A 232,706-nucleotide genomic window follows, 5' to 3' on the forward strand; every position below is an offset into this window, starting at 1 on the left:
TATTATCAGAAGTTCAAAAGAAAGCGAAATGTTATTCAATTGTGAGCGAACCATTGTTATTTTGAGAACAACGTGAACACGCATAAACATACTATTTGAACTGTTATAGAAGTTTGAGAGATTTCATCTCCTTTTAGGTAAGGTACCGTATTTATTCAAATTGTTAGATAATACTTAAGTCAGGTTCTTCAGTATTTTACAAACTTATTGATAGAATGTTAACTAACTTTCAGTATATATTTCATAGGAATAATTAAATTTGATGTAGGCCTATTCATATCACCCTGAATTCAATGACCTTGAAATCTTCAAATCTCCCAGTTATTCTTTCTTGTTTCAAGAAGTTTATCAAGTTTGTCATTTGATAGCTCAGTGGGATAGTGAGTGGGTTTTGAATGGAAATAACAATAATTACCAGCAAATAAATTAGGGGCCGTATAATATTTTTAAAATTTTTAGAACGAATTTAATCAAAAATCAAAGATTTTTCCACAATTGATTAAATCCTGTCTTTGTTCGCAGAGAAACCAAAATTTACTTGGTTAAGTTCGTTTTTCCGAAATGTTAGTAAATATATGACCCCAACTATTCCAAGTATTGAAGCAAAAAATAGCATTTAATTCTAATCAATCATCAATGACTGACACAATCTCTTCTTTCTTCTGTTAATGCCCATATAAATGTATGGATTATGATTGTGTAATAGAATTGATACTATAATAGTTTACTTGATACTATAAAATTTAATACTAGTTAATTTAATAATCAATTCAAATTCAATAACAGAATGGGATTCAAACCCATGACCAAACCAGTGATAGCAGATATCACTGATATCAGAGTGATATCTGATATCACAGTAATAGCAGACCGAAGTTGCGATGCACTAGCTTCTATATCACATACTCTTCCATACCAGTTCATGTATTTTGTGAATAAGTAGATATTTTCTATATGATATACTAATCATATCCATCTTATAATAATTTAATTGAAATAAATGAATATAAAAGGAGAAGATTTGAAAAACCACCAAGCATTTTAACAAGTGAAAATCTCACCTTTTTAGCATCCCCAAGAATACACGACATAAGTCAAAGTTGTTCATTAACCTATCAAGTAGCTGATAGTTCAATCAAATCTTATGTAACTAAATGAAAATAGAAATCTCTAAATGGAATGATTCCTGACCAAACCGACAGTTTTCCTTATGACAAGTCAAAGTGATTTGTGAGAAAGAGGGTACAGTAGCCTAATGCTCAACGGGACACACTATATAGCGTAATTACAGAGAGCAAAAGTTAGAGATAATTAGAGGAGTGAGTTTGAAGTAACAATCTTAGAAATCAATGGTAGAACCAACAGTAATAAATTTATTCGATTTTGATAAATAAACTCACTATATATAGTGACAAATTGATACTGTGAAACCTCTTTGTTTATGTTTATGGTTTTCAAGACTGTAATACAAATTTCAGAAATACAAAGCCAAATGCTTCTTATCTGCTGTACCTCAAACTTTGAGAATGATCATTTGAAATCTACAATGGAGAATTTCTATGATATTTCATAATTTACTTGAGCTCAGTTGCACAAAAGCCTGTTAATTTTTAATCATGATTGAATGCCACGAGAACCAATCAGAGAAACCTTCTTTTCAAAAAAGAATTATCTGATTGGTTCTCGTGGCATTTAATCATGATTAAAATTCAACAGGATTTTGTGCAACCGGGGCTTATATTAGAAAGAGATTATAAATACTATATTGGAATATAGTGTTTTAGTGTATAGGATATTATAGAAACACTCCACTTATATGGGCTACTTTTGTACAAATTAATAAAAACAATATAGAAACTTGTAGTACCCTTCATTCATTAATTTCAACTTGAAAATGACCTATGGTCAAAACTAGTCGTTAAAATATTTTAAAGTTTTTAATAATAAAGGGTACTACGAGTTTTTATGAATAGGATAGTGGTGTAACAGTGAATTCGAATTATGATATGTGACAATTTTGAGAAAAATCTTCCTATATTACTGAGTATTGCTTGTTATTCTATCTTTGGACTGTTTTACAGTATTTATTTAAATTTCAAAAAACTCAGTGCTTGCTAGCCTGATATAATGATTTTTCTTCAAGAATGAAGATAAAAAACTACAACAGAAACGAATGATATACGTAGATAATACACCTAAGAAGCCAACAACAGTAGTCTTATCGCAGAGACACAGTGACGACAGATCCTCTTCCTCTTCTTCTCCTTCTTCCCCCCTTTCTCCTTCAGATCCTTAATCGGATCCTTTATCTTTGGGACGTGAGGGAGCGCCCCTCCAGGCCGCCAACCGCGAAGGAGTCTGGGGAACTATAAAAACAAATCGCGCCCAACGTTATCAACAATAAGTCGCAGTGCTTCAATCACACACGCAAACGGACACAGACACGGCCTAAGCATGACGGGCCTCTCACATAAATTGGTAAGTCAAGTTTATCATCTTTCACAATAATTAAATTCATGAAAAAGGGTTGACGATTTCTATTTGTGTTTTCATTATGAAAAAATACCGCAACATCACACACAACTGCATAATTATAAGATTTTTATTTTGTCCATTTTTTGGGGTTGATGCCCAAATTGACTCTAGTCTTGTGAGTTGGTAATAAGACTGATGATGATATACAGTATGTTCGAACACTAGGAAGTGATTTTCAAACTGATAAATAATAATATTATGATACATAAATGAACAGCGATACATTATTTTTTATTTATCGTTTATAAATTATTATTTTGTTCATGTTTGATACAGTCATTATTATCTTGATAATATTTTATATCTATACATTATTATTTTCATAATCTCGGATGATTTTTTAATATTTTATTCATCTTTGATGAGTTTTATTATAATTATTAAAATTAATGTGAACTGAATTTTTTTAATTTAATTGAATTGAATTTTATTGCCAAAAATCACATACAATTACCTACAAATAGACATTGATTGTAACTTGCACAACAATAATTATCAATGTAATTTTCGGCACTGCCAACATAAAATCCCTTGTGTGTTGGCAGTGAGTTGGTTAACTTATTCTGCTTCAATTCTAGTCAAGTAAGAAGAGATATACAAATTAAATTAAATAGAGCTAAAGAAAGCTCATGTGAATTCAACATTTTTTAAAAATTGTTTCTTTTGTAATTCGCCAACAGTGCTAGACAATATCATTGGTGCATGTAAATACAATAATTTGCAAATGAGAGGACGAAATTTCAATTGTTAAAATTAATATTTTGGGAATTGCATAGTTTTTATGACTGCATAGGTTTATGACTTTGAACAAAGGCCAAGCAGATGGATGGATGCATAAAAAATCAAGTTATAATTGTAAATAAGAGGACGAAATTTCAAATGTTATGTAAATGTTGCAATGAGATCCATAGTTATTGTGGAGACGGTTATGGGAAGATGAATAGATATTAGTATGTATAGAAAAGTGGATTCATCGTACTCTAAATCCAAGAAATTTATACGCGGAGAATTGAAGTTTCATAGCTTCAAGTGTATATCTAAGAATTTGATATGATTCTTGAGGAATTGATTTGGAATATTGTGCATTGTTTTCACAAACGAATAATTTTTATGGAAATTTTAGAGAAAGTTTAAATTTTGTTTTATTGAGTTTTGATTAAATTGTAAATTGGATTTCAACTAAAAGTGAGAATTGTGAGAAAAATCACATTATTTTTGTAAGTTTTTTTTATTGAAATGATAAGAAATAAGTTGTGGGAGCTTATTGTTTCTCTCCCAATTATATTTGTATCAATTGATGAGAGAGTTTAGACATTCAAGAATTTTTTTTAAATGTCTGGAATTATACAAATTTATTGAGAGAGACATTACGTTGAGGAAAAAAGAACGTTCCAATAGTTTATTAGTGTTTACAAAAAAGCTATTGCGAACATCCACTGTCCAAGAATATACAACATTTCAAGCAATATGATTGCGAAATATGATCTCTATAAATCCAGAAGGCTTATATATGAATTCAATCAATTATTATTGGATTGAGATAATTGAAATCGGAATTATTGAATCCATTGGAAGTGGATTATACCTGATTATCTACACTTACATTATAGAATTTCTACAGCCTCGTAGAGTATTCCCCACCAACAAAAAGCCATACAAATATTATTATCACAATATCATCGTCACCATAAAAAGTACTTTACACCTTATTATAGAATTATATCTTTGAAATAAATAGTAAATTCTGCGATGCCCATAAACCACATAAACTGGATACTCTTCAGAGAATATTATTTGAAGTAGCCAAAACAATAATAGCCAAGGCAATAATGGTAATTGGCATAATAAATCCTCATCTCACTCAGTATAGTAATGATAATTTGACCAAGTTTATCCTACTTGAGTAATTTGCAAACTTAATCGTCCATGAAACGAGATTCATGGATTGACACTGGTTCTACACTGTAAGGAGAGAGATTTCCTCAACGAAGAAATTTCAGTGAAAATAAGGAAATCTGCACTCATCAAATAATAATAAATTACATGGTAGTAATTCCTGATGCACTTTGCATAATGAGAACAATCATAAGATGACAAAACTTGCAGCAAACAGTTAAACAATAATAGAGGAATGGGTCTTATGTAACTAATTCTATTGGAAATAAATTATACTGGATAGTGAGGTAAACATGAAAATTATTGGAGATTTGATAACTCGCTAGCTGGAGATAAGGGTGATTGCATATATTTTCTCCAATTCTGGATTCTATTAATTTTCGAAATAAGAGATGGTGCTTTACTAAATTTGCACAATTTTGATAAAGTTATTATATCAGTGCGCCGCCCCAAGGGGAAATAGCTGCCGAACTAATTATATTTCTATTACTGTAACATATTTTTTCTATTTCTATTTTGAATCTGTTCGTATTTCAAACAGTCTAATTTGTGGTTTTTGACAGAAAAAGTTTTCTATCTAGCCTATCTACTAATTTTTGGACTAGAATTTTGTTTTTGGTCCTGGTCAGTGCATCTCAACCGTTTTATTTGGACACATTTTCAAAACACAATCTATAAGCTGGCTATTATGGTCTCTTATGGATAAACAATTAACGTTCCAAAACACCGATGTAATAATATAAATAAGTTGACAAAAAGTCAGTTAATCAAATAAATTGATTAAAAAGTTAACTAAATCGAGAAGTTATTAGACTGCGACTTTAATCTTGAAATAAAAAAGAATTGCAGTACATACTAACTTCCTCTCAACAATGTAATCCAATAAATTTAGAACGGAGCAAAATGAAGTAGCCAAAACAATAATAGCCAAGACAATAATGGTAATTGGCCCTTATTAATTCACATCTCACTCAGTATAGTAATGATAATTTGACCAAGTTTATCCTACTTGGGGAATTTTCAAACTTAATCGTCTATCAAACGAGATCCATGAATTGACACTGGTTCTACACCGTAAGAAGAGAAATTTCCTCAGAAAAGAAATTGCAGTAAAAATAAGGAGTTTATCAAATAAATTGATTAAAAAGTTAACTAAATCGAAAAGTTATTAGACTGCGACTTTAATGTTGAAACGAAAAAAATATTGCAGTACTAAAAATTCCTCTCAACAATGTAATCCAATAAATTTAGAACGAAGCAAAATAGCTGTTTTGAAAAATCGGGCATATTAAATCACTTAATTTTGAAAAATTACTTAATTATGTCGATTAAAACATGAACCAGACCTTGATGAATTGGTTAGTACTAGAGAAATCACTTGTCCATATTGATTCAAGAGCAAAAAGTTAGAGAAGTGTGTTGTTTTTACGGAAAAGGTTTCTATCAATAATTCACAGTACAATAATTTTTAGAAACGTATCTTGCCTTCTCTAGATATTTTATAGAACCTACAAGCAAATAATTATCGGAATTATTGAGATAAAATTTATTGATGTTTTCATGTAAATAAATACCATTTTCCATTACACCGCACTACTATGGATCTAGCTTGAGCTTTGCGGAAACAAGAAATTTGTTTATTATTGTCCACTTTCATTAAAAAAGTGTCAAATGGAATTTTACTATGTAATTTGAATTTTATTATGTGCACTTATAGGACCGTACTAACACTCTGACTAATGCAAATGACCCTAAATGTAAAAATGACCACAAAAGCATATAGACTACAGTTTTCCTTCCTGTTAAAAATAATCATTTCAACTGCATCAGCATCTCACAGAGCGACTTGAGGCAATGAGTCTAAGTAAATTCCCACTTCCAATGCAGACTATTTCGTGCCACCCAGTGGTTGAAAAACACTTACTTTGTTAAACGATTTGAGACATACTACCTAATTGATTAATTACTACCCTGAAATCTCATCAATACATTATATAAAATAGCATTAATAATCACAATTATTTTTAATGGATTGATCTGAAAAGATAACATTTAGCAACATAAAAAGTAAATAATTGACAAATATTAATTGCTGCATAACGCGGTATTCAACCGAAAAATCAAAACATAATAATGTTAAATTTTAAATAACTGCAGCCCAACTGTAATTTGTAAATCAAATAATTGAAATGTTATTGAAACTAAAAAAAAAATTATACAATATAATTATTTTATGAACTCAAAATAAAAAATGAAAACAATGGAGAAAACTAATTTTTTACAATAGCCTAGGACACTGAATGCAATAATTATTATAATATTGAACTACAAATATGAATTTGAAGAATGAATAATAACTTCCTTAATACTTGTAAAGAAAAACTATGAATAAAGCAAGGCTTGAAATTCCAAATATAGCGTTTTCTAAGGTAGTGCTGCTATTCATGTTTTCTTGTTTCAGGGATGTCTGGCCCTAATAACGTTATTTTTAAGCACCGTAGACTCTGAGCAGGTTCTAATCAGACAGAAGAGAGCGCGACTCGGTAAGTTGCATCACACATTCAAACATACAAAAATAATTGAAATTATTATTAGAAATACTTGTATTATTTATTTTTAGTCACATTGTAACACAAAAATGAAGAGTCAAATAATTTCAAGTTTGACTTTACTGTAGTTTGATAACTTCATAAGTTGGAGAAGATGATGTGATGTGTGCCGTGGTGGTTTTGTGCTTCAATATTGTATAAAACGACTTTGAATTGCCACAAAAACATTTTTGAGAAACAAGTTCAGGTTGTTACACCATTCACAATTAATCACTAGTGAACTATGTTGAAGATGTTATTGAGAATTATCGATTGATGATTGTTAATTGGTTGTTAGTAGACCAACTTAAGTTGTAAATTAAACAGCTTGTTAAAATTTCAAATAGTTTTATTCCACTTGTTTTATACTAATGTTGAATTTAAAATAAAACTTTTTCAATTTTTCTCGCAATTCTGAACTTAAGAACGTACTGGAAATAACAGCGTACTAAAATTCTTATTGGAAGAATAAATAAAAATTCAACAATAATATTCTATACATAATAATGAAATTTGATAAAAATTTTCCAAAATAGACATATAAAATAATGTGATTCAAATTTTGAAATTTAGTCAAAGTTGAGTTTGTTTATTCTTCGCCACAGTCTATTGACTGGGGATTGCCAAATTAGTGTTCCACCCATAATATGCTATCGTAAGCTGACCAAAGTATGATAAACTGAGTTTTTTATTTTTGATAATCGAATATATTATAAATTGTGATTGTGGAATTATTGTATTTATTATTAGGCAATGAAATTGAATTGAATTTGAAATGGGAAAATCTAGTAGGTAGGCCTAATCCATTAATAGATTAATTCAATTCAATTTATTCAAAACTTTATATATAATATAGTAAGTAAAAACGAAGTAAAGGCGATACATTAGATTGCAACATTAATATGAAAAACAAGTAAAAAGTAAATGAATAACTTAACTCCATGCTTGGACTATAAAAAGATTTTAAAGATTAAAATGAAAAGAATCACTCGCAATAATTCTTATTCATGCTCTACACCCTACACATAATATTATATTATTAAACATTTGAATAGGCACACCCATCTACAAAACACTCATAATGTTTTTAGCAAACTCACTTTCCCCTAAAACTTAAAAGTCCTCTAAACATAAAAGTCCCCACTAAACTTAGTCTCAACCCACCATCTACAAAACACTCAACATTTTTCAATCAAACCCACTCTCAAATCACCTCTAAACGTACTGCAATTACCAATCAATCATACTTGGAAAACAATTTAAATCTGTTGGGACAACTTGACAAAGTCACATCTTATAGTAGATGATCATTAAAGTATTTATCTCAAATTATTCATAGAGCTTAGGGCTTCCAAAATGTCATTAAAAAGAATCTCTCGCAATCCTTCAGATTTGTTTCCTTCAAACATCATCACACACAAAACGAGCGGCAGATTCAAATCGCTGCTCATTACTGGCAACTCGTGTTCTACACAAGATATTCATCAAAAGTTGCAGCGATAAACGCGACTACAACAACAACGCGACTCAAGATATACATGCAGTTGCAACATACTTCAGTTGCATCGCGCGCAAAACACATTCAAAGTGAGATTTCCACTTCAAAACAACAATAACGAATGCTTCCATAGTGAGATTCACTACACATTGTCAGTATTCCTTCTAAATTTCTTAATGTGTTTCCCATTCAACCAATGCTGACAGAATCAAGTGAACCTCACTACGTCGCTTTTGTTGAAGCCGCTGTCTTGCCAAATCCGTACCGTACTACTGCAGTTGGTTTACAAATGTACAATGTCTCTCTGATAAGAGCGTTTGCGTGAGAATGTATTTATATGGCTGACAACTGACTAAAGTAGCGAAAATCACTTCAATGGTAGCTACAAATATGCCATTCGCATGTCACAATAATAATTGTAATCGACGTAGTCACGCAACACTAAATAATAAAGATGGCCGTCACGACGCCAAGTGTGAATTATTGTCGGCTAAACATCACTCTGTGAATCTTTCACAACAATAAGTGGATGTTGCACGAATACTGTGCTGTTATCACTTGTTAGAACTGCAGGTGTGATAATTTTATCAGTTGTATTTTTACCTCAAAGATGGCAAGCTTTAGTGAAATTACTATCATTATCAAAGTTTACTATGCAATCATTATAATGATATAAGTGAGTGTTGACACTCCTTTTTTATCAATTCCGAAAGTATTTTCTATGATCAAGGGCTTATTTTATTATTAATCCAATATGGTTGAAAACTGTTTAGCTGTGTTTGACAGTCAATGGACTCTTTGATCGTAATTATTTAGTGCTGTTCAAAGAAAACCCCATTCAGGTTTCGAGCGATTTTTATCACTGTCTCACTGATCAAATAGTTCATACAATCATTCATATTCATTTTCATTTTAAATTATTATAAATTTTCATTTTTATGGATTACCATTCCAATGATGAATGAACTGCGATAATTTCAGTGTCAGTTAATCTCTATCTTGTGTTAGAATTGGTTTTGAAATTAAAAATGTTCTCTCATTTTTCTCATAGAGGGTCTAGAGGCAGCTGCGAGGGGTTACCTGCCACCAAACCAAGGAGGTGGAGGTGGAGGAGGAGGAGGTGGTGGATACTCTTCTGGAAGCCCTTTTGGGGGTAAGATCCAATTACAATATTGAAAAAATTGTCATGTCCGAACTTCCATTGTTAACTTCGCAGTCCTCGTTCATTACTTTATTATTATTATTATTATTATTGAGGAAAAAACTAAAGTCATATCTGAGTATCTCTATAAACACTCTATAGCCTAAAAAGTTTTCAAGAGTTCTATATAACACCAAGTAATTTAAAATTATTATAAATTTTCATTTTTATGGATTACCATTCCAATGATGAATGAACTGAGATAATTTCAGTGTCAGTTATGCTTCACATTGAGGTTAAAAAACGTTTCTCAATGCTGTGAATCAAAATAATTTTGTTTGTAATTTATTGTAACCGACATGATAATTTTTTAGCTATCAGTAATATAATGCATTGTCCTCTAGATAGGGAAAAAATATTTTTTCAAAATGTTTAGTCTGGTTATAAAGCAAAAAACAAAAAAAAAACAATGAAATTTGTTCTATTATGTGATTAACGTTTTCAGGTAACGGAGGAGGCTACTCAGGAGGATCCGGTGGGGGAGGCTATTCCGGGGGAGGAGGTGGCTCAAGTGGCCCAGGAAATAGCTACCTGCCACCGAGTTCAGGGGGATTCGGGGGGAGTCAAGGGGGTTATAGCGGTGGCGGTGGCCAAGGAGGTTTCGGAGGAGGATCGGGAGGTTATAGTGGAGGTTCAGGGGGATCCGGTGGTTATAGCGGAGGTTCAGGGGGATCCGGTGGTTATAGCGGTGGTTCAGGGGGATCTGGAGGTTATAGCGGTGGTTCAGGAGGATCGGGAGGTTACAGTGGTGGTTCCGGAGGTTATAGCGGGGGTTCAAACGGAGGTTACAGTTCGGGAGGTGGATCTGGAGGTTATAGCGGAGGAGGTTCAGGAGGTTATAGCGGGGGTGGTAGTTCAGGTGGATACAGCGGTGGTAGAGGATCAGGTGGTTATAGCGGTGGAAGTTCTGGAGGCTACAGTGGGGGAAGTTCAGGAGGAGGTTATAGCGGCGGATCAAACGGAGGATACAGTTCCGGCGGTGGATCTGGAGGTTATAGCGGTGGGTCCGGAGGTGGTTACAGCGGGGGAAGCAACGGAGGTTACAGTTCTGGAGGTGGTTCAGGAGGTTATAGCGGGGGATCGGGAGGTGGTTCATTCGGAGGAGGTCAGGGAGGATTTGGAGGAGGAGCCAGTAACACTTATCTCCCTCCCAGAGGAGGAAGTGGTGGCGGGGGAAGTGGTGGATACCAATCAGGTGGTCAAGGGGGTAGAGGGGGCGGTTCACAAGGATTTGGAGGATCTTACAGTGGTCAAGGTATTTATTGAAATATAAACATTAGCTTCAATATTGTAATGTAATCAAGCTTGAACTGGACAATATTATTAAGAAAAAATATTTGGATTTTTGGAAACAGAAATACTTCACTCCCAAGGATGAATAATATGAAGTAGAAATAAATAATGTGTATTTTTCTGTTTCATCTAGTCAGAGTCTTAAATAGAGAATCGATTCAGTTCAACCTTTGTTTCAAAACTGCATAATAAATTCATTCAAATAGGGCATGGTTGTTATCAGCCGTCAGACATGGGTTTTCCCGAGAATATATTCATAAGATTATATTATATCATATCACTATTCACAGTATAATAATTATCATAGAAAAAAGATAGCATGAGTAGATATCCCATGGTATAAGTTTTTCTTGTTCCAAAATTTCAATCAGATTTTTGGTTAACTCAAGCTGATTCCTCTCGACTTCTGTCTATTATTACTATTTTGTTGGGGATAGAGACTACCAGCGTCACATGGCTTCACGAGAAAGAACTACTAGGACTATCGGCCTGAGTTAACACTGAAATTTGGGATATAAACGCCCTATACTGTGGGATAACTTTTTATGCTATGTTTTCTCTATGGTATTATACCTAGAAGAATTTTTGTTGTATCTCATAGAGAAGTGGATACTGTAACATTGACATTGTTTTGGAAAATTGCTGTAGTGTGAAGTTTTGATGTAACAGATGTGAAATCTATCCGCTAACCCTATCGTCTTTACGCTGATGATACAGGAAATAAATAGACTATTGTGATTAATAGTTGTTTCATATAAATTATTTTCAGGTGGATCAGCCACCCAGAACACATACCTACCACCAAGCGGCGGCGCTAACGGATTTGGAGGTAAGATTAATCTCTATTTGAACACACTTTGTAATGGATTTCCCCAGCACTGTCGGCCATTTTTACTTTTCTTGCCCTACTACCATAGGTAAGGAAAGTATTTGCTTTCCAAAAAAATTAAGGTACCCCAATTTTAAGTTTTCTATACGTTTCAAGGTACCCTGAGTCCAAAAACATGATTTTTGGGTGTTGGTATGTGTGTGTGTATATGTGAATGTCTGTGAACACGATAACTTCATTCCTAATCAACCGATTGACTTGAAATTTTAAACTTAAGGTCCTTATACCATGAGGACCCGATAATAAGAAATTTAATAGAATACAATTCAAGATGGCGGAAAATTACTAAAAAACCATGTTTTTCACGGTTTTCTCGAAAACTGCTCTAACGATTTTCTTCAAATTTATACCATGGGTAGCTACTTATAAGCTCCATCAACTGGCATGAGTCTATTTCCTGGGAAACTAATGAGGTTCACCCCATCCTTGAGAAATGGACTTTGTAAACTGACACGAGTCTTTTGTCCTTCTCGTGCATGAGGTAGGTAGGTAGAGCAGTTTATAAAAAGAACACATAGTCGAGATATTTCATCTGTGGAACAGCTGTTTTGACGACTTTCAAATTCATCGAATTTCACAATTTACACAAAGGAAAAAGTACTGTGAAAACAATTATATTTAAACACATATACAGTAGTCTGATAGTATAGTTTCAAATATGTTGCCGCCAATCGTCATTATGTTATTCCCCTAAATTATTCTCGTTTAAGAATGAGGCTTACAGTTCAATGAGCAAGGAAAGTTGTGTGAGTGTACCACAACAGATTTTTTACACTGTGATGATCTCATCATTCTCTTCAACTCCTTTCTCATTTATAGCCTCTGATTCAAATCATAGAATAAGAGTAGATAGAAATAGTATCTATGTTTTTTTCTCTATGAAATACTTCACAAAAAAACACAATTAATAACCTCCAAGAAGCTTGAAACTCAAATGATACCGGTATACGTTTAAAAAGTAAGCCAAATGAAGCGTTTTTCAGGGGTTATTGCACTAGCGGTGCAAAAACGCCTGAAAAACGCTGCATGTGGCTTGGAGTTTAGTGTGTGAATGAGCAAACACCACAACAATATGGTCAGGTGACTTTTATAAACCGTGATTTCATAGCAATCAGCATTACCCATTAGCCCATTAGCATTAACCCATGTGAGGAGCCTTCTTCATACTGATTGTTTAGTTCTTTTTTGTACAATTGTTGTGACCGAAGAAGAATAGAACTCAATTTCAATATGCTATAACTTATGATACACTTAGTGCCGATTTCCGAGCTCGGGAATTAGCTAAGTTCTAGATTTTAAAAAGCTGGAGTTAGAAAATTGGCTTTCCGAAACGGGGTTTTTATGACAATCTTTATTTTCTCATTTCTATAATTGGAAACATTTTTCCTTGACGAAATGAAACATTTCTAAATAATTCAAAATAGCTGAAACTTTACACTATTTTCTCGTTAATTTATTTTGTGTTCAATTTTCTAGTTTTTCGAAATTTAATTTAAACGTGACTGCGACTACGCCCCGTTTCGGAAAGCCAATTTTCTGACTCCAGCTAGTCTAGAACTTGACTAAATCCCGAACTCGGAAATTGGCCCTTAGTTATCCTGTACTACTCCAGTAAGAATAGAAGCCGCTTATTAGGACTAAGAAATATTTAAAATCGTAAAAAATCACTTCAATTTGCAGGAGCATCAGTCGGCCGACCGTCCAGCTCCTACGACTCGTCGAGTAGCGGGGGTGGGGGCGGTTTCGGAGGCGGCCAACCTTCCGGATCGTACGGAGCACCGGGAGGCGGACAAAGTTTCGGAGGCGGCTCAAGTCCGGGTGGCTCCTACCTGCCTCCAGGATCCGGGGGTGGGTTTGGAGGTGGCGGTGGAGGACGTCCTTCCAGCAGTTACGGAGCACCCCAGGGAGGCGGCAGCTACAATCAGGGAGGTCGTGGGGGCAGTCAGGGAGGGTTCGGGAGCAGTCAGGGAGGTTTCGGAGGCAGTGGAGGTCGTCCGTCGTCCAGTTACGGAGCTCCCCAGCAGGGAGGCCAACAGCAGATCGGGGCCAACGGAGGCTACGTCTACTGAACGCAATTACCCGGACATGACTCACCACAGCGCGCTTATTACAAGTTACCAACCTAACCTGAGCTTTAACTATGTGTTACCTTTTTTATGGCCTGTCTTTATATTTCAACGATCTAGTATTTATTGTGAACATCTATTTGTATCGAATTATATGTTGTACAAAGGTTTCTAAGAAAATAAACGTATGAAGTAGTACATTTCTGTATTTTTGATGTAGTCGAACCTAGATCCTGTTAAATGAGAATGCAGAGGTCTTGTAACAAAGAACAATGCTATTATTTTAAAGAAAATATAACGATTGGAAATTATCGATGTTTGATGCTTTTTTCCTAAAGGAAAACTGCATGTTTTTGCATTTTTATTGTAATGTATTTGATTGACGATGCTTATTGCTTCTTGTAAAGTTTTTGTAGCAAATAAAAATTCTTGATTCTTGAAGGACGGCAGAATGCATTAGCGCATGCGCACTCATATGAGCCTAGCAAACTAAGCCCACTGTTCTCAAGGAAACATTTTCAATCAATGCTTGAAAGCATACAAGGTGAGAGCGAAAAACTACATTGTAAATCAGTATGCAATAATAAATGAAGCAATGTTGTCATGATTACTGACATGAGTATCAATATTTATCAAGTTCCTCAATTAACAAGTGACACTCTTCCATATATAGGGAAGATTTAATCTATATGGAAGATATTCTTCTATATAGGGGTATTCCATATACCGTTTGTTCTGTGTGACTGTCTATTCCTGAGTAGAGAGCCCAGCCATGAAGAAGGCGTTCGACATTGTCAAACTCTCAAAAAATCGGAGTGTAGTTTAGGCTAGTTCCATATACATATACACGCCTCCATTTGAAGAGAATACAGATGTTTCTTAGAAAATAAATTAAACTATTTAAAAAAACTACATGGATGTTTTCTGTATTCTTTCAACCTAGGACCTGATTTTCATGGAACAGGGCCCTCGGCCTATAGACTCCATGTCCTATATGTCTGTGTCAAAAGATTGATCTGATACCAACTCATCAAAACTTTTTTACGTCGTCGTCGAGGAAAACTTGATTTCAAAATAATTTTTGGCCTGGAAATTACTCGTTGACTGGACTGAAATAAGTTACAAGCACTCGGTACTTCCGTTCGATGAGTGAACTGCATCACTTCTTCCACAAACATTTGGATTTTTTGAAATTGCAGGGAGCTGATCCTGACAATTATGATTAGACTAAATCTAATACCAAAGATTCATTTTCACAAAGCTGTTCCATAGTGTACGTTCTGTGTACAGTAAATTGTTCCAGTTCCAATCGTAAATTGTTCCAGTTCCAATCGTAAATTGTTCCATCACGTGACTAGTGCAAAATGTTCCCATGGAACGCCATTTCAAAATTGTTGGTTCAAGCTTTTGACGCGCACATATCAAGTTGATTTACACTAAACTGTGTCGTTCACTAGCTGCGTGAATGAAGAAAGGCTGTTTTACAAACCTACCGTCTAGAAAAGTGTAAATTTCTTTTATTCCATTACTCTCAAATTTTCTATCGAGAAAAATTCATTTAATGAATGGTTATCAAACATCATATTGTTGGTGCATGCGCAGTTAAGCAAGCAAACTACAATAGTCGACCAATGAGAGCTCAGACAGTTGGAACTGTACCAGGTCGGACAATTTACCACACTTCGACTGTGGGGCAGGATTTTGGAGCTGGAACAGGTTTCTGGAACAGAATCTGTCAAAATTCCTCCCATGGAACGCGGAACTTTTTACTTGGTAAATTGTGAATCGGACAATTTACCACATTCCATGTACACAGAACGGGCCCATAGAGTAATTGAAGTTTTCCCATCAGTAGATCTTGTCCTAGTAAGAACAACTACCTCCACCGTCGTAAGCATTAATTTGAAAAGTCAACATAATATTATAGAAAATACATAAATATCGAACAAAATACAAAGAAAACATTCTTGGTACAGCTTACCGAGTTCTCCTTATTTTTCTTCACATATCTGGTACAAACTTCATTTAGCATTGTTCTCTGAACCTGGAATTACACTGCTGGAATGAAATCACTGGTTCTAAAAACAGCAAAACCGGCTAATACCAAAAAATAATGGTTTATTAACCTGGAATCACCTGTGTATCAATTGAAATTAATAAATGGATTAGAAAGGTTATAAAAAGAGCCAGTTAATAAATAAAATATTTCGTGTAATTCAACTATCATGATATAATTGATCGATGTTCATGATGCTTGAGATGAGAAAGATGAATCAACTTAACAATGCATAATAACCCGTCATAAATAATGTATTCGTACAGTTGTGATTCTCACTATAATTACTGATCTTATAGATTAATATCTTTATGTGTATGTACCGATCAATTTTACATAGCTATTGACAAAAATAATCATAATACAATTGCTTAAACATTAAAGAGTAAGAGCCGAAAGAAGAAGAATTTTCATCGAGATTCATGAATATATTTATGATAAAAATATAGCAGGAATGAACTCTCAATATTATTTATTATTGTATAGTACAGAGGCTAACAAACTCTATGTGCTTGTTAATTTAATTATTATCTATCTAAATATTATTTGAACAAACAATAAATTTAATAACTGATAACAGTAACATACAAGTCGCATATATCGTGCGATCACTAAGCAGCGCACCCAATATTATTTGTTTCTACAAGACGAATAGTTTTCCATTATATCATTTTCTATAACAGAAACCGAAGGAACTGAATTATATCGAAACAGGGCAGATCGTTCATTAAAGACAGTAGATGTTCATTTCTCTAATCACAGCAACCACTTAACAATTAAATTTATAGCATCTTTGTAGCTATCATAAATTTATTCATACATTTCAGAGCAAGATTCTGTCGCATTAATGTTTTCAATTGCACAAAATATTATACACAAATCATAAGCTTTGTTGCACCATTCTTATTTAATCTACAACAAAAATTCATCTATGAACCACACATAGCCTACTTTCAAGTCAAGTTCTTCCAAGTAATTTTCCTTTTGAATTTGGAAATTTTCCAACAATTCAATGACGTAGCTCGAAACAAACAATTTCTGAAATGAATTATTTTTGCTCCAATTAAACACAAATGTATTTTCTGAATTCCACACAAATGATACAAATTCCAATCTCATAAACGAATGAAAAACCGGTAAGAGTGTTTCTAAAACCAAATCTATTTCACTAGCCCAATGAATTAGATTTGAAGGTTTTTAGGAAAGTTTTCAAAACAACATAAGTACCTCATTAATTATGGAAAAAAGAGGTAGTAACACTCATATTCTTGAGATTTATGTAAGATTATCGTAGTAGATTAAATTGATATCAATCTATACTATAACAAAGCTATTTTTAGAAAATATAAATTTTTCTACACAATTTCCAATGAATCAAGAAAGATACGATACATTCATAGATAATTAGTTTTTATCTGCCAGAATTTCATTCATTTCAGGACAACTAGGTTACTACAGATAGGTTTTTAAAGCTTCAATTCAATCCAGTTTCATCTGTTGACCTTTTTACTACGAACACTACAATAATTCTCACATTACTCTCAAAAAAGTTATGAAAATGCATACGATTATCACCCATGGAACAACTAGGTTGCTTTAAAGGGTTTAAAGCTATAATTCAACAATCCGAGTGAAATTTGACCAACCTTTCTTTAAAGTAGGCTACATTCATAGCTTATTCAAACTGAACTTCAAGACCCGTTCAAAAAGTAGTAATTTCTTTTCCACTCAAGCAAAATACGGTTGTATCAGATTCAATATTATCTAAACGCTAAATTCTCCAGATCCTAGATTCAACATCCTAGATTTTGAACCAACAACCACCCAAATGCTATATTCTCCAGATTCCAGATTCAACATCCTAGAATTTTAACCAACAGCCACCCAAATGCTATATTTTCCAGATCCTAGATTCATCATCCTAGAATTTCAACCAACAACCATTCAAATGCTATATTCTCCAGATCCTAAATTCAACATCCTAGGATTTGAACCAACAACCATCCAAATCGCTTGCATATAATACTACAAATATCACTAAGCCCCAACTACAAAAGATGAGACACCAATACTGTGTGATGTATTTGTATACTTACAATCTTGAAACAAATATCAGTCCATGTTCTCACAAATTTCACAAACGACAAACTTTTTACAACACTTTCAAAGTTTTTTCTTCACAACACTGCCGACTGATTTTAATGAACTGTCTGTCTTATTTTGTGAAGCGCGCCTATTGTACTACTAGGAGAGGGGAACTTTGTGTTGTACTATGGAATAAGGGAGGGGGTAATTGAATAGGAATAACTTCAATTTGTTAATAAGGCTAGACCAGCGGCTGCACTAACTGCAGTTATCGACTTCCGTTGTTGTCGAGTTTCTCCGCTCGGCTTCGTTCAGCGATTGCAACTTGAGCGTTTCCGTGAACGTGGCCAGCGATTTTCGCAGCGTCAGGCAGAAACCTTTCGATGCCGGAATGAGCGGGAACTCGGGCAGAGGTATTGCTTCATCTGCAACAGACACATATATAATTGATTATCTGTTTACTCAAACGAAAATATTTGTGAGTTGACTCAAATATAATTATATGACTTGCGACATAAAGACTACATTTGTGCTGTTAAACCACAAATATCGGGGCACCGAGCTTCGGTCGTTATTTTTATTTATTGATATACAGAACACAATTCTCTAAAATGATCGTGTTTATATTTCACAGCTGGCTATATGTCATCTTATGAATTTCGGGGATGCGATATTTTGTTTTTTCACATACTCACTCGCTCACTTACTTTTTTACTATCCACAGCTGTTTTAGCCAAGGATGAATTATCCTTTTAATGTCGTTCAGCGAGTTTTCCCAAAGATGAGACCTAGTGCAATCGAATTTTTATATCATAAACCTACTATGTTCCAAATTTCGTGATAATCGTTAAAGCCGTTTTCGAGATCCGTTGAACATAAATAACCAGATATAAAAATATATAAATACAGAAATTGCTCGCTTAATATAATAGGATTGTGTTCACAGAAACAAACTTAAATTACTATAAAATCATTTCACTTATATAGGCTACTTTTGTTAAAATTAATAAAATAAAAACAATATGAAAACTTGTAGTACCTACCCTTTATTATAAAAACTTTAAAATATCTTAACGACTGGTTTCGACCATAGGTTATTTTCAAGTTAATAGGACCTTTTATAATAGCCTAAGTTAAAATATGTCATTTTAACTTGAAAATAACCTATGGTCGAAACCAGTCGTTAAGATATTTTAAAGTTTTTAATAAAGGGTACTTCAAGTTCAATACGAACAATTGTAGTTTGTTTCTAAGACTAAGACAACATGTTAAGACAAATATTGTTATAGTATATTAGTATGTCCTATTCCACCCTCTAGGTTTCCTAATAATTGCGAAGTATTGCTACAACGCGGACTAGCTACAGTCGGATATGGGTTCGGGGTCAGTAGCCGTACTGACAGGTGGAGTTACCGGACCTACACTTCTCCCTCTATCCTGATTCTTTACCCTCTGCTTCTTTCGCGAGATTTTACTTTCAGGGGAAGAGTGTTTGCCCGTGCCGTTGCTGACCGATTCGGCCCTCGGCCTTTGGAATACAGGGTGGGTGTTAAGGGAGATTAAGATAACCCTATACAAGGAGAGGATCTGACTATCAGATCCCTACCAATAATTCTATTTATAAAGGTAGTACGCAATCTGAACCAACTGCGAATTGACGGCGAGCAAGCTGTACCTGCAAGCCCGGGATGTGGTTTTTCTATGGGGTTTAAGGTGAGGGCTATGGAGTAACGGTATGGCGGAACTATGGAGTTGTTAGTGGTATTTAAGATATCGTCAAATAGAGCACGATATAGGGTGTACGTTATAGAGAATAGGGTGCAGAGTATGAGGTATACGGTATAAGGTATAGGGAACAGAGAATCAATAATAAGATTATTATTCTCTACAGCAAATAAACGTCTGCTCAATAATCCGCAATCTGAGAATTGCGCTCTAGCTCTCAGCAGGCTGGACCTGCTAGCTAAATACAGTATATCAATTTCAATTATGTGGTAATTAAAATTTGGAGAATAAGGTTTGAGGTGTGGGATTTCTGAATCGCGAGCCTGCAGCTGCGAAAGGATTTTCAGCAATTCTGAAACTGCTAAACAGGATTTCCGCGCTAATCTGATGACTGCGCGCCGGTTATTAAGGGCCAATCTGTGACTGCCCTTAAGGGTATGGGAATCACTCTCAATCGTCTGAAACGCTTTTAAATTAATAGTCAGTATGTCGACTATTATGAGAGGATAGAAAAGATTTTTCACAGACACAGTCTGTAGAATAATATCGGGAAGACGACAGTCTGTCGTTGTCAGAATAGGAAAGGATTTTTCCAGGATTTTCCACAAGGAAAATATCGAGTCAGAGACTCCTAATTCAGGAAAAGATTTCAATAGACTTTTCCAAGTAATTGCCAGTCTAAGGACTACCACAAGATCGATCTCTAATTTGCAACTGAGATCACGGGAAAATTCGTGAATTTTCCACAGGGAAAACCAGCAAATAATATTTGCTATTAAAGAAGACAGGTTTCTAAGAATTTTAGAAAGGATTCGCGGGTCTGAAAACCCGCGACGATCTCGAATCTGGAACTGAGATCAGGAAGGATTTTAACACAGGAAGAATTAAGAGAAAGGATGCCGCAGTCTAGAAACTTCGGCGAGGAAGTCCTCAAGCTGTACCTGAGAGCTAGAAGGATTTTAGAATAGGGAAAGTGAAGAGAAAGAAAGAGAAAGGACGTCGCAGTCTACCAACTTCGACAAGGACGAACTCAAGCTGTACCTGAGTTCTCAAGGAAATGATTGGAATTTCCCTACTTGGAATTACAGCAAGTCTGAAACTGCTAAGCGAATTTAAAATACAGGGCCACTCTATAGTATGAAAACTAAGCAAGGAAAATTTACCATAAATGATAATAATCTCTCTACAAGGACAAAAATTAATCGAGAAAACTTTTCTCAAAAGGAACAGGGATTTTCCCACAAGAATACAAATTAATCGAGAAAAACTATTCTTAAAAAGGACAGGGATTTCCCTACAAGAATAAAAACTCAATGGAGAAAAATTACTCTTTAAACTAAAGGCCACCTTACTACAGAGAAGGAAAAATATACGGACTACCAGTCCTGACATACAATTACCTGAAATGACGTGGATACTGATACGGAGAGTAGCGAACCGATTCCCACTTCCCGTATTATAATTAAAAACGTCGTGAAGCGACAGAGTCGAGACTTATAAATTAAGTACTCAAAAATAATCCGCTATAAGAGCCTAGCTAAATTCCCCACTCAACTATTTGTAGCACAAACTTGAGATCCCTTACAGGTTTCAAAACCAAGGATAACTCGTTCACCCCCAGTGATACGAATTTAGGAAAAATAACCAACAAGAAAGAAAATCCCCCAGGAAGTTCTATCTTCAAATATAGTCGGCAATTCGACATACAATATTCCATTCACAAAAATACAGAATAGAATATTAACCCTCTAGTACACCACTATTAGAAGCGCCGCTCGGAACGCAGCCGTACACAAACCCGTTCACCGAACAACTGCTTCTCCCAGGTCTTCTTGAAGCTGCACCGGGTCGCTGAAAATTAGGAGGCCGGGGGAAAAGAGCTTCCTGACCAATGAGAGTCTGAAAAGACGATCACGCCACTGGTCATGTGACAGGGTTTGACTCAGCTGCTCCTGATGCTAAGGGTGCAGCTACTGATGACAATGATACTAATTGCTACACTAATTCAGGCCGGTAAACAATATTTCTATTCCAGAAATTTCATGAAGAACGATACCAACCCGACTCGGTAGCCGCTTATCGTTTTGATGATACGAATGCTGCTAATTCATAGGGATTGGCGACGATGGTGATGATGTGCATGTACACAACTGCAAATCTAACAAAATATATCCGGCAGTCGACCCTATTCTAATTCTAAAACAGAATAAATTCGCTAAATTACGCTGGACGACGGCTCTCCATCCGTCACAAAAATTCACTTTGTGACAAGTAATATTTTCATATATTATATTTATATAATATTATACGATTTCTATTATCATATGCTTAATTTTATATCGTAATTTCTCTTTCATTTCTCGAGTGTTATATCATTGTTATTATTTTTTGACGTGCTCATACAATGTAAAGTTGTTCTGGCAATAAAGAATCTTGAAGTTTCATATTGTTTTTATTCATTTAAATTACTATTTATTTATTTACAATATGAAAATTTCCACTGAGTCTAAGAAGACACATAGTGGTACAAAACAAAAAATAGCACTGTACATGATGTAAAACTAAAATTACAATAGAGGAGTACAGTAAAAATGTGGACTATAGGTCGACTCAAGCAAAAATATTTTGTTAGCTGATTTATTTATGACTTGTGACAATCAATAACTACATTTGGGCTGTTGAATGATGGGGAGAACACAAATTATGTTCACATAAACAAATTGAAATAATTGTTTACGATAGCGATATAATTGTGAGTTTATTCGAATATATGCGACATAAAAACCACGATTGGGCTGGGCTGTTGTATAAAATTAGATTTGGAACAGTTTTGGTCAAAACGATTGATTTTTTGGATGTTGTTCCCATTCTACATCTGCATGGAGTCAGCCACTGGCCTGCCAGTTTTAATCATGACCACAGATAATTTTGTAATTTCAAGTAATTTATAATACCCACTCAGTCAAAAACCGATTAATTGGCCAATTCCAACTACAGTTCTCGAGACTTTAAATGATTCCTTTTCAATAATGATAAGAATTTTGCCAAGCACAGTCATCTATCAATAATTTCAACGTCCAAGTCTGAAAACTTATTAACTGTAACAGTGATAACTGTCTTTGACAAGTTACATATTTTTTACATTATTTCTTCAATTATAATTTTTGATTATTTTTATAATAGATTTTCGAAACAAGATTTGCTTCTCCACAACAGGACACATACACAAAATAACAGCCATTTAACACATTGTATTTTAGTGAAGGAAGGCAATCACTGAGAATTACCGTCCAGATCTATGATCAAGTTGCTAATCCAAAACTAAGTATGTAGTTCGCCATCGAGATCTCCAGGCTTGCATGTATACTACTTTATTTAGTATTTTACCTGCATTTTTGTGTATCTCTTTCACGTATTGAGTTATTATCAGATCAATTATAGTGTAAAATATGACTAGTAGTCGTTTGCATTGTGTGTATGTGAACGTGTTGGACTATTTTGTATTTAGTACGGTGTTTTGACTAGTTTCTAATTGATCACTATTATTTGTGATGAATTTGAGTTCTATTAAATAGAAACTAAAGTTGAAAAAGCCATACTTACTGGTAGTGTGAATCTCCTTGAAAGAGTTTGGAGTTGTCGGTGACAGAGGATGTGAATCGTTGTACCTTTCCGAAACTTCTAACCATGAATTCAAACGACTAATCATCCTAAAACAAAATAAATAAGTTATTGACCGAGCGAAGTGAGGTCTAAGATTCAAGTCGACGGTTTGGCATTTCTCTTAATGTTTATATGTTACCGCGAAACGCGGTAATAGATTTTCATGAAATTTGACAGGTATGTTCCTATTTTAATTGCGCGTCGACGTATATACAAGGTTTTTGGAAATTTTGCATTTCAAGGATAATATAAAAGGAAAAAGGAGCCTCCTTCATACGCCAATATTAGAGAAAAAATCAGACTATAGAATTATTCATCATAAATCAGCTGACAAGTGATTACACAGATGTGTGGACAAGCCAGTCTATTGCTGTATGTCCATAAGGTCTATAGTTTTAATCAGGTACTTGTGGATGAGAATACTGCGTGAGGTCTACTGTTCACAGAACTACTAGTTATTATGCTAGCAGTTATTTGAGTACCTAGTGAGATAATTTTTTAAACTCTATGTTCTGTCCCTAAATAGTACACTGATTTGGTAATAAGCAGAGAATATTAAAGAAACATATAAGAAATGTATTTCTTATTTTTAGAACTCGTGGCTGGAGCTCAACGCTTCTTTTTCCAAAAACTATTGTATTTTAATGATTATTTTCATTTGTAGCAATATTTCTTCTGTTTATCCTGAATAAAACTATGCATTTCAATATTTTTGAAAAATTCAAGTATAGCCTACTGTATGTCAGTTTTAATTCCATTGAATATATCAATATCAATAATACATTTATCTATTGAATAGTTTTCTTGGAATAAATAATAATAGGGTATGCTATCTTCTGGGGCTACTCATTAAAAGTCGAAACATGTCGTGTTAATTGAAAACAAAAGATGCCTAGTTCATTCACTAAAAAAAATAATTAAATGAAAAATTATTTATTTGGTGGAGTTTCTACCACTCAACCTCCACATTACTTTGGAATACCAATGGTTCATTAATTTGAATGCATTCCTACAATTTTTAAACGATCTATACTTAGTAGAATGACTTAGTGACTTCAATTGTAACTATAATATTGCATAAATATAACAAGATAAATTACAAATTTTAAACACGAGCCTAAACATGAGTAACTTAAATTTTCAGCTAATAAATTCTAGTGAAAGAAGTTGGGAAATGTAATGGAATAAAACAGGAAATGTAAGAGAATGTATCAAATATGCAGATTTTATAATCAAACATGATTGATTGATTTTAGGAGAATAGAATACCCAAATCTTAAATCAAACCGTTTTGATGAGAATACTTACTTGGGCGCATTCTTGGTGAAATGCTCCGTAATTTGCTCCTTGAAAATAGGCGGAGGATGATTGATCAATTTTGTCATGGACTGTACAAGTTTTAGCACCACCATTTCATTGTACATTCTGGAGTTTTCTCGACCCTGCTGACTTCCCTTCTGCTTCTCATAGCCAGCTTCGTTGAAGTACGGCTCACTAACCAATATTAAACCTGCAAATAGACGTTATTAAATTGATATACTACCATAAATCACTCATAAGTAGAGAATATAATATGAATTTCGTTACCGTACTGAAACATGATCAGATCTCAATTTTTCATTTTCTTATAAAAATTGAAGTAGTTTTATATTATAGTTTCACATTATATGAAAATATGCCAGGTAAACAAGAAAACAAGAGAGAAAACTATTTATTTATTCATTCATATGAATATACAATTCAGGTAAAAACAACAGGCATACGCTCAAAACTGCTTTAAACCTTAATTTATAATACACAGTTATTATTTGCAGTCAAATGAGCCATCATCAATATCCTAGACATAATTGATGAAAAATGTCTTTCAAAACATTACTTCGGACCAAAATATAATAGTCTAACAAAAAGGGGTTAAGAAACGGTTTACAAATGAAGATTCTTCTAAAACTTCCCACATACAAGAGCTAAACAAAGATATATGAGTGGAACAGGAATAAATACAGTGAGGGAGAGCATAGGATACCTTGAATAGAGACGATGATAACCTGGAGCGATTGGATTTTGATGTAATTTTAGTGTGTTTTTGTTATACGAATTTGAAAATTTCAAAAGTATGATGTATGATGTATGTTCCACATAAGTGGAACAAGAATGAATACAGTGAGAGTGAGCCTAAATCATACCTTGAATAAAGAAGATAACTTGGAGAAGATTAGATTTTAATTTCATTTTGTTTTCGAATGAGTTCTATTTTGTAATTTCGAAAGTAAAACAAATATATGTTATCAGTGAAACAAGAGTAAATACTCTGAGTGAGAGAATAGTATACCTTGATTGGAGACGATAACCTGGAGAAGATTAGATTTTTATCTTTTCATGTGTCTTTTTGTTTTTGAATAAATTCAATTCATAACTGTAACAAAAGTGTAACAAGAATGCATACAGCGAGTGAGAGCATAAATTAATATGATACCTTGAATAGAGACGATGACCTGTAGCAGGTTGGACTTGGGCGTCCATACCTCGGTGCCCTTGCCACTCCATGTGCCGAGCAGGGAGACACACACCTTGCCGTCCTCGTACAGGTTGGGGTTGAGCCGGTCACTGCAGTAGCTGACATAGTGGCAGAGTGGAGGTGCCTTCGGGTAGTCTGCCGACAGCTGGAAGTCGAACAGAAACAGACCGTCCTCGTAGGGCGTCTTCTCCGGGCCCCGGATCATCACCGAGTACAGGTCCTGCATCAACATAGTATAATAAGAATCACGTTATAAAGTCAATACAAAGGTCCTAAATCTTCAAAGTAGATTGCATTTCTTTTTTCATATACAGGGTGTTTCAGAAGTAGTGTCGATCATTTTAGGGTATTGTTCCTCGATGATAGGAGACTACAAACGTCGTATTTGAATTGTCCAAAAGTGAACGGTTTACGTGAAATTTGCCATCAAAAATTAAAAATGGCCGCCATTTTGTAAATTCATATCGAACATTTTTATTTCATTTTTTAGTGTTGAGTTTTTATAGCATAAATATTCATGCCAAATTTTAGATCAATACAACATTTCGTTCTTGAGATAAAACGTCCTACGTGAAAAAAATGGCAGCTATAAGGATAATCGCTGAGTTTTGGACACTTCAAATACGACATATGTAGTCTCCTATCATCCAGGAACAATACCCTAAAGTTTTCGACACTACTTCTGAAACACCCTGTATATTACCATACTCTAAAATTTTTCAACAACATGTGACCGGTTGCACATAAGCTCTTTAAATTTTAATCATGATTAGGGTGTGATCACATTGAATCCGTATATATGCAAATGCAAGCTTCGTTATCCATGACCAAGTGTGCAGATGAGAAACGAAATCTGGAAAGAGCAATAGGGAGACTCACACTGGACGCGTGCACTTGCTGGTTATGCGTTCAGTGTGAGCAGCTACATGCAAGTAACAACGTTTTTCAATGGCACTTATCGAATTTTCGGCACATGCATGATCTGACCAGCACTGACACATACGCACATTCAATGTGATCACACCCTTAACAGGAGAGCTAATCGTGGCACTTAATCAAGGTTAAAATTCAATAGGTTTATGTGCAACCAAGCCTCTATTATTTTATTTCAAATGTATTTAGTTGAAAGAATTCAAAGATTGATGATCGTTGCAGCATTTTGAGCTACGATATTATAGTACATTAAATTGAGTTCAGCTTTTTGTATCTCTCCCAATAATAATTGCCTCGATTTGTCAATAATTGAATGGATAAATAGAAAATGTGAAAGCAGTAACATCACGATGATTTACAAGCTGCCTATAGAGATAATATTGTCGCTACAAATAATCAAGATAAAATTTTGATTTCCCTCAAGCTCGCCCTAATCCAACATACCTTGAAAAAATCCATAATATTTCGTGAATGAATAAGCATTATCAATAAAAATTGAAGTATTTGACAAACTACGCTGATTTGGAAGGATATCAAATTATTTTTTGAAGTAGTATGTAAGCATATAGGGAGATGTCTATGATTTAAACTCAAAAATAATTCAATTCAGAAGATAAATTAGAAAATCAGTCAATAGAAGAGCGTGCGACTATAACTCACATACAGTCCAAACAAATTGAGTTTATAGATAATGATTTTTGTGACTTTCATCATGATCTATATTTAATTGATATTTGTGATGTCATGTTGGAATAGATGAAATACGCAAGATTAAATCAGTTTTATAGATTCAAGAAATCAGTGTTTTTAAATATTTTCAATATCTGAAAATTTTACAATAAATTAGTGATATTTCTGACAACATCCCAGTGTTTTCATTATGGATAGATATCACAACATCTCACCAACAACAGTATCTGAAGTCAAATATTTTCAAGTTTTTACTGAATGAATAGCTCCGTAATAGCCTAGATTTATAAAATCAGTGTTATTGGATCATCCTACAAAATATTTTCAATTTTTACTGCATTGCAGAATTTCTGATAATTGAAAACTCTATCATCATTAATTTAACATAATTACAAATGTAAATTATTTATAAATTATTAATTATACAATGATTTTTTAGAACTGACCATCCTGTCCTCGAATCCCTTGACCCAGATGCCCTGCGGCAGTGAAGTGCGCAGTAGTCTGATCTCGTCGCGCACCGTCTTGAAGAAGGCCTTGGGTTCGTTGGGCAGAAACATGGTCAGCTTGAACTTGTGGCTGTTCGGCGCAGTCTCCATTATCGAGAAGCCTTCGTCCTCCCTCTGCAGGTTGGTGCAGCTGCTCTGCGATAGCACAGGCTCACTTTCCTACACACAATAGCATATAAAGGAATGGAATAGAATAGATTAAAAGAGAAGAGAGTAGAATATAATATATTAGATTAGAAAAGAATTAGTAGAATAGAATAGGATGGGTTACAATATAACAGAACAGAACAAAACAGAATAGAATATAAAATAGAATACAATTGAATAATAATTTTTTGTATTTTCTACAATTTTTATGTAATTTTTAACTATTCTTTACTTTCCCCTATGCCTTCACTCTGCTCTTTCTCTTCCCTTCCTCACTCACTTTTTCTTTTCCCTATTTCTTAATAATATCCCATTATTATTGTCTTGTACTATTAAGCATTGAACACTCGGCCTCTGCGCTCAGGTTCCTCAAACCTTGCAGGGACTTCCCGTTTTTAATATAGTTATGTATAACCCTATTAATTGTATTTTTCTTTTTCATTTTATATTGTACTTTACTTTTTTCATTTATAACCATTTTTGTCATTGTAATTATGTTTTTGGGACAAAAAAAGATTTGATTTGAATAGAATAGTATAAAACAGAATAGATTAATTTACATTGTAGCCACTTCTGAGGTCATCACAAGCATTGCCCTTTTCACAGATTACAACAAAATTTGATTCAATTATACAAATTTGGCTTGCGCTATCATTGGTTCACTTCCCTAGATAGAATAGAATAATTTTTATTGTAGCCACTTCCGAGGTCATCAAAAGAATTGCCTTCGTCACAAATTACAACATAATTTGATTTAATAATATAATTATGCTTTGAGCTAGCATTGGTTCACTCTCCTCAAAATATCAGAATAATTTCAAATGTAGCGCCTTCACAGGCATTGCTACAAGCATTGCCATCGTCACAAATTACAACAAAATTTGATTCAATAATACAATTATGTTCTGCGCTAGTTCACTTTGATTTACTTTCCTAGATAGAATGGAACAGAATAATTTTTATTTTAACCACTTCTGAGGTCATCAAAAGCATTGCCTTTTGCACAAATCATAACACAATCTGATACAATAATACAAACACAATCAACATTTTCACATGATGAAACATAGTTTAACATACGTGAAACCAGGTTTTCTGTATGCCTGTAATAATGGAAAATATAGAATCAAAGTGGGACAATGACAACACAGGTTGTAGTTGAAAAGAAATAAAATTGTTTAGATCGTTATTCAATAATCTACTAACCTCAGGCTCGGTTTCTAGGATCTAATGACCCATTTAATTTAAAAATGATTTAGAAACTGGGCTTTAATCGTGTTAAAAATATAGAAATAAGTTGTTTAGAATAAAGTAAATTTGATATTTGAATAGTTTTATAATATTCAACAGTTGCAGACGACAATTCGTACTAAAAAAAATCAATAATCTTGAATAATTATATTAATAATCCTAAACAGTTGATTGTTGTTAAAATGTTGGTTTGTTAGAATTTCTTTGTTTAATTACTTGTTAATTTAATTCTGAGAGTTTCGTAGTTTTTCTAATAATAAATTGGAAGTTCATATATTATCACACTGATGATATGCACTTATGAATCAATAATTTGTTTGTATTATCAACTCGTACATAGAGGACTTATCCTGAAAATGTATCTAGTGCTGACAATATTTAGGGATACCATCAACCAGTTTTACAATAATTCACGTTTCAAGTCTAACTGAATTCAGTTGAACTCCTTTCTTACTATAATCGACTCTATTAGCTTTTTACCTTAACAGGGGTTGTGCAAGGTGACAGCGTAGCTGTGCCTGGGGTATCATCAGCGGTACCGTTGACTGTAGCAACAGCAGGCATGTTACAGTCCTCCGTTACGCCAGCTACTGGCTCGGCGACAGACGCGTCTGCGGCGAGTGCTTCAGGTGTCTGCGGAGGGTCTGCCGCATCTCGTTCGCTGCTACCCGCCGGCGATACTGTGTTGGCAGCGTCGCTCAAGGTCATGCCTCCCGTTGTGTTACCGCCATACCTGACCAAACCAATTCATCATAGATTATACATTATTTCAAACCTTTTGAAATAGAAACACATGACATACTACATGATATAAAGCTTCGATTTTATCGTTCGAGAAAACATGAAATTTATTCAATCCAATTCTTTATTGACAAAATTTAACAACGTAACAAATCAAAGGTTAATAAATCAAACACTTATCACAATAAAATAAATAAAGTAATGAATAATAATTAAAGTAAATAATAATTATTCAATATTAAAGATAAGATATCCATTTATTCAACACAGTATACAAAACAATACAATAAACAGTTGAAGGTCTTCATAGAAAATAATTTAGAAGAAGGTAATGACAGAACCCTCACACCAATCTAATATAAAAATCACAGAACAAAATTAAACCGAGATAATTGGCTACTTCACACCGTCGTAGCGTAGCTTGAAATACGTCTTTTGAAAGACGTAGCCGTCATATCTCCCCAATGTTAATCTACGATTGATTGATACGTCGGCTACATCTTTTAAAATACGTATTTCAAGTTTCGGCGGTGTGAAGTAGACTCAAGTGGGACAAGTAGAATGTCATAGCATAGTTGCAGGTGAAAATTTCTATATCTAAGACTACATAATTCTCGGGTACTTCGTATCAACTAAAACTTAATGACGGAGACTTGAAGAATATGTGATAGTCGAATGTGTCACAATTTTAAGATTCTGTTTTCTTGCATTCTTGTAATAAAAGTTGATTGATAATAAATACCATTTTATGATAGTTTCGTATTTTTTGCGATAAAAGTTGATTGATATGAAATACCATTTTATGATTGTTTTGTTTCCTGGCAATTAAAGTTGATTTTTCTGAAATGTCTCACCTCCTCATGACTTCAGTATGCGCCTTGACCAACTGCGCCAGTATGAGCGAGCACAGTCTGACGCAGACGTGAGAGTTTTTGACAGTCGGAGTCTGCAGATCACCACTCGACGCAACCAGCGACTCATCAGCGTCAGTCACAGCCGGTTGCGGCTGCTGGTCATCGACTGAAGTCGCGCAGCCAAGTCGCTCGGCCACCTCGCAACCAGTGTTCGAATCGGTCGTACTGTCGACGGGTGACTTTTCCGCTTCTAATTTAGTCGCCGGCGATTTGTCGGCTGCTAATTCAGTGGCTGGCGACTTATCGGCGTCTGTTTTAGACGCCATCGCGGCCTCCCTGTCGCTGGTATCCACTTCTCGCGCCAGAGTTTCACCTTCGCCAACCGTCTCATCAATTATCTTTTTATCTGTAGAAAACGAAAAATTATAAAATAGATAGGCCTATACTGAGGTTCCTATAAATTATAAATAAACTCATAAATTAATATTTGTATCAACACTTTGTATTACCATAGAGAAACAATAGCGTAAGTAGATATCCCATGGTATAGGGCGGTTATGTCGCAACTTTTACTGTTATCTCAAGTCTATAGTCCACGTAGTTCTTTCCCGTGAAGCTTTATGACGCTGGTAGTCTCTCATATTGTGCCGTTCATACACTCTTACCCGGTCAAAACAGTAAAAATCGACAATAATCGACAGTAATCGGTTTGAGATAACAGTAAAAGTTGCGACATAAACGCCCTATACCATGGGATATCTACTTACGCTATTGTTTCTCTATGGTATTACTCTCTATCATTTCTTAATTTATTCAATAATGAAAAAGAGCAGCAGTCTTTATATTCAACAAATTATTTTCAGATTGATTTCTATATATTTTGCGGATTTCAAACAAGCCAAACTGATTTTGAATTTGGAAATTTCTACTAGATCTGGACAAAGGTCAGGACACGAACCCATGATTCATTGCAGCCTCTGGCCTAAATATGGCTTATCGAGTCTTGTTGGGGGGTTTGTTTACTTTTTAGTAGACTGGTACTTTTTTTAATGTACTATTGTCACCTTCAAATTGTAATAATAAGTATTCTGACAGAATTGGATTTAAGTTTCTGTTCTTGTAAATTTGACTTTTAATTTGAAGTCATGAAGTTTGCAAAATACATTCATTTCCCACAAACGTCAAGAAAATTTGGTTAATTGAAACGGCCGTTTGGTGTGTTGACCTGTTTCGTACTCACCACAGGCTGATTGGTTGATGAGCTGACTTTTAATACTCTGTTGGGACTTGTTGATGCGAGTGTTGCGTGAATTGTGGATTGAGTTTTTGGCGCAAGTGACCACCCTCTCCTCCAACTCGGCCAGGTTATCGCTCAGGAACTCACCCATCATGTCCCTGTTGTTGGGTGGCGACCCATCCACCACACCCGAGTCCGAATTCGAACTCCGTTCCGACATTTGCGTTTCCGTCTCGAAACCTAAAACCGTTGACCAACATATCGATCGATGAAGACTTGATCTAAGGACAAGTCTAACAACATTACAAAAATGTGTAATTTTAAAAAGGACAAGTCTAATTGTTTAATTTACAAGTACAATAACAAGTTTAATTGTTTAAAAAGGACAAGTCTAACAACATTACAAAAATGTGCAATGGCACTTTTCAATTGTTGCAATTTATTGCACTTGCACATATAGAATAAAATATTAGTCATTCAATATTTACAAAAAATACATCAACTTCGTCAAAATACATCCTTTTAAAATCAATATTATTCATTAGTCAGTCTTAAAAATACAAAAATAAAATTAACAAGTCATGTAAAACATAGATCACAAGTTACTCATTATATCATAAGAGAAATGGTACCCAGTTTATGGAAAATATGTCATTTACTGTGTAGAAACATTCATTAACTAATACATATTTTATTTTAATTTTAAATTGAGTGAATGCGAGAAACTTTATTTTTTCTGGTGTGAAGTTATATAATTTTATCAACATGAATTGCCAGTTTCTCTGAGATTTGGAATGGCTATATTGTGGAATTTTAAGTCCATGTCTATTTCGTGTATTTAAGGCTGTTCAAAGGCTAAAAATAAACTTTCTACTGGTGATATTTTTTAAAGTTTTTCGATTTATATAATATCAAGCTATCAAAATGAAAAAGTTTTCTCGGGAAAACATTTTTTTTCGATCATTACTTTCTGAGATATGTGCGCCCAAAGTTTAAATTTTTGGGACAGAACATTTCAAATTCGGTAAGAGATAAATCCATCAGATTTACAGGATAGATTCTTTATGGTATTGTTGATCTAGTAAGACAAAATTTTTCTGAAAATATCAATTTCTGAGAAAGTTATTCAATTTACTAAAAATGACCAAAAATAACTTTCTCAAAAATTGATATGTTCAGAAAAGTTTTGTCTTACTAGATCAACAATACCATGAAGAATCTATCCTCTAAATCTCATTGATTTATTATCACTTACCGAATTTGAAATGTTCTGTCCCAAAAATTTAATATTTGGGCGCACATATCTCAGAAAGTAATGATCGAAAAAAAATGTTTTCCTGAGAAAACTTTTTCATTTTGATAGATAGCTTGATAGTATACAAATCGAAAAACTTTAAAAAATATCACCAGTAGAAAGTTTATTTTTAGCCTTTGCCCAGCCTTAAATTATGGTGATGGTTTGTATCATATTTATCCAATTTTTTTTTGTACATACACAAAAACATATACGCATTCAATGTGATAAAATCTGTATTGTTTCTGTACAAATACAGATTTATTCAGCTGATGAAAAGTGGAATGCGCGTGTTTGTAATACGAATTCGAAATTGACAAAATCTTGTTCAAAATTCTTGATGCCACAAAATCGTCTTTGCTTTTGACATGAGACATGTGGATCGTTACCAGGCCTAATAAGTATTAGATGAATGGCAAGTGTTTGTAGTGCTGACCTGTAGACAGATGGTTGACAGGCTTGTCAGACTGGGAGTCGGGCTGGTTGAAGAGCCGACTGACCTGGTCGGCCACACGTTGAGCCACGTTCGCACGCCCACGCTCGCGCACGCGCTCCAGCAGTCCCTGGAAGTGGCTCTCGTGAAAGAACGACGTGCCCATCAACTTGTCCAGGTACCTAAACAACACAGAACGTGCATCAGAAAAGCATATAATTAAAAAAAAACGAACTTATACAATCAACTTACATTATTTGCCAACTGATACCTTCTTTAAATCAAAATTCCGGTACTTCAATACCATAGTTTGATCCAAGTAAACCATGCTATTGATGGCTGCAAGTTTCATGTTATAGTTTGACATGAAATGAATGATGGATGAGAAATGATTTAGGTATTTGAATTGAATTGAGTTTATTTCGTCAAAATACATGATTGTAACATTTCAAACAGGGCACAATAATCCTTACAGCACAAACATAACAACAGTGTAAAGTAAAACTTAAGACATCATGACACTTGGAGTAATATAATAGTAATAAATCTAATAATTTTTATAAGAAATAATAAATATTGGTATTTATAAATATTGATATAAATAACTTGTTTTAGACTATATAGTTGACATCTGAGTACAATGAATTATTGCACTGCTTAGAGAAGATTCTGTACCCAATTAATGAAATAATAATTGCCCACATAGGGCTATTAGGCCTGTTCGTGAGTCATATTCACTGTTAGGTGTTTCATATTTGACCGAGCGAAGTGAGGTCTAAGATTCAAGTCGACGGTTTGGCATTTCTCTTAATGTTTATTATGTTGCGCATTTACGGCGAAACGCGGTAATAGATTTTCATGAAATTTGACAGGTATGTTCCTTTTTTAATTGCGCGTCGACGTATATACAAGGTTTTTGGAAATTTTGCATTTCAAGGATAATTGACCGAGCGAAGTGAGGTCTAAGATTCAAGTCTACGGTTTGGCATTTCTCTTAATGTTTGAATGTTTATATGTTGCGCATTTAAGGCGAAACGCGGTAATAGATTTTCTTGAAATTTGACAGGTATGTTCCTTTTTTAATTACGCGTCGACGTATATACAAGGTTTTTGGAAATCTTGCATTTCAAGGATAATTTAAAAGGAAAAAGGAGCCTCCTTCATACGCCAATATTAGAGTAAAAATCAGACTATAGAATTATTCATCATAAATCAGCTGACAAGTGATTACACAGATGTGAGGAGAAGCCAGTCTATTGCTGTATTTCCATAAGGTCTATAGTTTCAATCAGGTACTTGTGGATGAGAATACTGCGTGAGGTCTACTGTTCACAGAACTACTAGTAAATATTGATATAAATAGAATGTTTTAGACTATATAGTTGACATCTGAGTACAATAAATTGCACTGTTTAGAGAAGATTCTGTACCCAATTAATGAAATAATAATTGCCCACATAGGCCTACTGTATTAGGCTTCACTGTTAGGTGTTTCATATTTTAGTTGAAGCTCTGTAAATCATGCTATTGATGGCTGCTAGTAAGATGTTGATTATTGATTCTTTATCACAAATGACAATGTATTGTCAGGCCAATTGTATTGACAATTGTTGTAGGGTGACATGAATTGAATGACAAGAAATGACTCACCTGCAATCTTTATAAACTTCGAGGAGTTTCCTCATGACATCGTTTGTCTGCAGTGCTGGATTATGCGTGAATATCTCCTCTAGTCTGGACATGGCTATGCGTGCTTTTTCAATATTAGCAGCCAGCTTCGGCTTCAAATTGTCGGCGTCCGTTTCTTCAGTTACATTTATGCTACACAAAACAGAAAAGAGACAACTTAGTTACTATGGAAAACTGCTTGTACAAACTAAAGTAATACATTTTTAAGTAACGGTACAAAAAATGTATTTCAACTGTAGAAGCTCATCTCAAATCGAAAACAATTTTTAATCCACAAATACGATAAGTACTCGTACAATTTAACAATAATAAATAGCCTAATAGATAATATAAAATAGAAATATTAAAGTAATTTAAGTACTTAAATAATTATAAGTGGTTTAAACTATTCAGTGGAATCTTATTAAGCGGTTGACCCAGCAGTCAGTTACACATCTAATCGCTCAGATTATATAAGTGACATGATCTTGATACTATAAGGAGGTGCCTTCACCAATTATGTAAGGATGCGGTGACACTTCCACTAAATAATGTAAAGGGGAATGAAAAAAACTATATGTAATATGTTTTGGTGGTTATAAGATAAAACAAAAGGTGAACAATCTACTATATAATTTTTAACATGTAAACAATCAAGATTACCTTATTATAAGGAAACAGTATTAAAATGAAATTAATGGGGAAGCTACTTGTTTGCTGCTAAAGATATCTTTGTGGTTATGAAAAATATAAAAAGAAAACTCAAAAAGGATAACACCTACCTTTTGAAGATGGCTTCCTCCTTTGACATTCATTAGTTGAAATGCGACGTTAATTATTATTTAAAAAAATAAAATAACTGATCTAGTGAAATGGGTTCATATCCCGTCTTATTCAATAATACAATTCTCTTTAAACTGCCCGAACTGCGACAGGAAAACTGTATTATAAAACAAGAGCAAAATCTATCCTTTTCACCAGAACAGCCGGACTTTATTCACAGTCCTAACGAACAAACTCTGCCACAAAAGCTAAATTTTGGGTATTAATATAAACTCAGTCGATGCCAAACATGAAAGCCATCTCAAGTACATATTTCTATCTGTCGCACAAGCGCACGTTTGTTATTAAAAACAGAGAGAAGCTAACGTTAATATTGACAATAAATAAAATAAACAATCTTTCTGTCGATGACAAAAGATTGTTCAAAGACAAAATACTGTTCATTGAACTTTTAATTTAAAAACTCTGAAATCCTGATAAACATATGATTCTTAAATATGTCCCACATGACCAGGTGACAATACTAATTTTGGAAAATTGTCTGGATTCTAAACTTGGCTACTTAAAGCCAGCTCCACAAATTGATGACTGAGAGCTTCAAAATCACTTCCCGGTGGTTCAGAACTCATCTATGATGAGGTTTACGTTATAATGGCAGTATTTTATTAACATTGGTGTTGCTACCCTTGTTTATCATTCGACAAAGCAGATAGCGCTATCCTTTTCTATCTGTGCAAAGTTGCCAGATCATTTTTCAACAATGTAGAAATATATCTAATTAACAAAATATTTTATCTCAATTATGAAAATGTATTATTTAGTCTTTGTATTATAATGTATTATAATACATTTCATAATTGAGATGAAATATTTTGTTGAAAATATTTTATAAATGTGTTCTACATTGTTGAAAAATGATCTGGCAACTTCGCACAGCTATTAAAATTGATTATTTTTTCAACAAGAATGCACAGTATTTCATCAGTTCGGGTATACAGTATCAGCTATCCTTTATAGAAGGCAATGGCAAGGCAGAGAATAGACAACGCTGTTCTCCTATCTTTCCCCACTAGCATTATAACGTGAACCTCACTATCACATACAATCATCATTATGCCTCCTCCACCTACAATCTAGGCCATCATTCTGAATCGAATCAATCTAGGGCATGCAATCTAAAATCAAATTAGGATAGCTTACAATTCATCGGCAATACAGTAGACCTCGCTTTCGGTTTCCCATGATGCTTCACTGCTACTGTCGTCCCACAGTTCATCCTCATCGCTGTCATATTCGCCGACCTTGTACAAGTCCTGGGGCCAGCACATCGATATATGACCATCCACCCACCAGACCCGTACCTGAAAACAATATGTTAATAACATCAACACTTGCACCACTCAAGGTCAACGTGAAAAGGTTGAGATGAGAAATAAGTAACTGAAACTATACATTATTACTACAAACACTCTAAATAAATGTTTTGTATTAAAAGAGCATTGACTTTCGTAAAGTATAATAGGACACCACCCGTAAATATTTCTCTATCCAGTCAGATGGTAATTCTTTAATTCTACAGAGTGAGTCATATGTATGGGAACCCTTCAATAAGTTGAAGACTGTTGTAGGTATAATACTGTAACTTTTAGGATCAGTTGTCAGTCGAATACTCCACCTATTGACGTACAACTGAATTTTAACCCCTCAGCACATGGTTGTAACTCAAATATTTTAAATGTAAACACCCATTGTGTGGTACATCATTTTGAAGGCCTTTTTAAAACAAGAAAGATGACATCAATAGAAATGTTCTATGATACTTTCATCCAAAATGGCGGCTGATTGAAGTTTTAGTTTTTACTTGTAACTTCAATCAGCCGCCATTTTGGATACAAGCTTCATCGATTTTTTTTATTGATGCCATCTTTCTTGTTTTAAAAAGGCTTCAAAATGATGTACCACACAATGGGTGTTCACATTTGAAATATTCGAGTTACAACCCCTAAGTCACCCCCTTATGAGGGGTTGAAATTCAGTTGTACGTCAAAAGGTGGAGTATTCGACCGATAACTTATCCTGAATGTTACAGTATTATATCTACAACAGTCTCCAACTCATTGAAGGGTTCCCATACATATGACTCACTCTGTAGAACAATAAAATTAAAGCTCAAACAATTTGTCAGCACAGTCGTTGAAACAATAATCAGTCATTTAACGATAATCTCATGTAAATCTTGAGGTTCATTTATTTTCATACAATCGTCGGAAACATAATGCCACCAAAAAATAAGTAACACACACTACTGTATACAAACTGTACTGTGTATGAAGGTAAATGCATAATGATATTTATTACTATTGATGCAATACTACCATTTGTAACACAACATGTCAAACATACTCACAGAAAAACAGGAAAACTACAAAACTACCTGTAATCTATTTAGTCTGAAAAAATATTATGTTTCAATACTCAGTATTATTTGGATCAACTGTTAAACTTTATGAATTTCTAGAAATAATTTGTCAAGAGAGTATGTTTTGAATTTATTGTCTTCATTTGATGGCAGGTGATTGAAAAGCTTGACTCCCATATAACTCGGCATCTTTTCAAAAAGCCTCACCCTGTGGGACAACACTCAATTCCCTTTGCATCTGTAGCTCGAGAGATATCAATTTTAACATGAAAAGAAGAAGCAGATTATAATTCTAAAGTTTGTAATTTCTACGTAGCACAGAAATGGGCAGAGTAGTGAAGAGGAGTAAGCATGTTGCGCACAATTGGATGCTGACACAAAAGTAGGGAGAATGCTGTTAGGTAGTGGCAGTGATTAGTGAAGGAAAGAGTATCGGGCCTCTCAGTCTTCGAGAGGGAGCTGTGTAAAAAGAGATATCTCTCGGACTATAGTGTTGCAGTTATATTAATTTATCTATTAGGTTAGCAAAAACAATACAACGATCGGAAAAGAGAAAACAGGCTATTGCCCAAAACTTCTTCAATTTCCTAATTTAGTTTCAAATCGTCCAAATATTTTACATAGGTTATGTTATGTCCATTTCAATTTATACACCAAATCACAAACTGTATTGGTGAATACGTATTTTTGTTGTAAACTTTTTTATATTTACTACTTACTGCGGTGGCCACTCGTACCCCAGTCGGTACTTAGCCTCATCAACTAAGCCTCTCCAAAAGTTTCGGTCACCCGCGTCCTCCTCTTTTAGGCCCATCCTCCTCATATCGTTTCTTTTTTTAACTTTTCTATATTACAATAAAAAGTCCGCAAAAGAAGTTGATGATATAGATGCAAGGCAACGTCAGAATACTTGTTCACAAAATCGTTCTACAAGATTGACTTGAAAATAAATAAATAATTTTGACTCACCCTTCCCTCGGGATAGTTATCGAGGACCTGACCGGCGGTGCAGTTGGCATCCTCACCCTCAAAGTTGGCCACCCTGATAACGACCGTGCCCGGCCTGTACTGGAAGTCGGGGTGGTCCTTCAGGTCATAAACGCTCACCTCACTCTTTTGTAACAGGGTGGGTCTAACGAACCCATCCAAATCAATTAATATACACCATCAACTACAATACTAAAACATATAAATACTTAATTTGAAAGCTAGTAGAGTAGAGAGTAGAGTAAAGTAGAGAATACATTACATTAGTTCGTCGAGTACCTATTTTGACTAGTTCTTGAGAAGAATTGAGATATAAAAATTATACAACATAATGGACTGTTGTATAAATTAGAATTGGAACCGTTTTGGGCGTTTTAGCCCGTGGTACTTTTCTGTAAGTTGTGTAATTCTGAATGATTAAATAAATAAATAAATAATGGGAGGTTGATATATTCGGTATGTCTTCAGTTATTCAGTTTTCACGGCATCAAGTTTTCGTTGCAGGCTGATACACAGTCAGCTACACCGTTGCACACTAGTATACAAATACGAACTCATTCTCACTAATCCCAATAGTGAGATAAACTACTATAGTGATACTCTAGTGACTAGTGACTAGATACACTAGTATTTCACTATTGGGATTAGTGAGAATAAGTTCGGGAGAAGTTAGATAAAGGTTAGGATTTTGCTTATACATGTATATCTGTAATACAATTTATTTATCATTCTAATTTATTATATACAATTTTTCTCAAACAATTTTCTGAATCGTCACGATTATTTTTTCCATTTTTTATCAATATTCAACTTATTTTGTAGGTGATTGTAACAATTTTTAATTCTGAATCTTGTATTTTCTTTTAAAAGTTTTGTATTCAATTGCTGTTTGATGTGTTTGTAAAGTAGACAAATATGAGGTATCCATAAATGAATAAATAAGTAAATAAATAGACCAATAAATCTGCTACTTCTATTTAGAATAAAATACAAAATAATAAAAGAGTTATTTTTCTGATCTTGAGAGGTATACGTTACACGTTACATTTGCTCATTATTTTTTTTTTTATTGATTATGATTTCAATAAAACTTTTTCATTTCCTTTTGACAGTTTTCGAATATGGAGTTAACTGTTGTCTCCATAAGTAAATAAATCAATAAATAAATAATAACAACATGTTGACTGACTTGGGATCATCAGCCGACGCATAGGTCTTGAACCAGTTGACGCGGGCCGTGCGGCCGGCGTGGTCGACACTCTGCACCACGCCATACACTCGCATGCACGAGTGGTCCTCGTGGTTCTCGATAACAAAGTCGCCCGGGAAGAACTCCTGGTCGTCGAGGTGGTGGATGGGGTAGAGCTGGGTGGAAGGGATGCCGTACTCCACCGACCCATCCTGCCACACCACGTCCGCACTCGAAGCTGTTGATAGTGTTTCCACTGCTAGCCTGTCAATAACATCAAATCTGTCAATCATCTGTCAATTGTATTACAACATGTACTTCAATCAATCAATCAATCTCTATATTCAAGACAAACAATGTATATTGTACATGAATGCGTCATCTCATTAAAAATTAATTTTACTTCTTAAACATAAAACTAGAAAGATAGAAAGAAACACAACAAAAAAGAGAAAATACAATGTAGGTAATGTATCCCTGATTCCCCCGATAAAATTCTTCAAAACTATAAATTTTTAACTCTATTAGGTACTTTTTCAACTCGATTTTGAATCTTGCCCTATCCGTTTCTCTCCTGATGCTATTTGGGAGGTACCTCATGAATTTCATTCCCATATATGCTGAACTTTGTTTAAATTTTTCTCTCCTATTATAATGAAATCATTTCTATATCTTATATGATAATTGTGAACATTTGATTGCCTATTGAATGAGTGTTCGTTATTTCTTACATGTAAAATTGTTTTGTAGATGTACATTATCAGATACTTCATTATCAGGTATTGTTTATTGTACGGTTTTTACACAAGTGTCTGTATTTTTTATATTGTAATATTTTTGCTAAAATAAATATATTATTATTATAACATATTGCTCCGGTTGCACAAAGACCTGTTAATTTTTAATCGTGATTAAATGCCCACGATAACCACTCACACTTGCTAGTTGTGTTCAGTGTGAGCAGCTACATGCAAGTCAATGGCAATGCGTTTCAATGGCACTTTCCATATTTTGTAATTCGACGTGCACTTGCACATACAGGAGGGCCCATAAAGCTGGGGTTTCGTTTGTGCGTAAATGCCGTCGTCGACAGGGTGAGGATCTGATTGCGAAGATTCAGGACCTCCTAAATACCGGACCTGCGCCTGTGTGAAAATCTAGGTAAAATGGCGCCGATATGTGGTGGAGTCTCAACTCAGCTGACACTGATATGCTGTCATCAGTTTTTAGTATTTAGTTTACAAATGTCACGGGCTTTATAATATTTACGAGTTTTATAATTGATCAATTATTATTCTATAATTCAGCTATCTATATCTCAGCTATTTAGCCCCTAAAATTTAAAATTTAGTCCCTAAGTGTTTAATGATGTAATATTAACTGTTCATTCTCGTTTAAAATAATCAATTATATTTGATTTAGCAAAAATGATATTTTTAATAATTTCATAATTAAGATGAAATATTTTGTTAATTATTTATTAATTCTACTTTGTTAAAAGACGATCTGGCAACAGAGCAAAGCGAGAAAGAGATAGCGCTATCCGCTTTGTTGAATGAAAGAAAAGGATAGCAATACCATTGCTAATCAAACACTGTCATTATAACGTGGACCTCCCTATATAAGACTGTATTTAATATCTAGGTATCTAATATCTTTATGACAGTGATTGTTTTTGAGATATTTTCTCTTATGTACCTGACGATGTACATGTATTTATTGTACAGGAGCTTTCTAAATGATGGACTCATTTTAAAAAATTGGTATTTATTAAAGTAAAAACGCAAAATGGACAACCTTTATACCAATGGAAAGAGAAAGTTTCAAAGTTTTTTCTAATACCTTACAAGTGAGCAATATGGTCTCCGGCTGCTGCACGATCTGCGGAACTGTATCACTGCTGCCGTGCACTCAATAACACCAGATACGCTTTCTCGCGTGTGGGACGAGTTTGGCTACCGTGTAGATGTTTGCCGTGCAGCAGCCGGAGGCCATATTGAACACTTGTAAGGTATTAAAAAAAACTGTGAAACTTTTTCTTTCCATTGGTATAAAGGTTGTCCATTTGGCATTTTTACTTCAATAAATACAAATTTATGAAAATGGGACCATCATTTAGAAAGACCCTGTATAAATGCCTATGACAATAAAGAATAAATTTGAGTTTGTAAAATAAAAGTAGGAGTGAGAAGCAAGTACTTTGTTCCAGGTAGTAGGACGACGGGCGGCAGTTTCTTGCGTGCTCTGCGCAAACTCTTCTTCTTGAGCATTTTGGTCATAAGTGCGAGAGCCTTGCGTTGAGCCAGACCACGCCCCCCCGCAGTAGAGCCGGCCGACGAGCTGGCAGTGCTGCTCGAACACGTGTCCGACATGTAGTCCACGTCCGAGCCACCCGAGTCTGTTTCCCATTCGTCACCACCTGCCAAACCAACAAATCATACTCTTATTCAATCAAATCCTAACCATCACAGCAAAAACTAGAATCCAACTCTAAGAAGCAACCAACACAGCTGCAACACAAGGAATAAGACCAACATAAATATCTATAAATTTAGAAACTCCCCAATTTGCGCAGGATCACGTTTCTTCAACCTTCTCCCACTACATCTCAAAACTATTGAGAGAAAACGATTATCTCGGAATTGAAAAAGTATTTTATTGTAAGGCCATACTATACAGTATCTGAATACACAGAGGAACATACGTATCAACATTTACGGAGTCATAAGTATCTGACAATTAGACTATTAATATTTGAAAATTCCCCGGTCTTATTGACTGCGGTGAAGACCTAAAAAACTGAAACTGAAACAAATCCTAATCATCACATTGTCAAACATGAATCTCAACAAAATGTGATGGTTGTTTGGTAAAACCATAGAGAAAATATAGCATAAGAAGATATCTCATGGTCTAAGTAATTTATGTTCAAAATTTCATGCAGTAGAATTTTATCATCTAATGTTTTGTTTGACTACTGTTTTGGCCGTGTGAGAGTATAAAACGGCATAGAGAAAATATTATAGCATGAGAGCATGAGTGTTAAGCACATGCAACTAGTTGACAACAGTGTGGAGCTAGAGAAAGATAGAACTATTTGCTTTGTCTAATGACAAACAAGGATAAGAAACCACTGTTAAACAGTTGTGCTGCAACACGAATCTCAAAATCAAATCAAATCCAAAATTCTTTATTGGTTCTTCAATACAATAACCATACAAAAAACAAAACTTTCAGCAAAAATATAATAAACCAATCACCTGCAAGGAAAATCCTGTGAGCATGAGTGCTAATACAATAGAGAAAACTTCAACTCTAACTTTGGGCTTCTGCGAAATCTACTTATAATTGATTCAACCCTCAAATGGACTTTTGAGATTCAACGAACTCCAGCTAAAATATTTTACGGTCCGTTGGCCCCCACATTGTCCCAAAAATAAGTTAGAACCGTTTCAGGGTTAAAGCTCCTGTTTGGGGAAAATTAATGTGTCCTAGAAATGATAAATTTTCAGAATTATTATATTAAATATTATGGAAATGCATTATATTTCTTCATAGCACATAAAATATACTTATAAAGGATAGAGCTATCTGCATTGCCAATTGACAGACAAGAATAGCAATCTAGTTTTGATGAGGTGCTGACTTCAGAACATGAATCTCATTATAAAAGTGATGGTTATTTCGTTTCACCATAGAGAAAATATAGCTTCAGATTTTCCACGCTATAGATCGTTTATGTTGAAAATTTCAAGCAGATTACTGTCGATTATTATCATTACTGTTTTGGCCGGGTGAAAGTGTAAGTACGGCACAGTAAGAGACTATCAGCAATCAGAGTCACACAGCTTCACGGAAAAGAACTACTAGGACTATCGGCTTGAGTTAACAGTGGAATTTGGAACATAAACGCCCTATACCATGGGACATCTCCTTATGCTATATCTTCTATATGGTAAAACGAATCACATTCATAGTGAATGCAGTTCTTGTTATGAAGTCAGCACCTCATCATCACTAGATTGCTATTCTTGTCTGTCAATTGACGATGCAGATAGCTCTATCCTTTATAAGTTTCGTTGGAAAATCTGCTATGTGCTATGAAGAAATATATTGAATTACCATAATATTTAATATAATAATTCTGAAAATGTGCTGTTTCTAGGACACATTCATTTTCTACAAACTGGAGCTTCAACCCTTAACGGACCTAACCACAGCAACCTCTAATACAAGGCCCCAGCCTACGATATTGCAACGTCGCAGTGTAGGCCAAGAATCTAATACATGATTAGTGAAAAAGATTTAAAAAAAATACCAGCTGATCTTTTTCGTCAATCATGTATTATATTCTATTCCAACGGACTGTAAAATATTTCAGCTGGGTTTCGTTGGATCACAAAAGTCCATTTGATGGTTAAATCTATATATATAAAAGCGAAATGGCACTCACTCACTGACTGACTGACTGACTGACTGACTCACTCACTCACTCACTCACTCACTCGCATAACTAAAAATCTACCGGACCAAAAACGTTCAAATTTGGTAGGTATGTTCAGTTGGCCCTTTAGAGGCGCACTAAGAAATCTTTTGGCAATATTTTAACTCTAAGGGTTGTTTTTAAGGGTTTAAAGTTCACCTTTTAGCATGTATATTCTTCTTCTCCCAATCTCTTAATTATAATTGAAATTTCCATATCATATGTTACTATAGAACTATAATCTAGATAGAGTACCTCTTCGAAACAGTTGTTAACTGGCAACTAAATTAATAATTTTGTCAGGTTGGCATTAAGTTGAGTTGACTTTGTAAGGTTGGCACCAAGTTGAAGATTTAAATGCATTTATCGCGGAAAAATTGATTGGGCACTGCTACTTCAATCCTGGGAATATTATATTACTAGCCGTCAGGCTCGCTTCGCTCGCCATATCCGTTTAGCCAGACGTTTAGTCTGAACCCCTGACTGGATTGTCCTAACATGATAAAAATGCAGGCGAGCGAAGCGAGCCTGCTAATCTCATTCTTGGACGATCCAGTCGGGGGTCCAGGGGGCGGAGCCCCCTGGCTAGACGGATATGGCGAGCGAAGCGAGCATGACGGCTAGTCAATTATATGTAGATTTCACAGAAGCCTAAAGTTAGATTCATGATAAGCAAAAATGATTAACAGTGGTTTCTTATCCTTGTCTGCCATTAGACAAAGCAGATAGTTCTATCTTTTTCTAGTTCCACACTGTTGTCAACTAGTTGCATGTGCGTCTTAATTTAACAGCGATTAAGTGAAGTCATCCAACTGAAACATTAAATCGAGAACCAATGAAATAATTGGACGATAATGATGTAATAGGTCCACGGTTAATCACAGTAGAATTCAATAGAGGCACTTTTAACAGGATTTAAAATTAAATTTGAAGGTACAGTATACGAATTAAAATAAAACTTGGTTAAAAATTAGGATAGAGAGATTAATAGTATAATCACTGGTGCTTGCAATTTATATTGTAGTTCTGATTTTTCAATATATGATTTGGATACATGAGAGAAGCCCAGAACAAATTTCTTCATGCAAAATTTTCTTGTGCTAGATCACTACCTCCGTAAACAGAGCCGTAGTGCATTCGTGTGACGTCAGCACAGGTAGGGCTCCTACATCAATAGAAACACTAGCTGATATAGATCAGCTGAAATCAACGAATTTTTATTGGTGTAGAAGCCCTACCTGTGCTGATGTCACACGAATGCACTACGGCTTTGTTTACGGAGGTAGTGGCTAGATACAGGTTGGCTCAAAAACCTCGTTTTTCGGTTCATTTTCCAGTTTTCAGCTATTTCTGCCAAATCCAGTTAACACAAAACAAGGAGCATTGTTGTCAGGTGTACCTGGGACTCTATATGAGAGAGAGCGCTCTACCTGATCTCAGATTGTAGAGCACAAAAATACGCCCAGAAGGATTTTGAATTATACATCTAAATGGTAACAATTGGAAGTGTTGACCAAGAAGTAAAATTCATCAGAATTTATTTTTTCTTTTAATTGTATTCATTTTTGAAAAACAACTCAGTATTCATTGGTGATGGTGATAGAGAGTTCCGAATGATCTCATTTTATTCAGAATTTTATAATCTAAAAAAAGGCGAACAATTTTTTTGTCCGATTACTGGATTTGGCAGAAATAGCTGAAAACTGGAAAATGGACAGAAAATACGAGGTTTCGGGCCACCCTGTATCTAGCAAAAGGAAATTTTGCATGAAGAAATTGGTTCTGAACTTCTCTCATGTATCCAAATAATATATTAACCTTCCAGTAGTCGTACTTTTCACTGTTGTAAAAAGTACAACAGCATCAGTTTTTTTGCTGCACAAAACTATTGAATGGGGTGGTGTCAGTGAATGAGTCACCTATGCATTCCAAAACTTTCCCCCCATCACTCCACTGAGTCGCAGTATCAACCGAGCAATGGTCTTTAGGTGCCATTTAGTTGCGACAGTGCATAAGTCGCACTGTGCATAAGATAGGGAAAAACTGTATACGAGGACTGTAAACAAACCAATAACACAGAATTGCTTCATGTACTTTATTGGGCTATGAATAATGGTAATCATCCAATGTTCATAGGCGTAAAATAATCCAAGAAGATGGAAAAAGTAATATTAATTATACTATAAATTAATGTTTTGACAGTGAACAAAGTACAAAACACTTGGAAAATAGGATTTTGTAAAAAATACAACACGCGACTGCTCGTGTGATTGAGTAGGGTGAGACTACCGGAAGGTTAAAAAATCAGAACTACAATATAAATTGCAAACACATCCCCTTTTTACTTTCCTTGCCCTATTACCATAGGTAAGGAAAGTATTGCTTTCCGAAAAAAATTAAGGTACCCCAATTTCTGAATTTCTATACGTTTCAAGGTCCCCTGAGTCCAAAAAAGTGGTTTTTAGGTATTGGTCTGTGTGTGTGTGTGTGTGTATGAGTGTATGTGCGTCTGTGTACACGATATCTCATCTCCCAATTAACGGAATGACTTGAAATTTGGAACGTAAGGTCCTTACAATATAAGGATCAGACACGAACAATTTCGATCAAATGCGATTCAAGATGGCGGCTAAAATGGCGAAAATGTTGTCAAAAACAGGGTTTTTTGCGATTTTCTCGAAAACAGCTCCAACGATTTTGATTAAAGTTATACCTGAAATAGTCATCGATAAGCTCTAACAACTGCCACAAGTTCCATATCTGTAAAAATTTCAGGAGCAACGCCTCATCCATGCAAATTTTGATTTTAGATTCTCAATTATCAAGCTTCATATACAATTCAAACAAAAAAATTTAAGTGGAATAGATTGAGCATGAGAATTTCTACAATTAATGTTCAGTAACATTTTCACCTAAAATTAAAAATAAGCTCGAAATTCGAGAAAATGTGATTATCCAATTATTGCAAACTGTTGGCAACTGTTGATTCTATTAAATGATTCACTATGAAGAGATAGCAAACCTCGTGTGTCTCCAGCGTTATTGCCCTGTCACCAGCTGGCTCAAATCTTTGAATAGTAGAATTGTGATGCGCGGGAACACTAGCATCAGGTGATCAATTTTCATAACGGCAAGGAAAGTTGTGTGAGTGCGCCACACCAGATTTTTATGTCTATATTGACTGGACTATAAAAGATACAGATCTAAATTTGATTTTACCTTTGATGAGGTTGTGAGCTGAGAAGGTGACCACAGGGGTGACTGTAGCATCGCCAGGCTTAGAGCTGTTTGTTGTCTCATCACAATCAGTTTTGTCTGTTTTATCACATGTTTGGTTAGGATTGGCACTTGGAATGTTTACTTCTTTCTTTTCTTCTTCTTTGGCTTGTTTCGGTTGTTGCGTTGTGCTTTCACTCGTCACTTTATCACAATTTGTAGCTACTTTGTCCTCACTTTTATTGGTCTGTGTTGTATTACTGTCAATAACAACTGATGCTTGTGAATTTGGGTTTGAAAGTGCTGTCGTTGAGTTGTTTGATGATACTCGGTCGTCGTGGGTATCATGGAATTTGGCTGCAAAATAAAGAAATTTGAAATAATTATTACAAATAACATAACTAAAATATGAAGCTACTGAAGCTTATTCTCAATCAATACATGTGAAATTCTGAATGATCGAATAAAATACTATTTTAATATTTTCATTTCCAGTTTTTAACAAAAAAAAAGATTGAATAAAAGTGTAAGCTTTTTGAAACAATATTAAATTTTTTCTTAATTTCCATAAGTTTCCGAGCAAAAAGTTCTTACAATACCTTTCTTGATGAGTGAGTCAGCAAAAATTTTAGAAATGGATAATTGACTTTTATTCATAAGAAATAATTATATAATTACTTTATAAGATTTAAGATATAGATTTATAAGATAAATTTATAATCTTTATATTTTCATTCATAAGGTACTTTTCTATAAATTAGAAGGAAGACTTTGTTCATTAGGCTATTATATGAACTCAATCATGGCCACTCTAAAGTTCTTCTAGAATAGTTACATACTACTCAGTCCATAGTTCTAGGTTTCAGTTTTTAGTTCTAATCTAGTTTTCTAGGGTTACTCAAAATTTCTTCAGTTAATTAACTGGCTTTTTTTAGTATTCTTTTCTATACTTATACTCCACTTACACTCAAAACAAATCAAATAAAGCTACGTTTACATTAGCGTTGTAAATAAAATGTTGCTCATAAATAGATTTTTTACAAAAAAGTTAATTTTTTGTAGTAAACAAGTCGCTGTTCTCAAATGTAGAGCAACAAAAGTTGTAATTTTTTTGCCCCGAGTGCATGGTCTGTGTGGACTTGTAGTGGGGAACATTTTGTTGGCAACTTTCTTAGTGTTTCCAACAATGAGAGGGAAACAAAAAACTTGTAGAAAACAAAAATTTCAACAAGTTGGCGACAAAATGTTGCCAACCTTTTTTCATAAAATTGGCAAAAAATTGCCGCAATTTGTTGAAAACTTAGTTGAGAACTCTTGAGTAAAAGCGACTTTTATCATAATTTCATTATTCCATGGTGGAACGTGATTTTAAAACAGCTTGAAAACTTTGCTCCAATATTAGAGGAAAACAGTTGTAATTTGTTACTATGACACTACTGCATCAATCAGTGTTATTTTCATATGTTATTTAAACTCAGTGCTTGAAAAGTACGAAAATATCATTTTTTTAACAGCTGTGTTGAAAGATTACAAAACATTTAAATCATGATTGTTTTTGGTCACAAGAAAATTCTTAGTGGAGTTTCATCAAAATAAGTGTGTTATTCTAAAGCATTTTGTATCTAAATTCTCAGTTCTCACATATTTACATTACAATTTAAACATCGACAAGAGATAAACAATTATTTTTGTTGTATGCTGGACAACACTGAACATTTATGGGAAGGTTTGGAATAGTTTAGGGTAAGCAAACGACATAAACCTATTTCTCAATGATGAAATGCAACATTTTATTGCTTGTTCAGCAATAGGCAACACAGCATGCCATCTCTAAAAGGTTAAGGTAGGAAAACCTATTTGTTTTTTAGCAATTTTAAATGCTTATTGGAATGAAATTTCAAAATTGATCGAAACTTAAAACCTTTATTCCATCTGGACTTCTTATCAATCATTTAATGGTAGAGTTTTTGAAACAATTTTATAAAATTCGAAGAGCAAACCATTCAATGAGCAACTGCAAAGACATGTTGAGAAATAAAAACAACATTTAATTAAGAATCTTTGAGGAACATCACCTAATTAACAACATATTCAAAGAACAAGCACGAACAATTTGAGAAACTTTTAAGCAACAATTAAAGACAAAAAACCAAGATGGCGGATGACAAACTGAATGTTGACAACATTATATCTCGGCTGCTAGAAGTGAAGGGCGCCAAAAGCCAGAAATCAGTAATGTTGACAGAAAACGAAGTTCGGTCACTTTGTCTAAAGTCACGTGAGGTATACCTCTCTCAACCAATGCTTCTAGAGCTGGAATCACCCCTGAAGGTAGTTGGAGACATCCATGGACAGTATTACGACCTTCTGAGATGGTTTGATTCGGCCGGGTATCCCCCAGACTCCAACTACCTGTTCCTGGGCGATTATGTAGATCGCGGCAAGCATAGTCTGGAGACCATTTGTTTGATGATGGCCTACAAGATTAAACATCCGGAGAACTTTTTCATGTTGCGTGGGAACCATGAGTGTGCCTCGATCAACCGTATCTACGGGTTCTATGATGACTGCAAGAGGCGATACAGCATCAAACTGTGGAAGACATTTACAGATGTGTTCAATTGTTTTCCGGTGGCAGCAGTTATCGAGGAGAAGATCTTCTGCTGTCATGGTGGTATCAGTCCGGACCTGCGCAATTTCGACCAGATCAGAGAAATAGAAAGACCAATTGATGTACCGGATAAAGGGTTGATCTGCGATCTGCTGTGGGCCGATCCAGACAAGGAGACGGTCGGTTGGGCGCAGAACCAGAGGGGCGTGTCCTACACGTTTGGAGCCGAGGTGGTCAACAAATTCCTTCAGGACCACGACCTCGATCTCATCTGCCGCGCCCACCAAGTGGTCGAGGACGGCTACGAGTTCTTCGCCAAAAGGCAGGTGGTCACTATCTTCTCGGCTCCAAACTACTGCGGCGAATTCGACAATTCGGGAGGTATGATGGTTGTTGACGAGAATCTGATGTGCTCGTTCAAAATTTTGAAACCGAAAATCTCGTCTGGCGCCCAGAAATCGAAGTGGAGTCGGGTTTAAGAGATGCTTTTTCAAAAAATATATTTGTAATTTTGATTATGACAATTATAAACACATTTAATAAAGTATGATTTCATTTTTTCATTATTAGATTATTCTATTTTGACTATAAAGAAATAACTGAGCTGAAACATGTCAAGTTTTGCTGACAATGCATGAAATTCAGATCGAGAAGTTGATAGTTTTCAAATACTGACTATACAAATTGTGACAGAAATATTTACTTATCTTAATTTGAAATATTTTTGACAATAAGTTATAGAATTAGGTGAAATTAGAATATTGAAAAGTTTGGAAATGGCAGAAACATTGAGTTTTTTGCTATCTCTATACATTTTCCAAGCTTGTCAGGAAATGACGTATGAGCTAGTGCAATTGAATATTTTCTTGGTGTATTCAGACATTTATAACCCTCAAAATACAGAATTGCTAGTATAAATGGTTTTTGCTTTTGAAATGTGGAACTACCTGCTCCGTACATCGTAAACAGATAGTCATAAATCATAGAACTTCTCAGAAGAATGAGTTAACTACTAGATATAGTGCATTAAAATCAAGAAGTTTACATAACTTGGACACTTTGAGAATCAGGACTCAAGTACATGATTCTGCACCTTGTAATCCAAGGTAAGTAGGCGCTCAGTGGGACGTAGAAGAATGTCTTGGTTGAGATACCTGAAGGTCTTTTCACATTTAGCTACGTTACGCTGAAATACGTCCTATCTCCCATGTTAAGGAAAACAACTACGTCTTTGTTGAACGAACGGCTACGTCTTTCGAAGACGTATTTCACCGTAGCGTAGCTAAGTGTGAAGAGACCCTGAGGGAAGCATTCATTTGCATAATGGTCATGACCTTTTTAGAGCGGCGGAAAATTATGACGGAAAATTGTCATAATGATAGCCAAACTCCGCAATGGATAAGGTACTTTTAAAAAAGAAGAAACATACAGGAAAAAGCGCATCCTTTCTCTATGATATTGTATGACTTGGTACTTGGACCACCACCTTTTTATCATTCTATTATGAGTGAATGATCAATTTATAATACAAGATGTCTTACTTGAACTGTAATACCCGGTATAAGTAAACTACTCTGGAGGTGCCATTAATTTAATAGTTTGCTAGATGATTTTGTTTGTATATTAGTAATATTAGATTACACTATGACGTGTCATATACAGTAGGAGCATCCTTGTTGCAGTTCCATATAACGATAAGAAAAGTAAAGAAAATAAGAAAGGTGAAAAAGTGATTACACACAAATATTTTCAAATACACAAAAATAAGTTTATTTAAAACCAGACTCGAGTTTCAACGCCATACTTGGCATCATCTTCAGTGGAAAGTTTCCACTTGTGTAATCACTTTTTCACCTCTACAACATTTCTGAAGACAGTGTAAATTCTATGAAAATAAGAAAGCTAATTTTATATGTTCTACCACTTCATATACTTGGTAAATAAATGATGAAAATGGTAGTAAAATATTTCTCACTTGAAGAGTCTCTTCATATATGGACTGTAGGTTTGGGGTGCAGCAGATTACAACTTCATAATTCAATTTTTGAAGCTCAGAAACGTATTCTTAAGGTTATGTCGAACAAAAACAACAGTTTTCCAACTAGTGAATTATTTATAGAAAGCAAAGTTCTCAGCGTCAGATAGTTGCCAAATCTATTAGTTTCAGTAGTTTATATAAAGAAGAATACACATTTTACTAATTTCATTTCCCTTAGCCACAATGCCAGAATTAGAAATCTGAATATTCATATCATTTCTAGAATAAACACAGCTTTTGGTCAGATATCGGTAGAATATTATTCAGGTCCTAGAAGCCCCCTGTGGGTTGGAGGAGCTTTGAGTCGAACATCGAACTCAAGAATGTGTTGAAAACCAGAATTCACTCACAGTATTCCTGCTTGTCGTAGGAGGCGACTAAAAGGGACCCCAAGGCAACTCCAGAAGTTGCCTTGCCTTCAAACCCACGAGATCTGCCCCATCAGGGCAGTTTCGGAGGGGCACAAAGAAATCCCAAGAGACCAGAGATGGGTGAAACTCCAGGCACAAATGTGGGTCAAGAGGCTGAGTCGAGGGTGGCCAGGCACCGGGCGCCCTAGAGCCAGTTTGGCGTCCCCTCTCTCAGCGGAAGGACCTACAAAAAGACCAGGAGTGGAACTCACGTAGGTCACGAGTTTTGGGTGGAGTGACCAAACCTCACCACTGCTCAAAGAAGGACGGCCATTTAGGCAAAACTTCTTGGGAGAGGTGAGGCTCCTGACCCTCCGAAGTTTCGAAGGGGCGAAAAGAAAAAGAAACCAATGAGACTAGAGATGGGTGAAACTCCAGGCACAAATGTGGGGCCAAGGGGCTGTCAAGGGTGGCCGGGCGCCCTAGAGGCAACTTGGCCACCCCTTCCTCAGCGGTAGGACCTTCAAGGAAGGCCAGGAGTGGAACTCAAGTAGGTCACGAGGACTAATCAGTCTGAGCATATCACACTGGATTGCAACAAGCAACCAGGTGATGAATGGGATGTTAGTATAAGGAAAAACACTTGGTTCTTGTAAGGAACACAGGTAAGTTATTGGTTTGCCTAACTAACATACTACTTGGGAACATAATAAGCTTCGGTTGACGTGTGGGGTTCTTTGAACCTTTGAATTCTTGAATCCGTCCCTTCAAAAACAATAAAATAATAATAGGTCCTAGAATTTACAATAGAATCCCAAAGATTGCAAAGGACGATATAAATAGATTTTAAATAATTGTAAAAAACTGGTTATATGATACTTGAAATTACCATACCGAGGAGCTCATTGTAAATTATAGGATATAGGATTAACTTTAAAATATGTACAGTACTTTAGTTTGTGGTTATAGTGTAGTATTACAGAGGCAGTAGTTTAAAATTAATATTGGTTTTACATAATTTATGTAGTAGTCATATGTTATTATAGTTGCTCAGACACAGTTATTATTATTTATCATTCTTCACTTATTATCTCGTTCATTATTGTCACTTTATTGTCATCGTTTCATCTTCATATTATTATTATTAAGAGTCCATTAGTCATTCACTGTTGTCTGATAATGACAATTATATATTCACAATTTCTAAAGCATAACTTCCACTTGTTTAGTTTAATTGCTAACTAAATTCAAAACAATTTTTGTTCATGTTCAAGGAAAGAATATTATGATCCCCCAACAGTATATTATTTTAGTGATGTATCATAATTAGGACTAAGTTTATTATGCAACTCATTTTGAATGTGTATTATAATAACTATCATGTATGACGACGACCGAGAGGAAGACCACGACGGAAATGGTGGAGTCAAGTGAAGGCCGATATGGAGAGAATTGGAGCAACCGAGGAGGACGCGGAGAATCGAGAGAGGTGGAGGGGCTTTGTTATTACGGCTAAATATCTACTTAGATATTAATAAAAACAATATAAAAACTTGTAGTACCCTTTTATTAAAAACTTTAAAATATTTTCCAAAATGATCAATGGACGAAACTAGTCGTTGAAATATTTTAAAGTTTTTAATAAAAGGGTACAAGTTTTTATATTGTTTCTAATTATTTGAAAAAAGTAGCCCATATAAGTGAAGTGATTCTACTTAGATATGTATGGCCATGGCAGTCAGTAAGTATTATGTATATTGTAAATAAACTCCTCTGGTTGCAGTTCATTGTCAATCAGAGAAACTATTATTATCAAAATGAATAAATATGACTGACCATGTTGCTGCCTGTTTCCCTGCGCCTGTCGCTTGTGACGTCGCTTGGGCGCATAGTGCGGTGTGAGTGGCGGCCGATAGGTGGCCGGCTCCACGGCCGAGAACAGTGAGCTGACCACCGCTTCCTTCTGCGCCTTGCGCCACTGCTCCTTGCTGGTCACCTGATCGCTCTCCTGCAGTGTGTACATGTTTCTGTCCCCCACCTACACACAAACAACCAGCCAACCAATCAAAACCACCTAACATACACGAAAACTCAGTCATCTCAGAAAGTATAAATTAATAAATGATATTTTTCTACAACCGCTCGTTAAGTTCTTCTTTACGAACTGAAAACTCATCATAAAACAGTTGTTTTGTGAGGAGCGAGCGATAATCTACCTTACACTCGCCAACTGTTTACTTTACCGCTCGCTAACCGCATGTGCAGTAGGCTACATTTTAGATAAATGCAATTCCAATAAGTTCATGTGCCTACTTTTTCGCCCCATTTCCAACAGTCATAGTGGCAAAGTCTGGTAGAGCGTTGCCTCTCACACTGAAGGTCCCAGGTTCAAATCACGGTCCTACCAATTTTTTTTTGCAGATTATACTAATTATAATAATTGTTTTATTTTATTCTAATAATAAATCATTATAAAATAAATTATTATGATTAGATAGAATAATTAAATTGTATAATTTTATTATTACATTGATTTATCAAAATAATTCGATAAATTATAAATAAACTGTTTATTGTATTGGAATCCAATACTGCAGTTGTAGAAAAAATTTGTATGTAATTCGAGCGGAAAGTTTCTTATCGCTCTCGTCAAAACTGTTTTGACTCGAGCGATAAAGTTGCTTCCTTGTTCTGTATGTCTCATGTTGAGAAGTCATTTTTTCTAATTAGGAATATCACCGTATTCGTTGAAAGTGAATTTTAAAGATTTTCCTCTCGTTATTGAACCTGATTCCGCTACTAAACGAACCAGCTGACTATAAATATACTGTAGGAAAGTGAAAAAGAAAGGAGATAGTAGCGCCTAGAGAGCGAACAAGGCGGGGAAGAAATGTGGAAGCTCCTGAAAAAGAGAAAGGATGACAGGAAAAGGAGAATGACAAGAGAACAGGAAACAACAGTTTATTTTAAACGTAGTTTTCAGCATCAGAAGAAGACACTGTCAGTATGTCTTTTAAAAAAGCGCACACAAAGTACGCACCAAGTCAATAATTAAAAATTGTTAAAGAAGTTGTAGAAGTAATAAGTGGTATGTTTAAAAACGCCCGCCTTTTAGAAAATGTATTGAGTTAGAGTCGACAAGCTGATAAGAGGTGGGTTGCCATGGAAACCAAAGGACGCGGCTACTGTTGTTTACGCTGGCCGGCTGTGATAATCCTGTCAGAGTCAAGATAAAGATTCAGGCCCACTTGCTAGTTCAATAGTTAAGCTAATCGGAAACCGGACCGGTAACAAGTTGTTCTGTTCGACTTCTACTTCAACTTCGTAACTCCAGGGATATCAAAAAAATATCTTATTGAATTACAATTGGTAATACAAATACATACCTTAAGCATAATAATTGAATAAAGTGGGTTTTTCACAAGTTATTTATGGTTACATATGATGAAATAATGAGTTGTGGTGCTGGCAGCTGGTTGAAGAGCCTCATGCTGAGGCTACCAGGGCTATTTTGTATCCTAATCAGCCTTGGGAAGTGAAGGGCAGGTTGAGTTGGTTTCTGCCTCTTGTGTTGTACTCATGAAAGTAGCTCCTCAGAATCAAATCTTCCAAGGTGCCCTTGATGGTTTTACGGGATATGAATATGTAGAGGCAGACCGATTCAGCAAGAAACAGTGGGCGACAATATTATCAATGATGCCGGAGCCAGTGATGATTCTGATGGCCCTCTTATAGAGGTAGGTACTATTGGACATTTAGATTAGAAAAGCATGAATGGCATGATGAACACCTGACAAACACATTAGTTATCGACTATTTTTTTTGTATTTTCGCTCTATTGATGTGGTTTCTAGTCTGAAATTGTTTCTTGTTGTTTTATTGTAATACTAGCAGGTAACCCGTGGTCCACAAGGGTCTATAAAAACTTGACCTACTGAAATCTTGGAGATTTTAAAATAGGCATACGAACATCCTTGGTAAATTAAGAATATATATGCAAAAAGTCCAGTAGTTTAGACGTGATGATGCGTCATTTGTTAATTTCCTATCCCTTACGTGTATAAGCCAATTCTTTCCTTTATTATATTAAAGATATATGTATGACGCTTACAATGTTGTCCAGTGTGCAACTTATTGAATGAAGTATATTTGATTTGATATATTTCTTGTGAGAATTAAATTATTTCAAAATTTCTCATTTCTCTGTGCCACTCTGTATTCAAATATTTGGGTCGCGCTAATAAACTATGGATAAAATATAAATTAAGAGCAATGCGCCTCCTGTAAGGGTGACCACTTGGAGAGCCGACTCCATTGGAAACCATTCATCATAATATATTATAGAATAAAGAATTCAAATTGAAAGTACGCGATAGGAAATAATGCTTGACGCATCATCAGAACTTAACTACTGAACTTGAAATTTTGGAAACTTTGTCGTCCTATCATTGACTTACTTGTCGTCCTTATCATTCATCTCACTATAGAAAAAGGATGATAAGAAAAAAGGATAACCTTGCATTACAATATCATATTATTTAATAATTATACAATGTCCCTCGATAGGTGTAACAGCCCATAGATACTACATGATATCTGCAGCTTTCATTACTTTGGTATTGACATCTCTCTAACAAGATTATACTCATTCAAAAGCATATAGAATGGCAAAGATTTTTCCATTATTGATGATACTGTATATTGTTTTCCTGAAAAAAATCAATAAAAAACTGTTCGAAATTTGGCTTTGAACTCGACAAATGTACTTTTTTCAACTTTGAAGCTGAGCGCTCATAAAAAGTTCAAAAACGTCAAGCAAAGGTACAACTTATATTGTACCTTATTGGAAATTTCTTCCCCTTTCTAACCATATCCTTAGAGTCATTTGATAGTTTTCTAATTATTGACGTTTTAATGACGGTAAGTAGGGTACGCCTATTTCAAAAATATAGAAAAATCAATAAATTTTGAAAACTAGAATTGATATAAGAGCAATTTACTGGACATGTTTAGTTGCAAATTTAATTTGAGATTGACTGGAGTTTAGTGCTACGGTACTGTACATCCTATTAATTAGTAGTATATTTTAATCATTATTTTTTTTAGTTTTAAACCGTTTGTTGTCTTTGATTGTCTGAGATGGTCCATGTATTCTGTAAATATTTATGACCAATAAAAATATTTATTTATTTAATGTAGAATCTACGGTCTTCGGCTGTTACACCTTTCGTGGGACGCTCTTTATAACATAATAACTAATAAATTACGCTAACCTGGAGAGTGCAGGGTTCGAACACATTCAGGAGTTTCATTTGTTTGAGTTTGTCGCCGCAGACAACGGCGGTGGGCTGCTCCTTGTTCTCCCCTCCGCCTCCTCCCCCCTCGCCGTCCTTGGAGTAGGCTCGACACTGCCAGTGCACGGTCACCGATTTCGTTTCCAGCGATTCCACCATCACCTGCAACAATCAACCAATATTTCAACATCATGTACTTTCAAAAAAAAAGATAATATTTGAATGTTAATCACCTCCATTCTCTGGTCGTCTAGCTATACAGATTAAATGCGGACTAAGTTCATTAATGGCTTAACCATTTCTCAAGATACTGAGACAAACCGTTTAGTTCGTCAAGTCTCACGGTATGATGTTTTCGTTGCAGGCTGATAATACAATCAGCTACACCGTTGCCCACTAGTTAGGGATTAGTGATAATCAAAATCTACAATAAAAGGTCTAGACACGCGGCCATTTTGATGCTTATTGAAAAGTTTCTTTACATACTGTTAGTTTCAGCTGATAACCTATTTTTGGACAATTTCTATCTGAATTTGGGAAAGGAACAGTTTTGGGCTTTAAACCTGTTATTATGATATTGTAACCTATGTATCAATGTATAAATAAACAGCTAACGTGTTATTAGTAAAAATAATATAGTATACTATTATATTATAGTATAGATAGTATTTTGATATAATAGCATATTATGGTATAGATATTGAGTATCGCTCCAAAATTTACACTGGTTCATGACCTTTATCTATAGTTAGACCTTGGTGAGAATGAGTTAGACAGTTAGACAGGAAGGGTTAAATAAGAGGAAAGATTAGATTAGAGAAAGACGAGGGGTTAGGTTTATGCTTTTAAATTACAATATGCTTTTATTATTCAGATTTTATAATAATTTTAAAATTAAATATATGATACTTCATCCACTGGAATTTCTGAAAACAACACAGGAACTTGACGAACTGAAAAAGTTAAGTATCGAAGTTATCTACCCTTGTTCGTTTGATTTGATGAGATGATCAAACGTCCATTCCTACCGGCGGGATTCACGACCAGGTAGCGCTAGCAGACTGAGGTGGGCCGTCCACTAGAACCGTTTTCGTCCGAACTAGCATCGGCCAAAAACTACCGAACTCGTCCGAAAAAAGAAAGGAATAGATGCTCGTCCATTGCAACAGGTTCATACGGCCGATCAATGTTTGGATCCGAATAGAATGGGATTTTCCGGCTGTATCCGGCCGAACTAACTAGTCGAGTTGAGACAACAAAGTATTCCAAACCTAAAATTGTTTCACAGTCTTGTTTGTTTTTGTTTTTTGAAGTTGTTCGGTTTTATAAAGTTGTAGCTGTGGACAATGAAAAGTTGGTAAGTTTGGCTCAAGAGCATGTTCCATTGTGGGATAAGCGAGACAAAAAGATATAATCGTTGTGATGTTCAAAGGAATCTGTGAACAAATATTGCTTAATAATGAATAACTATTTTAGTGGATATTTGTTGAAGGTAAGATTATTGTAATGAATAACTAATTTAGTGGATATTTGTTTATTCAGTTTTTAAAATCTCAATATAATCATTGTTTATGAAACATTTTGGTGGCTATGATAGTAGTTAATTCAATAATTGGCAACTAGACTGACGTAAACGGTTCCGACCATATTCGGCCGAATTAACAGCCGGCAGATTTGTCCGATCCATCGGCCGAACGGATCGGTTGAATGCGGTTCCAGTGGACGGTTACCCTAAAGGGTGCCTTAGTCGACTCGGCTAACCCGGCCGGCAATTCCAATATAACTAGATTGCATGAAGTTCAGTAGTTGATCTACCTTTACAGTTTTGTTGGGCCTGCTGAGCATAGAATGCAGCTCTTTACTGCAGTTCAGCCATTGGGCGTCCTGGAGTGTATGCAGCGGACCCCATAACACCTGGCCTGGATAGTAATCGCCTCGGTGTGGGAACTCGCATCCCTGTATATACAAATTGATACTTGAGAACAAATTTCGAGATTTATCCAATTTTTTTGAACGAGTTTTCCAAGATTTAATACTCAAATATTCATCAATCAATTAAAAAATCTACCATTTGTCAACAGGATTCAGGATTTTAGTCTTCGAATATTCATCATTCAATTCAAAAATCTTCCATTTTTCATTAGGATTAAGCCCTGCACAACAAAAATTCACTATTGAACTGTTGAATATATCGCCTTGTCTGAGGGGGATATAAATGTTACTGGTATTAAAATTTATAATAAATCACCAGATAGTCGATTGATAATTATGTTTTGTTCAAAAAAAAAATTAATAAGTTTGTTGTAGAAAGAGTTTTACTGATTGAATGAGTTTTTGTCTGGCTGGCTTTTTCTGACATTTTTATGTTAATAAAATTCTATAAATCATGCAACCTATGTCTAGGCCCTATATATTTGTATTTATGACGACTGTGATATACATGCTTGCTATTGTATTTATACAGAAATAGAAAATTTGAATTTGAAAAAATTACCATGAAATACATTTCTTCTTCAGCAACGTCATCAGAAATTTGGAAGAATACTTTATACAACAAAATAATAGCAGAATACGTTGTACAATTTTTTTTGAATTAGGTATTTTATTTATAAAAAAATTCAGGATTCCAGGCTTATGGTATCTTCAGATTATTATGGTAATGCTAAATAAATTATTATTTAATGAATTGACGTAGAATAAGACAAATTAAATAAATTAAATTAAATAATGAGCAGTTAGTTCAGTTGCCATGGAAAAATTGTAACGTGCTATAAATTTATCGTCTAAATTTAATATTTTCTAAATTTGGCTTAGTTGTTTTGTGTTTTGTTTCAGTTTTGTATATGTTTGTACTTTTTAATATCAAAATGAACTTTATTCCGAAGTGAAAAGTGTAAATTTAAAGTATTGTGCTCACTATAACCATAGTGTCCGGTTTCCCATTAGGGAACTTTGGACTATATACGGCGAGGTGGAACTACCCTTGGGTCTCCCCACCATTCAAAGCCATACGCAATAATAATAATAATAATAAGTTCAGTTAGTTTTGAAGAAAATACCATACTATCGCCAAGAATGTTCAACATTTTACAAAGTAATAAATTCATATTCACGTATCCAACAGCAAGTTAATGACTAATTTCAAATTATACAGAATGCATTGCGGTAGCATTAAAGTACTACTTGTTAACTAAAATGATAACTTAGCAATACTAGTATTCTATTCATGCAAAACTAAGCTTCTCATGAACAGAGCCAAGTGCCGTGTTAGTTAAAATGGAATTACTTTTAAGAGACTTGAGGGCAGAGTACATACAGAGTCACGTTTCTCGTCAAACACGTCGAACCCAAACGCCTCCGGGTCGGTCACTTTGCACCGGGACCCGTCCGAGAATTGCAGCATTAGTTTCGACTGCGCCATTTTGATTCCGCCTACCCACGAGTCCAGGCACACTGCTATGTCGGATGCGAATTCCTGCCCAACAAAACAAATCATACCATAAATTGTAAAGCCAAATGAATGAAATACAATGTCAATAAACTAAAAAATAGTATAGATTATAGTTTATTGTAAATAAAATAAACTATGCTACGTTCAACAATTAAAATATCGTATAAGGTTTTCATCTTAACTCAAACTGTTGCTACCTATATCCTATACTATTAAACCAGCAATTTCTGTTTATATGTTTAGATTATTAAATGTTTAGATGTTTAGATTATTAATGTTTAGATGTTTAGATTATTAAATGTTTAGATGTTTAGATTATTAAATGTTTATATGTTTAGATTATTAAATGTTTAGATGTTTAGATTATTAAATGTTTAGATGTTTAGATTATTATATGTTTAAATGTTTAGATTATTAAATTTTTATATGTTTAAATGTTTAGATTATTAAATTTTTATATGTTTAAATGTTTAGATGTTTATATGTTTGTATTTCACCGGATCTTGAAAACGGTTCTAACGATTCTCACGAAATTCAGAACATAGTAAGTTTATAATATAAAAATTAGATTGCACTAAGCCTAATCACTGGGAAAACTTGCTGAAGGACATTAAAAGGATCATTATTATTCATCCTTGGAAAAACAGCTGATAATAATTATTTCGTCGTCTGTTGATGATGGAAGTGAGTGAGCGAGTTCATGTGTGTGGGACTGTGTCGAAATTATGACTCAGCTGTTGAACTTTTGTAATCATTCAATCAGGTACTTAGTGCCGGTTGCAAAAAAGCCGGGTTATTTTCAATCCTGATTAATTCCAGTAGATCCATCTTTTTGAAATGGTATTCTCTGATTTGGTTTACGTGAAATTAACCAGGATTAAAATTTAACCGGCTTTTGTGCAACCGGGCCTTTCTGAGGGAAATGTTTGCATTCCTCTGGGAATTGACCTAATTTACTCAGATTAGATAGAACATTTCTGTATGAACTATGAATGTTATTATAATTTCTTCTTTCGTAATACATTTTTTATGCTTTTGTACTCCAGAGCGAAGCTCGGTCACCGATATTAAATAATATACGTATACTATTTTAAACGTCACAGGGTGTCCCACGAAAAGTTCAACAGCCAAAGACCATAGCATTCTGCATGAATGCTATACAACAAAAAGTGTCCAGTAATTTTATTCTTACATCAACCTTAGTTTTCGAGATAATATATTGATTTTTCAATATTTTTTTAAAGACTTCAATAGCTAGAAAACTATCAGTAAAAATCATTAAGCGCTTATTTTAGTCCTGGACTCTGTAAGTCCAGAACTTATAGGGCCGGTTTCCGAGCTCGGGATTTGGCTAAGTCCTAGACTTTAAACAGCTGGAGTCAGAAAATTGGCTTTCCGAAACGGGGAGTAGTCGTAGTCATTGTCAAAGTCACGTTTGAATTAAATTTCAAAAAAACTAGAAAATTAAACACAAAATAAAATAAAGAGAAAATAGTGTTAAGTTTCAGCTATTTTGAATTATTTAGAAATGTTTAATTTCGTCAAGGAAAAACGTTTCCAATTACATAAATGAGAAAATAAAAACTGCGACTACTGTTATGAAAACTGCGACTACCCCCCGTTTTGGATAGCTAATTTTCTTGCTCCAGCTGTTTAAAGTCTAGAACTTAGCTAAATCCCGAGCTCGGAAACCGGCCCTATAAGTTCTGGACTTACAGAGTCCAGGACTAAAATAAGCGCTCGGGTCTCAATTGACTTTCTGAGTCACGATTTTATCTTCTAAACTCCGGTGTCTATTAAGTTCTCGACTTATTTGAGTCCAGGACTTCAACCACAGAATAGGTACTTCAACGCAGTAAACATGAGGGAAATCCACAATATTTTGCTGTTGTATTGTTGACATTATAGCAAAACGGAAACAGCTGATTGCAGCGGGATAATTCAAATGAGCATGCTCTCCAAACTATTTTGTAAAAATACGTTTCGATTTCATTGCAGGCCTATTAAAAGCGAAACCTTTGAAAGGTAAATGAATAAACATTTCATTTTACGTTATGCTATTATTTATCATTGATCCTAACCAGTGATTTTGGAATAAAAATTTCATTAGGCTATTGAGTTTGAAAACGTATTTGTTTTGAAAAAAATGGAATAATAAATAATTTATTATTGTTATATTATTATTAATATATTGAATATGACATTGATTAATAACATTCAGATTGGAATATAAATTCCCAGGCAATCCTTGTATTATTTTTCTTGAACATTTTTAGGTTATGTCACAGTCGTAAAATAAGGTTAGTTTTTTACGCATAATTCTGACACAATTTTATTCCAAAATGAACTTGCAAATTATAAATTATGAATTTAGATGGACTAATCCAAATAATTTAGGTATTCCATGACATCTATTTGGCTTTTTATCTACTCCAAAACAATGACTGAATTGTGTTTGCTCAGTTAAGTCTAGAACTTGAATTTAAGCCCTACCCCAGTCATGGGTTTAGAATCACGCTGTTTCAAGTCCTGGATTTGACGATTTTTGATAAATCCTTGACTCGGAAAGGGGCGAGAATCTAATTCAAGTCCTGGACTTATAAGTCCTTCACTCAGAAAGCGAAATTATGAACTCCAGGGTCTAACGTGATCTCTAAACTCCAGAGTCTATTCAAGTCCTCGACTACGAAAACGCTCTGACTCGGAAAGCCAATTTTCCAGCCAAAAAGCCAGTTAAAATCTAGAACTTAGCTAAATCCCGAGCTTGGAAACCGTCCCTAAATGTCGTTTGTCAAAGACTGTGGATTCCAGATTGACAGTGTCACGAATTCTAGTAGGTTGGTAGCCAATCTGGCTAGTCGTGGATCATGGAGGTAGTAGGCTATTGCTTCAAAAGAAGTGCTCATCTTCAAGCTCTATTATATTCGGTTTTTGATCAAATCAAATATTCCAAATTTCTAGTTTATTTATTTCTGGACTGAAAAGTGGACTCAAATCAATTCAAGTGGATAGCATAACCTATAATTTTTATTAATTCATAACTCTACCTTCATTGTATTATCATTCATCCCATCATCATCCCTATTGATAGTCTGTCCAAACTGCCATGAGCCCTGAAAGATTAAGCCAACCCTCGCTCCCCCACGCGCAGGCACACACGCCCAGCCTACCTGCGTCATTGATATACTATGTAAACTATGTAGTATACAGGTAGGCAGACCGTCCCTTTACTCACACACATAAAAGGAGACTGCGCTTGTGTGTGTGTGTGTGTGTGTGTGTGTGTGTGTGTGTGTGTGTGTGTGTTGTGTGTGTGTGTGTGTGTGTGTGTGTTGATTCTTTATCACAAATGACAATGTATTGCAAGACCCATTGCATACTAGCACTACATTATAATGGAAAAAATGAACAATTAACATATTCAGAACAGAAAATGTAGATGAGAGTACATAACTTTTAGAAACAAAGAGTAGAACCTATTTGTTTACAGAATAGAAATGAGGAATACACATGAAATTCTATCAATACAAAGTAAATGAAATAACTCAAATTAAATTTTCTTAACAGATATACACACACACACACACATACGCGCGCGCGCGCTCAAAGAAAACCCAACTCAAAAAAAATTGAAATAAAATACTGTAGAGAAAAAAAAAGAAAAAAACTACTCATTGCCCTCCAAAAGTAATTTGAAAAGTCTCCTCTTGAAAACGCTTAGTGAAGCAGAAAAAATGACATGTTCAGGAATAGCATTCCAAAGTCTTGCAGCAGTGACCACAAACGAAGAATTGTATCTTGCAGTGCGATGAATTGGAATCTGCAAGGTATACAAATGAGATCTCGTGTTGCGATCTGGATTGACATCAACAAGACGGATGAAATCATCTGCTAGATAAGTAGGGCCCTCCCTCATGACCAGAATTTTATATACTTGACAAAGAAGAAAATACTGTCTACGCTTATCCAATTTGAGCCAACCCAACTCCATGAAGAATGGAGTGATTCGCGAGAAACGCTTTGCATCAAATACGAACCTGACTGCATAGTTCAATGAGCGTTGGAGCCGACCATTCAACTCACTTGTTATGTCGTTATAAGGGATGCAGCAATAATCAAAGAATGGCATTATCAAGGACATGACAAGGGTAGTGCGAACAGCTATGGGCAGAAATCTTCTTATCCTTTTAAGTTGATGCATTCCTCCAAAAACCTTATTACAAACATGAGTAACTTGTTCTCGCCAGCTCAATGAACAATCAATTAATAAGCCAAGTACTCTGACACTGGAACAGTAAGGAATATTAGTATCATTTATGGTCACTGGAGGTGCACTAGTGACGTCCAATTGGTTCAACAGCCCAGGATGTCCAATGACAATACTTCGGGTTTTTGAAGGGTTGTGTGTTGATGAAAAGGAATCATCATATCCTTCTTAAAGAATCGACAATTATTTGTTTAAACACCGCCGATTTTTGAAGTTATATTACAATTCTATATTATCGTTATTCCAATTGCATTCAATTTTTATTCTGTTTGATTAATTATAATTATCTATAGTTTGTATAATTCGTTGAATAATTAGCATTACCATCATTTAATGTAAATTAGGTAGTTTATAAGCCAGTAAATTGTGTAACATACATAAATAAAGGAATCTAATCTAATCTGCAAGGCAGCCGTTTGCTGGTTTTGGTCCACCCCGGGTATTTGAGTGTTGCCTGATTAATTTATTGTCAAGTACAGTACTTCACCAGGGTATCTGAAATAGATACCATTGAAACAGAAGATGTGTTCCAACAGGTTAATGTTGAGAACAGGAAAGTGCTTTTGATGACAGTTGGATTGGAGCTGCACGTAGTGATACAGCTACTCAGCAGGCATGTATTGTTGAACAATCCACTTACATGTTACTTACTTGTTACTTGTTGTAGTCTTCTCCATGGTCGTTGACCTGGGAATCGTCAAATTTCTTCCCAATCAATGGGGATTCACGGTCGGTGATGCCGGTATGCATGGTCGTCTATGAACTCTGCCAATGCATAGTAGGGTCTCATGATCAGGTAGTTCTTCAGACTTCTAGTAAAGGCACCGTAGTCCTGAATTGCCTTAAGCTCCTTGGGCAGAAGGTTGAAGAGTCGGGCCCCAGAGTAGGCCGGCGACCTGCTGAATTTTGTGAGCCGGTGCTGCTGGAGCTCAATGTCAGCTCCATTTCTTGTGTTGTGGGCATGTCTATTTCCCCTCAATTCTGGGCTACTCCTCACAGCCAGGGTTGTTACTTCGTATATGTAGAGTGCGACAACTGTGAATATGTTATGCTGGATGAAGAGCGCCTTGCAGTGGTCCATCATATCTCTTCTTAGGATAGTTCTCAGGGCCCTTTTCTGCAATCGCAGAACTCTATCAATATTCGTCTGGGCTGCAGACCCCCAAGCCACAATGCCGTACTTTAAATGAGACGCAAATAGAGAATGGTAAGCCATGAATGCAGTTTTCTCCTCTGTGATATTTCGGATCCTTCGGATTACAAAGATGGCAGATGACAGTTTTTTGCAAAGCAGTTCAATGTGGTGCTGCCAGTTGAGGTGACCATCGATCAGTATGCCCAGGAATTTAGTATTTGTCTGTGCTGGTATGCCTATGTTTGTTTGGTCCTCAATGTTTCTATTTTTTGGGGTGAAGCGAATGTGAACTGTTTTATCCTTATTTATGGTTAGATTTAGTTTTTTGCATATTTCGTTTGCTTCGTTGAGTGTTGTGTCCACCACTTCTTCGGTGTGTTCATGCTTTTTATATGGTATTAAGATAGTGGTGTCGTCTGCAAAGAGAATACAGTTCTTCCTATGGTCGATTTCTGTGGGGAAGTCATTTATATAGATCAGAAATAGTAGTGGCCCCAGTATTGACCCCTGAGGAACACCTTTATAGACCGTCCTTAGAGAGGATCTGTAGCTTATTATGCTGTTTTTCTTCTGATGGTTGATTTCAACATATTGCTTTCTATTCAGGAGATAGTCTTCCAGCCATTGTAGGGCTCTCCCTTTGATGTTCAATATCTTGAGCTTTCGTTTCAGCAGGCCAAGGTCAATGGTGTCGAATGCCTTCTGGAGGTCAATAAAAAGACCTGAAACAGTTTTACCCTCCTCCCAGTGTTTGCTGATGTTGTTACATAGTTCGGAGATCGCTGTAACCGTTCCAAGGCCCCTCCTGAATCCGTGTTGGTGTGCTGAAAGTAGGCTGTTGTTCTCAAGGTATGCAATAAGTTGGTCATATACAGCTCTTTCAATCAACTTTGATGTGATAGGCAAGTTAGCTATGGGCCGATAGTTCTTTGCATTCAACCTGTCACCTCCCTTGAATTTGGGAAAAATTTTTGAGATTTTCATGCTCTGCGGAAAAACAGCCTGGGAAATTGATGCATTTACTATGTCAAGGAGTGGCAGCTTTAGTTCACGCTCACAATGTCGAATTATCTTGCCAGTGATATCGTCGTGTCCTGATGAGTTATTAGGTTTGAGATTTCTAAGGAGTTGCTCTAATTTGGCCATTGGAATGGTTTCGAATTCTTTGAGCTCCTGTTTATTATTTGCCAGGTGGATATGGTCAGAGGTATTTTCAGAAGCAGTCTCAGAGGGTGGCTGCGTGAAGGCAGAATTGAGGAGGTTGCTAACATGATATGGATCAACTATCATTTTGTTAGTTTTCTTGAGTCTTAAGTTGTCCATTTTTCCCAACCCGCTTCTGTTTCTTTCCTCATTTATTATCCTCCAGAGTACTCTGGTTCTGTTATCAGCTAGTTGGATTTTTTTGTTAATGTAGGATTTTTTCTTTCTTTGGATGTCCTGTTCATAGATTTTCTTAAGTTTTATAAAGTTCTGCTTATCCTCTGGTGATCCTGTAGTAATGAACTTATTATTTGCCTGATGTACTTGATCCTTTAGAGCAATGGTATTGTTGTCCCAGAACACGTTCTTAGTTGATGTAATTTTCTTTGGTTCTCTGGGCATTGCTTCATCTATGTTGAGGCGCAGGATCTTTACAAAGTTTGAATATTTATCCTCTATCAAGTCCTGGTTTATAACCTGTTCCCAGTCAGTCTGACTGAGTCTGTATTTTAGTTTGTGTAGGTTATTTTTTGAGTAGTTTCTGGCAAATTTGAACATTACTCTCCTGGGTTCTGTTTTATGCTGAATCTGGCAGAGAATTGAATTGTGGTCGGATATCTGGTTTTGGCAAACAGTGACTTTGATGTAATCAGGTGGCAGGCTGTGGTAACATCCGTCAAGGCTTGTGGCTGAAGTAGGTGTTATTCGAGTTGCGGGCAGTTTGTGAATGAAACATCCATGCTGATTCAGTGTGTTTTTCAGCTCTTTATAGCTTTTTCCATCAGTTTTCAGGGTATCTATGTTGGTATCTCCCAGTATTACTATTTCGAAATTTTTTGAGGAGTATTGGTGCAGCAGGTTTCCCATTTTCTCCAGATAGTCCTTAAGCGTTCCAGGATCAGGTGATCTGTAGGTGCCTACGACTATAAGGTTGGTTTTCTTCAGTTGAATTTTCAGAAGTATTGTCTCAAATGTCTGTTCAGAAGGTTGGAGTGATTCTTCAGGTATGATTTCATCTATTTTTAGGTTTGTATTATCCCGTTTGTACATGGCTATACCTCCCCACATGAGGTGTGAGCGGCAGAAGTTTGTTGACAAAGTGTAGCCTGGAATGTGTGTACTAAGGAGCTCCTCCTTTCGCAGGCCATGCTCAGAGAGGATGACCAGGTCGGGAGAATACAGGTGAAGTTCAATCTGCAGTCTATCAAGTTTCTGTTGTAGTCCTCTTTGGATATTCAGGTGGTAGATCTTGAGTTTCAGGTCCTTTGTTTTGCTATTCTGTCCTTCCCTTCTGGATCTCATGTGGTCTGTATTTTCATTTGGTTGTACTGTATTGTTGTGTGTTTCGGCAAAGCTATTTGAATTCTGTCTGGGATATTTTTGGATGTCTTTCTGTTGTTGCTACTCCGCAGAATGGACTCCCGTGGTAATGTTTGTAGCTTGTTCTTCCTTCCTCAAAGGCCTTTTAGTCTCTTTCGGGTTAATGTGGACTCTCGTGACAATATTCGCGCTCTCAATTTCGGGATCATCAGCATCTCTGCCTTCGTTCTTCCCCAGCTGCAGGGCGTTGCATATAGCAGCTACCAGGATGTTTTTACCGTCATTGTTAAGGTGTGTGCCATCCCAATCCAGGTGCTGCCTGTGAAGTTTTTGGGTGTTGTCCAAGTATGATATTTTCAGCTGTTCGCTCAAAAACTTGTATGATTTGTTAGTCTCTTCCAAAAATCTCTGGTTACAGTCCTCCCTGAGCGGAATCGAGCAGATATACCAGTTTGTCCTGGGAAATCTTTTTTGATTTGCCTCAATTGTCATCCAGAGAGGCCTCATTACATGATTAGGTGTCTTTGCTTTGGCTAAGTTATTTGTTCCTATGTTGATCACTACTTTGCTAGGTAAGTGGGTTCGGTTTTTTAGGAACCTGCTCATGTCCTGGATTTTTCCCCCTGGAATGACTTCAACAGCTGCATTGCTCACTCCTTGACTGCGCAGTATTTCGTCCACTCCTCTGAGAAGTGAGTCTCCTATAATGAGGGGGTGATCACTTTCAGTTTCTGCATCCGTTTGTGATGTATTAAAAGATTGTATAGGCTTGTCATTTACCAGTGGACCACTGTGGCCGGTCTGCGTCATGTTTTGGTGTATCCCATTCACCAGCTCTCCAGCACTCTCCTCGGTTCCCCCCTGAGCTGCACCTGTAGATTGGATGGGCCGGTCACCTCCCGGAGGCCCTCTGTGATTGGTGTGCATCATGCTTGGCTCCAGCTCATCCACCAGTCTCTTAGTGATATCCTCGGTCTTCCTCCTGACAGGACAGTTTGATTCAGGGTGTATGCCCTGAGTAAATTCCAGAATTATATCTTCCAGTTTGTATATGGTGTCAGTTTTCCTAGCTAGGGTATCAGAGAGTCTTTCTCTGTCCTTCTTCAGCAGTTTGATTTCCTCTTTCAAGTCATCCATATCATTCCGCAGCATTTCGATTATAACCTCATAGTGATTGTCCTGTCTCTTTGCCTTTGCATTGTTACCTTTGCAGAACTGGTTGCTGACTGCCTCGTTGGAGTCTACAGTGGCATTCAGCATCATTGAAATATTAATTGCTTCATTGTTAATCCGTTGTTTACAGTTGTCACACAGCCACACCGGACCAGTGGTTGTCCCCTCCTTCATCAAATCATATTGTTGGTCGGTGATATTAATGCATTCTATGTGATACCATTTGCTTATGTCACAGTCACAGGCGACAGCCTTGTCATTATCGTGGACTAAGTGTTGGCAGGTTTGGCACATATATTCTTGCAAATTTTTATCCTGTTGAGTTTTGTCACTGTGGTTATGCTTATTAGCCATAATTAACTGGATTATTTCTCCAAAGTATTTGACTGCTCCGAGTGAATTTTAAGATAGGACTAAAAGTCTGCACCACAACAGTTATTTGAGTAAAGCAGAGATACATATATAATACACAAGTTTTGGTAATATCACAGCCAATATCACAGTTATTTTATGAGAAATTTTAATAATGATCGAAATAGTTTATCCTATACATATATATCACAGCCTACACAGTCGAGAATAATTTTTCATGCAATTAATTGCAATTCGTTTATAGATGGAGTATTCTGCAATAGGTTACACAAGGTATTATATTTACCAGGTGTGTCGCCAAGTCAAGTTATTTACCATCAAAGAGATCGTATCTTAGTACACTAATATAAAGTTTGTGAAGAATAAAATCTATGGCGACATAGACTGTTACTTTGCAGAAGTAGTAGACCGCTTTGTGAACTGGGTTTGCAAAGAATAGGAAACTTGAACAAGTAGAGTTCGTACTGATTTGAAGTCGAAATAGGTTATGTCATTTGCTATTTAGTAGTATCGAGTGCGTATAGCTCGAATTTCTGGTAAGACTTAAGCTTGCTGTATACCAATAATTCACACAATAGGCTTGTTCAGAATAAATAATTATATTGGGCTTGTAGTGTTGGCTTGTCCAGCATGTTGAGTTACGTAGAAATCCAGATAAGCAATAATTAATAATGGCATGCAGTTTACCTTGTGGTTGCGTCGCTCAGCTTACTTATTTAGATTAAATTCTCTAGAAGATCTGTTACTCACAAACACTTTCCTCTTGAAATTACTAGTAATTTGCACCTTAAAGCAATTTTTGGTACGCTTTTTCTTGTTATAACACTAAGGTTGGCGTTGGCAATGGAGGTTACTTCTGAAAACTTGGTCAGATAGAAAAGCTTTACTGCTCAGACCAGGAATTTATTGATTTAACGGACAAGAAACTAATTTCGAGCAAGAAAAACAAGAATTTATCAACTTTACAAATAATTAGTTATTAATTAATCGAAAAATGTAAGGAGCTATCGTAGTAGGTTTTGTCAAGCCAACTCAGGTGTACCAACCTATGACTTTTCCTACTCCTTTCCCAATCATTCATAGTTGAGAATGATTGTATCTATTAATGTATAAATAAATAAATAAATAAATAGTTTACTCTTTCAATAATTCACTTGAACCCTTTTTGCAGGCTCTTTTGATTAATTATCCTCCAACTTTTCAACAACCTGTGTATCCAAACCCACAATTTCAAAGTTTTCAATTTCTCACACTGAAGATGACACCATTGGTGTTGAGACATGTTTGTGATTTTTTAAAATAAATAAGTGATATTTTGACAACAACCTAGAGTTTTCAAATATCATTGGTTTATTTATTGAGATTTTAGAAAGCACTCACCTCTAGGGGCACAAGATCCTCACTCTTGACATTCATGATGACACGCTTGGTGCCGAGCACCTGTAGGCAGGCGGTGACCTTGATGTCTCGACAATATCCACGCTGCGTGTCTTTGCCCTTGATCATGCGTCGAACCACATCTCCTGGCATCAGGGACCTATCAGCCAGACCAACCTGCAAATGTCATCAAATATTGTAAGTTGGAATGAAATCGTTGAAGGTTCAGATTAATTTAGCATGAATGGGGATAGTAGTGATCCGTGGTCTAGTGCTTACGCAGCAGTCTAGAGGTCCCGGGTTTAAACCCGGTAACTATAGTAGAATTAAAACAACCTCCGACCTGGAGGGATAGGCGGAGCAGAGAAATGGATGAAGATCAACCAATTAAAGTGATGAGTAGTCATAGAAAGAAGTTTAGTTCAAGTTCTCTGTGTATTTTAAAATATTGACGTGAGCATTTTTTGTTTTGCTCTATTGTTTTTAATTTGTCTAGCTGACAGGGAACCATACGATATATATAGTTCAAGATCACTCAGCCGACTCAGTAGAAGCAGTTCTTTCAGAGAGGAAACAAGGTATGCGTATCATGAGACGTACCATTCACTCAAGACTACAGAACGCTGTCCGCTTTTGCACGGCAGCATCACCGCTGCTATATCTCTACTATCCTCTACTCCCCATATCCCTCCAAGTCGGTTTAAATAGACCATAACAAAAGTTTTTACCAGGTCACTCCCGGGTTATCGGATGGGCACGTTGAACTGTCGGTCCCGGCTGTTGTATGGATAGTCGTAAGGCCCACTGACAGCTCAAATTGTATATTCAGGCCAGGTGGGACTTTCCTGTAAAGGACTCCCCACCAACAAAAAGCCATACAAGTTTACTTTTTTTAGAATGGTCAAAATCTTGGATAGCCCAGTCTCATAAGATGTAAATCTATCTTGCGATACATCACTAAAGGAATTAAAAATAAGTATTGACTACTGATTTATTGAATTCAATAAGCAACGAGTTTATTAATAAATATTTTGATGTTGACCAAGAATTTAGATCGAACCTACAAATCATAAAAGAATTGATTTTGAACCATTGTAGTGGAACAAACATGCAGAGAAGAAAATTAATGAAACTATGTGATGTGAACTGTTGAATTTTTTTTAAATAAAATTGAAGTACATGTAAAGGTGCGTACAGACTTTCGCTCTGCTCCGCAACAGAACGTCACTCCAGCAGAGCGATTGATGATCGACCGGGGAGCAATAATGGTTCGACCGGGGAACGCGAGAAGATCTAACATCTTCCGTAACGTTCATGATGGGTGCGTGGGCGGCGCGACTGTAGTTCGATGGAGGAACGAGGGCGGTACGAGGGAGGAGCGTGCTCGGTGCGGGTTGGAAGAGCGTATATGTGTACGCAGCTTTATGATTACAAGGCAGTTGACATACGATTAGAGAGCAGAATTATTAGAGTTTTAAAGTTGCTCATAAAAAATTTCCGTTGAAATAGGCTATGACTTGTTTGACTCATCGTTAATGAGTATAAGATTGTCTAGAGACTAATCAATGTGCCACGGCTTTGTAGAAATAAGAGATTGAGTCAAGCTAATCGCTGTAATATGTATGCTAATATGATAGTACAGCTTTGCGCTAACAGAATAATTATGTTTTTGAACTAAAATTCATTAGTTCTCTAATTGTGAATACCGGTACTGTACAAGAAATGAATCAATATCCTATCGGAATCTAACTAATAAACCGAATGATAGGATTCCATTCTGAAACTTAATTAGTAATAAAATATATGTTGTAGGTTTTTGAAAAACAATGTAAGCTCAAGGCCCGGTTGCACAAAAGCCGGTTGAATTTTAACCGTGATTAACTACACAAAAACCAATCAAAGAAGGCGTTTTTAAAAAGACGGCTTCTCTGATTGGTTCTAGTGGAATTAATCACAATTAAAATTTAACTGGCTTTAGGGCAACCGGCACTACGACTTGTGACCTATGAAGAAAGAAGAAAGGTTCAAACACGGTACGGTACTAAACACATCCTACATTCAAGTTATTTTATTTATTTACGATACAAATGCCAATGATATATTTAACATTGGTAGATAAAATAAGGTAAGCAGGATTTAAATGTTATTTACTTGAACCATTTTGTTTAGTAGGTAGCCAAACATGAGATGAGTTAACTGAGTTTAAGATTGTCAGATATTAATATTTATTGTTGCAATTGCAAATCTGGTAAGTTTAGGCAATGAGAAATAACAAATAGTGTATGAATAAGCTAATAATAAATATATAAATTATTGAATGAACAACAACAAAAAAAGATTGAGTGTTTTTCTTACAAGCTTATGCATGTTTGAAGTATTAACATAATCAAAATTTCTTAGACTTAGTAAGCTTCATAAATTTTAATTTTTTAGGTTAAGTAAAAAAAAACTCAAGTATTATCTATAGAACACCAAGATTGAGAAATTTAGACTGGAATGAAGCTTGTAATAATTATACTGTTAGAACTGAGCTTGTCTCAACATGTTCAGTGAGTCACATAAATTATAACTAAAGAATGAACTAGGTTAACAATCCAAATAAAAATAAGCTACTTAGTAAAATTAAAAAAATCAATATAATTTAAAAAAGATATCATTGATGAAATATAACTTAGTCTACTCATAAAGTCATTGATAAAATATACATGAGACAGTAAATTATTATTCAAGTTCAGAGCTAGTGTAAATTGTTGCAAGGCCTGATTTCCAATAATAATTGTATGTTATCAAGTATGAGTATTTCTTTAGTAATTGATTTTACGTAGGCAATCATGTAATATAACTTAATAAAATGTAAAATATGCAAGAACAGAATAATTTATATTGGTTTATGCAGTACTGGAATGGAAAATTCCAAATCAATATTCCCGGCTGACTACGAGCAATGACCAATTGAACCTAGTTGTTAACAATAAGTTTAGATATTACATTTTTGAATTATCAATTCTTACGATACTGTTATCTTGAAATTAGATAATAACTAACCTTTTTTTCTGGAAGAACCTCTTCTTCACCAGTAGGGTGCCACGCAACTCGAATATGTCCCTTTTTCATTTTTCCACTATCTTCAACGTCCGAATCATCGTCACTACTAACAAGCTCAGAATTTTCTAAAACCATGCCAAACTCAATAACACCCTTTTTATTAATGCGGAAAACCTCATCTTCGTAGAAATATTGGTGTTCAGCAGACATGTTGATTTAGAAATTCGAAAAAGAAATAATGCTATGTGATGTCTGTTGCAAAGTGTTCACTCGATCACTCAACTCAACCTCACATCCAGCGATCAGCACACCACAACGAAGAAAACTGATGGAGCAGTATGTCCAACATTGAAAACTCAAAACTCGATACCTATTATTTAATGACAGTTGATTGATGAATTATTAGTTTATTGAAATAAGTTGAAAAATAATAAAACTTGGACGAAAACAATCTTTAAATGTAAAATAATATAACTATATCAATCACTTTGACTATGCTACAAGTTTTATTATTATCTCACAATGAAGTCGTCCATATTGAAAAGGCGCGTTAATTTAAAAATTGAGCATCTACAAAATAGGTAATCTATTATTTACTCTAATAATATTAATTGTAGGATACGTTTGGATAAAAAGTATTTTTTCAATAATTTTGAATATTTTTGCTCTGATCAATAGTAATTTTAAAAATTAAAGACAACATTTTTCAAGTAAGCATGATCTTTTATAGAATTTTTTCAAAAAATTGAAAAGAAATAATCATTTATGTGGTCAATGTACTGCAATAGATTACTGTAATGTACTATAATCGATTTTTATTTTTATAATAAAAATGTAGGTGATTTGAATTATTTTATATCAAGCTCATGTATCAGCTCATTCTCATTATACTTCAAGCTCACATATCTTGTCAAATCTTGTAGAAACACAACTAACATTTTGAACCACAAAGCTCGAAGAACAATTCCTGAAAAAGGAAAACAAGATTGTATGAATTTAAAATAATAATATACGGTAACTACCCTCTGCTATAATATTCTTTCAACTACCGTGTAGGCTTTTACTGTAATTATTTTATTTTTCGCAGTACGTGAATAATATTACATAGTACCGTACCAGCAGCCTATACTTTCAAGTTGAGGTACTTTTCGAGTAATTCTTATTATGTGTACCGTACCGTAAAAGATTTGGAGCTTTTAGCTTGAACACAATTTTTGATCCCGTAGCCTTTAAGGTCCTTCTTCAAGGTAGGGGGTGAGCATATCAAAATTCCCCTTTGTAAAATGTATTTTTTACCGATTATTTGTTGGAGCGTTATAAGCCCTAAAAGTGCCAAAAGTTGAATGGAAATTGATTTTTTTATTCAAAAATTCCACACTTGGAATTTTTAAATGCTAACTATCCCTAATATATATCCTTAGGAGGTGCAAGGCCAAAAATTGTGAATTCCAAACTGTTTCCTTTTCTCTCTATAATCGTTCGCTTCCTGACTATAAATGATTTTGGATTATTAATATTGTGTAAAGATTCATTCTGCTAAAAATACATATATCACAGTGTTTGGGCATGTATATAGTATGGCCACAACATACTGTCATCGCTCCTGCATGTCAGGATAACATCTGTACATTTACAAGAAGAGAAAAAGTGCATTCACATAGAACTCAAGGGAGGATAACTTGAATGTGCTACGCTGTCGCCTGCCAAGAATGAAATACACATCTCGAAGAAATCGGAAATATACAGTGCATATGTAGGCATTTGAGACTTATGAGCTTTATATTATGTGTCGTGTATGCATACGCTAAAAAATAAGTGAAGGACAGTTTTCCAGTGTTAACTGTGCAAATGTTCAACTCCCTCAAACTCAGTTCGGGCGCGCCCTATCAATATATTCAAGAACTCATTGTCAAAGCGGCTCTTTGGAAAGAGTTTTCATTGGTTAGAAGATTTTTTCGATGAAAACTTTGCTGGACTGTGACTGTGCCTACAGTTCATGTTTAAAATGTTTAATTACTTGACACGATATCTTACCGGGAAAACCTGGCCTTTAACAAGACAGGAGTTTGTGTAGCAAGAATCTACAGTTATTATTATGTAAATCACTTGTTATATTGATATTTAGAAATATTGACACTCGATTTTTTAAGGAGAAGATTGTGAATTGGACATATTATTCTGAACATTTTTATACTAATATAAAGTACTGCAATAACAACTATTATTACCGATATTGCTTACCATTGAATGTATAAGAAATAAGGAAATAAGGGTCACTTATTCTTGACGCTCCATATAAATAGTTGAAAGATTGGTGCGCCATTCGACATGCTGAATATTTCAGCCAAGGAATTGTTAGCCAAGGTATTTCCTATAGAAACAAGAAAATTCAAAGGATTACCGGTAATACAATTTCAAGTGTAAGTAGACTTATTGAAATACAGTATGTCGATTATTTATAAGTAAGTGCGGTACCTACACCATTATTGTTTGTTGGTAGGCCATGGACACAGAGTAGAGAACAACTATTTTTTTAATTCATTACTTAATTACATCTTTCTTCAATCAATTCATTACTTGAAGGAGTACTTTACTCCGTGCTATGTGCTACCAGTATGGGCCAAAACGTAGTGGAGTGGCAAAGGCAGAGTCTGAGGAAACCTTTAAGCTTGTTTATTCTATGGTAGAGTGTATCAGAGGAAGTAGTTGACAGTTTAAATGATGCTTGTATTTTAATAATGTACCTGCTTTACTTCACCTTATACCCTACATTCGCCGTTCCACTATCTTTTTACTCTAAATCAATGCTACTTTGATCTGATTGAATAAAATGTTAGATATGGTACGGTAACTAATGTACAATAAACAGGCTACATCGTATTTTATGTTACAGTATAGTAAAATTTCCACTTGAAAAAATATATTTTTTATAATAAGAAATTATTATAAATAATGTAATAAAAGAATGATCCGTTGAAATTGCTTATAATATAGTTCTATGTTATTCAATTTATTGTAATCAAGTCATCCAGGTTGATAAAATATAATTTATGGAGAATTCAACTTACCATCAAATTTCCAATAGTAGCCATCATAGCAAGGATGAAAATTTTCAATGGATTTTCAAGTTCAAAGCTTAATACAAGATCTAGAACAAAAATGAATAATCAACTGAGCACAGTCATCAGAAATGTTGCAGAATTCTTACCACGATAAAATTAGAACAGTATTTTCTATGTTTTGTTTAGATAATGTTTTCAGGCAGAATTTGAGTTTTTGTTTTGGCTGTGTTAACTAAAACAGTTTTTACTCAACCTGGAAACAATGATTACTCCATAAGCATTAAAACTCTAGTTACCGTATAGTAAACTAGTATTTATGTGTGAATAAATCTACTTTACTGTATAAAAACCAAGTGAAAAAGTCAACATTGATGTTTTTTCAAATGGAATAGAATACGGTAATATTAAACATGAATGTTTAAATCTTTCCTTCTAAATCTAAGGACATCATATCCCAAAAAAGTAATAATGAAGTTATATTCATAACCATTCTATTAGAAAATATGATTATTGAATGCTGAATATAAAAATTAGATAAATTTATGCTTTAATAATAATAATAAAACATTTCACTTACCTCGACTCTTCTTTGCTTGTGGGCCAAAATCAATACTTGCATTTGCAAAAATACCAATACACTGAAAAAAAACTGTTTTATCAATTCATATAGATAGGTCTCTCATAAATTATAAAAATTTTGAGGCAGGCTATAGATTATTTTTACTGAACAAGACATTTCCAATACATATTATTGTTATAGGGAGTAATAATAAAGTATTTTAATAGTGCCACTTGAATGTTTAATTATTATAGAAAATTACTAGTATCCTAATTTAATTTACTTGGTGCACAAAAGTAGTCGTCCTCATATAAATAATATAAAGAGTGTAAGGCATGTTCTTCTTCTTCCTTGCCTTTTTCCCATTATTTGGGGTCGGCTCTCCTGAATCTTAGTCGCCAGTGATTGCGATTTTGGGTCGTGTCTGGCGTTAGTTGCAATTGTCTCATATCCCTAAGCACTAGCGCCATCCATGTTAGGCGTGGTCTGCCTCTGCGCCTTGGCTGTGACTCTATCTCCAGCACTTTTTCAGTCATGTTTTCGAGTGGGCGTCTCTTTACATGACCATACCATCGCAGTCTTCCTTCCCTTAATTTTTCACCAACTGCCACGTACATGAGTGTTCTTAATGTGATCCAGTCTACTTACTCCTCCGGCCCATCTCAGCATTCTCTTCTCAGCAGTATGAAGTTTCTCTGCATGTTGCTTTTTCAGAGGCCAGCAATCTGCACCATATATCATTGCTGGACGCTCTGCAGCTTTATACACTTTGCCCTTAATGTGTATGGGCATTCTATTGTTGCAAAGCACTCCCGTAGCTCTCTCCATTTCATCCAACACGTATTAATCCTGCTCGAAATGTCTGCATCAATGCTTCCATCGTGGCTGATGATCGACCCTAAATACTTGCAATGCTGAACAACCTCCAAAGGAGTACCTTGCCCGACTGACATTGCCACTAAAACCACAGAGCATGTAAACTGTTTTCTCCCTACTGATTCTGAGGCCAGCTCCTTCCAGTTTGGCTCGCCACATGTCAAGTGCTTGCTGCTCTCATCTGGCGTTTTTCTGATAAGGACAATGTCATCAGCATATAGGATGTCCAATGGAGGTGCGAGCTGCAATTCTGCAGTGAGGTAGTTCATCACAAGGTTGAATAGGAGTGGACTCAGGGCAGAACCCTGGTGAACCCCCATCTCTACACTGAACTTCCCGCTAGTCCCAGCCGGGCTCCTAACCTTTGTTGTGGCATTATGGTACATGTCTTTCACTATGTTTATATGGTGTTCTGGGACCCCTTGTGCCCTCAATGCTTGCCATATGAGCTTCCTGGACACTCGATCGAAAGCTCTCTCCATGTCAATGAAAACCATGTGCAGGTCAGATTTGTTGTCTCTCTGCTTTTCCATAAGGATTCTTACTGAGTGCAAAGCATCTGTGGCCGACCTACCTGGGACAAAACCACACTGATTCTCAGTAACAGCTGTAATTCCAAGTAGGCGTTTGCTGATTACACGTTACCAGATTTTCAATGTGTGCGAGATGAGTTTAATTGCTCCAAAGTTTCTACAGAGTCGTACATCACCTTTATTCTTCTGCACTTCTTCACTTGGGAATGTTTCGCTTGTAAAGGAGCTGACTATAGTATTCCTTCCATCTTTTCTTTATGGCCTCATCATCAGTGAGAAGTTGACCTTCCTCATTTTTTTATAAATTTAACCATGTTAATATCCTGACAGTTGTTATGTCTCTGTTTGGCAATTTTGAATATTTTTTGAGCTTCTTTAGTTGTCTCAATCATTGCATAGAAGTTCTCGTTTGAAAGCGCCTTTGCCTGTGCCACCACTCTTTTTGTCGCTTTCTTGGCTGTAGCATACTCATATAAGCTTGCACCTTTCTCTATCTTCTGGTGTTTTGCTGCACTGCCATTGTTTAAAGAGAAGTTTTTTCTCCTTCAAAATGGTATCTATTTCTGGATTCCACCAGCTTGTATCCTTACCATTCTGTACAATACTTTTTGACACTCCAAGATATTGTTTAGCAGTATCGACCAAAACAAAATTTTTGAAATTTGCTCCAAATAAGACTAACTCTTTTCTGGGATCTCTGAGTGAAGGTACCGTTCAATTTTTAAGGAAAATTCGCCACCATCCTGTTCATTCAGCCCTTTCCAGAGTATCCTTTAAAGAGGGCATGTTCAGTAGCCTAATTTTCTACAATAATTAATTATTATACGGAGATAAATATTGATTTTACAATTGAATATAATCAATATAATCTGCTTTGCTTAATAAGTTAAGTTGCATTATTCATTTTATTAAAAATATATTAACTGGATAAAGAAAATCTAAATTTCCTGCCAAAATGGAGTAGCCTGACAAAAATTATGGAATTCAAAATTCGTTTGTAGAAAATAAATTAGAATTAAGAATACAATATATTAATATAAAACATGATTATATGTAAATTATAGTTATTAATAAATATAATATCAAATAGGTAAATAAAATTGATGATATTCTACCCTGCTACTTACTGTAGATATAATATAACTACTGTAATAATATATTATGCGTTGATAATTGATAGTAAAAAGCTACAATAAAAAATGGTAAATACTGTTATCAAATCAACATCAAGAAAAGTGAAGCATTTACCAGGCATATTCCAAAAACACATACAGAATTTGCAAAATGAAACATTTTTTGCCAAAAATTCGTTTATCTAAATTTGTAATTATATAAAAAATTAAAAATTGCATTTGAATTTGTTTATAAAACTCAAAAAATTCTAGGTTAAAGATGAATGTTTTGATTTTCTGAATACGGTACCGTCAAACAGGCTAACTTGGAACAGTTTAACCCCTTCCCTCTAATTCCAACTTACCAGCTGTCTGTGCAATTAATTCCGAGTTCTGGGATTGTGGATTTGTTGGGAACACATTATTGAAAATATTTAATAACATTTTGAACATCTAATTAACAGCTAAGATACTTTTTTCAACAGTCATAACAAACTACTATCACTAACCTAGAAATTGAGCCTTTAATAACTTCTATTGTGAACACTCAATTATTAAACACAATTAATTATTTTATCTATTATTCAATTATTTTACAGTTAAAGTATTTTTATTATGAATATGAAACATATTATTCAAAATCTAATGTCACAAGTTAGCCTTCAACCACTCAATTGTCTTATTTCAGGCAAATTATATTGGTGTCCCAAGTTACCCAATCTCTGCGGGTAACTTGGGACACCATATTTTTTATTTTTTTTTCAGAGCAGGTTGGAATAATAATAAAATTGAATGTATATATTTGAAGTATTATTAAAGACCTAAGTTTTGAGCACAAGAGAAATAAACTATTAAAATAATAATGGAACTGAATTTCAAGTCAAAGTTGAAAACTGTCCCAAGTTAGCCGGTTTGATGGTACTACAAAAAATTTGAAAACTGACATCATAAGGTAAAATCATAGAAAAAGTAATAACTATGACCAAGTTTCTATAGACCTTAACTATGACCATTTACGAATTTGCACTCTGCACTCTGTTGGATGCTTGATCATCAGAATTTGATTCGTTAGTAATAATATTCATATATTTGTAAGAAAAGATAAGATATAAAAAAAATATGAACTTGAAAATGACCTAAGTTATGGTCGAAACTAGTCGTTATATTTTAAATAATAAAGGGTACCTCAAGTTTCAATTTTATTAATTTGATAATTGACCGAGCGAAGTGAGGTCTAAAATTCAAGTCGACGGTTTTGTATATCTCTAATGTTTATATGTTGCGCATTTACGACGAAACGCGGTAATAGATTTTCATGAAATTTGAAAGGTATGTTCCTTTTTAAATTGCATGTCGACGTATATACAAAGTTTTTGAAAATTTTGCATTTCAAGGCTAATATAAAAGGAAAAAGGAGCCTCCTTCATACGCCAATATTGGAGTAAAAATCAGACTATAGAATTATTCATCATAAATCAGCTGTTTAGTGAAACTATCCGTTCAAAAACATCGAACATCTTGAAAATGTATCTTTCAATCAATGTTAGTAGACAGTTGACTATAATACTACCCGTTCAAGAACATCGAACATCTTGAAAATGTATCTTTCCATCAACGTTAGTAGACAGTTGACTATAATACTACCCGTTCAAAAACATCGAACATCTTGAAAATGTATACTTTCATCAAAGTTGTAGACAGTTGCAGCCAGACCTGATAAGAGCGCTCACACTCACATTCCGGGACGACACGTCACGGTACGATAGGACAGAATGCTCGATCTATGTTTATTCAGGATTTTTCTCTTTTAAATTCATTCATTAATTTTTGAGAAAACATAACAGGTCAATGTAACTTACTGAGCGCGAGGTCCACTGTTCACAGAACTACTAGTATAACAATTTATTCAACACTGTATATCATACATGTAATACAATAAACAGTTGAACATTGTCATAGAGATTAATTTGAAATAAGCTACAGAAAGAAACCATAGGACAATATTACTACTGTATAATAGAACTTATGCTCGATCTAATCTGTCAACATTAGATGATTGAAAAGAATCATATGTTATTCATAAGAAATGCTGTCAGTTTGAAGTGAATCCATATAACGGTTATGCACATTCTCATTTTTATTGAAAGCTATAAAATCAATTTTCTTTATCAAACCAATATTAATGTTTGGAAATAAGGTTCTGATAGAAGAAGTGCCTCATTACTATTACTTTGAAGAGACAATAACATGGATCTGGCCGCGTCAAGGCTGTGCAAAGGCTAAAAATAAACTTTCTACTGGTGATATTTTTTAAAGTTTTTCTATTTGTATATCATGAAGCTATCAAAATGAAAAAGGTTTCTCAGGAAAATATTTTTTTCTGATCATTACTTTTTGAGATATGAGCGCCTAAAGTTTGAATTTTTGGGACAGAACATTTCAAGTTCGGTAAGAGATAAATCCATGAGATATCTTCATGGTATTGTTGATTTAATAAAACAAAAATTTTCTGAAAATATCAATATTTGAAAAAGTTATTCAATTTACTAAAAATGACCAAAAATAACTTTTAGTTGTTATTTTTGGTAAATTGAATAACTTTCTCAAAAATCAATATTTTCATAGAATTTTTGTTTTACTAGATAAACAATACCAAGAAGAATCTATCCTCTAGAACTCATGGATTTATATCTTACTGAACTTAAGATTTTCTGTCCCATAAATTTAAAGTTTAGGCGCTTGTATCTCAAAAAATAATGATCGAAAAAAATGTTTTCCTGATCCTTTTTAATTTTGATAGCTTCATGATATACAAATCGAAAAACGTTGAAAAATAACATCAGTAGAAAGTTGATTTTTAGCCTTTGCATAGCCTTAAAGCCACACCCACAGTCAACACCCAATTCCCACAGTCTGGTCTAACCTAACCAACCTGACCTAACTTGAACCAATTGACAGCATACTGATTCTATTTAATCAATGTAATATTATAATAGAAGTTTGGATTTGACCCAAGGTTTCAATAAGGTAGATTTGTATGAAAACAGTAAAATATTTGTAGCTTTCAATCACATACCTGCTATTTATTCCAGAGACAGGGGTAACCTGATTCCCATAGTCTGGTCTCTCACTGGCTACCCCGAAACTCCACCGGATTCTTCACTGTGCCCAGCTACGCCCAGAGACGGAGAGTTCTGGCAACTCGGTCAAGCAATGAACTTCCCATATTCTTGAGCCTTCACCTAGCCGTACTGCTATAAGCTACTCTATTCCCAGGGACGGAGTCACACAGTCCCATCCGTGTGCTGAGTTCCCACTGGTTGGCGTTTTTCCCTTCACCATGAGAACCAGCGCCAGCAACTGGGGGATCCTACACTTCCTGAGACGAGGGCGAAGAACGAAGAGATCAGGCCATCAGGGCCAAGCCCCAAAGGAGCTCAAGCTCCAGTCCGATCCCATTAAGGCCAGAAGAGACAATTTGGCGTTTTTAATGCAGAAAATCTATTCTACCCGGGTAAAATTGTAGTCCAATTAACCTGTTAAATTTTTAAATTCCGCAATTGACGCTCCTGACGTTTTCCAAATCCCTCAAGTACAGTTACTTGAAAATAGTTACTATCTTTATACAGCATAACAACTGTAACCTCCACCTCCATGCTCATAGAGAATACTCCTGTATGCCTATACTGTGTTGCACCAATCGGTAAAAATACATGTTTTCTGGTGTAAATGCAATCTCCTCATATCTACCAAAAATAGAAAATGGAACAATTATTTATTATTTTTTTACAACTAAGTGCATAATCTTCATCAGAGTAGTAATCGTGTATATTTCCTATCCCGTACATGTACAAGCCAATACCATCTTTTATAATATTATAGATTGATAGATTAAAACTCAAGCGAAGTATCACGAATTGGAAACGTAACGTACTGAAAACCTGACGAAGAGTGAAGTTGAAAAACTGAAAACTTGACGTACTGAAATATTGAAGGACTAAAAATAAGCTTATTACCATCCTCCGTGAGTTACGAATCTTTATGAAAAATTTCAAGTTAATCAGTTCAGTAGTACAGACGCGATGATTCGTGTATTTCCTATCCCGTACATGTATAAGCCAATTACTTTCTTTATAATATTATAGAATAGATAACTTCAGTTGTCAAAATTTATAAATTTTTCATATTCAAAGAAAGCAGGTTGTAAATATTTATTAACTAAAAACAATATTATAAAATAGATAACTTTATGTAAAAATTTATAAATCTTTCATATTCAAAAGAAGCAGGTTGTAAATATTTATTAACTAAAAACAATAATTTAGGATAGATAACTTTATGTCAAAATTTATACATTTTCAATATTCAGAAGAAGCAGGTTGTAAATATTTATTAACTAAAAACAATAATTTAGGATTGATAACTTTATGTCAAAATTTATAAATTTTTCATTTTCAAAAGAAGCAGGTTGTAAAAGATTTATTGACTGAAAACTATGTCAAATTTATTTAGAAATGTAAGAGAGATAGAATATAGACAAGATTGATAATTGATTGGAACCTGATTGATCAATACCGTACAGCAGTTTCAAGAATTTGTAAGGAAGCTTTCAGGTTTATCAAAGTGAATGATATTGAAGAAAGAGTGGTTACAAAAGGATAATATTTATTCAAGAAAAGTATTACTTTCTACATCGAGATTTTTTGAAAAAGTAGCTTCATATCTCATACAATTCTTTCTATATTATACGAACACAGCCTCTTCTTATTAAAGGTGGCAATGATTATATGCAATCCTGATAAAAGAAAATTTCTAACCATGGAGGTGAGAAGGAAATTATTATTTGAATTCCCTTATTTTTATATTTGATATCCCTCCCCACATTCCTGATAATGAAATTTACTAATAACAATAGGAAATTGTCTTGACAAATATTATGATAATTATTCCCATTAAACTATCAATGATTCCATCAGTAATTTGCTCATTCTTAAGTTTATTTATAGAAGATTTAATTTTATAATTTTGAATTTGGTACAAAATTTAAAATTGTTGCAAAATATTTCACTTCTACTGATACTGAGGTGTTGGAATCCAGCAAGAAAGAATTGAAAACGTAGAATCTTGTTTACAGACATTACTGCAAGATAGAGTAAACAGTCATAGAAGTGATAAAACTACATACATTTCTCATGAGAATGAACTAGAGCTGATTTCATTGAAGATTTTAATCTTAATCATCAAATCACATAGAGATGTAAATAAATTAATAATAAAGAGGCATAAATAAATTGAAAATCCTATTCAATAACATTGACTTATGTACATGGTACACCAAAAGATATAATAACAAGAAATAGACTATACCATGATAAAAACGATGATCAATTCAAATTTGATATACTATCAGGTATTATAAATCCAAGAAGGAATTGTAGATTAAATTTGAATCAAGGGGTTTTCAATCAATCACAATGGACAGATTGGATAGTACAACTCCACTTCAACAATCACTTATTTATTTGAATAACTCAAAACTAGATTGGTAATGGTGTCACAACTATTCTAGTCCTCATAAAATAATAAAAGTGGTAGTAACAATTTCAAGTCTATTGATATCAATCTTCTCAACAAAAAAATAGAATGCTCAGAATATCATACAAGTTTATTTATTAATTATACAAAGTGATCCGAAATATAGTGATAGTAGAACAATGAAAATAATAATTAACATTGATTGTGTTACCAATATGGTTTCCAGTCTCGAGCGTTAAAAAAAAAAACTGGATCAATATTTGAAAAATAAATGGCATTGTAAGTTCTGAAGGATACCTTAAGAATATTCACAAATATGAAATATGATAATAAAATATAACAATTGCATGTTATGAATTTCAAATTGGAGTTCTGAGCTATACACGTATAGTACACAAGTTTTTGTTGAATTCATTATCACTGAAAACTATAGATTAAAATTCGAGCTCAGATTGACGTAGAGCAAGCGATCCTCGATATCCAAGATTAACTTGGTTTTCTTCAAGTTTTAGTCCTCAAGACACCAGGGCTAATTGGTAACCCAGTAGGCAGATTCAAGACATGATATCCAAACAACTGTCTGGACTCCTGAAAGTAAAGTCTTTTTACAATTAAATGAAACAAGTGAATTCAATAATTATATGTATACATTTTTATTTGCAAAAGAAAATTAGTTAAACAAATGATGAATAGAACATAAATTGAATAAATCAGACAAAACGGTACTGCAAATAAAGTTTTCTTTTGCACTGCCAACCAAAGAGAAAGCCTGAGTATTGGCAGTGAGTCACAGGAAATAACTCGATTTAGAAGATTAGAAAATTAGAATATAGAAGAATAAATTGGAATATATTACCTATAGTAAGATTCCCGTTATAAAGTTAGTGGAAATGATAGGAAGGCATTGTTTCCATTTTCCTCTGCCGTTAGTACATAGCAAATAGCTAAATAGTACATAGTACATAGTTGTGATTCGAGTTATCCCGGTTGTGATTCGAGTTATCCCGGTAAATATGATCTAATATTAATTATTGTCGATTCTTATTAATAAGGATCAATTAAATCTCAAAATATATTAAATATTCGTCAAGAAAATAAATTATTCTATGATGATTTAATAATATTTTTTTTTAATTGAAATGAAATATTTTGGTAGTTTATCTTATTTTAATATAGAAACAATATTTGGTAAAGGTGCGAAGTTAGAAAAGGATGGAGTTATCAGCTTTGACTAATTATAGACAAGGATAGCAAACCAAATTTTATCAGATGCTGACTTTATAGCTTGAATCTTACTGTAGATCTTTAAAAACAAATGTAAAATAATGTGTATTATTGTAATATACACAATAAAAAAAATAAACTTTTGAGTTTGATTTATGAAGTAAAACTGTGGGGCAACTCATCTTCTTCAAAAAAGCATTTATATGGCAAAAGAAAGCACTTGGAGTTATATTTGGTATGAAATACAATGAATCTTGTAGAGGAATTTTTGTTGAACATAAAATTATGACCTTGCCTTGTTTGTATATAAATATTATAATTTAATCTCTGTTAAGAAAAATCTGTCTAATTTCAATAAAAATATTTCTGTACATTCACATTACACTAGACATAGGGATGATATAACTGGACCTACAGTTAGATTGACTAGAACTCTAAAAATTCATAAGTACCTACAAATTCGCTTGTTTAATTTACTACCAGATAATGTTAAGCAGTTACTAGTGTTAATGTTGATGTTGTGGAACTTTTCCATAATTGAATAGACTTAGAACGTTGTCAAAAATCCACTTAATTAAATAAAAATTAATATTTATATTATTATAATATAATAAAATAATATTTATTAAATTAATTAAAATATATTAATTAAATATAATAATATTTTATTATATTTAATAATAAATTAATTTTTAATTTTTATTTAATTAAAGTGGATTTTTGACAACGTTCTAAGTCTATTCAATTAAGCAGTTACCATTGAAAACGTTTTGTATTGCTGTTGATAAATGGCTCAAGTCTGAAGCTTTCTATTCTGTTAATGAGTACCTGAAATATTTCAAAGTGTATGTGTAAATTTGATCTTTTTTATAGTCCAACTTGTGATATTTTACTTATTATTGAAGAAGCCTATTGCTTAAATTTTTGTAATGTTGTTTTATGGCCAATAAAATTCTTGATTCTTGATTATATTATGAACTGTATGTAATGGATGTATATTTGAATTTGAGTGTACTGTGACTGTTTGTTGTAGTGTTTTATTGTATTGACTGACCTATATGTCAAATTGTGATGTACTATTGGGGCTAATAAAGATATTCTATTCTATTGTTTGTAGATTGAAAAGAGTTCAATAAATACAGATGGGTCCGAAAAATGTTTATATACACTTCGACAGTGAATATCTTGGTAACACACTGGCAGGCCGTCTCAGATCGCCGTACGTAGCATCTACTAATGTTTCAATCTGTCCATTTAAAACAGACGTAGCATAGCTGCGTCTTTTGAGAAACGTATCTCCTAATGTTAATAAATTTGTCAATTTAAACCAGGCGTAGCATAGCTGAGTCTTTTGAGAAACGTATCTCCTAATGTTAATAAATTTGTAAATTTAAACCAGGCGTAGCATAGCTGCGTCTTTTGAGAAACGTATCTCCTAATGTCAATCAATCTGTCAATTTAAAATATTCGTAGCATCGCTGACGCTACTTAATACGCGTCGTCAATGCTACAGTTTCCAACGTAGCCGTCGCTCCGTATCCAGAGTTGTTCAGCTAAACAATAATTACACTCGACCACAGATAAAATACAAAAAATTATGAGAATTAATAAAAACAATATAAAACTTGTAGTGCCCTTTTATTAAAACATTTTAACGACTAGTTTCGACCTACTTTGGCCATTTTCAAGTTAAAATGTAAAAATAAACAAGTGGATACTAGATAATATCATAGAGAAACGATAGCATAAGTAGATATCCCATGGTATAAGGCGTTTATATCGCAACTTTTACTGTTATCCCAAGCCGATAGTTCACGTAGTTCTTTCCTATGCAGCTGTGTGACGCTAGTAGTCTCTCAAATTGTGCCGTTCATACACTCTCACCCCAACAAAACAGTAAAAATTGACAATAATCGACAGTAATCGGCTTGAGATAACAGTAAAAGTTGCGACATAAACACCTTATACCATGGGATATCTACTTATGCTATTGTTTCTCTATGATAATATTTTATGTTCATACGTTTATCTAGTATCAACTTGTTTATTTTTACATTTTAACTTGAAAATGGCCGAAGTAGGTCGAAACTAGTTGTTAAAATGTTTTAACTTTTTAAAATGTTTTAATAAAAAGGTACTACAAGTTTTATATTGATTTTAATTATTTGAATAAATTGGCCCATATAAGTGAAGTGATTTAAAGAATTATGAGATACATTTTTGTAAGAACTGTTCATAGCTTGCGTATCAATACGCTGGGATACGTCTTACACCACCCTAAGACGGTCTGAAACGAGCTTAGGACCAGACCATATTAAACGTTTTTTCAGGCGTTTTCAGAGTCGGCAGGGCAGGAAGCTCTCCGATTGGTTGATTAGGTTGTCGCAAAGAAAAAAACCTTAAAAAGCGCTAAATTAGGTTTGGCCCTTGAAGTTTATAACGCTTTGAAACGGCCTCACAGTTTGTATGAGGGCTACTCATGCCACACTCTATTTCACAAAACATTCAACTATAGGCCTAATACAGAGTAAGATTAATAGTTAGATTCCCAATTATCAGGCTTTAGATACAATTTGAACGAAAAAATTCAAGTGGAAAAGATTGAGTATGAAAATCTCTACAATTGATGTTTGGTAACATTTTCACCTAAAATTGAAAATAAGCTCGGAATTCGAGAAAATGTGATTATTCAATTGCAAACTGTGTTGGCAACTGTTGATTCTATTAAATCATTCACTATGAAGAGATAGCAGACCTCGTGTGTCTCCAGCTTTATTGCCCTGTCACCAGCTGGCTCAGATCTTGGAATAGCAGACTTGAAATGCGCGTGAACACTAGCGTCAGGTGATAAATTTTTATAACGGCAAGGAAAGTTGTGTGAGTGCGCCACACCAGATTTTTCACTATCCGTATAGGTATGCGCACTCCAATTGAAAGCAATGCATCAAATCTAATCATCCGATCCGTCCGATGCGTGCCGTCCGTCCGATGACGATCTGTGTGAGCCTACCTTAATACTCAGGTTTTGAAAAACCTGAAGATGATATTATGGAATATCGAAACTATTATTTTTTATCTATTATTTCAAAAAGGTACTATAATGCTATTTTATAAATATCACATGGTATATAGAGTCATATGTATGGGAACCCTGCAATGAGTTGGAGACTGTTGTAGATATAATACTGTAACTTTCAGTATAAGTTATTGGTCAAATACTCTACCTTTTGACGTACAACTGAATTTCAACCCCTCAAGCGGGTGACTTAGGGCTTATAACTGCATTATTTAAAATGCTAACACCCATTGTTTGTTACATAATTTTTAAGGTATTTCTAAAACAAGAAAGATGACATCAATAAAAATGTTCTATGATACTTTTATCCAAAATGGCGACTGAATGAAGTTTCAGTTTTTAAAGAAATAATTGATCAAAGTTCAATCAGCCGCCATTTTGGATGAAATCTCATAGAACATTTTTATTAATGTCATCTTTCTCGTATTGAAAAGGCCTTTAAAATAATGTATTACACAGTGGGTGTTTACATTCAAAATATTTGAGTTACAACCCCTCATTTCTCTAAAAACTAAAACTTCAATCAGCCGCCATTTTGGATACAGATATCATAAAACATTTTTATTGATGCCATCTTTCTTGTTTTAGAAAGGCCTTTAAAATGATGTACCACACAATGGGTGTTTAAATATAAAATATTCGAGTTAAAACCCCTAAGTCACCCCCTTATGAGTTGAAATTCAGTTGTACGTCAAAAGGTAGAGTATTTGACCAATAACTTATCCTGAAAGTTACAGTATTATATCTACAACAGTCTCCAACTTATTAAAGGGTTCCTATACATATGACTCACTCTGTATAGCTGAAGTTCTATATTTCAATCCGATTTTTTGTCAACCCAAGCCGATTACTGTCTATTATTACTGTTTTGTTGAGGTGAGAGTGTGAGAACGGCACAGTATGAGAGACTACCAGCGTCACATAGCATCACGAAAAAGTACTATAGGACTATCGACTTGAGTTCAGTGAAATTTGGAAAATAAACGCCTTATACCATGGGATAACTTCTAATGCTATCTTTCTTCAATGTGTGTGCGTTGTTTTGTTCTCTATGTTCACTGACAATCAGTGTATACATTTTCTTGGACCCCTCTGTATATCTAGTTTGTTTTAACTTGCTATTAGTCGTGTCTAAGGCTGGCAACTAACGGCAGAACATGCACGATGTACACACACACACACACGCACACACACATGTTCATCATGCATGTTTTGTCATCATTGTCATACATGTTGTCATTCAACTTCATCATTGTCATTCAATTTCTGCTCAAACTACTGATTGCAATGCCATTTCTTTTGATTCATTTTTTGAAAGTGGACTATCTTGCAAATTTTGCTCATTTTTTCTCTCTCTCTTTTCCTACCTTCTTCTCCCATTCTTCCCTTTTCCGCTCCTCTTCACACTTCATTCCTTACTTTTTATACCCTCTACCTGCCTATTACATGGGAAACCATAGTTGGCTAAGTATTTTTCCTCCTTACTTTCTCTTCAGCACACTACACCATGAAGTCTGTTTTTTGTATTTTATTAGAAATTTATTTCTTATTGTATTTTGATTTCTTTTGTGTTTCTTGTGCTGAATTGAATAACATTTTTGATTGATTGATTAATGTGATCAACGAGAGGCTGATAGTGATAGAAAAATAATTTAACCTCAAGTAGAGCAACGAAGAAAAAATAAACAACAAAAAATCGGAGATAAAAAAACCTAATCTCAAAAGATTTTGCTAGAAGCCTTTCGCTGTGATGACACAACAATTTATGACAACATGAATGTGTATCACGCAAGTTCTACCGTTAGTGGCCAGCCTTAGAAAAAAATCAGAAAGTAGAGTACTAGTTAATTGATAAAAAAATGAACAACGAACCGGGTGCTCTATTCGTCTACTGAGTGGCCGCCTCTCAGACAGATATCTCGGAACTGTCCTCCTGGTCCGAGGGAGGCACGTGGTCGACGAACGAGCCGTCCACGTCGGACATGGGGTTGTAGTAGGAGGTGTCACGGCCACCCCCCCCTGCACCGCCGTTGGCACCCCCCGTCCCTCCCGCACCGTCAAGCCGGTTCAGCCCCTCCACTGCGCGCTGGTTGTTCGGGTCCAGGCTGCAACAGTCAAGCAAATTTAATAAATAGAAAAATAAAAATAGAATTATATGAACAAAGCCACAAAACAATCATAAAATTATACAAATGTAAAAATTAAGAAAATCAAAGTAACCTTTTTTCTACTTTATTTTATTTCTCACAGCACAACTTGATAACCACAACATTTTTTTCATAGTCATTGAATCTCAGCTGTTTTCCATGCATGAAATCAAGCCGCTAAACAGCTGTTTGCAGAGCAAATAAACATAAATAATTCTCATTACCGCGTGATGAAACTATATAATATTTTCTTTACAGTCGAGTATGTTTCCTCGTTCCGAAATAGGAACAGCGAAACTGCTACAAGAAAAACACCTTCAGCACAAGCAGGTGGAAGTTTTGTCAACTTCCGCAAAATTCCTGGATCAGAATTTGTAAACTAGGTTATGTTTATAGAATGCATGTAGTAATTTCAGCACAAGCAGGTGGAAGTTTTGTCAACTTCCGCAAAATTCCTGGATCAGAATTTGTAAACTAGGTTATGTTTATAGAATGCATGTAGTAATTTCAGCACAAGCAGGTGGAAGTTTTGTCAACTTCCGCAAAATTCCTGGATCAGAATTTGTAAACTAGGTTATGTTTATAGAATGCATGTAGTAATTTCAGCACAAGCAGGTGGAAGTTTTGTCAACTTCCGCAAAATTCCTGGATCAGAATTTGTAAACTAGGTTATGTTTATAGAATGCATGTAGTAATTTCAGCACAAGCAGGTGGAAGTTTTGTCAACTTCCGCAAAATTCCTGGATCAGAATTTGTAAACTAGGTTATGTTTATAGAATGCATGTAGTAATTTCAGCACAAGCAGGTGGAAGTTTTGTCAACCCAAGCCGATTACTGTCTATTATTACTGTTTTGTTGAGGTGAGAGTGTGAGAACGGCACAGTATGAGAGACTACCAGCGTCACATAGCATCACGAAAAAGTACTATAGGACTATCGACTTGAGTTCAGTGAAATTTGGGAAATAAACGCCTTATACCATGGGATAACTTCTAATGCTATCTTTCTTCAATGTTTGTGCGTTGTTTTGTTCTCTATGTTCACTGACAATCAGTGTATACATTTTCTTGGACCCCTCTGTATATCTAGTTTGTTTTAACTTGTTATTAGTCGTGTCTAAGGCTGGCAACTAACTGCAGAACATGCACGATGTACACACACACACACACACACACACACACACACACACACACATGTTCATCATGCATGTTTTGTCATCATTGTCATACATGTTGTCATTCAACTTCATCATTGTCATTCAATTTCTGCTCAAACTACTGATTGCAATGCCATTTCTTTTGATTCATTTTTTGAAAGTGGACTAGCTTGCAAATTTTGCTCATTTTTTCTCTCTCTCTTTTCCTACCTTCTTCTCCCATTCTTCCCTTTTCCGCTCCTCTTCACACTTCATTCCTTACTTTTTATACCCTCTACCTGCCTATTACATGGGAAACCATAGTTGGCTAAGTATTTTTCCTCCTTACTTTCTCTTCAGCACACTACACCATGAAGTCTGTTTTTTGTATTTTATTAGAAATTTATTTCTTATTGTATTTTTGTATTTTGATTTCTTTTGTGTTTCTTGTGCTGAATTGAATAAAATTTTTGATTGATTGATTAATGTGATCAACGAGAGGCTGATAGTGATAGAAAAATAATTTAACCTCAAGTAGAGCAACGAAGAAAAAATAAACAACAAAAAATCGGAGATAAAAAAACCTAATCTCAAAAGATTTTGCTAGAAGCCTTTCGCTGTGATGACACAACAATTTATGACAACATGAATGTGTATCACGCAAGTTCTACCGTTAGTGGCCAGCCTTAGAAAAAAATCAAAAAGTAGAGTACTAGTTAATTGATAAAAAAATGAACAACGAACCGGGTGCTCTATTCGTCTACTGAGTGGCCGCCTCTCAGACAGATATCTCGGAACTGTCCTCCTGGTCCGAGGGAGGCACGTGGTCGACGAACGAGCCGTCCACGTCGGACATGGGGTTGTAGTAGGAGGTGTCACGGCCACCCCCCCCTGCACCACCGTTGGCACCCCCCGTCCCTCCCGCACCGTCCAGCCGGTTCAGCCCCTCCACTGCGCGCTGGTTGTTCGGGTCCAGGCTGCAACAGTCAAGCAAATTTAATAAATAGAAAAATTAAAATAGAATTATATGAACAAAGCCACAAAACAATCATAAAATAATACAAATGTAAAAATTAAGAAAATCAAAGTAAAACAAAGCCACAAAACAATCATAAAATAATACAAATGTAAAAATTAAGAAAATCAAAGTAACCTTTTTTCTACTTTATTTTATTTCTCACAGCATAACTTGATAACCACAACATTTTTTTCATAGTCATTGAATCTCAGCTGTTTTCCATGCATGAAATCAAGCCGGTAAACAGCTGTTTGCAGAACAAATAAACATAAATAATTCTCATTACCGCGTGATGAAACCATATATTTTCTTTACAGTCGAGTATGTTTCCTCGTTCCGAAATAGGAACAGCAAAACTGCTACAAAAAAAACACCTTCAGCGCTGCAGGTGGAAGTTTTGTCAACTTCCGCAAAATTCCTGGATCAGAATTTGTAAACTAGGTTATGTTTATAGAATGCATGTAGTAATTTCAGCACAAGCAGGTTTTTTTTCTATTCTTCAATTATTCTTCTTTAGATTGTTATGACAAAAAATAGTGTACGTTACTTGGACGAGAAGTTCGACTTTTACAGTGCTCAAATGAAATTCAAGTCTCGGCTAACGTCTCGACTAGAAACATCATTCTCGACTGTAAAAGGCCCCTTCCCGTCCTTGTGACGTAAGATACTATTAAAGTAACTCATTATTTTACAATTTCAAGTGATTATTTAATAGAAATCTAAATCCAAAATTTCTTTGTTCCAAGTGTTTGCACTGAAAATTAGACTCAAGTTCAAAAGTGAATGGAACATAACCTACTTTTTGGACCATGAATCAAAATTAGGGGAAGGAACAGTTTTGGGCTGTAACTGTTGTCCTTCACCAATCATTTTAATGAATTGTGCTTTGTGTATTATTGAATGAATGAATAAATAAATAAACATGCTACTTTGATTTGAAAGGTACTTTGACTTTTAAATTTTTACATAAGTAGTCATTACCAAGAAAGTGAATTATGGAAGTGTTAACATGTTGTTTAAACTCTGCTAATGTGTAAATATTTCCTTGAAAATCAACGGTATTTTTTCTCGTTTGACGGCAGTGTTCGCTCGATTTGAGTGCTGTGGGACTAATATTACTAACTTTTACGCAATAAGATTATCTCATCCAAGTCAAGTACTGCTGTTTTCTCCGTCACTTTTTTCCCCACCAACGTTTCTGTTGAGCAAAAAATTCCCCACACCAGGCAACACTGTTCAACTATTCAGTCGGCAGTATTCATCCATCTGTTTCAGTATTCAGTGATTCACGACTGGGATTAACATGAACATAGTAAAGTTGAATTGTGATATTTTATCATTCTTACATTAGATTGAAGTGCATTACAGACTTTCTAGATAACTAAAAAATTACTGTTGATTAAATCATAGTTGAAATGTGCCGCTCAACCGGGAAATTCAAAAACCGCTTCCTCCAAGCATCAGACAACGGCGTCGGCTACGATTGCAAATTCATAGTCGGTCCTGACAATAGTGTCGTCCAAGGACACAAATTCATGTTCTCGGTGGCAAGCGAGGTGTTTCAAGCTATGTTCTACGGTGATCTGAAGGAGGAAAACGCTGTCAAAATCGAAGATCTGAACGTCGAAGGATTCGAATGCATGAAGCATTTCATCTACACAGGTGAGGTGGAATTCACATCTACTATTCACGCCCTATCAACTTACATTGCGGCTCGCAAGTATCTCATCTCGGAACTTATGCAGGAGTGCATGAACTACATCGAAAAGCGGCTCAAGCCCTCCGAGGTACTGGAATTCTACGAAAATTGTGAAACAAGCAATACACCCGAGTTTGAAGAGCTGTGTTTGAAAATTATTGAAGAAAAAACGGACAAAGCAGTTGAGAGTGACTATTTCCCAACAGCCAAACCCAAAACAATCGAATTGATTCTGAAGTCTCGTTATCTCAGTTTTGAATCAGAAATTGAGGTGTTTGATATGTTCGAAAAATGGGCTCTGGCTGAAGCAGCTCGAAAACAGCTTAGCGATGGTGAGTTGGCGTCTAGCTTTAAGCATTTGAAGAAGCATATACGATTTCTAGCAATCAGCTCAAAAGAGTTTAAGTCACGTGTTGAGCCGTCTCTGCTTCTCTCGCCAACTGAGAAACGTGCTATAGAAAGCAATCTGCTACAGTTGTATTCGAAACCCATGCCAGTGGATCTCTCAGTGATTCACCAGCAACGTAACTTTCTGCCAAAATCGATCACATCAGAAACATTTCAATACTCACAAACTCTTCTATATAAAGGATACTCAGTTACTGGAAATATTTATAATTTTTTCGATGGAAAATATGGCTTGCATCTCTTGATAGACAGGGCTAGAATTAATGATGCATATAGCGATTACATTTTGTGTTCCATTCAGCCTTTGTTTCTCGGTGTAACAAATGGTGATGTCATTTTTAAAATACAATCAATAGTCTCAGTAATAGCAGAAAGTGAATGTGATGACCTATTCTTCAGACAACAGGGTGAACTCTTTCTGAGCGGAGAAAAGAGATCAACTATGCCTGTTGCTAAGATTCGTTATAAAAAATGAATAATAATGAATGACAAGTATTTTCCTAGGGGAGCAGACGAATTTGTTAGAATTAAAATCCAATTCAATGTTCAGTATACTGAATTAATGGGTTCGAATATTATCTAATTTTATTCTGTTTTGATTCACCATTTGAAAAAATCCAATTTTTCATTTACTTATACAAAAATCTATCATGTAATAAAATATTTACGGTATTCATTTTTCTTAGGTCAACAGCAATATATTTTTGTTTGCTACAGATTTTCAATAAATAGGTAGTTGATAGACAATAAGTCAATATTTTGATAATATCTACCATACTACAAGAATAATATTATAACAAATAACATTTTCAAAACTAAGATTAGTGATCTCTGGTTTCTCAACATTTGGAGTTTTTATAATAATATATAAATGGTTTTAAATAAATTTGAACTTATAAAACTACTCGATATTATTGATATATTATTATGAAGTCGGTAAAATTTGCATTTTTTACAAATCCTTGCGCTGTACAAATTAGTTTCGATTTGAGTTTGTGAGAATAAATTTGTAGGTTGAAACATTTTCCAATGTTTCAGAGCCCACCTGTGACTGAGGATCATCTCATGTGTAAACAGGAACGCTATCATAACATATATTTTCCCAAGGATGTGCATTGTTTTTATTCAACTCCTCCGAACCATGACGATACAACACAATATTATTATCAAATTGAATTTGATCGTCACGTGATTTAAACATCCTCACAAATAAAGACTTGAGGCATCCTCTCATAAAAAGACAATTGATCACTTTCGATACGTTTTCGGAAGAGCCCTCCGTCTAGAATTTGTTTTGGTTATAAAACTATAAATAACTTAGGCGAAACGCTTACATGGGCATCATCTATACTATAATAAAGGAATGAACTGGCTTATAAACGTACGTGATAGGAAAATTATGTTTGATGCATCATCACCACGTCTGAACTACTAGACTGATTAATTTGAAATTTTAAATATAGATTCTTAATTAACCGAGTATGGTTATAGGCCTATTTTCAATTCTTAACGATTTCATTACGTCAAGTTTTCAGTTTGTCACGTTTGAAAATAGACCCTTGCGGAGCACGGGTTTCCTGCTAGTCCCTGCTAGTCCGCAATAATAATAAAGAAAGGAAAATCTAACGAGTTCGATGGAACGAGAAAGAATACATCTGATTCTAATGGGAGTGTTAACACGTTGATAACACTCTGCTAATGTGTAAACATTTCCTTGAAACTCATTGGTATTCTTTCTCGGTGGTCGGCAGCGGTCACTTATTTACAAGCCTCATCGCTAGTGTTGCAATTTCAACAAATTTATAACAAAATTCCTCTCACTTAGGACTCATCTCTCATCATCATCCCTCTCACTCATTACCCACGCACAAGCCTAAGAGCTTATGTGGGCATCACCCTCAGTATTTCGGTGAACAGTAGACCTCGCGCAGTTATAAACCACAGCCTCCTCTAATACTGTCCATAAGAGTAAATTATGTCCTGTCCTGTCGTGTCGGCGAGAAATCGGTGTGTAAACAACTAATGGCTGTTTGGGTTGTTGTACCAACAATGCTAATTGACCGAGCAAAGTGACGTTGCCGGTTTTGCATTTCTCTTTATGTTTGTATGTTTATAATGTTCGCATTTACGGCGAAACGCGGCAATAGATTTCCAGAAATTTGACAGGTATGTTCCTTTTTAAATTGCACGTCTATGTATATACAAGGTTTTTTGAAATTTTGCATTTTGAGGATAATACAAAAGGAAAAGGAGTATCCTTCGAACGCCAATATTACCGTAAAAATCAGCCTATAGAATTGTTCATCATAAATCAGCTGTCGAGTGGACTATTCATTGCATGCAATTTTAATAACTGAAAGTGAACAAAGTATTTTCTCTCGACCTTTCTCTGCTTTCAATTCGGGCTGACCTGTTGCCAGTATGTCTTGAAGGAGATTAGCTTTTGATGTTAGCATTTTTTTATACACCATCCCCAACAGCCAGCATCTGTTTTCACACCGATATCTCGCCGACACGACATAATTTACAGGGCTGGATTTACTCTGATGTACAGTATAAGAGGAGGCTGTAGTTTATAACTGCGCGAGGTCTGCTGTCCACAGAACTACTAGTAATTTGTTGTAAACAACTATGCTACTATCATCAAAAGCTTACCGAGTTGAAAGCACAGAATAGTCGAGAAAAAATACTATGCTACTTCGAGTTATCAATAGATGCATGCCTCATTGCATGCAATTAATAGTCCACACGACAGCTGATTTTGTACCAAGTTACATTGAGATAATAATATTGCATGCATCATTGCATGCAATTAATAATACACTCAACAGCTGATTTATGATGAAAAAGGAGCATACCTGTCAAATTTCTGGAAATCTATTGCCGCGTTTCGCCGAAAATGCGGAACATATAAACATACAAACATAAAGAGAAACTGTCGACTTGAATGTTAGACCTCACATCGCTCGATCAATTATTAGGTTCCACCTCAAACCTTAATTTGACTACACTAATAAGAAGTAAAATGCACACCCAATTCTGGATTATGAGCGACAATTTCTTGCATTAAAAAAGATAGAAGAAAGCAAATATCATAATAATAATTAATTGATCTCTATCCAAAAAAATACAACTTCAATAAAGTATACAAATCAATCAATTACCTATATGAATCAAAATAAAATAAACTCAAATTTTGTACAGTCGATATTTTTCTAAATTCATGTTGAAATGTATCAAATTTTAATAACTCAGATTCCAGTTTGTCTTTTTCCTCTTTTTTTCTAATGAAGATATGCAATCGACCAGTGCTTCCAGGCCTATTTATAATGTCTATTTAAAAGATTAATTTTTATCAATTTAAAATTACAATGTTTTTTTTTTAAATATTAATTGGTAGAAGATCATAGCCCAAATTTTCATTCATTAGAATAGTCCAGAAAATAGGTTATGTTTCTTCCACTTTATAAAATTTTGTCTAATTTTATAGATTGAAATCCAAATTAATAACAAAATTCCTCTCACTTAGCACTCAAAACTGTAAAATATTGATTAATTTGAATTTTTTTCCAAAATTAAAAACAATCTTCTTCACTGTATTCGAAATAGTGTTCTATAATGGAAAATGAAATTATGAATATCATGTAATAATCCTAGTTTATTATTCCAGAAAACATCTTAAAATTGATAAAACACTATGAATTTGAACGATGAATTGAGGCGCTCGTTTTATACATAATCTCTTGGAAGGATACGTGATTTCATGGTTTAATTATGAGAGATTTTGTTTCTCCTATGATAGGTAAATATGAATAAGAAATATTGAACCCGGTAAAGTGAAATGTCAAGCCAAATAAAATCGATCATAAATAAAGTCTGAACAGCTGACGAACGTAAACTTTTTATCTACATTCCTTGTTGAAGGGTACGCATAACCTATATACGAACCAACTTCTACTTAAATAATAATATGCTTGAATCATCTGATCTAAATAAAAACTTCAACAATGTTTATGTTTCTATAGTCACAGAAGTTTGATAGAAAGTGAACGGGTGAGTATATGCTCACAGCAAATAGTCAGGAAGAACTTTATCTTATCTTTTAGCCACTGAGACGTAGAGCTCTTCCGATTGCAGTTGCTTATCGATATCAGACTCTGAACTAATCAATACAACTGGTTCGTAACTCTCAAGCAGATTTCCTTATCTCTAGTTAGTTTGTAAAGTATTGAGAAATTCAGTAGTCAGTTACCAGCCAACTATTTCAGTATGTCACGACTGGAATTACATTAGTATTGTTGAATTGTAAAAATCTTATATTGTTTACAAGTGCATTACGGGTGTTTTAGAAAACCAGCATTATTTAACACGCACATTACTGTTCAATTGATTAAATTACTAAATATTTGTATTTGAGAATGTCCCAGTCAACCGGAAATTTTAAAAATCGCTTCCTCCAAGCATCAGACAATGGCATTGGCTACGATTGCAAATTCATAGTTGGTCCTGACAACACTGCAGTTGAAGGACACAAACTCCTGTTCTCTGTGGTAAGCGAGGTGTTTAAAGCTATGTTCTACGGTGATTTGAAGGAGGAAAACGCTGTCAAAATTGAAGATCTGGACGTCGAAGGATTCGAATGCATGAAGCATTTTATCTACACAGGTGAGGTGGAATTCACATCTACTATTCACGCCCTATCAACTTACATTGCGGCTCGCAAGTATCTCATCTCGGAACTTATCCAGGAGTGCATGAACTACATAGAAAAGCGGCTCAAGCCCTCCGAGGTACTGGAATTCTACGAAAATTGTGAAACAAGCAATACACCCGATTTTGAAGAGCTGTGTTTGAAAATGATTGAAGAAAAAACGGACAAAGCAGTTAAAAGTGACTATTTCCCAACAGCCAAACCCAAAACAATCGAATTGATCCTGAAGTCTCGTTATCTCAGTTTTGAATCAGAAATTGAGGTGTTTGATATGTTCGAAAAATGGGCTCTGGCTGAAGCAGCTCGAAAACAGCTTAGCGATGGTGAGTTGGCGTCTAGCTTTAAGCATTTGAAGAAGCATATACGATTCCTAGCAATCAGTTCAGAAGAGTTTAAGTCACGTGTTGAGCCGTCTCTGCTTCTCTCACCAACTGAGAAACGTGCTATAGAAGGCAATTTGATACGGTTGTATTCGAAACCCATGCCAGTGGATCTCTCAGTGATTCACCAGCAACGTAACTTTCTGCCAAAATCGATCACATCAGAAACATTTCAACACTCACATACTTTTATATACAACGGAAACTCGGATACTCATAGAATTTATGATACTTGCAATGATAAATATTGCATCAATCTCTCAATAAACACATATAATGATTACAGTTGGTGTTTCATTGAGCCTGGGGATCGAGGAAATCCAACAGGTGATGAAGTAATTTTTAAAATACAAACAATAGTCTCAGTAATCGCAGAAAGTGAATGTGATGACCTATTGTTTAGACATCAGGGTGACCTCTTTCTCAGGGGATATGAAAAATCAAAGATACCTGTTGCTAAGATTTTTACTAAAAAAATAATGAATGACAAGTATTTTCCTAAGGATACAAACGGATTTGTTAGAGTTAAAATCCAATTCAACGTTCAGTATACTGAGGCCGGGTTTAAAAACGAAGCCAGGAACTAAACGTGTGGTTAGAGGAAGTGAATTGAATAATAAGTTCTTATAGCTAATGTTATTCTTTTTTGATTCAACATTTTTAAAAATCCAATTTGCATTATACAGAAATCTATCATGTAAAAATATTTACGGTACCTATTCATTTTTCTTAGATCAACAGCAATATATTTTTGTTTGCTACAGATTTTCAATAAATTGGGAGTTGATAGACAATAAGTCAATATATTGATAATATCGACCATACTACAAGAATAATTATTTAACAAAGAACATTTTCAAAACGAAGATTAGTGATCTCTGGTTTCTTAACATTTGGAGTTTTTATAATAATATATTAATGGCTTTAAATAAATCTGAACCTATAAAATTACTGGATATTATTGAAATATTATGAAGTCAGTAAAATTTGCATTGTTTACAAATCTTTGCGCTGTACAAATTGGTTTTGATTTGATTTTGTGAGGATAAATTTGTAGGTTCAAACACTTAACAATCTTTTAGAGCTCACCTGAAACCGTGTAGCCTCTTGGAAAAGTGAAATTGGGAACGATATCATAACACATATTTTTCCAACGATGGGCATTGATTTGTTTAACTCCTCCGAATCATGACGATACAACACAATATTATTATACAATTGAATTTGATCGTCAAATAATTATTGATTTCATCAGTTGTAAATTCATTGAATATTTGGCTAGTGGATATTGATTGATATTGTCAAATAATAATTGATTTCATCAGTTGTAAATTTATTGAATATTTGGCTAGTGGATATTGATTGATATTGTCAAATAATAATTAATTTTATTAGTTGTAAATTCATTGAATATTTGGCTAGTGGATATTAATATCGACAAATAATAATTAATTGTATTAGTTGTAAATTTATTAAATGGTTAGTTAGTGGGTATTAATAAGTGAGTAATTGATGGTTAGAATATAAGGTAGCATACAATGTATACTAAAAAATTAATGAATTAAGTCCAACATAATGAAGTCAGTTGAATATTTCAAATATTTTTCTAATCTTATAAATAAATAATTCAAATTGACCCCGCACAAATCTAGTGCTCTTAATGTACGCATTACAATCTAAAAAATAGAACAAAATTGGAATAGAACCCTTACCTTAGTGCAGAGTAGTAATGGTCGAAAGCTTTAGCTTCCTCATTGATTTTGGCTAACAAGTCTCCAAGCATTTGATGTAGTTTTGATGTGGGGGTACTCTTCACTATCTTTTCAAGCAGTTTGATAGCGCCTTCTAAATTCAACAACTAAAAAAAAAAAAAACAATCAGTGATAATAATAGTTAGACATTGATAATTGATAAATGTTCAACATAATGATAAGAACTCTTCAATATAAACCCGTGTACAGTCGATCTAAAAAATCTGTTTGCAACACTAAGGTCTCCCCAACTAAAATTCGTAGCTCTGAACTGTATTTTTGTGTACTGCACTTGATACGATAATACCATTAAAAATCATATTTACGTGTTTTTTAGTCCTTTTCTTACTCTGAGAAACTATTTAATTCACTATTCAGTTCATATAAGCCTACAATGGTTTTCACAGGTTTTTTCATTGTTGCACATTGTGAACATCAGACTCAGAGCCTCTCTTTCCAAAGATAAGTTTCATAATAGATTGAAGATTAGCTATAAGAATAATTTTTTTTTAGAAACTTTAAAGCATTGAAAATCTGTTACTGTGATTAATGAAAACCTTGTAATTTATTTACAGATCACTTCTAACTTCAAATAATAATAAAAATGTTATAGTATTATAATATATTGTTGTGTAATCATTACTTGTATTATATGCCCAATAAAGTATTCTGTTTATTGTATTGCAAAATATTGAAATATTTATTACATACCTCCTCATAGATTTCTGCTAAAAGATACACAGCTGGTAGATAATTGCTGTCCTGACTCAGAGCTTTTTCTAGAAGCAGTTTCGCTTTACAAATTGTGATAGGATCTTTCATCAAAACACTAGCATACAGCTGAAAACAAAAAAGAATATTTTTGGAACTAATAGAAGTGTGTGAGATGGATAGGAGGATATAGTACAAGATGTAGTATATTTTTGCATAGCCACCTCTAATACAAGGCCCTGGCCTACGATATTGCAACTTCGCAGTGTAGGCCTAGAATCTAATACATGATTGGTGAAAAAGATCAGTTGGTATTTTTTTAAATCGTTTTCACCAATCATGTATTAGATTCTAGGCCTACACTGCGAAGTTGCAATATCGTAGGCCATGGCCTTGTATTAGAGGTGGCTATGCCTTTTGCGTTTGCATATTTTTTGTAATCAACGGATTCAGATAGAGAAAAATAATTGCAGGCTCCGATAGCTCAGTCATTTGAAACTCTATTAACCTTTGATAAACTGTGGTAGGAAAGGTTGTGGATTTGAATCCCAACAACCGTATATCATCATCTCACCTCACTACTTATTTAAAAATGAAAATAAATAAAAGAAAATAGATAAATGTATTTATATAGATGATTCAGTCTCGAGAATAAGTTTGGCTGCCCTTACGCTGCTGCAATCTCAACCTTTTCTCCTGACTGAACTATCAATACATAAAACGGTTCAAAAAGCGAGTTCAAAACAAATGATGAAATATCTTTCTTGGAAAAGAATATCCAAGGATAACCTTCATCAGTAATGAATTATTGGATTATGAATTAGTTTTATTATGTGTATAAAGCTGCGTACAGACTTTTACGCCACGAACACGCGCATTTTGCTTTTCATCAGCTGATTATATCTGTATTTAGTATAGCACCTGAAACCGTAAATATCGAAAAGTGAAACAAAAAAAAAACCACAGCCTCGATTTTAATCTTTAATAGCTCAAATTGTTCGTTAGGATGTGTAGAAAAAACGCTATAAGTTTTCAGGGCGGGGAAAATTGAATTTAACCCTTTAAGGGTTAAAAAAGGGGTAAAATAAAAAAAGTTATAAAATTTCGAAAAAAATGCGAAAATAATTAATTAAAGGCCCAAATTTTTTTGAAATATTAAAAATTAGTTAAATACCAATGTGAGATACAAAATGAGCCCAACGTAAGGGTTAAAAAGGGCACATTTATGGGCAACATTTGGTAACTTTCGTTATATTTCAATAAAATTTTTACTGCGTGTGTTTAAAAGGGCAGCGATTTAAAAAATGAATTGAAATGTTTGAAACTTATATATTCCATCATCCAAAACCCAAAGGGCAGCCCTTAAAAGGGCAAAATGTGTATGTAGCGTTAAATTATCATAAAAAATTATTTGAATGTTGTTTTAATGGGAAGCAACTTAAAGAATTAGAACAAAAATTTTATAAATTTAATTTTCCCTGCAATTTTATGGGTCAAAGGGCAACCCTTAAGGGCAAAAGTGCTAAATTGCATTCGATTTTCATGAATTTTTATTTTTTTATTTTAAAGGGTACCGATATAAAAAATAATTTGAAACAATAATTAATGAAACCAAAGTACACTTTATTAATAAATAAAATATTTTGACATTTTTTTTTTAAATTGTTTAAAAAGTTACATTATTTAAAATATTCAAACAGTATTATCGTCTCCCATAGTAGTTGCTAATTGTTGTTCTAGAATGTCAGCGTTGTTGTTGAGGATTGGTTGTGGATTGTTTGTACAACCAAATTCTCTGCATTTTAAGCAAGCTGGTGAACAGTGTACACCTCCCTTTCTACACCCGCATCTGGATCCACATCCTGTCTCACAATTGCAAAATAAAGTTCTCAGTAGTTCATCAGGAGCTGCAGCTTTTTCCATTGGAATTGGAAGCAGTAAAGAGTTTTTCATTTCCCAACCCCATTGGGTAGGGTCTAGATTCTGTCCTAACCACGTTTGAACCTGTAAATATGTTCGCTTAAAATTTTGTAAGCAAGCATCTTCAGTTGGTATTAAAGATTCTAGTTTCAAGCTTCCTCTGATAGTATTTCTTATAACACCAGTTATATAAGAATGGCAACTAAAATCATTGATGGACTGAAACTGTGTACCATAGTAGGCTAAAACCATATATCTTCCTGCCTCAAAAATTTGTTCTTCAGTTCGATTTGGCATTAAGAAAGTATTAGCATGATCAAACAGATATTCCGATGTTTCAAACCAAGTGGGTTCGAGCCTCCTTGAATATTTTTTTTATTTATAATTTAATTTGTAAATCAATAGTTAGTTAATATATTTCGTAAATTATGTACAAATTTTTATTTATTTATAAAAAATATTGTTTTTGTAGTACAATGAAATTTTTTTAGGAACACGTGGACAGTAATGTACATAAATGTGTATAATTTGAAAAAGCAAGTACAAATTGCTGAAAATCTTACCTTATTAAGGCTCTAATAATAAAAATGTAGAATTCTTCGAAATATTTAGTTGTTTTTTATTAAAAGAATAAATTATTTAATGCAAGCACATACAATTTCTTACACAACAGAGAACGACTTGAAACACAACTATTTTTTATTATACATTACCAAAACACGGTATTAACGAACCACGGTACAAAACCTTGAGTAAATTACCGCGTTTTAAATTTTTTTGTACCCTACTGCGCAAGTATCCAACAACAATAGAAATCCAGACTCCTCTCTAGCGAACACGTTCTATGATCGGCATCATAGCAGGGCGCCGAAGATGAAATACTTGTTTTTTTATAACGAAAGAGAAGTAAAAACAAAATTTTTATGTTGAAAATTTATTTATAAAAAAATTACTTGTCGTTAGTATTTTTGTTTTTCAATACAAGACTTCTCAGCTTAAAATTTATGGACAAAATTGGAGCAATTAAAATTTAACTTAGGGCTAAAAATGGCCATGTTATAAGATACGCGGGTCCTACACGGGGAAAAAAAGTTTCGGAAAACTCGTGGAAATGGCGGCAAACATATGTGTAATTTTATTGTATACTGAATACATTTCCCACTCTTATTTTCTCTGGAAAACTGTAACATTCGTTGAAAAAATGCACGTTTCGAATTACATAAAATTGTCTGGATCAAAAGTGTACTTAGCAAGTACATCAAAATTTGTGTGAGTATGTGAAATTATATGTTTAAGCACCTGCTATTTGGATTTTCAGTTCGGAAATTTCCCTCGCTTTCCACAGGCCATTTTCTTCCGGCCAAAAAAAAATTTTTTTTTTTTTTGGTCATAACTTTTCTTTGAAGAATGTTAGAGACCTCTAACTGGTCTCAAATTAAAGCAAATTTAAATATTTAAAAAAAAGGTCCTTACAATTTTTTGTGTACAAATTGCCATTTCTGAGAAAATTGGGGGTAAAGAGTGAAAAATGAGAGTTGTCAGTGACAGCGACATCTTTGATGAACTATAACTATTTTCCCAATAGCCGCAAAAAAAAGCTGATTTTTTCCAGTTTCAATTAGCTTTCTTTTAAGCCATTAAACTTCATTTTCTGACGTGTACTTTTCGATTTATTAAGGGAAAACCGTGGATTTGAGGGGTGAAAATTCAAATTTTCAAACCGCTGTAACTCCAAGGGAAAGCATTTTCAGGAAAAGTCGTAAGGAAGTTTTTTTCTTCAAATAATATGTAAAATACGATTCCGTTATTTTTTTTTATTTTCCGGTTATGGCTTACGGGGGGGGGGTTACCGCCCCACGGGGGGGAGAGTCCCCACCCTTAAAATATATAGCGAATACTTAAAACATACTAACAAAACATTTTAACTACAAAAAGTTTTAAATAAACCTGAGAAAATTTTATGCAAGGTCTAAAGCTTCAGGTGCTATACTAATTTGTACAGAAACGTCAAGATAGAGATATAATAAGCTTAGCATCAGCTGATGGAAAGCGAAATGCTCGCTTTAGATCTGTGGCGCATAGATCTCTGTACGAAGCATAAGGCTGGGCGCAGACCAGTTAGTCAAGACAAGACATGATCAGACACGTTCAGTCACAATACTTCACATAGTTTCTTACGAAGACATGTCTAATTGCAATGACTAATCAGTGTGAGTTGCGTCATAAGCAACAATGTGAAGTATTGTGACTAAACGTGTCTGATCATGTCTTGTCTTGTCTTGACTAACTGGTGTGCGCCTAGCCTTAAAGTGCAATTCTCTAGAGGCGTCTCGAGACGCGTGGTTAGAGCCGTCACGGCTGGAGGAAATAACCTAAATATTCATTCGATTCGATGATTCATAAGAAATATAAATCGTAAAAGCAATATAGTCAACAGTCAACACTTTTAATTCATCTGTAGCCATAACGGTCATCCAATACAATGACACATGGTATCCATGAATGATATATGGACATCGAATCCAATGAGTCATCCAATCTTATGAGTTTATAGGTTATGTTCTCTAGCCGTGACGGCTGTAAGGACGCGTCTCGAGCTGCCTGCTTATAGCCGACAAGCCTGCTTATAGCTGCGCGTCTCGACAAGCCTCTAAGGTATTGCACATAAGATGATCGATTTGTCAATTACAAGCAAGCGAGTAGAAGCTTTGCAACAAAATAACATATTTTGAAAACATCTTATGAAAAACGTTATATTTCGAATTATACCAGAGACAAATAATGTAATTATTAGAATAATAATTTAAACAGTATCTTAACTCTATGATTATACTCTATTCAAATCCAGTATACTTTCAACACTTCTACAATAATATTGTATCTATATTGAAATGTGTTTTGAGAAATTGAAAGATGAAAACGGAAAATTGCGATTGATTTGAGAAACAGAATAATAATGTCTGATATTGTCATGAATACAATAATTTAAATATTTCTGATGTTGAATACACAAATTGATGTTTTCAACCAGTTTTTCAAAGGATAATAATGACATTTGAAGTTTCTACTTGGTGATTGAAAAGTTACAAGTGGCTAAAAAGATCAATTTGTGTACTCATTATGGAAAAATACCACATCACCCAGAACACAACTATAATATTTTTGGTGCATTTTTAGGGCCGCCGCAAAGTAGACCCACGCTAATCCACGAAAAGCAACCCACGCCGTGGGATGTTTTGTAAACCATTGCTATAGAATTATTCATAATCAATCAGCTGACAAGGGGATTATTCATTGCATGTATTACACAGATGTCTAGCAATGATTTACAAAACATCCCACGGCGTGGGTTGCTTTTCGTGGATTAGCGTGGGTCTACTTTGTGGCGGGACTTATTGGGCGACTTCTTAGTTTTTGATTCTATTAGCTAGAATCCTTCTTTATTTTGAAGACACAACCGGTTTTGGCTGATAATGTCATTCTCACACTTGATAATTAAGTAAAATTATTATATAGTACAGTAAAGTAATTCATCTTACACTTGTAAATGGGAAAACTAGCCGAAATAGGTCGTGTATTTTTTATAGTATAGTAAGTAATTCATTTGACACTTGACAATGGAATAATTAGCCGAAATCAGCCGTGTCTTTGAAAGAGAATAAGAGAAATTAGAATAATAAAAAACAATGTTATCATTGCACTGAAACAAAATTTTACAGTACATCTCAAACATTAGAAACAATAGAAAAATGAAAATTGAATGGAAATGGACACTGAACTGACCGTTAATGCCCTTGGAGCGTTGTTCAACTGCTTACAAGTGTTACTTGCAATAGTGCTCGCTTCCCTGATACGTTGGGTAGCCATATAACAGTCAACCAGGCCTTTGTGGGGCTCAAATCTGTGGGGCGCCATCTATATAACATAAACAATAAGAGCTTATCGCCATATTTAAAAAAATACATAATACACATTCAAAAAGAATACCACAATTTTGAAAATTGATAACTCTGCAAAGAATAAACGGAGAGTGGAGCACTATCTGTCATCGATTCGAGGAAGCTCTAAAGTTTTTTTTAGTTCCTTATTTGGAGCACCACCCCATTGGCACTCATCTGTCCGTGCCTTTTTGAATGAAACCTATCCGAGGCAATGGATCGGCCACCAAGCAGCTCGGGACAGAGCACTTCATCACTGGCCTCCAAGAAGCCCTGACCTCACCACCTGCGATTTTTTTCTATGGGGGTACGTTGGAGATAAGGTGTATCGACCGCCTCTACCAGCTAACATTGAGGAGTTCAAACAAGAAATAACAGCAGCTATACAAACTGTTACGCCCGATATGCTACTGAGGGTGTGGAACGAGTTCGAGTATCGTATTGATATCACTCGAGTGTCTGAAGGGGGTCACATTGAACATTTGTGAACTTTTTTTCTAGTGGGGAAAAACTTATTTTAATACTCTTCATTTTGATTTGCAACCCAAGTTTCTATTATGTTTCCTTGATTAAATACAGATTTTCAAAGTTGTGGTATTCTTTTTGAATCACGGTGTATATTGGATGAAAACCACTTGATATTGTCAAAACCACAAATTATTAAAATCTGAGATACTGGTTTTTGTTGTTACACCATTATCAATGTCTAGTGAACTGAGTTATCTATTCTCTCTTGAGAGTTTATTAGATTGCCCTGATAACTAGACACGGCCACTTCAGGAAACATCTCCACACAATATGGACTCAGAAATTAGTATTGCTGAGACCAACAGTGACTGAGATATTGGATCAATTAAAGTTGATGCCTTCAGTATTGGAACACAAGCTTGGATTACCCAAATTAAACCCTCATCCCTAAATAGCAAAAAACATTAAACTATTATTAAAATATATAGCACAATTATTATTAAATGTGTTGCTACTTGAAAATTCGATTACTCATAATTTATCAATAATTATTGAATATCGGGGACCGAGCTTTGCTCTGGAGTACAAAAGAATAAAAAATTTATTACGAAAGAAGAAATTATAATAACATTCATACAGAAATGTTCTATCTAATCACAGTAAATTGAGATTAATTCCCAGAGGAATGCAAAAATTTCCCTCACAAAGGCCCAGTTGCACAAAAGGCGGTTAAATTTTAATCCTGTTTAACTTCACGTGAACCAAATGAGAGAAGACCATTTCAAAAAGATGGATCTACTGGAATTAATCAGGATTGAAAATAACTCGGTTTTTTGCAACCGGCACTAAGTACCTGATTGAATGATTACAAAAGTTCAACAGCTGAGTCATCATTTTTACACAGTCCCACACACATGAACTCGCTCACTCACTTCCATCATCAACAGACGACGAAATAATTATTAATTATCAGCTGTTTTCCCAAGGATGAATAATAATTATCCTTTTAATGTCCTTCAGCGAGTTTTCCCAGGGATGAGACCTAGTGCAATCGAATTTTTATATTATAAACCTACTATGTTCTGAATTTCGTGAGAATCGTTAGAGCCGTTTTCGAGATCCGGTGAAATACAAACATATAAACATCTGAACATCTAAACGTCCAAACATCTAAACATATAAACAGAAGTTGCTCGTTTAATAGTATGGGATATACTGTACTTTGGAAAATAGTCAGATGTGTAGGTTTTGTAATCAGTCTGAAGAGACTGCTAAGCATATCATACTGGATTGCGAAAGACTTGGGGCTAGAAGAAGGGCTCTGTTTGGCTGCAAGCAACCAGGTGAGGAATGGGATGTAAGTATAGGGAAAAAACTCCTGGACCTTGTAAAGGACACAGGAATTGGTTTGCCTAACTAACATACTTGGGACACTCAATAAGCTTCGGTTGACGTGTGAGGTTCTTTGAACCTTTGGATCTTTGAATCCGGCCCTTCAAAACATTAACATTTCAAGAGTTTACACTAGAGACTGATAATGGAGCAGCGACTGAAACTAGTATCTTAGATTGTTTTAATAGATTATTGATTTTGACAAAATAAAGTCGTTTTGATTCAATATGGATATTTAACACAACAACACAGAAAGAATACATATACTACCTAAATAAACTGTATATAAAATAGTAGATAGTTGTGACTGGAGTCATCCCGGTATAAAATTTGTTGATTCTTGTTAACAATTTTATCAAATATATCACAAATATATTTTATTCATCCGAGACTCAAAACCAATAATCCGCTCATCCAAAGTACAGTATATCAATAACTGATAAATTATGTAATCGAATATTGAAGTAGTAACACATATAATATAATCAATTAAAAATCAATCAATCAATATAATTGTGTGAATATATTAATAATAGTTTGATGTTTTTTGCTATTTGGGGATGAGGGTTTAATTTGGGTAATACAAAACTTGTGTTCCAATACTGAAGACATCAGCTTTAATTGATCCAATATCACAGTCCCTGTTGGTCTCAGCAATACTAATCTCTCTCTTTCTTTCATTTGAAACTTCATCAATTTTCCCACCATTATTTGATACTTACATATGCCTACTTCACTCCACTTAAAAATCAGGACACAGAACCTCGTATTTAGAACATGAAAAATGCTATTGTTAGACTCTTGAATTATACAAGAATACAATACAAGATCTTTATTTGCCATGAGATAAAACAAGTTAACAATATAGGCAATAGTCAGTTTAACAATATATTCATTCATTCAATCAATCAATCATTTTATTCAGTAAAATGCATTACAAAATTGGTCCCGCTAAACCTAAAAGATTTTACAGCAGGTGCCTACAAATAATAAAATACATAAATAGAATGAATGCTAACTTAAAAAATAAACTAAAGAAAAATCTTTTTTCATGAAACTGGGAGTTTAGGAATTTAAAAAAGAGTATGGGGTATTAGATGAACTAAGGATGTTTAATAGGGTGGTATAGGGTTAATGGGAATTGGAAAAAATGGAAAACTCAAAAACTTCAAATCATAAAACTAAATTAAATTTGAAATAAAATAAACTTGATACTCTATAGTAAGTAAGCATCAAAAGATATTAATCTTATTCAGAATTAAGGATGATACTAAATAAAGAATACAATAAGTGATCGGGAGTCTCAACGTTAATTATCCATCCATATAGTATATGAAAATTAAATGATATATTAATATATATTATGAAAAATTAGATAGTCACTCTAAGGCGGCGGTGTTTCACAGATACTAAAATTCATTTTACCAGCAAACTAATATTTTGTAATTATAAAAATAAAAAAAAAAAAAAAATTGATGATTCTTCACTATCTACTGTACATTAAAGTGTTGGAGTATTTTTAAAATAATTGAGTCAATTTGAAACATTTATGGAATCATTACAATTTAGATACTCATCTGTTGAGTAAAATCCTCTAACCTCAAGCCATCCAGCAATAGCCTAGTTCTTTTAAAAATGTTCAGCGGAAACAATCTAATGGATAAAGGTTAAGAAAAATAAAAAGGATAAATTGCTAATTTATTCTTTATGAATTTGAGTCTATGAAATTAAAATATATATCAAGCACAATAATTATTATGAAAGTAATGACAATTTAATATTGTGCTATTGTTAGACTTTTGAATTGCTAGTTTATTCTTTATGAATTTGAGTTTATGAAATTGAAATATTTATCAAGCACAAGCATTTTTATGAAAGTAATAGAATTTTTATGTCCGTAAATTGTTTGTAGATAAGTTCAGGCGAAGTGATTCTCTATCTGGGCCCGTAGCACTTATATTGGAAACAATAATGCTGCCCTAAATGTAAGTATGAGGGAAATACTTATACGTATAGAAATAAAAATAAAAATAATCATATAAAGTACTAATAAGAATACCCATACTCATAAAAATTAAAATAATCATTGTATTAAGTGAGACTTTGAGACTAACAGACACTGATTTACAGTACAGACTTGTGCAAACTGCAAGTTGAAAGCGAGGTATCTGCTTTGTATAATTACTCACAAGGGTAGTAAACCAATGTTAATCAGATGATGAATTAAAAACGTGAATCTCACTAAAATGATCAGTGATTGAACTATGATCAACAATCTTTAATTCATTTAAATTATTTTTTGAACAGTTTTTGTATGAGCGACTAAGGAATAAGGAATATTCAAAATCAAACTAACCTTGAAAGCTTCTCGAAAATGTGAGATTGCTTCAGTATATTGTTTCAAATCGAACAGAAGTTTTCCTTTTAAAACCAACGCCTCCACATTCCTTGGACACAAATAGCAAGCCTGAAAATAAAACAAAATTACAAGATGGAGGAAAAATGTGTAATACTTTATTGCATTCGATTAACTTTTGGATGTTAGTCAATCGAATTCGGGCGAGAAACAGATTTTTGATAAACCTGTTGGTTCTCTTTCAATCATTGTATGATTTGACATTCTAATAGATTATAAATTTTTCCAACTATTTAGACTTCACAGCTCCGAAATACAAAAATGGAGGTTTCAAATAAAACTGTTCATTTTATTTCTAGCCTAATAAGTTGAAAAACGATTACTACTGAACCTTCTTCAACAATCCAACGTCAAGTTATCATAAATTGGTTCAGTAGAGTAGTAATGTTGGTTCCAGCATAGTGAATACTGTTAGTTGGTTATTTATTTATGAATGAATATACAGGGTGAGTCATATTGAACTTTCCGGTTTTTGAAGGGCGTTGCACGAAGAAGGGATGGAGCAGAAGGGTGGGATGGTGTGATTAGACGCGCCATGACATTGTTGAAACACCGCTGATTTATGTAGTTACATTACAATACTATATTATCAATATTCTAATGTTGCATTCAATCTTCATTGTAATTAATAAGTTATCATAATATGTGAAATGTTGCATAATTAGCTGTTGTACTGTAATTTATTGTAGATTCGTGTATAAACCAGAATGTATTGTAACTTACTTGAATAAATAAATTTGAATTTGAATTCGAAAAAAAAATGAATTTGACATGGAGTTTTAGTGTGAGCAATGGCTTGGTCGGGACAACATCGTGCTTTCGTAGTTGAAGAGTATTAAAAATGGTGGCTCCGTGATCACAACACAGCGTGCGTTCTGTTTAAATTTTGCTATTGGTCGACATGATCCCCACTGTCACTCGAGAGCTGTGGAGTGGTCGTTCGTTTCGTGGGTTATTCTCAGCCCAGTATCTAAAATTCTGTTTGTTAACAGTTCCGGCGAGGTGAAAATGTGCCTCATCACTGAAGATCAAAACATCAGTGCGAGGATCTGCTGAATGTCGCGGCATACATTTTTTCGTGTCTATTGTTTATTGTTTTTGAAGGGACAGATTCAAGGATCCAAAGGTTCAAAGAACCCCACACGTCAACCGAAGCTTATTGTGTTCCCAAGTAATATGTTCGTTAGGCAAACCAATACCTGTGTCCTTTACAAGAACCAGGGGTTTTTCCCTATACTAACATTCCATTCATCACCTGGTTGCAATCGTTGTCGCAATCCAGTGTGATATGCTTGGCAGTCTCTTCAGACTGATTAGTCCTCGAGACCTACGTGAGTTCCACTCCTGGCCATTTTGTAGGTCCTTCCGCTGAGAGAGGGGCCGCCAAACTGCCTCTAGGGCGCCCGGCTACCCTCGACTCAGCCTCTTGACCCACATTTGTGCCTGGAGTTTCACCCATCTCTGGTCTCTTGAGTTTTTCTTTGTGCCCCTCCGAAACTCTGAATGGTCAAAAGCCTCACCTCTTCCCCAAAAAGTTTTGCCTGAATGGCCGCCCTTCTTTGTGCAGTGGGAGTTTTGGTCTCTCCACCCACAAACCTACGTGAATTCCACTCCTGGCTTTTTTGTAGGTCCTTCCGCTGAGAGAGGGGACGCCAAACTGCCTCTAGAGCGCCCAGCCACCCTCGACTCAGCCTCTTGACCCACATTTATGCCTGGAGTTTCACCCATCTCTGGTCTCTTGGGTTTATCTTTTTGCCCCTCCGAAACTGCCCTGATGGGGCAGTCCCGTGGGTTTGAAGCAAGGCAACTTCTGGAGTTGCCTTGAGGTCCATCTTAGTAGCCTCCTACGATAAGCAGGGATACTGTGGGTGAATTCTGGTTTTCAACACATTCTTGAGTACGATGATCGACTCAAAGCTCTAAGGGCCGTTTGCACAGTCAAAGCTTAAACTGAATTGAATCAGCTGGTGGCTTAAACTCAAAATGAATTACATTATAACAAACGAGTCTTGATACGGATTTAGTCCAGTTTAAAATGAAATTTGGTTTTACTGTCACTGTGCAAACGACCCTTACTGTTAATTCTTGCACTACCTGAATCTTGTATGGGTGGAATTTAATGTCTCTATGCAGTATTCTGCGGACACTACTGAAAGATAATCTTAGTGAAGCGGCATGTTTCCGAACAGAACGCCGAGGGGATTGTTGAATTGAAGCCCGCACTCTATCCACGTTTTCCGCTGACGTTGACATCCTAATTCAGCCTTGTAGTCTTGTTTTTAATGCTGATGATGTTGCTCTAAAATTTGATACCCAATTTCTGATTGTTGGTCCAATGGGAATGGGATCACGTCGACCAATAGAAAAATGTAAACGGAACGCACGCTGTGTTGTGATCACGGAGCCGCCATTTTTAATAAACTCTTCAACTACGAACGCACGATGTTGTCCCGACCAAGCCATTGCTCACACTAAAACTGCATGTCATGGCGTGTCTAATGACACCATCTCCACCCTTCTGCTCCTTCCCTTCTTCGTGTAACGTCCTTCCAAAACAGGAAAGTTCAATATGACTCACCCAGTACTAATGAGTAAATGTATTGATGGGTAACTACTGTATTAGGCTTGCCACTAACGGTAGAACATGTACATGGTTATATTACATGATAGACATACTGTTTATCATGTACACACACATACATGTTCATCAGGCATGTTTTGTCATCAGCGAGAGGCTTCCAACATAAAATAAACAATAAATAAATCTCTGGTAAATTACAAATTATAATGATAGAGAAATAATCTAACCTCAAATAGAGCAGCGAAGAAAAAAATAAAGAACAATAAATTGTAGATACAAAAACCTAACCTCAAACATTTTACTCGAAGCCTTTCGCTGTGATGAGGCAACAATTATGTATCATGCATGTCCTACCGTTAGTGGCCAGCCTTAGAAGATTTGTTTGATTGATTTATTTAGTTATTGAAGAGAGGAAACAGGTCAAGTTCACCTTTTGGGCCAAGTAGGCAGCCCTGGTGAGGTTGTTGTTGGCATAGAGTAGATAGGAGAGGGCGATCCAGGCCTGAGGTCCATGCTCCTCATTGGTCCACGAGACGGGAACTAGTTTCTCCAGTTCGGATATCTGCTTTTCCGACGCCAACAAAGCTGCCAGTATGTCCAGGCCACGTTGCTGGTTCTTGTCTAGTGAATGTGCCTGTTAACAACATCCATTCAGACATTGCATTATTTTTACATCATAGATGAATAGTTGATAATGCAAACCATTAGCTCAAAACTAGTTAATAAGACATTTTTTTTTTAATTTCGATTCTGATGCTGGTTCTTGTCTAGTAAATGTGCCTGTTAACAACATACATTCAGACATTACATTATTATTACATTGATTGATTGAGTACTTTATTCATGTAGATCACAATACATTCCGGCTTATACACTTATATACAATAGCTTACAATACAGCAAAATTATAGATGAATTTACATAATATAGACTAGGAAAATAACTATAGAACTGTATATGATATGAAAAAGCAATTTGTAATATAATAACTATAGATAATAATCATATTGTTATGCATCTACATAAATTGGCGGAGCTTTGGACATATCAATGTCCATTCTTTGGGAAGAATAATAAAATATCCTCCCCACTAACTCTCTACCAAATACAATAATTACATCATAGATGGATAGAAGATGATACAAACCATTAGCTCAAAACTAGTTATTAAGGCATTTTTTAAATTTTGATTCTGATGCCGGTTATTGTCTAGTAAATGTGCCTGTTAACAACATACATTCAGACATTACATTATTCTTACATCATAGATGGATAGTTGATGATGCAAATCATTGGCTCAAAATCAGCTACTAAGTAAATTATTTTATTTTGATTCTGATGCCGGCGCTTCACTTTCGCCGAGTTCGTACAAATGACGACGAACGGGAGAGTGTGGATGGCTACTGTACCACTGCTCACCTTCACTCGGCTCCTATTTATTGTGTCGATCGAAGACGTTGGACATTTGGCGAGCGACTCTGCAAAAGTCTCAGCGAGAGAGTAGCCTATCCATTACTTACTTACTACTTACTTTCTCCCAGGATCATCTAGGAGTTGATATTTGGTCCATTCGAACCTTATTTGGCTTTGAACCATTGGTTGAGTTCAAAGCCACTAATCGGTGAGTGAACGATGAGATCGGTGAGTGAACGTGACTCACATGCAGCGCTAGATTATTTGGAATTGAAATCGGCCATTAAGGGGACAGCCTGAAAGATTATTACATACTAAAGATCTTGAAGATTTTTGTGATCTTACAAAAAATATATATTATATAATATCTCGTGCTAAAATACCTCAATGGAACCTTTAATTTCAAGTAAGAGCTAGCATTCGGAAGGCATAGGTATTGTGCGTTTATACCTCTTCAAGGTCTTTGGTCTAACTGATAAGGAAAAAAATACGTCATATCTGGTTCGTTCACTGATCAGTTAATTGTACTTTTCCACCGATGGAAAAGAACGTAAATAGATTAGCTGAACGTAAACATACATGGCTGAATATGAGGTTGTTTACAAATGATGAACTCCATTATAATGTATTTGGGAGCAGAGAAATGCATGATTACATAAATTCAATAACATTTATAATATTTTACAAAGCATTTAAAACTACTCCAATCACCTGATGGTTTTCCATTTTAATTGATTGATTTAAAATTTTAAAATTTAAATTCAATTTATCTAAATTACGTTGATAATTATTTGTTTGCAGAAAATGTAACGTTGTTGTATGATTTGAAATTTTTCTACCCTGTTATCATGGATAATAAAAACAAATTTTGATTTGATTTATTTCCCAGCTAAGCAGTTTCAACTTTTCCGATTTTGTTTTCAATTTGATTTTTCCAAAAAGTAGTCCAAGTTAAATATCATCAATGCTTTCCAGTGAAACAATGCTGAATTGAGTCTCATTATAGCATCTTCTCACTTAATGGACCAGTATTTTACGTGCCTTCATTCATAAAATCATTCCGTAAATCCAGTTTCATCTTGTAACCCGAAAAATGCATCGCGAAAATCTGACCTCCGTTTCATGCATCACTTCGGCTCCGATGTCATCTATTAAAATACTTTCGATGTGTTTAGCTGTGAGCAGACTAAAGCAGCGTTTACACCAAAGTTATTAACAAAATGTTAATAACTTAATCCTTATAGATTCTATAAAATTGAACGGAACTTGACAACCATCATCATGTGTATGATAAGTTATGTTCAATCTAATAGAATCTATAAGGATTGAGTTATTGACATTTTCTTAATAGCTTTGGTGTAAACGCAGCCTTACGCCTCTTAAACACACGCATTTCACTTTTAATCAGCTGATGTTCAGGTTTTTATATCTAAATTGGTACAGAACAGTTCATCAGCTGATGAAAAGTGAAATGCGCGTGTTCGTGACGCTCACGTCTGTACGCACATTGGAGACCTTGGAAAAGTACAGAGTTCTTGATCACACCACTTCAAATTGATCGATTAGTAGATGATTACTGGACTGATCAAAATATATAATTAATAATATTGAACAACAAAATTCATTTCCAACCACAAACGACAATAAAATTAATTTCCTGACAACCACCCTCAAGACTTCTACTGCAAATATGAGCAACAGGAATTAAAAAAAAAAAAACAATTCATGGGAATGAACTAGCCACTAAAATCTAAATGTGGTCAGTGTGCAACTAAGCCTAGTAAATGTATGCAAATATTAATTTGTAAGTTGTAACTATAGTTGGATTCACGTTATAAAGTCAGTGGGAATGATAGAAACGCATTGTTGTCACTTTTCCGTTTCCAACGCCTTCTACAGTACATAACTGTGATTGAAGTTATACCGGTATATCTGATGTGATATTATTGTTTTATTCTCGACTAGCAGGTAACACATGCTTTGCAACGGGAAAATTTGGCTTAGAATGCAATGTCCTTATGTCCAGGATATTATATTTTTAATATATTATCTTCTATTTTGTTCTAAATTACGTTGATAATTTTTACAAGAGTTGAAAATCTCCAGCAAAAAAAATAGTTTTGATAGGTCTCGAACCCGCAGCCTTTAATTAATCAACCGTGCGCGCTACCAACTAAGCTACGGAGAGTCACTTGGAAAAGCCCGGCTTGGTAGGGATTTTATAGTTTCGTACACTTTGAATCACAATTGAACAAATTTGTTTCAATTATTGAATTAGAATTGCTTCCATCCTCAGTAAATTCAGAATCTATATGCAACATTTCGAGTTAACCAATTCAGTAATTCAGACGTGATGATGCGTCATTCGTGTATTTTCTATAAGCCGATTCTTTCCTTTATAATAATAATTATAGATGAACAAATCTAAATAATATAATTTATTCGTCAAGAATATAAATTTTCCATGATTTTGTAATACATTTTCTATAGGTTAATTGTGATAGAATGTTTTATTAGTTCATTATACTTCTTCATAGTTTACATAGTTTTGACAACAAAGTGGAGCTAGAAAAGAATGGAGTTATCTGCTTTGGCTCATAAGTTTTTTTTAATATTACGTACTGAAGCCTCTAGTTATGGGGTATAAGACATGTCAGGTCAATAATTTTACATAATCAACACTAAGTTTACATAATTAAAAATGAGGTGATATTTTTTAAAGTTTTTCGATTTGTATATCATCAAGCTATCAAAATGAAATTGTTTTCTCAGGGAAACATTTTTTCCAATCATTACTTTTCGAGAAAATGAGCTCCTAAAGTTTACATTTTTGAGACAGAACATTTCAAATTCGGTAAGAGATAAATCCATGAAATTTAGAGGATGAATTCTTCATGGTAATTTTTATTGAATAAAACAAAAATTTTCTGAAGATATAAATTTCTGAGTTATTCAATTTACTAAAAATTACCAAAAATTACTTTTAGTTGAGTTATTTTTGGGTAATTGAATAACTTTCTCAAAAATCGACATTTTCAAAAGATTTTTGTTTTATTCAATCAACAATACCGTGAAGAATTTATCCTCTGAATCTCATGGATTGAACTCTTACCGAATTTGAAATGTTCTGTTCCAAAAATTTAAACTTTAGGCGCTCATATCTAAAAAACTAATGATCGGGAAAAAATGTTTTCCTAAGAAAACTTTTCCATTTTTATAGCTTGATGATATACATATCGAAAAACTTTGAAAAATATCACCAGTAGAAAGTTTATTTTTAGCCTTTGCACAGCCTTAAGATCTTCAAATCATCATTACTTGTGAGTAATGATGGACTCCTAAGTAATGACAGACAAATATAGCAAACCAATGTTGATAAGGGGCTGACTTTATAGCGATAATTTCACGAGATGTAATGATAATTACCCTTTTCAGAGTGACAAGCGCAGTTTTGTTATCGCCACTAAAATAGTAGGCTTCGCCTAGTGAAACAAGCAGCGAGTGATTTCCCCTGATCTGAGATCGTTCTTCCATTTGCTTGAATGTGTTGATGGCCTGGTTGTACTCTTTGTTCTGAGTGTGTGCATGCGCCTTGATCCAGCTGGTCATCCTGTAAAACAAGGAAAAAATTCAATTGAAAATTCTCCACACAAAAAAGTAAATTATCGACATTTAAAAAATCTTGCGTCAAAAATTCCTCTCAAATGTACATAATACAAAATTCAAAATTTGGGGAAGGAACAGTTTTGGGCTGTGCCTGTTGATCTTCCCCAAATTATTTTACAAAATTTTTGTATCATTGAATCAATAAAATAATAATACAGAGTGACACAGAATAACGGGAACTTTTAAAAACGCCATAAAACATTAGTGGGAAGGGCAAAAATGATTTTATTCAAACTAATGTAAAGTTCAAGACTTGCCATTTGAGAATTATTGAAACATCTATCACTTTTTGACAATTGCTTCTTTAAGATGGCTTCATCCTGAACGAATACACTCTTGAAATCTGCGTTGAGGATTCTTCATTGATTGCTGCAATATCCGCGTTTCCTGGTCCCATGATCTGTCTACCTGCGATTTTCTGTTTGTGGAGCTATCTCAAATCAAACGTTTTCACAACTTGACCAATAACTGTGGTTGAATCATAACAGACACTTCAAAATGGAATTAGCAATATCCCAGCTGAAATGTTGCAGCAATCGTTCAGGAATCTCAACACAGATTTCAAGATTCTATTCGTGTAGGACAAAGCCATCTTGAAGAAGTAATTGTCAAAAAGTGATAGATGTTATTAATAATTCTAAATAAATGGCAAGTCTTGAACTTTACATTAGTTTGAATAAAGTCATTTTTGCCCTTCCCACTAATGTTGTATGGCGTTTTCAAATGTTCCCGTTATTCTGGGACACCCGGTATTATTAATCGTGGATATCAATATGATAACAGCATATAAGTAGAAATCACTACTATTATATTCAATTAGTTGAAAATAATATTATTTTCGATTAGTTGTACATAATATTAATCCTGGATATCAATATGATAACAGCATATAAGTGGAAATCACAACTATTATTTATTCAATCAGTTGAAAATAATATTATTTTCGATTAGTTGTACATAATATTAATCCTGGATATCAATATGATAACAGCATATAAGTGGAAATCACAACTATTATTTTTCAATTAGTTAAAAACATACCAATCCATTCCTGTTACACTCGAATCCAGAACAAGACTTTCAACCTCGCCAGCGCTGACACCTAGAGCCAATAAAGCTTCAGCTGCCTCTAATGCCATCGGACATTCCTAAAATGAATATTAAAATGGATTAATCATAATTTGTAGATTAATATCGTGAACGCAAGGAGGAAAAGAAGACTTTATTTATAGAAAGACTAAGAATCACAACTTGATATCCAATTTAAATGGGAAAATTGGTTTATTCTTATTTTAATTCAAACAAGTGTTAGACATGTAGGCCTACTCTTACTTAACATATTAACCTAGAAATCGATTATACAGTTTCCCCCGAATAGTGTAACAGCCGAAGACCATAGATTTAACATGAAATTTGCAACAAAAATGTTGAGTAAAATTTTCTTACATCGACCTTAGTTTTCAAGATATATAGATTTTACGATATTTAAAAAAACGTCAGTAACTAGAAAACTGTCAGTCAAAATCCAATTCTAAGGATATGGTTAGAAAGAGGAAGAAATTTCCAATAAGATTCATACTATTTTTTCCTTTGTTTGATGTTTTTGGACTTTTTATGAGCGTTCAAACTGTTTGAAATTTACCTTTGAACGCGACAAATAAACATTTTCAGATGGAATTAAATAGAGAATGTCTTTATTCAAATGCTAATTAATATATAATTATTATTTAACGAAAATCCTAAATAAATGCTGTAAATCACCCCGAAGACTTCTGCTACTGCAGACATTGACAACAGAGTTAACAGCTAGATGGAAATTCGATGAGAACTACTATCCAAAAATTAGTTGCCAGCCCGGGAATCGAACCCGGTACCTCCCAATCAGGAATGCTTACCCTTACACCAAACTGACAATCTCTGGATAGCAGCGCTCATTTTATACGAAGCCATAGCGGCCAATCAGTTACAGATGGAATTAAATAGAGAATGCATTTATTCAAATGCTAATTAATATATAATTATTATTTAACGAAAATCCAAAATTAATGCTGTAAATCACCCCGAAGACTTCTGATACTGCAGACATTGATAACAGAGTTAACAGCTAGATGGAAATGGGAATTGCAGCTTGGCAATTGGGAGGTACCGGGTTCGATTCCCGGGCTGGCAACTAATTTTTGGATAGTAGTTCTCATCGAATTTCCATCTAGCTGTTAACTCTGTTGTCAATGTCTGCAGTAGCAGAAGTCTTCGGGGTGATTTACAACATTCTTTTAGGATTTTCGTTAGATAATAATCATAAATTAAACATTTTCACCTTAGAGCCTTCATAAAAAGTTCAAAAACGTCAAACGAAAGAAGAAATTGAATGAATCTTATTGGGAATGTTTTCCTTTTTCTAACCATATTCTTAGAATTGGATTTGACTGATAGTTTCCCAGTTATTGACGTTTTTAAAAAATATTGAAAAATCTATATATCTCGAAAACTAAGGTCGATATAAGAAAATGTTATTATACATTTTTTATTGCATATCCCATGTAGATTCTATGGTCTTAAGCTGTTACACCTTTCGTGGGACATCCTGTATATAATTGTATATTTACCAGAATATTTTTTCTGAGGGTGATGTTCAGGATGAGATTTAGGCTTGTGCATGGTCAATGAGACTGATGATAATGATAAGATATGAGTGGAAGATATGGTTGGCATGCCTGAATTCTGCCGGGTCGGTTTATATTGCAATTAGCTCCTTGAAATTTAGAGTTTTAATAAGTTTTTAAAGTTTATTTCTTCGTTTATCGTGTACTACAAATCAGTAAAAGTGTTTGATTCAATCAAAGAAAAGAACTAGTGTTGGTTTGAGTTATTTAAATTCACATCAGAGGTTTGAATTGTATTCTAACCTTCAATTTTGGACTATCCTACGTTCAGTGAAATTGATTCCATTGTTTTCAACTCTAGACGTGCTTATCTTTATGCAGTGTTTATCTCTCGAAAGACTTTTCGATTTCTGACCTAAACTGTCGTCTGCAAGTTGCTGGTCACCGGTGCTTTCCAACCTCAAACTAATTTTGCGCGGGAAGCCAGTCAGCTGGGATTGCAGATGACTGTTTTTCTGATCTGCCAATGTGACATCTGACTGAGTGCTAGCTCTTATCAACGCAGCCCGTTTGCATTATCTTCTGTTGTGACGTCTGCTCGTACTTGTTCTACGCGCTAATTTTTGAATTTGGACTTTACTGGCCTTTACTTCACTTTGAATAACCACTTTTAAAATGAGCCATCTCACTCAAAAACCATCTGTGCTAAGTTCTAATGAAGATTCAAGATCTGTACTTCTGTCCGAAGATGATAAACTGCCTACTTCTGTAGTCTCCAGGAGACTATCGATGTCTTCTACATGTGATGTGGGAGTAAACACACCCAGTCCCAGAACCGTGAAAACAAGCACCAAATTCTCTCAATATCCGTGCCATAGAATTACTCCAGAAAAGGGACGATCTAATTTCACACTCTCAAGATTTAAAGGCACAGATTTTTTCACTGGAAGACGAGATCAAATCACAAAATACACAAATTAACTCTATGACTCTAAAATTCGACAATGATAATCTTAGTCTATTGCAACAAATAAAAGCCATGTCCACAACAATCGAAACTTTAGAGGAACAAACACTGGAAAGCTATTTTTGAACACAATTAGTATTTTATAGGAGTCTGCTCTACACGAGTTCACCCATCCTACGGGAGTAGCTGATGAGTAAATGTCAACTTATCTAAGCGATAGCTTATCACTCAACACCACTGAACCAACCACTTCCCCGATAACTAGCCATATCCATCATAATAAGGAGAAGTAACAGTTTCGACTGAGCCTGATCTTTCTCCGGATCATAGTATGTTTTATGGTGTTATGAATACACATAAAATTATTGAAGTTTTGGCAGAAGTACATAAATGAAAACGTTATAGTAGGCTGAATGTAGCCTACTCTAAATAAATGAGTGGGTACATGATGGAACTTACCCTAAGAACTTCTTTATAAGCGGTAATAGCTGGCCTTTCCATGCCAAGCATTTGAAAACGCTTCGCCAGCGCCATATTTATTTTGGGCGTTCTTTGCTTGGCAAATATTGACTGTAAAATTCGAATGGCCTCATCCAATTGGTTCAGTTTCACAGCACACAGGTGCATTTGGTATTTGATGTCTGTAAATAGAATAAATCATATTTGAATTGATTATGGAGATTGATATTAGATGACGCTTTAACAAGTGTGAAGAAACAAGAAAAAATATTCTATCATGATTAGCGCCCTCAAGAGTTGTTAACGTAGCAAAATATGGTAGGTAAAAATATTTCAAATATTAAATGATATAAAATATATTTAATATATTAAAAACACTGAGCAATGTTTTCAGATAGATGAATGTGTGTAGGGCTATATAAATGGGATGTAAAAAAAGAATTTTCACATGTTTTCTTTTTTCTAAAAAAGACGACCGAATGCATTTACGCTTAGATATGAGCTTAATAAACTGAACACACCATGAGCTTGACTTTCTCTCACTGTGTTGCCAAAATCCGATTAATGAAGCAAGCCAAACAACATAAATACTCCCAAAACCCACCATCCCATAGCCCCAAAATAACTCACCCAAAGAACCAAACTCTAGACTTATTGCACTTGATATTCTTATATAAGTGACTTGGAAAGTGACCACTTGTTGCCATACAATTCGAAAATCATGTTTTCGCTACACTGCATAGAAAACGTACAATCCCCGGACAGTTTCTAGGTTGTGAAAATGCCGTTTTAAGAACAATGTTACAAATAAATAAAGCTGATCCAAATTTAAGCCCGGAAAAGTCAAGGTCAGTCATGATACCCGTTCCGTAAGTGGTTAATTTTTCGATCAATTCCAGTTTCCAAGTATTTTAAATGGGAATATTAGTTGCGCACGACGAGAGGAACCCAGGTCCTTACAGTTTTCTTGTTGTCGCTACATAGAGATAGCATTGCCAATCACTGAGATGTCTGATCAGCTGCTTCTATTCACAACCTTTTGATCTTTTGAATATGGGCTATGTTTCAGTTACGTATTCAGTCATTTCTTGTTGTTATTTAGGCCTACTCATTTACATATTACTTTTTTGTGTAGTATGTTACACGTTTTTAAAATCATACGTTACTTGGACGTTGTCTTCTTTTGCAGGGCTTGCATGAAATTCGAGTTTTGACCAACGCTTCAACTGTAACATCATGCTCGGCCCTGCAAACGGCACTACCCGACCCCGTGACGTAAATAGCTATTTCACGGGATGATCTTACTAAACATAAGTTCACATGATCTTATCATACCACTCACCGACATCTGAAACAATATCCCTGGAGTTTTCGTTGATCTTGGTGGATGACTTTGATTTGATAATAGATTTTCTAAATTGAATTGCTTGTCGGTAAACAGAGTCAGCCAAACGATACTGTCCTAAATGGAACATGGAATCTCCATAGTAGATGAGCATCTGTAGTTTATCTGCCATAGACATCATCTGTGGATTGTGATCTGTGACTGTAGAAACCATGTTGACCTGACAAAAGAATTAATTGAATTAGTAAAGTGGATTCATAGTAGCCTATTAATAACAAAACAGCAAATACTTATCAAAAGCTGAAAAACACTAGCATGAGTACCTAGTCTTAAAACGACGGTTACACTTTTGCAATCAACATATTCACATGAAATTTATGAGAAACTATGTAACTTATAAGGTATTTACATTTTGTATTTTCCGACTAATCTAAAAGAAACTTTGAATTAAAAGTAGTTACAACTTTAGTCAAAGTTGTGTTAATAACTTATAAGCCTATTAATCAAAGCAGTTTACCTAATCATTAGGGCTTGAAGGGAGTATCTCCTTAATTGAAATACTTGTACGCTACTCCGGCTAAGTGTTCTGAAAGACTCAATATAATATTAAGTGAAGGTTAGGCATTACTTCTATAGAAGTAGTGGGTATGAATAGAATACACTTGTTTTACCATTTCAAATGCAATATATTTGAAAACATACTCTAAAAATTAAATTTATTGATCACAATAAATTTTAAAAAAGAAAATAATTGGAATTTGTAGTAAAAACTACAACTTAATTTTGTAAGCTTGTCCAGTATTATAGAATAAGTAAGACAATGTTGAAGTAAAACTATGTTTACAAAATTAATTAGAAAATTATATACTCACCAGAGATACCACATTAGAAAAAAGTTCTTGCTCAAAAAGCAATTTTACTTGCTCAAAAATAGCAGACATTTCGAATGATTTTGATGAGCCTACCAAAGTGCAACAACTACTTTGTACTATACATTCACCTTAAGCTTATAATACCAGTTAATACTAAATGATAGGCTGCACTTTAGTATATGGGCCGCGGAATCCAGCATTGAGACCTATACAGATCGATAGAGGAGATCAATACGAGATCAACCATGTATGACATTGTTGTCGATTTCCAAGGATAAGCTGAAAAAAACATGGCGGAAAGTTCAAATTTTTTATATCAATTTTTATTTTTAATAATTTTTTTATGGCTAAAATATGTATAAAACTAGTGCAATCTTATGTAAAATTTGACGAGGAATCCAATGAAACTAATTTCAGGTGCGTAACTTTAGTAGTTTTTGAGATATAGCAAAAAATGTGCAGAAAATTGCAATTTTTTTTATTTAAAATAGGTTAACTTGTTTTCATTGTGATTAATAGGTATTTTTAACTATTGGATTTAGTGGAATGATGAATTCTAAAGAAAAAATGTCTAGTCACTCGATAGCCTAACCTAACCTAACCCAACCTAACCTAATCTAACCCAACCTAATCTAACCCAACCTAACCTAACCTAACCCAACCTAACCTAACCTAACCTAACCCAAATGTGACTAAACATTTTTTCTTTAGAATTCATCATTCCACTAAATCCACTAATTCAGCCATGTTTTTTCACAAATATTTCCAACAATTTTAAGTTTAGGCTATCGACGTTAGGTTAGGTTAGGTTAGATTGGGTTAGGTTAGGTTGGGTTAGGTTAGGTTAGGTTGGGTTAGGTTAGGTTGGGTTGGGTTAGGTTAGGTTGGGTTACATTGGTTAGGTTAGGTTTGGTTGGGTTAGGTTAGGTTGGGTTAGATTAGGCTAGGTTAGATTAGGTTAGGTTGGGTTGGGTTAGGTTAGGTTGGGTTAGGTTAGGTTGGGTTAGGTTAGGTTGGGTTAGATTAGGTTAGGTTAGGTTAGGTTGGGTTGGGTTAGGTTAGGTTAGGTTAGGTTGGGTTAGATTAGGTTAGGTTAGGTTAGGTTGGTTAGGTTAGGTTAGGTTAGGCTATCAAGTGACTAAACATTTTTTCTTTAGAATTCATCATTCCACTAAATCCACTAATTCAGCCATGTTTTTTCTCAAATATTTCCAACAATTCCAAGTTTAGGCTATCGAGGTTAGGTTAGGTTAGGTTAGGTTGGGTTAGGTTAGGTTGGGTTAGGGTTAGGTTAGGCGCACGACGAGTTGGACTCTGATTTTCATCGTTTTGCATCTGAATCACGTTCCTTCTCCTTGTGCGCTGCAATAATATGAAGAAGGCAGTGATAAAAAGCAAGCCTTGGCGCGAATATTTAAAAAAATTAGCAATTCTATTAAGTAAGGTTTACTTTAAAATGGATTTTTAAAAAATATTTTATTTCTGACAAGACTGACATTGACAGAGTAAAGAAAAATAGGAGAACAACGTTGCCGATTCTCAGGCATTTTCCTGGCCCTTACTATAGTCAAAAATTGTTTTTATCTATGATATTATGAAGAGAATTATTGAAATATAATTTAGGTAGGACTAATTTACCCTTTTCATTTTCATTTAATTAAATCAACATAATCCTCTCAGAACATTCAGAAAAAAATAGTAATTGAATAGCCAACACTTGGCTATCCGTTCAGTTAACGAGTCGCTTTACAAAAAAAATGTTTGGAACACAATTATTTTTCAATTTGCAGCTCAATTATAACTGTATTTATAATGGATTAAGAAATGTACATGAAGTATCAAAAATATTCAGCACTTCTCATCCTTCTTGTAGGGCCTACTAAAATTCTGATTACACAATTCGGCCAAGAGATCAAAAATGATAGTTTGGCGGCAAGTCGCTGATTACATTTGAATTTAGAGTTTTATCCAGCACGGTTTTTATACCTATCTTGTATTTTTTCAATATAATTAATATGCTACTTTTGAGTGTCTGCTGTGGAAACAATTGTAGGAGCAATTATTGCTTGTTCTCAATTTTCTGTAAAATGATTTTTCAACAATAATGCATGGAAAAACATCCTAAATATGTAAAGTTTAATAAATTAAATCCATCTAAGTTTGATAAGAATGCTTTTTGTTCTTTTTTTAAATGTTATCACTCACGTTTCATATTATGGCAAAATGATTCGTGCAGCGATATAGCATATTTTTAAATTTCATATTGGGGATATAGGTATCAGCAGGAAACATATCGCACTATAAAACGTGAGCGTTGAAACTTTTCCACAGAAAAGTATTTTTATTATAACTTATTTGCGGTAGTTCAGTGAAAAAAAGAATGGATAACCAACAGGACACTATTCTCTTCGATTCTGTGCATTTACGTAGGTACGTAATTCTGTCGTACACGAACGTTCTGTCAGAAAAAGAACTTTCATACAAAAATACTCACTATTCAGTATCAATATTAGAACACTATTAATAGATTCACAAACGATATTACTTAATGAGTGAGTAGGCTAGGCCTACAATACGAATTCTTCTACCTCTGAATCACGTAGCTAAACCTATAAACCAAACGCACCTCTATAACATTCACATACACAAGCGTCAAACGTCCTTAACATTTTAATAGGATATACTGTTATGTAGGCTATTCCATCCGATTATTTCAATCAATGTATTCTTTGAGCATTTCTTTGTTGAACTAATATATCGCACCGTAATGGTCACACTTACCTAATTACAGTACCATTATGGATTTTTTTGTGTAGTATGTTATACGTTAATATCGTACGTTACTTGGACGTAGTCTTCTTTTGCAGGGCTTGCATGAAATTCAAGTTTTGACCAACGCTTCAATTGGAAACATCATGCTCGGCCCTGCAAACGGTCATCCCCCGACCCCGTGACGTAAATAGCTATTTCATGGAATGATCTTACTAAACATAAGTTTACATGATCTTATCATACCACTCACCGACATCTGAAACAATATCCCTGGAGTTTTCGTTGATCTTGGTGGATGACTTTGATTTGATAATAGATTTTCTAAATTGAATTGCTTGTCGGTAAACAGAGTCAGCCAAACGATACTGTCCTAAATGGAACAAGGAATCTCCATAGTAGATAAGCATCTGTAGTTTATCAGCCATAGACATCATCTGTGGATTATGATCTGTGACTGTAGAAACCATGTTGACCTGACCAAAGAATTAATTGAATTAGTAAAGTGGATTCATAGTAGCCTATTAATAACAAAACAGCAAATACTTATCAAAAGCTGAAAAACACTAGCATGGGTACCTAGTCTTAAAACGACGGTTACACATTTGCAATCAACATATTTACATGAAATTTATGAGAAACTATGTAACTTATAAGGTATTTATATTTTGTATTTTCCGACTATTCTAAAAAAAACTTTGAATTAAAAGTAGTTACAACTTTAGTCAAAGTTGTGTTAATAACTTATAGGCCTATTAATCAAAGCAGTTTACCTAATCATTAGGGCTTGAAGGGAGTATCTCCTTAATTGAAATACTTGTACGCTACTCCGGCTAACTGTTCTGAAAGACTCAATATAATATTAAGTGAAGGTTAGGCATTACTTCTATAGAAGTAGTGGGTTTCAATAGAATACACTTGTTTTACCATTTCAAATGCAATATATTTGAAAATATACTCCAAAAATTAAGTTTATTCATCACAATGAATTTTAAAAAAGAAATAATTGGAATTTGTAGTAAAAACTATAGCTTAATTTTGTAAGCTTGTCCAGTATTATAGAATAAGTAAGACAATGTTGAAGTACAACTATGTTTACAAAATTATTTAGAAAATGATATACTCACCAGAGAGACCACATTAGAAAAAAGTTCTTGCTCAAAAAGCAATTTTACTTGCTCAAAAATAGCAGACATTTCGAATGATTTTGATGAGCCTACCAAAGTGCAACTACTTTGTACTATACATTCACCTTAAGTTTATAATACCAGCTAATACTAAATGATAAATAGTAGGCATAAACATTCAAGAAATTATTATTCACAAGATTCAAACTGATTGTAGATTAATAAATATGCAAAGCTTGTATTTCTGTACCAAGACAAAAACCAAAATGAACTGTTGATTGAACGTTGAGTGGCTTGAGAGTTGAGTCCAACCATAACCTATCTTTGAATTGACAGCTGAAGCTGTGGCTGTAGCGCACGACGAGTTGGACTCTGATTTTCATCGTTTTGCATCTGAATCACGTTCCTTCTCCTTGTGCGCTGCAATAATATGAAGAAGGCAGTGGTAAAAAAGCAAGCCTTGGCGCGAATATTTAAAAAAATTAGCAATTCTATTATAGTAAGGTTTACTTTGAAATGGATTTTTAAAAAATATTTTATTTCTGACATTGGAGAGCAAAGAAAGGTAGGAGAACAACGTTGCCGATTCTCAGGCATTTTCCTGGCCCTTACTATAGTCAAAAATTGTTGTTATCTATGATATTATAAAGAGAATATTATTGAAATATAATTTAGGTGGGACTAATTTACCCTTTTCATTTTCATTTAATTAAATCAACATAATCCTCTCAGAGCATTAAAAAAAAATTGTAATTGAATAGCCAACACTTGGCTATTCGTTCAGTTAACGAGTCGCTTTACAAAAAAAATGTTTGGAACACAATTATTTTTCAATTTGCAGCTCAATTATGACTGTATTTATAATGGATTAAGAAAATAATGTACATGAAGTATCAAAAATATTCAGCTCTTCTCATCCTTCTTGTAGGGCCTACTAAAATTCTGATTACACTATTCGGCCAAGAGATCAAAAATGATAGTTTGGCGGCAAGTCGCTGATTACATATTTGAATTTAGAGTTTTATCCAGCACGGTTTTTATACCTATGTTGTATTTTTTTCAATATAATTAATATGCTACTTTTGAGTGTCTGCTGTGGAAACAATTGTAGGAGCAATTATTGCTTGTTCTCAATTTTCTGTCAAATGATTTTTCAACAATAATGCATGGAAAAACATCCTAAATATGTAAAGTTTGATAAATTAAATCCATCAAGTTTAATAAGAATGCTTTTTGTTCTTTTTTTAAATGTTATCACTCACGTTTCATATTATGGCGAAATGATTCGTGCAGCGATATAGCATATTTTCAAATTTCATATTGGGGATACCAGCATATAGGTACCAGCAGGAAACATATCGCACTATAAAACTTGATCGTTGAAGCTTTTCCACAGAAAAATATTTTTATTTTAGCTTATAAACGGTAATTTAGTGAAAAAAAAGAATGGATAACCAACAGCACACTATTATCTTCGATTCTATGCATTTACGTAGGTACGTGATTCTGTCGTACACTAAAGTTCTGTCAGAACAAGAACTATCAATATTCAGTATCAATATTAGAACACTATTAATAGATTCACAAACAATATTACTTAATAAGTGAGTAGGCCTATAATACGAATTCTTCTACCTCTGAATCACGTAGCTAAACCTAAACTAAACGCACCTCTATAATATTCACATACACAAGCGTCAAACGTCCTTAACATTTTAATAGGATATACTGTTACTAGCCGTCAGGCTCGCTTCGCTCGCCATATCCGTCTAGCAAGGGGGCTCCGCCCCCTGGACCCCCGACTGGATCGTCCAAGAATGAGATCAGCAGGCTCGCTTCGCTCGCCTGCATTTTTCATTTGAGCATTTTTGTCATAACTATGTTAGGACGATCCAGTCGGGGGTCCAGACTAAACGTCTGGCTAAACGGATATGGCGAGCGAGGCGAGCCTGACGGCTAGTAATATAATTTTCCCAGGAATAGCTCTGATTGAAGTAGCAGTGCCCAATCAATTTTTCCGCGATAAATGCATTTCAATCTTCAACTTGGTGCCAACCTAACAAAGTCAACTCAACTTAATGCCAACCTGACAAAATTATTAATTTAGTTACCAGTTAACAACTGTTTTGAAGAGGTACTCTCTCCAGATTATAGTTCTATATTAACATATGGTATGGACATTTTTCAATTATAATTAAGAGATTGGAATAAGAAGAATATACATGATAAAAGACGAACTTCAAACCCTTGAAAACCACCCTTAAAGTTAAAATATTGCCAAAAGATTTCTTAGTGCGCCTCTAAAGGGCCAACTGAACATACCTACCAAATTTGAACGTTTTTGGTTCGGTAGATTTTTAGTTCTGGGAGTGAGTGAGTCAGTCAGTCAGTCAGTGAGTGAGGCAATTTCGCTTTATATAGAAGAAGATAGATGTATAGTGAGGTCCACGTTATAATGGCAGTGTACGATTGAAAATACTGTTGCTGTCCTTTTCTATCATACAACAAAACAGATAGCACTATCTCTCTCTAGCTTTGCAATGTTGTCAGTTTGCCAGAATATTTTATTTTCACTTTTGACATACACTGTACAAAAGTAACTCAGCCGCCATTTTTTTCTTCATTCTATCAAAATACTTTGGTACACAAGTCGTATAATTGATTTAAAATGTATTTTTGAAACAATGAAATTTTTTTTAGACATTACCGTATGAGAAACACAAATTAAAATACCTGAAATGACATTTTAAAAGTTGATAACTAATCATCCTAGACTTCATCCATGCTTCAGTTAGGCTACACGTTTAGGTTAGACCTAGCCTACTCGTACCGGTATAGATAATATTGAAAGGTTATTTCAGAATTATTTCCATTGAAATTACTTATTTTAGAAAGAATTTCTATTTTTCTATCATTTTCAAAAGAAATTAGAATAGAATACCTACCAAATAACTTAATTTCTGTTCTTTTAAAATTCTGATTTGTGTATCACAGCTTTTTACTTTCCTTGCCCTATTACCATAGGTATGGAAAGTATTGCTTTCCGAAAAAAATTAAGGTTCCCCAATTTCTAAATTTCTATACGTTTCATTGATAAGCTCTATCAACTACCACGAGTCCCATATAATCATGTAAAAATCTCAGGAGCTGGGCCCCATCTTTGCAAAGTTTGATTTTAGATTCCCAATTATCAGGCTTCAGATACAGTTTAAACAAAAAATTTCAAGTGGAAAAGATTGTGCATGAAAATCTCTACAATTAACTGTTGGCAACTGTTGATTCTATTAAATCATTCACTATGAAGAGATAGCAGACTTCGTGTGTCTGCAGCGTTATTGTCCTGTCACCAGCTGGCTTAGATCTTTAAATAATAGTAGACTTGAGTTGCGCGGGAACACTAGCGTCAGTTGATCAATTTTCATAACGGCAATGGAAGTTGTGTGAGTGCGTCACACCAGATTTTTAAATTAGCCGTCATTTCAGGTTTGTATAAAAATAAAAAATCTGATCTTGGTTATGGAAGCAAATTTTCGAATCAAATTATGAAAAAATATATTTTCTTGATTAATTTGACATTGAATTGATTATTTTATCAAGGAAAATGATGATAATTATTATTAGATCAAATTTAATGGGATGAAATGAGTAACAGCTGTGTACAATCAGTGGCAGAATGGAGAGACTTGGCAACGTTTTTCTCCTATCTTTCTCCACTGCCATTATAACGTGGACCTCACTATAGGCTATCCCATCCGATTACTTCAATCAATGTATTCTTTGAGCATTTCTTTGTTGAACTAATATTTCGCACCGTAATGGTCACACTTACCTAATTTCAGTACCTTTATGGATTTTCATGAATAAGCTCCAATCAACCACTCCCCATTCATCAGGACATTCCAGACTTGAATAGAAGGGAGCTAAAGTCCAGAAGGCCAGCGATCAGGATGGCAGAGCAATTAAGAGACGAGAGGTTCTCTCTGACCAGAAGATGGAGAGGAAGCGCCCCCTGGAATGCCAGAGAGCTATTTCTCAGGCACTGGTTTTGAACTTCCCCGGCGCATTTGGGTGACGCTTAACAGAATTCGTTCTAAACATGGGAGATGTAATGCATCATTTTTCAAATGGGGACTTGTAGACTCCCCACTATGTGACTGTGGGGCGATGGAGCAGACAGTGCACCACATCATATTTGAATGTGAGAGACGTGCCTACCTGTGTGGGTGAGGCTAACGACTTTACTGTAGCCAGTCCCCAGGCAATACAGTACATTTCATCCCTTGACGTGCACTTATAGTTTGAAATTTTCTTAATTTTGACAAAAACTCCATACGCTAAATAAATAATGGATTTTTTCAAATTCCGCTTTAAGAGCTGAAGTGAAATTCTACACCGCTTGATGACAATGACGAATTTACTGAAATGTAAACTACTAAATGGTACCCTACTGTAAAATAGAAAAGGAGGGCTTATCCACAAAAATGATACGATAATTAAAGTATATAAATTATTGGAATATGTAGTGGAAAAATCAAAGCATTCATGGTAATAAAATATGTTACTCCTGGAGTCCCAGAAGAAGTTATTTGAGAACAGAGGTTTTCCAGCTAATATTCATCACATTCACTTTGACAGAACGGGCAGAAGTGAAAAGAGCAAGCTTTATTTCAACAAAATTCTTTGTGCCGTGGTGGAAAACGCCTTGGATTGCAGTACAGTAACACGACAGAAATATAAATATACAGCAATACAGTAGTGTGTAGCGCCTTGACGAGGACAAAAGCATGTAGACATATAGATATACAGTCTCGACTCCCAGCTTTGCCTTTGACCTGTGCATCACGTCTCTTCCCCTTCTTCTTGGTCCCTTTCTCTTCCTTTATTCTTGTCTTCTTCTCTCCCCACGAGTGAAGCTGGAATAAGTGAAGCTGGCCTCGCGTCTCGCATAGTCAAAAAGGCCGACATGACACACAAGAGTCGTGAGAATTTCTGAGAATATCCGTCTCTTCTAGGAAGTTAGATCGTGCGGAAGGACAATGTCGGGAAGGACAATCTTGGGAAAGATATTCTCGAGAAGGACGACCAGCATTGGAGTCAAGCAAGCCATTGTTGAGCCGGATTGTTATGAATATTAACATCGAACGTCGAAGTGAGTTGATGATGATATTATCAGTTTGTACTTGGAATTTCACGTCTCCATGAATTTAAATTTCTGTGGGGATAGAAATCGTTGTTGCATCGGTGAAGCGTAATATCATTCAATTGTAGAAGAAAGAGGATCATTGAGTTACATTGATAGAATAGAGATCAGTGAAAATTGATTTATGAGTTGCAAAAGAGAGTGTAAACTTTGTTATCAATTGACCGACGGGGCTAGATCAGGAGCGTCACAAACTTCAGGTCCGGCTGCACAAAAAAAAAGTAAATAAATTCGTATGGCTTTTGTTGGTGGGGAGTCCCTAGCGGGAAGGTCCCACCACCTGAATATATAATTTGAGCCGTCAATGGGCCTTACGACTGTCATACTTCAGCCGGGACCGACAGTTAACGTGCCCATCCGATAACACGGGAGTGATCTGGTTAAAAAACTTTTGGCTGCACAAAATTTGGTTAAATTTGAATCGTGATTAATTTCACGAAAACCAATCAGAAAAGGTTTTTATTCGAAAAGATGGCTTCTCTGATTGGTTCTCGTGAAATTAATCACGATTCAAATTTAACCGACTTTCGTGCAACCGTCACTTATTCTGCTAGCACCGCCCGTTTGTGGGTTTGATTCCCACCGGTGGACGTTTGATACTATTATCAATTCACCCACACACTACCCACGCACATACGCACGTACCATTACCCACGCACAAGAAAAAAGCTCATGTGGGCTTCATCGGCAAAAATAATTGGAATATTATAAAACTGTAACTCACAGAATATACCATTAAAAAACAAAAACAAAATTAATCTAGGCAATAATAAAGATGGATAACATCTATTACATTATAGTATCCTATACTATTAATCGAGCAAGTTCTGTTTATATGTTTAGATGTGAATGTGTTTGTATGTCACCGGATCTCGAAAACGGCTCTAACGATTCTCACGAAATTTGGAACGTAGTAGGTTTATGATATAAAAATTCGATTGCACTAGGTCTCATCCCTGGGGAAACTCGCTGAACGACATTAAAAGGATAATTCATCCTTGGAAAAACAGCTGAGACTTTCGTCGTCTGTGGATAATAAAAAATGCGTCTGTGGAAAATCGAAATATCTCATACCCGAAATTCATAAGCTGATGTATAGCCAGCTGTAAAATATAAACACGACCATTTTAAAGAATTGTGTTCTGTTTATCAATAAATGAAAATAACGAGTGAAGCTCGGTGCCCCGATATTTTATTATAAACAAGGAGAAGTCAATTAAGAATAGTTAAAACACTCTGAAAAATAATGAGTTACTAAAGTTGTACGATTTGATTATTTCTGATGGTGAGAGCAATCTAAAGGCTATTTTGAAAACAAAAATTTAGAAATTGTATTGAACTGTTCAGAATATTTTTTTGAAACTTTTCAACACCTTATTTTTTATTTCTCAACAACCTTCATTATTCATAAATAAAAATATAAGTCTCAGTACCTTGTCACAAAATGTTTCGGACATTGATGCCATTTCATTATTCATTCCTTCTGCATTCATAATATTGTATCTTATTCTTATTTTATTGTATCCTATTCTATCCTTACGATTCTATCCTTACCATCTACAATAGAAATCTATGAGTTATAGTAAATCAATTAATTATTATGCCGGCCAGGATAGCAGAGTCAACTAAAGCGTTCCACCCTTCAGTCTGCTAGGAAAATACTGTTTTTACAGCTAGGAATGACCTATACCGCGAGGTAGCTCAAACAGTTACATTTTCCTTTTTTACAAAAAAAAAAGATTCATTAGAGCTACGTCGGTCCCCCCAACTAGCCGGTTCTAATTTGATTTGGTTAGCCTATTAGCATTAGCATTCAGTGTAGGGCAATATGTTCACTTTCCATGCAAAGTTGAGGATCATAATACATCACCTAAGAAGCCTCAGATAACGCTGAGGTCATACGCAGCAATAAATTCTCACGTTGAACGTGCTTGTTGTGTATTACTCTTGTTCTATACAGAATACAGTACCGTGCCGTGGTGCAAACTCTGACATGAATGGGAATTTGACCGCAAAAAATTGAACACTGCTATTGCAGAGAGATTTACTCTTGCAAATTTACAATGAATTGTAAAATTTGCAGTTTAAAATAGTAGCTAGACATGTCGTACAAATAAGTATACACCTCACGAATATAGGTAATAGACAACCATTCATTGTTCATTTCATGTTACGATTGGATCAGCTAAAATAGCATAATCAAATCAAATCAAAATCAAAATGTTTATTCCTCAAAAACAAAAACACAATACATGTTATAGCAGCAATAAAACTCAAAATATACACAGAATTATAACATGACTATGAGCCTAGTAGCCTATGTTGATATTATAATGTATATAAAATAAAATTTCTAAAACTACATGACCATGATTAACAAAACTGTGACTGTTTAATTAATAAACATTGATAACACTATTATTGCTGTTAACACAAATAACTGTTGAATAGGAGGAAGGTCCCCGCATGGGCTGTGCCTTGAGCTACACATTTTCCAAATCATGTGGGGTTATTTTTTATTTAAATGCCTCACACAGGTATAAAATCTTATACTGAACCCCCGGGTGTATAATCTCAAATTTATGAGTATGGGTATGAATCCTACTGAACACCAGACTGAGAGATTCAATATAAGATTTAAATTTTATAGTCAATAATTTTATAGTTACAGTAATACTTTATTATGCTTTTCCAAATTGAAGATTTCATTAATTATTATTCGAGTGTAACTTCTATTTCTATAAATGGAATAAAAATTTGGAATTGAATACTATAAATAAATTATCATTATCATCATCTTACGGATTAGGCATTAAGCAGCCTGTTCCAGCTTCAATCCACCTCTTTCTTCCCCAAGCTTCTTTTTTCTACTGAACAATATTGCAACTACAATAAATAAATTAAAATCAGATACAAATAAATTTAATTATACATGGAATAAAATGGAATTCAATATATCAACTTCCGGCAATATATTTGAGACGACCCTCAGTGTCTTGTCTCATCTCACACAGTTGAATATTTGATCAAAAATCTTTGAATGCCATCTTTGTTACATATTTGACAGTGCAATGGTAGTTTTTATGTCACACATATCGATTTTTGGACGCTCGATTTTTTGTCGTCCTTATGAATTCTATCAGATTGAACGGAACTTGACAAACATAATCTTTTTGGCATCATATTTTGTTCAATCTAATAGGATTAATCTAATAGGATTAGAACAATATGGACCGCAAAAAATCGATGTGTGTTTAACTAGATTATAGAAAATCGAATCAATAGTAATCTTTCATCACATATTTGATGTCACAATGATAATCGTGATGGGTCTAATAGGCCAGGGAATCAAATCTCTGATGAAAGTTGGCCAAAGGGGTTTGATCAAAATTTGACCTGAATTGTTCTCAATTGAGTAGGTAGTCTTTTGCAGCGACTATGACAAAGACTAAAAAGACTCCCAGATAATGATTTTCGCTGAAATCACAATTTTCGACACGAGCTGTCAGCTGTTTCCAGCTGTCACCGGAAACAACGAAAAGCGAAAAGATCTCAACTCAGCACAGGAACCGGATATAGAAAGTTCTGGAGTCTGTCTGTCACTGGAGTTCCATAGCTCTGTAGTGAGATTCCCTTTCAACTGTCAGTACTTTCTAAGTGTGAGGCATTGTTATTATTCATGAGGAATCCTGACATTCTGAATTTAATCTCACTATAGAGTTCTCTCCAGCATTTCAGATTGCATATAAGCTCAAGCCAAGAGAACGACTCATGATAAATCATTGAACTGAATTTCTTATGGGGTAGGAAGGATGAAGTTTTTTCTGTGAACTCAAAAGCTGAGTGTCCTTCCTGGCAATGCTTTCCAAGTGATAAATTACTACTAAAGACAGTTGCATTGAATCTATTCAGATGGAAACTAGTTTTCTAGGATCTAATTAGCTGCTAGAGATTATCTAGTGAGGGAAAATGCATCGTATGGGTGTTTCTTTGGAGGAAAATTCATGGGGGTTTCTGCCAACTATCTTCAAGTCTTTCATTTCATTCACACTTGTTATATTTCTCCTTTTTCCTTCTTGACTCTGCTTCCCGATTTCTCTTTTCTAATTCCCTCTACTTTTCCTCTCTTTCTCATCTTTCTCTCCTTTTACAACGGCTTCTTCCTCTTGATTTGATCTCTAATTCAATGGAGAATTGAACTAGATATTGATATTAATCTATTATTTTCCTTATTCCCTCTTCTTTTCCTCTATCTCTCCTTTTACCACGTCTTCTTCCTCTTGATTTGATCTCTAATTGTTAGAGAATTGAACTAGATATTGGCATTGGAGAATTGATATTGGTGTTTATTCACAAAATGAATAATATTGTCTTATTCAATGTAAACTACTTGATTTTGTTGAAACCACTAATTTGCTGAAACAATTTGAGTTGTTGGTCTTGGTTGTTTCTTGAGTTTACTAGAGATTGATAATGGTGTAACAACTCAAACTGATATCTCCAATTGTTTCAATAGATCAGTGGTTATGCGTTTTGACATTATAAAGTCGTTCTCATTCAATATGGGTATTATACCTCATTATCACCTCCACAACAACAAAAGTTGAAATAGTTTTACATAATGGTACAATACATAATATTATAGACGCACATTATTATGTATAATAAATTGTATGCATATAAATTTTCATCCTGCTTTTGTTATTTAATTTGTATTTTTCTTTTTGAAAAGTGAAAATCAATCGGAATTTCCTATCGATTTTTAATTAAATGCTCAGTAACTGCATCTTCAAACTGTAAACTAAATTCAGTTTAAAAAATAGTTGATGTGATAGAACGATAAATTCTCCAACTGCAATCTGGTCTTCCAGCTCTAACGGCGAATCAAATGATAATTAAAACGAGAGGAAACCAAATTGGGTTTCAATTGTGGGTTTAGGCTCACCAAAACTTTCCCGCTTGTGATTAATTGGGAGAACTTCGTTCTGAAATAAACGCGGGAATTCAACTGAAAAAATCGACCATCATCACGGCTGTCTGACACGGAAAAATGGCATGAGAAATGCTTTTAGGATATGGATGGATCCAAAAGAATGGAAATTTTAAATTTAAAATTGACGAGAATACGGTCCATCAAACACTTATCCAAGTTGAACTCTAATATTCGAAGCTGTTCATTTTCAAGGTATGCACATGATTCTAATGTGTGGCCTATTTGACCCAGTTTCGTTGGTGTTTTTGAACTTTTTGACCATTCTAAACAGTAATTGAATCACGAGGTAAAAATGTTCATAACATGTCATTACCATCACGGAGTATCCAAGCGACAGTTTTGTTTTTAGTGGTAAAAACGCCACAGGAAAAGCCCAATCGCTGGATCAAAATGAAGGCACTGTCACATTTTATCAGCGAACTCAACCACTAAAAAACATTTTTCGACCTCAAAGAGTTCATTCATTGTAACCACTCTGTTTGACGTTTGTTTTATGTGAAACCATGAAAATGTTTTGATAGCCCCACATTGAACATACGTGAATTATTTATAGATTTTGGAAATTCATAAGGAATGCTGATTTCATAATACATGTGTCGTATTAAAATTGCAACAGACTATACTCTGTCCAGACTGCGATGAGCGCTGTAAGATTAAGCCGACCCTCGCTCCTCCACGCGCAGGCACACACGCCCGGCCTACCTATTGATATACTATGTAGTATACAGGTAGACAGACCGTCCCTTGACTCATACACACTAAAGGAGACTGCGCTTGTGTTTGTGAGTAGTAGGAGGGTCGGCTTTATCTTTTAGCACTCATCGCAGTCTGGACAGAGTATAATGAAAAGCACAGAGGATGGGTAAGTAGGAGGAAGAAACACGAATAATGAAAGAAGCCTATGACATCCGGAGGAAAGTAGGTGTTGAACAGATGTTGGATAGAATGAAAAACAAATATGAGATAGAATAAATGCAAATAAACACGAAAGGTACGCGATGATCATTAAACAGAGAATGCAATAATAGTTGATCAACCGAAGAATGTAAACTACTCAACGAAGGACCAATTTGTACAATAATGTACAAGATCTAGATCTAGACCACGCCTACTATCTACTTGCTTCTGATTGATCAATAAAGATTTTTAATAATTTATTTCAATATTCAGCCGGTAGTTAGAAGTATATGATTATTGGATTGATGATTATTCTAGTACTTCCAGCTTTGATTAGAAAGTTCAATGTGCAACAGAACCTAAAAGAGATACAAACTTTGAGAATTCTTATTCAAGAGGTGATAAAATACTTACATTCATGATTATTGCCATTATTCAATCGGAAATCGGAAAAGGTATAAGAAAATAATACCTTTATAATACATTAGAGATGCTACTTTAGATCACGGTATATAGAAGAAGACGGTAGGTGTCACGCGCATTTTTGTGCTAAATTTCCGGTGTAGCTGATGTCATTTTATATCCAATCATCTGTTTTCAACAAATAAGTTTCATAAATTGCCAATAGGTGTTAAAAACCTCGGTTGGTGGCGATGACGCAATCTAGCTGGCCACTGCGCACACATTTCGCGACCCCTACCGTTTTCATCTAAATACCGTGCTTTAGATTATCTGAAAAGGTACACATATTTTGAGAATGACATGTAAATGCATTTTTGGTAGCCTACTCAAGATCTATGACTTGAGAGAATTTGGTGATGGTCTTGAGACCCCCGAAATCACAAAACTAAACCCTATTATCTCAACGGGTTTTTGGTATGTTTTGAAGAGATTCATTACTGTATAGGCTTAATTGGCTGAACAGATAAAACTGAATAATGAAAAGAGTTATACCTACCCTGCATATCGTTCCATCAGCTCCAACCCGAGAGTATAGAATGTTATTGAGTATCTGTACAGAATTACATCCAACCTTCCAAGTTGGTGCTGGAGCCTCTTGAGTAGATAGTAATAGTAGTAGCACAGAATACAATAAAGTATTACAAATTTTATAGTAATTAATTCAAAGTGTTATAGTGCAGTTTTTTTTAGTTGTATGTTTTATTAAATTAGACTGTAGTGTTTTAATAATTGTTCTTTAGATTGTTTTTTTGTAAATAATAGACTAGTAGAAGAAAGTAAAATTCCAAAAAGCCACAGGATGTCTTGTGTCAGAATATCTGACACAAATTATGTGTCAGAATATATATACTGTGAATAATCGAATTTGAAGTAGAATATTATTGACTTGAGGCTACCCGCTACATGAATTGTCTTTAGGTTATGTGGTAGCCTATACAGAAGTTCGTTGATATTGAAATACCACACTCAAAAACAATAAATTAGCATTGTTAAAATAAATTATTAAAATCCACTTGATTGAGAATATCGATATTGTTTTAAAAATACTTTGGAACAGTTCTACTGACGTTAAAATAATCTTCAACTCAACGAATACAATCAATGAATAGCAGATACTGTTCACTAAAACCATAGGCTACACATCTCTCTCTTTCTCTCATTATTGTTTTCGTTTTTGTTCTTCAATAATTTTTTCCACAATAATAGCAGCAGGAGTTCAAGGATTCCATTCTTGAAGCCGGTTTTTCTAACCTCATTATCGCTCATCTGTGACTTGTTCAATTCGTTTTTGTGCGCTTATTGTATTTTCGTCAAACTCCTCAACATGCTAATGTGGTCGTAGCCTTGGTGGAAAATGCGTTTTCCTCTCATTTCCACCTCTATCCGGTTGTCAAGAAAGAAGATCCACTTATTTAGTTTTAAATATTCTCATCAGTTCCAAAAGAGGATACATAGAGTGCGGGTGTTTGTGTTTAGGTACATTGAAAAAATCTAAATAAGGATTTGGATTATCCAGCAGGTAAGTGATTGATTATTCTTGATAATTAGGTCATCTTATTCAATTAAATTATTTGATTAAACAATAGTATTCTTGTAAAATATTATCTTCTAAGATCTGAATCATGTAGGCTGTTATATAACTCATTTAGTTCGTGATGAACTTGAATATGCTGATTCATTCACTCACTCATCCATCCACATCTTTATCATTTTTGATTCTGTCATTCGTTAATTAATTAATTTGAACATTTGAATGATTACAATAGTTATCAGGATCAGTTGAACAGCAAGCTTCCACCCAAAACTTTTCAAGACAAAGTATAGCCTATAGTCTGTCTAGACTCTAAAGGAAGCTGTAGAATCATTGCTACAAAATGTCCTATATGTTGAAAAAATCCGATCGAATTCTCATCTATGAAATATTTTCATATTTATTATTGAAATACTGTACCAATAATTCATTTTCAGTTATTGATTTAAACTTCATCGATCTCAATTGAATCAAATTAAAAACCAGCCGTATTATTGGAGCATGCAGGTATACTTATATACAGTACTGTATTGCGATACGTAGCTTATTTCATCACTTGAACCGGAATAAAATGTCAATTTTGCATAGCTAGAGCTTTATCAACAACTTTCCTTTCCCAAAATCACTTTTTTATTGCCAAAAGTTTCTCGATATTGAAGTTCCATATTTTGTTCGATAAACACAAATAACGATCCAAATTGCTTTCTTCCTTCGAGAATGAAAGTGTAGTTCTACAATACATAAGTTTTCCATTCGTTCGTTACATTCGTACATCAATATAATCGTTTTCATTTGTTACAATTGTTAACAGTGTTAACAATCAATCTTGGATCGTTAGAAGGTCAATACGAGCATGAATGCAATACAGTTGTAAACAAATTAAAAACTTGAGGAGAATAGCACATCAACATCACCACCAATCAATCTTGAAAAATATAAAAGCCAATATGAATAAGGGAGAGAAATAGTACATCGTATCCTTAGTTTTTCACTCCTGGTCTGTGTTTTTTTGTGAAACTGAAATAAATAAGGAATCTATTTAATATAATATTAATTTTCTGTTTATTATAATAGAATAAGAGAAAGAATTGGCTTATATACATGCAGGATAAGAAATTCACGAAACACACATCACAGTACGTCTGAACTACTTTATCAAATTCAAATTCAAATTCTTTATTCAAAAAAAAAAAATTAAACAATCAAATGCATTCCAAAAATCAAATACAATATTGTTTCCTAATTTCTAATACGATTGTTTTCTAAATTCTAGTACTACTGTACTGATTATCTTGAAATTTTGCATATATAGATTCTTAATTCACCGAGGATGATTATAAATTAAATCATCCTTTAATTAAATTAATTATTAATTAATAATTATTAATTATTAATAATTAATAATTAATTAAATTAAACCTATTTTAAATCCTTTAATATTTCAAGTTTTTTTAATTATACCATTACGGAGCACGGGTACTGCTAGTATAAAATAATACAATACAGTAGTAGAATTGCAATGAATCGTGGAGAAATAAAAGAGAGAGAAAAAACAATTCATACATGTATTTTCAAGCTTTTGAGCCAGAGTATGGCATCGTCATCTGCTACATGCAATTTATTTAGCCCTCCCAGGAATCTTCACAATGAACACTCCGTAATGATCATTGTCAAGATTCCAGGGAGGGCTACATAAATTGCATGTAGCAGATGGGGAGGCCATACTCTTGCTAAAACTTGAAAATACATGTATGAATTGTTTAATTGTTTTATCTCTCTATTTTATTTGTTTCTGTCACTCTCTATCTATACGACATATAATAATCGTGGAGAATATTGAATTAACAGCGTCGCCAATCAATATTGAATAGTAACAAAGCTGATACGAAACTATGTACAAGAAATTAGAGAGAATGTAAACTTGAAGAGGAAAGTAGTATAGAGTAAATATATTCAATTAGATCATTTGTCTAGATTATTTCTCTCTGATAGTAGCCACAAAAACTCTATCACCAATCAATCTCAAAAAGTAGCAAAGTCAACCTGAAGAGAAACGTTTATTTAGTTGAGCTCTCGACCGGCTTTCGGGTGAAGTTTTCGAGCGGACAACATGAGCTTTGAAACAAGATGAATAAATAAGAAGAGCTGGTGGTCTTCAAACCGTACGGCGGGCCAACTTACAAATTTATCACACTTTAGCTCTCCTGCCATTCTTGCAGAGCTCAAACTGTTACAAGATTCAGTAGGCAGTATATGCTACTGTACAGCAAATGCTTTCAAAAGTACTACACGGGCACAAAGCAGCAGTTGCTTGCAAATCACTCCACTATTAATAGTGTATTATCCTCAATGTAAGCAAGTTGATACATTGTGGCATAGTTTGTTCAGAGTTCACGGATTTCTCTAATTTGGTCAAACAGACTTATGCACATTTAGCATGTTAATTGCTGCTTAGCATGTTGTTTTGATTGAGAATTCTGACTTTGAATATCTTCAGATTTGACATTCCGAATATAAATATTATAGTCTTGGAATTGTATGGAAGTGAGGACTAACGCTTACTTCGGACTAAATAATTTTTAGACGTTAATAGCTTATTTTAGAGTTGAATAGTTTATGGCTCACCTGTTCTCTCTCTGACAATCAATCAATTTGTCGTTACTTACATATAAATAAGTTAATACGTATTTAAGATATCAACATATAAGTATTTCAGAGTACGATCTACCAAAATTTGAATAAAAAAGAAGATAATTGTATTACAGATACGACTTATGTTTCACAGTTAATGACAATGAAATGAAAAATTAAGTAATGAGACATTTAATTCGCCTGAATCAAATTCAATCACAAAAATAACCAGAAATCAAAGTTTTGAACGTTAAACAAATGACCTTAAAGTTGTGTTGTGAGTGATGTTGTGGTACTTTTTGTTAAACAATTGATTGAAGATTAAAGTTTTTTAATTGTAATGAATCAAATGTTAAAGGTCACTTGTTACATCTACTGATGCTAGTGAAAGTACAACATAATCATGTTATTGATTTTCATCAGTATAGATTATAAATAAATGAATAAATAAGCTTTATTTGTCATAAGGGCCATGCCCCATACAAAGAGTTGCACACTAACAATACATAAATTATAATTACATCAAAACAATTGATCAACTCCTCTTCGAATTCTGGACAACACTATTGAAATGAAATAGTTTGATGAAGACTCCTTAAAAATAACAAGAACACTGATTTAAAGCTATTAAAATATCATTGATTGTATATGGAGGGAGGGGGGTAATTTTACATGTCACCGTGACATAAAAAACTGTACTAGTAAAACAATAGAAGATCTTTCACATATTGAATATTGACTAGACATTACAACAACAAAAGATAAAAACAATAACCTGCTTCTCAAAAGCACCAACAACTTTTACTACAACTTTATAAACAACCTGTAAAACAACCCTTCAGTTCCAACAATATTTGTGATTATTAATGAACAATTACAATGATATATAAAAAAAATAAAAGATCATCCCGTAGTCTCTAAGATATAATTTCGCACGTTAATCGCATTAGACTTATATTTGTAAATATTTCTTATTTTATTAGATTATAATGTATTCTAATGTCAGTGATAGTTATATTATAATCATTATCAGTAGTCTAGGATACAATAATCGAGGTTATATGTTTTAACGACAATTATTCCTTGTTTTCTTCATAGATTGACTTGAGAAGCAACAAAATATGATTCAAGTGGCAGCGTTCTATGCACTGTTTGCAGTGCTGGCATGGTTTATTTCGTTTTTGATTTCAAAGAGAAGACATCTAGTGCTGGCCAAAAGTTTCCATGGTCCACCGGCCTTACCTTTACTTGGCAATGCTTTACAGTTTGCCAGGATAAGTCACAATGGTGAGTAATCCATCATTTTTCAGATTTAAATGAATGAATTGACTAATAAATGGTAATTCAAATATTCAAATAGGGACCATGATAAGCAGTCGATAAAGATAGCTCTGTAAGATTTTGAATAACAAATACCGATATACAGTAATGATTCAAATATACAGTTATAATTCTTAATAACATTAATCTATGACTTTTATGACTGTACTTTTAGGGCCGGTTTCCGAGCTCGGGATTTAGCTAGTTCTAGACTTTAAACAGCTGGAGTCAGAAAATTGGCTTTCCGAAACGGGGCGTAGTCGCAGTCCACGTTTAAATTAAATTTTGAAAAACTAGAAAATTGAACACAAAATAACATAAAGAGGAAATAGTGTGAAGCTTCAGCTATTTTGAATCATTTAGGAATGTTTAATTTTGTCAAGGAAAAACGTTTCCAATAGAGAGATGAGAAAATTAAGATTATCATAAAAATTATGATCACGCCCCGTTTCGGTAAGCCAATTCTCTGACTCCAGTTGCTTAGAGTCTAGAACTTGACTAAATCCCGAGCTCGGAAACCGGTCCTTTAGTGTTTGAGTCTTCATCTATCTTTCGGATGATAATTCATTCTTAATTACATTAATTTATGACCAAATAAGATGGGATAAAATATAAAATGCGGTAATCTAGCATCGGAATAATATATAGTTTCATTCACAATATTAAACACGAATCCCATTCAACTTCTACAACGCCTATAGTAAAGTCTATTACTAAGTCCTATTATATTGCAAAGTCTCAAGTATGAATATGTTTTTTCCAGAACTCATAGCAACGGTAAGCGAGTTGGAGAAGAAATACAACAGTCCTTGTCGGTTCTGGCTGGGTACACATCTTGTTATAGGAGTGGCCGATGCTGATAGCATGGAAGTGAGTGAATTTTGATTAATTTATTCAAAGAAGAGGATTTAACAAAGATACGAAAATACACACACGAAAATTGAGAACAAGTATTTTCTACAAATAGTTGAAAATGTGAAACGTTTGTCTTGTTAAGAAACTTACTGGCTCAAGAAATTCTACTGTTCTGCTGTGAATAGAATTTCGAATAATTTATGCATTTTTCTTACAACCCCTTAATAATTGAATCGTAATCAGTTATCGATATGATCAGTAAACAATTTGGTAGCCTTCAGTTTATTTCCCAACAGAATTGCATATAATTAAAAATGCAATCCATCAAGGCATATTGACTGTTATTGGAATTATTGTAAAAGTACTTCAACTCGATCACTCTAACTTTGAATTACAATGTGTGAATCATGTAGATTATGCCGTCTAAGAATAAATTCTAACCTGGGTCTAACGTGTACGATATATTTTTCAGGCAGTGCTACGGAGCAGTGAAAATATGGATAAAAGCCAACATCATACATTTTTCAGTGACTTTATCGGTGGCGTATTTTTAGCCGAAGGTAGGCATGACGGCAAACTTTATTACTCATTTTTAATACATTTTTGGTGGCATGATCTCATCCTGAACGAGCAGACAAAACAAATAACTGTTACGAGCTTGTAAAGTTAAATTATTGATGTAGATAAGTGTGAATATTACGAAACACTCGTTAAGTCTGAACATTTAAAATACAGTTGCAGGCTAACAATATTTCGTTCAATTGTTTTTTTAGCCTACAATTGGCAGATAGAAACGATTCTAGTCAGAAAAATGATACATTAGGTACCTCAGGAATGGAAAGTCGAAAAAAGATAAATAGAACCTCAATAACCAGTAAAAAGCTGGATTTGCACAAAACAATGACAATGAACCGTGAATTCACGGTTATTTCATATAATTCTCACGAGTTCTATTCTCACTATCCTCATTCAGCCCGGCTAAGTGAGTATGAAAATAATCCCATTAGAACTTATGGGAATTATATTTTCACTGTTCACTGTCACTACTGCGTGTGAATCCAGCTTGACCTAGTTATTTATTATTAGTGGAGTTTGAAAAAAATTTTTGATTCACTTATTTCAAAGCGTGGAATTTCTACAACATTTCCGAATCCTTCGTCTTCAAGTTTTTTCCTATTTTCCAGAATGCTAAAAAGTGGGCTAAGTAGAAGAGGGGGCTCTTATTGCCTCAACTTCGCCCACATCACTTGTAATGTTATAAAGTGAAAATAAAAAGGCATTTATCTATCTATCTGTCTAAAAAGCTCTTCTGTTCTAGGTGAAAGATGGAAGCGGCTGAGAAAAATGGTAATGTCACCCATGTTTCAAGCGTCCAGCATGGAGGGACATGTTCAAATATTTAACGAGCAGAGTCGACTCATGTGTCAACTGCTGCTCAAATACAAGATCGGAAAAGGCAGTTTCGACATCAGGCCTTTGATGAGCTCCTGTGTACTTGATATCATATGCCGTAAGTAAACAAGTCGACTTTTTATCGAATATCCACTGATGTAGCCTGCTATTAAGCTATATTCTCGACATATCTAGGCTGTTGAGAATTGAGAGTATGTTTCTCAAGAATAAGGGATGCTTGCGCAGTGTAAGTTTAACTGAATTGGAATAACTCAATGTATCGACATCATTCCACTATATACACTATTACGAACATTTATATAGCACTTGTTTCGCTTGTTTACATATTAATTGTTTTATCTTCAGGCCTATATCATTTTATTCGATTGAAACTTAGGTCCACTGAAAATAAAAAGATGTTGGTCGTAGAGCCTTGATTCAATAATAAATACTTTCTAGTTGTTGGTTATCTTGTTTTCACTATTATTTTTACTATCGTATTTCATAAAACTTTAAAGTGAAAAAACACTCACATTCTTTGATGTGGCGACGTCCGTTTCGTGCTGGTATTGCACATTTTCAAGTCAAACAGAAACTGAAGTATTCAAGGTTATGAGGGTGAGATTTGGTCAGAGTGGGGGTGGAGGGGAGTTTTGGCGGTTAATGAAATACTCCACTATTCCCACATAAACAAGAAGATGTTATTTGCTGTTTTACCAACCATTAAATACATTTTCAACAAGTCACTTGAAGAAGGCAATTTCCCTGAAAACTGGAAGTTTGCTCTGGTTCGCCCTAAATAAAGTTCTATCACCCAATAAAGCTGATGATTTTAGACCAATCAGTATTCTACCTGCATTGTCCAAAGTGCTAGAAAGACTCATTCATGCTCAAGTTGTGAAATTTTCTAGACAAGAATAGTAAGCTTCATAACTTTCAATCAGGCTTTAGGAAATTCCATTCAACTGAGACAGCTCTGCTTCGTGTCACTGATGATATAAGGTTAGCTATGGACCAAAGAAAATGCACCATCCTCACCCTATTTGATTTTTTAAAGCATTCGATACTGTTGATCATACAGTCCTTTTGAATAAGTTGGCTATTCTTGGTTTCAGTCACAACTCGTTAGTTTGGTTCAAATCCTATCTATTAGGTAGGAAACAATGTGTATCTGTCAGTGACAAAAAGTCAACTTGGAAAAACGTTATGCATGGAGTACCACAAGGTTCAATTTTAGGCCCTCTCCTCTTCACTTTGTATGCTAATGACCTTTCTTCCATTATCGAATTCTCCAGTTTCCATACTTATGCAGACGACCTTCAAATCTATTTAAGCTGTCCCAAAACAAAAATTAATGAAACAGTTGGAATAATGAATCAGGATATCAATTCGATAGTGGAATGGACAAAGAAAAATGGCCTTAAGCTTAATCCCATCAAAACACAACCCATTATAATTGGATATTCTCGTCTTATAAGCAGTAGCGGCTCGTGATCTTCTAGCTTGGGGGTTCAACCTCATGATCTATTGGAGAGAAAGGTCAATAGGATATAGAGTATTGCGCATAATCAAGTGTAAACGTGATCAATAATAATTACACCCCAAAGGTTGAGCTTATTTTCTAAAAATATAATTTTTTTGTCCTGTTCATATTTTTCTTGTTTGATTTTTACTTCGAGAGTTGGTCACCATTATGTTTTATTTTACACCTACCCTCAATATTAATATTGTTTGTATTTAACAAATACTGAACCTTATTCATATTTCTTCATCAAAATGCTGTTACAGTAACACAATAAATTATATTCACACTCTCACTAAAAGAAAATGAACACACTAGAAATACTCACGAATACACAAAACACACTAGAAATTACTATATTCTTCTACACGCAAAACAAATTTATATAACGAAAAATGCAGTGAGATCTATCACAACTGTAAACAGTGTATACCGTAACCATACCGTATAACCTCAAAACTGTCACGCTTAGGCTACTTCTTGTTTACCGCTTTTTTACTGTTTACTGCCACCAAATTTAAATTTATTGGTTATAAGCAAGTTCAAGATGGCACTGTATCCGTATCACGAATACTCACGATTCATTCCGAGGTTTACCGAATGCTTCACTTGCCTCGGCTAGGTTCGGCTACTCTCGGATGAACTCGTGCAAACTTGGTTCACACAGATTGTGAACCAAATCCGTGCTAGCAACCGATTCCCCTCCTCCGTTCCACTACCATACCCAGCCCTGTTTCTGGGTTCACATCGGAAATGAACACTGCTTTCCATCTCCATCATTCCATCGTCATTCCATTCGGTGCTGTTTCAAGCAAGCCACTCCGGGCTCTCAGGCACCGGCCGCAAAACATCGACATTAAGTTTACGTAGATGAAAAATGTTGTGATGTAATTTAATGAGTATAAAATAGAAATATAATTATTTGAGTTGCAAATTCATCATTGTATAGGAAGTTGATTCAATTCTGGGGGTTCAATGAACCATGAACACATAGGACGAGCCGCCACTGCTTATAAGCAATATTGACCTTGAATCGATTCACAAAATTAGTGTAGACGGTAATGACATTCCTCACTGTAGCTCAGTTAAAAATTTAGGCATTATTATGAATAATACTCTTGACTGGTCAGAACAACAGAGCAAGTGAACAAAACTTGTAAAAAGGTGTTCTCAGCCATGCATGCATTGAAGAAAATGCACGATATCCTCCTAAGAAACGTATCTGGCTCATCAAATTTTACTGTTCTGCTGTTATAGAATTCCGATGAATTCATGCATTTTTTCACTTCGTAACAATTGAATCGTTATCAGTAATCGATGATCAGTAAACAATTTGGTAGCCTTCTATTAATTTCTCAATAGTTGCCATACGATTGAAAATGCAATCCATCAAGGCATATTGACTGTTTATTGACGGCATATTGGAATTTTTGTAAGAATGCTTCTTCCCAATCACACTACATGTATTACAATGTATGAATCATGCAGCTTATGCCGTTTAAGAATAAATTCTAACCTGGGTCTAACGTGTACGATATATTTTTTCAGGCAGTGCTACGGAGCAGTGAAAATATGGATAAAAGCCAACATCATACATTTTTCAGTGACTTTATCGGTGGCGTATTTTTAGCCGAAGGTAGGCATGACGGCAAACTTTATAACTCATTTTTAATACATTTTTGGTGGCATGATCTCATCCTGAACGAGCAGACAAAACAAATAACTGTTACGAGCTTGTAAAGTTAAATTATTGATGTAGATAAGTGTGAATATTACGAACACTCGTTAAGTCTGAACATTTAAAATACAGTTGCAGGCTAACAATATTTCGTTCAATTGTTTTTTTAGCCTACAATTGGCAGATAGAAACGATTCTAGTCAGAAAAATTATACATTAGGTACCTCAGGAATGGAAAGTCGAAAAAAGATAAATAGAACCTCAATAACCAGTAAAAAGCTGGATTTGCACAAAACAATGACAATGAACCGTGAATTTCACGGTTATTTAATATAATTCCCACGAGTTCTATTTGCACTATCCTCATTCAGCCCGGCTAAGCGAGTATGAAAATAATCCCATTTGAACTTATAGGAATTATATTTTCACTGTTCACTGTCACTTTTGCGTGTGAATCTAGCTTGACCTAGTTATTTATTATTAGTTGAGTTTGAAAAAAATTTTTTGATTCACTTATTTCAAAGCGTGGAATTTCTACAACATTTCTGAATCCTTCGTCTTCAAGTTTTTCCCTATTTTCCAGAATGCTAGAAAGTGGACTAAGTAGAAGAGGGAGCTCTTATTGCCTCAACTTCGCCCACATCACTTGTAATGTTATAAAGTGATAATAAAAAGGTTTTTATCTATATATCTGTCTAAAAGCTCTTCTGTTCTAGGTGAAAGATGGAAGCGGCTGAGAAAAATGGTAATGTCACCCATGTTTCAAGCGTCCAGCATGGAGGGACATGTTCAAATATTTAACGAGCAGAGTCGACTCATGTGTCAACTGCTGCTCAAATACAAGATCGGAAAAGGCAGTTTCGACATCAGGCCTTTGATGAGCTCCTGTGTACTTGATATCATATGCCGTAAGTAAACAAGTCGACTTTTTATCGAATATCCACTGATGTAGCCTGCTATTAAGCTATATTCTCGACATATCTAGGCTGTTGAGAATTGAGAGTATGTTTCTCAAGAATAAGGGATGCTTGCGCAGTGTAAGTTTAAACTGAATTGGAATAACTCAATGTATCGACATCATCCCACTATATATACACAATTACGAACATTTATATAGCACTTGTTTCGCTTGTTTACATATTAATTGTTTTATCTTCAGGCCTATATCATTTTTTCTCCCACACCCTGTTTGACAAACTCATTTAAATCCTCCTCCATTAACTGCCAAAACTCCCCTCCACCCCCACTCTGACCAAATCTCACCCTCATAACCTTAAATACTTCAGTTTCTGTTTGGCTTGAAAATGTGCAAAACCAGCACGAAACGAACGTCGTCACATCAAAGAATGTGAGTGTTTTTTCAATCAAAGTTTTATGAAATACGATAGTAAAAATAATTTCTCATAATATTGAGGTACTTCAGTACATTTTATGGATTCACGCAGTTACAGATATAAACATTTTATGAAGCCAGTGGAAAATAGAGTTGATCTTTTACCATATTAAATGATCTCGAATTTGAATCCCACACTTGTTTATTTCAACGTTGTTTACATCCATACTGTTGCAATGTTGAATTGTTTATGATATGTCAACTCAACTGTTAAGTTTCTTTAGCTTGGTTTGTAATATTTATTTATTCTATCATTTAGAATTACACACCTTTCAGAAGAGTACCACAGGCTTACGCCCAAAACGGTTTCAATTCTTCAACAGTCCAAATGAAGCTATAGTGAGGTCCACTTTATGATAGCAGTGGAGAAAGATAGCAGAACAACGCTGCCGATCCTCTGTCTTGTCAATGCTTTCTAAAGATGGTAGCTGATACAAGTTTATTGATTTAATTTTAAGTGTTTGAAAAAATCAATCATATTTTATTAAGCAAGAAATTATCTTTTTCATCAATTTCATAATAGATTTTAATGATAGGGATGAAATATTTTGATAATTAATTATTGATTCTACATTGTTAAAAGATGATCTGGCAACAGAGCAAAGAGAGAAAGAGATCTGCTTTGTTGAATGCTAGACAAGGATAGCAATACCATTGCTAATCAAACATTGCCATTATAACGTGGACCTCACTATAGGTTATGTGTCACACATTTTCCAATTACACACTTCAATGTACAACATATTCAACTCAATGTATAAAAGTTACGTCTAGTATTTAAAATGACGTACAATTTGAATGAGCTTGTATTTTCAGAGACTGCTATGGGAACTCCAATGGGCGTTCAATTGAGAGATGATGTTTCCTACCCTAAAGATATTAGCGAGTGAGTAGTCTCTTATTCAAAATTTGAATGTGTTTTAAAGTGTATTTTATATTTAATTTTTCCAATATCAAAGTTTTTATCAAGACAATACTAACCAGTTGAGATGAACTAGAGTTAATTTGAGAAGATCCAGAAGGATGAATTCTCTTCTAGAAACACATTATTTTCTCTCAGATTCCATGTGAGTTTGATAATAACGCATAGAATGCTAAGTGCTTCAGGAATTGAATACTATTTAATATTTATCATTATAATACTATTTCATTCTTATTTAATACTGTACAATGGGTACAATGTCCCAGCAGAATTTTTCTATCGAAAAGAGTTCACAGCTCCAAGCTTCTGTTAATAGAATATTGTCGCTTCTCTCCAGAATAAATTCCATACTAATATTGAATCATTCCATGAATTTTTCAAGAGTAATTCAGTGTTGAAAAACTGATAAGAGGAATTCAATTTTCCAGAATAGCTGAAATAACTATGGAACGAAGCAGTAAAGTATGGCTGCACCCAAACATTGTGTTCAACAATACCATTCTCGGCAATCGGAAAAACGAGCTTGCTGCGAATATTCTCAACTTTGTCAAATCGGTAAGTTAAAAGGAGTTTTAAGTCCTCAAATATATAAATGAATTCGATATGGAATCATTGATATGATTTAAGTATGCAGTAGACAGTTGATTACATTTTATAGAAAAAACACAACCACATAGAACAGCAACAAAATTTCTTCATCATACTGAAATAACAACTGTTATATTCTATAATAACTAATTTGTGAACAGAATTGCAAAATCAATTTCCAACGAACGAAGATTAAATAATCTATTGTTCAAATACTGATAGAATCAAATAAGTACTGATTCAAACAATCTAGTTAGATGTAAAAAAATCGTTTTTTCATCAGAACTTACAGGTTTTGTGAAAGTCGGTTACGTTACAAGGCACTGGGATCTTTCAAGGAGAGAGATCTTCAGAACTTCAGCGTACCGAGATCAGAGTGCTTTGATAGATTATCAAGTTCTAGTGCCTTGAGAAAGGAATTCCGATATTCAATACATTATCGACCAACGGTTCGTACTAGGATATGAGAAATTTGGAGGAAATTCTGTTTTTAATAATGATATTCGTATGACATTTGATGGTGGTGAGTTCCTGACGGGAGTTCCACCTCACCTGAATATATAATTTAAGCCGTCAATGAGCCTTACGAATGTCAAACTTCAGCCGGAACCGACAGTTTAACGAGCCCATACGATAACATGCCCATTCTGTTGTTGAAAACTGAAAACAAGTTGCTACGTGCCAGGATTAGATTTCAATATCTCGATAGATTAAAAAGATAGATACGTGATATTATTCCAATTCAAATGGGGAATTTTAACCATGAGTGAACTAAGTTACAAATATCAAATAAACAAATAACAAATATCATCAGTCTATGATAAAATAAAGAAGGTTTCATGTGAATTTCATTCAACTAGTCTATGATTATAATCATGATCAATATTGAAGAATTTTGACAGAATCTGCTGGGATACCTGACAAGTTCATTGGAAATCATATTTCTGTTTGAGAGGCATTTCCTGTATCATTCGTCGGGTTTCAACGTTATCACGGTACTGAGTTCTTAGTAATGAATTTTTGGAAGTCAATATCAATAACTCTCTTTTCCAAAGAGAAATTGAGACTGCCTCCCTGGAAATAACCCTTTCAACAATAACCATGAAACACGTTATACAATCGAGACAGTTGCTGTCCATCACTATTACAAGCTGCCAACTTGAGACAGAGCTTCTTGAATGAAGCCTTTGTTGCGAGACAATGGCGGCTGCTACTTGAAACAAAAGCCTTCAAACTCAATGGTCTGCCAATTCTTGGATACGGTATAGCTGTGGAGTGAATGACTCATGCAAGGATGAAAGTAATAATCTGAGAAACCGAGCTGAAGAAGTTCAAATCAAGTTAGGGAGGTTCAAAGTGAGTTAAGATTGTGTAGCATCTGCTCTCGACTACTTTATAAATTGTGATTTAATAAGAGCGAAGTTTGCTACGGAATTTCAAATTTATTTGATACAGTTGAGTTGATGCGATCTTGTATCAAATTGATACTAGTATCAATGATTATACTATAGTGTGGTCCACGTTATAATGACAGTGGATAAAGATAGAAGAATTGCGATGCCGATTCTTTACATTAATTTATTATATTTCTACACTGTCAAAAACATAATTGTCATCGTTGTGAACCTAGAAAAGGATAGTACCACCGGCTTCGTCGAGTGATAGACAATGATAGTAAAACCAACGTTGATCGAATACTGTCATTATAACGTGGGCCTCACTATAGTATTAATTTATCAATTAATAGTAGATAGGTACTTGGTATCAAGCTAGTTGATACCAAAAAAGTGGAATACTGAAAGGTGATTAGAGAACAAGGTGTTGGATATTCTGTTGTATTCTATTCTATTCCTGGTTTTTCGATATTGCAATTACAGTAAAAGCTTCCTAATATGATGAATGATAGTTAGGTGATGAATAAGTCAATTCCTTCCATCAACAACATTTTTTTACAATCAAGTGCATTACTACTTGGAAATATGAACTGATTACTTTTCCCAGAAAGTGTGATAATATATTTTCCAGATTAAAAAAATATATATTAATATCTGAGTACCCTTTTAAATTATTTTGACAAAATAATTTAAAAGTGTACTCAGATATATATTTTTATTTATATTAAAAGTAGCCCTAAAGAGAAAAGACAATTCCCAGATTCTCTGTTGTAGATTGAGAAGAAAGCCTAATTCCACCTTAATATTTTTTTTAATTTGAGAAACAGTTTTTGGTTGATCGTGTTATTAGAATCTCCCAATCACTTCTATGACTTACGTATCAATAAGAATAAATTATTCCATGGAGTTGGATAAATGAATGAGCCATCCTTATCAAGATGGAATATTCTCATTAATATAAATTAAACTTATTAAAACAATTCTGAATACTTATTATCAATACTTATTAATCAAACTTATCATGAATAGAATAAAATCCCGGAATTGGAAAATTTTTCTTCGTATGCAATTTCATTTCTTTCTCAATTCATTCATTTCCTCTTCAATGATACAAATATGTTTGAATAATAGTTATAATAATAATAGAGAGAATGAATATTCTTAATTTGATCTACTCATAATTATATCATAATATTATAATTATTATATAGGGGTTGATTATAATTACTGTACGAGGCTTTTCAGGGAAAAAAGATGTAAAGTTTACAATAATAGAGAGAATACAGAGAGGATTCTCAAAATACGTTGAATGAATAATTATTTGAACGCGTGAAGACATGAATTGGAAGCAAGCATTGCCCTTATAGCAAGCAAGCTAGCCCAGCTCAAGTATTGTAGATTGCAGTTGAGGAGAAATCCTAAATCGTTGGATTCGGCTTGAAATGAACAGTGAGAACATATTGACTACGTGAAACTCATATCGCTCTATTTGCCGGGTGTCAACGACTATATAAATCCTCACTCCATGGTAGTAGTCAGAGATCTGAAGAGTAAAGAGTGAAGGAAAAAGGAAAAGAATGATAACGAGAGAGAAAGGGTAATAGGAGGAGGTGCATGAGGAGGAGGAGGAGGTGAATAAGGAGGAGGAGGAGGATGAGAAAAAGAAGTAAGTGGAGGAGGAAATGGAAGAGAAGGAGCAGACGTGAGGGAAGGGAGAGAAGGTGGATGAGGAGAAGGTAGAGGAGGAGTAGAAGGAGGTAGAGGAGGAGGAGGAGGAGGAGAGAGAGAAGAAGGAAAAATTGGATGAGGAGGAGAAGTAAGAGAAGGAGGAAGAGAAGTAAGTGAAGGAGGAATTAAGGAGGAAGAGGTGAAGGAGAAGGATGGAAAGGAGGGGGAGGTGAAGCAGGAAGAGATGGTGGTGAAGAAGGAGGTGGGCGAAGAGGTAGAGGAGGAGATGGATGAGGAAGATGAGGAGGAGGGGGAGGAGGAGTAATGGTGGAGAAGGATGAGAGAGGAAATGAGGAATTCCAAAGTGAATTGGAGAGGAAGATTGGGAGGAGTGAAGATTGCAGAGGAACAAGTAAAAGTGTGGCAGTAAGGAAAAATCAAAAGAATTTGAAAACAAAGGTTTTGAAGAAGAGATGAGAGAGGAAAACATTGATTGGTAAGAGGAGGCAACAAATGAGAATAAAAGGGAAATTGGAAGAAATATAATCGAAAGTGTGAAAAGAGAACGGGGAAAATGATAAGAAAAAGAGAAAATTGAGGATGAAGAGTATGATATGAACAGAAAGAGAAAGAAAAATGCGAGCCAAAGGGAAATTCAATTTGAACAAAGAATCGATGAGCAAAAAAAGAGGCAAGAAAGGGAAGAAACAAAACTTGAGTAGAGGAGACACATGGAAGGGAAGAGAATGAGAGTGAGTAAGAGGAGCTAATATAGAAGAGAGTGAAGAGAAGAGAAATTGTAAAAAAAGGAAAGGAAAGAGAAAAACACAGTGTGGAAAGAAGAAGATGATAGATCAGAATTACACGAGAAGAATAAGAAGAAAGACAATGAGAACGGGAAAAAATATAAAATTAGATGCAGAGAGAGAGAATAACGTGCAGATAATAAAGAAAGTAAGATAAAAGAGGAAAGAGTGAGAGAAGAAAAGCATGTGAGGGGAACGGATGAAGTTGGGAGAAAAGAAAGGTCAAAATCTAAATATGAGATTGAAATATATTATAGAGAGATTGGAATAGAGAGAGGTGAGAATAAATATATTGAGAAAGAGAGAGAGACTGCACAGAGAGAAATGATGGAGATAGAGGAAGATAAACAGTATTGAAAGCTGGGAAGAGGACTGGGGGGTAGAAGAAAGTCACATATACATGTAGAAAATCCATTTCCAAAGAGATAAAATACAATTTTCCACTGATAAGTACAATGGCGCCCGGCTATCCCACGTTCCTACTTAGTGTCGACGATAACTGAGCTGTGGAAAAACTCATGGAAAACTGTGGGAGGGGGTGGAAAACTGATGGGAGCGGATGGAAAACCTGGGAGAGGAAGCAAACTGTGAAGTTTGTGACAGTCGCTTTTAACATTTTGTTGGAATGAAACAGCAGCAAATGGCATAGTCAATAAATGGAATGGAATGCCTACTATACTGCAATCGGCCTTCACTCTGTTCATGACAAAATATAACTCTCTCACATTCTCTCTTTTTACCACTTACTCTGTATCTCTCTCATATATCCTTTCTATCCTTTTCTTCTAACATTCTCTTCTGCATCCCCTTCTTTATCTTTCCCTTACTCCTCACTTCTCACTCTTCTCCCTCTTCTTTCCTTCTTCCTTACTCTCTCTTCTATCTATTTTCTCTCCTCTTCTGTTTCTCTCCTCTTTCTTCTCTCAATCGTATGTTTATTTTCTCTTCTCTCTTTCTTTTAGGTTGTATTATTATTATTATCATTCAGGTTTTGTTATTATTTTTTTTCTCCATTGATTATTATTTTGTATTTCAATAATATTTATTTACCTTATTTGTAATATTGTATCCTTTTTTTCTCAATTTGATTTATTTGATCCAGTAATTATTTAGCGTTGAGTGGAGGGTTGAGTGTAAGAGAGGGCTGGCTGCGCCCCAACTCCGCCCTCCCAGGTAAAAAATGAAGGCAGCTATTCTATTCTATTCTATTCTTTTCAATCCTCTCTTTCCTTTTTGGTCTCTGTTCACTGACTTCTCTTGCTTCTCTCGCATCTTCTTCTCTTTTTCTCTGTTGTTCCTCTTCTCTTCCTTTCTTCTCCTCTCTATGCCCTTTCTCGTCCACACGTTCTCTCTCTTTTTTCTGTATTTTCCCTCTCTTCTCTCTCCTTTTTGTCCCCGTTCACTCTCTTCTGATGCCTATCTCATCTTCTTCTCTCTCTCTTGTCTCTCTTTTCTTCTCTTCTCTATGTCCTTCCTCTTCTTCATGTTCTTTCTCTCTTCTCTGTATTTTTCCTATCTCTTATTTCTTTTCTATCTATTTTCTCTCTTCTCTCTCTTCCGTCTCTTTTCTCTTCCTTCTCTCAATTTTGTCTTATCTCCTTTCTTCCTCTTCTACCTCCTCTGTATCACTTCTTTCTCTATTTTCAGTCTTTTCTCTCTTCTATCTCCCCTCTCTCTCTTCTCCCTTTTGTCTCTCTTCTATTTCGTCTCTCCTCTCTAATATTTTTCATCTCTCTACTCTCTTCTCTCTACTCTCTTCTCCCACTCTTTCCTCTGTACATGTGTGTAAGTGAGTTTTAGTCTTCATTTGTGACTGTATTTTCTGCATGGTTCTATTTGTGAATGTATTTGCATGAATGTGTGTTCATCTGTGTTGGTGTAAATGAGATGAACCTTTATTTGCGTCACGCAATAACATGGTGCCGACATCAGACCTGTAATTGAAACCTTTGCAGTTCATTTGCATGACGTCATAAATTCAAGCGACAATTCCAATTATTGGAGCTTTCAATTTGATTGCAGCGAAATAAATAATCATAAGGTACATTATAACTTGCGAATGATTTATATATATATATATATATATATATGAATTTCGGAAGATGTAGAAATTTATATCATTATAAATTTATTGTACATTATATCATAGAGAAACAATAGCATATTAAGTAGATATCCCATGGTATAGGGCGTTTATGCCACAACTTTTACTGTTATCTCAAGCCGATAGTCCATGTAGTTCTTTCCTTTGAAGACGTGTGACGCTGGTAGTCTCTCATATTATGCCGTTCATACACTCTTACCCGATCAAAACAGTAAAAATCAACAATAATCGACAGTAAACGGCTTGAGATAACAGTAAAAGTTGCGACATAAACGCCCTATACCATATGATATCTACTTACACTATTGTTTCTATGATTATATCCATCTTGTAAAATGTACGAGCAGTTGTAATGTTAATCAAATGTTGAGTCCAAATGATAAAATTTGTGCGGTACCATAATATTTTGATAACTGGAAAAATGTTAACCAATTTTACTAGTTATGTAATTACTCTCAACTCTAAGTAAAATCCAGTTCTCATATAATTATGTTTGAATGAGGATCATTAATGATAGAATGATTTTGGCCATTCATGATGAACTCTTTCGGAATCAAGAATCTCGTTGGATTAAATAGAGAACATGAAGGACACGTAGTCACAATAAGACACGTAGGACAGTTAGACATTCTAGACAGTAAAGACATAATAATAGACGTTATAGACATGAAAACAATACAATAATGAGTAATTAGACAGTGAGCTGGTACCTAATTTTACATTAGTAGAAAAAACCTAATTTATTGTAGAATAATCCTCAATAGCATATCAAGAATAACTATATAGCTACACCGGACAGAAATTGCGATATGTATTTCAGGATTGTAGAATTCCTCATGTCTTAGTAATTCTACATCTCGTAGAATTAACCTAGGGAAGGTAATCGTTATTCTATAAGATTGAACGGAACTTGACAAACACATATCTTCATCATGTGTATAAGTTATGTTCATTCTAATAGAATCTATAAGGATTGAGTTATTAAGATTTTGTATACGGAACTTGACAAACTGAACTCTATACACATCATGTGTATGAAAAGTTTTGTTCAATCTAACAGAATCAATAAGGATTAAGTTATTAACATTTTGTTAATAACTTTGGTGTAAACGCAGCGTAAGGTATAAGGAGTAATTTAAACCAGTTGCAAGCAGGATAAGTTTAAAAGAGTGAGACTTGTTTCGTCTTTTTACCAAATAAAATTATTTCTCAATTAATTATCCACAATAATAATTGTTCATTACAAATGATTTCCAATAAGAGATAAGCTGTAATGAACAGTGAGAGAAACGAAATAGATTGACAAGCTATATTAAATAAACGGAAGACGCAAATTGGCTAATCTAATTCTAGAAGGAACATGACAACGATGAGTAGATTAAATATAGAAAAAAATAGTTTCACCCAAAATGTATCATTTGCAAATTATATTAGATTATTAAGGATTTCAGGGAAAGGTAGACACTAGTAATGACTGGTGACTCATCAAACAATGTGTGGGTTAGCCAATGGGAGAGAAGCAATGAGCTTGGGCTAGCCAATGGGAACACGGCTATGGTGAAGTGCTGACCAACGAGAGGAACCCAATACTGACGTAGTACGTCTACAAATTCAAGAGGCCTTCCTATTGATTGATGCGTTGAACAGCCATCATTTTACAACTCAAAATAAGCAGGAGCTTGCCACCTAATCTGACAAGTAAACAAGCTATGATGAGAAGGCTGTTACAATAGCACTGTGCTTAGAAATGACATTTCAACAACTTTAAAGCATAGAGTATAGATTAACATATTTTGTTTCCAGGTAATAAAAACAAGGAGAGATATAAAGACGAACGAGAAAAATGGGACCGCAAAAGGTAATTGAACTCTTACTAACTAATCACTACGTTTCACTATAAACTACTTCCTTTGCAACTTCATCCTTCCAAAAAATTAATTGAAACTTTCCATGTCAATTGTATCATTCCATCACAACATTATTTATTCTGACAATATCTATTTAACCACAATTCATAGATTAACTTCACTTCTTCTATAAACGAGGGAATTTAAATTTTTGAATAACAAAAATTTATGAGAATTTTGGAATTAAAAATTCAGTGAAATTCACGGAAAATCAGAATTCAAGGGGAATATATAAAACTTCTCATTTGTGCACTATCATCCCTCAAGTTCAGAGAATCATTCGCGAAAATATACTCATTTGGAAAATATTATTTCCTAGTAGAGGGAAGTAATATGTTTCGGTTGCAGCACATTTAATAAGGAAAAGGTATATCTATCTCTACTTAATCACTGGTTGCAGTAGATATTTTATTATTCCATGAATTATTAATGGGAAAAGTATGATTTCAACCGGAATATTTGATTTTGCTCGATGAATCGAGAATGATAAATTCAATGCCATCATTATGAGAAGGTCTATATTGTTTTCATATTTAGTCTAATCAAACAAATTCATTCGTGATATTTATCTGCGCAATATTGTTATCATATTCATTCTGTTCCATCTGCTAAGTTATTTTGTAGTTAAAGTAAGTTGAGCTTCATTGAAATGTTGACTATATCAGACAGCAATCGATAAATCAATTGTATTAGAGAAATTTTGGGAATTCTATCACAGTATTTGACTTATTATCCAAAGAATAAACGATTGATGACATCTATCAATACCAGAGACTAATGATTACTACAAGTAATTGAAACATAATCTTTTCTCTATGTCAATAAGCATTACGAATCTCAATAGTGAATGACTTGATTTTAATTCATCCCAGTAAACATGTACTCTCTCTATACTAGAAGAGATGGAGTCTATAAAACATGCTCTCTCTCTCTAGCAGTGGTGAAATTTAATAAACATGAACGTCGACCAACTTTTTATAGAGACGATGAAAATGCTTTCCTGCTTCAACATGAAATGTATCCGCACTTAGTTCAGAGCTTTTATTATTGACCCAGGAGTCATGAATAAATAACTTTTATAATGGCAAGGGTAGGAGCATTACAGAAATACATAGCAACATGTCACATACCTAAATATTGTATGATATGTTACATCCGTATGATGCAAATGTAGGCCTATTCCGTAGCTGGAAGTGAACTTTAAAATCTCTTTGAAACTAACATTCCGTCGTATAATTTCCGTCCATCATCTCATTACCGCATTCCTACAACAAATTTAACAGTATGCCGCAGACAGTTCATATACATGAGTAATAGATTGATGAATATTTTGCCAAACCAATTAATTTCAGAGAGATTTAATGAATTAGTCATTAAAAATATAAAGAGATGGATCAGAAGTAACAATGTTTTTCGGCTCATGTACAGTTAGAATCTACTTTATTAAAAAAAACTTTTTTCTTTGATATTATTTTTACTAAGTTACATTTTTTCAGATATTCTATTACTACAATTATTATTATTTAACTTATTTAATTATTATTACTACCATTTAAATAAAATGTTCAATCATGTTTTATGTTTATGTTAAATTAAATGAAATCTTTTGGTACTCGTTGCTAGCACACAAACTAAGGTTTTGCTGGCAACGCCAATTAAATTTTAAGTTTAAATTTTATTTTTATTCTGTATAAGTATGAAGTATTTGTTTTATTTATTATTATCTTTATAATGGGCAAATAAATGATTTTGAATTTGAATTTATAAACACTGAAAGACACATTTTCATTGATAATTTTAAAACTATGTTCTCTTAGTTTAAGGCTATTTAGATTAGGCCTACTCATGTAAACAATATGATTATAATTAATTGATGATTGATGTAGAATTCAAGTTTAGTGAATGACAACGTATGAAAAGCGAATGAAATCTCAAGTTTTTGGCTTTAGATTGTTGGGCAATATCATTACATAAAAAATAAATCGTAAATTTATTGGAATAATCGCTTTTCTTGAGACGGCTAATTCAGGGTTTTAATGTTGTTTTAAATTTTATGTCCAAACTACAAGTATTTTCCAAACTCTAAAATATTCATGGAGTACCATATTGAAGAACTGTTCATTATTTTAGACTGTTATGGAATAATCAACTACATTTTACCTTCAAATTCATAATCAATTGAAAGCAGATTGGTTCAAGGATTCTATCACTTCAATATACTGAAACATTTCTACAGCTCTCCTAAATAATATTATTATGATACATTTATTATCAGGGATATTCTATCTATTCAGGAAAAAATATTCCCTTTCCTTCTCTAAAAAATATACAATCATCAACGTGAGAAGTAAGAATAAAGAATTACTGATAAGAACAACTGTTGAACTTCCTCATTCATTCATTTATTTTCATTCATTCTACGAGATATTCAAATCAAATATACTCATCAACTTACAAAATGAGTGACAATCTCTGCGGAACGAACGCCTTATATTATTTTCTGATTCATAATCTTGAGAGAAACTTGAAACTTTTCCAACTTTCTCAGCTCATTATTCTACAATTTCTTCTCTCTTCTTCACCAACTTCCCAATCCAAGGGAAAAGGCTACTGCTTTTGAATAAATATAACTGAAAAGTTTACTTGAGCAAATTGCACGTGTAAAAAACATGAATGTCTGCAAAGTTCTTTAGAATTATAATTAGTTCTTAAATTTGCGCGTCCAATGATATTAACGTTACTTTCAGCCGTGAACGTGGAGTAGAATTGTTCATAAAAACACATTGATGAGTAATTAATGAAACAATTGAGCACTAATGGTCCAGTACCAAAGGATTCAAATACTTGTGGACTCTCGCGAATAATGGTAAATTATTTTTAGATGAGACGATAATATGCCTATTATTATAAAATATATGCCTATAAAATGACTAGTGACCCCCTGGGTTGGAGAACTCCCTCAAGAACTGTTGTATTGTAATCTTTAAAACACGCAACTTTCAGTTATACATAGTTGATGAAAATAATGGAAACGGCTAAATATTTATCCAACAAGAATAAATTATTTGACAGTAGGTTTCATTGGGGATCTTATTTGAAATGAAAAACTACTTTTAAAAATTACACTGTTGCTTCAACATCTTTGACCTTCATATGAATCCAAGTTCATTTTTTAAATGAGAAGGTAGTCATGTGATACATGATTTCGATACAGATTTCCAATAAATGGCGAAAACCACATATTTATATCTCAACCCATATCAGTTTGTTGATGTAAAAGTTGTAAATTATGTTGTATATTAACCAGTTGGAATCATGTCACCGCATGAAGGACGTCTGTCTGTGTGATGGTCCCAAATAGCCTCAGCTGATGTTAAGAAGGATGGAAAAGCTGTAGTAATTGCATGTAATGAATTCTTCAGCTGACTAAATCACAATTTTTTTCTTATGCACTTTCAATGCTATTTTTATATCTTAAAAAGGATGAAGGAATGAGTTAATTTTGTTGTCCAACGAACTTGACCGGTAAAAAGGTTTGAAGAATACGTGTTAAAAATTTTAAGCAGATTGATTAGTTCTTTCTAAAGTTATTGTAGAACATACAAACAGACGAAAAACGACTTTGTCCATTAGTAATTTAAAAGTGAGAACTCGCTAACGCTTGTTCAAAAATCTGGTGTGGCACACTCACACAACTTTCCTTGCCGTTATGAAAATTGATTACCTGACGCTACTACGGTAGTGTTCCCGCGCATCTCAAGTCTACTATTCAAAGATTAGAGCCAGCTGGTGACAGAGTAATAACGCTGGAGACACACGAGGTCTGCTATCTCTTCATAGTGAATCATTCAATAGGATCAACAGTTGCCAATTATAGTTTGGAATTGGATAATCACATTTTCTCGATTTTCGAGTTTATTTTTAATTTTAAGTGAAAATGTTACTAAACATTAATTGTAGAGATTCTCATGCTCAATCTTTTCCACTCGAAATTTTTTGTTTTAATTGTATCTGAAGCTTGATAATTAAGAATCTAAAATTAAACTTTGCATAGATGGGGCGGAACTCCTGAAATTTTTACAGATATGAGACTTGTGGCAGTTGATAAAGCTTATCGATGACTATTTCAGGTATAACTTTAATCAAAATCGTTGGAGCCGTTTTCGAGAAAATCGCGAAAACCCCTGTTTTTGGCAACATTTTCGCCATTTTAACCGCCATATTGAATTGCATTTTATCGAAATTGTTCTTGTCGGATCCTTATAGTGTAAGGACCTTACGTTCCAAATTTCAAGTTTTTCCGTTAATTGGGAGATGAGATATCGTGTACACAGACGCACATACACTCATATATACACACACACACACACACACACACACACACACACACACACATACACACACACACACACACACACACACACACACACACACACACACACATACAGACCAATACCCAAAAACCACTTTTTTGCACTCAGGGGACCTTGAAACGTATAGAAATTTGGAAATTGGGGTACCTTAATTTTTTTCGGAAAGCAATACTTTCCTTACCTATGGTAATAGGGCAAGGAAAGTAAAAAGACAAGAACACATGGATAATAATCATAAACTCACTCGGAAAAGTTAGAGACGAATTCGTAGAATGTTACATCTGGAGTCTGGAGATTCCAGGAAATTTTCCAAGGAAACACAATGAGGGAAAATACTGATTAGATACATTATACCATGCCATTATGTTGCCGGTAACTGTTATTATTGACTGGTGAGACGTTAGATAATCATTGTCTCAATTATTCAGTTATAGCATCTACCATTCTTATTTCTTACCTACATCCTTCTCAAGTCTTCCCCCTTATCACCTCCTTCATCATCATTACCTCCCTTTTCATTTTCACAGAAATTTCACAGCCTAATATTTTTTGAAATATCTCATCTCTACGTATCACTTTCTTTTCTAGTATGCCAATCTTCTTCCTTCCCCTCCTTTCCCCTTTTGTGACTCTCCCTCCTTATAAAAGCTCTACTTTCCCTTCAAAAATTCTTGCATTACAATTTTTCTCATCCTTCCTCTTCTTCGATCATGTTTTCTCCTCTCTTTCTTATTCTTGTTCTTCCCCATTATTTTTTCAATTTTCCTCTTTTTCCTCTTCAAGGTTTTCATTCTTCCATCGGAATGAGTATCGTTCTCCTTCACATTGTTCATTTTCATGAAACTGCGTCTTCGATAATTACTATCTCTCCCATAATATCCTCTCCATAATTTTCCCTCCTCCTCAAAACCTCTACTTTCCGTCTACTCTTCTCTCTTACTCATGCACAAGCAGCATTCTCTCGCACTCTTCTCCATTCTTTTCCTCTCTCTCACTCTCTCTTCCTCATTCACCCTATTCTCCATCTCCTTTCCTCCATTCTCTCTCGATCATCATCACATTTCGTTCATTACGACGCTGAACGCTTTCAAAGCGCCCGTCATGTTATCAAATTACTTCATTCGTACGAAAATGGAGAGCAAGGGAAGAATGCGTAGGCTCAACAAATGCATTTGAGTGTCACACTCATGCTCTTAGGTTGGGCAACATTTTTGAGCTCTCTTCCAGAAAGAATCTCCTTTTTATCTGTAGAAGTGTGCTAATTCAATTATCCAATCAAAACACGTTCCTGTAACAATACTCGGAAATCCCATCATAGCTGTGTTATCTGCTTATACATCTCACAAAGAGGATTTTATTTCTTCAGCTGTACCTAATTTAATCACTTTTCAAACTCTTTCTCTCAGTGATCTAGTTCCTTAATCAGCATTTATAAATCCAACTCATTTCATTGCATTCCTATGCCAAAAAGTAATGAGCTTATAAAAGTTATTTACTCTCCTATCTCACGAAGATAGTACTTATTTTTCCAGCGATGATTCAATTCAAATTAATTTCCAATTACGTTTATCATCAGCCAGATTAGTATTTTCTGTTTCATCATTTCCAATTTGTATTAAAATTTCTATTGCTCCTACAATAAAGAGCTATCCGCTCACTTGTGTCTCAGAGAGGATCTAATTCATTTATTATGAACTACTATTACTATTTGATCAAAAATTTGAATCGTTCCTGATTATTTTCCTGATTGGAATGAATAGATCATTACGTAACCTCTATTTTCCAGCTTCCGTAAAGAGTCGAAAAATATTCAATAATTTTAAGCTATCTCAATATGAAACAGTACTTTGAGATATTGTATTTATTATTTTGTAGGAATAATGGTGATATATATCATGGTTGAATCTAAAGAGTTTTATAGTTCTCAACTATTGGTTGTGATCGTATCTGGTGTAGTTTCCTCTTCCTCATACGAATTAGTTGAGTCATTTTACTATAAGCTGCTCTAGACTAGACTCACCTTTTTTGAAGCATTTGCTTCAAAAGTTGAGCAAATGCTCTAGTTTATTCATACAATTTTGAGCAAAAGCTTTTACTTTTGAGCAAATGCTCAAACTATTTTTTTGATGAGAATGAGCAAAAGATTTTGCTCACGTTTATTCATAGAAAATGAAGCAAATGCTCCATATTTTAGAAGTATAAGCAAATGCTCAACTTTATTCATATGGCCCATTGACTTTTCTATCCCAATGAGTATTGTGATTTTATCACTTATCGAACTATCTTCCTTTCTAGGGTCCTTTCTGTGTATTTTCTCAAAGTATTCATCTGATAGCATTAATGGATGAATCCATGAAAAAATCACCACGCTTAACGAAAGAGCTATTTCAATATTGCCTACTCATAGAAATGAGTAATACTTCAGGTTTAACGTATTCATATAGCATTAATGGATGAATATTCTCTCAAATATCTTATTCCTGTATTCAATGCAATCTGGTTGGAATACATCCTTAATTGATATTCGGTTACATTAATTCCTGGACTTCATTTGTGATCAATTTATTCTTTTCAATTGCTCTCAATTTTACATTCTAGCAGAGGTGAAGAGCCCATACAAGAAGTTTGTGCGTCCTTATCTGGATTCTATGCTGGAGTATGCTGAGGAAGAGAAACTCACCGAAGACAGACTGGCCTTGGAAGTTAACGACCTAATGGTGGCCGTAAGTACACACAATAATTGATTTCTGCAACATTTTTAACAAGTAATCACATAATAAGTTCCTTGTTCCAGGAGAATAGCTCTGTGTATACGAAATAATTTGAGTGTGAAAACACATGGCATCATGGTCAGTGGTGAGTTGGAGTTAATAATTCAGTTTTCATTGTGTTTTCGTTTCAATATCATGTCATATTTAAAATAGCACTATGTTTATCTATAAACTCATGATATTAATATTGTTCGATTGTCACTATTTCACCCGCAGTTATTTCTCATCAAATTCAAATTCAGTTTTATTCCTCTCTACAATATACTAATGAAGTGTAATGAACACTATAGAACACAATAATTCAACAATTCTGTGAATGAACATAGAGAAGCCTGAACTTTGATTCAATTCCTATTCCTTACGCTGGAGTTAGATCGAACAAGCATAGAGCTACCGCACGATTCTGGAGCATAAAACACATTGAAACATCCCGAAATATTATGAAATGCATGATAAATTATTATGTTTCCAAGAGAGTATGAATATAATGTAGCTCTCATGGCTTTAGAGCTTTCAAACTGACTTCATCGAGATTTTTTTAAAATCTTTGTTCAGTACAAGCATTCACACGTTTACCTTAAACAATTATTCCAAATTCTATTTCTCTGTGATTGTATCTCATTCTCATACTCTCATCCTTTGAAGGAATTCTCATCCTTCCACACTTACTAATTCTTTCTCTCTTCCATCAATCTCTCATTTCTTCTATCCCATTTTCTCTCCAATCTTTCTCTTCATCTCTTTTCTCTCCTTCTCTCTACTTCTCTACATCCTCCATCGTTTCTTTATCTCTGATTAAACCCCATCCTCATCTCATTCCAACCCTTCTCTCCTATCCTCAGATCTTCTTCCACTTCCAAATTCTTCTGGCAACACGCTCACAAGTCTTGAAACAACAGAGACGTTATTTTCTTAGCGCTAAGCTTTGTAGCAGTTGCGTCTGCCTGTGTTGCGTTTCACACGACAGACACATCATAGCATGTCACTGTGCAGCTGGCGTACTGTGTGGTATATTGGTGGCGTAAGGCCCTCCCAATGAAACTTTTCTTTCAAGCAACAAAGGCCGATTCACGCTCCACAGATCAAGCCAAGTTGCCTTGGAAGCCGTTGCTTGTTGATTCAGTCTTTTCTCTTTGTGCAGCCGAATTGCATTTTATCTCACGCCAAACCCCATACAAGATCTGTCAAGTTTTCAGAGATTTTCTCGTCTGTACGCTCAGCAAGCAGCACTGAGAGGTGGTGTGGAATATTGCGAATTCAATTTGTTTTCACGCTATTTATGAGCACGATCTGAGTTGATCCGAGTATTACTTCATCATAAAATAATAATATAATTCTGTTGAATGGAGTAGTTTGTTTGATGGAGATTAGAATTAGGTTTTCAGAAATTTTAGAACACAATATATTGGTGCTGTAAAACCTCTCCGTAATTATAACAAATTAATGATTCGAATTGGAATATTCAATAAAAGAGAGATCAATAGTGCAATTGATTTTCTTATCGCATAATTTTCTTTCTGAAACATGATGGATGATAAATTTCAAGTGAAAAATTGATAATTTGTAACTGAAAACTATTTCAAAATTAGAGCTGAATCTGTTTGTAGAGTCCATGACTTCCTTCACATCGATTATTAGCTGAATTCATCCAAAATTGTATTAAATGCCTGAATTCATCTGAAATTGTTGCCAGTTTCACCAATGAAACTTCAACTTCATTTCAATAGTAAGTTGATATGCTAACCAGGAATTTTCATTATCATTGAGAAAGTGAGCAATTGTAAAACAGCGATCCTTCTCTCAATGAAGATTGATATTCAAGGAAGGATTGTGGAATGCGTCGAATTTTGCCATGTGCTTATCTATTTGAATAAATCTATTTATTACTCCATACACAATTTCACCACAATTTGAGAGTTTTCCTCTCATAAATGAACAGTAGAATTACTATAAAACAAAAAATATTGTACTTATAACCACCTAACTCATCTATTGATAACAATAATTGAAAAAAATTGGAATTGCCAGGCCCAGTTGCACAAAAACCTGTTGAATTCTAATAATGAATAAATGCCACGAGAGACAAGAACCAATCAGAGAAACCTTCTTTTCAAAAAAAAACCTCTTCTGATTGCTTTTCGAGGTACCTATTTAATCACGATTAAAATTCAAAAGGATTTTGTGCAACCGAGCGTCAATACGTGGTGATGTACCATTTCAGTCACAAGGCCAAGAAGTGGCCTTTAATATACCAAGAAGTGGAGTACCTATATCAAATTCTCCAATTGCAATTATTCGATCCTAGCTAGGACCGTAGTGAAGATATCGGTAGTAAGAAGTAAGCAATGCAAAGTATGATACTAGATGAAGAACAGGAGGTAATGATTATTATTAACTTGAAATTGAATACCGGTATATCAATCTATAAAAATGATGGAAATTTCGTCGATATAGATTTGAAACCGTCTCAAATTCTATCGATTATCCATGCAACAAATTTCTTTGATTGTCCAGGGTTCTGACACATCAGCCGTTGCCTCCAGTCACGCACTGGTAATGCTAGGAATGGACCAAGAGCTCCAGGATCGCGTCTATGCCGAACTGAGGGAGATCTTCGGTGACTCGGACCGACCGGCCACCCTCGAGGACCTAGCCATGATGACTCAGCTGGAGATGGTCGTCAAGGAGACGGTGCGAATCACCTGTCCACCACACATGGCCCGCACTGTCGAGCGGGACATCATTCTGCCAGGTGGGTCTCGAATCAGACTAGTTACACACACATCGATTTTTGGATGTACGATTTTTCACTGTTCTTATAGATTCTATTAGATTAAACAGATGCTCTTCGACACACAGATGTTTTGTTTGACAAGGTCCGTTTAATCCAAAAGAAATTTTGAGGAAAAAACATAAACATCATATATGGGCCTTAAATTTATTAGAAAGCTTCCTACTCATTTGAAAAATTGTGAAGATAGGTATCAATGTTTTTGAGAAGGAGTTTGAAAGTTTTCTAATGCTTGGAGTATTCTATACCACAGAAGAGTTTGTGTGTAGAGAGGGTTCCTTTGTGTGATTTTTCTTCTTTTATTGTATTACTGTATGTATTATGAATGTTTGACAATTCCTATACTCTGAACATATGAACATAAATATAAACATAAAGAGAAATGAAAAATCGTCGACTTGAATCTTAGGCGGGATGCACACCGGAGAAACGCGTTTCGTGAAAAAAGTTTCAGGAAACGTGAGACAAAAGTTGCTCGCAATCGACTGATAAGATTAAGCAGAGAACGATTCTTTTGCATGCATGCGCGAGTGAAACGGATTGCATGGAACAAGTTTCATGAAAGATGGCTTCACGAAATGCGTTTCTCCAGTGTGCATCCTGCCTTAGACCTCAGTTCGCTCGGTCAATAATTTGTTTCAATCCGGGTTTGAACAAACAGCTGATTAATCGTTTCAGCAGCTTGTGCTTCATTGGGTCGTTCTCTCCAAAGTTGGGTTGACTATTAAACCAGTTTAATCAATTTATATTTGTATTAATTACAATGTGTTTCAGTTGCTGAGTCAGCTAATGGTTTAAACTATAATTCGAGTTTAATTTATTTGGAGAAAGTAACGAATTCATTAGTAAAACTACGTTTAAACGGAGATAGCTCAGCTTTTCGTTTAAACCCAGATTAGCGTTAAACGTAGGTGGTGCATATGAGCCTCAGTTGCAAATTTACTCGGGAAATACCATAGAAAACCATTCATGGATCATTATATTCTTTGTAACTTGGCTTGTAGAATAGAATAGGATAGAATGACTTTTTTATTTGATATGTTGCGAAGTTTGAACAGTAATGTCCACTCTATCACTTAACCATGATTGCTTGGTCAGTACCAGCCATCTTTCGTTTTCCTGCTTGCTCATTGCAGTTATTGGTGGTCAATGTTCGCTCACGACAATATGAAGTCAACAAGATCAAAAAAAGTTCATCCAAGATGAGAAATCCAAAACTAAATCCGGAAGTGGTTTCCCTAACCTCAAACCCCACCCAAAATAAGCCTAATTGCATTCGAGATATTTTTCTTATCTCAGATCTGCCGAAAAGCGAAAAACTAGTGCGACGTTGTCATCCGAAACAGAATTGAAGCAATAAAGTCGCCAAGATTTATGGGTGCGGCGCCAAAGGAAGAGACGACTTGTTACCAACTTTCGCCGACTTTTTCATAAGATTTCTCAACTTCCTGCATCCATATTCTACGCTAGAGCAGGCGCGTACTTATAACTGTCTCTTGCCAACTTTTTTCACCCCGTCGACAACATTCAATAAAAAATTGCGTCGAAAAATGGTCGGATGAAGCACTCACTACTCGCAGAAAGAAGTTAAGAACACTTCAAAAAGTTCAGAGACCTTCAACACCACTGTTCTCCTTTGAAATTCGAGAATTCTATTACCAACACTCCCACGGTTAAAGAATATTATTAGTTAGAAAACTTCAATCCAATAATGAAACAATATTGTAGCTTCTTCAAAACTTATTGTGAGACGTATTTTTTGTTTTCTCAAACTCTCATGAAGACGGCTTTTCCTTGATTTGAAGAAATTTAACGTTATAAATATCATGCAGTGGCCTGTGCTACATTTCATAAGCTCCTGATATTTTCTGTATTTTTCAATACTTGTTGACATGGCCAGTTGTAAAGTTCTTTGGCTCAATAGAATGTAAAAAATTCCTACCTAATCCTAATACGCCTAATACCTAATACGCGGGTTTCACAGCCTTCCCGGCCGTTTCCCGCACTCAACACGCCATCTGCCTCTATCTCTCCATACGTCTTGTTGGATGCCCCTGCTCTCCATGGCCTCTTCTATGTTTTGCTGCCAAACTGTTCGTGGTCGTCCTCGTTTCCTCCTCTCAGCCGGAATCCTTCTTGATTGATTTATCTTGATTCACCTTCTTGATTGATCCTCCGGAAAAAAATCTTGATTGATTTTACTAGTTTGTCTATTTATAGTATTGAGCAAGGATTTGCCTTGTTATAACAGATTGATATATCACAGTGGATAGGTTATACTTCAATAGAAATAAAAATAAAAATCTGAGTACCCTTCTTAAAATTGTTTATTCATTGTGTGTATTCAAGAGTAGCCCTAACAAGAAAAGACAGTTTTGACAGTTTTTTTTCAAAATTTTACAGTTTTTAAATTTATGTGTAATATCCAAGTATGACTATCTTTTCATTTGATTTTTTACTTATTTCATTTCATTTTTTTTCTATTGTGAATAAAAGTATGAAGAAGGGCCCCACACAGGATTACCTTGGGGGTTTCATTTAGACTTTGATATACAATGTATTGTGCATGCGACGGTGTTTGCTACACCAGTTAAGAGTGTTTTTTTTCTGAAATATTTTGTACAATGTATGTTGATTGGTCGACTAAATATTATATTATTAGTTACTTCAAGTCCATTCATCTCACATAATTCTCGTAAAGAGCAGTTTCTAGTAGTGGTTTTCTATTGGTTTATTAACGTTCCTTCATAGCTTGACATTCATTCATATACTTCGATCAATAAATAAAACACTCGAGAGGTTTCAAGTTGTTGGAAAATCTTTGGTTGTGAAGAAGTCTATCACCTGAATAGGTCTGGCTATAGTTATAATCAATGTACCTATAAGCCGATGTATTCTAGGTACATTGTTTATGATCATAGTTTACAGATACAATAATTTGAAATTATTTCTTAAAGTGGTCTGTCTATTCACAGTTATTTATAATGAGTGGACAGACCATTTAGGGCCCGGTCACTAAGATCGATCTGCGATTATTCATATCTTTATCTCCTAGAGAGCGATCCGAGAATACAATCAATAGATAAATATGGAAACCTATAGTATCTAAGTTCACAAATCGTGTGAGGCCGGGAAATTGAGATACTCCTAATTATAATATTATAGAACATGAAATTTAGTTGTTTCATCAATCTCCAAAATTTGTAAATTGGTAACATTATTAACGTCTACAATAGACTTCAACGATGGTAAACTTCGTTTTCTTCAACGTTGCTCAACAAATTCCAATGCCAATACGCCTTAATGACATTTCGAGGGTCTCAACATCCTCTGCTGCCCTCGGGGAAATTTCGAACCAGACTCTAGGGATTAATTCATTTCAAATTTCTGGAGCAGAACCGATACAGGCAACTACTGCTTTCCAAGAATCATCCCAGTTCGTAGCCTTCATATTATGAACTTTGATGAGTAATTCATACCACGAGGTATTTTCCAATATATATATATATATATATATATATATATATATATATATATATATATATATATATATATAAGGGTGGATTTAGTAAACGAGGGGCTTTTATTGCCTCAGCCCATAACACTTGTGATGTTTTAAAGTGTACAAAATAAAGGCAATTTTCTATCTCTCTATCTGTAAAAAAAGGACAGATGAGATACACTTCCAATACTCAACCTTCATATTCTCGTAGATGTTTGAAACACTTGATAAGATAAGCTTTATCATAAATCCTTGTTGGTTAATCTCTGGTTAATTTCCAGAGAAGTATGAAACTAATAGAGTAATATGGAACTGATTTGATTTGCATTTAGCTAGCTTGAATGAGTGAAGCAGACTCTATATTTGGATCACTACAAGTTAGATTAGAATTCTTGAAATTAAATGGAGACTGTTTTGGACTTTACATGTAGTCATTGTGAAAATTTCATATAGAGGGAGGAAGTTTCTAATTAGTAGTTCTCCAACTAGCTTGCAAAAACCAGTTTAGTTTCCAAAAACTAAACTAGATTTAAGTTTTGTTTGAAGTTTTTAGTTTATAATTCTAAACTAGTTCATTTGGTTCTAAAATGAAGATTAAAAACCTTCAATGTTGCTTTCTAATGAACTGCTTTTTATCAAATCACTTTTTGCTATTAAAAAGAGCAACTTGCAGTCGACAACCAGGTTGTCAACCAGGAAGATGGCGGACCTGCCGAAAGATCTCGTTGTCACAGTGAGTGGTTAATTATTCATTTATAGTGAAAAATCTGACTGCTAGTCGTTCGTTTTAATAACAAAAAGTGATTAAAAGCCTATCACAATAGTTGGAGCTTTTACTTACAAAAATATTACATTCAGCTGATAAGAGATCTTCTAATGTTAATCAATCACATAATTGTGTTATTTTCAGGTAAAGGAGGAGCCAAAGACAGGATAATTCCAACTGGAGCTACCGTGTATATGCTTCTTTACAATCTACACCGAAACCCAAAATACTGGTCACACCCCGATGAATTCTACCCCGACCATTTCCTACCTGAGTATGAGGCAACCAGACCAAAGTTCAGCTATCTGCCATTCAGCTACGGCCTCAGAATATGTCCTGGTGAGTGTTTCACCAACAATTTATTAGCAATAATTAATATGAAAAAAAGATTTAATCTATTATAAACTATAGATAATATAATAATGATCAATATTAAAAACTACAGTATCAAAAAGTGAAACTATATCAAATCTGAAAAAAACAATAATATGTTGAAGGAATACTCATCCACAGAAAAGAAGTTTAAAAATGTGTAAGAATTGATATAAGATACTTAATAGGAAAAAAATTATTTACTCTTAATAAGACAAAATTACAGTAATTATAACGATGTGATATTGTCAAAACCAGTGATTTATTGAAGCAATTTATGTAATTTATGTAACACGCGGTTTGGTTGTAACACCATTATCAATCTTTAATTAACTGGAAAATTAAACATTGAGAAACAGGATACAGTATAATAAAGAATGGGGGAAGACGATCGGCCATTAGCTGTCGACTTATAATGACGGTTGAGCTCTAATGTCATTGGTCGAGGTCACCCTCAACCTTCATTGGTCGACAGCTAAAGGCCAATCGTCGGTCTTTTCCCTTACTGTATATTCTACTGCTCAATTTTTAAGGTTTCAGTTGACTAGAGATTGATAATGGTATTACAACCAAAACTGATACGTTATAGTACTTTTTGTCATACTTACTCAATTGCAGCTGTTTTCCATGCATTAAATCAAGCCGGTGAACAGCTGTTTGCAGAAAAAGAAAACATGTGATTTTCATTACAGCATACTATAATACTGTAAAGAGATCATATGTTCTCTTTACAGTCGAGTATGTTAGGACTCTACTGAGTCCCAATAACATCTGAGTAATTAATATACCAACTCAAATAATTAAAGAACTCATTTTAAATAAATTAATTGTTTTGACAATAACGAGTCGTTTTCGATTAATTAGAGTTCCCACCACAATATAAACTTTACAACAACTCGGAAAGTTAACAATTAAAAGATAGATCAAGAATATAGTCTCTCATCAATTTTTATATTCTACGGCATTGAGAGTATTCTACTTCCAGTAGAATATTCTACTCTCAATAGTAGTCTACTCTCAATGAGAAAATGTTGTTCTTCAATGATTCCGAAAATTTAGTATCGGAGTACGGCTCAGTTGAAATATTCTCCTCAAGAGTTTTAACGGTATTATTGACACTCAGCTCGGCCGAGTGAGTATGGAGAGCCCTCATTAGAAAACATCAAAAGAATATTTCTACAGAACCAGACAAGAACTCTGATATGTGAGAATCTCAATTCCAGGTTCCACTATTGATTATTTATTCAGTTAAAAAAATTGATAATTTTAATAAGTTTGTGCTTGAACAAAATATTGCAGTAGTTTATTTCATTCCTAACACATTGAGTCCCGTTTGCACAAAACCCTGTTTAATTTTAATCATTTTTAGAGGTTACGGCTCCTCTGATTGGTTCTCGTGGCATCTAATCACGATTGGAATTATTTCAACAGGCCTTTGTGCAACTTGTCCCAAGTAGTGTAAGAGTATTTCAATTAGGGAAACATTCAATTACATCAAATAGTAAGAAAGTTCCATTCGCGGGAAAAATTCAATTCATCATGTTTGGCTGAGCTTCAAGATAAATTTATATTATCAATTGATTGTATTGATTAATTAAATTATTAGTACCTATATTATCAATTGAGCTAGATAATAGGCCACGACTAGCCTATCCACAAACATGACATACTGTGTTAAGCTTTGATCTTGCATGTACCAGATCCCATTATAATAATTGGTTTACTATATGCATGAGCGATGTAGGTAATAGCATAGAGAAACAATAACATAGGCATAGGTATAGGTTGTTTATACGTATAACTTATCAATTTTATACGCCAATATCTATCGATATTCATTATTCAATGTATTTGTTCACATATCACATAGCCAATTCTTTTGGAACCCCATTATATGTTTACTATAGAAAGTTGATTCTTGTACTTGACTTACTTTACTCTACTTTGTAGAATAGCAATCTTGTGTAGCAATTTATTTTGTTCTCTAGTTTGGAATTCATGATACACCTCTAATTGACAACATTCTGATAAATTTACAAATAATGGAGCAATATTTTTCCCTTATTTTTTTACAATCATCGCAAACCTATGTGACTTGTGCTTGATGATACCATAGAGATACGCTATTGTTTCTCTATGATGATACACTGATATTAGCAGGTAGACAGACAAACGATTCCGCAACCGAAACTTATCGTGGTTGTTATCTCCAGTCAACTAATTTTTTTTTCAATTCTTTTTCTACATTATAGTGTAATCTCCAACTCAAATGATAGAAGCAAAATCTAATTATAAGTCTATAGAAAATGTATTGATCTGCATGATATACAACTAAGGAATTGCGCTAATACATAATCTCTAATGTCATCTAATGTCATAAATGTCATTCGCTATAATCTCTCATGTGATTTTTACAGGTTACAAGTACGGAGTGTACTCGATAAAAACAGTGCTTTCAACTGTCTTGAGGAAATTCAAAGTGAAATCAAATCTGGATAAGAATAACTTGAACTTCAGGCTATCTATAATGTTGGAGTTAGCTGATGGCTACCCTGTGACTTTGGAGCCAAGGATACCTGCAGAATAGAGAGAGAAATTTTATTGCCCAATCATAATTGGTCTAATCTTCAATAAACGTTGCTAAGGATGAAGGGTGAACTCCATGAACCATTTCTGGACCTATTATGATAATAATTGATGATGCTGAAAGGATCTTTCCTGACCACCCATATGATTGATCAACTGATAGAAAGTGATTAAAAACGATCTTTCAAGACATGAAATACAGTAGCTGAAATTTGATAAAAAAGGATTCATAGTATGTGTAAATAATTGTAAATAGCGTAGAATTTTTAGAATATTTACCATCTCCATTATAAAACTATGTACACTACTCTTATTTACTTATATCATGATATTATCTTATGACATAATATTATTTAATTATATTACTTTGTAAATCCTAAAATAAATGAAATAATTGTAATTCCAGGATATATTTGTCTCTATATTTATTCATTTAATAATCCCAAATTTGATATGATATGTAAGAAAATGAAAACGATTCTTTTATTCCAAAAGTGATTATATTTTTATTGTTCGAGGATGAACATTTCATTAGCGATTCTTTATAATCATAGTTTGAGGTGCTTCATATGTAATCCTTTTTTTGATGTTTCTATTATCACAACCCTATTTTGCAGACATAGCTTCAAGATAACCATTGGATAGAAAAGATCTGGCCTCTCTGATTTTCTTCAATAGTTTTTCTCCAGTATTCAAGAGCTCATCTAGCTTTTCGGCTGCTTCTTCATTTTCTTCTTGCAGAACTTCCAAGCTTCTTGCCTGGGGAATTTGATTATAGTTTGTGTAAAACAAGTTGAGACTTGGCCCTCCATCCGAAGAAATTACAGGATTGCCAAATCGTGTAAAATTGCAACTTTCTCAAATTTCCAATTCAACATCAGAATTGGATGTAGAATATCATCCCCGATATCCTAGTAGTGCTAAAAACGTTTCAGGGTTGAAGGATTAAAAGGGAATTTAACTTTTATGATAGAATGGAAACATTGCGAAGATTTGTATTTTTATTTTGAATATCACTTCTCTCAGAATCATGTAGCGTCTTAATGCGTAATAATTTTATATATCAAATGATCGGAGAGACTCTCTCCTTTCTATTAGTGTCTGGATCATTTTTATCCGACCCATAGTTATTTTTTAATTAATAATATATGTTCGTCAATGTCGAGACATTTCGAGCAGGAGACATGAAATTTTCGACATGCTAGAAACTTTTTTGTTTCGAAAGATAAGTAGGTGGTACAAGCGAGAAAGTTTCTCAGAAATAATTGAAATTATTTTTCCAGTTGTCAAACGTACTCGGAAGATCGTATTTTGGCCTATCAGGAGTTTCAAAGTCAATGATAGCGGCTGAATGGTGTGCCGCCATATGCTATCAATAGCCTGGGTTCAACAAATTCAAAATACAGACCGATTGAAAAATTCAGCAACTGCAAGCCAGATGATCATAGATAGTGAAAATGACAACCTCGCCTTGAATAATCCAAACGGCGTTTCATTACAGCCTTTCTAGAGGCAATCAGCTGCTTGCGTTTGAAATAATATTCAGTCAAATAATCTTGTTAATTGCCAGCCTTTAGCATACAATTTGGTACACAATGCATACCATGCAGCCACTCTTCTTACTTTAAAATTCCTTTGAGACCAAAATAATCTTGTATTGCTAGATATATCTAAGAACTTGTATTGCTAGATTAAGTTATGTTTTTATTGACTGATTTTTGTATGACAATTGTCCATGCTTTTCTTGTAATGGCCTATGACATGTAATATATAAATAAATAAATAAATAAAAATACGATCTTCCGACTACTTTTGACAATTGAAAAAATAATTTCAATTATTTCTGAGAAACTTTCTCGCTTTCACCACCCACTTATCTAAACAAAAAAATTTCCAGCATGTCGAAAATTTAATGTTTTCTGCTCGAAATGTCTCGACATTGACAAAACGAATTATTAATTGAAAAATATCTATGGGTCGGATAAAAATGATTCAGACACCAATAGAAAGGAGATATATCCCCGTTCATTTGATATAAAATTATTACGCATTACGACGCTATATGATTCTGAGAGAAGTGATATTCAAAAGAAAAACAAATCTTCTGAAACTTTTTTAGCACTACTAGGATATCGGGGATGATTCAAACTACATCCAATTCTGACGTTGAATTGGAAATTTGAGAAAGTTGCAATTTTACACGACTTGGCAACCCTGTAATTTCTTCGTATGGAGGGCTAGGTCTCAACTTGTTCTACACAAACTATAGTTGAAAGTGATTCTACTTTAAAACATTATTATAAATCCAATATTTGACTAATATCAACTACATCCTATTTACCATATTCAATGGAGATTTATACACGAATGAGAGAGTCAAAGTTATGAAAATTATTTGTTGGAGAAAATTTCTTCCATCAATTGGATATGAATATAAAGAGATAAATAACTGGATGAAATAATATTCAGGAATCAAACAATTAAATATGATATTAGTAACTGTAGGCTTCTCCATTCGGCATCCAGTATGACGTATCAGCCGAATCGAAGGCTGAACTCTCACGTGTGGACCAAATCATGGAACTAGAACAAAAGTAGCTCATAATATCAAATATCATATTTTTGGCCTCCAGTCCGTCTAAAGACAGCCAAATTCCAAGCTAGCCGAGAATATTAGCCTATTGAAATCAGTCCGACTTACTGGTCAGATTTGAGGGAAATTTCTACGTATATAGTGAGGTACACGTTATAATGACAGTGGATGAAGATAGAAGAATAGCGATGCCGATTCTCTGCATTAATTAATTATATTTCTACACTGTCAAAAACATAATTGGCATCGTTGTGGACCTAGAAAAGAATAGTACCACCGGCTTCGTCGAATGATTGACAAGGATACCAAAACCAAAGTTGATCAAATACTGTCATTACAACATGGACCTCACTATATAAGAGCCGTAATACATATTGAAACGATCGATAACTACTATAAAATGAAAATTTCTAAAAAGCAGGCCTGGTTCTTAAAACTCGACTGACTTGAGTTCAAAATTGTAAAAATATCAAGTTTTCGTGAGAAGTAGGTGCAATAATATTCAAGGTTGATAAGAAAAAGCCAATTGGAAAGACACCTTATTTTTTCCTTGATAAATCCGAATTCCTACCCATTATTGGTAAGAGATCTAGTATTATATTGGTGGAAAGAGAACTCACCAATTTCTAAAATTGATAATATATACAGACTCATAAAACTCAAATAAATGGATGATAAATGTATTATTCACTTTTGGATGTTATCAAACTAGACTTCATCCCTCAGAAAACATTTTATAGAATTCTAATATTGGGTACAATTATTCTTTTTTTTAATATGGTTTTTGTACAATACCAAACAAAGAGGATGTAAATCACAAGACTGATCATGCAATTCCTTAAATTATCAAGACTACGCTCTACTTTGACTATGTCTTACATGGAAATAATCCACATAAATTTAGTAATAAGTTTACCTGTAGTTCTGAAGATAAAAACGGGTCAGGTAGTGTGTCAACTATTGTATCAATATGAGTTGAAAGTTGAACGATTACCTTGGCAAAATCGGCCGAATAGTTGACATGCTGGCTATTTTCCAAAACTTTTTTCTGATTCATTGGCAAATCCGACACGACTTGTTTACGCTTTTTCTGCTCAGCTCTCAAACGCCTCTTTTCGGCTCGTAACCGTTTCAATTCTTCCATTTCGGGAAACTTTTGTGGCTCGGAAAATTGTCCGATCACTCCTAGACTCTCGGAAAACGTACAAGATAGACGGGACACGAGATCTTGTAGCTGTGTTATTCGGTCAGACATTTTGACGATCAAGAAAAATCTCCTTTGTAGGTTAAGCTTGTTTCTCTGTTTCTTAGTTGTTGTGAATCAGCTGTTTTTAAGGAAAAACTGAATAATGATCATCTGTGAAAAGCTATCAAATTTGTAATGATATTGTTCTTTAGTTTTCAAGTCTTGGTATCATGGTTGTTGATTATTTTCTCCCTTTGAGAGAGAGAATATTAAAATATAATATTATTATTTTTTTCACTGAATAAGTAACGTTCTAGTAGTAACCAATGGATGTTTTATGGATACATTGGCAGTAACTAGTCAGTTATTCAGCTTAATAATTTAAACGAGATATGTCATTGGAATCTACTCTGTCAACCTCTCTCAATCATTACTGAATGGAATAAAAAATCACGATTGTCTGAGAAAGTATCTAATTATAATATATATTCCCAAAATTCCAAACTCATTCATATTATTTCATATCCATATAGACTACCTATTCTAGTAGTGGAATCAAGCGTTTCTTGACATCTACTTTTCATAAAGTAATTCAACTCTATCTCGCATATAATTTCAAAACGTATTACCGTATTGACTTTTTCTGTTGCTGAATTGCAAAACTGATTAGTTTTTCTGTTTGAAGTTTGTTCTCAATAACACCCACCACCCATTTAGTAGTTCTATCTCTTTCATATACTAAATATTTGGTAATAGCTTAATTCTAGCCATGTCCATGTCATCTCAAGAATACATACCTAATCGATTTGAAACGTTTTATAAGAATTGTACTCCATTTTGTAGCCGACTTTATCGCTATCAATCATATTATTGATCGTCCCCGTTCTGGCAAAACTCACTAACTACAAAATTGCTCATTTTCAGTTATGTATTTGAATAGGCATGAAAAATGACGTAGTTCTTTGAGTAGGCAGAACTCACCAAGTCATATCTTTCATTATTTTCTTTTTCTATTTCATTAGATCTCACTAACTTGCTAGAAATATTTTTCTTGTCTGGCAAAATTCACCAAAGTCTTTTAGTTTTTAAGGAATCAAATTTATGGCCTAGCAAAATTCACTAAACCATCATTAATGAGTTTTTGATCCTCATGAACACAGCGCTTCATCAAGCATAATTCACTAACCATCTTTGATGAGTTTTGCTTTCCACAAACATAATTTATTAATGCATAGTAATGAAATTATTTAGGAAATGGTGAGCAGTGTTTGCTGTTTGGTAGTCAGGAAAACTTACCAAATGTGACATTATGATTTTGAATTTATTACATTTTTTATTGAAATGGTCATTTTTTAAGTTATTAATTTTGAATGAATATCATGCAAAAGTGTGATTAAGAAATTCGATCATTACACGTAGTAAGTGTTGAATCCTAAACGCAATTGCTCTTGGTAGCATGGTAGTACTCTCCGAAAATCCTATTTATGCTTATAACTCAAAACTGTAGTTTTTGACTTGGAGAGTTTTGCCAGTAAGTGTACAATACTGTCACAATACTTGGCAATTCTAGCTTTTCTCTCTTAAATTTTATTTTTTCCTCTTCCAGATCTTTCCTTCTTACATCTCCCTCTGTCATGCTCTTTTCAAACATAGAATCGATTCGTTGTCATGCTGCCATGATCATACATGATGACATATGAATCATTGATGATAGTTGATTTTATTTATTCATGACTTCATCAGGAATGAAGTTCGATTAATTTATCACTTACTTACGTAGCACTGCAGCCCTACGTTGACCACGGCCTCCTTAACAGTTCGCAACCAATAATACCTATCACTTGCTCGCCTCCTCCATTTTCTCACTCGCAAGCACGCCAGCTCTCTCTCCACATCTTGAAGCTAGCGGGTTCTAGGGCGACCTCTTCTCCTAGTTCCTTCCATTCGGCCAACATGCATCTGTATTTGTGCTCTGTCTTGCTCCATTCATTGTACAAGACCCAGCCAACTATAGTCCGTACAAAACCACCTCTGACTTGAAGTAATATGCGGCACAGAGAAATGGAGGGAGATCAGCCAATTAATAGAGTCATAGATAGAAGCGCAGTTGCCAATTTTTCAGTCGTCTGACTGCTTCCAGACAGGAAACTCCGCATGTGTAGCAAGAGCACATGAACAGTCACTAGAAGTTGGAGAACGCTGGCCGCTTCAAAACGGCAACACGGCGCCTCTGTATCCCTCCCGCTGTATGCTTTCTCTGCTGCGCATGTCCATCCCAAGTAAGAAGTAATTTTGTACAGTGTATAATTTTTCTAGACTCTTATACCTTACTATATTTTTCCCTTGCAAGATTCAAATTAAATTTAATTTATATGCCATGAAAATTATATACAAATTAATAAAGTAAATATTCTCAATTACAATATGGCAATACCGGCAAAGAACAACTTGTGCGCCGACAGTGAGATGGTATGGACTTTTGCATTGTTTCTCATTCTCCATTCTCCTTCTTCGTATATGAAGTTCGATTATGCATTCAAAAATATTATCATTAGTTTCTGACTACTAAAAACTAGTTTCTAGTTTGTGAAACTGATTTCTTAGAACTAATCCTTAGAACTTAATACTTAAACTTGTGCTTAAACTAATAATTGTCTTTAAAAATGATCACTATATTTAATTTCAAAGGTATTGTCATTGACAAACCACTATCGATCTTCGACTGAGTTGCAAGAGTTGGTACAAGTTCGAGGATAGCTGTGCTTGAAGCTTAATGCAATACACCGATTTTTCATGAGACAAAACAAGCGCTGCGCTCCATTCGAAGTCACTTGACCCGAGTCGATTTGTCGATTCGTTGTGAAAAATGAAAACCTCTCCTATTTCAAAACTTGATAGATCGATATATAGTAGCAGTAGCAGCACTCACGTAGCTCAGATCCAACTCAGAATTTATTCTGTAGTCGCATTTCCACTTCCCGTAACACGAAACTTAGATTAAAAGAGAGAGAAACGAGCCAAAACGGAGCAAAACATTTTTCCCTGATGTCATTCCTCTCGACCGCTCCCATCAGAAGTCATTCATTCGGATGGAAACTCAAAATTGTACTTCTGAAGTTTTTGATGAATCTATCGAATTATAATTATGATCTCTGTCTCTTCATCACCTTTTCTTCATCGTCTTCATTTGGATGGAATGGAATCTTATAGTAGAGATTGAAGTGGAATATGCCAATAAATCACCAATCCACACTTCTCCTTCTGATTTCATATTGAGCTGTATTATCATCGATTATCATATCTGTTTCAAAAGCAATTACTTCTAATCTCATTACAGTAATCATCTTTGATTTTAATGATGAACCCGATGATTTTTTCCTAAAGTGGTATTGTATGCAATGGTTATTTCAAGAAGATATTACGTCAGACATTCTTAAGTTATCACTGTGTCTACAAACCAATGACGAATTTAAAAGAAGCTTTCAATAATAGTTAAAATAGGAATTTGAATATTAGTGACTTTCTACTAAAAGTTCGAGTAATATTAGATACTAGTAGATGTAAGAGAAAAATGTATGCTAGTATTTTTGCTAGAAGTATTAATAATAGTCTTCTTTCTAGAAGTACAGTATTCTTGTATTTTTATTGAACTGTGAATCATAGTGAAAGAATATATTATAGTAGGAGAATGAAAGAAGAATACCAGAAGACGAAAAGGGGTAGGAAGAATGGATAGTAGTAATTAATAGAAAATAATTCCATGGTATCCTTTTGTTTCATTTTTCATCAATTAAAGAATGGAGAAGCCTTTTCGTAATACTTTATTTGAGGATAATAGTAGCCTATATTTGATTTGGACAAGATTCGACATTATAATCATGTCATTCAAACATGTCATGATTAGAGTCCAATTTGAAGTTATTACAAGGGTAATAGGTATTTTCTATTATAAAACATCAACGATGTCGTCTATTTTCTTTAGGGCTACTTTTAATATAATTAAAAATATAAATCTCAGTACCCTTTTAAAATGATTTTGCCACAACATGTTTCAGACAATAATGTCCAAATTAATGACAAATGGCATTAATCTCTGAAAAATGTTGTGACAAAATAATTTAAAAGGGTACTGAGATTTATATTTTTATTTATGCCAAACATGTCCTTTGAAATACTTTATCTGAATAGTGAATGCGTGCTTGAAATGCGTAAGAACATATATACACTTGTATTTCGAAGTATTTTTCAGGATGTATAAGTACTAGTCATTTCAGTAAGAGTATATCTTTCTCACGAATATTCAAATCCATAACTAACCCAAATTCCCTATCAATTAGCACTCGAGATCAAACTGCTTTATGACGTCATCTCACCATTAGACACAATCAATTATTACATGACTATCAAGATATTAGAAGCTCTACCAGCCCTTGAAGTCATCATATACATGATCAGCAATATGAATTCCTAAACATGATGCTAATGGAAAACAAGATATCGAATTCCCACCAAGAGAAAGTGTGTTCACTCTACAAGTGAGTGGGAGGATCTAGAAAGCATCTTCTTATTTACGAAGCAGAGAAAACTGTCATGAAGATGTAGGCAAAGGAGAAGAAGCAAAAGCAGAAAGACGAACAGATGATGGTGGAAGATACGATGATTAGGGTGAAGAAGAAGATGATAATGATGAAGAAGAAAGAAGAAGAGAAAAAGAAAAAGAAAAAGAAGAAGAAGAAGAAAAAGAAGAAGAAAAAGAAAAAGGAGAAGAAAAAGAAAAAGGAAAAGAAAAAGAAGAAGAAGAAGAAGACAGAAGAAGAAGAAGAAGAAGAAGAAGAAGAAGAAGAAGAAGAAGAAGAAAAAGATGATGAAGAAGAAGATGATGGTGATAATGATGATGAAGAAGTAGAAGAAGACAGGTGAAGAAGAAGAAGAGGAAAAAGGAGAAGAAGAGGAAAAAGGAGAAGAAGAAGAAGATAGAAGAAGAAAAGAGAAGAAGAAGACATGTGAAGAAGAAGAAGAAGAAGACATGTGAAAAAGAAGAAGAAGAAGAAGAAGAAGAAGAAGAGAAGAGGAAGAGGAAGAAAAGATAGATGAAAAAGAACAATATGATGATGATGATGATGATGTTGATGTTGTTGATGATGATGATGATGATGATGATGATGATGATGATGATGACGATGATAATGATGAAGGAGAATAAGAAAACTGTAAGACGAAGCGCCTAAGATATCCAGCCGACACTCGCATCGGAAGTTATGCATGAGGGTATGACGCAGTCAGTCAGTGAGTGAGAGAGACAGATTCACATTTCTGTCAAGACTGAAAGATTTGATAAATATGTTAAATGAAATGTGAGAGAGCTTTTCACACTGATGAGAGCTCGCGACGTAAGTAAGCGCTTCGTGCATTGTTTAATCTGAAGGCTTGTTGGAGCCAGACTCATCCAAGAAGTGCGTCTTGATGTATATAAAGTTGGGCGCACTAAGTGAGATCAACATCTTAGAGCCGAGATTGCCAGCTTAGCTGTTGCGGATTTTAGACGCGGCCTGATTAAGTGATCCAACTCGGTTGCAGCTATGCAAACTAGTACACGTTAGAGCAGTTCTAATATAAGGACTTCTTCGCATTTTAACTAATTTGAAGCTCCAATATTAACGCTATTACAAATCCGATTACAGTTTCAATATTACAAATTGATTCAGAGTAATAACGTTATGAATCGATCAAAGATAAAACAATGAACGATAATAAGTGTATAATAGATTAGTGAGGAGGTCAGCTGTTTCTTCTTTATCTACATATTGCATCATTTGTATTCTGTCGTATTTCTTGTAAAAAAGTAACAAATCAAATCTTTCAAAATTATATCTATGTTATAAATCGAACTCCCTTTCAGAGCTACATTACTATTTTGATTATTATAATTTTATAATATAGTATTATATTATTGATGTAGGATAGCCCACGGTATTTAGATGAAAACGGTAGGGGTCATGAAATTTGTGCGCAGTGGCCAGCCAACGAACGTTCACAAGTAGTTGAAGTTAGAGTTTTATGAGATACGTTCAAAGATGATGTTTTATTCTATTTTTATCTTGCTCATGTCAACTTTTAATGAATAAAGTGTTAATACAAAAGCAGATTTACAACATTATTATAATATTGAAGTATAAAGAATAAAGTATAATGATATAATAGCTAGGTAAAGAAAAGAGACCTTATCAGTTTATATATTTGAAAGATTCTGTATCAATGTGGAATAATATAAAAAGCGACTTATTTATAACATTATCTGCCCAGCAAACTTGAGTGAGTCAATTATAACGACTATAAAAGCCTTGCTCAACTATTCCTATTTCACTGTCAAGTTCCTGTCAATTTACCTAGAGTAAATTTATTCTACGTACTTTGGTTTCTGTCATTGATTCTAGCCAACATAGAACAAAGCATAGAAAATCATTACCAGTGTTGTTGAATTCAAATAGGGAACTGTTATATGCACATTCCACAACTTACTTGTTGTATGCATCAATCAAATAAATTAATCTATAAATCGTTGTGGGAATGATATATAAAAATAATGAAATCTCCAAAACAAAAATATCTTCATTTCAAATACGTTTTGAATGAGATAAAACACTAAATTTGGATTCAATGATCACAGATCCTAGAAGGTTGGCTTTTATCATTTGATTCCACCTTCGTATCAGAAATGAAAGCACCACCAACTCTGACATGAATGACGAGTACATTTGCACAATATGTGCCTCCTGCATATGTACACATGATAATCGGACCGGAACTTCACTTTTCAATTTCAGTTCAGCAACTGAAATGTCAGCATTTGTCCCACTGAAATTAATTCGTGTCTCAACCCTACAGATCCTCTCAACCTTCCCCCCTCCCTCGCACGAAACTCCCCTGAAATTTCCTTCCCCCAGAGTTTTCCCCTGGAATTTGACCCCTCCCACAAAATTCTCCCCTAGATCGATGACCGCACGTGAGATGGAACTTTCCAGAAACTTAAATTAATAAGTTATTCACCAACTAGATGTGAGAGTATTCCAGAGGTAGTTTGGGGTCAGATGAGTCTAATGCACGTGTAATGAAAGTTTAAAATTGGAGCTGCGAGTGTTTGCAAATGACATGTTGCGTTTTGTTCCAGTAACTTTCCCGATGGAAAGCGGTTTTTTGTTATGTGTTATAATCGTTTGTAAATCTCACTTCATAACAAAGCTTCAGCTAGATAAGTACGAAATCCGAATTTGTTTAAGGCTGGCCTAACCTAACTTAACGTCAGGATATTCATGATGAACAATTTGAAAAAATAATTAAAATTATTTCTGAGAAACTATCTCGCTTCCACCATCCACTTATCTCCTGAAACAAGAAAGTTTCCAGCGTGTCGAAAATTTCATGTTTTCTGCTCAAAATGTCTGCTCGAAATTGACGAACACAATAATTAATATTTAAATATAACTATAGGTCGGTTAAAAATAATTCAGACAACAATAGAAAGAATACATTCTCATAGTTATTTTGATATGAAATTCATATTTTAGCACCACTGGGATATCGGGGATGTTTTTCTTTTTTTATCCACAGGGTTATTATTCTACATCAAGCTCTGACGTTAGATTGGAAAGTGAAAAAAGCTGCAATTTCACACGATTTGGCAAGCCTGTTATTTCTTCGGATGGGGAGCCAAGTCTCAACTTATTATACAGAATAAAGCCTAATTTACATGTAGAATTGATATCATTATCGTGTGATCATTTCTCTATAATTATTATATATCCTGTTCACTGTCATAACCGAACAGTACTTTGTGGTTTTAATGCCAAACAGGTTGCTCTTATACCGAGAGCAATCTGGTGATGTCAACGCAACGCAATCTTCAGTTGCTCCTCGACAAAAAACGTTGAATGTATTGCTGCTAATAAGGTGATAGCAACACGACTACCAAGTTATGTTGTGAATATGAGAGAGGTTCCAGTTTTCGTTCCGTTGCTATCGCTAGTTGCTTTCTGTATATTAGTAGCACACATACCATGTGGTCCACAACTCTTGTGTTGTGATCGCAGTTATGAGGGGTTGCCTATCTAGCCCCGTGTTTTCCAAAATGTAGTATAGATGTGGTGAGAAAGAAGGAAGATATAAATGTGTGTGGTTAGAACGAGAAGGCCGAATGAGCTTCCTATTATTAACTTGAACTTGAACAGACTTGTGGTCAGGGCCGTACAACAGGAAGGAAGCTCATTCTGATGTCACCAGATTAAAATTGATACGTTAATCTCCATAAAATTGTTATCATAATTATTATTCTTCAACATTGATATTGTTCAATAAGATATCATTTTATGGCGGATGAAGGTGAATAATTTATTCATCCATTACGAGAAAAACTTGATCAATGATTAGGTGAGAATCAACAGGATTATCCAAAGCCGTTTCTCTCCTGAAGTTTGATAATCAATATAGTTAAACTAAGGTTATGTTTCCAGTTCTTATTACATTATCATGTAAATTCCCAAAATTTTAAATGAATTTAATGATATAATCTAATACGTGATCTTTATCATGGCTTATGTAATAAGGTTGTCAAGATTAACTATCATATTCTAGTTGGTGGAGTATATTGGTGTGAAGTATATTACTTAACAAAATTCCTTCCCTTTGTTTTCCAGGATAGAATAAAGTTGAAAATCTTTTCTTTGATAACATCTCTGCGTAAGGTTATTTAATTCTCAGTATTCTTTCACTCCATTAGCTGAAGGATTCCTCCAACAAAAATCCAGCATGCCAAGTCAAGCTTGAATCACGTAGAATTCTTCTCCTCATTTGCTAGCTGAACTGGCTCAAATTTGCAAGGAACGCTCCAAAGACATAATTAGATTAAACGGGGAGTGACGAAATAGCTCGGGTGTTAGCAGGGGTCTGAAGAACTGTGACGTAAGAGCTTAACAGAATAATATATTATCTGCTTCTTTCTGCAGAAGGTTGTGTGGATTGAATGCGTGAGAGGCGGAATTCAATTTCCTCCAGTCAATGAATTCGTTGGAGATTTGCAGATGTCTCGACTTTATTCCATTCGTCTTCACCTGAGTGTCAATTCCTATGGAACTGGTCTTTAACAATCGATAACTTCAATTCATTTGCCTTATTCCTCGTATAATTCAGAGGATGCAAAATCGAAAAGGCTCTATGTTTCTGCTAAATATGATGCGGATATTGAAGGATGCTTTAAAGGTCTCTAGTTGTCTTTGCCGTTCCTTAGTGGTGTCCGGAAGGCTCTACGGAGAAACTATAATGATGATGGATGATTGTTTGGACTGTTTTAGGTTGATTCCTAACCACAGATAAATAGTTTTGGAGCTCATATATCTAATCTTTATGACTTTATGACTAATCTTTATGAAGATGCTGTCCACATATAAGAGACTCAGGCTTGGTCATGGTTGACATGATAGCCCATGATAGGAATAATTTCCCTGTACCCTATAGTATGGAGGAGTGTTTCCAGCTGTTTGGATGAGTAATTTATTCGAGTGTTCAATAATGGACTTGATTTTTTCTCATATAGAGACTTTGTTTCTATATAAAATTAAATAAAACTTTTTTGACATGTCACATACTGCTAGGTAATACTCCATAATGTAATGCTTATTGTGATTCAATAAATTCTATTCTATTCTATTCTAACGATGAGATATGAATTAACCTAAAACTCCAGTTTAGAAAAAATGGATAGTGGACTGTTTTAGCACCTAATATTGTCAGTGGAGCTGAACTCATATAATCTTAAAACAACTGTTAGTGAATTTTTCAAGCTCATGATATCGTCAGTGAAGCCGACCTTATAAAGTAACTCCCAAAAAAAAAAAATAACCAAGGGGTAATTAGATGCATTTATCATTCATCCAATCTGAGCGTCTAGATAATTAATCTTATTCTTCAACCACTTAATCTAGATTCTCTCATCAATCACAATATTGGACAAAAATCATGAAGTGTAAACATATCCTATACTTGGACAATTTCTATCTAAATTTGGGCAAGTAAAATTTTTGGGCTTTAAGCCTGTTGCTCCTTTCCCAATCATTCATAGTTGAGAATGATGATTATTGTATGTAGACGAATAGTTATTGTATCTATATATGTAAAAGCGAAATGGCACTCACTCACTGACTGACTGACTGACTCACTCACTCACTCACTCGCAGAACTAAACATCTACCGGACCAAAAACGTTCAAATTTGGTAGGTATGTTCAGTTGGCCCTTTAGAGGCACACTAAGAAATCTTTTGGCGATATTTTAACTCTAAGGGTGGTTTCTAAGGGTTTAAAGTTCTTTTAGCATATATATTCTTCTTATTCCAATATCTTGAAATTATAATATTGAAATGTCCATACCATATGTTAATATAGAACTATAATCTAGAGAGAGTACCTCTTCGAAACAGTTGTTCTGGTAACAAAATTAAAAATTATGTCAGGTTGGCATTAAATTGAGTTGACTTTGTTAGGTTGGCACTAAGTTGAAGATTGAGATGCATTTATCCAGGACCTCCTGAATACCAATTTATACAATTAGCCAAAATTAGCGTTTTCTCAGCTTTTCCTCACCTTTTTCAATAATTGATGGAAATATATTTAAAAAATTCAGTACACAGGTTTAGCTGAGGTGGAAGAATTTTTTGTTCGCCAAAGATACGCCGATATAGTAACAGGTGTTTTTCGTGATCAAATTGACTAATACGTTCAAATTCGGTACAGAGGTTCCGCTGAGGTCTACATGCAGGCGAGCGAAGCGAGCCCGCTGATCTCATTTCTGGACGATCCAGTCGGGGGTCCAGGGGGCGGAGCCCCCTGGCTAGACGGATATGGCGAACGAAGCGAGCCTGACGGCTAGTCAATGTATAAATAAATATTGATCAGATGTTCACTTCTCTTCATTTTGAAGTTCATTCAAAAACTCACTTAATCAATCTAATACAATCATCTTCAATTTTCACTTTCCTTGCCCTATTACCATAGGTAAGGAAAGTATTGCATCCGAAAAAAATTAAGGTGCCCCAATTTCTAAGTTTCTATACGATTCAAGGTCCCCTGAGTTCAAAAATGTGGTTTTTGGGTATTGGTCTGTATGTATGTGTGTGTGTGTGTGTGTGTGTGTGTATGTATGAGTGTATGTGCGTCTGTGTACATAATATCTCATCCCCCAATTAACGGAGTGTCTTGAAATTTGAAACTCAAGGTCCTTGCAATATAAGGATCCGACACGAACAATTTCGATCAAATGCAATCCAAGATGGCGGCTAAAATGGCAAAAATGTTGTCAAAAACAGGGTTTTTCGCGATTTTCTCAAAAACGGCTCCAACGATTGATGAAATTTATACCTACAATAGTCATTGACAAGCTCTATCAACTGCCACAAGTCCCATATCTGTAAAAATTCCAGGAGCTTCGCCCCATCTATGCAAAGTTTGATTTTAGAATCCGAATTATCAGGCTTCAGATACAATTTAAACAATAATTTCCAATTGGAAAAGATTGAGTATGAAAATCTATACAATTAATGTTCAGTAACATTTTCATCTAATATTTAAAATAAGCTCGAAATTCGAGAAAATGTTATTATTTCAATTACAAACTGTTGGCAACTGTTAATTTTATTAAATCATTCACTATGAAGAGATAACAGACTTCGTGTTTTCCAGCGTTATTGTCCTGTCACCAGCTGGCTTGGATCTTTGAATAGTGGACTTGAGATGCGCGTGAACACTAGCGTCAGGTGATAAATTTTCAAACGGCAAGGAAAGTTGTGTGAGTGCGCCACACCAGATTTTTTATTAAAGAATAGTACACGACTGTACCGATAAAAACTCATAACAAGCATTCGACATTTTAAGTGTGATGATGAGATTTTTCAGTCCAGCAGACGAATAAATCAATACCTTGTGGGATCAGACTTCCATAATGATAATGAGAACTCAAACTTTTCGTTGTAAGACAACGTTAAATTTCCAGAAAAACTCACATTCCGTTCCCCCAATCTCCATGAAACTCATCCCTCAACAGAGTTGTCTAGCAAAAATGTACCACTAAAAAATTCTATCCCTGAAACTTTTGTCCGCCAACTTTTATTTGTTCACGCTCGATCTATTCATCTTTAATTGCCTATTGTTAGCAGACAATCTCACTGAAGACGTGGCTTAGACTGATAGAGCAGCACCAAGATCTCAGGTGAAGTTGGGACAAAGTTCGGCCAAGTTTTAATTAATTCTCGTCGTGACGTCATCATAGTCTGTCCACAGAATAGCCGACTAAGCTTCTCTAGACCGTAACCACCTATTTTTCCGTGTATTAATAATGGACGCTCTTCTCTTAATCTCACTCTCTCTATCGCTCTTTGTCCCTCTTCATGTAGCTCTCTCACACAATATTCTCTCTCTCTGCAAAGTCTTCTTATCACCTCATCTCTCTCTACTAATTTTGCGTGAAAGTCCCTTCATTATTAATTTCTTGTCTTCAGAACCCTCATTTTCCGTTCACTTTTTACCGCAATTAACAGTGTAAAAGCCTTGTAAGATCTAAGGCACTTGGCAAGAGGAAGTAGCCCACTCTTTCTCTACAATCATGATCGAGTCGCAAAATGACATTTTTGAGGTCAAAAAGATCAAGCAAAGGGTGAAGTATTTCCAGGAGGACATTAATCTTGTGCATTATTACACTGTTGAAACAATGGACAAAAGCGTTCTCAGATGCTGCTAATTTATTATTGAATAAATTATCTACTTTTTAAGTGGAAAAATAGATAAATACTTATTATCCTTTTCCAGATATTAATCTGCTCATTAATCCAGTCGATTAAAACTTTGATCATCGAGGAAATTGGAATGTTTTTCAGCTTGAAGAACGTGATTCTTGGGATCTCGTCACTTTTGAACTTGACTGTGAATTATATTATACTTCTTTAGCTCTCATTATTTTATGAGACTCCAGATAGCATTCAAAAGAGACAGGAGTTCATGGAGTAATGTGAAAATTATGTTTTCCTCCACCTCCTGTCTAAAGTGCTTACTTTACTCCCTGGAACATAATACTAAAGTGTCACTTTTAAACATACAAAAACAGGAAAACTCCCTAGAGCGTAAAAGTGACTCCATTTAAATAACATGGGAAGCATATATATTTTAAAAACATACATTTGTAATGGGTTAGAAGGTCTAAGCTCAGATGAGGGAGCATATAAAGTAGTCATTAAACCATCTAATTCAATACCTCAACCAGACATTTGTTCAATATATGAAATTTATGTTTGTATGCTAAAATTATTTCAAACTTCATATCACTATACTAAAAAAATGTATAAATTTTTTATTTCATATTATTCAAAATATCAGCCAACGAATATTCCTCATTAACTAATAAAATTTGAAACGGGAACTCCATCATAGCTGTAGTTGTGGTGGCCATTGTTGTTACAAATTTTGCCGACAGATAGCGCTGTCGGCGGAGAACTGTGATTACAAGCCAGCTGTTTCTGTTTACTTTTTAGATTATGTTGTAACACATTGTTTGGTCACGTACGTTTATAAAAATTATTTTATTTGCAGTTTTCATAAAAATGTAGGTGGTGAAAAATGTTGTGTATATCACGAGTGAAATTTTTTTTCCTACAGTTACGTTGAAAAGTGGCCATTGCTGCACTGATTACAGAACGCAAAGAATCACTTTTCCGCTCTAGTGCGGGAAAAATTTTTCCTGCACTCCAGATTTGCAACATGGCAACGCAAAATAGTTAGTAGGTTATATGGAGCACCGGTGCATCAAAATTAGAATTAAGTAGGTAACTGTGGTATAGTGTGGTGGTGCACGTTATAAGAATCTTAATGGGGTGGACTGTGGTGGATGACAGCAGTTGACAGCACACAGCCATTTAAATACACATACTACATTCTATTTTATTCATTAATAATAAAATTACACAGATATACATTTGATGCATTTCAGGCAATTTTACCCATAATTACCCACTTTTCATATTCAATGGTAACTGTAGGAAAAACTTAATGTGAAATACGTGCGCAAAGTTCCTCTGCTGCACTCAACAAACCATTCCGCCCTCGCCTACGGCTCGGGCGTAAACGTTTCTTTCGGTGCAGCAAGCTGTCACTTTGCGCACTAGTTGCACAAATAACTATTTTCTCCCTCAGGAAAATTGTTGCCCTCGGCTTCGCCTCGGGCTTCAAACTTTTCCCTCAGGGAGAAAAAACAGTACTTTTCACTCTAGATATACAAATAACTATTTAAACTCTTAAGAAGTTGCTCACTAACTAATGGATAGGCCTTTCAATGAAAAATAAGCCATACAGCCGTATTCTATAAGAAGCTTAGTCAAGATTTTCAAGTAATGACAACAATGTATTTTTATCACCTAGCATGAATCCTTCAAGGTAATCATGTTCTGATTATATAGTGTAAGTAGGCCCCGATTTCCAAAAGTGATAATGTTGAATCAAAGTGAGTAAATCATATACAAATCAATTACTCTACTCTTATTCGTATTACAGATGGAAATTACTGAGATATTGCATTTATTCAAATGCTAATGAATTAATAATTATTATTAAACGAAAAATCCAAATTGAATGCTGTAAATCACCCCGAAGACTTCTGCTATTGCAAATATTGACAAGAAGGTAAACTGAATTTCCATCCAGCTGTCAATATTTGCAATAGCAGAAGTCTTCGGGGTGGTTCACAGCATTTAATTTGGATTCTCGTTTAATCATAATTAATAAAAACTACAATAAATATATTACCACAATAGTTACGCATATTGCAAAATACTAACATAATGTTACAAGACACAATATTGTATTTATGGGAAGTAAAAAATATTTCTATTCAAATTCTCAGAAAATAACACTCATTATAAAAGTTATGACGAAAATATGATGACGTAAAATGATGATGGTTGATAGACATAGCAGATTGTTGAAATTGTGTGGGTGCGCAGAGTTAATAAGGGAAAGAATTGTGGTAGGAGTGAGGAGGAAAAGAGAATATGAGATTGGTTCGAGGAGGGGTGAGGTTTCAGAGTTTAGGGGGGGGGGGGTTCGAGAACGGTCCACTCAATAACAAGCCGCAGTCTGACACAAAGTGAAAATTTTGCGGGTGGTTTGAGGCAGATAGCCTACTTTTATATACTGGAAAATTGGAGTCAGAGTGATTTGAATTACAAATTATTGTGGACTCGGGAACAATGCGAGCGGAAGCAACAGCATCCAAATACTCGATAAGGGCTGCTGTGCCCCGTCTTGTGTGACAATAGAAAAAGGTTTAGTGGTTTTTATTTGCTGACTTGAGCATTCTTTTTGTGTCGAATTGTCAGGAATTTAATGAGATAATGAATAGGATGGATAGAAATATGTATGTTGTATTATTATTCAACTTGAATTATTCACGTTACAATTATTTTATACTGTAAAGAATTGCTGTGATGTCAATTATTATTGAGAATGTGGTAGGTTGATGAAATGAGAGGATCAAGTCTGGAATAGTATACTATGTTCATAAGACAAGACAATAAGATAAGGTTCATAAGTATAATACAGATATCCTTAGATAAAGGGAAATACAAATAAAGGGATTACAATAGATTGAAGATAAATCATGTACCGTTATATAAAACATTTTGTTTTGATTAGAGACGATTAGATTAGCCTATACTAATTAATTTTTTTTAGTGAAAAAGCTAACCGATTTTTCTGTTGTGACTTTCGAAGAACTGTTGTGCAATCATGTGGCTTTCAAGACTTAGTAATTCATCTTTATCAACGAAAAATAGCTTTTAAGAAATAAGGGCTATGCAATAAAAATGTTTGACTACTTATTATACTCAGAAAGATGATCTGGAACATATTTATTTTTGTTCTATCTGCATTAAATACTATGTCATTGAAATATGTGACTAAAGAGAGGTCCACGTTATAAAGACAGTATTTGATCAACATTAGTGTTGCTATTCATGTCTATCATTTGGAAAAAACAGATAGCGCTATCCTTTTCTAGCTCCGCAACGTTGCCACATCGTTTTTAAAAATGTCGTAATTTCATCAACTAACAAAATATTTCATCTCAAATATGAAAATTTATAATTGAATCACTAAGAAATTTATCCTCTTGATGAATGAAATAAGATTGATAATTTTTAACAAGAATGAACAGTTGATATTGCATCAAATATACCGGTATCAGCTATCCTCCATATTGTCTATAAGAAGGCAGTGACAACGTAGAGAATCGTCAGCGCTGTTCCCCTATCTTTCTTTCTCCACTGTCATTATAACGTGGACCCTACTATGATATATAGAGTAACGATTCTCAGAATATGATGATTAGAGAATATTCCATTCTGATGATAAATTTCTAGCCGAAAATATCCATGTTTACTTAATCTCCTTCGATTTATTTCTGGTGGATAAAATGATGTGAATTTATTCTCAACAAAATTTTCATCTAGAAACGAAATTCAACGTAGTGTGTAGAGAACCCACCTCAGAGACCGAAGTAATATATTTCTGGTAAGGAAATTTATCCTCTGGAAGGAAGAATCTGGTGAGATTTCCATCCGTGTAACTACTTGAAAAAGGAATCCTTCCCTGAGAAACACCGATGTCCAGTGGATTCAATTTCGCATGCATAGGTTATGTTCTATTTGCATAACAAGATATTCTCATATTGCATATATCTTCACTTGTCTCATGGGAGAGACTTGGCTTGCAATCTGCTTCTTCATCCAGCATTTATTCTATTGTAATGTATGCGTAAACCACAGGATAGTCCAGTGGAAGCATTGGGTACGTTGAATTTTCATGTAACTGGAAATAAATCTGCAACTGCAGGAGAAAGAAAACAATGTTTGCGTTGAACCTTCTGCCTCAAGGCTGCAAATGTAATGGAGGTAGTTTTTGAGAAGCTAACACACAGTGGTTTACGGTGTATTGGACGAATTCAATCACACTATACTGGAAACTCATACCTCCGTTTTGTATAATTCATTAGATTATATCCATTGATGTTGCATGGATATTGAATATTCCATTGTTATTAATAATGAATGAAAGAAATGTAGCATAATTATGGTCTCTACCACAAGATATTTTAATATATCAGGTAGAGTTCGAAGAATTCTTCAGGTAGAAATAATAAAATTTGTAATTAGTGCTCTTATACTTCGTTACTTATCTTAAATCCATTTATGATCCGACATTTCAAGAAAAATGTTATCAGCTTTTTTGAAGTAACACGGTTCTGATTGGATAGGACTCTATAGCCAATAGGAGATCACATTCCATCATGAACTAGAATCTCGATATCCATTTATTCATTTATTGCAAACTATACTATAGTAGGAAAAGAAAAAACAGGCTATTGCCCAAAACTTCTTCAATTTCCCAATTTTGTCTTTAATTGTCCAAATATTATGTAGGTTATGTCCATTTCAATGGAAAAATATTTCATATTTTTAATATTTCAAGTATTGAAAGTTTTGCCTTCATGCAAACATTTCAAATATGACATAATTTATAATATGATCCTCAGCTCTCATCTATTATGAAGATCAAGATTCCAGCATGAATGAGAGGAAAGATTCGCTATTTCAACTTCTAGACAATCAACGATATAAAAATATTTTTTGGGTTGGATGTGATTTTCAACCAATAAGAATAGTATAATATGCCATTCATATAAATTTGCATAAAATTGTACACTTGAATCATCAGAAGTCTCAATATTTGAAGATTACTACAGTGGTTCAATTTCAATTTTTTCGATATTTTCTCTTATACCCTATTAGCCGTCTGGCTCGCTTCGCTCGCCATATCTGTCTAGCCAGGGGGCTCCGCCCCCTGGACCCCCGACTGGATCGTCTGAGAATGAAATCAGCAGGCTCGCTTCGCTCGCCTGCATTTTTCATTTGAGCATTTTTATCATGTTAGGACGATCCAGTCGGGGGTCCAGACTAAACGTCTGGCTAAATGGATTTGGCGAGCGAAGCGAGTACCTCTTATTGAAGTAGCAGTGCCCAGTCAATTTTTCCGCGATAAATGCATTTCAATCTTCAACTTGGTGCCAACCTAACAAAGCTCAACTTAATGCCAACCTGACAAAATTATTAATTTAGTTACCAGTTAACAACTGTTTCGAAGAGGTACTCTCTCTAAATTATAGTTCTATATTAACATATGGAATGGACATTTTTCAATTATAATTAAGAGAATAAGAAGAATATACATGCTAAAAGACGAAATTCAAACCCTTAAAAACCACCCTTAGAGTTAAAATATTGCCTAAAGATTTCTCAGTGCGCCTCTAAAGGGCCAACTGAAGATACCTACCAAATTTGAACGATTTTGGTCCGGTAGATTTTTAGTTCTGCGAGTGAGTGAGTGAGTCAGTCAGTCAGTCAGTGAGTGAGTGAGTGCCATTTCGCTTTTATATATATATAGACAAAACTCATGTGTTCAATTAAATCAATGTATTGCAACACAGATAATACATCGTGACTTTTAGAAAAATTATATTATGTAGTTCGAGAGTAACCTGAAATTGAATTGCTCGTGATAGGAGAAATAACGGAATATTATCAGTAGCGACGTGGTATCAAGGCCTCGAGCACATATAAAATAGACAACAAGGCACATCCCACACAAAGAATGAGCTGCAAAACGAGTGATACAAAAAGAGAAAACACAGCAACGAGAAAATACATTTGGGCAAGCACTTTTCCAGCGTGTTCTTGTGGAAACTGAAAATCTCCTCTTTTGTTCACAATCACTGCGACGCTTCTATCACATCTTTTTCGCAGCTCTATCAGCGCAGTTATCTTTCTGCACCAGCGTATACTACAGTACTTGTTTCTTTTCATCTTTTACTCATATCTGAAGGACTGAAGATAAGGATATGCGAGTGTGTATTCATAATGCATGACAATATTCTTAATTTAAGTGGAAAATTTTGTGGAACTCTTGAAATTATGATGGATGTACACATTGTTTTGCAGATCATCAAAAATTACTTCTTACTATTTATAAAATAGAATTATAGTACCCTTTCAAATTAATAAATCTGCTTTTTTAAGAAGATAAGGAAATACTTCTCACTAGGATTCCATACTCCTTTAATCTATTTCTTGTATTTTTTGGCTTACAATTTTCCTTCATCTGTTTTTGAATATGCGTGGTCTTATTTACTCATTAAAATTATTTAAATGTTTCTAATTTTCTTTGTTTTATCGTCAAATACTAAGTTTTGGCATCACATATTAAATACTTATTGAGTAGCAATGAATGTACTCCACAAGTATTTAGTATTTGATGCCTAAACTTAGTATTTTATGCTTGAACAAAGGTACGTACATTTGATGAGTACATTTAATGTATTGTGAGTAGGAAAAGCAACGAATTCTTTGCGATAGAAGCAGCCTACAAATATGAAGTTAAAGCATATTCAATCTGGAATTATCACAATCAATTCCCCATTACAAGACCAGAGAAAGTTTCTTGTCAAAAGTTAGCAATAATTTTTGGATTGTTGTATACGTCAAACGTCATACAACTCAGTTATTTCTCATATCACGAGCAATTCAATTTCAGGTTACTGTTGATTGTCGTGTATTTAGTACAATTGAGCACATAAATAATCATTATTTGAGTTATATCATCATCTGGATCAATGTTTCTATCTTTTACTTCTCATTTTTCATAATCATCAGCAGCCTGGAGCTTAATATTGTCTTGTAGCTTACTTATGCATGAGACAAAACTGAATTTTAATTTTGATGTATTGTATCACGCGTAAATTTGTGGAGAAATAGTCTATTGCTATTGCAATCTAATATCATGATAATTATTATATATATTACACTTAGTTATAATTATAATGATATGTAATAATAATTATTATTACTGTCACGTATCTTTTTGTGGAGTGTCTGGAAACGTTTGTATAATGAACTTTCAAGGGCGGCTTTCGAATTATATGCATTTTTCGAACTAAACTCTAGGGCCCGGTTGTACAAAGGTCTGTTAAGTTTCAACCGTTATTGAATGCCTCGACAACCAATCAGAGAAGCCTACTTTTCGGAGAAGTATTCTCATTTCTCAGGTTTCATTAAATTTAACATACTTTTGTCCAATCGGGCCAAAGTGTTCCTGACGTCAATCCACATTCAATAATTTGTTTCACAGAAGAATCTCAATAGATTTGCTGATATGAGTTTAAAAGCCCGTTCGACGTGTGTGACGTCGTAAGCTACTGCGCATACATTTCATGAACCAACCACCGTCTAGGGCTACATATAACCGTTTCGGGCCCACAGAAATGTGAGTCGGCCTAGTGAACCAACAGGTACGAGCAGCATCTGTTCAAATAATACGCCACGTTTCCCATTCAAATTCTGCACACAGGTGATTTGCTCTGTGGCTTTGGGTGCTCCCCCCCTCATCACCCACTGGGTTATTATTATTTGTACAATGTACATTGGTTCCCCCCTCAATTCTAGCTGAATCCGACCGAACTAAGCGATGGACACCAACTCTGCTTCTCCTTCGCTTCTTGTTCTTTTTGTTCTTTTTCTTCATCTTCTTCTTCTTCTTCTTCTTCTTCTTCTTCTTCTTCTTCTTCTTTTTCTTCATCTCCTGTCTTCTTTTTCTTCTTCTTCTTCTTCTATCTTTTCCTTCTTTCTCCTCATCTTCTTCTTCTTCTTTTTTTTATCCTCCTCTTCCTCCTCCATCTCTATTCCCGCTCTTTTCTTTTGATTTTGTTTTTCTTTCTCATTATCTTCATGCTTTTACTCTTCCTTCACCCTTCCCCCTTCTTTTGTTCCTTCTATGCACTCTTTCACCTCCACGGCTTTTACTTCTCCTCCTTCCTCTCCTCCTCCGCCTCTTCCTCATCCTTTTTCTCATTCTCCTTTTCCTCGTCTCTCCTTCTTATCCAGCTTTATTTTTTTATCTGCTCTGTCTATCTTCCCTTCTTATCTTTCTATCTCTCCCGTTCTCCTCCTACTTAGTTCTCTTCTACTTCTCCTCCTTCTATTCCTTCTCCTTGTCCTCCATTATCTTCTCTCTTCTTGTACTTATTGCTCCTTCTCCAACCGTCTTTTATTTATCTCCATGTTTCATCCACCTCTCAATTTTCTTCGTCTGGTTCTTCTTTCTCTTCATCTTTATTCCCTTTCCCATCTTCTCCACTCTCCTCCTGCTTCTTCTCTCACATGCATCTTCTTACAGAATCATCCACACTCCTGAGAGAAATTCTGAACTGTACTTACTTTACACACCCACTCGAACTGAAATGTGTGAGGAAATGTACTGGAGAAGTGGAGGCTGGCTGCTGCCGAGAATAGATGCAGATCTCGAAAGCGGTGCAGCCTCTCACTCACTCTCTTTCTCTCACTCTCTCATTCTCTCTCTCCGCTGGATTTGGGCGCTCGTGCGGCTGAATTTCATTCAAATTTGGAGAGATGAATTGGCCGAGCGATGCTTGATGCAAAATGTAGTTCCGAATCTATTGTTCTGTAAGTTCTGAAGGTCCCAGTTAATTCTCACTCAGAACTATCACAGTCCACAGAGAGTCATAATTTGAGTGGACTAGAATTCAATAGAACGTTGGAATAATAATACTTTTGTTCATAACATATCATTTATGTTGAACTGTTTTGAATTTTCCTGTTATCATATCTTGATATATTAAAAATACATTGTACTATCTTTTATCCATATCTTCTTCTACTTATTTTTGGAATGGTTTTTGGACCCTCATGATTAATGATTTCATAAAAGATCTAGTCAGGTTTGGCCTATCTAAAAGAACTAAAGTGCTTTACGTTATGTCGTTTTAATATCTAACCTTAATAAATAGGATAATATAGTGACTGATAAATATTTGTAGTCATGCTGAAAGCTAAGATTTTTTCCCTTGATGATTATCTACATCAATGATTGAAATATTCAAAATAAATTGATACTACTCTGGAAAACTCAACAGGCATATTTCCAAAACTGTTTCAATCTCCTATTCAACATAATCAGTCTCAAGATTATCTCATGTTCATTTCCAATTCGCAGACCATTTATATTTAATTATTTGAACATTTTTTGATTGTTAATCAAAAAAGTACTCTTCAGTACTGTTCAGTACAGTAAACAGTACCATTCTGTATTAAACAGCTTCAATGATACAATAAAGAATGATTTAACAAAATGATCTTAGACAGACTTTAGCTATTCTAAACTTTCTATAAAATTTTATAGTAAGATAAGGATCAAATGTATTTTTTTCGATTGATCAACACTGAATTATGATCTTTCAAGATAATCACAAAGGACTTGTGAAATTCAAGTGAACATCTGCAATTAATAGTTCGATGAATATAGAACGGCATCTGAATATATTCAAATGGACATGAATATATTCATTTCTATTACAATACGATTGGTCAGAGGAGTTTTGATCTCTTGTGAATTCAACAATATCCTACCAAGTCTCTCAAGAAGCCAAAATGATCTAAGGGAAGACATAATCTGATCATAAATATTACCATTGATAGTCAGATAGTCATAGACCACTAAGATATCAGTATAGTAACAGACATAATAAATTGTAGCTAGGGCTATTTGAAAAGGGTCAACTTATGGGTCAAGTGCTCAATTGTAGATGTAAACTGTGTGAATTCCCTCTCCCTTTGATGTTAAGAGATCCATGTATCACAGAGGAATTCCAGAATAACAGGAATTTGAAGAGGAGCTTGAACAGGTCATCAGCTACATCTTGATAGAGTCGTGGTTATACTCTTGGCCAAGAGGGCTTGGAATGGAATAGATCTACTGGAGAGCTCATGAGCTAGCTACTCATTACAACATAACTAACAGCGAGCTCATCTCACATAGAGTGGGACGAGATTTTCGCAGTTGATTTTGTGCTTGAAATGTTTCAAGCATAGGAATAATGACTCTTCATCCGCAAAGGATATCATACACGCGGTTATGTTCTAGCTTACGGAATTACTCAGAATTTGAATACCGCTGAATGGAACGATCGGATACCGGGGAATGGATCGTTCTACAAAAGGAATCTATAGTTTCAAGACTGTGATCATATCAAAAAATGATTATTCAAATTTTTAGATCTTCAGATGATCATTGATTGAAATCAATACCATAGAGAAACAATAGCGTAAGTAGAATCCCATGGTATAGGGCGTTTATGTCGCAACTTTTACTGTTATGTCAAGCCGATTACTGTGGATTGTTGTCGATTTTTACTGTTTTGACCGGGTAAGAGTGTATGAACGGCACAGTATGAGAGACTACTAGCGTCATAAAGCTTCACAGGAAAGAACTACGTGGACTATCGGCTTGAGATAACAGTAAAAGTTGTGACATAAACGCCCTATACCATGGGATATCTATTTATACTATTGTTTCTCTATGTCAATACTAAATTGGATAAAGACTCAATATCAGTCTCGATTTTGTAGTCTGGTGATTATCTCAATAATTGAGACAGCGGTCTCAGTAGTATGTGTTGTGAATGATAATGATGATCAATATTTATAAGCGTGAAGCTTCAAATGAGTTCTCAATCTACATATCTGAAGATCAATTTTATATTGGTTTCAAGTGGAAGTTATTCAATTTGTCCTTTCCTCGAGATTTTTTGTCAGTTATAACCTGACTTAGAATCTCACTGGTCAACGAAAGACGATTCAAATTTGACTAATTCATTCAGTACTAAAACTAACAAGAATTCTGAAAATAATCTACCCTTCACCACAGAAGAGAGAGTACTACCCTTTCTTCACGTGGAGTCGTCACCATTCTGTCAGAGTACAAATTTCAATCAGAAACTGTTTGTTTGAAATCACTCTTGTGGGATGCAAGTTCAGCTTACGAGGTAATATGATTACAGACCAGTTTGGTTTGGTCAGTTTGATTTGTAATCGAGTAGGATAATCATTCTGATAGAGTACGTCAGGACGTGGTGAAGTCTTTATACGGTATAAGTTGAGTAAGTGTGGAAAATACGAGTATGTGCCAAGTGTCAAATCCTAAAAGATTCAAACAAGTGCAGTCTGCAAATGCTGGTTTCTCTTGTCCCATCAAGAAAATACTGACCTCGAATCATATTTATTCATAAATGCATAGATACAATATCCTCTACCTTTTCTTTACCCTTTATGAATGATTGGGAAAGGATAAACAAGCTTGAAGCCCAAAACTGCACCTTCCTCAAGTTTTGATACATAGAAATAGTCAAAATATCTCAATATATGAGGCTATTTCTAGTAGATTATCTCGCTACTGTCATGTGATATTATATCAATTATTGAATAAGCATAACGCGTCATCAAGAAAGGTCATTACAAAATCACTCATCAGCATGAGTTCTATTCTATAACCACTTACCAAGTAACAGAAACCTTGTTGAATCAGAAATCAAGTCAAGTCGGATCTGAATTCAAGTTGAGTACTAGGAAAAAAGACGAGCTGATTTTCAAATATTCGAGTCAGACGTCGTTGAAGCGTCTCTAGTGGGACTCTAGCGACGCTGAGCGACGCCCTAATCAGCTCACTTACAAACCATTAAACGATTTCAGTCGCCGACGCCATTCTATTCGAGTGAAGGACCACTGAAGCGATGACTGCCGCCTAATATTGCACTCCAATGCAAAAAGCACAGAAAACTACCCTGTCCAACTCTGACAGTGTGATAGTTTTTGTTCAAGGTCTCTCCTCAATCTTCAATGAACATTATACATACTATTTCCCAGATGGACTAGATCTACTCAAAAGCTCATGAGCATATTACTCATTACAATATCAAAACAACGAGCTCATTTCTCATAGAGTGGGGTAGTTTCTCACTTGTATAATTTTTTAATTGAATGACTTGACTTGTTCCGGCATTCATATCCATAAAATAAGAACAAAAAAGGGTACTAGAGATTGCATTATTGAGTAGCCCCGTTGGATTTATATTCTGTTTTTGAAGAGATCTTTAAAACGACATTTTCAGTTTCCAGGTCATTCATCATCCCTGGTAAGCTATTTAGAAGGAAACAATGAGAATTGTTTTTTTTTTTTAAATCAAGAATCGTGAAAAAATCACTTTAAGGTGGGAGGAATTAGGGAATGAGACAACTGCACACTGAGTATGTTTGTTATTTTGTCTTCAAGGAGTATTGTGTTGATAGAAATAAAAAATTCTGATGTTTGCAGTACAGTCATTTTTAGACGGGAATTTTTTAGACTGATTGTAATCACACGGCAATATGAATCTATAAATCTCTGGTTGATGTACAAGTGGGTATTGTTCAGTTATTAATCTTGGGATGTTTTGGGAGAGTTATTGAATGATAGTTTATTTTGAAGACATTTGAATATGAAATCAATAGACATGAAAGACGTAGAAATGAGTTCTCAAGCTCATAAACAAATCAATTACAAGAAAATGATCCTTCGATTTGAAGCCTGAGATAACAAAAAATAAAACTTGTAGCGTCCTACCGCAGTTCCAGAGATATCTCATTTATCGTCCGAAGAGAACAAAGCTTCCACTACGAAATCTCACGGAAATCCAGACGAAAAACGTCATTGTTCATGAGAATGAAACGAGTTCTCTAAAAAATACAGCTTGTCTCTCAACCTCACAAAACAACTCAATTGTATCAAATAGCAGGGAGCTGCACTGCATTCAAGCACTGAAGCGTCATTTTTCAAACTGTTCATCAAGTGAAACATTTTTGGAGAGGAGAATTCAGAATAATGTTTCTAACAGAACAAGGGATTCAACAGTTATCTCTTTAGACACAGAGCCACCTGACAATACACCCAAGGGCAACTATTACGATCCATGTGAAAAAGATGAACATGAACATTTCTTGTATAATTCATAACAAATAAGAGCACAATCCATGTATATGAAGTTGAAATGGACTAACGTATGTTATTGTATACAAAATTCGATCAATGTTGACCTTTATTTCCAAATAATATCTGCTGATATGTTTACATGATCAATGCCTGGAAATTCTCACAATTATTATAAAGAGCGTACGTTTTCTATGAACGTGACATTGAATAAAATATATGATTGCCGAAAAAAAATCATACAGTTTACAGTCTTGTGCCGAGCACTCCTTTTAATTCAGGCCTTTTCCCAAGTTATAATAGTAAATCCAATACGCAATAGACTAGAGCCATTATTGTAATTGAGTTAGCGAAATAAATTATTTTCTCTCTCTATTATGAACGGCCATGACTTCGAGTTTCCCATGATAGATATTTAAAAATTGTGGCTCCGAGTCGTCGAGGAATGTAGATTATGGAATTATCTTTAAAACTTAGCCTTCTTGTCGCGACATAAAGAGCGATAAGTTGGAAAGCAAGCATTGAAATTATAACAAACTACCGATTTTGCAGTTACTATTTGGTCCAAAGGCTCTAGAAGCCACGCGACGATTGGTCAAATTGATTCCATTCGCCCAATAGGAGACCTGTTTCTAAATACAGTAGTGGGGATTCCCCAGTCGAGAGACCAGATTACGTTTCGGACGACACTTTGCTAGGAGCACTACGAGAGTAAAGATGTAGTCATTATGTTTCCCCTTTTTGGCAAGTTTTAAGTTCATATAATTAGTTAATGTAGGAGCTAGTTTTATTTTATTATGTTTAAATTTTCTAGTAGTGCCATGTCCTGAAAGGTTTAATTGTGTTTCTTCATCATGTACGATAATTGTTTCTTCAAATAACGCTAAGGTACGTAAAATAGGTTAAAATATAATTTAGGGAATTGAATTGATTGAAACTTCCATAATAGTAATTATACAAGCCTGTTATTTTTCAAGTTAATAATATTGATTGAGAATAATCCTTTTGATTTTATTAGTGATGGAAGATACTTATAATTTTTTCTAAAAGTATAGAAGTTTTCAGTTACGTTACATTGAGTTATTGTTTCTGGAGATATATTATCGTAGAGTATTGCTGAAAGTCAGGAAGATAGCCTTTAATTGGAATGGAGTTTTTAAGATTATGTTCATATTGAGTTTATGACATTTTATAATTTTATATTTTTCAGACGCTGTTTTCTTATGTCATTAAGGCTTTCGAATAATTTAGTAAATTTTTATGATAGAAATCTTAATAACAAGAAGAAAGTTTTTCTTTTCCATGAAATTAATATTAATAATGTTGGCTAGCGCACAGTTTCCAACAATACTAGTCGATCTACTATATGAAAATTATATTTGATTTTGCAAACCAAACGAAAAATATCATATAAGTTAGCATCATTTCAATCTAAATTATTCCTTTCCTAAGATTTATATAAAGTTAACATCATAATTAATGAAGTATTCATTTTTCTAAAAGCATTATATTAATTTATTACGGGTGTTTTCATAATGTTGCATTGTATATTAATGACACTCTGGCAAGTAAATTTGTTTTAAATCTGTTAAATTTTGAGAATGAAATCAGAACGTCAAGATAAAATCTAAATTAAATAACAGAATAAACTCCTGTTTTAGCCTTTGATGAATTGTAGGAAGAGTTAGAAATTAATGCTTTAATACATTTATTTACAGCGGTTCATGTGTGTCCCCAAACCAACTTCTTGTACTACCACCCCTTTGGTTCCGCAACTTTATGTAACACCGCTTCAAGACACCCGTTCAGACGACAGGTCTAGGGACGTAAGAGGACGTCGCCGTCAAGCCAAATTCAACCGGTAAAAGCTCACCGCCAAAACAAGGTACTGTAACCCCGACGATAAAGCAACGTACAGACCAACGAAAGTGCAGTGTAGTGAAACAAAGGTTCATTCGAGAATGTCAATCAAAGTGGGGATTCAAAATTATTATGAAATGGGTTATATGGGTTACTATCGACGAAACTTGGGTTCAACGGGCTTTTCTTTCTTGAGTAATTCCATGTTGAAATGACCTTGTTATTTGATGACTGATATTGTTTGGTTTTGTGACGTATTGCTATCTAATCGGGGATAGTAATGCGCCCCCGAATCAGATGAAGAATGTCACCAAAGTAACATGAAATTGTTGTTTCTGTTGTTCGATTTTAGTTGCCAATGTTTATTGAAGCTGTTTGTATTTTTCAATTATTTCAAATTGTAGTGTTATTCTATAGTATAACCTATTAAATCAGGCATGGCAAGATTAATTGAAGTTTTCTTGACTCTAGCCCGTTCACCTGCATGAATTAGGTATAGACTCAGGTATTTTCTAGATGTGTCGGCCTATTTCTAAATTCTAAATTTTATTCAAAATTATCTTCTACATCACCTTTAAAAAGGTCAGGCACAGTCTACAGTAATGAACATAATCTGGTGAACTTCAAGTCAAATATTTTTGTTTTTCATGACATGGACGACATGTAATATTATACATCGCAGCACGGAATGGATCGGGAAACTATTATATTCAACATTATCTCTATCTCGCAAAGGTTTTGAAAGGTGTTCAAAGGAAGGCAAGTATTTGTTAAATCTGATCTTGAAATAGATGATTGTCAATACTTCAATAGAGCTGTGAATACATTGCATGGATTTGTAATAAATAAGAAAAATATTCACACGAAAATAGATCAATGATGGGATAATGGGATAGAGGAAGATTAATTTTATTGCTGATGAAAGAGAGGCAACGTTTGACAAATTACAAATAAATAAGAACCAGATTAGGAAAACACGCATCCAAGATCCGCCTATATTTTACTTTCTCCTGATACCTGGTCAATAAACAATGGGAGTTGCTGATAGTAGTTTAAATATTCTGCCGGTAGATGTGAGTAGCTACAAGGTGAAGGATCAACTCCTTCTCCTAACGGACCAATCACGAATGAGAACCATATTTGGACATTGGGACCACGCCTAAAAGTTCCACCTCTCTCCTGATTCGTCGACAATGTCAGTTGATGGTAACTCTTGATTCTGTTGATAGATAGCAGCAGGTACTGGGTCATGAGTACAACTACTCAGTTTCCATATAAATTAAATGACAGTAGAAACTGATTGAATCATAATACTTTCAATGGGGAAGAAAATATCATTTGTATTTTTTCCTAGAACTCTTGAAAAATGAGGAATAAAGCAGAAGGCCCTAGAAAATAAAGACGCATCAAACAATGATCACGAAATTAGACATGAGTCCACTATACATACATTCCGATTTTATTGTCTTTTTTCTTTGGGGCTATTTCTAATATAAATAGAAATATAAATCTCAGTACCCTTTTAAATTATTATGTCACAACATGTTTCGGACATGTTTCAAGTGAAAATGGCATGAGTGTCCGAAACATGTTGTGACAAAATAATTTAAAAGGGTACTGAGATTCATATTTTTATTTTTACATTCCGAAGTATGTCCTACTAACAAAACGTAATATGAAAATGAAAATGAAATGTTTTATTGGCAGAAATATAAAATTACAACATCTTAAAAAATACATAATAAAAGCAATACAAATTTTACAACATGAGTAAATACTATTACAAAATAAAATGCAATGCCAATTGAGTATTTGCATCTCGAGGTACTAAACCTGTTTGAGATGGTGATATAAAATTGATTACAAAACTATAGCGCTAAAATGTAGTTACTGAGGCCGACAGTCGCATATGAAGTGACACATATTACATAACAGTATCGATGATCTATCAATTTTAGCTTCGAAGTATATTGTACAATATTATTATATACAACTCTACATGAGAATTCTAAAAAAATTATCTATATTCTCACATTCCATTACAAATCTCTTGACATCTCTCAAAAACCTTGATCGTATCTTGCACTGCCTTATCTCCAAGGGCAGCAGGTTATAGAACTTTGGAGCCAAATAAGAAAAAAATTTCATGAAGTGACTTTTATTTGGCTTAGGTATACAAGCTTCGTATTTATTATCAGTTAGGAATTAGCAGAAAAATAACTTATGGAGATCTTTTCTGAAGGTATCACTTGTTCCTAATAGATTATTGAAAGAATTGGAAGAAGTGAATTATTGAAAGGTCCTGATAGGTATTGTAAGGTATTGAAAGGTATTGAAAGTTATTTGAAGGTCTTGGTAGGTATTGAAAGGTATTCCTTCTCTGTCGTCAATCGTTTCAATACTACTCTATTTCTCATCACAAAACACAATAAACTGTATTGCAAAAACAACCAACACGTGAATAATTTTTAAACAGAGTAGGCCCAATTCGAATCACTTGCCAAGCAACAAAGACATACACATCGACATGGACATGGGCCCAAACCAACCGGACCATTCAAGCAAATCACGTTAACATATTTGCAAAGCACGGACCGAATGAGCCGTATGTTATAAATGCATGTGTGTGCGGGTGCGTCTGTTGTGTGAGTGTTATAGTGTAGTTTAGGCAATAAACATGTCACACGGGTCCCAGTAGTCATGTCCTGTGCTGCTGCTGCTGCTATAGTTTTGCATGGCAAACATAGGCGGAAGAGAGAGAAAGCATGACCGGGAGAGAGAGGCGAAAGAGTAAGAGGGAATGAGGAGGAAGATACATAGAGCGATGAGTAGAGAAAGATTGAGATTGTGATAGATGAAGAGGGAAGTAAAAAACAGAATGAGAGAAGGAGTGCGATATTCAACTGAGGGAGACATCAAATCATATAATAGAATCTTAGATATGAGATAGAAAGTTGAGAGAAGACTGCAAGTAGAATGACGGAGAATAAAGAAGCATAATAATTACAGGAATTAGGATTTAAAACACAGTATAGACAAAGAAGAACGGATATGAAAACAATGAAGAATGAGTGGCAGATGAAGAAAAGGTGAGAAGCTCAAACCAGAATATTTTCAGGCTATATCAAATAAAATATTCAACTGTACATCAAAAAAAGTATTCAGTACTTGCATGAAAAGGTATATCAAAAACCATATAGGATAATAATTAGTGGTGATAAAACCTTCTATTATATACTGAGCTTGAACAATTATTATTGATTACATGGGCTAAACAAACCAGTGATGGTTGGTTTGATTTTCACTTTATTTCATTATTGAAACAAGTTTTAGTATAACAGGAAGTTCCTGGTCTCAGGGTTGATCTTTGAACATAGACCCTGAATGCGTATAGTGAATAGTGGACTATAGAAGTGGTGAATATAGAGTATAGTAGAAAACAGGAAGAATTATGCCAAGAATCATAGAAATAGAGTATAATTATATTATCATAGAGAAACAATAGCATAAGTAGATATCCCATGGTATAGGGCGTTTATCTCGCAACTTTTACTGTTATCTCAAGCCGATTACTGTCGATTACTGTATACATTCTTTATGTGTTTATAAAACTGGAATCTGTTGTAAACTGAATCTATTCTAAACCGATACTATTCAGAAACTATATTCTCTATGAGTTCATAGCAGCCACTCTCATCCTTAAGTTAGCGAATAATTGGATGAATTTATTCCAATAATCCTCAAATCAAAACGATAATTTTGTCGATTACTGACTATTATTATTATTATTTTTATTACTGTCGATTATTGTCGATTTTTACTGTTTTGACCGGGTAAGAGTGTATGAACGGCACAATATGAGAGACCACCAGCGTCATAATGCTTCACGGGAAAGAACTACGTGGACTATCGGCTTGAGATAACAGTAAAAGTTGCGACATAAACGCCCTATACCATGGGATATCTACTTATGCTATGATATTAGGTCATTTGATAATAATTCTATGAAAATAAATCAGTAGGAAACTTTTATAGTTGAAAGCATAGTGAAGAACAGGAAAAATTATGACAAGGATCATTAGCAATAGTGTATATGTTTTCGAAAAATCATTTGATGAGAAGACATCAGTAAAAACCTTCTATAGAAAGAATTAAGGGTCAAAAGCAAATGGAATTGAGGCAGCATGTGATAAATAAGAAATCGTGGAGAAATAAGGGAAAAACAAATTGTGAGGACATAGAGAAATAACAAAAGAACATGACAAAATGAAGAGATGGAAATCGTAATTCTAAACAGAATTTCAATTTGATATGGAATAGATAACACTATAGATGAAATTATTGATCAACAGAGAAACAAAGAGCAAGAAGGTGTGAAATATAGATAATGAGAAGAGAGAGAGAGAGAGAGAGAGAGAGAGAGAGAGAGAGAGAGAGAGAGAGAGAGAGAGAGAGAGAGAGAGAGAGAGGAAAAAAGAGAAATAACACTATTCACGAGACTCATGCTCAGAATAGAGTGTACTATTTTACCGTACAGTACTCACGGGAGTTACCCATATCGTATTATCGGGATAGTTCCGATGTAAGGGGGCTTCATATGTGTATGACAATCCCACATATGTGAGACGGGCTATATGTAAGGGTTTCCTAGATGTGTATGAATCTCCTACATGTGTGTAATGGTTTTCCGTATCTATGTGTGGGTGTTTTCCACACATATGTGAGGGTTTTCCAATGTGAGCAGGAATTTCCACATGTGCGGGGGGTTCCACGTGTGTTTATTGTGGTGATGTGTGTGTATGTGGGGAAACTAGTGCACATTGGCGTGCGTGTGTTGTTTGTAATGATGTGTGCAGTGGGACGATATTCCCCCATGACATGTCATTGCCTTCATCTGTTCCGGCGTATTAAACAATGCCAATAATCTTTACTATGAATGCATGGCTGGTTTTCAGTTGCACATGCATGCTGTGTTTATGTAACAATTAGTGGAGCTGTTTGCTTTGATTTGCGTTTGTGTGACCACGTGTTGGAAGGGTGCTGCTGCCAAATATTCAAGGTATGGGTTCGCATGAGGATTCTCTGTTGTTTCTTCTGAAGTTTTCAATTACTTTTCCAGCAATTTTTCAATTTTACTCATGTACGTAGTACTTAATATTCACAATCAATTTCATTCCATAATAATAGTCATAGTATGAAATTTCTTCTTTCTTATCTCGAAATCTCCAACCATTTTCTCAATTCGTACTAGTTTTTTCACTATTGATTTCATACTATAGGTAATAATAAGAGTATAGAACTAACCAAAATATAATTATCATTCCATTGTTCAGTTTCACCACAACTCTTCTTGAACTCTTGCTTTTAGTGAAATTTCAAATATTTTTCAGGTTCTTTTCAGTGAACCGAAATAGTTTACAAGTCTTATTAGGTTGTGATCACATTGAATATTATGTGCAAGTGCACGTTAGATCATGCATAAGCCGGAACACGAAATCTAGAAACTGCCATTGAAACACATTGTGACTTGCATGTGGCTGCTCACACTGAACGAAACCAACAAGTGCACGTGTTCAGTGTGAATGTTCCTATTGCTCTTTCCAGATTTTATTTCTCATCTGCTCGCTTGGTCATGCATAACCAAGCGTGCACTTGCACATTCGTGCAATGTGATCACACCCTTGCCCTTCTTGGGAATATATGTGATTTATTGGAAGGTTTACTGAATGAAGGATTATAATCACGGGGACAGAAAAGTAATGCATAAAAATCAAACTTATTTTTCGAGAATTTGTTTCATTGATCAATTATACTAATCCGATACATCAATACAATCTCAACCATGGAAGATTTCAACTCGTTCATAATTAAAACTATTCACATTCATGAGCAGAGTTCTATTTATCAAACTCATAAACTACAATCCAACATCATCTCTTGTCACATTCGAATTTCATTACAAATATTGTAGACAATACTAGATAAACGGATGCGATAGACAACATTGAAATGTTTCAAATAATTCAAAACCAATATAATTCCGCTAGGTATGACTAAAATTGTGTTGTCGAATGATAACAGTGAGCACGTCATTCCAAAACGCAATGAACAAAGCTTCATAGATTTTCTCTGGGTAATAGTGTAGAAGCTTAATCACAAATGCCAAAATCATCCACGAAGCTCCATCTAGTAGGTATTACAGAGCAAAAGTGGGATACAAAGACAGATAGAGGGCAGGAGAGAGAAGGAGAGAGAGAGTGTGTGTGTAAGATAGAGGGACAGACTGAGTGAGAGGGAGATAGAGTGAGAGAGAATGATTCGGAGAGAGGATAGATATCAAAGAGAAGACATCAGAGAGAGACAAAAACTGAGTTTTAGCTCATATTAGTCACTAATTAGAGTATTTACTACGCGCTACTTGTAGTTTGCAATGTTATTTCGGACATTGCTGCATATAATCATAAATACAACCGAAATATGTGGGAGGTTTATTTACTCCTCGGATGAACTTCCATGTCAATGGGGAAATTTGATATGTTAATTTCGACATAACAAATGAGTGTTCATTGCAATATTCTACTCTTGAAGTTGGACTACTAACTGCTCAATGTTGGTAGGATATTTCATGAGAAATGAGAATAATAACTATGACAAATAGATGTTGTCATGTCATCATACACATAATAATCATCACATTAATTCTGCAATCTAATAATTCTCAATAACGAGAGTATAATAGAGTAATCAATGCGGAGAAAGAAATATTGAGTACTTATTAATACTCACATGATTATTACAAGTAAAATGAATATCTCAATAATTTTCAATACAGTACTTTCAAACGTAGTCAAAAGATAGAAGCAGAACCGGATCTAGCTATATATGCCCCTATAGTGAGGTCCACGTTATAATGGCGGTGGATGAAGATAGGAGAATAGCGATGCCAATTCTCTGCATTAATTAATTATATTTCTACACCGTCAAAAACATAATTGGCATCGTTGTGGACCTAGAAAAGGATAGTACCACCGGCTTTGTCGAATGATAGAAAAGAAAAGCAAAACCAAAGTTGATCAAATAATGTCATTATAACTTGGACCTCACTATAGCCTCAGAGTTTTCCCACCCAGACTCTAGTTACAGTTACTTTCCTGGAACGTATATTAAACACCAACATCAAACCTCTAATGTCAATGAAGCATATTAGTTAATTGTTATTATTTAATTTACAGTTATTATGGTTCTTAAGAATCTAAAAAATAATTCTAGCGGGAAAAGGCAGAACTAACGGAAGCACCACAAACTATGCAAGTGACTAAGCTAACTTAAGCCACGCCCCGAATTTAACGAGCAGTCTCATTGGACAATGACTTGCATGTGACATTCTCAAGCTACTTGTTTCCGATTGGTGGGAAGCTGTAAAGGTAAAATGACGATCAACCAATCCATTCACCAATCAGAGAGCTCCTTGGTTCTCGAGGCGTGATATACTAGTTGAGCTCACAAATTATTGTTTTACACATGTGTCGTGTTATGCCCAGAAAAGTGTATGCAAAACTTCATTGATTTCAAATGAATTGTTGAAAACCTGATAAATTAACAATACCTGAGATGTTGAAAAATCGTTTTCAAAAAATTATTTGGCCCAATGCACTTGGAAATCAGAATGCTTTATTTTCATCTAATGCCTGATTTTTTCATCCATTTGAGAAATATGATAATGCTATTCTTTTTGTTCTAGTGAATTTAAAAAAATGATTTTTTCTCTCCCTATTGTTTTGCGCCCCCTGGGAGCCTTCGCCTATAGGCTCGTGCCTACCGAGCCAATAATCGTGCACTGCATGGAATAACATCAAGTAACCAAGATAGTTCATACTCCAGAGTCTTAAATACATAATTAAAATGAAGCTATCAATGAGATGACTTTTCTCCAGTAACAATTTATACGGATCTGAATGAGATAAGAGTAAACAATGTCCGCATCTTGCAGACATCTGATAGCTGTTGAGAGAATATTGTTCAATTTACTCCCGAGCTATAAAAAAGTCGTCCCTAGACTACATAAATTTTATATCTTATCCCGATGTCATTTTCAACCACATTTTATTTCCTGTTTTATTTTCGATCTACATGGAGTCGTAACACTGACTTGAGGAAAATGCAGTGGAACAAAGAAAGCAGAGAAGAAAGTACCCTATACTGTACTAGTAGATTATATATCTCGTCTGTGATAAAACGTTCAGAATTCAGAATGGTTTCAAAATATGAAAAATATTGATCAACACGTATTAGCTCACAGAAAATAAAATAGAATAATCAATTCAACGATTGATCAATTGATGAGATATTTAAATCAAATCTTAAATTAACAAATTCTATTTCTTACTAGTTAGTTTATTTTTGACTAGCAGCTCCCAATACTAGCAGCTTTCGAATTGAGTAACGATGGTTCCTTCTTATTGAGTGTAAAGCTGCGTACACATATACGCTCTTCCAACCCGCACCGAGCACGCTCCTCCCTCGTACCGCCCTCGTACCACCCTCGTACCGCCCTCGTACCACCCTCGTACCGCCCTCGTTCCTCCATCGAACCACAGTCGCTCCTCCCACGCACCCATCATGAACGTTACGGAAGATGTTAGATCTTCTCGCGTTCCCCGGTCGAACCACTGTTGCTCCCCGGTCGATCATCAATCGCTCTGCTGGAGTGACGTTCGGTTGCGGAGCAGAGCGAAAGTCTGTACGCACCTTTATACTCTTTCACACAGGGCTGTGATAGTAACATTAGATGACAGAATAATCTGAAAATTAACTCTTCCTATATTATATAATAATTTATGGATGCAGTTTCTTCTGAATTATCAAACTTGAATTTCGTGGGGTATCAAAGAGAGTGTTCAAAATTCGGGACTGAGCTAAGTTTATCCAGGATTTACTCAACGCATAAAGTCAATACCATAAATAAAAATATAGATCTGAGTACCCTTTTTAAATTATTTCGTCACGACATGTTTAGGCTACATAATCATTCAAGAAATAGCCGAAACATGTCGTCCTGAAATAATTTAAAAAGGGTACTGAGATTCATATTTTTATTTATATTTAAAAGTAGCCCTAAAGAGAAAAGACAGTCAATACAATGTATCATTTTGAAAGCGATTCATAGCCTGTTGTTGAAATCCAAGATTCCAAGATCACTGGTGATTTTTCACGTATTTCAAATACTGTTTATAATGTACCGCAGCATCAGAGCCAGAGATCAACTTTTTTATACTCATATACATAAATATAGCCAACTCTCTATTATACTATCAAATTATATTTAATAGTATATAATAAATCATATTATATTTCACACTGTAACAGACTATATGCTGTGTACTGAAACGGTGCATCAAAAAATAGAGTACTGTGGTGTATTTTGAATCATATACAGTACACACCCCTTCTATTCATTAACTTTTCATCAACATTCAACATATACCTCCATTAACTTTTTGGTGATGGCTACTCTCAAGCTGCGTTTACACCGGAGTTAATAACACGAGTTATTAACTTGACTGAATCGTCAAAAATTTCTCTTGACAAAAGTTAATAACTCATGTTTCTAACAGAAAATTCCTTGTTATTAACAAGATCTTGTTATAAATATAATTGACTTCCATATTATTATTATGATTTCATTAAAGGAGACTATTCATATGATATAACAGCCGGAATAAAAAGCGAAAAATTGTTTTCAAATTTGAATTGAAACATGTGTGTTATCATTAAAATAATGACCTTCATCCGATCTAATGTAAATAAATATTATAATGCGTTTACACCAGAGTTTAAAACAAAAGTTTTTAACATAATTTAATAACATTTTCTTTTGGCTGCTAGTTTTGTTATCAACAAAAGTTAATAACTTTGTCAGGTAGCTGTAGTTATTAGGGAACAGCTGTAGTTGTAGGGAAGGGATGCTGGGCGAGGGGGTTGCGGGGAAGATAGTAACCTGTTATTAACAAAAGTTACCGACTCTCGATGGATAACATGAATCTTTTTAATAACAAGGAATTTTCAGTTGAAAACACGAGTTATCAACTTTTTTCAAGAGAATTTTTTGTCGATTCAGTCAAGTTGACAACTTTCTATTAATAACTCAAGTTATCAACTCCGGTATAAACGCAACTCAATATGATGTTATTGACTTTTGTAATTAACATCAGTTGATAACAAAAATTTTAAAAACTTGTGTTATTAACTCCGGTGTAAACGCAGCTTTATTTATCATGGAATAAAAAATCAAGGTACGCTTTTTTGAAAAATTTTATTCACAGAATGTTTCAACATGGTTGTGCCATTCTGTCTTGAAAATTGAATTAATATGATGAAACATGTTGTGAAGAAAAATTAAAAAAAGGGTACCTAGATTTTTTATTTCTTGATACCTTTTGTAAAGTGGGCAAACAGTAGAGTAAACGATCAAATCTGTTTTGCGATGCAGGTGCGGAGACTGAAATCCATGGCAAGTTGGCTCAACTATCCCTTGGGATGGCGCAGGCAGTGGATCACATGAGCCACCAATGACGCAGGTTCGTGAGCTAGCAGTGCATCACATGAGCCATCAATCTTCTTGCCAGCGACGGAGGATCGACACACGGCACAATGGAATTCATTAATTCGGAAGACCTGCGCTTGTAGGCTATACTCAACTTGGACTTTCACTGCTATTGATTTCCAGTTGAATAAGTTGCAACTATTCTGTTTGCCTTAGGTCTTACATTGCCCTTTAGTATAGTCGAAACATTTCATTTTGAGTAGAAATGGTTGGTGTGAACCTTTCACATCGTTGGACATAAGATATAAGATATTTATTGGCAATTGTTACAAGGCTGTTGCTTATAATAACATTCACAAAAATTTAAAATATGAAATTAAATCAAACTTGAAAAATAAATAATTATTTAACAGTATTAATCAATTACGAATATAAAAGAAAATAATATAGTATAATATTGAGCCATCAACATTATACTAGATCATATTGGCAAACTAGAGGAGAGAAAAGTTGTACATGGGGTTACTTTGGTATCATTAAATGAGAAAGAATCTTTTAAAAATTATTACTTTAATTTAAATCAGAACAACTGTATGTTTTGAATTTAAATGTCAGGAATAAAAATGATTCTATTGAATTGACCGCTATAGAATAGTTCTTTACTACTTCTCATAACTTTGAATGAAATACCTTTGATAAAAGTACATGTTTGGGGTTTGTATGATGGTAGTTTACCACCATAAATAGTACTTCTGACACATACAATACATACAGGCTGAGGGTTGATTGTTGAGGCTGGGGTGGACTAAAAGAGAATAGAGCCAGAACAAAAATCCTGGAGCATAAAACACGTAGAAGCAACCCGACATAATTATGAGAACCATGATAAATTATGTCTCCAAAAGTGTATGAATCCAATTTTAGTTCTCATGGATTTAGAGCTTCTAAACTGACTTTATCAAGATTTTTATCAATCTTTGTTTAGAACATGCATTTGCTTGTTTGGTATAACTCCAGCTTAAGATGTGGTTCAAACCTAAACTGTGCAAAAGGCACTCAATCTTGGATGTAAAAATTTCATCTTTTCCCTTTCAATACGATAGATGAGTAATGAATACGTAACTATTCTGCTGCGCCATAAATGAATCTCAATGATGAATTATCATGAATAATATGAAAATATAATATGTTTGAAGTAAGATTTTTTCGAGGAAAATATTTTTTTCTTTACAACAATGGTGATTGTGATCAAAAACTCTGAATTACCTTGTTTTGAGTGAAAAATCCTGGATGAACTCCACCACCCAAAGAGTCAGCCGACTTAGTGAATATGAATATCTCCAGGTGATCCATGCATTCAGGTTACATTATTGTAGAGACTTGATCATTATAAAGCCTTTTTTGAAAATCGAGAGAAAAAAACTCTGTAAAGGAAATTGGAATGGAGAAGAAAACAAAACATTAAAAAATTGAATTCAAAGGGGAAATTAAAAAATTGCAATGTGCTAAGTAGAAAACACATTGAGAAAAATTAGAGAAAATATGATAAAATAACATCACAGGTAAAAGAAGAAATGAACATAACCTGTAGATCATTATTGGATCAGCTTATTTTAAGATAGTTGGTACGGTTGGTGAATCCCGGAAAACGATAATGACTTGTTCAAGTATAATAGTAATAGAATTTTATGAATAAAACAGAAAATCATCTGAGCTAATTTATCAAGACTAAGAATATGTAATAGCATTAATTCCGTTCCACTCTCTAGTTGACAGGAACCACCCTCAATAGCGAAGTCAATCACACAAGGCAATGATCTCACAGTCGTAGAGAATAGATTTTGGCTCCATAATAAAGAGCGCGTTAACTTGAAGAGCTCTATCCATTATAAGAAAGAGAAGAGAGAAATGAAAAATAGTTAGAGGGACAAAAAGACGCAGAGAGTGAGGGTTTAATAAAGAGAGAATGTTAGAGAGAAAGAGATTGTGAGAGAAAGAAGTGAAAAATAATTTGAGAGACAGATAGAAATACAAAAAAGAGAGAGAAAGAGAGAGAGGTAGAGTGTGAGAGTCGTTACGGGCTGAGTGATTCTAAACGATGATCGAGTGGGGTCTAGCTGACAACGACCTACTTATCTCTTTTGAAGGGCGTCTCATCACCTCTGCATGGATTTCCTGCATAAATTTGCCCTTCACACATGGCTCTCTCCTCCCTTTCAATCAGTGTTCTTGAATTACCACTCCGAGTTATGCCTGAAGGAAATTGGCTAGGAGATGCAAATGAGATCATTCCTGTATTCCTATATTCCTGGAGAATATAGATTCCAGGTATTGCAACCCTCCATCAGATCACATAGTATTCCTATACACGAATAATGAATGCAATTGTTTAATGATTTTTATTTTCATTTCAGAGACATTCAGCCGTATTGGTTGTTGATTTTTAGTCATTTTTAGTCATATGATAAAGGTTCAATGATTTTTTTATTTCCAATTTTCATTTTCAATTCAATTATGTAGCATGACAACTTATTCACTTCCAGAAAGGTACCTAAGACTTGAGCCCAAAACGGTTCCAATTCTTATTTATACAACAATCTGAATGTAGCCAGGTTATGTGTTACTTTCACATTTTCTAATCAGACACACAGCACTTTACAATCTTACAAAAATAAAATATAGATTATCAGTTTTAGAAATACTTTTAGAATGAATGGAATCAATTACAAACTATTAAAAAAGTACAAACTCTGAGGAAATTGTAGAATTTCTATAATCGAAGAGAAACACCTGATGATCAAGAACAAACAACCTTTCCGAATTTTTCATGAGGATGAAAAAGATCCAACTATCACGTTAAACGTATTTGAATAATGAATTTTCATGGAATCGTTGAAGTTGGAGATATTTTGATTGAATTTTGTATTTAACTCATAATTTTCCCTCAAAAGTTTCATCAAATTATTGCTAGAGGCACACATCATATAATGCAAAGATAGATAGATAGATGACTTCTATTTACAGTTTACAGGGATAGGATAACAGCCTGAAACCAGAATAGTCTCTCTCTCAAAGTTTTGGTGGTTTAAATTCTCCAAGGAATGCGGCAGATAATCATCAGGTGACGAAATCAATTGGTGGTGTTTGGAGTGAACACGGTATTGTAGGAGAAAATTCTCACAGGAGTGATTTTTATGGGGATAAAAAGTTGATTTCGAACAGAACGATTGATTGCGAACGAACCAGACTTGTTAGTCAGACATATTCCGACAACTATCATTAGATTCTTATTGCATTTACTAGTGCTGATGACTCAATGTTCGGATGGAAACATTCAACTAGAATACCTGAGAGACCGGGATGCGAAAAGCTTTGAACTAGAAACTGGCACGAGCTCAAGTGGAGATGAGTATGATTGGAAATTAAAATGAGCTTTACTCAAAGAACACTATTTTAATAGTGCATCAGAAGCTGAGAACTAGATAAGTGTCGGGGCGTTGAGATGAGTTTTAGAGATGAATAATGAGTAATTGAACATTTTAATGAGCTCTCATCAGGAAGTGAGAGTGAGAGAGTTTGAGAAAGGTGAGCATATAAAACGTGAGGAAGAAATGAGAAAAGAGATAAGTAGTGGGGAGAAAAGTGGTATTGGAATTGGTGAGAGGGAAACAAGAGTAATAAGGAGTGAGAGATAGTGAGGAATAAGGAAGGTGAAGGTGGAGATGATGGAGAAGAGGAGGAGATCGAGGGGGAGGAGAAAGAATGGAGGAAAGAAGGAGAAAGGGCTGTGCAAGGAGGAACAGGAGAAGAAACATGAAAGGGGAATAATATGAAGAATGAATAGAGGGATGAAAGGAATCAATATAGAGGATGAGATGGAGAAGAAGGAGGAGAAGGAGAAAGAGAAGGAAAAATGGAAGGAAGAGTGGATGGAGAATAAAGAGAAGAGAAGTTGGAAGATTAGTTAGAGAATAGCAAAAAGGAAGAAGAAGGGAGGAAAGGAAGAGAATGAAGAAACCGAGGGGGAGGAAGAGAAGGTATAAAAAAGAGCAGAAGGGGGAGAGTAGGAGGAAGAAGGAAAATAAGAATTAAGAGAGGGAAAAAAAGGAGAAGGAGAAAGAGGAAAAGGAGAAGGGGAAAGAGAAGAAGAAAGAAGAGGAGAATGAGGAAAAGGAGAAGGAAGAGGAGGAGGAAGAAGAAAAGGAAGAGGAGAAGAAGGAGGTGGCGAAGAAGGAGGTGGCGAAGAAGGAGGAAAAAGGAACGGCAGGAGGACAAGTAGAGGAACGAGGAGAAGAGGTAGAAAGAAGGTAAAGGAGGAGGGAAAGACAAGAAGAAAGAAGATGAGAAGGAGGAAAAGAAGAAGGAAGAGAAGGAGGGAGAAGAAAAGGAAGAGGAGAAGAAGGAGGTGGCGAAGAAGGATGAAAAGGAGCGGTTGAAGGACAAGTAGAGGAACGAGGAGAGGGGTAGAAAAAAGGTGATGATAGAAATAAGAAGAATAATCCTTCTTATTATAAGAATAATAGGGATGAGGAAGAATATGAAAAAGAAAAAGTGAAAAAAAGCTAGTGACGCAGTGAACAACGAATTGCAGCTTCAAATGTCACAGGTCAAACTGTGATGAAACAAATTCCAATTCCAGAATGGCAACAATGTAGTTAGCGACAAAAGTCTAGCACATAATGATTATCACTGAGACAAAGTGTTTTCCAAGTGTATAATGGCAGGCCACCACTCACAAACGCCATTTTCCAAGCATACAAATTTCGCCCACTTTCAACGAGATACTTGGAAAACTACCAAAAACCTAGTTTGAACTCAGGAGAGATGATGCCAAGTGCACATTTCCGTTCTGACAGTATGCTCGGTTTCAGAAGAGGAACAGTCAAATAAAGAGAGGGAAAAGTAAAAAAATATACTTGGATGTGAAATATTTCTGGAGACTTGTGACATTGTAGTTGTGACAATCCATGAGAGCACTAGACTCGTATTTTATAAAAGTATCTCTCACATGCTGTGTGAAGGATGCAGGAGAAAGTGTCGTCTATTTGCTTTTATGAAAGGGAATAAGATGTTGTACGGATTTAGTGGCAAAGATAAAATAGAAAATATTTCATTCTAGTAGAGATGACATTATTTGTAACGCGTTATTTCTGTGCTATGAGATTTTGTGAGTTTAAAAATGAGAGAAAGATTATAGAGGAGCTATAGAATTAGTTTCATTTTACGAGTGAGAACTGTGTATATGAGAGGAAAACTTCTATGAGAACGTGGTCTGTCGAGAATGTTGGTTGATAATAGCATAACATATCATTTATCTGTTACTTTATCTCTGGTGAATGGAATAGTTATAGAATAACTTCGTACCAGTGTTGTGTTGACTCTTAATAATACATTTGGTGATTGTTATTGCTATTTTGAGAGACTTGATACTTGTGCCGATCAAATCTTATTATATTATTATATTTACCCCAACACATATAATATATAGTGGGGTGTATATTTATTCATTGAAATTATCATTTATTCATTGTTGAAACACCGCTGATTTATGTAGTTATATTACAATACTATATTATCAATATTCTAATGTTGCATTCAATCTTCATTGTAATTAATAAGTTTTCATAATATGTGAAATTTGCTGCATAATTGGCTGTTGTACTGTAATTTATTGTAGATTCGTGTATGAACCAGAATGTATTGTAACTTACTTACTTACTTGAATTAAAGCTTAAAAATATAAGTTTCAAAAATTAGCCTCTCACAAGAAGATTCGCAAGTAACTATTGAGTTATTA

At 34.5% G+C, this 232,706-nt stretch overlaps 7 protein-coding genes across 15 annotated transcripts; 3 read left to right on the plus strand and 4 right to left on the minus strand.

Moving 5' to 3' along the window:
* The first annotated feature begins 2,330 nt into the window (after window positions 1–2,330).
* LOC111045618 (glycine-rich cell wall structural protein) lies at window positions 2,331–14,166 on the plus strand. Of its 2 annotated transcripts, XM_039434767.1 has the most exons (8): window positions 2,331–2,478; window positions 6,893–6,974; window positions 9,569–9,670; window positions 10,164–10,718; window positions 10,773–10,973; window positions 11,781–11,840; window positions 13,581–13,829; window positions 13,872–14,114. In XM_039434767.1, exons 1-8 carry the CDS (start codon window positions 2,455–2,457, stop codon window positions 13,967–13,969), a joined length of 1,371 nt encoding a protein of 456 aa, XP_039290701.1. In that variant the 5' UTR covers window positions 2,331–2,454; the 3' UTR covers window positions 13,970–14,114. The 2 variants fall into 2 exon arrangements, with proteins under 2 accessions (XP_039290701.1, XP_039290700.1); XM_039434766.1 differs by having other exon boundaries at window positions 13,581–14,166.
* A 1,990-nt stretch (window positions 14,167–16,156) lies between these two features.
* LOC111045672 ((E3-independent) E2 ubiquitin-conjugating enzyme UBE2O) lies at window positions 16,157–76,799 on the minus strand. Of its 2 annotated transcripts, XM_039434769.1 has the most exons (22): window positions 76,481–76,799; window positions 73,439–73,612; window positions 62,454–62,612; window positions 60,953–61,093; window positions 59,117–59,299; window positions 55,680–55,881; window positions 48,848–49,201; window positions 43,345–43,564; window positions 41,146–41,409; window positions 39,939–40,101; window positions 37,751–37,911; window positions 35,750–35,920; window positions 34,103–34,281; window positions 32,376–32,612; window positions 31,136–31,541; window positions 30,021–30,273; window positions 28,080–28,301; window positions 25,987–26,230; window positions 25,519–25,536; window positions 24,804–25,005; window positions 23,436–23,542; window positions 16,157–18,532 (listed from the first exon to the last, which is right to left on the minus strand). In XM_039434769.1, the coding sequence occupies exons 1-22, from the start codon at window positions 76,688–76,690 to the stop codon at window positions 18,366–18,368; spliced, it is 4,437 nt and encodes a 1,478-aa protein (XP_039290703.1). In that variant the 5' UTR covers window positions 76,691–76,799; the 3' UTR covers window positions 16,157–18,365. The 2 variants fall into 2 exon arrangements, with proteins under 2 accessions (XP_039290703.1, XP_039290702.1); XM_039434768.1 differs by lacking the exon at window positions 25,519–25,536 and having other exon boundaries at window positions 25,969–26,230.
* LOC111045417 (serine/threonine-protein phosphatase alpha-2 isoform) lies at window positions 50,252–52,018 on the plus strand. The gene has a single exon (XM_022330829.2). The coding sequence runs from the start codon at window positions 50,999–51,001 to the stop codon at window positions 51,932–51,934; it is 936 nt and encodes a 311-aa protein (XP_022186521.1). The 5' UTR covers window positions 50,252–50,998; the 3' UTR covers window positions 51,935–52,018.
* Window positions 76,800–76,915: 116 nt separating the features above from the next.
* On the minus strand, window positions 76,916–82,980 carry LOC111045609. The gene is made up of 5 exons (XM_022331058.2): window positions 82,759–82,980; window positions 80,120–80,180; window positions 79,549–79,628; window positions 78,722–78,851; window positions 76,916–77,447 (listed from the first exon to the last, which is right to left on the minus strand). Exons 1-5 carry the CDS (start codon window positions 82,801–82,803, stop codon window positions 77,329–77,331), a joined length of 435 nt encoding a protein of 144 aa, XP_022186750.2. The 5' UTR covers window positions 82,804–82,980; the 3' UTR covers window positions 76,916–77,328.
* A 4,284-nt stretch (window positions 82,981–87,264) lies between these two features.
* On the minus strand, window positions 87,265–134,704 carry LOC111045410 (anaphase-promoting complex subunit 7). Of its 4 annotated transcripts, none has more exons than XM_039434771.1 (13): window positions 134,442–134,668; window positions 130,457–130,545; window positions 129,582–129,804; window positions 128,240–128,421; window positions 125,252–125,358; window positions 123,971–124,154; window positions 119,562–119,765; window positions 116,491–116,601; window positions 112,120–112,251; window positions 106,417–106,545; window positions 105,667–105,812; window positions 94,330–94,562; window positions 87,265–88,745 (listed from the first exon to the last, which is right to left on the minus strand). In XM_039434771.1, the coding sequence occupies exons 2-12, from the start codon at window positions 130,523–130,525 to the stop codon at window positions 94,364–94,366; spliced, it is 1,686 nt and encodes a 561-aa protein (XP_039290705.1). In that variant the 5' UTR covers window positions 130,526–130,545; window positions 134,442–134,668; the 3' UTR covers window positions 87,265–88,745; window positions 94,330–94,363. The 4 variants fall into 4 exon arrangements, with proteins under 4 accessions (XP_039290705.1, XP_039290707.1, XP_039290706.1 ...); XM_039434773.1 differs by lacking the exon at window positions 94,330–94,562 and adding an exon at window positions 96,483–96,715; XM_039434772.1 differs by lacking the exons at window positions 94,330–94,562; window positions 129,582–129,804; window positions 130,457–130,545 and adding exons at window positions 96,483–96,715; window positions 133,479–133,701 and having other exon boundaries at window positions 134,353–134,704.
* Window positions 134,705–147,031: 12,327 nt separating this feature from the next.
* Window positions 147,032–185,179, plus strand: LOC111045399 (cytochrome P450 4C1). 3 transcript variants are annotated; one of them, XM_039434775.1, is made up of 12 exons: window positions 147,032–147,423; window positions 151,165–151,353; window positions 152,150–152,256; window positions 152,714–152,801; window positions 153,560–153,751; window positions 159,043–159,112; window positions 159,577–159,703; window positions 167,512–167,566; window positions 174,590–174,711; window positions 177,274–177,511; window positions 181,963–182,157; window positions 184,608–185,179. In XM_039434775.1, the coding sequence occupies exons 2-12, from the start codon at window positions 151,188–151,190 to the stop codon at window positions 184,775–184,777; spliced, it is 1,530 nt and encodes a 509-aa protein (XP_039290709.1). In that variant the 5' UTR covers window positions 147,032–147,423; window positions 151,165–151,187; the 3' UTR covers window positions 184,778–185,179. The 3 variants fall into 3 exon arrangements, with proteins under 3 accessions (XP_039290709.1, XP_039290708.1, XP_039290710.1); XM_039434774.1 differs by having other exon boundaries at window positions 174,587–174,711; window positions 184,608–185,178; XM_039434776.1 differs by lacking the exons at window positions 147,032–147,423; window positions 151,165–151,353; window positions 152,150–152,256; window positions 152,714–152,801; window positions 153,560–153,751 and adding exons at window positions 156,710–156,791; window positions 157,550–157,741 and having other exon boundaries at window positions 174,587–174,711; window positions 184,608–185,178.
* On the minus strand, window positions 185,177–188,961 carry LOC111045594 (mediator of RNA polymerase II transcription subunit 21-like). 2 transcript variants are annotated; one of them, XM_022331048.2, is made up of 2 exons: window positions 188,364–188,961; window positions 185,177–185,535 (listed from the first exon to the last, which is right to left on the minus strand). In XM_022331048.2, the coding sequence occupies exons 1-2, from the start codon at window positions 188,622–188,624 to the stop codon at window positions 185,383–185,385; spliced, it is 414 nt and encodes a 137-aa protein (XP_022186740.1). In that variant the 5' UTR covers window positions 188,625–188,961; the 3' UTR covers window positions 185,177–185,382. The 2 variants fall into 2 exon arrangements, with proteins under 2 accessions (XP_022186740.1, XP_022186732.1); XM_022331040.2 differs by having other exon boundaries at window positions 185,182–185,535; window positions 188,286–188,702.
* Between the last annotated feature and the right edge of the window lie 43,745 nt (window positions 188,962–232,706).

The sequence above is a fragment of the Nilaparvata lugens genome, chromosome 8 (genome assembly GCF_014356525.2).
Source record: "Nilaparvata lugens isolate BPH chromosome 8, ASM1435652v1, whole genome shotgun sequence".
Lineage (NCBI taxonomy): Eukaryota > Metazoa > Arthropoda > Insecta > Hemiptera > Delphacidae > Nilaparvata > Nilaparvata lugens.

Bases quoted from the DNA above. Each gene is read 5' to 3' on its own strand.
- LOC111045618 (XM_039434766.1), top strand. From the start codon at position 2,455: ATGACGGGCCTCTCACATAAATTG. The intron at 6,975-9,568 runs GTAAGTTGCATC...TTTTTCTCATAG, and splicing joins ACAGAAGAGAGCGCGACTCG to AGGGTCTAGAGGCAGCTGCG. The intron at 10,719-10,772 runs GTGGGTCCGGAG...ACAGTTCTGGAG, and splicing joins TGGATCTGGAGGTTATAGCG to GTGGTTCAGGAGGTTATAGC.
- LOC111045417 (XM_022330829.2), top strand. From the start codon at position 50,999: ATGGCGGATGACAAACTGAATGTTGACAACATTATATCTCGGCTGCTA.
- LOC111045672 (XM_039434769.1), bottom strand. From the start codon at position 76,690: ATGTCTGCTGAACACCAATATTTCTACGAAGATGAGGTTTTCCGCATT. The intron at 62,613-73,438 runs GTGAGTGCTTTC...TTTGTTGGGCAG, and splicing joins AGGATCTTGTGCCCCTAGAG to GAATTCGCATCCGACATAGC. The intron at 18,533-23,435 runs GTAAGTATGGCT...TGTCTGTTGCAG, and splicing joins CAAGGAGATTCACACTACCA to ATGAAGCAATACCTCTGCCC.
- LOC111045609 (XM_022331058.2), bottom strand. From the start codon at position 82,803: ATGTTTCATTTTGCAAATTCTGTATGTGTTTTTGGAATATGCCTG. The intron at 79,629-80,119 runs GTAAGTGAAATG...TTTTTGTTCTAG, and splicing joins ACAAGCAAAGAAGAGTCGAG to ATCTTGTATTAAGCTTTGAA. The intron at 78,852-79,548 runs GTAAGTTGAATT...TTGTTTCTATAG, and splicing joins CTACTATTGGAAATTTGATG to GAAATACCTTGGCTAACAAT.
- LOC111045410 (XM_039434772.1), bottom strand. From the start codon at position 134,421: ATGTCTGCTATTTTTGAGCAAGTAAAATTGCTTTTTGAGCAAGAACTT. The intron at 124,155-125,251 runs GTATGTTTTTAA...CTTGTTTTACAG, and splicing joins AGTGTAACAGGAATGGATTG to GATGACCAGCTGGATCAAGG. The intron at 112,252-116,490 runs GTTAGTTTGATT...TATGTTATATAG, and splicing joins ATTTTCGAGAAGCTTTCAAG to ATGGCGCCCCACAGATTTGA.
- LOC111045399 (XM_039434774.1), top strand. From the start codon at position 151,188: ATGATTCAAGTGGCAGCGTTCTATGCACTGTTTGCAGTGCTGGCATGG. The intron at 151,354-152,149 runs GTGAGTAATCCA...TGTTTTTTCCAG, and splicing joins TGCCAGGATAAGTCACAATG to AACTCATAGCAACGGTAAGC. The intron at 152,257-152,713 runs GTGAGTGAATTT...TATATTTTTCAG, and splicing joins CCGATGCTGATAGCATGGAA to GCAGTGCTACGGAGCAGTGA.
- LOC111045594 (XM_022331040.2), bottom strand. From the start codon at position 188,624: ATGTCTGACCGAATAACACAGCTACAAGATCTCGTGTCCCGTCTATCT. The intron at 185,536-188,285 runs GTAAACTTATTA...CAAATTCCCCAG, and splicing joins TTTTATCTTCAGAACTACAG to GCAAGAAGCTTGGAAGTTCT.